Source organism: Pagrus pagrus, assembly GCF_965226575.1.
Source record: "Pagrus pagrus genome assembly, chromosome: 2".
Lineage (NCBI taxonomy): Eukaryota > Metazoa > Chordata > Actinopteri > Spariformes > Sparidae > Pagrus > Pagrus pagrus.
In genome coordinates this window covers 19,956,522-20,218,471 of record NC_140186.1, presented here as the reverse complement: position 1 = coordinate 20,218,471, position 261,950 = coordinate 19,956,522, and the positions used below count along the sequence as shown (strand labels likewise).

Here is a 261,950-nt window from a genome sequence, read left to right as displayed (position 1 = left end):
TGTTTCCCACAGTTCCCAGCATATGCTAAGATAAGCTAAGCTAAGCTAAGCGCCTCCAGGTTCATATTTAACGGACAGAGTGGTTTTGAACTTCTCCTATCAGTCTTATTATTAATTATTAACAGTCAAACTAATCTTGTTACCACCTGTAACCCTACAAACTAAAGAATAACTCTTCACTTACTTACCTACTCAAACTGACCTGTGTTCAACCATGATGTTCCTTTGTTGAACCCACTTTAGCTTTAAAGAAATTAAGCTAGCTGGCAAGTCCTCTCTAACAACCAGCATTCATCTTTGTTCTGCGGCCACCTGTCAGACGAGCATGTCACTGAAAAACGCATTAAAGGTTGAGGACTGGAGTCATGACTCTCAATTTAAAGGCAGAAACCACCTCAGGAAGCTGTCAGTCATAGCTCTAATAGTGTGACCAAGGAGACAAAGTCATGGCCCATCTATTTTAATCCTCTGCTGGTCATGGTACAGGGAGAGTTCTGCAAGTCCTGTGACTGCTGCTGTTTTCAGTGTCTGCACTGATGCCGAACGAGCGTGAATCAGAAGACTGGCAGAGATGTAAAACTAATCATGTGTTATGAAGTCACGCAGTCTATTTAGACAGGAGAATCATGTACTGTATGTAAGCAGTGAGAAGTTGTATGGTTTAATTCTACACTATCTGCATTGTTTAGCGGGGTATCAGACAATTATAAATTGTCTCACACGGGCCGGTCTATCCCGGGAGCTCTGAAAACTTTTCTCCAAGCAGAGATTCAAACCAGAGACTGAGTCACAGTCAGGTCAGCAAATTTGCTCCTAATTTAATCAGGAAGTGTGCAATAGTTTTGCTAGAATGGTCCTTACAATTACTTTTCAATGTTTGTAGAAGTATTCAGTTCCTTCACTTAAAGCAACAGTTTGACATTTAGGGAAATACACTTATTGGCTTTCTTGCGGAGAGTTAGATAATGATCTAACTTCTAATATATTTGAATATCATACAGTATGTTTGCCATAACGATACAGCCAGCGGCTGGTTACCTGACTGGAAACAGGAGAAACAACCAGCCTGGCCCTGTCCAAAAGTAACAAAATGTGTCTACAATCACCTCTAAAGCTCACAAGTTAATACTCATCTCATGAAGTGTAAAATGTCGCCATATCCCCCGTTACACATCTTAAATCTGTGCTAAGCTAACTGGCTGCTTGCTGCAGCCTTGTATTTCATTAAAAGGACATGAGAGTGGAATCAATTTTGGATCTTCTCATCAAAGTTTATTTCCTATTCAAAGTGAATCAGGTGAACTCCGTATGAATTACTCAGTAGAGTAGAAATTGAAACCACCCTCATCTGCTAAACCATGATTTAAAAGTGCAATATGTAAGAATTGGCCACCGTTCAAATTCATGCTCGAAGTTAATAGAGAGCAGCATATCACTCGAGTGACCACTAATTCCTGCCAGCTTTACGCTAGCTAGTTAGCTCAGTAAGCCGTGCATCTAGCGGTCCAGAGCTCAGAGAAGCAGCGGTGTGTTGGTGCACAGGAGCTTTGGACCGAATGCTAACTCCAGTAGATATATCTGCAACGCTATACATATATGTAATACGTTCAAAACTGCTATTTTCTCACATTCACATTCTGAAACTTGTACATACCGCATCTTTAAGCTCACCAGATCTGTAACGGTCAAAAACTAGGACAACAAAATAATACAGATGAGATCATAGAATAGAAAGAACAGTAGGTTGATAAAAAGTGATACAAAGTGACACCACAAACAGCATTTATTCACATAACATAAAAACACTACAGCGTAACAAAATCACTTATCATTTGTAAGAAAAGTACAAAAATTGATGCTTTAGGATGGCAGCCAACCCGTCCTACAATCCCAAAGTTATAGACAAGTTGGGAATGAGACTCAAAAATCATTTTTCTTAAAAATAGGACGTTTAAAGAAAGTGTGAAAAAACTCCCGGATCCGCACCAAAAGTTGATGAGGTTTATTCTGGGCAGAGACCCATCTTCCATCCATGCTTGGTGGAAATCTGCTCAGTAGTTTTTGTGTAATCCTGCTGACAAACCAACCAACCAACAAACCAACCAACCAAGAAACAAACAGACACAGCCAAAAACATAACCTCTTTGGTAGAGGTAATTAACCGCAGCCTTTCTGTAACTTACTGATTCTCCTGAAGACACAACAGTAACAAGATGTACTGAGGTGATATCAGAGGGGCGATAGGCCTGATATTGTGCTGTTTCTGTTTCTTTTGTCACCTGAGAGGCGCAACACGATACACAAAAACATAGAGAGAGACACAGATTAATGAAAAAGGGCTGATGTAGGAAAACAGGAAACGACCAGAGGAAAGAACAGTGAATACAAGTAGGTGAGGGTGTTGTGTGAGAGTGAGAAGAAGAAAAGGCAGAGGGAAGGAGGAGAAATATGTAGGGGGGGGGGGACAGGTGTTTCATGGTAAGAGAGTTTGTTTTTTCAAGGGGAGGAGTGAGCAAGTGCCCCGCTGCTGCCTAGTCTAGTCCACCCTGCCCTGATGGGGTTCTGGCAGTCTGGTATTTCACACAAAAACACACTGCTGGTATTTCAGCCCACACCACTTTTAAGGTCACACAAACCAAATTACATGATACTAAGGTCATATACTTTAAAATACATAAAGAGACGTAAAGAAATACAGGTTGCATAACATAATTCCAATGTAATTATCCAAATGGGAGCATGAAATTGAGACTTGTGGAGAAAAGTCACGTCCTGAGAGAAAAGGGAGGAAGAAAGAGCGCAAGTGGTGGTGACAGGGTGATTAAACAGGTTTCACTGCTGCAACGGTGGAAAAAGTTAAACGTGTGGGAACCTCATTTATATGTATGTGTTTGAGGTGACAGAAAGGAGAAAATGTTGTGTCATTTTTCTTTTTTAAATAAGAAAAGTGTGGGAAAGCTCCAAGTGGGATTGTGATTGTGCTCACTCCGAACTCATAATATAATATTATAATGTGTCATGTGATATGTGCTAAATCTGGCATCGACATTTGGTTTCTGTGTTAATGAACTGTGCAGTCCAAACTCACAGAGCATCGTAAAGTTACGTAAGAGAGCAGGACTCAGCTTTCCGGGCCTGGCAGAGACTGAACTCAAGACACCTTCCTTCGGGCAATTTCTCCCCCTGGTGGAGGTTTAAAGATCCTCTCCAGACATGTACTAATGCAAACATTCAGCTTCTTTAATGTGTGTCTGAAAGGTTTTTGACGATAAAAAAAAGCACATTTACCACATTAAAATCCTGAGAATGAGCTCAGAGATAATGTACACTTTGATCAACAAATGTGAAAACAGCCTTGTAGTGTCAAACTGTGCACGGACATCAATCTAAACAGCAAAGCCCAAATATTCAACCAGGGGAACCAGAAGAAAAACAGAGCTTGGATTGAACGGGAACATTAACGGAGACCGATTATGCTTCAGTATGTTCTTCTGCTTATAAAATATCTTAAAAGTTAAAAAAGGTCAAAGTCCGCACTAACTGAAGCTCCTCTCTCCAACGGAAAACACAGCTCCTGAAACACCTCGTCAGTAGTCCCGCCTTTAATTCCACGACCTTGTGACATCACACTACGTCACCATGTCACATATTTATAATTCATGCCTTGCAGCTTTTTTGGCATGTTAGAATTGATTTAGCTCAGCTGCTCTGTTGTTGTTAGTGGTGCTGGCTCAGGCGTGTGTGAGCTGACCAATCAGAGCAGACTGGGTATTCGAGAGGGGCCTTACTGAGATAGGTGTAAAAACAGACAGAGAGGTGCTGCAGCACTGGACAGTATGAACAAACTGATTTGTTTTTTGAGCACTAAAGAATGTAAACCTATTCTAGAAGTAACCCGAAACCAAATTATGAACCTGAAAATGAGGCCAATATGTCCTTTAATAAAGTAATGGATTGAACAAACAGCAGAAACGTGTCTGAATAAGTGCTGATATCTGTTCTGAAAACAGCTCTTGAGTTATGCTGCTTTTTAAGGCAGTACTGCTGTCATTATATTCATCAACTTTTCAAACTTGCCACACAGTGATCAGCTGTGATCTTTTCTTGAACCTCCACAAGATGGAGACAAACACAACAATATAGATAAAAGTGCATGCCTCCAGGGCAGGATGTGATCCAGTGCTTGGCACAAAGGTACTGAGCCTCGAAGTCAACATCGTCACTGCAGACCCACAGAGGGCCAAATCAGCACCATGAAACTTGTCCATAACTCACAACTGCTCACTTCAACTTTTTTCCCGGTCTTGGTTTCAGAGACACATTGTTGTGTTGAGGCAACAATGTGTCACTGAAAGGCATCAAGTTTTCACTCCAGACACACCACGCTGAAGGTCTACATGTGGTCATGTCAAACAATTTCATGAGAATAATGTCTGCTGCACCACCTTTAAATGTTAGTTTATTTCATCTTCCCTCCTTCACTCGTCCAACCTCACTGATATGTAATTAAACTCTCCTCAACAGACTGTGAGTAGGTGGTGGAGCTGAGGAACACCATCTCCTTCTCCTCATATTCACTATCAATCTTTCTCCCTCCCTCCCTCCAATCTTTTCCAATTCATTTCTTTTTTACTAAACCTCTCTGACTATCTTTCCCTTTTACCTCTCCCTGCCTATTTTCCTCTCCGCCCTCTTCCCCGCATCTTCTCTCCTGTCTTTCTCCAGACTGTGACAGCAGGAGCGTAGCTGCTTTGAACCTGGTTTTATTCGGAGCACGCTCTTGTCTCCCATCACCCGTGGTCTCCTGATTAGACTGCCCCCAAGCCTTTAGCAGTCACTGGGGCTCAGAGCAGCCGACTGACAGGGAAGGAAAAAGCTTTTCCCAGGCAGAGTAGAAGCAGCGCTGGCTGAAGATTTATAAGCCAAATCCTGCTCGTTTGGGAGGCAGGGATTACCCTTTGGCCAGCTACTAGATCCTTTGTTTCCCATATGGGAGTTTTGGGTGTGAAAAGCACAAATATGGAAGCTTGTTCCACGGAAGCTGCTGTCATGGCAGATGTGTGGTGTATGACAGGATTTTAGCCGTTGGCAGTCAGTACCTAGTTACATGAAAGCTTATAGATTTATGTAGATAAACAAATCATTTAATACTGATTGGAGACATATGCTGGCCTGCTGGCGACTGGCTGCTCAGGATGTTTAAGAACTGTTGAACAGCCCCTCAGCTACCGTAAAGCAGTGATTAGCCATTCATTTACCTGCCTGAGATATACAGTGTGTACTGCATACAGGCGGCGTGTTTGGAGGATAAAGTAACAATTAAAACAGATTTGGGGTGGATATGTCCTCATGTGAATTTAGACAACATGCCTTTCAGCTGTGTTTCACTTTTCGCTAATAACAGCAGAGGCAGAAAATGTATGGAAGCAGGTGGGACAAGATAAATAGTAAATGTAGTGTAATATATAAACAGCTGAAACCTGTCATTTATGTTCTCGACACATAACTATGTGCCTGTTCTCCAATCTCACATCATTACAATGAGGAGGCCTGACCTAATCACCAAAATAAATGTTGGCAAAGTGCAGATATATTGCACAATAACTACTTGGATAGGGTTAGGAAAATAGCACAATGTTTGGTCAGTACAAGCACGACTGGAAATTGTCCCGACATCTCATTAAAAATATCCACTGGTGTCACGCTTACAAATGTTGAAACACCAGCCTGCCCAGTGGTGTGTGGCTTGGAAACCTTCTCGCCTAGCTGTTAAGTCACCATGAAAATCAGCTCATTTACATGTAATCCGAACATGATATGACACATATTTTAGAAATGTTAGCATGCTAACAAGATGGTGAACATGGTAAATATGATAACTGCTGCTTAAAATCAGCATGTTAACATTGCCATTGTCATTGTAAGCATGTTAGCATGCAGATGCCTCCCAGATTGCTCTAGACTTGTAGCACTACTCTGTATATTTGCTTACACAACAGTACGCTCTTTATTATCCTGCTTCTCAAAAAGATTTTGCACATAACTTTTACGTTCCTTGTAGACTTTTTATTTATCCTTAGAAGGTTTCACTATTTTGGATTAACGGTATCTTTCCTTGTTTACAAATGTGCTGAAATAAAGTTGAACTGAGATAAATCCCATGCTTCTTCTCCTTAGCCATCTTCTTTTCCTTACTCTTAACCCCTCCTCCTTCTCCATTTGTCCAGAGGTATACATCCCACCCTCCCTTACTACTTCCTGCCTTTTCCCATTCCTCATCCATCACCTCCTTCCCACCTATTCCTTGCACGCACACACCCTTTTCTCCCCATCCCTGTGGAGATGCAGTACAAGCTGACAACGAATGCAACCTTCCATCAGCTGCCGCGCGCTAACACAGATATCTCAGTCTGCAACATTTACAGATAACCCACATCTCTCTCTGCTCCCTCCCTCCATCCTTCATTTCCCTCTCCTCGGTTTCCTCTTCCTCTGCTTGCTCCGACCCTGACGGAATGAGGGTCTTATGAAGATGTATGAGGCCTCTCAGCTTCCTCACCCTTCTCCCATCTGCTTCCTCCGCAGCTGCAGCAGGGAATTCCCGAGGAGTTCTCCCATTCCTCAGAGCGTCTTGCCTGATAGTTCACAGCAACAATTTTTGTCCACAGGGAACGGCGAAAAAGGCCTACACATGATTGGCTGGAGTAGCTGAAGACATTAGTCAGCCATGATGGCGACTCAGACGCTTGAAGCTCATCAGATTTCAATTACGGAGGAAATGAAGTGAAAATCTGAAGAGGCTATTTGATAATCAAGGTCATTGAATATTTTTCTGGCTCTACACCTCTGATATGACTTGGCAGATGAAGAGACAAAGCAATTCAAATCATGTTACTCTTTGATATTAGATAGAGCACTCAAAGGAATAGTTAGACGGTTTGGGAAATATTCTTATTTGCTTTTATTTGAGTGAGAGTTAGATGAGAAGATTGATATGACTTTCACATTTACAGCTTCACGATAATAAAGTCTTCCTACCAGCAGCTCTAAAGTTCATGAATAAACATGTTATATCTTTTACAGGGACCAGCAACTCACTACTACTAGGCAAGTTGAATGGTGAATTGATGTTTTACCACTTTTACACAGTTTTTTAAGGGAAAAAATAGGATTGGAGTTTTTTTCACAGACTCAGAGGAAGACAACACGATGGTGCAATTTGCAATACATGTTCCACAAGAGTTCGGAGAGGAGAGATAAAGGCTTTTCAACCCAACAAATCTTATTCGAGCTATAGAATATAAATCATCCATATTTGCTCACTACATCTTTTTTTCCCCCTTTATTAGCCTTATAAAGTACAGATTAAGAATTTTTCTCTAAAATACAAAAATGTAGGCATGGGACAATTTAAGATTTGATCACAAATCGCGATAAAAACACTCAGGATAAGTTGATCGTGGTGAATTTCCATAAATGTTGAATATCCTCACATGACTGACTTAAAGGGGAACTACCGTTTTTTACAACCTGGAACTTATTTCTAGCATAAAATTTACTCACCCAGATAACTTCGATCCAGTGGAGCGCCGCGTATATCCATATAATGAGAGTGATTGGGGCACTGAAGCGCAGCCTCTATGAGCATTATCTGTCGCGAAACAAGTTCATTTCACCAATATTTTGTTACGATACGCCTGTTATCAACATCCGGGGTCTGTAGGTTGACCTACTAACCTCTGACCTGGATGATGTCATCTCTGAAAGCCGCGCGCACCCGCGACAGCCGGCTTGTTTACCTGTAGTTTGCTACTGCTAGTTTTTTGCAACATGGCTGAATATTTTTCCGATTCTGAGGAGGTGGACGATGACTTTGTTTATGATGGACGTCCTTACCGTTTTGAGCCAGAGTACACGGATGAGGAGCTCGTTGAAAGGAGGATGCGGAGGCAGAGAGAGGAACAGCTGGCCAAAGAACAACAAACGGGTGCGGCTCGGCTAAACGGCTAGGTCAACCTACAGACCCCGGATGTTGATAACAGGCAACCCCGGACTCAGAGGGGAATAGCACTAGCGTATCATAACAAAATATTGGTGAAATGAACTAGTTTCGCGGCAGATAATGCGTTATATAGAGGCTGCACTTCAGTGCCCCGATCACTCGCATTATATGAATATAGCGGCGCTCCACTGGATCTAATTTCGTCTGAACGACTCCAAATGACACCAAAGTTATCTGGGTGAGTAAATGATCATATTTTATGCTAGAAATAAGGTCCAGGTTGTAAAAAACGGTAGTTCCCCTTTAAAAAGGCTGTCTTGTCTGTCTCCAAATGTAGCTGTTAAAGGCTCCTCCAGGACCCCCGAGTGAGCAGCGTTCCTTAATTATCCCAACAGTTCCTTGAGGCTCTCCTAATTCTTGTGTGTGGGGTTCCTTTATGTGGCTGGGCTGTCTTAACAAAGGCCTTTTTCAAAGTTGACATTTTGACTTTTCGTAATAGGAAAAGCGCAGGTGTAAACATTACACCTGTCTCTTTTCCGTTCAAGACATGACAGTGTGACAGTGAGCCAGCATGCACAATACCAGGGCCTGAAACTGAAGCTGCTGAATGATTTTCATCATTAAGTTAATTATTTACACAGTGGCATGTCAAAGTGTCTTCTGTGAAAAAGGCAGACTGTGATGTGGCTGATCTAAAAACAACATTTTTGATAAAAGCACTTAAATAGAGCCCTGGTTGTTTCATTTTCCATATTTATAATACAAACTGTCTGAGACCATCTACTGTGAGTTCGGTTTCATGACGAATTTGACGCTTGAATGAAGGGACAAGACCAAAAAAAATTGCTATGTTGTTACTCGAATTCCCCTTCCCACATATTGAGCAGAAGGGCATGAATAAATCAAAGAAGGAGCAAAACTGCTTACCAGTCTGCAGTCATGAGCGCTTGTGTGCATCTGAGGATACGTAAGCGAATCTATGAGACAGAGGGGGAATGTTTAATTTAAAATGAAGACAGAAAACAGCCTCCGAGGAAAACAGTCTATTCCACTCACCCGGGCACCTTGAGCTACTTACAGAGGCAGCAACCCTGAAGCCCAAAAATTCATCAAGGACGCGGTGCAGCCTTCTTTATGCTCACCAAAAAGTGATAATACATTCAGAGCCTCCACTTTTTAGAATGAGGCAATATCTCATGGAGAGCTTCTGCTGCAGCCAACATATCTCACCACTGTGACGGTGCGATCAGTGAACATTAGGTCTAACAGGCTTGATGAAGACAGATGCAGAAACTGATGCATGAGTGGGTTTTTCAGTTAGTTGAACAAACAGAACTCCCTCTGTTTGCCTCTCTGAGTCCAAACCTATGAGGTGATTTCTGCTTATCAAGGTTTACTACACAGTAGAGTATTTCCATCCAAATTGGCTCCTCATCAAACTGTCAGACTGCATCAGGTGTGTGTCTTTATTTTTTGTGTATGGCTTTATATCTCTGATGGTTTTGGTGATATTTTTATAAATCCTTGTCATTCTTTGACTTTATTCCTTGGTAATATTCTCAATGTATTTGTTGCTTTTGTTATACATTTCCCACGCACACAATGTGAGTTTGCATCGTAGCTTGGACAAGACTGAGAGCCTGAGGGTCCAAAATAAAGAAAGATGTCTTAGCTCATTAGCTGTGTTGTACTATTCACTGTTTTTATTATACAACCTTTTCTGTTGTTTTAAAATAATTTTAGTTTAAAGAAAATCTAAAAAAATGTACTAAAATCACCAACAGAATGTGAAGAAAGCGTTCTTGTAATAACACACATACCTATAAATACACAAACATTGTAGCCGCTATTTGTGCGGTTGTGAAAACCTGCAGATGTGAGAGCGAATAGTAAAGAGGCACATTGAGATCTGCAATATTTCCCCTTTACTGAAATTGAAACATGGTATGATTGAGGACATTTGTGAATAGTGTACTTTGATTTCACTTGACGTTGATGAGTCGATGCTTAAAAGTAGCTCATAAAGTGATGATGGGCTTGGAGCAAAGTGTTTGATGAGTACTTTTGTGCTTTTTGCATAAAAGAAAGAAAAAGACGTTTACAGGGAGAGAGTGTGCGTGGGGGTGTGTATGTCATTATTGGGATGACAAATCGCTGAAAAGCACATTTTCTGTGTATGTAATAGAATTTAACACCATGAAATAACTCAAAGGCGTATTCGACACAGCATTTTGAGCTTGCAAAAAGCAAGAAAAGCCCAAGTGTTGCACTGTTTGATCCCTGTGTCATGGCCTCCTCGGCCAGGCAGAGAGAAGGGGGTGAGGTGTAAGACTGCTGGCAGCTCTTTTCTTTCTTTTGCTACATGAAATGTAGACCTGTAGGAGGACTAGAGGTGAACACAAAATCTTAAGTAATAGCTGGGTGATGACACAGAGAGGAAGAACAGTATGAGAGTGGGTTTCCCCCTCGGCGGCTGTAAGTTCTCTGTTCAGGCAGATGTTTCGTCTGATTTCACATGTCTGAATCAATGAAGATAAGGCAGCGCAGTCTGGAAAATGCAACATTTTCCTTGATGTTACCATTTCACAACCATAAGAGTCCAAAAGACTGTATGAAAAATAGCCAATTTTTTGTTGGCATAAACACAGCTGGAAGTTGTCCCTTGGTCCCCTCAAAAATATCCAGTGGTGTCACACTTACAAACTCGCCTATAACCCCACACCATCCCTCCACCTCCCGTAATAAAGTAAACATATCTAGTGGTTTGCAGAGATGTAAACTAGATATGTTCCTGTGCATGCTCAAACTTCCTGTGCATGCTCAAACTTCTCCAGAGAAACTTGGACATTGGCAGTTTCCATGGATGCATGATGTGACTGCATCACAAGCATGTGTGATAATTATAGTTTATATCTGTGTGCCCTCATGCAGCCACTGCTCAGTCTTCAGTATGTACAATATACTCAGGTACTGAATGCTGAATAGTCGACAGTAATGGCTTTGAAAATCATTTGCTGGAGCTTTCAGCATGTGTCCGTCTATGTTCACATGCAAACACAGGCAGGTCAGACAAACACCCAGCGGGGAGTGTGGTGATGGCACGCTGTTTTCTGTTTCGATCCTGTGATCATCATCTGCTGATGAATTCTGAAGCCGAGTGATGAGTGAGTGACATTTTAGAAATTATTTTAGGTATCACAACACAGAGAAAAAGTGTTTTTTTTCATCAACAAACTAAGCAAACTTTTCTTTTTATTCATTTTTATGAGTTTTTTTGTGAAGTTGTGTGTGTTTTGGTGTATTACTTGTTAGGGCAATTTTCGAGGACCTTGACTCTTTCTGGCAGAGAGATGTTTCTTTTCTGTCAATGTGATGAAAATCCTGTCATTTATTTAATGGAAAAAATATTTTCAGAGTGATCACACACATTGCTTTAATCTGTACAATTTTGAAATATTAAATGATCAATTTGACCCAAGCCTCAGAGGCAGAATATTATTAGCGAGCGAGAGAGAAAGTACAAATATGCTTCCTGTTTGTAGACTTACCCAGACATATTCCCAAAGTGTTTAAATATTCAATAATTTTGCCTTCAGAAAGGAGACAGTCTTTAATGGAGCAAAACCTATGATATAGTTCAGGCAGACATCTTGATGCTACACTCACAGATGACTACCCACTGTGATACAGTAAACAGTATATCCAATACACTCTTGCAAAAAGGCAGTTTATTTCAAATATACGTATATGCCCCTACACTGCTACCGCTCATGTAACAGTTCACATATGAGCAACGCTCTCATGCCACGTCAGGATCTGAGGATACATTGTGTGAACAACATGTAGGTGTAGATAATTTCCTATATCGGCTGTTGTCCTCAAACATCCACTTCATACCAGAAGCTGAGTTTCACTATCCCACTGTCAGCGAGGAAATGTTTACTTTGCTAATACCTGCAACAAATTAAACTTTTAGCCGGAAGGCGACAGCAGAAACAAGCTGTGAACACAACATTGACATTTCACCTTCGCAGGTGATGCAGTTGTTAGCAATGCTGCTCATTTATACACCCAGTGGTTGCAAAATAAAATGAACAAGTCCAGTATTCCCTCTCTAACACTCTGTTTTTTGTAAAAAGTGTTTGCAATTTAGCATGCATTATGACATGCTATGTGTCAATCAATATAGTGGTAAAATATGAATACCCATGTTCCAGTGTTAACAGTGATATGGGATGAATTGGTTTTGCAGCGTCGTTTGCAAACTTGTGACAATAACAGAGTGTCTGTTTAAGAAAGCTTGCAGTTGGTGATTATTAATGAAATATTGCTCTTCTACAAACAGTACTATTTAATGTTATGTTGTTTTAATGTAACACTTTACCTGTCTTTGTCTCCTGGAAGAAACTGGCTTAGCTGAAAAAGTTAAAGATTTAAACTTCAAGATTTTTGGTTTCTGCTGCCATATTTGGAGACAGCTGGGTTGCTGTTTACTGGCAGACAGCCAGGCCCAGAGAAGCTGTGGTTTCCATTGTTGCTCTGCTTGTGTCAGTGTTTTTTTCTGCTGACATTATCCTCTTCTAAAGTCATCAAGTGGTTGTAGCTGCCTGGATTGCATACAATGTAGACCCTCTCCTTTTGTGTGAATGACTGCTGTTTTGTTTGCTGAGTGTTTATGTCCTTAAATGCTGCAGGAACTCCAGTTTGCAATCCTACCTCATCAAAGCATAATCGTTCATGAAAATCAGATACTGCTGCTGCTGCTTCTGTAAATTATTACCCCTGATACAAGACTATATACCAAAAACTGTACGACACTTAAGTCTTTTCTATTTTTAGTGCATTGATACACAACAATAAATAGAAAAATCACCAAGGTGCTCCGTGCACAGCAGAGCTTCTCTCCTGGGTGCCAGCTGGCGCAGGGAAAACCACAGTGGACCTAAACAATGAGGATACGACTGACACTATTTTATTAACAGTTACATTAAACTAGTGAACCAAGCATTTCACATGTTGTTTCATTAGATTCGCTCTGTGCTTGATTATCAACAGGTGTTTCTTTAAATAAATATGTACTAATTAGCGGATTATACAGCAAGGTCACATTTCCCAACACAAGTACACTTTAAAAAGTTGAAAACAATAAGCAATATCAACCACAATCCTTGTCCACTGTACAAACTATAACTTACATTTCCATAAGATAAAGAGATACAAAAACATTTCGGACTGATCCATCTACTAATATCATAAATAAATATCACAGTACAACGTACACAAATCACTTCTTAAGATACATATCAAACATGGTACACTAAGGTCAAAAAGACATATTAGAAGACAGCAGTACACAACAATAAATATGTCCAAAAGGAACGTCTCACTTAACTCCACAATAACCAAGGAATTCATATATTTGAAACGATTCTCAGCTCAGGCACACCACCCAATAACAATTACAAGCAATACATCTAAATTTCGTTTCCGGTCGGCCATTTTAAATCCTGCAATCCCCAAATGTATTTGCGTTAAAGCAACATTATGTAACTTTTTTACCTTAAAATAACAGCTTCTAATTCATTTTGATGGTACAGTATCTCGTAATAGGATGAATGGCGTCTCTGTCTCAGCCACTCCGTCCCCCCATCACTTGCTTCTGCACTATCAGCACCTACATTACGTCTGACAAATTGTTACAGACCTGGGATTTGTATTTACAATAGCGGTGTTGTACTCAGAAACTGTGGGGGTCGCCAAATCGCACAAAATGCCAAATTCTACATAATGTTGCTTTAATTTTTAAATAAGAATATATTTTTGTAGATTCAAGCCATAATGCTGTGTGCGATGCTTTTTTCTGATTGCCCAATTTTTGTGGTAATTTCTTGATTTCCTCTTCACTTTTCATGATATAATTTAAGGTTTGAATCATATAAAATCAATAATATTGGACTCCAGCATAAATACAGTGTTATCAATATCAATATGCACAAACACAGCACACTGCAGTTAAGGATTTCTTTTTAAAGATGACATTGAGACTTTTGACATTCAGTATTTATGAGATGCACAAAGTCAAACCAGACAAATAACAGTCAGCTAATCATGAGGCATGTATACGTCAAATAAATAAAATATTCACCAGTTTAAAAACTTGTGTAATAACATCCATCTGAGAAGGTATTGAGTAATTGTACAGAATATGGAAACCAAACTAAAGGATGATGGTTAAGAATGCAAAGGACGACGAATCTGCAGCAGTGATAGTCCCTCAGGCAGAGGTCCAGAGTTAAGACTTCATTTTACAGTATTCTGTGGTGTGATATTTCATTTAGATTGGATTTTATACTTGCCTTTGCTACATTATGTTTATGTGTTTCCATATTCTATACAGTGCCGTTCCTTTATTGTGACAGAGGTCAGTCACAGTGATAGATGTCATGCCATTCTGACAATTTTACCAGATATAATATTCTGAATCTCTCAGTTGCAGATGAAGTTGAGTCTCTCGCCGCAGTCCCAGCTCTCCCACAGTCCCCCTTTGGTTAAAGCTCCACAGCGTTTCCATACTGGACACTGGTGGTCCTGATCTCCTCCTTGGAGCCAGGCCTGGAAATCTAGAGGCTCACCATTCATCCACAGCCAGCGGTCCACCAAGAAACGCAGGCCGATCCACACCCGCTCAATGCTGTCAGTTTTTTTAATCTCTCTCTGGGCCGTCATGCGGTCGTTGTCAGAGTGCAGGCTGATGAGCTGAGTCTGACTGTCTCTGCAGTGCCTCAGAGCCGCCTCCCAGTTCTTCCTATCTGTCACCACTTTAACATTGACGCAGTAAAAAGGCATGGATAATGTTTCTCTGGCATCATGCCATTTTCCATCAGCCTGGATGAAAACTTTATTCTCCTCAAGATTGCGAGTATCTGGTTGTTCAACATCCCAACTTTCATATGTGATGTATTCCCCTGCTGACCACTTCCAGGCTGTCTTGTTGTTGGGATCTCGATGGATACCGATCCATCCCGATGAGGAATGTTCATTTGCCGCTAGGACTTTGTCTTGATCACTCTGGCGACTGATATAGGAAAGATCAGTGTGATGTCGTCTACAATAAGCCAGAGCGTCAGCCCATGGCAAATGTTGAGAAACAAAAATTTGTTCTCCAATATCCCCTTCAGAAGCTGCACAGAGAAAAATTAAGAAGATGGCTCTGTCCATGGTTGCTGCTCTGTAGCTCGAGCTGAGATGTCTTCTTATTTGAGTTTCTCTTCTTTGTTATTATGTCACTTAGGTCTGAGGGTTGTTAAGGATTTGACTTTGCATGTGCTTTGGTTTGTTAACACAAGCAAAGCATCTTCATGGTAGAGTTAAGGAGAAAAGCAAATAACTTAGACAAACACATACAACAACATTAGGCCGAATAGCTTGGTGCTCCACATTGGCTGACACTGAAAGGAGCGGCATCATGGAGCAATTTGATCCGTATAAAGAAGAAGTATTATCACCTTAAATGAATACTAGTAATGGGGATACTTTTTGACAATCGATTCTTTTTGCTGTGACATTCTTAAAAACAGAAGCCAATAGGGGTGTAATGAGCCACTGATCCAGATCGATGCATCGACTGAATCATCAACAATTCAGTTTGATCGATGCAAAGTGAAAACATCTAATTAAAGCATCTTTTTTAAAGATGTGCCTTTATTTTGAAAAATTGTTGTGCAAAATTAAGACGAGAGGATACCCGCTTATTCCTGCCAGACTAGAGGTCTGGGACACTCCCGCAGCTTCAATCAGTGCACAGATACCAGATCAGTGTTCATGTCATTGGATTAATGTCAGTAATCAATTCCCAGACTCACACTGATATTGAAGTTGATTGAGGTCATTTAGTCGATTTAGGCCACACACAACACACACACACGCAATATTTGACTATGTGAGTCATTGTGCCCAGGAATAATTTGATTCAACACTGCTGCAGCTGTCTTTTCCTGCTCCAGATGAAGGACAGGTTATCCTGACACACAATAGTGTATTAAATCTTACGTTATTGTGTGTATGTTATCATCACTTATGCGCTGGCTATGAGGACCCAAGTTTATTTTACTGCCAGGTAGTCGCTGTAGGTCTCTATTTTGATCTGCTGGTTAAGAAACACAGACTGATGGATGCCAGCTTCTATCTGCAGTCAAACAGTATCTGACTATTCAACTACTATTTGGGAGGAGTTGATGACTACTAAACTGCAGCAGTTGTGAATGCCCTTGTAATGGTTAATTTATTTTTCTATATTATAGACTTGGATTTTGTGCAAAACAGGGTACTGAGTAGGGCCTGGCACCAGTCAGACTGTTTTCTAGGAACAGGTCAGACTGACTTGGCCAGGTGTTCCTTGTGTTCGTTCCAAAGATAATGTTACTTTGATTTTGCCAAATAAGGGATGAGTAGTGTGCCAAAAGTCCTCGAGAACCCCGACAGGGAGGAAGTTAAGAGTAAAAGCCCCTTTTGGTTTTGGAGATAAGGAAACTCATGTTATTGCTCAGTTGTGACTCATAGGAGGAACATTGACAGGTGTCTTAAAGTGGAAGGAAAAGCCCCATTGGTGTAAAAATGGTTAAGATGAATATAAACGATGCAGGATATAAAACACTGATAAAACTGCAGTTGAACTTATTTTATGAAGAAGAAACTGCATTTCACATATTTGTAACATCTTCAGGACACTGAATTTAAACACAACATTAATGTTTGTTTACAAGAAAACTCAGCAGGGCTCCTTTAACAATATCTAATATCCAATATTTAATATCAATAAGACATTGTGGATGTTCTGTGATCTTCTGTGGACTTTACCGTGCTTCATTTACAGCAGAATTAAGGCTCATTGAATTTAAAACATAGTTCTTGCTTTAGCATTTGTATTGATTCATGCGCAGTAATTGTGGCATCGCCATTCCTCTCCAGTTAGGTGGAACTGGTTTAAATATAGGTCATAAAGTTATCACAACATAATTACCACTGAATCACTTTAAACTGCCTTTACACTGTCTCTTAGTTTAACCCATTAGTTTTAAGAGTCCACCAACACCAGAGCCATAAATATACTGTATGAAGTATAATGAAGTGTAGGCGGTACAGTATGAAGAAACCAAAGCTTAAAGCCTCACAGTCGCATCTATTTATATGACAAGTAAATCTCACAGGTACTATACAAGATTTACAAGCCAGGCAGGTCCTTGGACAAGAAATTGATGTTTTTCTACTCACTGGAAAATAATTACGAATAATGGGTCAGGTTGATGAATCTCAGAGAGGGGACCAAACAAAGACATGCCACAGTTTAAATAGCAATTATCAATAATGGAGACGATGTAAGATAAGTAATTGCGATCTGACAGACGTGGGCAGTGACAACAAGGACATTGAAATGTAGACTGACATCTGAAGTGTGTTACAAGATGTCTTGCTGTCAAATTATTGCATAATCAAATTGTTGCCATTGATTCATGCTAATAGAGCCTCAGAGGTCAAATAGGATGAAAGCATGTTGTGTATATCAGGCCTATGAGCTCATGGATGTGAAGGTTGACTCATAAGCACCTTTAGTCCTCTGTGCGGCTCCGCTCTCAGTGCTTATGCTAATTTGGTTTTCTAGATGAAATGATAATTGTATTGAAGAGATTTCTGTCTTCTGCTTGGACAGGAGCTGTGTTTCGCTTGATGTGAAAGGTCTCTCCCTCCTGTTTCTGTTTTCTCTCTGCCTTCTCCCAAGTGTGGCACAGGAAAGATAATCAACTGCGAGGGTGGTGAGTGTGTACGTTCAGGTTTATGTTTATTTATGAGTATGAATGTGTGTGTGTGTTTAAAGAGTGAGATGGTCCGACCGCTCTCTGGCCCCTGGGTCAACTGCATTATTCAGAATAGAGATAAGAGGCTCAACACTCGGGACCTCGCTGATACTGCTTAACCTCAGCATGGTTATACAGTAAACACACACACACACACACACACACACACACACACACACACACACACACACACACAAATAGTCAAACAGTCTCCACAGTAGCTATCTGATAGCTCCTGAATAACCTTCGGAGACAAAACACCGCATGAAGGACAGAAGAGCCCACAGGGATTCAGACTCAGGATGCTTTCTTCTTAAAGCTTATTGCTAATCCTATACAGTCAGTTATGGCAAGCAAAAAACAGGCATGTAAATAAGAAACAGCAACAAAATATTCTGCTGTACGGACTTACTACTTTAAAACATCACATCTTTTGTTGTTTATGACTCTTTAAGGACTGTCTTTTGAAATACCTCTCCACAGAAATGAAAACCTCAGTTAATATAAAGTGTTACCTACATTTTAAATCAGCATTACTGCATCATATGCACCATTAGAGCAGGAAAGTGTGGCCTTAAGATAATATAATATTTTTAGGGTATATGTTGAAAAACAAAAAAAAAACTAAATAGTGCTCTGTATTTGACCACATACCTCAATATTGAAACAATACTGTAGGGCAACACATCACGACCAACTCGTTGGGCAGCTTGATCAGCAGCCTTAAAGGGATAGTTCTGGTCTTTTGATGTTGGGTTGTATGAGGTACTTATCCTTAGTCAGTGTATTACCGGCAATAGATGACTGTTTTTCCAACATGTCATCTATATTAGCCATTTTAGAAAACATGGGAGGGAGGGAAGATAATTATTATGAAAACTGGAAACTGTCCTGGCACTTTGACTTCAATTAGTGTGTGTTAATATTCACAATGTTTACAAAAATTAGCAGATGTAACCAATGAAACTGAAACTGAGTATACTTTAACATTAAATACAGCAGTCATCATAAAGGTTGATCTATACTGATATTTTTTCTTATTGTAGAGTGGAGAAGGCACACTGCGGGAATGTACTTCAGATTTCATGGTAAAAAATGGTGCAGTATCTACTGAAAATCCATGCTGTCTATACTGAGAACATATAACAAACACAACAAAGAACATCTTTGGCTGTTCCTCTCTCTGGGAGGCTTATGTTGTTAGGCATTGACCCAGGGGGACACTGTTACTTTGGACAGGGTCAGGATGCCTGTAATTGCAGCTGCAGTTAAAGGTCAAGAGACTTTTTTGCTCCGAAGTCTCCCTTGAGGTCAGATAAGCTTCACCTCATTAACAGGCACACACACACACACACACACACACACACACACACACACACACACACACACAATCACACACACAATCACACACACAATCACACACAAAAGCATGGGACCAAACCTCTATAAGCAGCCCTGATGAGCATCATTAGGCCCAATCAAAGCAAGTGATTAGCCTGAGCCTGAGGCTTAAGACAGAGAGAGACTTTAAAGGGTGACCTGGACATGAATGGTGCTAATGAGCACAACAAAACAATGAAAAAACCTTTGTAACATTAAAGGCTATGTCTACCATTTCGCTTCTGTGTGATCAGGGGTCACCAACATGTGTCAACCTCAAATTTAAATCTCACTGCACATAGTAGCTAAACAATGAAATGACAAAAGGAGGAAATGATTATTAATTTAACATCTCTCACTTAATTTCTCATATGTACGAGGCATATATCTTATACTTTATTTTTTGAGTTGTTAAGAGGCATGCCATCACAGTAAGAAAATCCGACCTACACAACCAGATAGCAAAGTTCACCACATAAAAAACGCTTTATAAAATCTCTCTGATTAGTGGACGATTGGCTCTTCCTCCTGAGCCACAGCTGCCGGGATTATTTCATCAGAGCAGAACCTCTTCTGTGCATTATTTACTATTGCCTCTATGTAGTAAAACATTCTACTACAACATATACATAAAGAGCCACTACTATATTGGAAATGCAGAAAAATTGCACTCCACTCTCACCACTGACAGAAGGCAACAACCCCGCCACAACCTCTATAAGACATGAGCCCTAGGCCTTGCTAGCTTAACACTTCTTACATGCCAATGACTTCATTAACATGGTGTGTTGTACCCGGCACTCATTCACATGAAACAGGTGATTAGCTTACAGACTCCTCAATGACACCGGCCATGTTGGAGGCAGCAGGCTCAAATCACTCCTGTCCTTACTCTGAGGTAATGTGTTCAGTCAGAGAAATTATTTATGATGACTTGATTTATGTTCATGTAAGCACGGCTCAGGATTCAAATATGTATGCATACATTATACATGTGACTGATGTAGGGCTCATCTCAGTACCTCCCCCAGGCTCATTTGTAATGATTGATCACTCTTTGAGGGATTGTGGGTAATTACCTTTGAAAATATTAATTTGCAAGGTCAGAGGGTGTTCGCTATATACTAAAAGCATTAAGGGAAGTATATACGCTTCTTCACCCAGTGGGAATACCTTTCATATGTGTGATATGTTAGATTTTCATGAAGTGAAGAAATCAGTAGCTGGAGAACGCCGCTATCACACAGACACGATACGGGAAAACTGGAAAAAAATATCTTTGAACTCATGTGACATGAAGAGATTAAATAAGTGAGAATGTGTGTGATCTAAAAAAAAAATAATTGTCACACACTGTCATTTATATCTCTTTTTATCTTCCAGTAATCATTCTGTGCTTCAGCTTTTCCAAAAGAAAATTCAAGCTAAATTTGCACCAAACTAAAGTTAAACATCGTCCTGATATCTTGACGCTTTTGTGCCAACAGAAGAAAAAAACACATCCTCTGGGAGGCTGTGACACTACATGCTCAGTGTAGACAGCAGAAATAGAACAGGAGATGTTCCCTACATGCACATAATCTATAGATCACGCCCACCATGCACCTGCACATGCATACAAATACATACACATTCACTTGCACATAAGCACACGCTAGTCTCTAAACCCCTGCTGAATATGAGGGATGACTGCAGTTTTCCCTTAAGAAAGCTGTGTTGCTTCTCCACCAGCTGCTCCTCCACAGTGCTGCGGAGCCTTGGCAGAGACAGATAGCCCATCCAGATGAGTCATGATCCTGCTTGTATACAATACCTGCGGGCAGGCCCGACAGATTGTTTGTAATTCATAACTTGCGTGTTCCCCGAAGCTTGATTGTGTTCGCTGATTTTGTGGCTGTAGTTTTTGGATGTTCAACAGAAGGTCAAACTGAAGCTCACTTACATTAAGTTTAATGTACCATAGCATAGGAACAATGATTTTAAGGTAAACATTTTGTCAGGAGTAGTATCTAAGTATCTATTGCATCCACTCAGAATGAGTGTATATTTGCATCGGATGTATTCAGCACCAGCGCCGGGACAATTTTTAGCAAGGGGGCACAGGGTTTTTACAGGTGGACACTCCGTTATGGTGATACATCAAACAGGTTATTTTCTTTTTTTGTAGTGTTTGTAGTGTAACATAATCGCATTTAAGTCATCAGAAATGTATTCAGCCAAGCCCTTGTTTAATCCCATTATAACCATGTGCCAATTTATCACATAACCAATACACAAAATGATCCATTTGGACCACAATCAAAAGGACTATCAGCCTTTACCTGCACTGTGGGTCTAAGTGGTACAAAGAGTCAGCTGTTCTGACAAAATCCCAAAGAAGGGAAGAACAGCAAGCACAAATATTGAATAACTGATAATATCTGATCTTAAATACCCAGTGTGAAGGAAATGGTCAGTTACTTATGTTAATTTTAAAGTACAGAAACGTTATATTACTTGACTTAATGAGTGGCTCTTTGTTCATCATGACCTGGCAGATCAGAGCGTTTTTTTTTGTTTTTTGTTTTTTTCCTTGAGGTAACCACCAGAAGTCATCGTCTGGGGATGACATTGTAATATAAGACATACTTAATATCTTCAGAAATCTCTGTGTTAAGACACTCGGCCTACCTTTGGCCCCCAAAATGACTGTTTTAACATCCCATCGAGTGCTCCAGTGCAATCCCATTCCTTCCAGAAGCTTTGTAATCCAGCTTGAATTGCAGTGTATTTTTGGAGGCTTTCTAAAGTAATTCCGACACTGGATGCCTTCTGTGATAAATTCTCAAGTTGCCCATGTTGAAAACAGTTGTTGTTATTAGCCATCCACTGGCAATCTACTATGACTGAAAGAAACACTTGTGACACTTGATAATGGGAAATGTCCATGCAAAGTTAAAGATGAAGCTCCGGTACAAAGTTGAGCTTCTGCCTCAGCAGAGGAACCTGCTGCTGTGGCGCTAATGCTAGCTGGCAAGCGAGCTTTGTAGCAGAGACAGAGTTGATCGCTCATGGAGAAGTGTCCTGGGATTCGGAGACTGATTTTGGTTCTGAGTTCGATGAAGTAGATCCTCTAGTAGATTCTGGTGGTGCAGATTAGGTTCTGAGCCGTTTCCTTATATCCATTTTGTTGAACTTCACTGGCTAGCTTCATTAAAAGTGAAACGCACATCACTGTCAACAGTCAGGGATAATCTCATCTCTCATCTCATCTCATTTTCTTAACTGCTTTTCCGTGAGGGTCGCGGGGATGTAACCGCTTTATCCCGTTGCGGGGGTTACTGGAGCCAATCCCAGTTTTCATATGGGCGAAGGTCAGGGTATATCCCTGGACGAGTCGCCAGCTCATCGCAGGGCCCTTTTCTGACGGCAGAGGCTGCCACACAAGGTGCCAACTGCACGTCAGGAGCAATTTCAGGGTTCAGTATCTTGCTCAAGGATACTTCGGCATGTAGCTCGGTTCCGCCCAGGGGAGCCGGGGTTCGAACTAGCCACCTGCTCTACCCACTGAGCTACAGCCGCCCCAGTCAGGGATAATGTCAAAAGTTAAGTAAGTCTATCTCACACACACACACACACACACACACACACACACACACACACACACACACACACACACACCGTACACAAAGCTGAAAAGTCAACTATAGGGCCTACTTTAAACCTTTATTTGTATTCTTGCCAATCCCTGTCCTTCCTTCCTTTCATTTGCTTACTGTTGGTACTGGAAAAAACAGCCCCATGAGGCTGCAGTGCTCATTATACACCGGGAAACAGAAACGTTAGATGAATGAAACATGCTGAGACAATTTAGCTTTGGAATAAAGAGACATAAAAAAAAAATCAATATACAAAAACAATGCCCGTTTTCTTCCTGTAGACTTCTCATATAGCCAGGTAAAAAAAATACTACTTTACTGAGGTGAGCAGACAACATTTTGGGAGTATTTTGTTTTTTACCCTGTTGAGGACAGTAAGGGTTATGGCATGGTCTTTGTCATGGCATTGGTTTCCACCACAAGGCACCCATTCCTCCCTCTCAGGTCTGGGATTTCCTCCAGTGTGACACAAATACTGAACCCTCTCATTCAGGATCTTATCCATTTGGTGAAAACACTGATCCTCACAGTTCTTCGCCATTACTAATTCAGTCATTTCCTGTCAGAGCAGCTGGCAGAGCTGGCTCTTCATTTTGACTCTTCAATAGCCTCTCTACAAACCTGCAGATAATGGCCTCCCTCCATCATCCTCGGCAAGTGCCACAATTAACTTTTATGTTGGTTATTAAATAATGGCAGGCCAGTCTCATCCGGCTTCATCTTCAGCCACTCACACTCCTCTTACTCAAGATATACAAGTGCAACATCCCTGCTCACATGGCTGTTTCACTTGTGTGAAGGTCAAAATGAACAATTTAGTAAAACCACGTTCATGGAGGCCGAAAAAAGTGAATCCATTAAACCTGAATATCAAGACTCAATGTGCACACCATGAGCAGCACATCCGAAAAAGATGAAAACAGATATCATAAACTGACTATCATATCATTGGAACAGGTTAAACTGAAAACATATACACTGCTATAATCAGCTGACATTACACAGCTGCTTATGAATATTATGAACATGATGTGGGAATGTTACAATTTTAATCTCAAAGTAAACTTATTCTCACAGTAAGGCCTCATTCAGACCAGTCAAGTGAAAAATGGCAGTTCTTCCATCATTTTTGAATGTGGGTAGAACATTTCTGCTGCGGTGGTGTGACAGCTACTGTCGGCCAAAAAAAGACACATGCACAAACATTCAGAGGTCTGCCAAATTGCATTGCAATCATGTTAATGGAGTAGATGTACTTAGTTACATTCCACCACTGAAATCTCCTGGAACGCCTGAGGAAGTTCGAAGTGAAAAACACCGCAATGTCATTAACACTGACAATAGGTGCTCATATGTTTAAACATTCCTCACGGTCATGAAGATCAGAAAATGCAATAAACAGTCGGTCAAAGATTTGCAACCAGTCAGATATGCATGACTGACCCCGGGACACAGGAGACTGGGTAAAGAAATACAAGGTCCATGACATCCTTCAGTGTCTCCTCTGTGTTACCTCACCTGATCCACTACTCCTGTTGTCTGACAGCACAAGTATATAAAGCTGTTCTGATAGCCAGTCATGAGGTGAGGAGCCTACTTCTTCTACTATACTTTTATTTTGGTGTCTACTTTAAAATGTTTACATGCTTTAAAGTTAAAAAAACACACACTTTTTTTGAAGATTGACATCTGATATGATAATTATAAAGATATGTGTTTCGTGTGTGTGTGCACATTTCACTGTTATGACTCAGAGAAAGAGAGCGATTTTGAGGCAAAATGTGGCAATCAAGTGCAAACACTTCACCTTCATTGCTTCCATGAGCTGTGTGTCACAGGTACTGCTGCTGTTCCAACTGCTGACGCCGAAGATAAATCGGCCAAATCAGCTGCCAAACTACATTAACTTACCTCCCTTGTTTGTTGGACACTGGCATGCACCTGTCCCTCCTACCTCCTGCAAGGGCCACACAGTTGTCAAACCTCTGTCCTGGGCCACAGTGTTGGAGCGACAGAAAGACTGATGGCTCATCTTGTTTGGATTCACAAACACACATGCTGTCCTCACAGCTGCAGTGTCATATAAAAATAAACCGTAAAAAATTTCAACACTGTTCACAAGGGGTCTTGATTTCTTGGTTCTATATTTTTGTTGGTATTTTTTGATGCACACACACACACACACACACACACACACACACACACACACACACACACACACACACACACACACACACACTTGGATAGACCAACCTCCCTTCTGTGCTCCCCTACCCTTTACTCTGTCCTGCTCTGATAGCCCTGCTTCTGTTAATCACTTCATAGTGCAGACTCACGCACACATATCCAGAGAGAGAGACTCACACAAGGACCCTGGATGGGGAGTAATGAAGCTGGCTAAATGTTTTCAGCCCGGCTCTCCATCATGTCACCAAGGCGACCTTGGCTGGAGGTCAACCCGCTGGAGACTCGCACTGAACAGACGGGGGGAGGGATGATAATCTGTGTGTATACTCGCTGTGTCCGTGCACAAAAAAAGTATGAACAGCGTATGAAAGTGAGAAATGGACAGATGAAGTGTGCATTTGTGAAAAGTGTCTCAATGCCAGTCTGTGTGTCTACGTTTTTATTTGTGTTTTAAAGGCCGAGAGAAAATGGAGAATAAAAGAGGGACATTAGGGACGAGATACAGACAATAAAAAACTCAGAGTGAGCCAGTAAGAGGTAAATGAAGAGGAAGTTGGAGAAATTGAATCAATGCTGGATGATGAAAAACGAAACACAGTTAAGTGACAATAATGACAAGAAACAAAAGCCTTGTGGTTTGTTTGCAGCGTGTGTCTGAGACGGATGGTTTAGACATTCAAACGACTGCATGCTGCTTGAACTTTTCATAAACAAATCAATCTTTAATCCTGACTTGCCAGTGAAAGTCAAATCAAAGCCAAGTCAAATGTCTTGTAATACCTCAAGAGTTCAAGGCCAACAGTCTCCTTTAATTCAATCAGACCTAATCCAATATCAAACTATACAGACCTCTATTATTATAAATTTTAAACCATCCGTAACTGCGTAACCATAATTTAAGCTCAACAGATCTAGGATCGGTATGAAATTGTTCTCATTCATACATATTAGCGACCAAAATAAGCCTGATCCATGCATTATTCCCATGCTCCATTCCCTCAGCAACAAAAGGTAATGGGGACCGAGACCCATCCTCCATCCAAGTTTCAGGGAAACGCGTTCAGTGATTTTTGTGTTTTCCTACCAACCAACCAACCAACCAACCAACCAACCAACCAACTAACCGACCGCCGGACTAACTAACTAACTAACTAACTAACTAACTAACTAACTCATGTAGGTCATAAAATGGATCGGTATTAAATCTAAACAGTGTCATAACAGCTGAAAAGTTTCTTTGAGTATGTTTAAACAGAAAAAATGTATGAATTCAACAACTCTTACATGCAATATGCAAATCTTACATATTGCACCTTTAACCAGTGACTACAAGGCTGAAGAATGTATAACAGGAGATTGGTGGTGGGACACTGCACAGGCTATATATCCACTTCTGGCACAGCCTTGTTGTATCATCCTGATAGACAGTATACCAGATATTTGCACATATCTATCTGTGTGAAAGATCTTTGCACCTGCATTACATCCCTCTTCCATCACTGTATCCTATTCAAGAAAACACAAAAAGCTTTATAACAGCTGCATTTTACATTCAGTGCATACATGCATGCACACGCAAGCATCCTCCTGCTTTATCATTTGAGTTTTATAGGTTATATTTATCGTGTTGTTTGTTTGAGTTGTTTTAATGGGGTACAAGACTCAGGCCTTTGACATCTCCTGCACCATGTCTGTACGCATATTTATGAAAGCTTCGGTCCTAATGTGAAGAAATAAACTTCTTTTGCCTCCAGCTTCTATAAAAGAACATAAAAAACATAAATTCAGCAATATAACTAACAAATTGTGAAATAATATGCATGTATTTTCTCCTTCAGGCTTGTAAACTACTGCTTTAAATCTTGTTTCACTGTTTGTACAATTAGCCAATGTCAGAATGAATCAATGACTCCCTTTCAAATTATATTGCCAAAGTGGACGTGCTGCTTTTTCTAAAGTGTTGCTCTTACCAAAATAATAATAAACAAATCTAAATATTAATGTTATGCAACATACTGTAAACGACTAGTATTATCTCCTGGACATAGAAATTTGTTTTCTGTTGCTCGCTTCTCTAAAGAAAGTTCCTCAGTATGCAGAGGGCTTAAGTCTCGCCTAACACCAATAAAGCCTCTACAACAGCAGCAGCATCAGCCCCCAAGCCTAAATAAATTTCCCCTGATAGCCTCTGTCTCTCTCTAAACCAATACACGTCCATCACTTTAAAGTTTCCCTCCTTTCTCCCACTCCGTGTTTACGTTTGGACACATTCGCAAAAGAGGGAAGTTTACTAGCCACTGTGTTTGGTACTATATCTGTATGTATAGCTGGGGTTTTACTGTATGCTTGAGCTGCAGTCTAGATAAGGTTATTAAAGGGAATTGCAGTAGTGAAGGTAGCCGGAGTGGCCTATTTATTGTGGCCGAGGCAGGTCATATAGAGCCTTCACTGGAAAGACTGGGACATGTTTCATTGCAGAATAAACTGTAATGACTTTGTCCTCTGAGGGATGACCGCCAGAGAGTGGATGTGTTTATATACCTGCGTGTGTGTGTGTGTGTGTTTGTGTGCACACAGATGTAGGATAATGCTTTTTCTGTGGGTGCATGCATACACATATACCAAACCACATCACATGCACTGTACCTAAAAACAGGTCATATGACTGTGGGTGCCATTTATCAAGAAAATGTAACAGCAGCATTATTTAGTGAAAAGTAAAGATTTGATTGTATACACTATATTATAACCCAGTGTCCCTAGGAATGAAGTCATTATTGGGTGGTTCTGTGCTTAACAATTAACATCAATGCACCATTGTAGAAAGTGATGAGGCAGAAAGTACTTTTGAGACATGTAGCACATATGTAGCACATACATAAACGTGTTTGTGTCTATAGTTTAGTTTCATGTATGTACCTTAAGCATTATTTATCTGCCATAACCACTGTCTTGGGATTTCTGCAACGATGGTCCCGAAGCAACTTTAAGTACGTAAAAATCGGCCACCTTGAATTCATACTCTCAATAATAAGGGCAGCATTTAAGCAGAGTAAAATGCTGCTACCTGTATTCTTTTTATATGCTATGACTGCAGCTACTGTTAGCTTGTTATCTCGGTTAGCCGGGCAGCTAGGTTTTTAGGCCTGGGGCTAGTCTTATTATTTTTTACACTCTGTTGATCATTTTTGTTCATTTTTGAATGTTTTAAACTAAAATTGTTACATTTTTCAACTTTCATTATGATGCTGTAGGAACAACAGCAACTCTGTAATATGAGATTGTGCATGTTTTCTTATTCTTATTGCCATTTTCCAGTATCAACCCATTTAATTTTTAGGTTAATTATATTCAGGTTTTATATTTACTGCACAGTAAACCGTAAGGCATTCATGTTGAATTTGTAGTTAGTGTCACTGGCCACTGTGCCTTTCAGCATAACTTCAGATGACATGTTGCCGTTGGCCCATCTGACCCCTGTTGTCCCTGAATTACATCACAACACATCTCCTGCCGCTAATAGCTGGCAGTGAGGGGACAAAGTGTCATGCAGCTTGCAAAACACTCTGTTCGTTCAACTTAAAATCATGCTGGCTGCACTCGGTATCTGAAGTCAAACACTGACAGCCTAATTCACAAAAGATCTGACAGAGACTGCACATGAATAGAGATGAATGGGGTGTGTCGGCTGCAGCCAAAAAGAAATTGAAGTCTTTTGGATTTTTTTTTTTTGTAACATGAAATTCTTTTTACAGCTGGATAAACCTGTCGTTTACTGATAGAGAGTGTCAAAACAAAGTTGACATGAAACAGGAGACACACATCTATGAACAACTAAGCAGAGCTGAGCAGTAAGATTAAAATGAGCAAATGAGGTGAAATGTGTATTATAAGCGTGTATAAGTACTATTATTTATTCACAGAAAAGGGATGTGTGTCACAAATGTATCACATTGACCAAAACAAAAACAGAGAGCTAGTCTTAGTTCACTCAGATATATACCTCAGGATGGTGGAGACCAAAAACAGAGATTAAAGAGAGATAATATTGGACTTAACTTTGCCAGGTGGGCAGATGACTCCAGTGAATGATAATGTTGATAATAATGCTCCAAAACTGCTGGATGTGTAAACAAACCACCCTTTTAAGTTCACCGTATCAACTTGAAAGGTAATTGTGTTCACAGCTTGATTACACAATGTCAAGAATGGCTTAAGCTACCTCAGTCATTTCACCATCAGTACCACCACTGAGGACACTTAAGGACTCCAACACGTTTAAAGGTGACATTAAAATAAATGTTTACTGTTAAAGTAATGAGTGTGAGCTTACATTCAGTGGGAAGTCGGACTCACAATACAGGAGTCTAGCCTTTTGTGAAAACGCACACAATTAGAATCTGGACATTCATGAGCAGCAGTGGAGGCGAGGATGATAGAGAGGATGATTGTTGACGTTTGCGGACACCCAGAGCTGTATGAAAGCACATTTACTTGTACCGAGACAGAACCAAAAAAAGGGAAAAAAAGGAGCTTGCGTGGAGGAACAGTGATGTAGTGAAGTTGGACTACATCGTAAGTCATGGAAAAATGTCTCACCAAAGCATAGCACTTATTGATCCGAACTCCATACATGGCATACAACAAGCATTTTAAAAGTTGTTTGCTTGTCGTCTAGCCGACAGACCTGACAAAGCATGAATTTAGGCTTTTTACAAGGCGGCATTAGAATGATGTTATTTCGGCATCCTTTTCAGCAGAGCCCAGTGAAATCGCTTTGTTTTGGGTTCATATTGATGTGGTTAAACAGATTTATTCAGTCAGTGTTTACTTGCTGGTCACAGTTACTACTTATTGATTTTAACAGTCCTATTTAAAAAAAGGTGGTGAAAGTCACAGAACAGGGTGCCACACGAGTAACGCAAATACAAATGTATAATTCCACGATCAATTATAGTCTTCCTGCAAGTAATGATTTTTATCTAAAAGTCGTCCAGTGTTTAGGATTACCTCCCAGGTCATTTAAGATTTAAGTTTTGTAGAGGAATAAATCTTCTCCTCTCAGAAAGAACAGAAATGTCAACACTCAGGTCAGTTAGGAAGACTATCTCAACAGCAGAGGTTGGTTCGTTCGGTACATGTTACAGCTGAACATTGCCTTTCTCCTCTCTGTTCTTGTGCAGAATGGAGTTAACTTAACACAAAGCCCCATTACTCTGGAACAGATGGGCCTGTTGATGCATGAACTGGTCAGAGGACTCCCTGCATACAGTAGCATTATTAAGAAGAGCGAAAAGACATCATGCAGGATGTGGAGTACTTTGCCATATTTCATCCAACATCTGGCTCATCACCCCGATGCACCGTGAGGGAAACAGCCCACTGACAGAGCTCTTCAGGGACATCTCTAAGCTTCTTGTTCCTCTGCATGCTGCTGGCACAGATTGTCATGATGCTCTTTATAAAATGAACTAATAAATTCAGTGGAATGGTTTCTTAAATATTCTGGATGTTGAGAAACTCTTAGCTGATTGATGGATTAATAATTTTCCACAATATTTTCCTCAATCAGCTTGTCTGGGGGAGGTGGTAAATCAAAGGTTTGCACTATGGTGTAACATAGAAGAGAGTCCCCTTTCTGGGCCTTTCTGGGAGAAGTTTGAGACAAAGGAACAATGAAAAGATTTTCAGACAAAACACAGCAGGCAAGCACGGAAGATGAAGGGAAATTTGCTAAACCAATGGTTAAGAACAGGCTTCCAAGTTAACTACAGGATGATAGTCTGAGCTGTAAAATATATTCATGAGGGGCACAACAGGTGAGGAACAGGCACAAGGTCAAAACACGGGAACAGAAAAGAAAAAAACAAGGTGAGATCAGGTTTTGATTCGGGTTCAGCTGGTTAGACCATACAAGCAGAGGCATCGTTACCTGGTTATAAACTGCAAGACTGATTAGGCAAAATGGAAACAGGTGAGTAGGACTTCACGAACTGGGACAGGTGGTCAAGTCTGAGGGCAATTGGTGGACAGGTGGAGAATGGCAACAGAGAGGCCAAATGAGTTTGCATGTTCTCCCTGTATTTGCATGCGATTTCGCCATGTAATCCAATTTAACAACATGCAGGCAGGAGGAATGAGACTGTCTAGACAAACTTTCCCTCCTCATGTTCCCTACATCTATTACATTTATCATAGAAAATGATATTCAAAGTAAGTAGTACCTAGAGCAGTCAACTAAATGTAGGGTAGAGTAAAAAGTACAATATTTGCCTGAGTAGAGTAGAAATATAAAGTTAATAACCTCAAACTATACTGAAGTAGTTAGTAATATTTAGTAGTAGAGTTTAGCTAACTAATATATGTGAAGCTGAGGCTCCTTGTTCACACAGGAGGTGCTACTTATCATTACGTATTATTTTGATTACTGAATTTGTGACAGAAGGCAAAATATTTTGCTCATTTGCATAGACGATGCACTTGGCCACCTCGAGGTGCCACCTGCTCACTGAGCATGTGTATCCATTAAAGTGTGTTTTTGTGTGTCTGTATACATTCTTACGACAGTGATGTATGTTACCCATGTCTACTCCTGTCATTTCCACCCATCTGCAGCTCTCTATGGCCTCGCCTCCCGTTGAGTTACTGGGACAGATCAGAGTAATGGAAGAGAGAATGAATCCAGACACTGATCAGCTCCCCCACTGGACTTAACAAAAACTCTACTAAACTGTATAAAATCCCATTACTCCAGCGCCTGTGGGAAAGAAGTCCAATAATGTTCATTGTGATATCTGTTTTAGAAGGAGAAAAAAAGAGAAGTGGGGAGCGGTTCAGAGAGCGTAGATGGGTCAGTCTGCCTGTGTTTATTTTTGAAAAAGCATGACTTTTATTACTTTTTTCATTTCCTGTACTTTAAAGGATAATCAGAATCAGATTTAATAGCCAAGACATGACCAAAGACACTATCAACATGCCAACGGGTAGGCAGATGTGTTACTACCATACAGCATCTAGGCCTGTGAGTAAATAACATTTGAGGAAGAGAAAATAAACTAAATTTGCCAGCTGTTTTCTAACGTTGAAAATACTATATAAGAATAAATCATTCCACATCGTAGATCCTGTACTGGTCCTAATACCAGAATTATAGGACTCCTCATCCCTTATTATCAATTAAAAAGTGAGAAACATACGCATAGCTACTGTGCAAAATATCATGAAGAATATAGATTTGTACTTTGACTAGGTTCAAAGTAAGAAAACAGTTGAGAAAGTATTAGCTATACTAATGATTCACTCTTTAAACTAACCTTATGCAAAATATTTTATCAAATCAGTCTTACCTTGAAAAACATTGATCACAGAGGTTTAGGTTGACTCTCCTGGGTTTATCTGGTCCATCCACGATGTTGAAAGACAACAGCCAGCTTTCACCCAGGACAACAAGTGGAGCAGGACCAAAGCTTTCCAAACATGCTCCATTGATATCCACACAAAGTAGCTAGCTAATGTTAGTTAGCTAAACTGTAAATTAAAGATGGTACTGATAAAATTATAGAAACACAGCAAGAGCAAGCAACATTTTTAAAGTATCCAGCCATAAAATATCCCACCCCCTCTCTGATAGCCTCACTCCCCTTAAACATATGACAGACACTGCCTGACTACACCAACACCAACTGGCCAGTAGCCCTCACTGACCAGCTGGGAGATGTGTTAGTGGCTAGTTTGCCATGTTCAACATGCTCCTAGCTTCTTTAGTCTTATACATAAATAAACAACTCTGTTAAATGCCGCAATCATGTAGCCATCACAAACGGACCTTAGTCCAGCAAGAATACCTGGCACGACAGTCATTCCTTACTGATGTGAGTGTGTGCTTTGTGCTAACTTGGTTAGCTTGGCGCAGGGACTGTGTGCTTTGTGTTACTTGGTTAGCAACTGAACGACAGCCAGTCACTGTTGCTGCTGCTCCCTCGTTCTTTGGGTCAGTTGTGTGCTTAGTGCTATAGGGTTAGCAAGCTGCTGAACAACAGGCTCCTCCAACCACATCATGTCTCACTCACATGTGAGAAAACATCTAAAATGATCAATATGAACGTTAAACAACAAACCTGGCTATTGTTAACATTCTGTCAACCTAGTTTGTTAGAATTTGGAAACTTTGTCTGCACTTTCTCTGCTGTTGTTGTGCCACTAGCTCACTAATAGTTTCAGCAATACATCCGCATAGCCTCATGGAAGACTCCAGTCATGCACAATGAGTGCAGGTACTCAGAGTGCATGCAGGGAAGCAGGTACGTTGGTAGACAGACAGGTAGCCTGTTTAATCTTTTCATACCAGCTGAATGAGATGCCTGGATGGGCTTATTAGAGGCCTGCAGCAGCCACAGATAATTGATTTTTTCCCCCAAATAATTTGTCACAGCATTTGATTTATTGATTGCGGTCGGAATGCTGGAGATTTTCTATAAATATAACAAAAATGCTTCTAGAATAATTTACCAAACCTAATATTAAGGCAAAATATAGAAACTAGCCTTCGTCTGTAGAAATATGACACAATCTAACTAATCTCAATCTCAACTAAAACTCTGAGGGTAAGAAAAAGTGTTTCAAACTACCTAGATAGCCAGCTACTCACACTAATCTATACCTCCACTGGCTTGCATGATGCACACAAATCAGAACATGAGTCACTGCAATGATAGGAGCAAGGCAGGGCCTGAGACTTTCAACTAACATCATCATGATGATACTAGATGTAGTGGTTTAAGGGTGTCTGTAATCATATTACAAGACTCTTCCAGGCTTGAGTATAGAAAAAAAAATATTGTAATATTTTGGATTACAGGTAAGAGCCCTCAGTGCCCTTAGATCAATACTGTATGGCGTGAATAAATGCATTCACATGCCTTTGTTCATGAGAGGCAGCAAAAGAGTGTTGCTTGTATGTAATGAAGGTGCTCTTTCTCTGAGTGATTCTGCGTTGCGAGTCACCTGCAGACTTAAACTCTACAGTGGGAGGGAGTGTGAATGCTTAAGTGTGCAAGTGTGTGCATGTAATCAGAGTCTGAAGGCTGAACAGCGGATGTGGATATGTTCCTGTCTTAATCAGAGGGCTGTGTCCTGCAGAGAGCCTCGATGCTTCACACTGAACATCAGCTGTAGCTATCTATCACCATGGGACAGGTTTCTGCTCTGGGGTTCTGTAATAAAAATGAACCTCCAGCCTCCTCTCCCCCCTCCGATTCTCTCTCTTTCTTTCTCTAGAGTTCTGTAATGAAATGAATCTCTCTCTTCAGGATATGGGTCACTCCGCTCCCCGCTCCCCTCCTTCCCCTCTATACAATCGGGCTGAGATGGACTGCTCCATCACTGTCACACGGTGCCCAGATTGGATGCCAAAGCCACTAATAAAGACAAGAAACACATTTCTCTGCCTTAGAAATACTTCTGTTTAGTCTAGCCTTTGTAGACGTGTTGTGCCTTTGTGTGAGTGTGTATCTGTATACTGTAAATACACTGTGTATCAGACTAAAGCTCCAGGCATAAATCAGCTGGGAGATGTATGCATGTGAGCTCTGAGTTTGCTACTAAGTCTGAAAAGTAAACAAGATAAACTCACTTTTCCTTACTAAACAGAAAAATACAACCATACACTCTCTGAATTCAAGTTTCTCTCTTATTAAAGTTTTTTTGACTTATTTTTTAGAGATCTTATCAACATTCACTAGTGATGTCCAATTGACATCCTTACAGGGTTAAAAATGTAAGTTTTTACTTTTAGTCACAGATATCTAAAGAACTTCTTGGGGTTCAAAATTTGGTTTTTACAATGGCCACATTTTACTGCATGCAGCAAAAGCTACAGGAAGTATTTGAACCCCTGGTCTTAACCTCTGAACCCTCCCTTCAAAGTGGGATCTGTTGGTCTCGGAGGCTGTGTTTGGTCCCTGGTGTTCAGTTGGAGGCTAGTAGTTGCCCGCAATCCAAGGTTGTTTGCCCAAGCAGACATCAGCCATCAGCTTATAGAGCCACTCAGCTCCATGGCTAAACTAGCTTGGTAACGGCAGCTAGTCAATACAGCCAAATAAATCTACAGCAAAGAGTAGCAAGTCCAGGATAGTGAACCGCAGTGAGGAGATAATCACTGAATTTGGCAAAAAATATATTTTATTAGAATTGCTGACCCCACCTTTAATTTACATCATATGATACCATCGAATACTCAGTCCAATACAACTAATGCTAAATATACTGGAAAATAATACACATACTGTACTATAGGACTATGGCATTTTGTTTAAATGCTAATGATCAGATTATATAAAAATACCTACAAGTAAAACAAGTAAACCTCCAACAAAAACAAAAATACTGGCACACCGCTACCCATTTCTCTAAGCAGGCTAAGCGACCCCTGTAAATACTGCTGTTCAACATCAAGCTCTGGCTCTGACCTCAGCACTGCACCTTAATTGCAGGTCAACCGGGTTTTGACTGGACAAATTACAAGTCAACCCCTATTTACTTGATGAGTTTCTCCTGAATGGGCAAAGTGCCACTTGGCTCTCAGAGGGACCCGCTGCCACGATCCAAATGATTACAGGAAATGGAGTTTGGGAGAGGAAATCGCTCTTGAACGACTTTAATCAGCAAAAACAAAGATGAAATCACAAATTGTCACACTGTTTATCTATCAGATCAGAGGTCAGTACTCAAGTCACACTTTTGTCTGATTGGGCATTTCTATGCCAAAAAGTTGTCACATTAACTCATTATGATATTGTTTAGTTCTTAATTGAAATCGCAACATAAATATTGGATGCCACTGTCTGATTACTGGCTGTAAAACAGGCAAAAGTCCTCATCAGCTAATGCTTGTAACATAGCAGCAAGAATGTCTGACAGGCCTTGAAGATAAAGCATAAAACTTTGTAGACACTGAATTTATCACACATAAATAAAATACACTGTGTGGCAGTATCCTTGACCCTGTTAGTTAATGCCTGAAGGCCATAATTAGAAAGGAGATCATGTAGACTGTGACTGCCGGTATAAATGTTGCTGTACACCAGTTATGTATGAAGGCTTTCAAAGCTCTGCATACCCATACGTACATTTTCACTTATTGGCTGATAAAACCTCTCCTCAGATTGAAGTTAGGTGGTGACACACACAACCCTGTTTTCAAAGGTACCATAAGGCAACCTTGTGTTCACATGCACATGAAGGCTGCCTTGTGTATCCTGCGGCCCATTTAGAGCCTTGGTTGTGCATGACCTCAGAAATGAACGCTTCATGTAAGAAAGATGCAAAATGCACATAAATGGTAGGGGCAGATACCTGTTGCTAGAAAGTGGAGGGTGACGGCAAGCCGCTGTGTGTGTTGTGGGTTTTGGGTGTATATTTGAAAATACCCATACCAGACCTTCCTCGTATGGTTACAGTTAGGATGGGTTTTGGCAAGAAAAGTACTTGGTTTGGGTTAGGCATGATAAATACTTGGTGACTAAGCTGCACCCTTCAGTCTGAGTTCTCCGGTTTGCCCCTCAGTAACACACATAGTACATACAAGTATGTATGTGAGCAGTTAAGTTAACAACGCAGCTTGTTGTCTATGCCAACATGTGGTTAAAAAGCAGGTGCATCGCCGGCTTACAGGTGTGAGTTCTGCTGCCTGCTAAGAGCTAAAAGCTAACAGGGACAGTCACAGAGCTGTCAATCCTGCTGAACGCTGAAACATTCCCGAGAAGAGGTTTAATCAACCAGAATAGGTGGAGACACCTGTGTGGATGTGGCATTGGTCTGGGGCTTCAGCTTGTCAACCTATTGCTGTTGTTGATGGTGTTATATATAGCATCCCCGTTCCCATTGTGAGAGGGCTGAACTCCAAAATGTAATAGCTCCCATGAGCAGGAGCGTTTCCTTGTATTTGTTATGTGTCTCCTGGTTCTCCAGAAATATAAGAGCGAGCCTGGAACATTTGTGACAGGGCCGATCTGTCTGACAGGGGGGATATATGCGCCTGAACGCATCAAAGAAGTTGGAGATACAGTATCCATTTTTGTGTTGATTTTCATGAATAATTTTCACAACAGTGCAGAAAATAAACTGAGCGGAAGAGAGCCAGGCAGGGAGCAGCATGAAAAAAAGGCAAGTGTAAATAAATTATCACTGAGGGAAAAGGTGAGCTATCGTTTGTTTTCAGCAGTCTTGTGTCAAGTAAATAACATTGCACTTCCAGACTATTTTAGACAGATGTTAATTTACATGTTGGAGCGAGTAGTGAACCTTCCTGTCTAATCACACATTAGCTTTCTGTTGATTCTGTTTCCATGGTGATAGTGGTGAGCTGCCTGGATACAGCAAATGGCTAATTAAGGTTTTCATTAATTAATAAGAAAAACTAATACAGAAAAATAAGACAGGGCACATCATAAGGAAAGAGTTGTTAGGATTTGACTTGTAGACTCCGATCCAGGCTTGAAGCAACATTTATGTCATGCTTCCCGTTTTTGAGCTTTGTGTGTTATCTTGAAAAAATCTTGTGTAACTTTGTCCATTTATCGACTCATGGGTCAATAGTTTTTTTTTTCGTGATCCTCAAGAGCTCTTCTGCCTTGCTGAATGAGGCTTGCCTGGGGTTTTTTTTTTTTTTTGGTTTTCATTATTTATCTGAAGATGGGGGGGCATTGACCGCCTTCCAACCTGCAGTTACCTCATCTTTTATATCAAGATAGAAGAAAGGTTGACGAAAGTTCACGAGTTTTGCCAACCGAGTACAAGGAGGGCGAGAAAACATTACACTTGAGTGCCTTATGGCAAAAAGCTATCATAGCTTGGCTAAAAAAATATTCTTCTGTCTGCACTTCCCATCAGCATAAAAAACAAATAAACTTATTCTTATTTTTTCATTCTTTTTTGTAAAAATTGGAATAAAATTGCTGACCTCCATCTACAGTTGGTAATACACTGACTGTGGATAAGAAGAGGCCCCATTTCAAAAGTTATCCCTTTAAAATATCCTGTAGAAGCCTGAAAGCATGAAGGAAATGGGAATAAAGCTGGGAGTGGTACGCAATTAAAACAGGAATTGATACTGAACTGTTGCCAGGGACTTAATTTCTGTACAGTTCAAACAGTTCAAAGATGTTGTGTTTGTTTTCTGAAAACTCGTGTTTTCTGAGATGTTTTTGTGTTTTGACCCTCAAGGCCATCACACTATGTCCTGTAGTGTTGTTGCAGTGAATTGCATAGAGACAGAGCGCAATGCATTCACACCCACCAAAGGGGAAAACAATTGGCGCAACTAGATACAGCCAAGGGCTGAAAGGCTTTTGGCTTGTTAGATTTGGTTAGAGAGAAATATTAGATTTCTGCATTTCAAAGGATTATTTTAGCACCTTATGTTTACCAGAGAGTGAAAGGTATATTAGTGATAAACTCAATACTGTCAGTCTGGTTCAGCGTTTCTTCTCCTGATCTTGCTTACCGTAGAGAAATGATCCCATTGAATAGACAGAAGTGAAACTTTGACATTTACAAATCTTTAATTGAATCCCCATATAAAATCATCATTTAACCTAAGAATCTACTCTAGAATGGCACTCCGTGGAGTGCAAAACTCCACAATGGCTCAACAGTCCACTTTAATTCAATCAAGTCTAATACAATATATATAAATACACAAAATTGTACTCATTCATAGATACCAGCTGTCTAAATATGCCAGGTTCTTTCTTTCCCTGAGAACACTATTTCGCAATGCTAAAGAAAGTGAGAAATATTTCCTGGCTCCGTCCCTTTTTCCGTATCTGCACCGAAGTTAATCGGGTGTATTCTGGGACGAGACCCATCCTCCATCTTAGTTTCGTATAAATCCACTTAGTAGTTTTTGTGTAATCCTGCTGACAAACCGACCAACCAAACAGACACGAGCGACAACATGAAGCCTTGGTGGAGGTAATGATGTCTTGAATAGCTTAGTTAGCTTCAACCTCTGCAGTTTGTAGAGGCCAAGTTAGCAACTGTAACTAATTAAAGAATAGTTGCTGCGCTGTTTTCCCGTTCTTTCTGCTGATACCTCACATCTCATTGCCTGTATCCACTTTTTTCTTTGTGGCTCGTTTTTTTTGGTTCACCAGCTTATAAAAACTTAGTTCTGGGTTCTTTACTCTGTTGGTGTTTCATCCCACCACAGAGCAGCTGTTAGACGTTCCTCTGTTGCTTGCCAGCAGATGGGAGTGACAAGGAGGCACCTTCACACTAAACAAAGTCAATGGAGAGCGATGAATTGTTTTCCCTTCAGGGTGTTGGCAGGACTAATTGCGCGCTGTCTCTCTTACAGTGTTTATAATCATTTTAGTTCTCAAAATTTGTGAACAGACTCATCAGAAACACACTTTAGAATAATGCAATAATACAAAACCACGACATAAAGTATAGCCTCAAACTGCCCCTCACGAGTCTAAACGAACTAAAGCAGAACTCTCAACAAAACTGATCATTTTTATAAGACAGTATTTGTTCCTGTGCTGCTGTGTTGCCTTGCATTACATCATATAGGTGACTCTTTCTGTCATTGCTCTCCTCACTCAGGGTGACAGTGTAATCAGCATGTAATAATCCAAATCACTCCTCTAAACGCGTCACCTTGCCAGGTGCTAAATGCACACCTCTGACACTTTTAACACCTCACTCACAGTCTTTACCCTTTTGTCTGGCTAATGATATCACAACAGAGAGGTGCAGATTAAATAACAAAGGGAAGCTAGCCGCCTCGGCACAGACAGGAAGGCTATTTTTACCAGTGCGACCTGCTCCCAGTGGTTGCCAGGACAACCACTGCGCCATCGTTTAATCAGATTTCGAGAGACAAATTTATATGGGTCCTGACTATTCCAACAACAATATGGGCGGTGAATGAATTTTATATGCTTTGAAGTCAAGGCCTTTAGTAGGTTATGCTTGATAAAGAAACAGTTTTAGTGCATTTAATTGTGATTAAATTTAAACATATGCAGGTATGAATGTGTGAAGTGTCTCCTGATTGAGCTGCTCTGATTTTGACTTGAGAGCCACAGCATTGTGGTTAAACCTTTAAGCTCCATGAATATAGCTGCAGCCCTGCAGTGTAACTTAATTCAGGTTACTGCGCAGCAGTACTGCTCAGCTGGAGGTAGACATACTGGGTGGTTCAGCACCGGAGGAGGCATGTTGCTGAGTTCAGTGGTGAATTTAATTTGCTCACACATCCCCTGATTTTAACTGTATGTCCACGTTTAAGACTTAACTCTGGTCTGTTCATGAAGAGTTGTGCCAAAACAATTTGAACACAGCTTTCGTCTTCATTTACACTCAAGAAAAATATAAATGCAACACTTCTTTTTGCTCCCAGATTTCTTTAATCCACACAAGATAATCATTTCTTGCACAAACTGGTGCTCAAATCAAATCAATTTATATGCATTTGAAGCAAATTAAATTCATGTTAGCAAGCACTTCTCCTTTGCCGAGATAATCAAATCCCCCCTAACAGGTGTGGCACATCAAAGATGCTGATTATGGATGTGCTTTGGACTGGGCAATAAAATGTAGTTTTAGCGAGAATAAAATACATTTATTAGGCACACAAACATAAACCTCTCCTGACTGGGGTTACAGATTTAACGGTTACAGACTAGAAATCCAATTAAACGTGTATAGACCCCATGATGGGTTAAGATTGGAGTTTAGGGGTTAGAGTTCAAATAACTCCTGCTAAAACAGAGTTGGTTGGAAATTAGCTACACCTAAAAATATTATCCTGAATAGGCAAAGTAGAACAAGCATGAAGGTATATGAAATATACAGAAACCAAAGGGATAATTTAGTGTAATTCTATATGTCATCATAGTGAGTTCACTTTAGAGTTCTCTCTGAAGAAAAGGGATCTTAAATATCTCCTTTGTCGCAGAATTTGGGAGAGGATACTCTCGTTCTCTATCTTCTCTTCTTGTGCAGATGCTGCCAAATTTCAGTAAATAAGATTTTAAGCTCTTTCTTTAGACATGTTTCGGGTGAAAGCTTTAGTGCAAGAGGGCATGTGTCGGTTAGTTTAAAGTAAACCTTAGTTTCTAAGATACCTATCCATCTGAATTATGGCCCTTGACAGACTACAGTGTCTAGGAAGTTGACCTGTGTCTCACGTGTAACCTTTATCAGAGTGTGATGGTTGTTGAGGGTCTTGACAAAGTCTGAAAATTCCTCCTTAGAAAGGATTCAAATTCCCCAGATGTCACCCAGATACAGAAATGTTGCACCGGGAGATGGATGTTCACATTTTTTAAATGCCCTCTTTTCCACAGTTTGCCATGTACATATTTCCTTATGGTGAGTCAAAATATTTGCCCGTTGCCATGCCTTTTATCTGGGGGAAGCATTTTCCATTGAATTCAAAGTCATGTCTTGTCAGACAGATTTTTTTGGTCTGTTCTGTCCTCATGTATTTTTTCACCCACTTCTTTATTGCTGCCATACACAAAGGGATGTGGGTCATCCATTGTGAAGAGAGCACATGGTTCTTGCAAGCGCATAGTGAACATGTGTAACCTTGAACTCCTTGCTGAGAAGATGTTCGACAGCGGGGTTAAGAAAGAGTCAAAGTATTCCTTCCACAATGATGGGGCACCCAGGTGACATCTTGTGTGTATTGTTTATGATGTCAAAGTATCTTGGCCATTCTTCCACCAAGTACATCAGTTGTTTTACCCACATTGTATTCAGAACATCAGATATCAGATCTGCCATCTCCAGAAACACTGATTCCTCCAAGGGGACATATGATGTTGTATACTATGGTTGGAGTAGAGCTCCATAAACATAATTGGTCGTATCCATTATGACAGTGGCCCTAATGGTGTCATAACAATAGTTGGGTGTTCACTAAGTTACTGTAATGTTTTTTCTCCTGTGGATATTAGGTTAGAAAAAGCTCTATTTCCATCAGTAGTGCAGTAAAGCCAAAGCATGTCTATAGTTGAGTTTTTCTGCAGTATTGTTAAAGATGGGCTGCTTGAGGAGCTGTTTCCTCTCACAGCTTTTCAAGGTGGAAAAGGAAATTCCTTTTTAAGTGCTTGTGTAAGGTCAAAGTGTGTTGATAGATTAATCACTTCCTTGTCTTGTTGTTGTACCTTGCTTCATCTTAAAAAGCCTTTCAGGCCTTCCACAATGTGTTTGCTGTTTGAGGGGTCCAGTGAACTTTTTGGACTCCTTTTTCTTGATTTCCTTTCCTTGATGATTATTTGAGTGTTTTGATATTTGTTATCATATTTCCTGGATGATTTTCTGAGAGGCTAAAAATTGGGATGACGAAAAGTTATTTTCTCTGCCACCATGCACGCCATGTGGGTCATTTTTGAGTAGTGAATTACTTCCCTGAGTTCTGATATTGAGACCAAGGGATATTATTACCTTGGTCAATCTTTCTAATGTTGCAGTGTACCTTTTTTTAAAGTGTGGATAAGGGTTGTGCCTGGGTCGCAATCCACTTGGATTAGGTCATCTGAAATGCGTGGTAGGCTGTATTTGATAATATAGTACAATAATATATTGATGCAATATTTGAGTCTCCAATGATGAGAATTGATCTTGTGGGATTTAGTTTTAAGTTAGGAGCAGATCAAGTCAGACAAGAAGTCAGTCAGCACCCTGTGCAGACTCGGGATCTACAGCACAACAGAGTTGGAAATATTAACAATAAACACACTCAAAACAGACAAAAACTTAATGATTTAAGTACATGGTCTACTCAACCATAGTTGAGGCAAAAAAAAAATCAAGGGAAAATGATGAAATAAACCCAATCTGAGCAAGTCAGCAATATCAGGCAGGCATGACACTCCACTTATGAAAAAGGGGATATGAAGCCATGTGGAGGACTGAACAAAACAGCGTCATACAGGCCTTATAAGAGAGACGTGCACAGTGGAATTAAGGGGTTAAGGTGGAGCTCGGTGTAAAAAGGATGAGTCATCATATGACAAGAGCGCAGATTTTGAGACAATCTCTCCTTGAAGGTATTCATAGTGTTGCTCTCTCAAGCCCGGTTGTACACATGAAAAGTGACAGAAACAGTTGTGTAAAGAATATAAAAGAGAGCTGAGGAGAGTTGTTCAAACCTTTCTCACATCCACACAGCTGACCTGATGTGTGTCTAGTTTACCACATTACTAGAAGATAATGCATGAACTCAGCACATCATGAAAACACACAACAACACATAGTACATTCAGAGTAATATCAGTCTATTTGATTCACAGTAGTTCAAGATTATTTGTTGGCGTGGCTGACAGTGTTGTCCTTCTAGGGAGAAAGAAGTGGAGGTCAACCGGGAGAGACAGACAAAACAGTAGGTAAGTAGGTTTGAGATGGACGGAGGGGGATCGGTGTTATTTGATCTTGAGAGGGACTCAGAGAGGGACTCAGAGAGAGACTCAGAGAGGGAGGGAGGGAGGGGCTGTCATCAGTTTATGAGCCAGAATGTGGGTGGTGATATTGACTGGTGTTTCATTACCCTTGAATAGGCTATTGATCAGCCTGTTATGAAGCTCTGTGTATTTCTGTAAAACACACTACACACACACAGACACACGCACACACACACACACACACACACACACACACACACACACACACACTGTGCTGGCAATAGGCTGTCTGTCAACGTAATGATTGATTGGCAGACACATTTTGTCTCTTTCTATCATTCTGACACACACAGATGCCCACACGCAAAAACACACAATCACCCTGGTGTACAAGATTCCTCCCACGCCAGCACTCTGCCTTTCTCCCACAAACACACCCCCGCACGTAAACACACACACACCGACACACAATACCTTCAGTCTCTCTCATCTGCAGCCTCCCATCACAATGCTATCTCTGCTCATTATGTCTCCTTTGTGTCCTTGCCCTACTGCCAAGAGTGATGGGGCCAGAGCGCCTATTGTTCCAGATCCTGTCTATCAAGCCGCAATGCCAGCTTATCAAAATGAACATTACCATAACATTGGACCTGCTGGCATCTCGGGTGCAAAAAAGAAGAAATACCAAAGGTGAGCCGAGCAAAGACCACAATGCAGCTGCACATAATGGTGTCTTGACATTTCCAGAGCGAAGGGGGTAATAGAAGGCTAAAAGCTTTCCTGCAGACGTGTATGTGTGTATTTCTGTATTTGGCCGTTTTGCTTGTTTTTGGTTTCTTACTTGTGCATGCTTATGTGAATACAGAGGAGTTTATAAATGCATACATATATTCATATGCAGCTGTTTAATTTCTGAATTTACAGTAAGATGAGTCACTGGCTAATAAAATGACTCATTTTATGGAAATGAATGTTTGCTGAACCCCAGCCCTGAAACAGCCGTTCAGTCATCGCTTTGAAACCGTAATCTAGCTCCTTAGTTCTGTCAAACTTATTCACATGTTGAAGTGGTGTAAGAGAGATTGAAAGTATCCAATGAAGCTTTCTTTTTTTAGCTTTTCTAAACTACAAGAGAAAAGTGCAGGGAATAGGCTCTATGTAACAATTTGTAGCAATCTACATGAACTTTGGTCAATGTGTTGAAGTTGTTTAATGCTGGTGGACTTTGCATGTCTTTGTGAAGGACTCGGGTTGGATTTTACACGACAGTCTAAAGGATGTGACTTGACCGTGCAACAGAGAGCGACAGTAGCTAATGTTAGTTTAGAAATGGAGTCCGCTGAAATAAACTAACAACCGGCTTCCAGCACAACACAGAAGTTGCACAGAGACCCTTTAACGGTGTGTTTATCTGCTCTGACAAATGTTGAAATCATTATAATGTCTGGCTAACTACAGTAGTAACTGCATGTTATTTCCAAGGCCAACACCTAGCATATCGGTATTTAACTAAATGTATGTTGGGTTACAGTTACGTAAAAAACAAAGGTCATTTCTGTGCCATCTATGAATGGACATCGACTGTTGACGATGCTGAGATCTTGAACTCTGCATTAAAATGTCTAAAAACAACTAGACCTTTGTTATATATCTTGTTGAGTTGTGAAGTTACATTATCTCTAATGTTTCCAACAATTTTCAAACCCAGAGAAATCCACAAGTTTACTCAAGGTAATGGCACAGTTTCATTTTTTCACCCAATGCTACAACCCTAGATAGGACAATTGATGAACGAGACTAAACTTAACATGAATAAAACTTTATTAAAACATTACCTCTGTTACCTCTGTGAACATTTAGCCTTAGTCACGGCAGAGATAGATATTCATCAGCAGTGGCGGTTGTTTGAAGACTCATTAAACACAAGCAATCATTAAGGTTTATTCGGGTTACTCACGCAGTGTTTATCCGCCCCAAACAGCCAGATTACTTTACTCTACATCAGCCATAAGCTAACGTTAGTGAGTGAACGGCACACACCGATTCAGACACTCACCAGAGACTCTGCTTCTCTCTCTCCTTTTCCCTCTCCTATTTGTAATGTTGTTCATGAAGTAAAGTACATTCCTCCTCCAGCTCCAGTCGGCAGTCAACATTACAGTATATATACACCCAACAATGGTTCTCAGTCATCCAGGTCATGGGAATCCTAAATGCAATATCCTAGGCAACTGGACTTGTTTCAGTTTCTTGTAAACGTTTCACCTCTCATCCAAGAGGCTTCTTCAGTTCTTCAGAAACATCTTCAAGAAACAGAAACAAGTCCAGTTGCCTAGGATATAGCGCTTACAACCCAACAATGGAGGTCACTTATGTGGATTTCTGCTGTAGTCAGGTTGATGAACAGGAGTAAAGATAAATCCACATTTTAATCCCACAAACTAAAGTAATCTCTGAGCTTTCCTCTCATCAGTAAATGCCTCCGAATTTGAGCAAAATCCGATGTGACTCCGGCAGTTTGTTTTCCAGAGGTTCAGGTTATGAACCCACCTCTCTAGCCAGCTCTAAGCAGCTGAGCAGTGGCTCTTTCCTCCCTCCACATAACACTTGGCAAATGTCTTTTGCTTTGTCTTGATAGAGAGCTCCCTATATACATTTTAAAAACAAATCAGCTGGAACCATCAAAAAGTCCGCCAGAAAGTGTTTTAACCAACCGATGGAGCTAACATTAGCCTATTCAGCTAGCCAGCTAAAGCAAATAAAATGTGCTGGCAACAGCAAACATTTAACAATTCAAAATCAATGATCAGCTAGAAAATGTCTCTAAAATTTGCCACTGTTAACAAATATATAGGCTCAGCAGCAATAATGAATAATAGTGAAGTGTTGAGGATCGTCATCATTATTTGACCTGGTTTTAAAAACACAGCAGAGAAATGAGAGCCGACATGGAGGAAGTTTGCAGTGGCTGATGAAATAAGTGACAGGAGTGAGCAGTTGCATGTCAGTGAGAGAATACAGTGTACAGTAAATGTGTGCTTATTTATCCTGTTTGTTTTTCTGCACGGCTGTCAGTCAGTGTTTGTGTTGTCAGTGGACTCGCTGTTTTAAAATATTCATTGGTTTATTCCCCTCCTATGCAAATTTGATCCCTAGCACCAAAAGAGATGCAGAATCCTTTCCCATCATCCCAAACGAACACAGAGACGACAGCAGTGGTCACCCTGTTGAGACTTCAAAGTCACATCCATCCAGCCTTGGACGGGACTTTGTGGTTATGCTGTGCTCTGTCTCTGGCTTGACACTCTCTTTTTCCCTCTCTCTGTATCTGACTCCCATCTGTCTGTCTATCTCTTCTGTGCCGCTTCATTGTAAATCAGTCCCATTTACTCGCAGCACTTGCCAAAAGACCTCTGGCTCTCAGTATGCAGCTCTTAGTGTTGGCTTCACCCCTGTGAGAATGAAAGGGACGAATGAAGACATGACTGAAATAGTGGGGTGTCTGTGATGAGGGACACGCAGACATGAAGGAGGACACAACGCCCAAGCAAACTGGATACACACATACTGTATGAAGCATTTTCACAGATGAACCATAGTCGACAATAGTAGTGCTGGTTTCGAGCATGTCCAACAACGTTTGGCTAAATAGTTTCACATTCACACCTATTTATACACTAAGCCCAGCGCAATACCTACAACTAAATACTTAATGTGCTTTGTGTGTGTTAATGATTCTAGTTCCAATGTCAAACAGACTACTTTTGTATTACCTCGCAATACTTTTGTGTTCCACCGTAGCTGACTGTGTTAGGGTTAGGGTTAGGGTTATCCAGTGGTTGTACATTGTAAATGAGTTGTGCTTGTGGTTGTCTTGTGGTTGGTTTGTATAAACAAAATGCCAGCGGTGGGGGGTTGATGAAGTGGACTGTGAGCCACTGCCTCGCTGGTCAACAAACAGACCACTTCGGCCTTTCGCAGCTGCAGTGTCTCTGGGCTCGTTGGGTAGAGCATACAGGCTGGGTGGAGGAGCAGCGACAGAAGAGCAGCAGTAGAGCGGCGGAGAGGCTGAAGATGTCGGTGTGGCTCAGAAAGAACGGAAGGGAAAAAAGTATCACAAGGGAATGCAAAACAAGAAGTCCTACAAATATATTCGCCATGACCCACAGAGGGCTCCATCATATATTATTTATGCTATGATAGTTTTTTATACAGCCACAAAGACATCTATCCTCTTTATGTTTTCATTAAAGTTTCCTGCATAATTTAAATTAATCAATTTAAAGCAAATTCCTTCCACAATGTGCACACTCCTGTGGTGGCCTCTGATCATACATTGAAGATGTGCAGGTTCGTATGCAGAGGTATGCAGCACGGACATATGCAAAAACAGATGGAGGCAGAGGTGCATAAAGGTAAAGTGACACTCACAGATGCACAAGGACCCAGATATGCACACATACAGATGGAAACTTACAAAAGGTGCCAGCACAAATACATGCACATACTGTGCACACAAGCAGGCACAGAGGCACACTCAAGGGCATAGCATAACAATCCTCTTTAGTCTCCCCCTGTTGCACTGAGATGTGATAAGTCCATGGCCACCACACACATACACGGTCTGCAAGTCTCTCGCTCTCTCTCTAGGCAGAACGATCACAGTGGAGGTCACACTCCCAAAATTTCAGGCTTTGTGGGTGGATGATAGTACAATTATGCACTCCTGCTTGTTGGCCAAAGTCACCACATACACACATTTCCATATTCATGCCTGTTACTTCCAGTTAAAAAGGTCATCTGCTCAGCAGCTATTTGCATAGCAGAGGGGTACACAGGGAGGTGAGCCACAGAAAACGTGCCAGGGGGACCTCAGATGCCTCAACTTTTTTTCATGCTCAAACCTGAGCTGTTTCTGTGCCAAGGCTGTGATGTTAATGAGCAACTTCCTGAAAATAGTTGACCAGGAAATTTTAAATCACTGTGATGATACCTTCGTCAATGTTTGTTATGAAATATAACATAATGCATAACATTCGGACATGTTTTGGTAAAGGTCCCTTAACGGTACTTTTACACCTACCTTTGGATTCAGACTTTTCAGTTTGATCTGATCCGAAACCTCCACCGGACCACAGTCCACACCAAACAGCCAAACCTTGGTCTGACTGAAAGAGGTGGTCTCAATCCGGATCAAACTGACGCATGGTTTGGTTTGTTTCTACTGTGAAAACATTATTAGACTTATTTTTAGACTTTCGGACCAAATACAGGAAGTTGTGAAAAAACAATCGCCTACTCACCACTTTCCAAAGTGTTTTCTGTAGCACCAGGAGCATCAGGAGATGCATTTAAAGTTGAAGCTTGTTGGGCGAGTGCCCAGATTGCTATCCAGGTCATCACAAAAGGGAAATTTGTCCTTCTCATCCGTTGACGCGCTGCTACTTCTCACCACATCATGCACCTTTGTATCCTGCTGCTGTCATCTCTTTATCTTCAGGTGGCATTGTTCTCTCTTGTATCCACACTGAAACAAAAACATGAATTTTGGATTAGACCTTGGTTTGTACTTTCAGGTGTGAAAGCAACTTAAATTTAACATTATTAAATAAATGAGACCAAGATACTATGGTATATCAATAATTCTCCAGTTGGAAAACCCTTTTACCATTGAGGAAGAAGAGATCACAACAAGATAACGTAATGGTGAGAATAAAAACTTGTTTGCAAGTTTTTCAGATTTTGCCGTTTCCATCAACCATTTTCTAATGAGATACTTCAATCCCCAGAGTCTAAAATAAAGCTTTGAAGTGAATTCAAATGAAAATGCGCATAAAAAAATATGTCAATGAAATCAAGGCTAGCAAACTATGAAATGGTACTTTTTCTAAAATGCTACCAATATATATTTGAGATTTCTGCACTGCAGTTGAATTTACTTATTAGCTGACACAGTTTGTCAGTATATCTGTGATTTGGCTAATATAATGCTCTAATTGTTACACTTGTATTCTAGTATTTGAGGGCAGTAGTACTACTGTATGTCTGATTCACATGTCATCTGAAATAACTAACAGGGAAAATCTACTGTTGATGTGTTTGTGGGTATGCCTGTGTGTACTGAAAGTGAGCATGTGTATGTTAAAGGAAAAGAAATATGGAGGCCACAAATGATCAAGGACCAACCAGTAAATCAAAGAAGCCCAAGGAGGGAGATAAATAGCGAGGGAGAGAAAAGATAAGAGCGAGAGAGGCCTCCCACAGAGACCTCTGCAATGCTGGAGGGGAATCGGGACCCTGTTTTTGTTGAGCTTGCTGTTTCTCCTGCCTTCCTCAAATGCGACCTGCTGAATCCTTCCCGTACCACCCTACACAGCGGCAACAAGCCTAAGCTGGAGAAAACTAAAAATTCCTGTTTGGCACATATTCTATTTTAAAATATTATTGCTTTTGCTGTCTTGGAAGCCCTTGAAAGAAGGCATCAACATTTAAACTCCCCGATGGCTAATTTTAGAACTTCAAGGATGAAATCAGAGCGGAAGAAAAGCAAACAGTTATAATCACCTATCAGGAGACTGTGTTGTTTGGATCAATAATCACATTAATGACCCTGATTAGCATTGGTGGATTTTCTCCCATTCAACTAATAATGCTGCCAGCAAAGATCTCACTAGAGTAATTGGACAGCTTTTGTCAGTTTCCACACATAAATTATCATTTGAATTTAAAAGCTCGCCTTCAGGGCTCATGTATATCTCCTCTATCAGACGAGCTGGAGTGATGCAGGACGACCAAACTGGATGTGAGGAGCAGATTTGCTTTAATTACGAGCTCCATCAACACGATCATCCGGCCTCTCGTCCACTCACAGTGCTATCCGTGCTCCAGTGTCCAAGATCTCACACAGCCAGCAATGGAAACTACTTATCGCTTGATGTTCTCACAGCCGAGTTCAAAATCCACACCCCATTTAATCACTATAGTCATTATCCAAACTGAAGACTCACCCTGCCAGCCAAAACTCCAGTCTGTGCTCCATTAGTCTGCCACTGCCAGCCAGTCCAGATGGCCGTTGCCGGGCACAGCCACCATGTGGCCGGCTTGGACTCATTGAGACAGAGTGGATCATTTCACCATCCCTCTCTGCATCCGTGCATGGAAACACAAACACACACACACACACACAATTCATACACAGAATTATAAAAAAACACTGTGATAAAGACAAATGGTAGATTGCATCAGGGTCATTTTTGTTTAGAGTCACAACTTTTCATCCTTCGTCCTACCAGTGACTCTGAGGCAATATGCCACTGAATAATGTTTCAACACGTCTAGTAATATAACGATATACCACGATGATGTACATTTGTCTACCATCAAGATTTTGTTGTACAATCTATACAGTGTTACAGTGATACACTGTGTCTGTAGATTAATGTTAGTTACTGATTACGTTTGCGAACAAAATTATCACAAGTACGAATATGCACGATAAAATGGAAGAGGGTTTTGCTTCATAGCAGGCATTTAAGTGAAAGATCCAGTTTATTGCAGTTCATCACAAATCCAGTTAGAGACGATATTGTATGGCCTGATCAGGTGCTCTAGGTCTGAACAATGAAGCCAGTGCAGAACTTTACAGCAGAAATAAACATGTTTACAGCCTGATACAAAAACATCTTTGGTCTCTATAGCTAATTTTCTGGATCTTTACAACCGTGCGGGAGAAACTCATATAACTCACTTGTTTAAATTATATTATGGTTTAAAGTTATTAGAGGCGTGGCCACTTTGAGTGACAGGTAGCCCTGAACTTGGCTCCACCTCAGCCAATTGCAGCCACTGATCTTCACTTCTTAGCCACGTTTGTGGTATCAGGAATTATGGAAATCCTGTTAGAAATGTTTTGCATTAGCCCCAACCAGTTTTATATAAAGTAACCAAAATTCAGACTTAAAAGTAAAAGTAAAAGTATACAAATATTACTTTGGTAAAAGTGAAATTCAATCATTCAGAGTATGAGTAAAAGTATTTGAGTAAAAGTTTTAAAGTATCTGATATTAAATATATTTAAATATAAAAAATACATGTAAAAGTAAACTATACATACATTAATATGTATGCATAAACTGTATACTATGGGTCCATCGATTATCGGCCTGGACATTTATCAGATCCAATATTCAGCATTCTTCTGATTATTGGAATCCTTTTTTATCTGATTGTCGTTAAAATAAGTTATTTTAAACATGCACTCATTTGGCTGATGCAGCATGTAGTCTGAAAAGTAACTAGAAACTTAAAGTAAATGTACTTAGTTACATTCCATCACTGCCCCCAACATTGTATTTGTCCTCCATTTGATTATTTCAAGGACGGTCAATGACTTTCTTAATTTGTCAAGTATTTCAATCACTTGGCTCAAACAAAAACTGACATACCTGTCTGGCCTTTCAATCCACAAACAGTTACTGAATTGATTTTTCTAGAAAATATACTCTACCACCATATAGTGTTTATCCTTGTTGTAATTGAAGATAATTGTGTTGTTTATCAAGTAAGGTTTAAAACCCTTGTGTACCTTCATTGAAAGCCTTTAGTCCTAAAACATTAGGTTACGAGTGCAGATTTTTTTGGTGGTTTGGTGGTTATGTATATATTCAGGAAAATATGCACGGTAATGGGCAATAGTTACCTTGTATTATATATCTTGATACAGTAGTCACAAAAAAACATACATACCAAAAATAGAGGTGCATATATTGTCATATTGTGCTCTTCCAGCTGGACCTGTCGTTGGCTGCGTAGAGCCATCAATCTTTTAACAACTGTTATCCGCTGGACCCATGTGGCGTGAACCACAGAGAGCTGAGTTGGACGCTTTGCAGTGAGATAGATTCAATTGACAACACTGGGAGCCATTAGTTGGGTGGTGAGTAGTGTCAGGAAGGCGAGCACTTCAAGAAATGATCTATACTGTAACTTAAAATGTCGACATTATGTAACATCCACTGAGGTCAGAGTGGAAAGAACAGTGCTGATGAATACTCATTAAATCTGCGGCTGTGTGGTATTTTCCTCGCTTCACGGAGCAACAGTGATTCCTCGGCCACTGCCATTTTGAAAAGAAAACACAGCATCCTGCCAGTCTGATCACCATACAATTGCACCGCACAAAGCCAAATTGAAGCGACCAAACCGAAGCGCAGAAGAGCCACAGAAATCTCAAACCTGACCGTCCAGTTGGACATTATCCCCTGTGGTTGTGTTGTATGTTCCAGCTGTAACCAAGTGAGCTGGTTCACATTGGTAGATGTTCGACTGTGTGTCGGTGTGTATGTGCCTGTGCGAGTGTGTGCACAGGCATAGACCTAATTAGTATTCAGGCGGTTAATGGGCAGAGGCCTGATGGTGTGCGATTGCCTGGGTCTAATGTGTAGCAGACTCTTGGGGACCATCAGCCCTCGTGTCGACACACACATTAGAAATCTGCAGCGGCAGAGAAGTGTTGGCTTTTTTCTTCGCGCCTTTTGTTTTCTTCTCACACTTTTTGTTTACTCGTACTTCTGTTACTTTCACGCAAAAACACTCACGCCAATTATCGCTCCCTCACACACACACACAGACAAACACACACACACACACACACACTGCCCATGAATAATGGCTGAAGTGAGGAGTGTAGAGGTTATTCATTTACAAAGCACTTCCTCTGCTTTCATCTCCCTGTAGGCGCATCTCACTCACGTTGAATGAATCCCGAGAGAGATAGAAAGGTAGAGATGGAGAATTTAATATGCTTAATATATTGTGTGCCGAGCCAATTTCTTAGGCAGGCACACTCTCTCTCTCTCTGTCTGAAGCCCAATTTAGTCTGCTACCTAAAGAACCCAGAATATAATGAAGACAGTGTCCAAAATTACATGTGCAGTCCCCTCACACCAACATCTTTAATGTTAATGTATGTGTGCAAAAAGAGAGTTTTAGCGCATTCATCAGCTTTTGGAAGTCATGCAACCTCTTTCCTTTCCTCCGGCCCCAACGGCTGAATGCCAAGGTTTTCCAGGAAAGGTTGTCGCTTCTCTTCTGGCTTCCTAAATTTCAATTTGGCCAGAAAAACTACTTGCATATTTATAGCAGTTAGGACGAAGCTGCTGACATAACCACATGAGGTTCCCCCACCACCGCTCCAACTTGGATGGTATTTTGACCATTGTCACATAAAGGGTCAGTTCAACCAAAAATGAAAATTCAGTCATGATCTACTCACCCTCATGCTGATGAAAAGTAGCGTGAAGTTTCGTAGTCGATAAAACATTCCTGAAGCTTCACAGCAAAACATTATTGCAGCATGTTTTATTTATTACAGCAGATCAAAGGGGTACGTCTCAGTACATCTACAAAAACTGAACACAGTATATTTTAAGAAAGAGGAAAAAAACAGATGAAAACAAACAACAAACATACAAACAAACAAACAAACAAACAAACAAAAGGAATCGTGTTGTAGTTAAAGCATTCTTATCACAACAAGGAGTGCATGAAAACTGTACTCACACATACAAATAGATACATTCACCTTTCTACACACACCTACAGGTATCTTTTACATATGCATATATGGATACTCCTACACATCAAAGTATTTTGGTTTATGGAGACAAAAATAAAAAGGATTATACGATAAATGTTTACATCCATTTGACCTTATTGACTTCGAAGAATCAATTCTGACTCCGGTCTTCACTGCGACTCAAATGACGTTCAAAAATTAAGTTCTTTATTCCTGTTAACATCCTTTTCAAGAAGCTACTGATGTTTCAAAAACATTCGGCAGTTAATTGTATTTTCTTTGTGGCTTTCAATATGCATGCTTTACCCATTGTAAAGATGGTGTTGTTTAAATATTAACTATTATTCTACATTTTCATTAATGGGTAAACTTATCCTTTAAGAGCTCGTATCGTCTGAGCTAGCTTCCTCATTGTCATACTTTAGTTTCGCTTTAAACAAATTGATTTAAAAGCGAAGTGGCACAAAAACAAATTCCTGACAATCAGTGGCCTCAGGTGCATCTTCATTTCTAGAGCTGCTTTCATCAAAACTCCCCAAGATCAAATAAAATACACTAAACCTGAGCATCCAGGTGCTTCACCATCATGTTATTGTGACTGTTGGACATTGTTGGACAGCTGATATATACTTTTTGTCAGTGTATCTGTATTATAATATTTTGAAGAAAAGCAGGAAGCTGAATGCTTCATCCCAAGAAACGAATGAATTAGACAAGATGTAATGGAGACCCCCACTAAAGACCTGTGATAAGGGTTAAAGTAAATGCACGATTTTCATGTAAAAGCCCACTTGTGGCTCCATATCTCTGACTACACACACAGAGAAATAGAAGCTTTGTAGTTGACAAAAGCCACTGGCAATCAGGATGTTTACATTCACAACAGAGGAAAAACAGGGTAGTTATTATGAGCGTCTGTAGCCACCCTCGACTGATTAAAAAAAGAAAACAAAGCACCGCTTTGATTGACAAGTGACCTCTGGGAAGTACAAAGGCACAGCAGCAGCTAAAACTTAGCTTGAAGATAACTGTGGATAAACAAAGGATTTAAAGGATTACCAGAGTAAATGATGCAGTGGGGAAGTTTGCATAGAGGACAGCGAACAAAGAGCTTGCTAGCAGAGAGCGGGGTAGGGGTCATAACTTCTACATCTATTACAGAGTTACATGAAAGTATTGAAGGATGAGCTAAGCCAGGAGAGGGGAAAACAACATTTGCATCTCCGTTAACAACAAATATAAAAACAGATATAATGAGCAGGACAGAAATTTCTACCTTCACATGATTGTGCTCTTTTGATAAATAGATGTACTAATAAATATGAATGTTTCTGTAGGTGGATAGAAATGTTGAGAAAATGCTCCTCTGTCATTCAAGTCATTCAATTTCTTTGTGATAGAGGAACTTTTTTTTCAAACACACACACACACACACACACACACACACACACACACACACACACACACACACACACACACACACCCCTGCTGCCCTGCCTGCTGTGCCAATGTGTTGCTGTTCTAATTAAGGGCGAATTTCCATCGGGGCACAGCGACGGAGGTCATAACACCATCTGAGTGACAATAGGACTCAGACGCTGATGTAGCATCATCAGCATGCCACACGAAAATTGCACTGCCATTCCCACAGAAACACAAACACCTATGCTTATTAATATATTCCTGTGACTGAGATGGAGGGGGGTATTATTTGTGTCTGCATAAGGTGTTTATAAGTTCGCATAATTAATATATGTGTGTGTGTGTGGGGTGTTTCTAGTGTGTGTGCAGTTGTGTGTTTGTTCAATTATGTGTGTGTCGACAATGCCTTCCCTCTGTTTAATATGCTTCTCTATTAGAGCAAGCTCTTAGACATCAGTAACAGCTGCATGGGAGCCAACAACAATATCTCACACACAGTGGTTTTCATAATACAGCCTCTGTCAATTGTGAGAAGCAAAATCAATCAGCTGTAAAATGAACACAAGTACATGTTGATTACAATTTAGGGAAACAGGAAATGGCTCCACGGGGACTGAAAAGATATTCCCGCTGGACAAATACAAAATTAGTGAAATTTGATCCTTTAACGATTTGAAACAGCTCTCTATACTGAATTCATACACTGCGTGAGATTAATGAGGCGTCCCAAAGCGTCCCATCCCTACTAAATTCACATGTAGTGGATTTAATCTGTTAACTTACATGTTAATTACAATTACTGTGTGAGCCTGTCTCCAGCTACTGCACAATTCTGAAAAATATGGGTAACATTTTACATGTCTGCAAATTTCATGTTATGTAGGTGGTTGCCAAATAATGTATACTAATAATTTCTTTGAAATGACCACAAATTACCACAAAATTGACCTCTAAATTTACTGAAAATGACCCCGTTTAATAAAAATATTCTGCTATTTTCCAATAAGCAGTTGTAATAGCTGCAAATTTCTTTCCAGGAAACTTCACACTGGTTTCTGACATTGACATGACATTTTATCTCATCGTTTTTCACTTATTAATGTATTGTTGTCTCAAAATATTTAAAAAAATGACATTTAACTTCAACGTATTTTGAAGACATAATCAGCTCTTCATTATTTGCTTATTGGAAAATCCCAGAATATTATGATCAAATAATGTTTGAGGGTAATTTCAAAGACATTTTAGATAGGTTACTTGGTTGGTAATTACACCTAAGTGTCAACAAAAGATAGGATCAGTAAGGTAGATGTTGGACACAGGAAATGTGTCTTCATGCTAGAATTCGGTCCGTTGGATTTCAGACACTTTTCAACATGTTTCTTCCTCAGCAATGATGTGATATAACATGGTTTACGTAACATTATATCTTGAATGTGCCTCTGTGCTACGAGAACTGGTGGGAGGACGAAGAATGAATATGGCTCATCAATGTATAAATACATCATTACATTAATTTCTGGTATAAATATGGACATTAACAAGACATCTCTTCACAGAAGGTCCAAGTATGTTTTGAAAGTGGAACGCAAAATTAGTGGAGCGATCTTTTAATTTTATCATTATTCAGCCAGACCATTTTCTGCATTTCCTAATTTTAGTCACTTTACCTCCAATTCTCCATCTAATTCTGATACGGACTGGCAGATATAATGAGCATAAAGTTTAGCAAAGTAACAGACTAACTTGCATTAAATTCATCAACAATTAATGAATGACCAAAGGCCACTGTATACCAGATACACTTGTATTAAGATGTATTAACTTAATGAAACACAGGAAACCACTAAGTGAATGACAACTTAGACCCTAACCTGTGAAAATTCAGTGACTCCACCGTTTAGCAGCCGAAAGATTGTCAAGAAGCTCAGGGGAAATACCTTGTGCAATTCAATGTCATTGATTTTGTTGGGAGATGCAACTTGTAACCTAATAATTCTTAGTCAGTCTTATTAATCTATAGCATCACCCTCAGTCACAGGAAAAAGTATAGTTTCACCTTGTGGTTCAGATGGCTAGGGGAGAAGATGCTCTTGAAGGGGAGGGGCAGCGGATCGTCAGACAATTCTCGCATGGAGCTCCATTCAGCTCTCGTGCATTGTCGATGTGACCGATCACAGATAGCGGCTCTCTGGATCTGTCTCTCTCTCTCAGCAGGCAGCAGGGTGATAACATCACTAAGCTGGGTGTGATGGAGACGTAGCTGTATACAGAGTTTATTGAATTAAGAGCTTTTTCTCTCCGAGTTGGCTGGATGCCGGTCTTCAGCACCTTCTGTGTGTCTTGGGGATTCAGCTGAGTTCTGGGCCCGTCTGCAGAGGCAACGGGTTAAAAATTGAAGACTTAAATCCAAGGGAGTGGAAGAGTCTGTCTAGTTCTCAGATGTCAGATGCTGTTGGTTTATTGACATTTTTGTACTTGTTATTTATATATGAGACCAAACACACTGTCGGTATCTTCTCCAGAGCAGTGATATGTGTAAATGTAAATATGTGTATATGGGTCCAGTTTCTATTGTCCATGCATACATATCAACTTGTTGAATCACTTTCCAATTGTTCCACATTGCTATCTGACAAAACCCTGTATGAATTAGTGTACATTAATTTTTTCGGTTACATGCTGCTATTCTGACATGCCGCTATTTAGACAGTGACCTCTAATTGTCGGAATAGCGGCATTAAAGTTATATTTCAAGCGTCCCACTATTTCGACATTGTTTTTTGTCATTGTCGGAGACATGTTGGAATAGCGGCATGTCTAAATAGAGACATGTCGGAATAGCAGGCGGACCCCAATTTTTTCAGTTGTGCCCTGTATGAGTCCTTGATGAAGTCCAGGGATCATACTGAGCATGAGAAGTTCAGTGTGAAGTTGGTACCATGCCTTTATGACCGGGTGCTGTCTGTTAAAGTTATTTATTGGGGACATGTCAACACATCACAGCTGATCAACAGCCAAATAACTGCTCTAAATCACAGCTCATGTCAACTGTACAAGCTGTGTAAGTTAGCAAGACAGGAAAAATGTAGGAAGGTTTTCATTTTTACCAGCCACAACAGTTTCAACTGTTTATGTTTTCAATTTGTGAGTGTGTGTGTGTGTGTATGTGAGAGAGTCTGTGTATGTGTGAGTCATCATTGCAAAATGTGGTGAGACACCTTTTGTAGCATGAACCACCACAGACGTTAGTTTTGTTAATGTGATAGCGTCACAACCGCCCAAGATACAAGTCATGAAAACGTCACATTTGATTAGTTAAGATCAAAATGAAGGCTGAGTTCGAGGATGGGTGTGGTCCGAGTAAGGGGGCCAAAATAAGGGGGGCAGTGCCTATTTTATAAGCAAAATAATGCACTCATAGTTGTGCCAATGAAGGAGCTGATAGATGAGTCAAAGCATGACTTGAATCAGGAGCACTAGTATGATAAACGTCTCTTCCATCACTTTACACTGCAGTGGGACACTTAGGCAGATACAAAGATGTCAGTACTGTTCCATTCATATCATACCAGATGTGCCCTGGTGCACAATGACAGTTACCTGATGTTTCAACAGAACGGTTAGCCTGTTTTAGATGTGAAGGCCTGCTAACAAGCCAACATAGATTGTCTGCTGCTTGTTATACAGAAACAACAAAAGGCTTCACAACAGCCTTGCTTCACAGAACAGGCTAACCGCTGTACGTTTGTCCATTGTCTCCTTCTAACCATCTGTCTGACTACCTGTCTTTCCACCAACCCTTTTCTAAATGAATCCTTCTAAGACCCCTATTGTTCATGGTATGGCTGCTCCACGGTTTATGCCGTGGGATCGTAGTCATTTATAGCACTCCGGCTGTGCGTCACCCAAACTGGGACGCTTTTCAACAGAGCTGCACGGAGAGATTAATCTGGCATGGGGAAAAGGAAAAAAGGGAGAGGAGAGCAGCTAAGAGCTGGAGAAGTGTAGTGTCGATCCTAGCTGTGCACCTGTCTGCATCCTGAAGTGATTTATTTTGTGGAGGGATGATAATACAATTATAATGGGGCAAAAACACTCACACCATTTGACAACTGCTTGCTGAAAGCAGCAGTATACTGCAGCAAGAAGGTACAACAGTGGATAAAATTGAGATCAAGATCACTTTATTTTTTATGATTAAATAGCACTAGTATTAAATGAATGAATCCTTTCTCGTGAAACAATTGCAGAGTTTAAATATTTAAATGCTGTGGCATGTTTTAATTAACATTTTTAAATCATGGTTTTTACGTCTATGTTTACTAGCTAGCAGTGTTTTTCTTCACTTCATTGCCTTTGTTGGGATGTGGTTTCTTTTCTACCAACTATCAATCAGTGGAATGGTATGAAGCCATTTATGATATAAATAAAACACAGACCTCGTTTATAAAAACATGACTCCATAGCATGAGCAGTGGTCCAGAATCTCACAGGGTACCATATGGTAGATGCAGTAAATGCTACAGCTTATCTCTCTACACAGGTAAATTGACAGTCTACATGAGCCTGCTGTTTATTTTTTAATGAAGCTACAATTTCTATTATTTATGTTTCTGTGATGACGTGCAGGACCTCATCATTTTGAGGCACAGCCCTGAACTATGTTGTGTTTACAGAGTAAAAGAGAAATGAAAGGCTCTTGCCTCTCACAATTTGCTTGTGTTGACACTGGACCACCTCGCTTCAACATCGAAAACACGCTGCTAAGACACTCTGCAAAGTGCCCTTCCAGCGCTGACTCAGCGTTTGTTCTGTTGGCTATGTTTGAATAAACTGATGGCAGACGGTGGACGTACATCCGCACCAGCATGCTGCATATAAAGGTGCATGTGTGCAGATTCTCATCTATTGATAAAGCAAGGAATCTCTGCCAGTCTGTCTGTTTGAGGACCCAAGTAGTGCAGGGCTGAATTTGGTGCAATTTGGACACACAACACGTTCAAGATTAACTTATAAACTTCTGTACGCAGGCTTATGCATTGCCAGTGCCACCATCAGCATGTGGTTGTTATACTTTGTCCAGTAGAGAGCATTCACACATTACTGACTTTAAATTGAAATTAAAGCTTTCTTGCTAAGTAATAATTAGGTTTAGACACTGGTGAGCTGCATGGTGAGGAGGAGGAAGGCATCGCTTCTGATATTGTAACGGTTGACCCACCCTCCACGTTGTAAGCCTGGCTAATGTCAATCAAAACCCATGTCCAGCATTACTTTTGTTCCACCGAACAAAAATACAAAAAAAACCATACATATTTGAATAGTAATTTCAGCATTCAATAAGTTTTAATTTGTTTACTATTTGAATTATGCTTGACTCACGAAATTTGACTCACAAAATGTATTTCAACAGTATTCAACAGCATGTTCTGAACGCACAGTGCACAAGTTTATTAAATTCACACACAGACACACACACACACATACGCTCCTACATTGACACACAAATACAGAAACCAAAGCTGACACAATGTTCCACTCTGAAATAAAGGCTGCTTGGCTTTTGAATAAAGTACAGAAGTTCAGAGGACAAACTGGCAAAAGAAGAAGATAAAAAACCCCACATCCACTGCATTGTCTGTAAGACAAAGATAATGCAAAGGTAGAGCGGTGACCCAGTTTCAGTGGATGTCTTAGTTTACCGTTGTAATTTATTTCCTTGAAGGCAAAGAAAGTATACTGTAGTTAGACCGACTACTACATGCATACACAAACACATCTACTACATACATACACAAACACATCTACTACATACATACACAAACACATCTACTACATACATACACAAACACATCTACTACATGCATACACAAACACATCTACTACATGCATACACAAACACATGTACTACATACATACACAAACACATCTACTACACACATACACAAACACATCTACTATACACAAACACATCTACTACACACATACACAAACACATCTACTACACACATACACAAACACATCTACTACACACATACACAAACACATCTACTACAAACATACACAAACACAAACACATCTACTACATACATGCAGAAGCATACTTCAACCTGTAAGGTCTCGTAAATAGATGAGAAGGTTCAGAGAAAGCACAGGGCGTAGATGGATAGATGGAGGACAAGTCTGGGCTTGAGCCATTTTTCACACTTCAGTGGCTTTTGTCACAGCTCGAGATGAACGTCAAATACAGTGTTTGTGTTTGTGTGTCAGTGTCAGACAGAGAAAAAGTAGCAGAACTATTTTCAGAGCTCTTTGCTGTACACATCAGTGTGTTTCTGTCCGTAGACACCAAAGCATAAGTGCTAGACAATCCTGAGCACCTCACACACTCTGCGCTGACACCATCCGTTACTATCAATCGAAGGCACGCAGGTGATTGGGTTTCACCTCTATCAGTCTGACCGGCTCTGTGATTTGCTCTAAGTGGACATTCAGCCTTGGTAACATCTGACTTTACCTTCCTCACTGAGAGCGGATGGATCAGCCTTTCTCTGCCCGCTACTGAGTGATCTCTCAGAGGAGGTGGCTGTAATCACCATGGAGCCCACAGCTCATGGTCAGATGAAGCTGCAGGGTGCCGCATGCTGCGTGTGAGACTGTGTAGAGATGAAAGGATTGAAGCAATGCTCAGAGGGCTTTTAGTGAGGTTTTATTGTTAAGTACAGCACAAAATGTTCTCATCTTCTGTGGGGGGCTGATGAGGGTTGCTGAGTTAGATCAGTACCAGTAACCTTACCCGATACTAAACCAGGTGATTAAATCTTTGGAAAATCATTGCTGTGTGTGCGCTTATGTTCTGGTTAGGTTTAAGCACAAAGAAGCACTTGGTGAGGGTTAGGGAAACATCATGGTTTGGCTTAAAATACCTGTTTTGGTCGCCACAAACCCAGATGGAGATGGTCCAACTTCCTGTGAAAAATAGTCAGTTTTGGTTGCCACAGAAACCACAGGAAATGTCCCCAGGTGTTCTTATAAAAATATCTACTGGTGAGTCAAACTGCGGCAGGCCTTTTGAAGGCATTAATTAACATTAATTGCTTACATTATATCCTGGCAGGTGGGCTGTGACTGCTGTAGCAACAGTAAGCATGTGGGGAGGGGCTTGGGGAACAGTAAATTCTCTCTGTCTTTGATGTTATATCTTTACACAGTGTATCTTACATTCTTGATACTTGGGTTTCTTGTATGTTATTTTGTTTTTGACTTTAATTTGTTGTCATCATTGCAACACTGTGATCTACGTAACTGCTTGCATGGCAAACTCAATCGCAAGAATACATTTAGGCAATGTACATTTCTGCGAACCATGGAAACATTAAAACATCATGTTTCTTAACGTACATTTTCAATTTTATGTTGTGACAATGCTGTGCTTATTGTCTGGTGGATTTGGTGTTTAAGCACATAAAAAAAAGATTGTGTTTTTGTCACAACAGCAAAATGGTAAGGACCCAGATGCAGACACAAAAAGGCAGGCAAAGGAAAATACCAAAGAATACAAAAACTAACGACAAACCAGAAAGCCACTAGGAACAACTGAGGAACACAGGGAACACACAAGGACTGGGGAACAGGCACAGGAGCACAAGAGACACACGGATGAAAACAGAGGAACCAACAAAGAGACAGGGAACAACACAGGCTTAAATACACAGGGAGTGATTAAGTGATGAGCCACAGGTGTGCAAAGAAAAAAGGCGGGAAAGCAGACAAAGAGAGGAAGTGGAAAGCGAAACATGTCTAACAAGCAACCCAAACCAAGACAGTTCTGGCTTACATGGTTCTGTGGCTACAAACAAAGCCGGTAAATTTTCCCTTCTTAATAAAAATACACGGTTTTGTTGCTGCTGTAACACAGCTGGAAAAATGTCCCAACCTCTCTTTGAAAATATCCACTGGTTTCACACTTACAAATGTTGAAACAGTGAAAGTCAACTTATCTGAATGTGATAGGGCACGTATTGTAGAAATATATTGATACGTATGAAATGTACAAATTTACCAACATTTTATCCTGATGACTGAAAACTGAACCTTCTTTGCAAAGAGCAAATTCATATGTAGGTCTGAGTAAATCAGTGAACAAACACATAAACAAAACAACATCTGAACACCATAAAGCCGGACTGAAACGACCTGAATCAGTTTGTATTTGTGCTTCAGAGTGAGTCAACCTTTGTAAAAGTCTCATCTGCAAAGGTGCTTTTGTGTTTTATTGCAACAATAAATGTTATATTACAAAGAATTAAGTGACTCAAAGTGTTAAAACACTATGAAAATACTATTTACATTTCGTACATATAGAAAGATTTTTTTTTTTTTACTACCATTTCCCGCTTAATACTTCCACGGTGCTTCTTAAAACCTTGCAGCAGTGTTTTACTGAATCCTTTTTACTGCCATTCTCAATATGCCCCTTAGTGTTATCCCATTGTTATTCTAGCCGTGACCACCACGGTCACAAATCCATAAACAAAGGGGGGTAAATGGAAAAAGAAGGAAAAAAATGTTGAGCTGCACTGAAGAGCTTCTGTCTGAATGAAGGACAATCTGACAATTGAGGGGAATCACAGAAGCAGCAGCTGCCTGGAGACGCAGGAGCACCGTCACATACAGCTGACGGCTCTTAGGAGGACAAATCTGTCCTTGATGGAACAGCACAAAGGAAAAACCCTATTGTTGCTGATTTTGCTCTCTCAGGAGCATAAGCATAAACTTTAATGTACAAAAGTACGACATTTAATATTGAACGGCAGATAAGGAAGGTATAAAGTATGACATTTATGTATTCTTCAATATTTTGGCCCCTAATGAATCATTTTCCAGTTGTGCTTTTTTGCTTTATTATATTCCAGCTGCAGTTTCCATTACAATAACGAAAGATAGACCTTCAATGGATGTTTAAAAAAGTTATAGCTATTCAAGTCTTTCCCTCATATCACATCCTGTTATACACCTACCATACACATACATTACCCTGTGGAAAGGAAACACCACACGTCTGGTTAGCAACTGAAGATGCTCACAAGACAAGTGAGTCATATCAAACTGTATTTATTTATCAGAGCTCACACATGGAAATTCAATGTATTTAATGATACAATTAAAGTCATTTGTCTCATTTCCAGCATTATTAAAAGTAGATGAAAATGCATGCAGGGAAGTCACATTGTTTATGCCAGCTCATCGCAGAAAGCCTCCAGGCACTGTCGGACATATTTTTAAACACGCTTAGAATACATGCAGGGAAATTACTTGTTATTGTTTTTATTAAGTAACTGAATTCAAACGGTACATATGAAAATATCTTTTGCAGAGATGATTGCATTTGAAGTTGTGGCCAGAAAAGAGGCTGATGAGACTGAATCAAGACACTAAAGTTTCTGGCCATAAAATAAAAAAAACACAATGAACTATTGAAAAGCCTTCTCACACATGCACTGCTCCCCTTCAAATAGTCCAGGCTTTAGCTGGAGAAGCAGTATGTGTGAACACAAATGTCTGTATCAGCTGGCCTGGAAATTCAACACACCTTACTTTGCCAGCTCCACAATACAAAGTTCATGTAATGTCCAGTGGAGCCCAGATGAGAATAGAGCGGGTTATTGTCCTGAGGAAGAGTATAGCTGCTTCATACCCTTTACTGCATACCTGGGTATTGCTTTCCACTCTGTTGTTGATACTTCAGATAAATCCAGATACATCAAATCAAATCAAATCAAAACAAAACAGTTTTATTTATATAGCCCAAAATCACAATCACATTGCCTCAATGGGCTTTACAGTCTGTACAGTGAACAACATCCTCTGTCCTTCGACCCTCGATTCGAGTGAGGAAAAACTTGACATGCTGAGGAAAAAAAACTTTTGATGAGGGGGAAAGATGGAAGAAACCTCAGGAAGAGCCACAGAGGAGGGATCCCTCTCCCAGGACGGACAGACATGCAATAGATGTCGCATGTACAGAACAGAACAACAAAATCACAGTTTAAGTTGCATTGACAGAATATCTGATACATGCAATATACATCTAGTGGGCAAGAAAATATCTGACATGGACAATCTCTGTCCTACATGTGAAAGGCAACTCAGGACAATGACCAGACCTGGTCTCACTGTTCAGAAGTCATATGTGAGCACAGCTAATGAGTGACCTCCTTCCACATCACATGTAAAGTGTGGGTTACATCCTTGTGGAACCGCGACTGTCACACACACCTGGACATGCGTACATTCACAGTATTGCCATTGTTTCACCTTTCCATTAAGAGCTGCAAAGTTAAAGAAGTCCTTTTAGAAGTAAAAGTAGAGGACAAGTAAAACACTGGTTGTGGAGAGTGGAAAGTGTGATGGTTGCACAGATCTCTTGATATGACAATGACCTTGAAATCCACAGCGATTAAGCCATCTCATTCAAATACCACAGCCTGCGTCAGTGGTTCTCTTCGGATGAATGTCCTCTTGTGGGGGCAGCAAGGTGCAACAACGCCTGGAGGCTTGTACCATAGCTGTTAGCTGCACTGTGCCACAGGGAGCTTTCCTTGAAGTGCCAGGTGGTTGCCTGGATCCTGATGACGGTTTCCACAGCTGTTACAGCCATAAAACCTTCACTGTAGCTGCTGGCCAACAATATCACCTTCCCTGGAGCAGCAGAGGAGAGACCGGAGGTGGGTACCCTGTAGCCAACATTCGGGATTGATGGCACTCTGATTCCTGTGTGACTCAGTGAGTTCAACCATGATTACCCATGTTATTTACAGCCGCCCTCACGTTCTTCATCGGGCCACGGTCACCTTATTTTCTCACACAAACTAAGTAGAGAGGTTGGAATAACCTGCAGGGTGGAGAGGACACACTGACACTAGCTAACATTTGACTTTTGTCTTCAATATGAGTGTATGATCGGCGTTTACTCTTACGTCAAATAACTGCAGTAGTCACAGACGTTTATCTGCTCCAGCTCTGATCGGTTGTGATGGAAACACGCACACACATTGAAGTTAAGGATGCTATACTTTAATACTTTTCTATCACCCATTTATTCAAGCAGTGCTCAGACATCGCTCAGTCAGCGCTATAATTGGCTTCCTTGTCAGTACCTGGTCCTTGGCAGCTGCCTGATCAGTACAACACATTTGCAACTCTCAACAAAGATGAGAAAGAAGCGAGATGTATCACTCCTGAGCAACTTGTGTTATCACATCCGGAAACAAAACAATGTGTCTAATTCTGAAGGTTATTGATTAAGAGTTTTTATAACACGTTTTAAAGTTGTCTGGATGTATGATGAGGAATATGATCTGCTGCTTTCTACTGTTCCCCTTTTTATCAACAATCGTGCAACCCACGAGAAATAAAAAATAAGCCCCACTCTTTAGTATATATTTAGTTACATTTTGCTAAATTGGCACAATCAAAAGTATGCCTAATTAGCTATTACCAGTTCCAGTTTGCAATGTATTCAAAAATGCGTAAAATATCAATATATCATTTAACACTGACTTTGATTTCTTTGTGGATTTATAGACATTTTAGGCATTTATTTGCCAGACAGCCAAGTTTTGATTGACAGACAAAATAAGCAGGAGTCTTTTGTTGAGTTAGAAATGAATATTCAGTCCCTCAGTGTGGATAAAGGAGCTTGTGACCTTTTGTTAAGGATTTAAAACATTGGGAAAATAACTCTACTGCAGGAGAAGTTAGCATGTCAACCAAGGTAAGGAAATATACCCTAAATTTAACAAACCGACAAAGGGAAGTACATATTCAGTGCAACATCAAAAGGAAAAGGAACTTTAGACAAACTTAAAAAGGAACTGAAGATAAAGCGATGAGATTTTGTCTGTGTCCAGTGGGAATGACAGTCCTCAGGCAAATGAGAAACAGAGCCAAGCGAGTCAAAGACTGTGTAGTGAGTCGGAAAACTTTGGCAGAGGGAAAATACACATTGGGATTACAGCCACCTCTCTGAAAAGATCAGCTAGGTGCATACAAAAGGAATCCAGAGTTCAATGTTTCTTGTGCAGACTTCTGATTATTTCCCATCTCTGTGTCAGAAACCTCCAGGGACAGCAAAGGGCTGGGAGCGAAGCGCAGTGAATGTGAAGGATAATATGATAGAAAACGAATTGTCTTGGGTGGCTGGCTTTGTCTCTGAGGGAGGGACGGCATCCCAATATTGTTTTTCCCCCAACGCCAAATTCTGCAAACAGAGGACAAACTTTCCTCTAAAGCTTGGGTGCCATAAATGTCATCAGGGTGTGTCGCACAGCCAGTTTGTTTGTTTGTAAATCAGCTGTGCTCCTAGTCAAATAATCAAATCAAGTTGCCGTAAATTTACTTACTGCAAGTTTGAGATGAATGTCTCATAATCATTTTGTTTATTAAGTCAGAAAATGGGGCCTTTTGTTGCCTCACCAAGGCTTGTCAGGCAGCTGCCGACAAGACTACTCATCACAGAGGGGCGGGAAATTGTCCTGTGGTCTCCTTAAAAATATTCACTGGTTTCGCACTCACAAATGTTGAAACAGTCACTGACTTGGCAGCTTTCTCTTGTGTAACTCCACCCCCATCACCTGCACCTCTTGATATGAAAGACAGGTCATAAACATGTAATGTGAACATGACACGACACACTTTATAGGAATATCCAGATGGTTTGAATGTGTCAGCGGTTAGCAGAAACATTAACTGCCACCATTTTATCCCAGCTTCTGGGCTGTTACCAGCGGCATATTTATTATTAACTACTCAATCACTTCTTTGCTGATGCTCCTCATCGCACAGACTGCCGAGTCGGGAAATGTTAGTTTTATACGAGGGGGCGGAGAGGGAGGGGAGGTTGGTGACGAATAGCGGTCGCCTGCCTCAAGATCCACTTATAGCCAAATTCAACTGCAATAGCCAGGTTTCGACCTGTGGAGCTGAGTCAGTGTACATAATTCATGTACAATTCAAATACTTTGCACTAAATGTCAAGATATGGACCTGAATCAATCAACAACACCACTTAACATTCATATGCATTGTTTTTCAGTTGGGAAAAAAATGGTTTCAGTCCTCTTTAAATAAGTTGAAGTGTCAATTTATTGGAAGTGCTGAATGAAGTTGAAGTATCTGATGATATGAAGGTGATAAAACGGGTTGAAATGTTAAAGTGTAATAAGTAAACTGAGCTGGACGTGTCAGTTAAAAGTACCACAAAGGAATTATTTTAAGTGATTAAATAAGAGACTTTGAAAATGTATTTAATGTAGTCGTATATAACCCTAAAAACTCTAAATATGGGACTGAATATTCCTGTTTCTCTAATAATATGAAACACGATGTATGTGTTAAACAGCTTCTGTCTCACCAATGACTTTGTAGGTTATTTGCACCATGTCAAATCTCATGGCCTGAGCAAACACATGGGGAAAAGTGTGGAAGAACCCTTTTCCAGTGAAAGCATTGGTACTATGATCCGAAGATTTAGCATCTCTGAGCACTATGAAGACAGTGCAGTGAGGGCGATATTGAGCAAACGCAGCAAGGAGTCCAAAACGTGTCAGTTTGTTGTTGGTGATGGTGGTGTCCCCTGTGGCCTCTCAGCTTTTATTGCCTTGTGAAGATCCTAAACACATCGAGGCTGTTCACCAGAAGAGTGTGAGGATATCTCACAGTAAAAGGTCTTTTCAGATACATGTTGTGTGGTTGACATCATCAAGGCCATTCATTAAGATGGAGGCTTTCTCCGCTCTGAGATAGGATGCGACAGAGCACAGAGTTAACAAGAAGCAGATGCCTGGAAATACAAACACGGCCTTCTCGGTGCCACCGTTTGATATCCTTTATCCCGAATCAACACAGTGACCAAAGCCTGCTGAGCCCAGAGGTTGTCAGCTGAAACCTTGAGAAGAGACTTTAAAGGAGTGAAGGATTATCTGCAGCAGTACAGAGATACAAGCGAGACATCAGACAGCTCTTCAGAAGAGAGCTTCCCTGCCCTCACAGATGCTGCTCTCGTCACCTTGAAGCAACGGCTTTCACACCCCCAAAACCTCTCTGACTCCTTTGAGATGTGAGAAAAACACTGCTCAGAGAGAGAAATCGGATGTGTGCGGACAAAAGGTTGGAGGAGAAGAATAGATGATGTTGACGCAGATGATGTGAACCTGCAGGTCACGCTGCTGTTAGGAAATTCCCCTCCGATGTCTCCACACACTCTGAGATACTTATTAACATCTGAAGGGAAACTATCATAGATCTGAGTATAGATCTCTGACTGTTTCTCAGGCTCGCTGTGACAGTTGCTTTAGGTAAAAGAAGATTTCTTTATTATTTATATATCGTTGAATCTTACTAAAACTTTCATCCAAGGCTGTCAGCGCTGGTGTCTCCATTGAGAATAGAGCCAGAAAGTCACAGTCTGTGATGCAAGGACAAAGCTATTGGGTTCAACTTCTGATCATCTAAAAACAATCATCCAAACTTTGCCAGCCGCAGTCTACAAACATGAAAAGTATAACAGACAGACCATATAACAGTGTTTTGGGAGCCATAAAATCTGTAAACACACCGTTAGCGGAGCTGTAAATAAGTCATTTGTTGCACTGTGGGGGTTCAGACGATCACCTGGAGTTTAAACACAGCACCGGAATAAAAGCAACTCCCCTTTCTCTCAATACACAAAGATAGCATCTTGATTTTATAGCTACCGAAGAACACTTGGCTTGCAAAAAAACAGATATTTCACCCTGGGAACAAGCATTACTTTATGGTTTATATGGGGAGGCTGAAGGAAGGTTTATGTGAGCTTTGTGTTTGTTTCTTTGTTTGAGGGACTTAATTTGATTAAATACAAGCCTTTGGGATATCACTTTGTAATCTCTCTTTCTCATATCATTTGGTTTAAATCTGAATAAAAAATATCACTAAAATAACTGAATGATCTTTATTGTGATAATTGCAAGAATGAGTACACAGTACATACCAACCCGGTAACACGGGTTCGGGTCGGGCATCAATGCTCCTATACACACATACAATCCCCTTCTGAAAAAGGTTGGATGCTGCGTCTTGATGGACGATGACATACTCGGGTTACTAAGTGTTTCTGAATTGCCGTAAGGAGTTAGCTCACCACTGTAGACACCTCTGTTTCTCACTGTCACTGTGACCCACTGATCTCATGCAGCCGGGAAAAACTGTCTCCTATCGACACTCACATACATCCTCGTGACAGGTTTAAAAGTGTCTCCATCTCTGCGCAGGATGTCCATAACTTAGCTGTGTTCAGCCCCAGAAGGTCCAAATAAAGTTTGCTGGCTGAAACACACAAACAGCGACCCGCAGAAAAGAAACACAGCTGCCACCAATGTAACCGGGTGTCTTGGGTTCACCGAGCTGAGCTGGTTTAATAAGAAAACAACAAACAGAACACGGAGACGTGACGTCTCCAGTTTCTCTCCCACAACTCAGACTTACAGCAGCTCTGAGGGGACACACAGGGCAGAAGTCGATGACTATCAGCCATCGCGATGGCATCGTCTTCTCAGCCCATCCCTACACAGCATCCCAAATGTTTTGGAAACAAAATGTTCTTGTCAGGAAACAGAAATGTAAACATGTTTTTACGGGTAATACACATACAGTTTGTAGGTTCAGTTTATTGCAGCTACAGACGACATAAAGTGAAACTCATGAAGGCATATGATGATGATCAGTGATTTGAGCGTATATGTTGTGACATTCGTCTCCACCATCTGCATTATTGGTCACATTGTTCACCTTAATGTTCAGTGTTGACATATATTACAAGCATTTTTAATGAAGAAAATGCTAATTTGGAGAAGCCAGCTGGCCTGCTTTGTACTGAGACAGTGAGACTACAGGGAATAAACTGTACAAATAAATAGCCTGAGGCTTTAATACATAAACTCGCTAATTAAACACTTGTGTTAATATCACCTGCAATGAGTTTCATTAATGTTTGTATCAATTACAATGATTTTGTGCCTGAAGCACTTATGAGGCGGGGTCACCTCAGAAGAATGTAAAATGTCAACTTTGAATAAATGAAAATGTACTTGTGTGAATAGCCCGAGGACAGATTTTGGTCCTCAAAAACAAAGAGCTTGAATCAATAAAAACGTGACCTTGATACCAACACCAGGGAGTTGCAAATACTTCCTGTTTACATATAAATACTGGCAATTTTTATGAGAAGAGAATTGGCTTATAACCTCATTACTGAGGTAATCAAACAAACAGGGGGATCGGGGCATAAACAAGTTAGAAAAGCCAGAATTAACTAATTAGGAGCACTGCAGGGACTCATTTAATGATCATTTTGATTGTTTTTCTGTGCATTTCAAAGCGATCCATTAATTGTTTTTCTGAGTTAGATGAGACTGATACCACTCTCATGTCTGTCTGTTAAATGCATTAAGTGTTGTTAGCCTAGCTCTCTGACAAGCTTGTAAATATGCCCACTAAAACCAGACACACAAGGCAAGAGAAAAGACATAAAGTGCGGTTTGTGTGTCCAGCTATCCACCTGAATCACCTTCCCACTACTTCTTGTTCCAATATAAGAGTGATAATATTGTACCTTCTGCTTTGCTACAACACATCCTCAAACCTTAACGATTAAATAGGTCGATGGTCAGCGTGCAGTCCAACAGCAACAAGTGAACTAAACGGTGGCAGTTTGGTTCAGACAAGAAAACCTGTCCTGTGCTTGTTTAACCTGACCGTCCGTCCTCGACCTCACCCAAATACAACATTTTTAGTCTTTACACTTCTGCTCCTCACTTACTCCTTTAGGCAAGGCTTGTATTTCATTTTGTAGTGGGAGAAGTATGGCTTAGGGCTTTTTGTCAGAAAGCCTCCTGTGAGAAGTTTTCCGTGTTTGGCTTTAGGAAGTCAGGTGACGTCATATAAAGAGCAGCAGAGATTGTGTTGGATGAATGGGTCAAAGGAGACCAGGGTTAGATGACTTATTATTCCTCTTTATTCAGTTTTCAGTCCCCCTGGGTTTAGCCACCAAAGCTGCTTGGTTAGGTTTAGGAAAACATCATGGTTTAGGTTAAAATAGACCATTTCACACCATTAACCAAATATAAGAAAGGCTCCCAGGTGAACAGAGGTGACAGTGTTTTCAGTACCTGTGGTGTATTTTATTGAGGGTCATGTCACTTTAAGAAGCGCATGGTAGGAAACCACGCGAGAGTAAGGAAATCACAGAAGACGTGAATCGCCCGCGAATTGCAGTAACACAACGCGAACAATGGCAACGGTGTGTGCGAGTAAGTTTGGATAGCTTAATAAAACGTAAACCTCCATGGGATTAAGTTACACAGTCCATAGATGAGAGGCTGGTCGAGCTGACAGGCTGACATTTGTGACCAGAGAGTGTACCTGTTTGTTCGTCGCCGAGGGTCGGTGAGGGGTGTGTTCATGTTGTTCCCTCCACGCTGAGAGCAGACCTGATACGGCAGCGGGTCAGCGTAAGTCGCTGTAAATATGTAATTGAAATCCTGATTAGGACCGTTCTGTCGTCAGGCATTGTTTATTTTATGGAACTGTGTTATTTTGTGTTGATGTACCTCGCAGCGGGGAGAGAAAGCCGAGCCTGAACTGCGTCAGGTGTGAGGCAAGGCTCTCAGACTGCACATTAGAAGTGAGTGATCCATTTTTTGATTAAAGCATACTCTGAGTTGATAGGAAACCATGATAAAAATGCATTTTGTTTACAGATATTTGCATATGTGTTTGAGTTACTGTGATTCATGGTGTATACTGTAAAACTATTGTACCGAGAGTGGCTAGAAATGTGTATTTTGTTTATTTTCTGTTTACAGAAACAGACGGCCACTACTGTTGTCTGTATTACTGGCTAAAGTTCATAAAACTGAAACTACATAAGAGGGACAATATTCACCCTCAAAATATAAGCTTAATGCTGTGCCTTTTTATAATAAGTACAGTCGGGGAATAAACAAATTTACAAAATTATTTTATTGTGTCCGATCGTCTCTCTTATGATCTGGCCACACAAGTAATAAATAAACTGAACAGAGCAGCACTGAGGAATAACATAACTGCAACCTGACTACAAAGTGACTCTACACAAATCACTGGGGGACTGGTGCTAATGTTGACACAAATAATTCTGACAATGTACATTATCATGTGTTTGTTCACATGCAATTACACTGTACAATAATACACAAAAAGTGTTTTGTAACTTCACAAATGATGGAATTTTGCATGATCCAATCGATATGGTGACTTTTTCAACCATCTGCTGTTTTTATGAACAGCTTGAGGACAGAAAAGCCGAACAAGATCTTATTCAATACAGTGTTTGTTCTGTGTGTCAGCACGGAGAGGGATCAACTCTTGAGATAAAACTAATAGTGATAAAGGGCTTATTTGCGAGTTTATCAGGAAAAAAAGTACAATTTTGAATTTTTAGTACTTTCACTCAGATAGTTTCAAAAATGTTATGTTTTTGGATATGCCCTAGAGACTATAATGCTATAGAGTAAGTACATATAGTATGCTATCATTCACATTGGCTTACTGCGTCCCTGGTGGCGGTGTGTTGCCGCTAAGCAATCCCCTCTTATCCATCCGTACTGTCATGTAGAGATGTATTGCTGGGCTATTTGTGTCTCATCGTGTCAACACAATCACCAACGTCTATCACACATCTCCTGGGGTTTACATGACTGCGCTTTTTATGGCTAAATTGATTTTACAGTGTGTGGAAGGTGGGTATGTTGATATGAAAGAGAGAGCAGGAATCAAAGATCCAACATAATTTTTCTGAGAACAAACCTCAGCAAACCAAAGCAGTGTAAGTGTGGACTGTGTCTCAGTCCGACTGTGTCTACCCGCTCCAGCATAATCCACAATTTCTTTTTCCATGTTGCCTTGGGCTGATCAAAGCTCCTTTCTGATGTAGAAGAGTCCCCAAGGTCCTCGCATGAATAATACTACACACACACACACACACACACACACAGTCACACACCCTGATTCATAATAATAATCCCAGCTATAATTAAAACTCACGTCTATTTTCCAAGCAGTACACACACACGAAAACATTTTTTCTGCTGCAGTGTTTCATAAACTAGAGGTCAGTACTCAAAATAGGTCATGGACGTGCTTTTAGCTTCAGTATAGAACATTTCATTAGGAAGAAAAATGTCCTAAGTGTGCTTTGGGTTGAAGAATCACTTGAGCTTTAACACTTCAATTTCACAGCTCTAAAAATTCCCCCCATAAATCCTCCTGCTTTGTCAGCCTGTGATGGTCGCTACATTCCAGTAGTTAACTTGATGCTGTATTTTATAACTGCAGTTGATGTGTGTGTGTGTGTGTGTGTGTGTGTGTGTGTGTGTGAGAGATTTTCACTTTCCTTAAGTAGAAGGAAGCCTCTGCACTTTAATTTATAAGGGACACCACATCTAGTCTTGTTCAATCTGTTCAAACTCTCTTATTAGCTGCAATGGGATGTTAAGATGACAAGATGTGCAGAAGAACAAAAAGTGCAAGACATTTTCCCGAGATCTGTTTTTTGATTAATTTGGGTGGATGACTCCTTTTATTTTATTCACTTTCTGTGTGGTATATATGAACAGATAATGTACAGATCTCCTTCACAGCTGTTGTCACCTGCGTCACTTTCTCCTTCTTTTACTTTAGTTGAATATTACATTGCTAGTAGCAACTGCTAGTACTAGCACAACCCTATAGCGTTCCAGGTAGAAAATACCCCTGCATCACGCGTTAGCTTACATATTTTACATACAATTATATTTTCCTTTTTCATTATGTTATTTCACAGTGTACGAATTTAATTGTTGTTTAGTTGTTTCATACTTTAATATTAAATATATATATTGATAACAACACTTTGACGTTAGGTTGGAGACCTGATTTAACTGTTAGACCACGGACCAAAGAAAATAGCAAACAACACATAAAACAGGCAAAACATTGCAGTTATGGCTGACGGCAGTCAGGACAACAGAAATAAACAAATATGCAGATTAACCATCCAGAAGTGGCTGTTGTTAGCCCAACGTCCTGGTGCAAGCTAATGTGCTGCTAATACAACAGCAGGTCTGTTTGTACAGTAGCTGTTGATTTCTACTGGGAATTACTGTGCTTTACTCCTCACAGGAAATGCTTTTTAAAATTACTTTTTCTTCCCGGCATGAAGCACAATGTAGTCAATTTATTTAAGGCTTTTATGAAGACAGTTCCCTTCAGACTGCAGGTTTTTTTTTGCCTCTTCACTGGTGATGTCCTTTGCCAGAGGCATAATTTTTTTGTCCATCCCATTCTTGTGAACGTGACATCTCATGAACGCATCGAGGGAATTTCTTCAAATTTTGGACAAACGTCCTCTTGGACTCACTGTGTACCTTTACTCAATAATTTATACACTAATCATGACAAAACTTTACATAAATGTCAAACAGGATAAAATGATGAATAGTTGACATTTTATATCCAAAAGGTCAACTTCACTGTGACATCATCATGTTCTGCAAAAACACTTTTCTGGCCATTATTCAACGTCATAACTCGGGAACATGAGTGGAGATTGTGATCACATGTGGTCTGATACAATATTGTCCACCTTGGACAGTATTGTATACACTGTCACAGACTGACACTGCCACACAGTGTCCAGTGTGCTGATTGTAGACATCTTCTGTGTTGCAGGGTTTTACAACTGGTTGCTTCTTCATTATCAGCTTTATTGGCCAAATACGTGAACATATACAAGGAATTTTAATGTTTTTTTGTGTGTGTCTCTCAATGAACTTACACACTAATAGACAAACAGCAGTAGTCTACTGTAAGATTGTTGGTTTTGCTCAAGTGATTGCCGTTGCACCATGTGATGAAGTGCTCTATCAGTCCTCTATCAGTCTGCTTACTAAACTTATTTACTAAAAATATATATATATACTCCTACCGTATGTAGGTCTTTGTCATAAGGAGAGTCACAGTCCTGAGCAGGGGTGTTTAATCAGGCAGATTAAGTGAATACCAATAACCAAAATAAAAGCTCTGTCTGGATGAACTGACACAAGTGCTAATTTACATAACCTTATAATGTTTTCCTCTGTATCACGGTGTTTAGACTGCTGAATACACCAGGCAGCTTCAGGATAAAATAGAAGTTAAACGCTGAAGTGAACAGAGCTGACATCAACAGAATACAAGATGAGACTCTTGATAGGAAGACGTGCAAATGTATCCCGCGAACACAAAGTTCTTGTTTGGGTTTGATGACCTCATTAATGTTGTATCGTCGCCTGTAGACTGTGAGAGAGGCGGCATGGAGAGAAGACGGAGGAATCAGAGGTTGGAATATGTGATCAGGGTAATGTCTATTAGAAAGTATTTGTACTGAGAGCTCAAATCTAAGACACGATGAATGAAATGTTGACGTACAGCCTGGCTGACATTAAACACAGGCTCACGTCCAGTCCTGCAGTCTGACGTTTGATCAGTACAACTCACAGGATCATTTTTGAATCGACTCTGTGAAAACTTCAGTTTACTAGTCTGACACGATGGCTCCCTGTAGGTAATTGCCGCATCCTGTCTTTCTTCATTGCTTACTTGCTGTCTGGCTTGTTTGCTTTCTTGTAATGTGATCTGGTCAGTGTGAGAAGTGACAAGCGTTCAAGGTTGAGACATCAGAAGCGAAGCATTAGATGAATGTTGAAAGACACTTTCCCTCCGATCCTTTTCAAAAGGAGCCTCTTCCTCTCCTCAGCCCTCCTGCTGAGCACTGTCAGTGGGCAGAAGGAAGCTCAAAGCCAGCTTCTGTACCGGCTCTCAGCTCCTCCGCTGTCTTTCATCATCCTTTCTCTCTGTTTTGATGTCTTTTTTGCTTTAAACAACGTAAGAGAAAAAATACAATCTGCAAATGGTTTCTCTTGACCTTGTGTTTTATTTTGGGGATTGCTATCCTCAGATTGTGTTGCAACAAATTGCTACAGTGATGCATTAGTGCTACAAGCTGCAGCGCTTCATTGAAAAAGGAAAGGCTTTTTATGGCATTTATTGCTTTTGGACTGTTGGACCTTTACTGCAGCGTGTATTTCTATGGAGGTGTAGCAGACAACTGTGCATCGAGGGACACAAGACATCCTAAAACAAATGAAACATTTTAGGGGAGTCTCTCCACGTTTTGACTGACACAGACCTTAAAGCTGCTCTTTCCCTTTAATGTGTTATTTTCAACTAAATATCTTGAAACACATTTTAATGTGTAGCTGAGATGAGTGATGTAACTTAGGCATTTAAAACAAATACTTTTCAATAAATTTTGGTCTGCTTTCAACACCTGTGAATGGTCTAGTCCAAGTTTTTTGGTAATCCGTTTTAATTGATCAAGTTTTGTTTGATAGAAGATATATTCCTTGTGGAAATTGTTGCAGTCTTCGTGTCAAATCTGAGGTCCTTTTATTCGGTCCCACAAACCTGCCCTCTCTTGGCGACCTCTCCTCCAAAGTCAAGCATTGTGCTCACAATTCTGCGACTCTGAGCTCTGTTTTGACATTCAGATCACAAAGCTAGTGCAATCGTGTTTTCTCCAACTCAGGAACATTGCTAAAATTGAAAATTTTGTTCTCATCCATGCTTTTATTTAATCATGTCTGGACTATTGTAACTCCCTGTATTCAGAGCTCAGCCACAAGGCCATGTCCCATCTCCATCTCATTCAACAGACTTTTTACAGACTCTTGAGACTCGACCATATTACTCCATCCTTTCAACGCTTTATTGGCTACCTGTTCAATACAGAATTGATTTTAAACTTTTACTGGTTACTTTTAAAGCTCTACATGGCCTCGCTCCTGCCTAAACTATAGATTTACTCGTGCCCTATGAGCCAAGCTGCTGCCCTCAATCCTCAGGTAAGACCATCTTAACTGTCTGACTCTCTACGAAAGGAAACCGGCCGTTTTCCGTTGAGCTCCACATCTGTGGATTTCCCTTCCTGAAGAACTGAAGAGTCAGTCGGCTCTTTTAATTCTCGTCTCAAAACTGACTTTCATAGGAGGGATTTTTATTATTATTTTATTATTTTGTTAATCTGTTGGTGGTCTAACTTCCATTTCTCTTGTCTTACTGTTATTTTATGTGGTTTTATTATACAGAATATACTGTACATTGGTTTTATCATTTTTTTTCATGGTGTTTTTTTATCTTTTGTTTTTTTAATCTTTTATGGCCCATTTTATGTTTTCTTGTTTTTTATATTTGCTGTGTGTTATTATTGTTATTATTTTTCACCTGTGAAGAACTCTGTAACCATGTTCTGAAACATATATATTTATTTATTTATATAGCGAGTTTATTGAAACGGGCTGGAAGCCGAATGTTCGTTCATGTTAGCGGACTCCATTTCTGAGCTAACGTGCTCTGAGTGGAGAGAGACACTGAGATGAGGCACTCTCAGAAACTCTGACCTTCACAATGAAATCCACAGTCCAGCAGTGTTAAATAACGTTAAATCACCTCACAGTCTGCTCACATATTGCCACTAATTGTCACAAATTCTGACACCGAGCCCCTTTAAGTCCATTTATCTCAGTCTTTCTAACTTGAGGTGGGGAATTGGAGTATTTGCCTGACCATTTGTCTTCAACAGTGTTTGACATTTCCAAACTCTGCACATCACGTCTGGTTTTAAAGGAAAATTTAAATCACATCATGCTTTAACTGTTCTTTTTCTTCTTTTTCAAAGTTGAACTTAAACAGCGCCGTTGTCAGTTTTGTTTGTGCCTTTTAAAGAACACCAGCTGAATTTTACGCTTTTCGGCCAAGCAATTTATTTACCACTCTATCGCTGCATATGCCTTATTGTGCCATGACCGCCACTGTTGAAAAACCTCATTTTGCATCGGGCTTCTCTCTCTCACTCGTCCTCTACCTCATTACCGCAGCTCCCTGAGGGGGCCCTTATCAGTTTTAGCCGCCCTCACCTGTGCCATTTCTGTAAGAGGTTGGAGTGAGGGAAGACAGACATAGAGATGGAGGGGATGATGCAAGAAGAGCTTTAAAGAACAGTGTAGAGAAGAGAGGCATGGCTGAGAAAGGAGCATGGTTCGAGAGGAGATAACAGTGGCAAATAAGCACACACACGCAAATGCTTTGAGCCACATGCAGCTCGACTTTTAGGTTAAAGAATCAAAAATTAAAGCAACATCAAGTCACTTTTTCACCTTAAAATAACAGCCTCAATATCATTTTGATGGTACAGTGTCTTGTAATAGGGTGAATGTTGTCTCCCCCCCATGACCACTTGTTCCTGCACGATGTAACTTCAGTGAGAGAGTGGGATCACAGCGTTACATACGTGTTTACTTCAACATACAAGTTTTCAACACGTTACATCGTTATGACTCAATGACTTTTGTTTGTAGTCAGCACCTACGTTACATCTGATAAGTCAGGACAGTTGTGTTGCACTCAGAAACTATGGGGGACGCCAAATTGCACAAAATGTTGATTTCTACATAATGCTGCTTTAACCAAAGATGTTATACGTTGTGTTGCACAGATACTTCAGTAAGCATGCTAAACAACTAGTTCCTCAAGAGGCCAGAGTGAGTTACTTGAGCTTCCAGTCTGCCTTCGGTAAACAAAACTAAAATTTAAAATCCTGGCAGTTATTACCACCATGACAATCTTTTGCTCCCTGCAAAAGCAAGAACTAACACTGGCGTTGCTTTTCATCGCTGGAAACGGTTCTTGGCGAGTAAAGGGATGAATTTTGACACTGCAATGATTCTTCTAGACTGTTAAACAGCTCTTAATGTCGACTATTTAAAAATAGCTTTGAAAGGTAGCTTATCACCATGAGCATTAATATGTCTTCAAAGTGTAAACACACCGTGACATCATCCTTTAGTTTTTGGACTACTGTTTTGAAGCCTCGGGTTGGGCATTACTGCCGTCGCCATCTTAGTTTATGGAGCAAGAAGTCATATGTGGACGAGAGGGTGGTGCTTTTACTCTGAATGGGTCCAGAATTTACAACATGAACGTCATGCTGTATTGAGGAGGAGCTGAAACTAGTGATCAAAAACTCATAAGAATGAAAGAGAATGAAGGTTGAAGGCACTTCCACATTTGCTTCACTTCTCAGGCCCAGAAGTCTCATTCATATCTGTATCAGTAAGTCTGAAATCGGACAGGTGGCCGATTCTTACATGAAACATCCTAAATAGTGAAAGAAAGAAAGAAAGAGGAGTGAGTGGAGAGAGAGAGAGAGGGGTTTTCCTGCCCTCTCTGACCCGCTCACCTGGGGCATCTCTCATTGATTTACAGCTCTTTTTGTGCGGCTCTTTTATTTACACACAACTTTATTTATTCAGGCTCACGTCGGCACTCAGGAGTCAGCCAATTACCTATGCATTATTGACGAGGACGCTGTCTACCTCTCATGGCTCCCATCTCCATCTCCACCGCCTCCCCTCTTCCTTTTCTCCCTCTCTCCTTATTCTCCCCTCTCCTCCCATTACATCTTCTACCTCGTCTTTCCTTCCCTTTTCATTTCCCTTTTTTCCCCACCCCTCATCTTATTTTCTTAAACCTCATCACTGCCTCCTTCTTTGATTACCCTCCTTCCTTCATCTCCTTCCCCTCTCCTCTCTTCCCTTTTCTTGTTCCCTGTTTATATCCCATTCTCCTGGTAGGTCTGGGGGTATTTTACTACAAAACAAAGGTAAATCTCCATCTTTCTGTGTTGGAGATAAACAGTGATTCATACACCCACACACTACACTTTTAGATCTTTCTGTTGGCAACCCTCGGCATACATACATAAACACACAGTAGCATTTCTGCACAATGCTCTCCCAAGTTTGAACCCTGCTAATCTTCAGTACTGGCACATTAGGGGACATTTCTTTCCAGAGAGAGAGAGAGAAGGGATAGCAGCACATCTGAGGCGAACGGGAAACAAGCCCACTTCACCTTGATGTGAAAAGCCCAGCGGGGATCTGACCACATGACTAAAGGCACTGGATCCGTCCTCCTCCTCCTCCTCCACTTCAAAAGGAAGCTGCCTTCATTAAAGAGGAAACATGAGAAAGTACTACAAAGAGATTGAGTGTTTGTAGGCGAACTCGCTCACAGACACATTGACAGAAAAGCTTACTCACATACATCAACACAGTAGGGCATACATTATTATTCATGTAGATACACACACATACTGTTGAGCTGGCTGAGAGAGGACGGAGCAGTGTGTCGAGGTAAAAACCAGGGGAGGAGAGGTAATTAGCGTCACACATACTGTAGCTGCTACAGTATACAAACAAACTAAGTGTGTATCAGCAGGACAGTTGCGCCAAAGGTTTGCTGGGCAAATTGGACCTCTGAGAACTCTTAGAAAAATGACACAGAGCACGAACAAAAGAGAGAGGAAGGAAAAAAAACCCAAAAAACAAGGGTTTGGATATGGGTTGAAAGCTCACTTGTCTTTGTGTGTTTACAGTGTGTGAGTGCTGATTGTTTTAATTCTGTATGTGTGTGTCTGTATGTGCAGAATAGCGTGACCACACGCAGGTTCTGACAAACACGTTTCCTGCGACTTATATATTTATTTTCTCCATTGGCTCAGTAATTATTCAGCTGTGTACATCAATCTGTTCCTGTACTGATTAATTATTGTTTAAACAGCATAAATAATATGCTTGGATGTGGTTCTAATTCAAATTCCTTAACAGCTGACAGACCAAATAGGACTGATAATAAGCTCATTAATGCTGCTTTGTAGATACAGTCGCCCACACACACACAAACAGAAGTAAGATGGAGACATGTGTGGACTACAGACAGAAGAGACACACAAGCACATTTACTCCAGTACTGTACTTAAGTAGACATACTGCTGGTCGTTGAATATTGAATGCCACGCCCAGATCAACACAAACGAGGGAACAGACTGACTGCTGGTACACACAGGAACACAAGGAGGGGGAAAACAATAGGAACATATGGGGAAGCAACTTTCAATTTGCATTGTTGATAATCTGATGACAACTTTCTTGACTAATTCAGATGCTCTGATGAAGAATCATCTCTGTCAGTTTTCCACACAAAGACGCAGTGTTTCCTAGAAGAAGCACAATCATCACTGTGGAACCTGATACAAACAATTAAAAATTACGCATGCACGCTCCTCTCTGCTGGAGAGCAAAAAGCGGCGTCAGAGTAATTGTTTAGTGAGAGTCTTAGTCACACATGAACCTCCTTTAAACAGAAGGCAGATGAGCTGTTTTCAGTGAAGGAGGCTTGATTAGGCATCGCCCACAGTGATCACCCAATTTCTGGGTAAATGTTTCCCACCGAGAATTCACTGGCATGCGAAATATTTTTCCTGTCTTTATACAGAGCGGTGAATATTACCATGATAGCACTGAGAACTGATTTTGGCTGCTGCTGGATATTTTGTATTTTTCAAATCTTGATGGAACAAGAACAACTCTCCATTGTGAAGATGCAAAGAAAAGTATTTTTATCATTTTTATCCAAGGCAGAGAATAAATATGATCCAATAAAGTGTCTGGCACTGACTCATGACATGTTTGTGCAGTGTTTGTTTGCTTTACCTCTTTCTGTCTGGAAGGAGCCAAAATGAATTTTGGAAACTCACAGCTAAGAAATAATGTGCTGTTATAGTAACCTGAAGGCATTTTGAGGACTACTTAGGCTCCTGCTGTGCGGTGTATCTGCTCACGTTGCCTGTCTTTCAGAGGAAAGTCAAGAGCTTTTTTTTGATGGGGGTTCAACCAAAACAGGAAATGCAGCTGTTGGAAAAATTCCCCATCTGGATTGCATGCAGCCATGCGGAAAGTTTGAAAGTCACCCTGAGAAGAGATAAAGACTTTGAGAGAGAGTTTATAGACTCAAATAGATATCTGATGGTTGTAATGAAACTGTGCTTGGTCTGTGCCTGCTTCCTGAGAATGAGGACCCCCACACAGACACGACCTGCAGATACCAAAAAGAGACCATAAACCTCATCTCCCACATTTAATGTTCACATGTTGTCAATTTGCTTCATTAATTTATGTCCATTGCAAAGCAGGGAGTAGACTGAGGTTCATGCAGTGCAGGTAAAAGGAAGACAGCAGGGTGTAGTGAACATTTAATTTCTTCAGTGGAGGCCTGTGTTCAAGTCCTGTATCATACTGCCAGTGTAGACATTTAGCTGTTTACCATGTCAACAGTCTTCCCAAACTATGCAGGAAGTTCACCCCAAATGAAAATTAAGTCATTTTCTACTCATCCACATCCTGATGAAACGGCGGGTGAACTTTCGTGGTCCACAAAACATTTCTGAAGCATCACAGCAGAACAGCGTTGCAGCCTTCTCCTAAACAACTGAAAAATAATAAATAACTAAAATCTCAAATCTTTAGGACCACTGAAACATTTTTTCACTGAGCCCCTATGTTCCCACACTTTTTAACACAAAGTGATGCCCCTGAGTATTGGTATACGTTCACCCCTGTATGAGTGATTTGGCCCATTCCCCCTTTAAATACCAACTCTGCTTATATTAAAACATAACCTGTGACATGTTGCTGGTCGCTGACGCCTTTGGACTTGTATTAAATGTAAAAAAACAACAACCCCAAAAACAAAACATAAAATGGCTCCATACAGCATGTCCTGTGTAATCCAAGTCTCCGTAAACCCCGAGGTCCCAAATTGGTGAGAAAAGACAATTCTTGCACCTTTTTCAAAGCCAAAATCTTCCCTGTAGCTGTTAATCTAAAAGTGTTAGTGCATACCCTGCATGAGCTCAACTGCGAGTCAAGATTGCACATTATGTCCTTTCAAATGGATCTGGGATCTGAGAAAGAGTTGCATGCAGTCATACGTGTATATATATATATATATATATATATATATATATATATATATTTACGATCATTGTAAATATTTCCCTCAAGAAGATAGATGAATTGCAGAGATGAAAAGTATTCATTGCATTTTGATTTGCCCCTGGTGTTAAATTGAAACCACACTGAGGTGGTGAATGGGGTGACAGTTTTTTCTTTCCCTGCGCTGGTGCAGGTCAATGAGGATTTGATAAATCTACTCTGGTTTTCACACTTGTGATTTATTATTCATTGAATTCTGCTTTAGTTGCTGATATTCAGACTGAGAGCGGCTGTTTCTCTAACGCACACACACATATGCACGCACACTGTTCATCATTTAATAGTTAATCAAAGAGCCGTCTATTGATTCTACAGATTGCTTTCACTACAGTTGTGGTAAATCTAATTTGGCTTCAAAAAATAATAAATCAGTCAAAACAAACTTTCTGCATCAAACAGTGAACTGAAATGACTTTGTGAGTGTTTTCTTTAACTAAACTGACTCCTCCTGATGCCGAGTTGTTTCCACATGTGTTCACTGTAATAAAAGCTGTATGTGTTTGCGCACTGAAAAATGCAACATACCTGCAGGTTTTTGGAGCATGTGGCGTAAAGGGGGACAGAGATGTCAAAGATTTGGGACACCTGGACACGAAGCCATAAATTGGGACTGACCTGGACAAATCAGGACGTCTGGTCATCGCAGACCCACTAAAAGTCTCAGGGAAACTCTAGTTTGGAGGCCAGCGTGTGAAAATATAATTCAATATGTCAAAAGTGGTAACACCAACACTCCCCTATTTGTACCTGAGCGAACAAGGTACCAGTTGCCGCAATCATGGATGTGACAGATGTTGGTGATATGAGTCAGTTTATAATGTTACCAAACTATGTCATCAGTTTGTGACGTGCAAATTATTCCAGCTGTTATTCACTAATGGAGTACTGTAATGTTGCGCCAAAGTTTCCTTTAAACCTGCCTTTGCTGATGATTTCCTGTATTACCCAGAATGCCTCTGGACAGTCTCCAGGACCAAACTCAAGCCAATATAAAACTGGTTAAATTAGTGAAGATATTAAATATTCTTTTCAATGTTATAAACTTAAAACAGTAAAAGCACATAGGTGACTATGACATACTACATATTCTGAATCTGGAATCTGATCTGTCACATGGTCCGTCACTTCTCACTTCTCACTGAGGGCTTCGGCCTGTGAAGGCTGTCAGCTCATGTGAAAAAAGATCAAACGTTTCTGCCCACAGTCGGACGGATTGATCAAAATCCTGTGAATGTGAATGGTGGGAGGATAGTAACAGATGGGTGTAGGAGCAAGAAGAGAAGGAACTGAGTGAAGACGCAACACAACACAAAAAACACCTCAACACTTTGATCTGACTTTTTTTATTTTATGATTTGTTTTTCCATCATAAAGCCCAGAGGACTCTTTAAAAATCCAGCTGAGAGCTCTAAAGGCTTATTTATTGAAAAATAATCTTGTACCCTTTATCTTTGTCCTCTGTCCTCCTCCTCCTATATTTTTTTGCGACCAGAGATGATTGCATTGACCGATGTTGCCTCAGACTTTGGGTTCAGTCTGATAAATGACTCTGCCCATCATTGGAGGAGGGGAGAAAAAGCGGGGCAGATAACCTGGTTGTCCATCATCCTTTGTCCAAGTGCAGAGAGGAGATTAGATATTGACCCGAGGTTGCCTTCACCAACCCGAGATATTTGAAGTCTCTGTCATGGAATGACACTAAAGTCGAGTTTCTCTGCAGTCACACGCTTCTTCACGTGTATATTTTCCAACTAAAACACCAAATTTTTGGTGAGATGCAGCTCCAGAAATTACATGTTGTGTTTCATATCACTGGTCAACATCTTGTAGAAAATATTGTCCTGTAGTCAGAGGGTTTATGTGAAAGTATGTTGCTAACAAAGGTCTTTCCCCTGTTCTGGATGACACCTGGTATCATTGGAGCCCTGCTCTGAGTCTTACTGCCTTTTATCTCCAGCAAGTTTGAAAGCTGTTACAACAAATACAGTCAACCAGACCATTCAGGCCTTCCTCCAGCTCTTCAAATCCATGCATGTTCCTCGTCATTCTACATTCACTGTTTTTGGAGGGGAGGCTGCCTAATTTACCGCAGCTCTACACCTGTTCTGACCTGTGGGTGCCCTGTCCCCCTCGCCAATCTGCATCTAAGTCTTTTGCGTCTGTTTCGTCACTGTAGACAGTCTCTGCACAGCGCCACCTGGCCGTGGCGGAAGTCCCTGCAGGGGCAAAGTCGTCTGTATTTGGGGGAGTGCCCTGCACAACTGAAGAGAAGGGGTTCCCGCTGGAGGCCACACTCCCGCCGCACCACCGAGAAGGCTGGAAGGATGTGGTTGATCTCCGAGTCCACAACCTCGCACTGCACCTCCAACCTGAGGGGTGAAACGGAGGTGAGGAGGTCTGAATACAACCTGAAATAGCAGCTCACTGGGTTTGATCACAGGGGAAATGTTCTTCACAGGATCAGAACCTTTTGCATTTGAGACAAGAAACAGGAATGTGGAATTGGCATAACCTCAAAATAAATGGAAAGTCGACACAGACAAAAGACTTTGATCACATTTCAGATGCCAATTTAAAAAGAGAACGATGAAGTTTAGTGAAAAAAGTGACAGGGAAGTTGGAAAACCTGCGAGGCAGGTACGAGATGTCAGTGTGAGACAGATAACTTGTCGTGTCAGAGACTTGGGCTGGATGGGAGGATGAGACAGAACAGAAACAAAGGAGAGCAGCACTGTAAACCAGGACAGACGGAGCAAAGGAAGTAAACACAAAAGATACTTGGAGGATGAAACAAGAGCGAAGAATAAGAGCTGAAAGCTGATAGCAGTGAGGAGGAGGGGGGTGCACAGAGCAGAGACTCAAACACCAGCAGGCTTTCTAGTCTCTGAGCTGCAGAAACAGGCAGCATCTAAAACTGAAGTTTCTAGTTCAGCTGGTACAGTAAACTAAATAAATATCTGGTGACGTTCAGCCTCACCTGTTTTTAAAGTCAACTAATATACAAGAAACCATCCAGGCAGTGCAGACATATAGATCAGGTGTAGATGAAGAGTAACCACCAGGAGCCTTTTAGCTACAGAGCTGCTGTTTTCCTTTAAGGGACCTTGATTTATGCGCCAAAAGACAAACAAAGAATACAGCAGCCATCTTCTTGTCTTAAAGAATATCTCTCTGGATAATTTGAGGGAATGGTGTATCTATCCTTTCAGAGTCACGGGGGGCCAGGAGCTGATCCTAGCTGACGTTGGGCATCGGCGGGGTAAACCCTGGATAAGTTGCCAGTTCATCACATGGTTGCCATGTAGGTCCCATATGACTCAGATCGACATAACTTCTGGCTCACTTATAGAATACAGATATAGCAGGACTCAAGGACTCAATCACTATTTCTTTTTTTAAACACTATAGGATTGAGCTAAAATTATGTCAGTAGAGATCATAAACTTTGGACATTTTTCCTTTATAAGGATAGATCTAACAGCCTATCACACACACACACACACACACACACACACACACACACACACACACACACACACACACACACACACACACACACACACACACACACACACACACACACACACACACACACGTATGTTTGAGTGTGTGTCTTGAAGTAATTGGCTGTAACGTGCAGGTGACGCGATCACTACAGACATCATCCGGACAGTCAGTTTTAACATGGCTATACTTAAGGCAAAAGTGCTGAACGTGAACTTGTGTTACAACTTACAGCTCGTGAAAATGATGCCAAAAAACTCGTCAATTATATAGAAGTGGTTTGAATATTTCATAAGCGACAAAGTGCACATTTAGACAGTCTTAAAAATGTGCCGTTTGTTGCTGCCGACAAAGACGGGAAAAACAATTAGTTTTCACCACCTCAGAAGGCACCATACCAGTGACTACACCGCTGTTTTATAAGTTAAGCTAACTTGTACTGTTTTGTTGAAGCAAACTTAAATGTTTATATTAAGCCTAGATATTGTTAAATATATATATTTTTAATGGCAAAATATATTTTAAACCAAGCTATGATTTCTTCAGGCTTCAGCCATAATCAGATACCCTTAAAACTGGCAGCGTTATCAAATGATTACGATAAATATTGATATCGATCAATATGGAAAACATGTATTATATATTTGCCATATCAACCAGCCCTACTAACCCGCGCAGGGCTTCCTTGTTGTTGATGAAGCGGAAGTGAGCGGGCTCACAGATGAAACCAGCTGACTGGCACGCCTCCACACAGGACTGGCCCTCTTGAGATACGAGCAGCCTGAGGGAGCTGAGAGGAGGCCAGGCGGAGGGAGCCGTCACATTGGTGGCCCAGCCGACGGCTGTGGAGTTGGGCAGGGGCACAAACAGAGGTCCCGTAATCCTGCTGCCACCAGCAGAGCCCTGTCTGGAGAGGTTGGCTAGGATGAAGGGAGGCTCTGGGGCGCAGAAGTCCTGGAGGGGAAAGACAAGTTGGCGTCTTGTTAGTTTGTGCAAACATATTATTGTGACTGAAGAATCTGACTTTTATTGTGTTTATAGGCAGATTAGCAATGCAGCTCAGGTAAAAGCATGAGGGATAGGTTCACTTTTTCAAGTCTGTCTCAAAACAATACTTTTCTTGCTTGTTCAAGAGAACAAGAGGAATGAGATCTCTACTCAATGAAAATTCAATGCATGTCAACATTCTGTGCAAAAATACATTCTCAAGTATGAAGCTTCAGCAGTATGCGTCCCTCTTTGAAAACGCTTCCTTGCTGAGATCTGGCAGAGGGATTGTAACACAAAGAAGGAACTTCACCTGGAAACTTATTTTTTGCACAGAATGAGGACTGTGGATATTTTCCCTCATCACTTCTATTCACTAATATTTAAGGACAGGCTTGGAAATATGTGAACCGCTCCTTTATAGTGACGATTGTTTTAGACGGTGAGCAATTAGTGCCGTCTCCACCTCCACAGCTGTTGGATACATCCAAAACTACTCACAGCCTGTATCATACTGCAGGTTGCTGCTGCCACCTACACTAATTTCAACAAAAAGATCAGGTTGTAGCTTCAAACTGAGGAAATAATATAAAATGAAGATAGTAAGTTAAGCTGAGTCATGAGTCATAAAGTGTTTGCACACTGCCGGAATATTGTTGTATAGACAACTGAAAGCAAATTTGTATAGCACCTTTAAACAACAAGCTGTGCTGTATTCAAAGGTGGTGGAAGGTGTACTCAGTATTGTACTTTAGTAAAAGTAGCAGTACCACGGTGTAGAAATGGTGTTACAAGTAAAAGTTGTGCATTTAAATTTTTACTTCAGTAAAGTACAAAAGTATGAGCAAAAGAATTTACACTTAAAGTGCCTAAAGTAATTACTCATCATGCAGTACGGCATATTTCTGAATAATATATAACATATTATTGGATTATATGATGGGTATCTTGTCAAATTACCCTCAGGGATCAATAAAGGTTTATCTTAAACTATAAGATTCCATCATAATTTATTTGTTGCTAATATTTTGCATTACTAAACTAAATCTGCCAAATAACTAAAGTTGTCAAATAACTGTCGTGGAGTAGAAGTATAAAGCTGCAGAGGTGCTCTCCCAGCAGGTGAAGGAAGGGAAATACTCAAGGAAAGTACGAGTACCTCAAAATTGTACTCAAGTACAGTGCTCGAGACAATGTTACTTTCCATCACTGACTGCACTTCACATAATATAACAATATACTTGACAAAGAAGTGGATGAAAAGTAAATATATTGAAACCTGCAAAAACATCTATAAATCGTAAAAGTGTCGACTGCAACAGCTAAGCCGCTGTATCATTATCACTTGTGCATATATGCTGACAAATACGTTTTGTTCAGGATAGTAGTTAAACTCTACATAAAGCACAAAGGTTGATCGACTTTAACTGCAGGTCTCTTCTTTAAATCTTGTGCTAAACAGGGGGGGTCTGGTTTAAGTTTATCCTGTTTCTCTTTTCCAAGAGTAAGAATGCTGTAGTGAAGTTTTCTTTGTTCAGACCAGCTGCTGTGAAGAAACCCTCTGCAGTTTGTCTGACATCTAATGTGGGATTATTAAAAAAAACCTTCCTTCATCCCCATGCTCCATCATCATCATGCCCACACTTATGCTCCCCCTCCTTACTCATCCCTTCTCATTAGTGTCAGTAGACCTTCTGCCTCAGAGCCCGAGGGCAGATATGTGGTTCGTAATGAGAGTTAGCATGTAGATTAATCATAAGTCTACATACATGGAGTATAGAGACACACACACACACACACCAGCAGAGATACACCGATGAAATATTGAGCAGAGTGGGGAGTTTGATCACTGGAGAAAAGAGTGTATGCATGAGTGAGTGAGAGGGAGGACGAGGAAATGAGAGAGAGAATCTCTGCTCTGTCCAATCTCTGTTTTGTCCAACGCTCTGTCAATATTCGTCTTCACATGGACCTCACCTGATGCTGGATGTAGGAGTGGACCCTCTCCAGCATCCCCTCACAGGTGTACTCGTAAGGCAGATATGGCTCGACCTGAAAAACACACAAACACAGTCCTCACCACGTTGTTATTTTGCACATATTAAAATCATTTTTTATGTTTTATTTTTTTACATTTCATTGTTCATGCTAATTGCAATAAATTGTCTCTTCTCCTTGTTAATTTCAACAGATGAATGTTTCTATTGTCACATTTGCGTAAGGCCTAATCACAGTGTCACTGCTGGGAAACTCATTAGGCTTTATTTGCATACCAATAGATCATCCCCTGCAGTGATGTGCAGTTTTATAACTAAAGCACACTTTTGACTGGCCTAATTAGAGATGAGCATGTATTCTTTTGTGTTAATACCAAGGCAAACAAACTGACACAAAACTCACCACGATTGATACAAATTGAATTATCTGATTTTAAAAAATGCTTTTTATTGTTGATATCCCAACTGAAAAATCAGCAGACTGGATAAAAAAGCTAAATAAAGCTATATGATTGACTTTACAAATGAAAACACTCTTCCTCTGAATGCCAGACTTCAGAGAGATCGATGTGCCTTGTCTTTATACCCCAACGCCAAAGACCTGCCTTTGTAAACGATACCCGACTCACTAAATTGCATTTCCAATCTGAAATCAAAGCAGTCTAATGCTCAACCATGTGTGAAATCAGACTTGGCCCATTTCAAGTGAAAACCACCGAGAAGCAAGTATGCAGGGATGATGCAATTTACAAAGTTACGCACACTGCAAATCTGATCAAAGCCTTATGTTAATCGACTTCGTAAGCTGGAGCCGAAAGTAAACACGTCGACACGCAGACACACACAGACGCACACACTTCCTGCAATTACAGTCTACCGTGTGCAACAGAGTTTGTCCTCTTCTCTCTGTCACTTCTCTCATTGAGCTTTAGTTAACCAGGCAAGGGGACTCAGAGCCTGTTCTCGTTAATAGGAGAAAATTAGAAGAGTCTTAAACATCAAATTCAAGGACTTTTCAAGGACTTTCCAAACCTAATTCATTCAAAGTCAAGAAACCAACATTGCATAGTTTAAACACAGATCTGTGCATCAACTTAGATTTGTATCATTGCACCAACTAAATAAATTCAAGCACTTTCAAAGACTTATGTCTATTATGTATATTTTCAAAAACATTCTAGACCTTGATTTTCTTCCCCTCAAATTTACAAAGGTCCAACGATAATACAGTTGTTTAATTGGTAGAGCAAAGCCACCAACTAAAAATATTGCACATTTCTCAAAACAAAAATTAACCACCAAACTTTTTTCCATGTGGTTTGAAAAAATAAGCTTCTATTAATACCAATTTAATCGACTACTGCAGCGAATATTGAGCCAAAAAAAGATGGTGATGTTGAACACAGAGGTGTTCTACTGCAAACTACACATCAGGGGGATGGAAGGAGAGAGATTAAAGGACAGAAACTAGAAAAAACAGAGACAGAAAGGAGGAACAGATGAAGGAAAGGAGAAAACCAAACTTAGGATGAAAGAGAAAAAGAAAAAAGGACCAGACAGAGAGAATGAAAGAAAGAAAAAAAGAAAACAGACTGAAAGACAGAAAGAGGTGAAGAAAGAGAGAGATGAAGAAAGGATTTATTGGCACATGAGGATTTGTCAGCCAGCCAGAGATTGCTTTGTCCTGCATGACTGAACATGAGCCTCTGCCACACACACACACACACGCACACGCGCACACACGCACACACTCACTCTCACAAACAGCACGTATGTTTGAGTGTGTGTCTTGAAGTTAATGGCTGTAACGTGCAGGTAACGCTCTGTGTGCTGATATTTCTGATCTTTGCAATTCCAGTGTCTCTCTAATCGTAGTTATGTGTTTATGTTCGGATAGTTGCATGAGAAGAATATCATCTCTCTCGCTGTGTGTGTGTGTGCGTGTGTGTTTGTGTGTGTGCCGGGGCATTGTGCCTCCAGTGAAGGGTGAAGGGGTCCATCAGCTCTCTCTCAGTGGTCTGACAGTGCAGACGGAGACGGAGCAGTCAGCCTGTGCTGCTGAACTGTCGCTTGTCTGACAACACAGACAAGACGCGGAGAGCAGACACACGCGCGCGTGCACACACACACCACTACAGACATCACCTTTCCTCTCATCTCTGTGCACACTACTCTCTAATCTGCTAAAGGCACAATTTATTACAGAGCGTTTAAAGGATCATGCAGACAGCGCTCTCCCTGCTGCATGTGATCCCTCAGTGCCCTTCATGCAGTTCGTTGGATCGTTACCGTGGCTCTTTCTCTTTATTAAAGACAATATGGAATTAGTTAAATGGCTGAAATAGAAAGAAATACTGTGTTTTATTGATGGATATGATTTCCCAAGCTTTAAATATCACTAACTTTGATAAAAGCTACTGAACAGCCAATGAATCTCCTGCTAGCTTTGTGTTTTCTCTGCACTATCCATGTGTGGGTGCACTGCCTGAGATAATGCTTTCTAAAGACAATGAAAGCCTTGTATCTAATAGAGATCCACTGCTTAATCTCTCATTTAACGTGTTGATTTCATGCACCTGCAAACTTAAAGTTTGCAAATGATACTTAGCTTGGGCTATAAAATGTTAATGTTGTGGTTATTTCAAAGTGCACATGTCGCCTGGTTGCCACCTCAGTTTCCCCTTTTAATGAGACCATAAGGTTTTTGTAACCACGCAGACATTTAGTCATTCTGCGGCTCAGACTCTCTCTTGATCTTTTTGTTTCTCCGTCTGTACGTTCATCTCTCTCTATTCTTTTCACATTTTCTCCCCTTTTGTCGTGCTTTCCAGAAAGATTTAATCTCCCTGGTTGACTCCTTAATTAACCTCTCTCCCACTCTTGGCAGCTTCTAGCCTCCTCATATTCTCTATCAGCCCACATTTCCCGCATGGAAAAGTTCAGCAGCACTCTGCGATATCAGACTGCTACCTACACGCTGGCAAGACTTCACTGCGGAGAAAGCTCCTGTGCCATTGTGTCCAAGTTTAAAAACCCCGAGAACACTAGAAGTAAAAACACTGAAAGAGAGAATAAAGGACATCTACAAATCTAACCTCACAGAGTTAAAGAATACAGTGATTCATTATCACAACTCTGATGCTGAAAACAAACTTTTCCTCCTATTTTATTATCGTTTCTTCCTTTGTAGTGTTGAACAGATATGATTCACAGCAGATGATTCTGTGTGCTGATTGCTTTGGCTGCTGAATGGAAAGTGAAGGCTTTTCTATTTAAATTTGACGTCACTGCCTGACAGCTTAGCTGCAGAGAGAATTGTAAACATCGTTACACAATGCAAATGTTTTCTACCACTGGGAGTTACAGTGCACAGTGTGCATTAGCACCTTGGTTCTCATGATTTCCCTGATGGCAGAGTCAAACTCTAGGGAGTTGTTGTAGTCCACCGTCATGACGTGAGGTCTGCCGATGTACTGCTCTGCATATGGGTGCTGGGAGGACACCTGCAGAAAACACAAGAAGGCTATACAGTGAGTGAGTGACTAAAATAAATGTCCTAAACAGCATTAAAGGGTTTTTGTACTACACCATACTATACAACCTTTACTATAAACTGATCAATCTATAGGTTGTAAAGTTAGAGGTACAATAGTTTTCAACTAAAATCCACCTGTAAAGACGGACTAGTGGGTAGATGAGTCTACGTGTTCGACGTGATGACGTTTTTCCTCGGCAACCTCTGCAGTCTCATTTAGTCATTTGTTAGTTTTTTTAATCAAATGAGGCGTATCTATTTAAGTATTTCATGTTGTAGAATGAAATGTGAAAATATCTTAAGCTTGTGTTAACCGCAGATGTTATTTCAAGCATTTAACTAAAAACTCATTAAAAAAACCCCATTGACTTCAAGATGGGGAAACAAGAAGAGCACAGGTTGTATGACTCATCCCCATGGCACCCCAATGATGATATATTTTTTTAATTTTGGGCATTTGATTGTATTAAATACATGCCAATCATTTTACATGTTGGAAAAAAATATTAGAATATTGAATGATACAATGAATATACTGTGAAACATTTAGAGCAGAGCTAGCATATCAGCTTTTTGCAGCATTTTAATGATCTCAAGGCTTTAAAGAACATACTGGGTCACAGAATGTACTGCAATTATTTCCCCAAAATTACGTGTGCAATCATGAGTAGCAACATAGATCATGTTGTTCAAGGAGCACCATGTTGCGGCCAGTTATCAAGGACTTACATGTGCTGCCAGTTCTTTTAATGGATCTACTGGTTGGCTGGGAGTGATAACCGCAAAAATGTTCTTATCATGATGGTGCGGAGTAATGAACAAGAATGAGCTTACCTCTCTGGAAGTGGGCTTCCCTCTGAAGAACTCATGATTGAGAGAGCTGTGAGGCGGGATGAACTTGGGCTGCAGGAAGATGCAGCCATTGGCTATCGCCTCCAGAGGGGCTGGCCCTTCGTAGGGGAAACCAAAGCCAATGAAGAGCTAGAAAAACAATCAGGAGAGTTATTTTGTAATTAAGATATTTAACTTAACAGTTAATGTAATATTCATTTTCTCCTCTTTTGTCGTGCTTTCCAGACAGATTTACTCTCCCCGGTTGACTCTTCATTAACCTCTCTCCCACTCTTGGCAGCTACTCCTCATATTCTCTGTCAGCCCACATATCCTGAGATCAGTTATTGTAATATGTGTAAGTAGTGGAAGACATGGCTAAGAATGACAGCAGCAATGAGATTTCAGCAGATGGGGGATGTGTGTCGGTGATATTTCCTTCGCTGTCTTGCCTTGGCCTTTCGCAGCAGTTGCTGCAGCTCATGCTGGGGCAGCAGGCCGTGGTTCTTCACGAAGGCCGGGACCTCCGGGGGCCTCTGGGTCTCATAATACACTGTGCCGTGGACCTCCATGTACCTGTGGAGAATCTGCAGGAACCCTTCCTTACCCTGCTGGGAGAGGAGGGGGAAAAAGATGGGTTGGTGAGATCGAGGGCAAAGGGTGAAGAGAGGAGGGAGTACTGCAAAAAGAGTGTGTCAGAAAAGAACAGCATAGAGAAGACTATGATTAAAGTGCAGAGTGTTGTTGTGTTTGTTTTGTCTGATCTGTTTGTAAACTACCTGCTGTCTGTGTGCGAAGCAGTCAACCTTTTGGTGTCAGTATGTTCGTACAGTTCAGTTTATTGTGTGCATGTTTCTCTCAACATTTGCATCTACGGTGGATACATCTTACATATGACACAGCATGTTTCCACACTCGTGTTTTCAGGTCACTTTTATGAAGGTTTTTTGCCAAACTAATCATTTAGTCTCTCATTTTTCTGCTGCTGTTGTCAGAAAAGTGAACAAATAATACATAATTCTGAATTCCTAGTTGAGATGACAATCAAATCTCTTCTTTCAACCAGAAACAAAAGTCCTATTGTCACAGAGCTTCTTCATCTTCAGGTTGTCGATGGTAAACACGTACTTGAATGAAAATTATTTCAGACTAATCCCTGAACCACTCTCTCTACTACTGCTGCTATCACTGCCCTGCTTTCTCATTGCAATTTGCAAGACACCCACTGGATACACATTTGGCAGCTGTACCCTGCTTACCCTATCACGCAGTGAGAGGTCTCCTCGCTCGTGGAATTAAACTGACCCTGAGATACAGAATCTGGTTTAAAAGCTTCTGTGTCAAAAGTAAAAGAATATCATGTATTCAGGAAATCAACAGGCTATTAACTCGAAGGGAAAAAGAAGGACTTTTGAATGGAAAAATAAAATACTGTTGAACTCTTAGCAGATTGCTATCTCCCTTACAGAATGATGGGGCTTGTGTGGGTGTGAGAGGCGCGATAAAGCTTCACCTGCACTTACTCACTGGTGAGAATTAATCTCTCATATATTAGATAAGATTATTTTTTGGGCATGTTTGCCATTGTTGGATAGGGACAGTGAGGGGCAAAAAGGAAACAGGGGAGTTTACCAGCAGCAGTTGCGGCTGTGTGGCCATGTGGCATGTGCTCATTTATTGCCTCTTATATTTCTGAGGAGTATTAGCATTAAACTCAATTGAGGAGATCCGGAGGGCACACTTTCAAAGTCAAGGTTGAGCATAATGACTGGGAGAACAAAAACCAACCAGCATCAGTTAACAACCCCAACTGAATGATGTGAACGGAGCGTAACCCCGGGCCAGAGTATTGACCGGCCGTCTGGTGTTAAGCAGCTTACTGCATATCCCTGTACTGTGGTGTGGCCCCCCGCAGTCGTAATTGGAGGCTGTACCGATCGATAGCTTCCTCTGCGAGGATTTTCCCAGCCAATTAGGAGATTAGCTCAGGCCCTAAGTGCAGCAGACAACATGAATTAGCAGAAGGAGAAACTACAGGCGTGGAAGAGAGCAGATCTCAACATTGGAGTAGGACTGGTAATAAGTATGCTCTGCTATGCTTTTTTCCTCACCTTATTTCTTGAAATGTAGGCTTAAGAAAATTGTTTGATTTGCATGGCAGGTAGGAAGGGTACGACCTCAAAAAGCTTCACCCTCCTTACTGTTGGTACGCCTATCCAGCTTTTTGTTGTTGAATAATTAACAAAGACAACTGCAGCAGGTAGACAAGATTCATAATAATTTTGGAAACAATGGGTCTCTGAGTTTTAAACAGAGGCAGACAAAAGCAGGCTTCTTATTTGAAGCTAAGTATTAGCTGTAAATAAGGTGCAAGTCACTTGAGAAGATAAACATCGTCATTAGTGCTGAATTAGCCACGTATGCCCTGAATCCTCATCTAGCAAAAAAATAAATAATACAAATAAAAATGACTGGCTGTCTGACCAGTCCTTGTGCCTTCTCAGAGGATAAAAAGATAATGGCTGTTATAGATAAAACTGATGTGATGGCTGTCCCTGTGAATGCTGCGATGCATTTGAGTGTACTTGTGAATTGGTGACAAGTAGCTTCTCACAAATCACTTTTCTGGATCCAACCCTTACAATAGCTTTGTCTGTATAAATGCTTGTGTGTATCCTTGACAGCTTAGAGTAACTTTGTTCTTTTTTACAGATGATGGACACAACAGGAATGTGTGGTGAAAGTGACAGGCTCTTACCTGAAGCTAATGAGCATCCAGTCCGATACGCCGAAAGAGAAAAAGACAGAAAAAAAAGAGATAGGAAAATAAAATTCAGATAAAAATGTATATACACAACAATGGGGGAACAAAGAAGAGCCAGGAGGCGTTTTCTGCCTTTGCACAGGGCTGTTGCAGTTTACAGTAGTGTACTGTTAAAACCCCTCATCTCTGTGCTGTGCTCGTCTCTTTCACCAGCACCGACTGTAAAGAAATCCAGGGAATTGTATAGACAGATGGGGGAAGTAAAGGCAGCAAACAACATCTTTATAATCATTTTAACAATGGAGCCACAACTGCGCCCCTCTGCAGCATGCAGAGGAACAAGCAGACAGCTTTTGAGAGGAAGATTGCCTGTAAATTAAAACTGTACAATTGTGTATGTAGAGCCACATGATGCTGAGCTGTAATGGTGCAAACAGCAGGGAGTGCAAAATGCTGTCATTGGATTTTTCTGTTAACACTGCAGTATATTGTTGGGGGGTATTGTGTGTGAGTGTGTGTGTGTGTGTGTGTGTGTGTGTGTGTGTATGTGTGTGTGTGTGTGCGTGTCAACATTAAAAGAGCCTACAAGAGATTTAAACCTGCATTTAACTCCTGTTTGAATTTAATGGAGCAGCATACAGTGGAACTTTTCCATGTTTGTATTTGTCAGACATTCTTTATGTGTATGCATGGAGGCTAAAAACATTTGCATCCATGCATGTATGTGCATGCAATTTTAAATGTGCACATTTGTGTGTGTATTTGCTGTGTGTACTACCTTCCACATGCTGGCCTCTTTCCCGTACACTACAGCCATGTTGTTGACTTTGTTCTGCTGGATGCTCCTCTTCTCCGTCTCATTCAGCTCCTCCGAAACGAAGCCCATGAATGAGTTGTCTGGTGTGTGAGCTGAATGCGTGTGTTAGAGGAAAGGAGAGGCAGGATGGTAGTGAAAGGAGAAAGAAAGTTTTGTTGTGAGTAAGAGACGGAGAGAGAGAAAGAGCAATGCATCCTAGTTTGCTTCAGTTCAACGGTTAAGTCAGACTGATTATTGGCTCTGTGAGGCTATGTGAGATGGTTTTGGAAGTACTATGGTGAGCCTTTAAGTCTTAACCAACTCACTATTTTCACTACATAATATTGTAAGTACTGCATCCTCACGGGTCAATTTCCCGTGAGATTTTTTGCAGTACACATTATCATATATTGAATAAAAGAAATAAATTATTGCTCCTGCTGCTCTATCTGATAAGTATGACGTAGTCGAGTCAGTCAAAATAGCTTCGGACAGTTGGGAGACGTAGGCGTCACCAGTAGGCCAAATATTGACGTTATGATGGTCCTGCTGTTGAGTGTGAACTATCGCTGAAAGGTCATTTATACCGTCGTGAACTGAATATGAGAGAAGAGGAAGAGTTAAGTAGTCCATGTTTTAGTCAGGAGACAGGAAACATTGAGGGTTTGGAAAACAGTAGATCAGACGCATTGTGTAGCATTACACAGAAACGGAAAAAGAAAGAAATAAAGAACTAAAGAAATAAAGAACAGATAAGAGCTTGAAGGGATGCTAGAAGCTGCTGGGGAGCTGAAAATAGCTGCATTAGACATATTTCTCCAAATTAATGTGAACAAGCAGCTGCACCTGTCAAAGGAAGTGAAAACATGGAATTGGAGTCATTTTACCATTTTTAGAATGACTGTCACATACGATGACAGATCTGTCTGTGTGTGTTTGAGTATGTGTGTGTGACAGTTTTAACTTTTTGTTGAAATTAAAGTGAGAAGATATGAGGATACGGAAGTAAAAAAAAAAATGTAATATGTAAATCAATACGATCAATTATGTCTAACAACCATCCATGTATACTGACAATATATGTGTATTACACAAGATAAAAAAAAAAAACACATGTAAAGGAGATTTTTAAAGATTTGGGGTTTTGGTTCTTACGGAACATGGTCATGTACTGCCGGGCGTTGAGGTTCCAGTAGCCCCAGTTGGTCCGGTAGCCGTGCAGCGTTGCATACTCCTCATGATTGTAAGCTGGCTCAGTCCCAAATGTGTCAATCACACGGATGTGACATCTGTGAAAACACAGAACAACTACTTTAAAACAAAATGTTCCAGCTTCCATGACAAAAAATATCAGGAAGACTTTGTTTTATAAGCTGTATATAACAAAATAAGACATTATAATGTACTTTTAAGAACATCATCATCAACATCATGACTTTTGAACGTATTTATAAGCAGTTTTAAACATGCTTGTGAATGATTTGTACATGTGTGTGAGGAGTATAAATGCTTTATACCACAGCATTATTACTATTATTAATAAATGCTAAATAATGTTGGGCTGAAATAAAGATATCAACATGCCAAATAAATAAAAATGGTGCAAGGTCACCATGAATACTTACTTAATTACTTTACACTAAATCACATTAAGTCTATTGTGTGTCTTGTGCTTGACTTAACCTGTTTCTAATTTTCTATTAAGTTTGTTAATGATTTCACTTGCAGTCATTGCAATTTTATGAGTAATAGTGTCGTTAGTGCAATGCTTGACCATGATCTCTGACAAGTCTGAGCTCTGCCTCACTGAACGCAGGATATTCATGAAGGGTGCTGACTAAATTATACACTAGATTTACACAGGTCATGAGCACAAACTGAACGCAGGATGCAACACAAATCTGTCCCGCACTTTAATACTAGTAAATCTGTTTGGTATAAATTATTCTGTTTTTCTCCTTTGACAAGAGGCTTAATGACAAAAAAACATTAATACATGTGGCACAAAATGATTACAATACTTGCCACGTTAGCTCAAAAAATAGTATATAGCTGCAGGATTGTCAAAAGTGAAATAAACAAAAGTTAACAATAGAGTTGAAGCCAAAAATAAGCATTGCATCTAGCAGTTTTGCCTGGAAGTTGCCAAGTACAGAGTGGGAGGTTTGACAGGAATACAAAAAAAACCACTTTGAGGTTTTGAGGTTGAGGTTGTGATAGGGCACTGATAGGGTTTCCAGGTGAATGCTTAGTAGTACAAGACTGAGAGTGTGCACACATAACAGATTCATAAAGACACACACATACACATGCAGAGGAGAGAGAGAGAGAGAGAGAGTGTGAGAGAGAGAGAGAGAGAGAGAGAGAGAGAGAGCAAGCGAGCGAGCGAGCGAGAGAGCTCACTACACTATGTCCTGTCTGTGGCAGGCAGTGTGTTCAATCTGGCCACACTGTGAGCTCAGGGGGATTAACAAGAGCTATAGGTGGCAGAGTCCACTTCTTCTGCTCTGAGACTCTTTCCTGAATGATAACTGTGTGCGTGTGTGCGTGCGTGTGTGTGTAAGAGAAAAACTGAGATAGTCCACCAACAGTCTTCATTAAAAAAGTCACTAAACTGTTTCCTGGCCATGTACTGTAGTGGTACACAGGTATGTACATATTTTCACATCATAAGTGATGTTTAGTGCATTATCTTTTCACCTGAGCCAGTTTCCCTCAACCATGTGCGTGTTCCTTCAATTTAGTGACTTCCAATATTTTTATGAAATATTATTCGAAAACTGCAATAATGCGCCCTAAAGTGGTTGCAATAAATATGTAAATTAAGTGGATGACTAATCAGTTTGATGAACACGGTTTTATTATGTTGTGATTATTATTATTTGTACTACATTAGCATTGTGTTTGGACTGTGGTTGCATCGTCTGAACAAACTTAACGGATGTCTGGAAAATTTTGTTTCAACCAGGAACCTCATTACAGAAATTCATCTGAAAGTCTGAAATCATGTCTTCTTAGTCCAGTCTATCTTAGTTTCGGATGAAACTAAATTAGAAATCCAAAGTTAGGATAGAACAGACCCCTCCTAAATTTAAAATCATTTCCAAAAATAAGAGGGTACATTGCTGTTGGGTTTATATGGCAATGACAATGAAGAAGATAGGGAACACGTATTAGTTTAGCACTGTGAATGTTGGACAAGCTCATGCTGTAATTAGCCTGTTAGCTTTACATTTCCACGACCATGTATCAATGAGTATCTATATTTTCACCTCCAGTGACACGATTACTGTTTCTGACTCATCTGAGCCAAAATTGAACATCCGCCTTTTCTCATCCAGTACAGCAAGCTAGCTAGCAGGTGACAAGTGAAGTGACACAGCTGTTGTCAAGGATACAGGCTGTGTGCATTATACACACTGATACAGGCATGACAGGATGAGTTTTACAGTTCTAGTTAGGACTTAAATGGCTTCTATAAAAGGAAGATAGGATGTTTTCTGTCTAAGGAAAATGGTAAAAGCTACTGCAGTATTTTAAACTCTTTTAGGACATCTATGCTTTCTGCTTCTCCACAGATGACATTTTTACAACTCAGACTTTACAGAAAGGTAGCATAGCTAGCATGGCTATAATAATTAGCTTACAGATGCCTTCAGCTTTGACTGTACATTTGTTTTATACTCAATTGAAACTGCTCACAGCAGAGAAATTGGTTTCCCCAGTGTGTTTCGATGATGGATTTCTGTATACTTATTGGACATTGGTGCAAACAGGGAGCTGCACTTTGATTCGTCTAAGCTGACAGCTATAAAACATTTATTATGACATTTCTGTGTTATAGCCACCCTGCAATGAGGTGTCATGTTTTCTTGAGGTGTTTCAGTGTTTTTTTCTGTATTGCAATCATTCTGTGTATCCATCACCCACTTACAAACAAGATCACATTTGCCGGCTCTCAAAACTTCAATGTTCAAAATTCGATTTTCCTGGAGCAGCATTTACCTGGCGCTCAAGGATCGTCCACACTAAAAGACAGTGACCTTGAGTGATTGTTTATATATTTTCTGGGGCTTTAATGCGAAAAGCAAAAACACCACAATCTTGTTTGACACTTCTGAGATATTTCAGTCACTGAATGCAGTGACATATCTCAGAAAGGAGCTTATAAGAACAGGCTTATCTGCAAGAGAGACTCAAAATCATGCACTTATCTGTGCAGTCTTGTTTTCAGGCACTAAGGACGAGACACTGCAGAAAATGTTGTGTGTCTATTTGCAAGGGTCACAGAAAGCTGACAATGAATTATTAATAACAAATGTTAGTTTCACCTGTCCCTGCCCTGCCTTCCTTCCTCCCCCTCTCCGACCTGCGCTATCACATATCGCCAGCTCTGAAACGGTGAAAATGTTTCTGCCCGCAGATAAGAGGTCCCGAAGGGAGGGGGAAAAAAACAGTAGTGGGAGAAGAGGGGGTAAGCGGAGTAGTAGCTGAGCTGAATATCTATCGGGAGATCAGAGTATGGGGCTAATCTGGGTTAAACGGCTGCTCAGCAAGGCTCAACAGTCCTCCGGGGTGAGGGGAATGTGGCAGGGTGGTACGTTGTCACCCACAGTTTCAGCTTCAGTGATGGGGAGAAAGAAGAAGCTGGATTTAATTGGACAGACACTTTAAACATATATTTTAAGCTTTTTGTTATGATGCTTCACATGTAAAATGTTTGTACACACAATGATGATTATTTATATTCAATTACTTCCACAGACCTTTTAAATATTTGGTTTGTGATTCGACACCAGACAACAGGGTAAACAACATTACTTTATAATTAACCTGCTTTCTAACAAGTCTCTGAAACTTTGTTAACACATGCTGGTGTGTCACAGATGTAATCAGCTCCTTCAACTTGAGATTTCATTAATGACCTGTTTTACGTGTTGTTAACAATACTACTCTTTCAGTCAGAAACATCTGCATCAAATAATTGACTGTTTAGTGGAAAAGGCGCTGATTTTTGAGGGAGCACTCAAAGAATACAAACAGCAAAGAGGATTCTGCTGTGAGAGCTAATCTCCCTTCAATAAACATAAATGAAGATTACATCTTACTTTAATTAACAACACATAGAAACATAGCACAGAAGGAGGAGGTTGGGGTAGTGGGGGGAGTTGCAGCAGGAAACAGCATTGGCAGAACAGCCACACTGTGATCGTTGACTGGTATGAGTGTGATTTTATGTTGGCAGTCAGCTGGTAGCCACACAACTAATGAATGAGCAAGTGACTGTAAAGCATGATTTCATGATTTTCTTCATCTCCAGCATGATGAAGGAGCTGATTACTGACTATATCAGGAAGCAGAACAATGACTGTTATCACACATATCAATATGTTTTGGAATAATTTCATTTGCTCAATCCAGACCCTGGTAATGTAGCATTTCACAACTCACTGTACTTTTATAATTATGTATGTGACAAATGAAGATTTGATTTGATCTAGGAAACAGCTGGTGTCTCTGTTGCTAACACTATGCTTCAGTTTAAGCCTCTGATAACCCTCCTTTCTTATAACCATGCTTGCTGACACTTGTATTGAAGGAGGTGCAGGGGTCAGCTACACCCTTTATATTATCAATGCAGTGGCATCTTTCTTTAACCATACATGTGTCCACTGTATGTGTTAATGGTGTATGTGTAGCTTGATACAGTATCATGTAATAACTTAATACTATGTAGTTAATTAAACAAAGTTTACTGATACTAAACAAGCGACTGTGTGTAAACAGAATGTATATGTTTTCATATTCAAGCTTATTGGAGTTTGGACACTTTCTATCTCGTCTTAATTTTGCTCATCATCCGTATAAGCCGTCTTCACAGTGTATTTTATGCATAAGCACTTGGTCCACTTTAATATAAACTTTGCATTTGCACTTCAAGGTTGACAAAGGAGATTGTCGGACCTATCCTTTTGTGGACATTTGGTTTTCCCATGTCCTCTGCTTAACTTATACTGTTTAACTGTCTTATATGGGGTTTGTGTGATCTATTATGTGTTTTGTCTGAGCTTTTGCATCCCGAATGCTGCTGCAGAAATGGCAAACTCTCTAGTGTAAATATATATCAAACAATAGTATCCTGTTACATACAGTGTTGAGAAAGTGCTTCATTTAATTATTTATGGCTCTGAATTCAAGAACACTTGACATTTAAACATACATTTGTAGTGAGATATTAAAAATTTGGTATTTTGGATTTTGTTTTAGCTGAAGGACGTCCTGGCAGTACAAGAAATATTCACCATACAGTAGCTCATCATTGACTGCGGCATTTTAGTGACATCTGTTTGGACAATTAGCTCAAACACAGCTGTTGCCTTTCAGGTCAGGAGGTAAACTCAGTGTTTAACAGCTCGTGTGAAACACAAGTATTAGAGTCTGTTCAAAATAAAGGCCATGTGCTATATTGAAGGGCTTTATTGTAGTTCAAATGCAGGTCAAACTATCATATGAAGCAGAAAAAAATAAACAAGAATACAGTGCATTTTTTCTACAGGGAGTTTTACATTTTTTACGCTATGCTGTGTACCTACTGTATATTGTAGTGACTCATTTTAGTGTAGGGATTTGTACAATGCCCCCTCTTAGATCTATAACTTATCCACCATGACTTTAGCAGATGCTGCGGCCCATTCACTATGCTACACCCAGTAGTCTGCCTTAGACCTCACAAGGTAAAACTACCTGAGCGGTTTGTTGTTGAACTCAAGCCATGGTGGCTTCTTAATTGTTTTCATTTCAATTGAAAGCAGGGCCACTGTTAGTTTGGGAAAAGCCCTGAATGATACAAGAGTACAGAGCAGGAAAGAAGCCCAGAATACACTGAGGAATACAGATATTTAATTATGCTGGAGGAGCTGTTGTAATGTTGTCATGGCGCCTAAAGGCTGTGCTCCTAAAAGCAACTGTTCAAAGCAACAGTCAGTTATTGTTGCATGTGGCAGCAAACAGGATCCCTAATACATCAATAACTGTGTTGTGAAGAAGTTGGTGCAAGATGAAAACTCTACCATAATGAAAAACAAACAGCGACTAGTACCTCTATTAAACTTGCTCTCTTGTCGACTTAAATAAACCTAAAGTGTTAGTGATGTGTCCCTAAAGAGTCAGTCAGGAAGCAAAGCTTCTGTACCTTGTCTTGTGTTTTACTAAGGAGTTTCTTTTTGTTTGTGTTTTCTTTTCCCTGGATATCTCTCCCGATCCACCTCTATCAGAACAGTAAATTCAGCATGCAGAGGGAAATCAATATGCCAGTCCTATTATCAGATGAGTGGGTGTGATTTAAGACCATCTCCTATTGGCTCTCAGCATCTTTTACAACAGCACATATGCGCGCACACACACACACACACACACACACACACACACACACACACACACACACATGCAAACACAGCAACACATCCTACAGGACAGCACGGTATTGTCCAGGCATAATAAATGAATGTGGATGTCGGTGGGAACATAAAACAAAAGTAATTAAAGGGAGCTGAAGGGCCCCAAAGCTCAGAGCACTTGATTAATGATGCCTTTCAGCACACAAGGCTCAACTAGACTGGCCTGACGAGGCTAAAGAGGGAGAGAGGGAGACAGAGAGGTGCATACTGTAGGTATGTCATTGACCTGCCCTAAACCTCTGGGGGAGAGTGGAACTGTTGGGTTAAGATAAATAGATGAAGTTGTTGCCTGATGGGGAAATACTGGAGGGGGGACATAGAAAGAGAAATGCAGTTTTACAATAGATAAATACAAAACATTGACGTTTTATACTTAACATACACCTCGTATGTACATTTGCTGTACATTTCTAAAGCTTGCAGTGTGTTAACAAATATGCACTTCAGCTCTTAATTCCACAGAAAACTGAATATCCAGCGTATTCTTCACATACTTGAAATAACTGAGACGCGTCCTCTTGTGACAGTGAGGATAGATGTTCTTCGTTCCGTCTGTATCGCTGAAACATTCAGATAATTCCTTCGTCCCGAGCGAACAAAAGACCGTCTCTTACAAACACTAAAAGTCACATTCGGTTAGGGAAAGCAGAAATCAAGACCCGGTGCGGTAATGACGACGCGAAGAACTGCTGACCTCAGCAAGCAATTAGGTGAAGACTGCTGGCTGAGTGGCGTCTTGTCTGGGTTTGGAAATGTGGGATTTCGCGTGTGTGTGTGTGTGTGTGTGTGTGTGTGAGCAAAAGAGAGACAGCAAAACAGGTTGTGTGCAGGGAAAATAGCTCCCCAGCCAACCTGTATTGCATTTCTCTCTCTCTCATAATTGGATTTTAAAAATACATGGAGCGGCCCTTTATATGTGGTGTCAGGTTGACTCCAGACACCTTCCACTCCTCTGCTATTGTGGTACCTCTCATTTTCTGTTCTCTCTTGTCTCCTTTGTTGCCATCTTTCCACACACTTTCACAGTTTTATCTCTCTTTCCTCTCTCTGTTTCACTTCCTACTCACATATGCTCTTTCCTCTTTTATCTCTCATTGCTGCCTCTTTACAATGGGAACAAATACAAGAAAAACAAAATGCCAATGGCTGCCGTCACATACAGGGGTGTAGACAAAGACACCAATTTATTGGATTGGGAAATATGAGAGTGGGACAGGGGGGTTGAGGTGGCTGCAAGCTGTTTTTAAGGGGCTGGACAGAATGAAACTCAAGCTGGACTCTCAATTTTATGTATTTCTGAGGCAACAACACTGAAGACCTCTGAAGATAATATGGGCTTGTATTTCTCCGCTCTGCAGGGTTTTGCAGCTGTTTTTTCCCCCCCAAATGCACTGTGGCACTTCTTGTTTTGTGTATTACTTTACTGTTTTGTTGCCTTGGTCTCATGGCTGTCATGGCCTACTTTCCAAGTTGTTCCATCTTTGTAGCAGTGCCAAAAGCCATTAAGCACATTTTTGTAACGGCACAAAAAACCTCTCTCTCTGCCTGTTTCTTTTTAACGTCTCACTAATCTTTCTTCTTTCTCATGAGGCAGCTGTCTTCTGCTTTTTCCCTGCTGTCTTCCTGTCTCTTCGTCTTTCCGTGTTTAATCACCACCCTCCTGTTGACAGAGAGCCTCTGAGTGCAATAAAACAACAGCAGTAAGAACTGATGTTTATGTGTGTGAGGGGGGGGTGGGTTGATTGGTACATGTGTGCCAATGTGCATTCATGCTGAACTGTCAATATCTGTGCCGCTAATGCCTCTAATCCTGTACTACATGTGACATTATCTTACTCTTGCTTTGCAGAGTGGTGGTGTATGACAGGTGGTGCAGTGCCAGTTTCTGTGCGTATAGTGTATTGTGATGTTGTTCCATTATATTACAACATGACATATTGTGTATTTTGATGTCTTTAACTAGATGGAGATGAATAGGTTCGAGGGAGACAGCGTACGTTTATATGTCTGTCAGATAGGGTGTGTGAATTTAACAAGCTGAATGAGTTACAGTAAGACATCTGGACAGAGATGTGCACATCTTATTACCAGCAATAATTAATCCATAAACACAGCTAATAAACCTACATGCCTGCCAGGGAAATTGCTGACACACACACACCTACAGAAACACACACGCACAAGCAGGTAAAGCGACATACACAGTGAGAAAACGGAGCCACACACACACAAACGCAATGCACATCGACCACTAACTTGTGTTTCTTGAGTGAGAGCCCCATGTGCTGCTTCATCTGTTGCAGGCCGTGGTAGTCGGTGTAGATGAGGTCAAAGGGCAGCGGGCCGGTCAGTGGGCAACTGCCTCTGCCTGGGGGCACACCGAGGAACCTGCAACACACACACACAAACACAAATAAAACAGAGTTTAAACAAGCAGAGGAACATGACAGATAGTATCTTTTAGTGTGAATCTTCTCTCTTCCCCGTGAGCCCACTGACTGCACTTCAGCCTGCTGAGCCACGAGAGCATCCAAGCGTGTAGTATTAACTTGGAAAAAACAGTCCGGTTTTGTTACAAAAAAGGAACAGTAAAGAGAGGGTGTATATACAGTACAGTAGTCCTGGCAAGGAGTCAAATGCACTCATTGACATGTGAAATGTTTTTTTTTTAATCTATCAAAAGGTTTGAAAAGCTTTTCTGGGGTATTGTGGAGTATAAATCTACCAGTAGACAGATATTTATTTTTTCCAATATTCTGAAAATGTGTATTAGTCTTTTATTAATGCCTTTGAGCTGAGGTGATATGTTTTTCTACCGTGTGTTCACATCATACTAAAATAGTTCAGGCGTTTTCAAGTGTCCCTGATTCAAAATGACCCATGAGGACACGAGTCAACTTCTACCTGTCTATGCTCCACCTCTGGTCATCTGTCATCCAGAGATCTAACATTAGAAAGGCGTGTTCAGATCAGCCACATACTGCAGCGAAACCAGCCAGAGTGGGACCTACAGTCCACACTGTTAGTGATAACTGCTGCTGTGCAGTAATCTGTTACATTCTTCTTTCTCTCTGTTGCTCTATTACTCTTTGCTGCTTTGAAAAATATGGTCTGTTTCTTACTCTTGTACTGTTGTGTAAAACATTCTTAAAGGAAATGTTAACCATTAAAGCAACATTATGTAACTTTTTTTAACCTTAAAATAACAAATCATGTTGATGGTACAGTGTCTTGTAATAGGGTAAATGGCGTCTCTGTCTCAGCCACTCCGCCCAACTATCACTTGTTTCTGCACTATGTAACTTCAGTGAGAGGGTAGGATCACAGCGTTACAGACATGTTTACTTCAACATACAAATTTTTAACACGTAACATTGTTATTTATTTTTTTGCTTTTACATTATGCAGCATTTAGTATGTCATCATTAAATCACATTTCACTCAACTCCCCAGCTAACTTCTATAGCTCTCTGGCATCTGCACACCTGACCAGATGTTATAAAGGTTAATTAGCTTAGCTAGCTCGAAGTATGATGCAATAGCTGTGTGTCGGTCATTCTACCATTTTGGTCCAGATAGAAAGAACAACTATGAAAAGAGAAAATGCCAGTAGAATGGCTATGGAGAGCTACTTCACAAATGCAGGTAACAAGTGCTTTTAATTGGAGGCTTTTTAATTTTTGCAGAGCAGTGTGCCCTGGTAGTATTTGGTTACGGCTTATTGATCACAAAGCAAAGTAAAAGTTTAACTTCTCTTTTTTTTTGCTTCATAGAAATAATAATTGGATGTATGGTCATGAAATTTGGTTATGAAATTCATGTTTCCTTCAGAGATCCCATCAACATGTGGGCAAAATTTTAATTTGTCTTACTTTTCATCAGCATTCAGCTTCAGACAAATAATTATCAAACGTAAGCCGGCTAACATGCTAAGCTAAAATGGTAAACATTATACTTGCTAAATATCAGCATTGTCATTGTGAGCATGTTTACATACAGACGTTGCTGTGCCTCACAGAGCTGGGTAGCTCTTAGTGTTGTTATACAGTAGTTTCCAGTTAAACAATTTTGCCAGCAAGAACTGAGAGGTGCCTGTGTTTAAAAATTTAAGAGCTCTGATGTCTAAAAATGTTACTTGATATCAGCTGGAATCATCTGGAAAACAAGGAGTGCTGAATTACACATTTCCATCAGCAGAAAAACTGTGTGGTTAGCATGAGCAGTGACAGCTGAATAGACAGAGCGCTGCAGAGACTAAACTTCATCAGCAGAAAATTCTGTTTGATTGACAGCTGATTGCTGAGGAGTGCAGACACCACAGCAGTGAGACCTGAGAACAAAACATTTTTTTAAAGAATCGTGGCACTTTAAAACACCAGAAGTGTACTTGTTTTTAAATGCATGCCCCTTGAAGAAATCAAAGCCCCTAACCCTAGAGGGGTTGCCTGCCTGCTGAGCCACTCAGTAACACAAGTGAGAAAAGAGACTGGATAGACGGCAGTATGAGGCCAAAACTGGAGCACCGCATGAAAAGGAATTTGAAAAAAAACAAACTAAAAGTAGTCACAGTTGAGTTGCTCTGTGTACCAAAATGGTAAAGACAAAGCATGTCCTTCAAACACTTTGACAAAGTAACCCAACAAGTTGCAATAAACAAAAGCCCATCACTGTTTACATCTCCCCTTGCTTTGGGAAATACTTTCTCATATCAAAGTTAAAAATCTAATTCCCTGGAGCAAAGCAAAGAGAAAAAAAAACTATTAAAACTAAAATTGTGGTTTGAGAGTTGAATACAAAGTGTATTTGGTGATCAAATAGCATCGTATGGGTAATGCTGAATTCAATCAAAGTCAAGCAAAGGGGGGCTGTGGAGACCTTTGGCAAAACATAATTCAAACAAACAGGATGAAAAGAGCTGAATGTGTAATGACCTGGCGGCTGTACCTCACAGCAGAAACATCAACAACAACAACAGATGGTCAATGGATAGAGGGAGAGGGAAACCAGAAAGAGATAAACTGATATATTGAGGTTCTATGTGTGTCAGGTGCTTAACTGTACAAGTGCTTATGTGCGTACGTGTTGTGAAATCCAAATGTCTGCCTGTCTCTCTGTTGATACATACACTCCGACCACTTCCCAAAAGTCTACTTTGATTACAAGAAGCCAAAGGAGAGAAGAGATATGATTCCTAATTATGTGGTTTACTGTGTCTAGTTCCACATTCTTGTTTGACTCAGTTTCAACTCATTGATTCACTGAGAGGCTCTCCGTTACCGTGCTGACAGACCAGCTATTGGATATCTGACCTGTGAGTGGTCTGCTAGCTCTTACTTAGCTCTTATTTCCGTGACAGATGAGGCCAAAGGCTAATGGAGACGGTAATGCAATTCGTACCTCCAGTGAATTTCATCTCGCTATGCTAGTTTTACATTGGAGTCTTTTTGGCTGCGCTGCTTATCCAAAGGGTCATTTGATAGTGTCTGTGAGGCGGCACTTACAGGAGCTCTGCTGGCAGCTGCCAACCACCAACAGACAGCAGTGAAAACACACAGATAACAGAGATTGATGTACAATGGGCAAATGTGGAACTACTGTTTACTGTAGAATGTGGTGTCTGCACGAGTGTGGATGATGAATGATTATGGTAACTACACTGTAGTAGCAGTGTGGCAGAAAAACTTAAACTTGAGTTTGAACAGCATCTCTTTTTTTCTTGCTCAAAAATGAGATGTAGTTGAGAGCCAATGGGTGGACATACATACTGTATATTCAACACAACTTCCCGGTTTATTACTATATTATTAAATGCACCAACCAACCGTTGAAATTTTGACAGAAAAAACACCTGAGGCACAACAAAAATGATTGCGGTGCTAGTACAACACAACAAAAGAAATCTGAAAATGTACAATTTCATTTCGATTTCATAAGAATGTCTTCTGCATTGTGGCCTTCTTTATTTTTGACAATATGATAGTGTTTGAATGCCTTAACTGTTAGCCAAGTTCAGACCAAAGACTTCACTACTACAAGACGAGTACTGTATGTTCTGCAACGTTCTGAAAACCTGCCATTTCACACCAATGTGACTAGACAAGACGGTGTATCATCTCAAAAACAATGACTCTGAACTTTTGCGTTAAACCGGCTTTTGATAGTGATAGTGAGTTGCTTGCGACCACATTTTTTAGTGATGATGAAATGATGAAAAAAAGGGTGTGTGCATCACGAAGCAAGTGTGTGGGAGAGAAAGAGAAAGTGCTGTGGAGGGAGGTTTGCTTGGATGAGAGAGAGTGAGCGCTGCAGAGTGGCTGTGAATGCAAGCGGAGAAGGAAAAGCAGTGAAGTTGTTAATTAAGCAGCAGCCGCTGATTACATTGATTACATGCATTATTATGTTCTAAAACCATCCACCGACGACAAGCTAAGTCACAGCCAACACCGTCAGCCGGCCTAAGTCGAGCTGCAAAGGGCCAGTTCACACTGCTGCAAACTTTTCTATGCGATGTTCTAAAACGGTTTCATTGCATCGTGAATCTTTGGTCTTCACTGTAGTGAAAACATATTACAGTCACTCTGAAAGCAATGTACTGTAAATACCAAACTATGAATTGTGTGTATAATATAATATAATATAATATAATATAATATAATATAATATAATATAATATAATAGCTCTAGTACACTGTCCTAAGGAATTACAGTGTAAGAGATGAGAGACAAAATCCACAGTCCTCATTCTGTGCAGCCAAGTTAAATAGTATTCTTCCGTTATGTCTGGAAGATTAGATGCTTCACAACCTCTTAAAGCAAAGTATAAGTCTAACCTCTCTTCACAGCGTCAAAAAATGTATATTCTGAGTAAAAGCTTCTGGCCATGTAACGCACATTGGATCAATGTATTTAGCGTCCATCTACACGGCTAGGTTGAAATCTCTCATCAGAATGGTTTCCAACAGAATGAAGTAATATCGCCTGGCGAACCAAAAACAGGGACTGACTCCATCTTCTGAGGACTCATATTAGCTTCAGCAGAACAAGGACCGTGGCTTCCCCCTCCCATGTTTTACACCGGAATGGCTTTAGAGAGGGACATTATCACAGCGAGTATGAACAGGACCAATTACAGTGACCAATAACTGTTTCACTGAACATGAATGTGAGTATTGTATTAAGAAAGACTTGAAAAATTGTGAAGTTATCCTTTAAGTGTGTTTGCAAAAAGTTTTACAGCCAAAGTCTCTTGATCCCAACCCATAATGGGTGATGTTCTCCTTTAATTAAAGCTGTAGTGTTGCCTGTATCCAAGCATTTTAGAAGCTAGCCACCATGCGGTCTGAAACCCTGTAATACATTATGAAATAGTATGATGGGATTTCAAGTGTGCACTCCGCCTGGAGTGTGGTGCCCCTCATTAGTCTCGTTTCCATTAGCGATACAATGTCTGCCTCCATCCTTATAGATAATGGAGAGCTCTCATAGTTAAAGAGGCCTATTCAAAGAGCCCACTCAATGAGAGCCAATCACATTTCGGAGATGAGCAAGCCTGCTACAGCATTATTTAGATTTGCTACAAAGTTTGATGAATGTGCTTTCGGTCCTTAAACCAGACTCCTTCACTGAAGACTGTGGGGTGCTACACCGTCACCAGCTGGCTCTCAATGCATTTGGATTGTTAATGAACTCTTCTCTTATAAAGCTTCAAACAGGACACTTAAACAGGTGCTTAGGAGGCTTCAGCATTAGGGCTTGCTTGCTAAGATGGTATGCTGTATTCATATTTATTTTTTAGTGAAGGACAAGGTGGAAGACAAATCATTTGGAGGCATGGGAGTGTTTGGGTAATGTTTGTTGAACAAACTGTGTATTAACCCTCCCAGTGAAGCCTCAGGTTTCCAGACTCACAGTTCTCTTTACTCTTTCCCCTTCGTGTAAACCTCCTGACTTTGGCCTAGAAGGTTGCTCATTACTGCCTCAGTCACACACTATAACAGAATTATAAAACGTGGGACATGCTTTGCTTTTTAATGGAGGAAGGCATTCGATGAGATGTGTTTTTATTTCATGCGCAATGTTGAAGTATAATATAAAATTATGAGACTGAGCTTTTCTAATTTAATAAGAACGTGTTAACCGCAGTCTTGCAAGTTGTTTGAAACATTTTACATTTTGCAGAATGGAATAACTGAAACAAAAGGAATTACACTGATTGGCACAAAAAGGATGGTAATGTAATTTTAACAGAATGAGCTCAAACAACTGTTTTTAGCAGACAGCCTATTTAATTTCCCGAAGTACATACAGTGCGCCAACTCAGTTGTAATAAATATCCCCATCATATCCTTCCTAATTAAATACTCTTAAATGTCAATCCATTGACAATTGGGCACTACTGACGGTGTTACTTATACTGTCAGTTTGTAGTTGCCTCAGGGCTGAAAAATAATCCATTAAAAGGCTGCATACATTTATCTCACTATACTATATTCATATACCTTTATCAATGCTTTGTATAACACATCTAGTCAAGCACACTCTCAGCATTCCATCAAAAGCAGAAAAATCTGTAATTTATGATGACCACTATACCATCTCTGGTTATTCATTGCGGAAGCAATAACACCATATGTACAATCCATTTCCATCAAGCAGTGCTGGAACTCAGTCAGTCCTTTTGTTTGCCTGCAGATGTCTATCAGTCTCCCTGTGTGTCCGTCATAACAGAGAAACAGCGAGAAAGGGGTTTTGCAGTAATGCTTATTGGGAATCAAAAGAAAAACGAATGACGGAGAGAAAGTAAGAAAATATAGAAAGAAAAACACAGACTGTAATGTACCAACAGCTGAGAAAACAGCAGCACGGCAGAATACAAGCAGCTCCTCAGCTCTTCATTTTTCGTCAGCAGCATGTTTCTCCCATTCTTCCCCTCTAATCCTTCTCTTTTGGCAGCTTTTCAACCAAACCACATTGGCCAAGAGTGAAAATGATTTGTTTATTTGTTAAATAGTCAAATTTTTTCACTCTTTTGTTAAATAACACTGAAGGACAATTTCGCTGATGGAAGTACCTTGAATACCTGACCTCTGGATGGTATATTTTTTACAAAGTCGTCGGAACCAGCTGTCCATTAAATTCACTGCTTGATCTAGGTTTGTACAGTATAAATACTCTACACACATCTTGTATAGGCATTCAATGGCATTCAACTAAGCCGGCTGTACTTCAGTGTCCTTGTGTTAGAAACAGACGACAGGCTTGTTACAGACAAATGTTCTGATTCTGTATTTTTACCAGTTAAATTTAATCTGTTGCTTACTTTGTCTAAATTTTGTAAAACATATAACTATGATTGAGTAACTATAACTAAGTGAAACACATTTTCAAAGCTGTAGTTTAATATTTATTCCTCAACAAGCAAAAAGATAGTTAACATTGAAGTGTGAAGTCAAAAGTAGAGTTGCAGTTTGGCACATCTGAATTACTGGCACTGTTCGCTGCTTGTGTTACCCACAAACACAGATGCTGGCACCAATTTAAAGGAATTTTGAAGGTTTAATTTGAAATTGTGGCATCATCTGGTTTGCACGTCTATTTTCAAAATGCCTCATCAAAAATTAAAGTTGCATATTAGGATAAAAATAAATAAATAAATAAAAAAGTAAGAAAAAAATTACACCTATGAAAATATTAATGTAAATGCCTGTATGCTGATAAGCGAAAAAAAACATGTTCAGATATTCAAAGTAGCTATGGTACACACACACACACACACACACACACACACACACACACACACACACACACACACACACACACACACACACACACACACACACACACACACACACACACACACACACACACACACTTGGGATGGCAGCCATCCCAGACACAATTCCAGTGCCATGCAGGGCCACATAGGAGTCCAATTACCCAAGGTTCTCTTGTCTCCTGGCTGGCATGCAGTCAACGAGCCCTCAGAATGAACTCTCTCTCTCACACACACACACGCACATACAATGAAGCAGAGAATACAAGGAGAGACTGGAGAGCAACATACCACTTAACGTTTCATCACTAAAGTGTATTTACTGTAAAGGGTATTCAGAGTCTATACAGCCTGTTAAACTAGTGATCATATAGGAAACCTGCAGTATTGCTAATGCATTTGTTGATGGCGCACCACCACCACCTAAGAGTAAAATAGTCAGTGTTCATAGAACCATTTTAACAGGGTAACGTTCACTTTTGACAGAACAAAAACTGGCAATATTGGAAATACAAGGAGATCTGTAGGACGCGGCAGGAGCAGATATTCCACCGCAGTCATTAATCAAACTGAAGCGTTTTGGTTGTTATACAGGAAGACAACACTGATGGGAGGTGCTCAATTACAGCTGAGATGCTCAACCTGTGCTGAACCAATTCCTCAGGCTTCCAAATATAGCATGTGATCTTTAGAGCTCACTGACATCTAAATATAGTGATATCTTTTACAAAATTGTGCTGCCCAAGGTAAAAAATTAGAGATTATGTCATTTAACAACATATAATCTGAATAGAGGTGTTAAACATCAATTTGATTGTTGTACTTGTGATTTTTTATTACCATTTATTGCCAGTTTGTGAAATACAGTGAACTGATCAAATGGTATTAATTTTAACCGCATGTAACACAGCATATTAAATCCTGAGCTCACACTCTTCATGTATCAGACTCAACATTCATTTCTTTTCTATCTCATACTATCAACTTTCTAAGCTTTAATAACGTTGAGCTCTTTGCTCATTCAGTAAATAATCAATCACTAGAATCTCTGTGAAATGCTGTATATGTGTGTGTTTGCAATGTGTAGATGTGTGAGTTATGTTTTCCTGAGCATGGTTCCATATAGCTATTCCACTCAATACCAGATGACTGTATTGATCTCCTATGGAGCAATTTAGCAGGGTGTTATTAGACGCACAAAAGCACAAAATGAGCAATAACACACAGTGCTTGTGGAGAGCTAATATCTGCCATTTTGCCCATAGGTCTATTACTCTGTATGCTGTATGTGTGTGTGTGAGTGTGTGTGTGTGTTTATCTGTGTCAAGTGGTGCAGAAATAGAGATATTTTATTTGATCTGTAGTCATTGTATACCAAATGCATAGGTCTGTTATTCCGCTCTGTCCAGTCCTACATATGTGTGTGGTGAGTTGGCGATGATCCATACTGGCCACAGGAATGTGTGCGCCTGACTGTGTGCTGTTGTGCATGTGTATGAGTATACATGCATTTGCACTGTATTCAAGAGTCTGTGATTTGTGTGCGTGTGTGTGTGTGTGTGTGTGTGTGTGTGTGTGTGTGTGTGTGTGTGTGTGTGTGTGTGTGTGTGTTTGTCTGCATGACACAAAAGTTGAATGGCATTCCAATCAGTGCTGTCAGCTAATGTCATCACCAGTGTCCTGGCTGACAGAGGGCAGGACGGGGCCAGCAGTAAGAAGAGGACAGAAGCAGCTGTGAGACTGTGACAAGAACTGCACACAGAGTTTGTGGGTGTGTGTGTCTTTGTGTTTATCCTACCATAAAAAAAAGTTTTAAAAACATGACAAAATAGAGTGATGGATATCTTTGCCATCAAATCCAGATTCAATTTATTTTCAATTTTGCTGTGATCTGGTTTGCTTCATAATGATGGTTCTGCACAACTCAGGACGCATCCTAAGAAGAAATTGTGAAAAGTGTAACTGCACACCCAAATTCTGCTACTGCCCTCCCACCCAGCAAATTCAAACAAGAATTACTGCCTCGCAAAATGTATGCCTCATCACTTCAAATATGTCATAATTAGCATATGAATTCTTGAGTTATGGCCTGATATGTGTTTTGTGAGGTCACAGTAACATTGACCTTTGACCATCAAATTATAATCAGTTTAATCAGAGTCCAAGTGGATGTTTGTGCCAAATTTGATGAAATTCCCTCAAGGCCGTTGCTGAGATATCTCGTTCACAAGAATGGGAAGGACAAATCAAAAACATAATGCCTCCGGCCATGCTATTACCAGTGGGGAGGCATAAAAAGTAGCAGAGGGCTACACAGGCCAATCACTGTAGGGGGCTTAGCCTTGTGGCTACATAGTGTGTGTGCAGTAACATAAAAAAATAAAATAAAGTAGCAGATTTGTTTAAAACAGCAAAAACTCTTGGGACAATGAGTCTGAATCATGTGTTTAATAGAGCAAAGTTGCATAGACTCTCACTTAAGGACAGAAGCTGGGAGAGGAGGGCACCTACTTCTGTTCAGATGGCTTTAATATTCTTTTTTCAGTCAGGATGATTTAAAACAGTAGATTGCATGTTGGGCCATTTTCAACCCATAAGAGTGAGATTTTTGATACATAGTACAGTCATATAATTAAGTTTATAGCTCAAATAACACGTTTAAGTGTGCTGAACCCAGTATTCTGTTACATGAGGCTTTGTATTTCATTAACTACGTGCCGATGCAAATTCTTTTGAACTTCAAATAATCAAAGAAAATGATCTCTTTGTTGCACATCAATGTGATGAAAAAGTTTTGACATTCAAAGCTAATCAGTATTTTGGTTTTACATATTTCTGTTATTAATCCAGCAAGTCAAAACAAATCAAAACAATCCTCTGGACTTAGCAGGACATTCACATTGTTTAATCAGGTTTTCAGAAGCAAAAACAGTCACTTGAATGAAGCATTTTCAACTTTAATTGTCTTAATTTTTTGCTTTGATGTCATACCTGGGTGACTGAGATTAATCTCAACACACATTATGCATGCAAGAAAAATCGAAGCGATCCTCACTCAGCCAGGAAAGAAGACAAACATAGAAAATGATATGGTAATCAGTTTCCATTATTTCTATTTCCATATAAGAGAGTGGTCAAGCCAAGCATATTTAGAAAGCAGAGATGGTGTGAAATAGAACAGATCAAACTTTAATTAGGATCGTTTTGCAGATTTTTTCCAGATTTTTTGCAGGGAAATGTGCACTTTATATGCAAAATGTCTGCATGTTAACAGGTCTTACTGATGAATCCAAAGAAGGCCCATGCAAAAATTAAAAAAGTGAAATAAAAATAAACCTCAGTCCTAAATATCATGAAAATGTTGCCTTGGTGTTGCATGAGGTAACATCAAAAAAGTTTCCGCCTTAAAACTCACAGAGTTGAATTTGGTTAAACTTTATCACCGTGACATGATGACAAATTGTGCAACACCAGCTTGATCCTCTTATGTGTGGACCCTGGAGGCAGCTGTAGGCTGTATAATACTCACATTTAAGGAAGACAAGTCTGCTTTACATGTCAAGAAGTTACCTCATTAATGTGTGTGTGCGGTAGTGTAGATAGCTGGAATACTTAAAATTCCTGCCTGAAAAAGTAAATACTGTTGTAAATCATCATGTTCTTAATTCTTAGCTCAATGAAATGATAGTTGGGCAAACACACGCACACACACACACACACACACACACACACACACACACACACACACACACACACACACACACACACACACACACACACACACACACATAGAGAGCAATCAAACACTTAGACATCCATGTAATCATCTGTTTCCACATCCGCTGCTGATTACACCCAGGGGATGGCAATTTGTGCGTGTTGGCAAAGTTTCTCTTACTTGAAACACATACGCATGCGCACACACACACACACACACACACACACACACACACACACACACACACACACACACACACACACACACACACACACACACACACACACACACACACACACACACACACACACACACACACACACACACACACACACACACAGATGTACATACAATCAACACAATCCCTTACACACGAGCACTCACATGCACCGAAACACACGTACATATACGGCACTGCTAGAAGCAGCTGACAGGCTCCAGTTATCAGCCAAGGCAGGGTGCACTAGATAAGGGAGCTGGAAGGCATCATAAACACCAATACACAGAGAGAGAGAGAGAGAGAGAGAGAGAGAGAGAGAGAGCGCAGAGGGAGGGATGAATCAGAGATGAAAGAAGGAAGAGGAAAAAATTCAACACTCCTGTCAGAGATAATACAATTCTCAGATGAAGAGCTCCGGTGCAGAGAGGGGATGTTAGAGATGCAAGGGGAGAGAGATGGAGGGAGAGATGGGGGAGCAAGGTGAAAGGAGAATGACAAGTTAGTCGCAAGGGGGCAGAGAGAGAGAGAGAAAGAGGAAAAACCAAGTGGGAGAGAGTGAGAGGAGAGAAGAAGAGGAGTAAAGAGGAAGATGAGGGAGGAGAGGGCAGGGAGAGAAAAAGAAATCAGGTAGTGTTCGAAAGATTAAGTGGCTGGAAGTAGTAAAAAAGGCATTCAGGAATGGGGGATGGAATGGGAATGGGAATATCTGAGACAGGAAATGTGTGTGTGTGTGTGTGTGTATGTGTGTGTGTGTGTGCTTGCGTGTGTGAATTAGTCAGAGAGAGAGAGATTGTGAGAGAGGCAGCTATACAATTAAGTGATAATAAGCACAAAAAGCACACCTGTATAACCTCTAAGATCTAACTGTGGTTAACAGAAAGATTTATTTACACACACACAAGGCGCATACGCACCCTTTGCTAATAAAGCCAACTCCTGCTTTGTCTCTCGAGACGTCAGGCGGTTGGCTCTTTTCCCTTCGTCAGCAACTTTAGATCTAATCCCACTAAATCAAGAAGAATAAGAGTGTATATTGGTTGTGACGGAGGAAGTCGAGGGAATTGAAAGGGCACGCGTGTGCGCACACACGCACACAAATACATATGTGAGACCATGCAGCACACACGTATAAAAATACATATGGTGGGATATGCGTGTGCAAACACATACTTTGGCAAAGACACATATCAATATGCTCTCACACATGGTGCTGATCAAATAGATCCACTTTGCAACCTGCCACCAGCACTCAGGAAGGAATGAAACAGAAGCAGAGTGCTGCTCTGTGATACAGCGGGCAGATGCCGTTCGCTCCAATGTGGAGCCCACACGCACACACACATATGGATGAACGTGTAGCAACAAACACACAGAAATCATTTTCAGTCAAGTGGGTGTGTAGATGCTAGCGCCATCCCACACACGCACGTATGTGCACACACACACACACACACACACACACACACACACACACACACACACACACACACACACACACACACACACACACACACACACACACACACACACACACAGCATATTCAAGTGAACTCATTAGTATTATCCAGCTGACAGGGCAGAGCACCAACTGAACTAATTTTTATCGATGTGTGCTGTAGACCATTGACCCTCTGAAGCTGCACTCAGCTGCCTGAATTGAGCTCGAGCTCACACCTGAAATTAGAGGTTCAAACCCACACTGGCACTGGATAACAGAGTGTTCGAGAAGCAGTCAAATGACAGAGAATCAACCCACCTCTCATCCATGCCTCAATAACATGCTGACAAAGTTTCTAGTGTTATTTTCTTCACTAACTTTTGTTCCGACTTGATGAGTGTTAATTAGCAAGTTGTGTGTCTGCACATCGAGCTCATGTCACTGCGGGGCAGCCATGCAAAACAATTCAATTCAAGTTTCATGCACGTTGAAGTTTTGAATCTGATGGGGTGGAAAAACACTGGCACAGAGTTAAGTGACCCTGTCTATTTTGTTGCTGAGAATTGTTGAGGCTGTTGAGAGATGTGTTTACATGTTGTTTACATTCAAGTACCAAAACTCTCGCTTGGGATTACGACTCTTGTCCACTGGGAGTAAATGAGGAAATACTGGGTTGTAATAAAGCCAAAAAGTTTGCAAAGGGAGCAGGTCATGTTGAACGGATAGGTCATTAAAATGGTAATCTTTGACCACTGTTTGCCTCTGTTTTATACTAACGGTAGTTGTACTGGTACTTGGTTTCTTTTTACCTTGCGAAGCAGCTGGATTTGCGAATCCATCTTGCCTAGCTACAGTAAGTACTTGGGGCCGAACACAAAGTGGTTCAACCAATCAGCAATCTTTGAGCATGTATGCACACCGTATGGGCATGATTAAGGTGTAACGACCAGCAAGTGAAGTGACTGTTCATTTCAAGACAACAATAGCACCTCCTCAAGAGCTATAGCTGAGCTGGAGAGTACATATTAATTGAAAGAAGAGCAAAGAAGACGTTTTCTTGATTCAAAACTCAACTGGCTTTGACAAGAGTTTGATATACCAACTGGCTCTGCTGGTAGCACTCTCCTTCTGTTGATATGATTGGATAAAGTTAGCCGTTGATAGACGGAGATAGACAGATGGTTGTCCAATCACCTGCCAAATATCGTTTGAAAGTGCCTGCTCTTTTTAGGGCAGTTTCTTGCAGTGCCTTCTCAGATGGTTCTGTGTAACAAACAGTCTGGCGTGTCAGGTTTCTTTTTTTAATGACTCGTAGAATCATCGTCCCCAGACAGATAGATTTTTGAGCATAAATCTTCTTTGGGACCACTTGACTTTTAATCCAGTGCCATTTTCTGATCTATCTCTATCTCTAATTGCTTGGTGCTAATGAAACTAATAACATTCCCATCAGCCACAGTTTGTGTGAGAATTAGCAAATGATAGCATGCTAAAATGCAAAACTGAAATGGTAAAATTGTAAACATTATATGCGCTTACCATTAAAGGAGAATTCCGGTTATTTGACACCTGGACCTTATTTATAGGTGGGTGTGTGCTGGTATACTCACGCAGACAATTGTAGCGCAGCTCGGAGTCCTTCGGAATTTATTTACATCCAACCGATCTTGACCGCAGCTCACCGGGGCCACGGCAACGGAGCTTTTAAATATGAGTTATCTGCCGCGAAACTCGCTCATTTCACCTACATTTTGTCATAAATGGTCAGTGTTATCATCATGTTAGCTCAGCTAGCTTGTTGTCGTCTTCACCCAAACAAACTTTTGATGACGTCATAGGCATGCGCCGCCAAAACTCAGCTGTTTCACTTTGTTTTCGTCGGCTATTTCTGTGCAACATGGCAGAATATTTATCTGATGTAGAGGTGTCTCTTGAGGTTCTGACGCTGTGGTTGCTTGCCTTTATTCTTTGGCTTCGTGGGAATAAAGTCCTCCGGAGCGAAGTGAGCACTGCAGACCCGATGACTCGCCCGCTTCAATTCTTCCACTTCAATATTCGTATCCATTTTGAGCGCAACAAGCCAGAGCTTTAGTAACTCCGGGTAGTCCAAAGGAAGCCGGTGGAAGCTGAACTTTGACGAACTAGTCATTTTGTTTGGACAAAGTGGAAATACACAATGGCGAACCATGTTTGTAGCAGTGCAGCCGAGCGTAAAACAGCGTGGACGGCACGGTACAAAGAGTATCAGCTGAGTTTTGGCGGCGCATGCCTATGACATCATCAAAAGTTTGTTTGGGTGAAGACGACAACAAGCTAGCTGAGCTAACGTGATGATAACACTGACCATTTATGACAAAATGTAGGTAAAATGAGCGAGTTTCGCGGCAGATAACTCATATTTAAAAGCTCCGTTGCCGTGGCCCCGGTGAGCTGCGGTCACGATCGGTTGGATGTAAATAACTTCCGAAGGACTCCGAGCTGCGCTACAATCGTCTGTGTGAGTATACCAGCACACACCCACCTATAAATAAGGTCCAGGTGTCAAATAACCGGAATTCTCCTTTAAATGCACGTTAGCCTGCTGACATTAGTATTTTTTTCTACAGTAGCTAGCATGTCTGTAAACTCAATGATGAACCATGATCTTTCCCTTACTCCAACCCAGTTGTTTTTGTGCCTAACCCTAACCAAACCTTAACCATAGCTGTGCAAGATCAACAAACATTTCTATTTTTGCAATGTTGATATATAACAGATTTTAAAGGCACTGACAATTGATGTCTTGCTGGTCGGAGCATCAGATCAGAAAACACTTGTCATACAGGAAGGCAGTTAAAACCTTCTATTTGGTTGTTGAATTGGGAGGACTTGTAATTTATTTTCAGAATGAAATTACAGCACAACAGAAGTGGCAGATGAATGAATGGATGAATTATGGTGCAGGGACACATCTGTGGTCCATGTCAAAACGGCTATGAAACTGTCTGTTCAGACTCACCATTAGAAACTCATTTAAGGTCTCACTCAGGGTTAAAATCCACCATATAAATGATTTTAACTCAACAAAAGATAATAAGAAATTAAAAAAAAAGCGGTGGAATGTGGTTTCTGTAGTACATAGATGTTATGGACCCTGCTCACATCTCTCCATCAGACAAATGAAGCAGAAACAGTCAGTTTGTTGGTGACAGAGCAGTAAAGAAGCTGTTAGAGCAGTGTCTGTCTACACATATACTGTAGGTACCCACAAAAAGAACTGCCAGTGTGTTTTATAGCTTCCTTTTTCTGCTTGAGTTCAGTTATTACCCCGAACTCGCTGCACAAACCAGAGATAGAGTGAGAGAAAAAGGCTAAAGTGAGACAAAGTGGGAAATCAAACAAAAAAGTAAAGGTGAGAGACAGCAATCTATTTAGATTTAGTGAAATCAACACCCTTCTTCGCTCAGCCTAATTTCAAGGCTGGCTGCCCTAAAATGGCCCAATTTTCTCCTCAGGAGAGGGCAGAGAAATATCAGGTGTACTGACATCAGTTTGAGCCTGGCTCTGACAGCCCGTCACTTTTTAAACCATTTCGGAGAGCAGACACTGACAGCATCATTGAGCAAAGGTTTTGGGTTTCGTATTAACTCTTAACAACTCTGAGGACGCCTCGTGGGGTAGAGTATGTAGGTTCCGAACCCAATTATGCCCGACTTTGCTCACATCAGCTGCACTCTCTTCTCAGTGAAAGTGGAGATAATAAGAGCTCAGATATAACTAGCAGGCAGTCTTTGCCAAAGGAAAATATGGATAATAAGAGGGTTCTGACCCCATTTTAGCAGTGCTTGGCACTGACATGATAAATTGGTGTCTCTGGTTTGAATGCCATTTAACTTACTTTAAGTTTTAAAGCTAAAATTAAATATTCTTATGGGTTGATAAAGACTAGACTTAGTGCCCAGATAAAGATGTCATGCTCATAGGGAACCACTGGTAAAAAATGAAATAAGGGAAAACAAGGACAAGAAGCCAGAATGTGTACTGTATGTGGTCTTCTCCCGACTGTTCAGTTTTACGATGCACATTATTGATGATGCAACTATTGATATTTTCCTATAATGCATGAGTGCGTACTTTCTCAACATCAAAATTGATGACAAAGTGCTTGCTCTGCAGGTGCTGCACACTCATTTGTCAGTAGTGGTCATGGTCCACTGCACTGTGATCCAATTAAGAACCATTATGAGGTTCATAATCTTTCAAGCAAGAGCTCATTATTTCCCTTATACCAAGAAGAAACTTAATCCCTCACCCTACAGTATCTATGATGTCTTGCCTGATCTTTCACTAAGTTACTCCACCTTTTAGTCAGCATATAATAACCACACCGATATAAAATACTAGCCATGACAAACTTGTTTTAGAAGTTTGATGGGGCACAACGCAGTTATAGTGGCAGATCATTTAGTTGTATTACATCATTTTTTTTTTTTTTTACATATGAAGAGTTAATTTGCAAAAACAGATACACCGAATTCTTTAAATGAACAGACCAACGCCAGATTGATTCATATTCCCAGGCATGCACCAAGAAAGAAACCAAAAAGAAAATTAATAAATCAAAGGAGACATTTGTTTTTTGCAAATGCACCTTTCATGTATTGATTTAGTCCAGAACTTAAATTGTGCTCACAAATTGCAATAATTCTTTTAAAATTTGGTGCCAGACCATCTACGTTACTAAGTAATTTATAGCTAAGACACAAGCTCTCTGAAAGAACGTTTTATTGAGTGCTTACTTCTTTTTGCAGTTAGTATGCTTTTGGCCGCTCTTATTTCAAAGAATGGGCTGTTTCAATACTTTAAGTTCAACACATTTAAACAAGGACTTAATTTGTTTGTTTGCCAAATTAGGTAGTATAAGTTGCCACCACAATTTCAAACCACCATTACTCAGTGCATTTTTATTTTAAAGTCAGCAAACACCTGTATCTATGAATCCAAAATGCTTTCACACATCACTTCTCAGATAGTTTGCTGTCATTATTATCTATTGCAAGAGTTATTTTTCCCTTTTCCGTTAGCCAAGAAAGCAACAAAGGCCTCGTGCACGGAGAAGAAGGAGGCTGTAATGGGTCAGTCTGACAGAGCATTTTAAGAAAAGCTAGATGTGTTTCTATATGCGATTACACTTCCTCCAACTTCTCTTTTCTGTCATTTTCCTTATTTCCTTTTCTGTCTGCCTTGGGCAACTTTTCATGTGAAATAAAGCTCGGTGAGGCAAAGGCGGTTGATGAATGTCTGAAAGCGTTGGTTTTACTGGAGCTCGGCTCAATGTGTCCCCAAGCCTTGGAGTCTATTCAGTGCTAGAGCTCCTCTCCCCTGCTTCCGATTCTCCGGTAAGAGGAGATTGAAAAGCCCTGAGTGCCTGGGTCTGGGATGATGAAACATGCACACTCACATGCAACACACACACATACACACCTTGTCTCTCACTCATGTCCTCGCTGTACCTGTCTGTCTAGCTATTCTTTTTCTCTCACTTTATTCAGCCAGAGCCAACTGTTTGGCCCTGCAGCCGGTGGAGGCTAACCTCCCTTAACCTTTTGTCACATGGTCAGACAGCTGAGTCTGCCTGTGCTGCCTTTTCTACCTTTTATACCCCTCTTTCTTGCGCAATCGCTATTTTGCTTGTACACACTGGACAAAATGACATAATGGGCTAATATTGCTTGTAGAGAAACTTTCTCCACAGGGACAGTAGACCTTTTTTATGGCATTGGCATATGACATTTTGACAGAAGCACAGGTATCATTGATAACACGGATAATGACTGCATATTCTGTCTTGGATTATCAGGCCACATTTACACGTGTCAGTACCTGCGTCTTTTAACTTGATAAAATCCAGATAGGATTCGGTACAGAAACCCCAAAACTGGTTGTGTCCAGCTTGGTTTTCCAGGGCTACACGAGAATCTGGATTGGCAATACTCCAGTCAGGAGGTTGGTGGTGATGCATGCAAAAATGGTTACTGACAAAATTAGTAGGAATAATTATTTACGGTATGCACTTTAGAAGTTTAGTCAAACAAAGCACAAAAAGCGAACACAAAAGCTTTATCATCTTAGAAGGTTCTCATTCACGCCTCCCTCTCAGCCACACAGATCATTTAGTGGTCAAACTGATCAGGAATCAGATAAAAGCTACAACAGCTCTTTGTGCCTTCTCCATGATTGTTTGTATTTAAATTGCTGGAACTGCTTCCCAGTCGGGAACTTGTTAACTCTTCTCCACATATAAAACTACAATTGAACATTAGCTTGTACATAGCTAGCAGAGCGGTATATTAGTAGGAGGTGTGTGTTTAGGTTTCAGCTGGCTGCAAACTTTTTTTTAATCAAGAATACGATGGTGATCGAATGTATTCATTTAACATGCACCTTTCTTCTCAACACAGGTGAGGGTGGAGTATGTGGAGGTGAACATCTCCACATCTCTCCACCACTCTATATAGTACAGTGGGGAACCTATTTCGCAATCTACTGAAATATCAGGGATTTGATTAAAATATAACTATGAACTATACTATAAAAAATAACTAAACCAACATATTCAGTTTAACTCACTTTATGACCAAGGTTTTATTCTTGTTGTAAAACTGCCCCGTGATAAAGGGCTAAAAACCCAACTTTATAAGTCTAGATGTATACCACGGACATAGACACACACCAATGATTGTGCTGGATCAGCTAAAGAAACATAAGCTGCAACTTGTCCCATTTGTTTTTATGAGTCCCAGTTGTGTCACGCAGACCAATTAGAGGTAATGTCATGCGGAGAAGTGAGTCAAAGCAACACCAGCAACAAAAGACAAAGTCACCCATGGGCCACATGTTTCTTCCCTCAGTTCTTCAAATCTGAGACAGGGGATAAGGGAAGTCATTACCAAGTGTGCGCTACTTGGGTGTGTGTGTGTGTCTGTGTCTGTAAGGGGTTAGAAGAAAGGGTATGGGGTGATGAAATGCTGTAAAAATCTGGAAAGTTGCTAACAAGCACACTGATTTGAGCTTAGAAGGGAACAACTGGAGGAAGACAGAAGTAAAAACAGAGAACTAAAAGAGAGGGAGCTGGACTGCTGGAGTCCAAAAGAGAAAGGAAGGTGAGGAAGCATAAGGAAGGAAAGGAGGAGAGGAGATAGGATGTACCAAGGAGAGGGATGGAGGTATTCAGAACTCATTGTAGTGCTGATTCTTTAACACATTATATTATTATAACTCGTGTATAAAAACTGGGGTAGGCAGTATTTTTTGCCATCATTCCATTCTAATTTTTTAATACTATTGTTAGTCAAGTGGTCTGAGGGGAAACTGTTTTCAGAAAATCTTAGCTCATGACAGGAGACTTTGGCCAATTTTACACAGGTCATTTCACAGAGCAAGCGTTCATATTGGCTCTTCTACAGATACACGAGATAGTGAAAATCTGATTGAATGAACAGAAATCCTCCAGCAAATCAAGCAACTTGTGATAAATTTTCAATATCCCTTTTGCCAATAAGTGGTAAAGAAGCATGATTACAAAAGCTGCCTTTCTACCAAAGTACTGTACTTCCCTTGAACCCCTACGTATTTCAAGGTCACTCTATCCAAACACAAAATCTGTTTTGCATTTTCGCAGAGAACAGAACTCTTAAATGTAGGGAAGGTTGTTAATGAGAACAACAGGTAAGACTGACACACCCCACCGAGCAGGCAACATCTGTGAACGTCCAAAACAGGTTGATATCATGTCCGTTGAGCCAGGCCATGATCTGGACGTCCATTGACATCCAGAATTAGTTGAGAATAGACGTTCATACTGGCTGTGATCTGGACGTCCACGGACAGCCAGAATTAGTCGACAAACAACATATAATTGCTATACAACGTCCAGAAAAGAGAGAATGAAAAACTTTCATTCTGGCTCCCCAGAGGACGTCTTTTAGACGTCTTGGATGTCCATAAATGACATCTAAAAGATGGGATCTAGACCACTTTTTGCTCACTGGGACTGTACATCACTGCCTACTGACAGCATATACAAACTGATAACCTTTTTCCCCCTACTCCGCTCGCTTTCACTATCTCTTTTCTGCCACTCTCTCTCTCTCCCTCTTGCTTGACTACACACTCACTACGCAGTAGTGGTGACCTTAAACTGACTACACACAACCCATGGGGACCTCTTCTTACATTCTGGACTACATTTAGAGGATTAAGGACTGGTTTTAGGGCAAGGATTAGGGTCACTTTAGGCTCTAGGTCACAATTATTGAGAGTTCAAAATAGCAACCTCACAGTGTTGTGTTTGTTTTATCCAAGCAATAGTACAACATTTTATATGAATAAAAATAAATACAACATAATTAAAATAATTAAAAGGGAAACAACAAATCATCACATTAGAGAGGCTAGCAACCATGACATACTTTTGATTGAAAAATGACTTCAACAATTACAGTAAATATTGGACAATTGATTAATTAAAGCTGCTATTAGTGATATATATATATATATATATATATATATATATCTCCTCCTCCTCCTCATGCAGTAAAAGAGGGAAGACATATCCAATCAGGACAGAGAGTGGTCCTGTCTGCTATTGACTGTGCAGAGCAGGATCCTCCTGTTTGCTGTCCTGTCTGGCGATCACTGCTGCAGGTTCAAGTGGAGACGTAGGGGGGAGAGAGAAAATTGCTAACTGCAAAACGGACTCACAGCAGCTTTAATTGACTAATCAGTTTGAAATAAACCCAAAACAGAATTGAAGTGGAGTAAATCGTGCAATTTTCCGCTGAATTGTAGTGGAACCTTTGTCAAGAACAGTGCTCAAATTGAGTACTTGAGTAAATGTACTTAGTTACATTCCACCCTTGGTGGAGAGGAGAGTTTGCTTGTGGTTTGTTTCTGCTAACACGGACACTTTTAGCAGACAAAATGATGCAGACTGAGCACACTACTCATTTTCACGCTCTAGTTTTTAACAAAGATTCAAGCTGATGCTCAATCTCACACACACATATGCACACACACAAACGGCTCCCACAACTGATTAATGTTAATGTGCCACCCTTTTCTCTTGAAGAGGGAGCTACCTCACAAGTCTCTTTAGGAGTTTCACACAGCTCAGCAGGTTCTCTCGAATAAAGAGATCGGATATACACTCGCCTCATAACTCAAAGTTTGGATATTTTTAATAGGAGACGCTTCACCCCCACACCTACAGTCAAGTTTATAGTAATGTTTCGAGTCAGCTGCTTTGCAAGTTGTTTCCCCTTAAAACTGCATGGTTGTTCACTTGCACAACAAAGTCAGAAGCAAAACAGAAGAATCAAAGTTACAAAAAAAAGAGTAAGCAGCAATGTAAGGAAAATGAGGACAGCTTAATTGCCAGTGAGAAGAAAAGAAAGCAAGATCAGGATTTTAAAGAGGATACATGTGCATGTGTGTTTTGTATTTGTGTGTAGATGCTTGTTTGCTTTGGGGCAGGTATAATAAGGCAGCTCGTAGCCAGCCTGTGGGAGAGCAGGAGGTGAACTGAGGTCACTGACTCCAGTCTCTCTACAGGCTTCACTTTAATGATGGGGGAGGGGACATGGAGAGACAACGGGAGGAAGAGAAAGAGAGTGGGAGGGTTTATGAGGCCAGGAGTCAAACAGAGCAAGACAGAAAATCAGACACACCTCAGCACAAAAAGAGAAGAAAGTTGTAAATACAGCTCATACAACCACCCACACATTCACATCCATTCGCCTGTTCTCCATATTGCATAAGTAATATTTCTGAGAGGAAATACATGTTTTCCTAGCTGAAGGTATGCAGAGAGCAACCCAAACCTCTCATGTCTTTTACCTGCCACTTCCAGACGCTCAGACAGACAAACAGATCAAAGAGAGAGATGAAATTGTACCCAAAAGCAATTCAAGCCAATGTGAAAAAACTGAAGAGTCCACAATGCCAGCTGAAACACAGTGATGGTCAAACTAGAGCATGCACAAGACAGAAAACAAAATACAGAGGAAAAACAAGTTTGCCACCGAGAGAATCTGAAGACCAATCCAATTTTATAAGGCATTACGTAACCTCCGTGGATAGCTCTTTTTGCATTAATCTCTTGGGTTACGCAAGCCATTTCTGGGCCAAAGCGCGAGATTTATAGCAATGAGCTTATGATGCAAACTAGCTTTAGTTCTTTTACAGCATGTTGTGGTTGTACATGCACACACATGGATTCACAAGCACATATGGAGCCTTCCAATAAAACGCTCCCTCTCACACAAGATGGACAGAGTTAGACGTGGACCAATAGGTAGATTAAGCTCCCGCACGCACACGCCCACGCACACACAGCGCTTCTGAACTGGCTTAAGGCTCAATGTAACACTTACTGTTGCCCTGCTTTACAACTACTAGACTCTGTGGATTTTAATATTGATGGCCAGTTCATAAGATAAGTCAAACTTCTCTGACTAACAGATTTGATCTTCATTCACAGGACTGAGATATCTGGGGACTGACAGGTCTGTGATGGTGTGAGCATGTATGAAGTTGGAAAAAAAATAATTACAAAATAAAAAAACCCAGCATGTCAGTGTGAGGGGTAAACCTTCATTGTGCTAGATAAAACAGATGCCTGTTCACCTCCTTACCCTCACTGCGAGAAAGCGCTTAGAGCAACCAGGGGATTTAACACAGACTGAGATTCCTCTTGTTATGTGAATGGTTGAGTTCAGCAGTTTGACAGGCAAGACAGAGAGGAGAGTCGTGAAATACCACTGCGGAGGCAGAACGCGCTGGCAATGTACTAAGGCACATAAAAAAAATTAAAAAAAACTTAACATAAATGTTTTATGGCACAGATGAAACTTAAAATACAAAAGATTTGAGAACAGATGGCCGTTATAGCAATTTTCAACTGTTAGTGAGGGAGATGTAAAACCAGATCTTGGCTACGACAGAGGACTGAATCATTAGCTTTTCTGCTGGTGGCCCAAAAATGTCCAACACATCAACTTTGTTTTAAAATTTATTGTTAGAAAACAGCAGAATTAACCCATAACAGTAACAATAACATTAGCATTAACCCATAACCAGAGTAATAACTTGTAACAAGAGCATTAATTCAAGACAAGGGCAATAACTTACAACAAGAACCATAACTCATACTATCATTACTAACTCATAACAGCAGCATTAAGTCAACCTGCAAGCAGTCTCTTAGACAACGGTGTGTCCTTTGGTTCTCAGTCAGATCCAATCAGGATATCCTCCCCAGCTTCATTTTCTTGTCCAAATATGGTCACTTCTGGCTCCAAAAAAACAAACAAAAAAGAAACAAAAAAAATGAAATGACGACGACCATTATGCCAAACTGGTGGCTTCAAAATGGTAGTCCACAGACCAGTGTGTGACCATGGTGGGTTTACACTTGGTCTAACCATAGGAGACATTTTGTGGCCCAAAGGGGAACATGAGTTCTGCAAGTGCCCTTCGAAGGGCACTCTGGGAGCTACTTGGACCAATTACATTAAGGCGTAACCCAACTGGTTTCAAAAAGTCAGACTGTATGTACACTGATGAGGTATTTCAAAATTAAAAAAAGACAATAAAGTTCGGCATGCTTTAGGGCATGGATACTTTGTGATTGACAAGTGGCTACCACTGTTTGTCCTTGGGTTCTTTATCAGATCCAATCAGGATTAATTGTCCACATATGGTCAATTCTGAGTCCAAAAAGCAAAGATGCTGATGGGCAGAATGCCACACTTAAGGCTCCAAAACCATCACTGTGGGCTTCCTTTTGGGCTGATCAAAGGTGACATTTTGCATGGACATGAATGCTGCAAGTGTGCATTAAGTGCCCACAGAAGGGAACTTTGGGAGCCACTTGAACCAACTGCATTAGCACTTGCCTTTGTAGTGTGACATCAGGGTCTAAAAAAAGCACCATAAAATTGCCTAATAGAGATGGACATATCCTGTTTGAGAGGGCACTAGCAACTTCCCTCTGTCCTCAAATATAGATTTCAAGCAGCTTTGATGAAGCAGTTTCGAGCTCATAGTATGTACCTGCTATTGATGTGTTTTCATGTAATTTGGAGAGAATTAATAGCAGGACAAAAATATTAAACACAGCTCTGCAACTCAACGCAATACTATACTTTCCATACTAGTAATACTGTATGTGCTTGTGTGTGATAGGAGCAGAAATAACATACAGTTAATGAGACAGTGCAAAAAAAAGAAAACAGTTGAGAAACAGTACAAGCCTGACATGCACATTTCTGTGGTTCTCAAAAGAACACCAGACCTTAAAGCCCCTCACACTTCTGGAGTGGAAGGTTAGAATGAATGAGCATCCCTGCTGTCGACCTTATATCTGTCTAGTCACACTATCCAATTATCAGCACATCTCAGCCTCTCGTTTTACTTCCTCTCTCCTTCACTGGTGATGATTAACTGTTACTCTGTGTCTCTCCACCTCCAACACAAAAATGGCCTGGAGTGTGATCTCCATGGCAACCTAGACATTACCTGCAGTTGAGATGAGATGGTGAAAGTTGACACCTCAAGTTAGGGGAAGATATGGAGAGAGTGCGTGGGTGATGGCACGATCAAGTCACACAGGGCAAGGGAAGAACATCTATAAGCTGCAAGAACTTCAGGTGGGTTTTAAATTGGTAGTTAGGAACAAATCCTCTTGGAAAGTACAAAGAACAAAATTGCCCATATTGTTGGCTCACATTAAATACTGCTTATTTACCCTAACCTTACCAAGAGCTATTCAAGGGACACACTACAGTATACAAAACACAACAAAACTAAAGTAACCAACAAATCATAATCTACTGATGACTAGCATTACAAAATGTTTATATTGGACCATTAAATGAACCTTCAATTACTTTTTGCAGCCCCAAGCCTCAAATGTTCAAAATTAATCAAATACAATCTGATAAATGTAATATTTGAACAGTCTTTAGCAGCAGCTGTCAGGTAAGGGTCGGGGGATGTGTGATCACAGCAAGTTTGTACGACATGCTGTGAAAAGTATTTATAGTTGTCCCAAACTGCTACACTGGAAGGCGGGGTGAAAAACAGGCTGTCAGAGAGTGAACAGATGCAATATCATTTAAATATGGTGATAATGGTGCACATTTTCACTAGAATACACATTTGCTCTCTGGATTTTCATCTCTCAATATTACTGAACTTTCTACAAGACTCTTTACAGCAGTTACAGGATCAGGAACAAAAGGTGCTGACCACCCATCCGCACCCTTGAGTCTGTAAGGCGGAGCCCTGTCTTTTCTCCCTCTAACACTAATACATCTCAGGTGCCTTGCCAATCTAATTGGCATCAAATTCAGCTTCATTTCCATCAAGCTACTCAGTTAGCCCACGTTGTGAGGAGTGCAAGCTCAGCAGAAACGGGGGAGATGCAAAAATCCGTATTGAATTAAGTCAGGTTTGTGTGCTGCTGTGTGTGGGGAAGTCAGAATGGAGTAACATTGTTGCTTTGTACAGAACTGAAGGACATTGAAATCTCAGAAAACAAAGGGGTGCCATTTATCAGTGAGCCTTCAAAAAAGAGGAAGCAAAGAACCATTATTTGCATATTTGAATAACAAGACACCCCAGCTCCAGGGATGTCAACTCAGCACTTTGCTGCACTCCCTTTTCTTCCATCTTCTCCCCTACAGGCTTCTCCATACACATGTTCTCATAAGTCCATCGACCCGCACAGTGACAGGCTTGAGACTGAGCTATGTCTCTACTGTCACTGATCATAAGTAAGTGATTCCCTGTATCATTATGACCTGCAGGCCACAAGACAACACAATCACATGAATACAGAGAGAGTTCAGCTTTTATGTACTGTAAGTACACTGCATCCTGAGTTAAATCAATGGAAGTTGTTTTTGTGTATATACTCTGGTTCATTTTCACTTTCATAGTATGTTAGTGAGTCCCAATGTGATCTGAACCTGCGTCTCTAGTGAATGAAGCCCAGACACCTGATCGTTGTGCGGATTGGAAACTACAAATCAGGGTGTATGTTATATACAGTATACTGTAAGATCAGATCATCCCCGCAGTGGCCAATTACAGCTAAACTCTGCTTCCTCCTCAGATGTAGCCATGAGAGCGATGTATCACAGTGTGCACACACACACAAACACACACACCACCGTAGAGCTGTGGAGGTGGATGGACCCTGGGCACTTTTTGTTCAGTTCTGTTCTAACACTGGTTAGTGTAGCCCAAAGAAAACTGAAGTAAAGTTTCCAAATCTGTTTTTGGACTCATCTAAGCAGCCTCTTTGGGGCAATTGTTGTCTGTCTGTCTGCCTGGTTTTCCATTTGTCTCGGTTGGCCTGCCTGCCCAGATTGCCAGAGCATTTGTCTGTATATTTATCTGTGTGTCTGGCTACATCTTTGTGTGTCTGCCTGTTTGTTTGGTCTGTTCATCCATCTACCTGTTTGCCTTTAGGAGAAAAATGTTCAACATTTCTCACCTCCTGTCTTTGGAAGTACTCTTGCACAGCTATTGGGGACAGAAGGCACAAAGGGAGAAGTGCAGTATGTTGACAAAAATCGGACAATATTTGGAATAAGTGAGAGACTACAGGTTTAACAACTGTTGTAAGAGACAAACATATCAAGTAGAAGAATCTGAATCACTTTACTTCTGTAGTTCCACCACACCGGCAGATAATACTCGGGATGTGGTATCACAATAAATCAACATCAGCAGCAATGAGATCAACACATCAGACATCTGTGTGGAAACAATGAAATTTCACAAATGCGTTTGTTGACAGATATTTTGTGTCAAATGTTGATTGTAAGCTATTCGCTGTTATCACTACAGCGTTCTCTTTTTCTTGTCCGTTTACTGACAAAACACAATGACTGCATTTGCATGACAGTGTGAATATACACAAAGCCAAAATGTAAGAGTACAGAGAAATGGCATAAAAATGCAGCAGATTTTTTTTTGTTTCAAGAGAATACTCTGATGATTTCAGTCTTTGTATTTTATAGCAACAAATAGAAAATCAGTCCTCCTGCTTTTGAAAACATGAATCACTGTGTAGCTGTATACAGCTAAGTAACGAGACAGGAAATAATGAATGGATATGCTTTCGAGCTGCACAGCATGACATCACAAAGGAGTACCTTATGGATCATTATGCTTTGAACAGTGAATCCTCCTTTAAAGGAACAGTTCACCCTGAAATCAAAAATACATATTTTACCTTACCTGTGTACACAGAGAGTTTACTATGGAAGAAGGGAATGACAGGAAAGTGGAACGTAAGATATAATATGATAATAAAAAATGGCACAGTGTCACAATAATTTAGATATTTTGTTAGATCTGTTGCTATGGGGTGTAACTTTTCCTGTGGATGAAATTACAAATGTATCCATAATTCCTCTCATGCTAGTGTAGCCAGACAAAAGAATCAAACCCCCTGTTAAAAGGAACCAGAATACTGGAAATTACATCTACTTTGTTAAAAACTTCGTCGTGGAGAACCCCCAGACACTCATTAGATTGTCCCACCTACATTTTAAATACTCTGTACGCCCATGCTTGTGACAGAGAGGGATGTAAACATTAATGGCCTACCCCTCAGCTGAGCTGTAGCGTTAGCTAGTTTAGTGAGCTTGCCTCTTCTCCATGAGGGTATGCATGCTTTTGCAAGGGGACACGGTTGGCTAATAGTTCTTCATGAGAGTGCTCGCATTGCATTTTGAGTAATTGGGCCCGGATTCCTGGAAAGGTCCATCGCTGTTGAGTTTTTCAAATGTATTTTTTTGGCACTTTGAGCACCACAAGACAAGTGCCATGTAATTCCATTATATTCAAGAGAAGAGACACATCTCTATGGCCGATATCCCCATAACTTGGCAACTCACACCAAAACAATCTACATAACTTAACAGCTGCACTGGGAAGAGGGAACATATGTATTTTCAAATACTGGCGCTCTGGATGTCTCATCAAAGAGTGACCCTTTGGGATTGTAGGACGGGTCAGCCGCCATCCCAAAGACTCAGTCAATAAAGACACTGACTGATTTGTGTTGAGACATAGGAGAATAAAACACAACAGTTTTACAATACAACTCAATAGCAACCAAACTGCATTATCACCTCAGTTCAACCTTAACATTACATTTTTTTTGTCTTTCTGAAGTCAGGGTTTGAGGGAAATGAAAGGTGCGAGAAGAAAGAAGTGTCACATCAACAAAGAACAATTGGACACGCTGCATAACCCTTCTCTGTTCCACTTTCCTGCAGCAAACCATGTGGAAAGATTGACATCAAGAGGTGAAGTTCTTCTCACACCAGTGTTTTTAAAGGAACTGAGTCAGAATTCAAACGCAGTTTCCAAGGCTAAAAGCTATTTTTCCTTCCAAAGCTATTTCATGTGGGAAAGGTGAACCAAATAATTCTTCACGCCGGTATGTTGGATTACACTGCACAGTCGCCTAAAAGACAAAGAAAAAAAATATCACATCCCGGGTTGTGAGAGTAACCAGTTTTTAAATTGTGGTTCTGAGACACTGCAGTTTGATGAACACATTAAAAAAAAATTCTGCCGTCCATTTCAGGTCCGACAACTGAACTTAGCCTTGTGGATCAAATCAAAACAATTGTATTTATATAGCACAAAATCACAATCACATTGCCTCAATGGGCTTTACAATCTGTACAGTGAGCGACATCCTCTGTCCTTGGATCCTCGATTCGAGTGAGGAAAAACTTGCCATGTTGAGAAAAATAAATAAATAAATAAATGGATGTTCCTGCCATCTCATTTTTAAAGTATAAAATGCCTCAAGATTTTCCCACTCTCTCCTGCTCCCTGCAGAGGTTTTATATGTCTACAAAATGACTGCCAAAGGCTGGGGGTCAATACAATACTTCTTCTCTGATTTGTGGGAGTTGTCGCAGGCAGTGCACAGTGTAAAAGAGTGCAGCGGGGTCTCTGTAGACATCATTATATTGATCTATACCCTGTACATGTGTCATCGCAGTGATCAACGATGGCAGAAAGACAAAGACTATTGGCCCAATCAAGGCTGAACAAAGACGTCACCCATCTGCAGCACGATCCAGTTGTCTCCTCAAACTCGTACCTATTCATAATTCTACTGTTCAACATTAGCCATCCATCTTCAGGGAGCTTGACAACCTGTGTGATTTATTCAGTCTCAGCCATGAAGTAGATATTGCACTGACTGGACAGAACGAGCCTGAGGGATCTTTCCCAACAGGGTAGATTTACATCCATCCACCCGTCTGTGTGTGTGTGTGTGTGTGTGTGTGTGGGCTGTACAGCTGTATCCGTCAGCAGAAACATGTAAGCGTGCTGACGCAGGGGATAAAAACACACACACCAACGCAGTCACTGACAGGAAGCCGTAAAGTGCGCTGATAGGAGATCAATACAGCGACAATTAAATCAACAGGACCTTGGGCCCTCATACCTAATCTGCAGGTTACGTGGGAATGGGGTGTGATTAGAGCATAATGCCCTCTTCCACATTTTGAATACAGTACAATATGTGGGAGTACAAGAGAACACTATCATAACAGGAGGATTGTAAAAGGTTATCGGTTTGTTGTCACAGCTGTCATTGGGGGTCATTTTGTATCCCTCCTAATAAACATGGTAAATACGGCTGTGACAGGATGACAATCGTGAAAGTGAATTATACAGTAAATACAATATGTAGATGTTGCAAAGGGCCAGACTCTGGTTCAAGTAATCAAACTGTTTACTTACAACTTCAACCCTGCTGATCAATAACCTTTCAAAGCAAACATGTTTCCTTGTCTGGATCATCCCTATATCGATGTAATGTAGCCTGTCACCTGGAGAAATGTCACCTACTGGCTTTTCTTAATACCAGTTGAGACAGAGGTTCATTCTGGTTTACAGCTGTGGCACTAGCTCCTTGATCTTCAGCAGTTTAACCACTCCTGCTGCTGCTTTACATTCTTAAGACAGCTGGTATTTGCAGCTTTCACAGTCAAGCTAAGAACATTGAAAGTTCACTGAAGGAGATGATGAACTGAGTGTTGGTTTGATGGATGACACATGGGGTCAACAGATGCATCATCACATGCTCAAATCCCACTGCCAGTAACAAGTAAAACATTTCATTCAGCGTTCAGTAGCTTTTGCAGACAATAACTTACCCCTGCAGCTCCTTTACAGACATGGAGATTTTGAGGTTATGTCCCAAAACATGGAGGGCAGTGAGGATGTCAGCCCACTGGACCATCTCTCCCAGAGGACCCCCCTTCAGCACTTTGGGGCTGAAAACATCTCCAGACTCTTCCGTCAGAAAGCCCACATGGACCAGGATCTGAAGGAGGACAGGGACACGTTGTGACAAAGAGTTGAAATAAGTCTGCAAAGAAGCTGCACAACATAGCTCCACTTGAAAAGAACAGTTTATGACAGTTTTGGCCAGCGTTTCTATTAGCAATGAAAACAATGTAGGCTGTTATTAATGAGATCCGGGAACGGGGTGACATTGCTACAGTGAAGTCCAATGGGACAAAACTCATAAGCAGCCAGATTATGTAAAGCATTTTTTTTAGAAGTAAAACAAAAAGTGAAAAAAAAATGAAAATGAAATGAACAACTGTGTGTGCACGCAACTAAAGCATGTACACCAAAATGTGTACATGTGCAATAATGTCAAGAAAAGCAAACTCTAACATGTCATGCTACCGCTCTTTTGCTGCTTGATACAAAAGCAAAACTCACATTGGTTCTCAATTTACGTGACTAATCTTCACGAGAAGTCCGTCTAATAATACATAATTCAGTCCGATTTAAGGATTCATGGGAGTTTGTTGCTTGTGAGCTCTGCATTTACAGAGAGCATTCATTGATCATTCTTGATCAATTTATCAAATAAAGCAGGGCCTACTTTGGTTGTTTGATTATATGCACTCCCCTACAAAATCACTCCCATCACTCTAGATTCACCAATTCTTTTCAAATAGTGCACTTTACTTAGTGGAAAGTCTTGTTTTCTTTCATATCGCAATGTATTCAAAATATCGCAATATCAGTTTTTTCCAATATCATGCAGCCCTAATTTACGTTAATCATATGTTGAACAAAGAAGTTGGTCTATAAACTGACCTGTGATAAATGTATACCACTGATGGTTCGGTAAAAGTTACCTCCAATCGCCTCATTGTGTGAGTTTCTTGCTTGGTCTGACTTCTTTTGAAATATGTCTTCCAGTTGTAAAAAAAACAGTAATTATGCCTTTATGAGGTCAAGTTCAAAGGTTAAAAAAGGCATGAATAAGTTAGTTACGTTATGAATAAGTTCTGAGTAATTTCCTCGTCATTTAATAAATCATTTACTATCATTAAGAAAGCTCCCCCAATACAATATACTAATTATTAACAAGGTCCTGCTGCTAAGTAGGCCGTACTTTGTTTGTTAACTCTGTTTCACAATTTCACATTTTGCAGAGTGGCAGGTCTGAACTCGTAGTTTAAATGGAGAATTACTCAAAACATCATTAGTTCTATTTAAAAAGTGTATGTGTCCTGTTAGATAAGAAGCTTGAAAAACGTCCATCCACTCTTCAGCACAATATACTGTACATCTATTAAAATAACATATCTTACATGATCCTAGATGTCTTGCTGGTGAAGCGGTAACTTATATATGCACAAAACGTTTAATGTGTATATAATTTAATCTGATTTACATTATACTATTTATACATGTGTGTGTACTGTGTAAAGTTAAGCTCCTTGAAAGTTAAGCTGCTGCAGTGCAAACTGTTTTAATGAGTTTGAGGATTAAAATCATTAGAATTTCAGACTCTTCCAAAAGAAAATTATGGAAACTGAAAAGTAATTCTTTGAAATCCCCGACGACTTATCCCCTCATGGTCCAATGAAACAGCATGCACATGTAGAAATCCATCATTATGGACTTTTCTGTCCAACTCATTTCATATGCACCATATGCCTATACAGATTACTGCTGCCCCTAATTCTTTTGCATCCGATGGCGAAATCACCTTTTGTTTTAAAAAAAAAATCATAAAACACGTGTGCGGGAATTATCATAGTTAATATGTCGCGCTATTATACAACTTTGCACTTACAGGATACAGTCCCGTCATGCGTGTCCACCTCGCCACTGCATAATCAGTGCAACCCACCAAGAAATGAGCAACACATTGCCTTTCACAGCGGATTAGACACAGCCATGTCCAAACGCTGCTCTGCTGAGTAATCCTGATTAACTAACGCAGCATGAACACCTCCATGCAACAAACATAATGAGCTTAAGGCCAGCTGTGTGGAGTTTAACAGGAGGTTTCATCTGTGATTGCTTGATATGTCTCCATCTCTCTGACTGTATGTAAGTGCATGTGCGTCCTATGTCTGTACCTTCACAGCTTTGGACTGCAGAGGTAATGATTAAAAATATCAAAGAGCTTTTTAGAAGTGGGCACTCCCTTCCCCTCTCCATCACAACACATTAGCTACATTGCACTAATATACATTCCTACACATCCTACAGTTTATGGTCCTAAAGAGGATTATGAATTGATTTTTGCATTCTTAATTATGTCTGTATGGGAGAAAGAGAGAAAGAAAAAGAAATATTAGTCAGGTTATCTGATTTAATGACTTAAAGTGTGTGGTAAAGTGATGGGAATTTTTTTTTTTTAGTATTTTGTAGTAGAGCTGTATACAACAAGTACAACTGCTTAAGTTGTTCCACTGATGTCCAAAATGTGTGTAAAACATTGGACAATGGTGTGTATGCGGCAGAGTCAAGCTCCAGTGACACTCCAGCTGGCGTGAAAAATCCCCTGATTTAATAAGCCTGCTCTATTAACTTCTGCTTCATAAAAAAAGATAAGTGAAATTTAATTACAGTTTGGGTGGCAGATGGCAAGAGCGAGAATTCATGGCGCCAATACTATTCATTCTCTTGGCTGGGTGGCTGTTGTGGTGCTGGTGAGGGTTTATCACACAAACACTGGCAACCGCGCAGAAATGGAGACAGAAGGAGACAAGTTTCACGTACTGCCAGCAGCACAGGAGCGCTGCTAAATAAATACGAGAGATATCACACAGTGGCAGCAGAGCTGAATAACTGTGGATTGGTTTCTATAAAACTGGCATCCACACAGACACAAGTTGATAGAGAGTGAGGTAAGGGTGCTTTACAAAACCGGGCAACTTGCACCCATCTGGACTGCTGAGGAGACAATCCCAGAATTAGAGTGGAGTTCAGTGATACATATCAGGACAACGTTAGAGAAAAAACCTTTATATCACAGAATAAGAATCAATAGCTAGAATAGAAAGGGGAAAGGAACTAGGGTGGGTGGTTCTCACTCTGTTTTACCGTGGAGATCACCGCCAACACACACACTCACGCATTTACTTGAAAATGTAGCTGAACGGGCGAAAAAAAAGCCATACAATGGAAAGTCGAAAGCTAAAGCTGTGCTTCCTCATAATCTCCTGTATCACGGCCGGGTGCATCCCCCAGGAATCTAATCACACACGAGAGAGTGGAGCTCTTTATACAGTGGACTTATGCTACTCCCAGATGGTGTGTGTGTGTCTGAGTGTGTGTGTGTGCGCTGATGGATTTTAAATTTTGTTTGTTTGCGCGCATTTGTTTCACACTGACATACATCAATGAACTCAGTGTGTGTGGATGTTTGTGTGTGTTCAGTGTGGAGGCTCAGGGGATTCTCCAAAAGGATCTGAAGCTACTCTCTACTGTTAATGTCCCACGGGGTTCGAACACAAAGTCCTGCAATACCGGCCGAGACAAAGTGAACGATAGCTCACCTTTACAACGCCCGTCTGCCAGTGCGTGTGTTCCTGAACCACCCACTCAAATCTTCTTTTCTGTGATTATATAACTGGGGTAAAGGAAATTCATTGTCTTTCATGTACAGGTGTTTCATGTAATACAACTGTGTGTCTTGGTAAAATCCTTGGAAAGTCTTTGGTGCTTTCAAATGAGAGTAGGAGAGTACAAGTGGCACTCAAGTATGTGGTACCACTCCATTGCTCTCCTCGGCTCCACTCGTCACTAACAGGCTAACGAAAGAAGAATGCTAATTCTTATCTCAGCATCTGCTGGTGCGAGATCTTGCATGTATGCATGCGTGAGTGTGTGACCCTGTTTGCTCATGCACCATGGCCCTTATGAAGGTCGCAGCTGTCCGATGGAAGGCCACGGGTGGCAACACAAGCTGGCACTGCCAACCATCACTACTCTACCCTTACTTTCACCTTCTCCATCATCCTCCTTTCGCGCCTATACAGAATACACTTCCTCCCTCTTTATTTCTCCTCACGTCTCCCTTTTCTCCCCCCTCCTCTTTATCTCCTAACTTTAACTTTTCCCTACCCCCTCCCTGCACCCACCTCCTCACCTTCCATAACCAATTAGTCTCCAACACTGTCTGCACTCCATCAGTCAGAGGTCAATTAACGCTCAAGAGGGCAGACACAGGGAGAAGGGGAATTAACAGTTTGGCATATGCTGACAAACACACAAAATGTGCATGCTCAACACACACCAAGTAGCCACAGATGCACACAAACTGACTTGCTGAAACACTTAAGCTAACACCAGACAGGCAGTGAATTCACTGCGGCAGGTTAACAGGATAAGGTCAGTGCTTTTGGATCTGTGCTATCGTCTCTTCAAAACCTTTCCATTATAACACAGCTTAGCCGCATGTGTCTCCTTTGATGTCTAGCTAAAAGAGAACAGCAATTTGTTATACACAAAATGTTCCATCAGCTACGTTATAATGGCTGAATGGGTTGACCCGGGCTTTTCATTAAGTTTGATAACGGCACCCCCCCCAAAAAAAGATGAGCTTTCAAATGTCTAACAGCTTTGAAAGGGAAGTGCAGCAAAAGGTTGATTGTATTCTTTCTGAACTCCACCAGCACAGAGGAAATGGGCAGATTAGTCACAAAAAAAAAGGTTTCTTAGAATATCTAAGGCAGGCTTCTACTTCATCACTCACTGCGGGACACTGCATATAAAATCTCTCAAACGGCTATCTCTTCAATACATTTCACTGTAGAAAATCTCTTCTGCCTCGACTCTCAGGTCCTGTCCTTGTGTCTGCCGCTGACAGTCAGAGAATAATCGTGTTTTTCTCCCTCATTCTCTCTCGCTCCTTTTCATCCTTCTACCTCCATCCTCACCTCTGTGCTCTTTTAATTTATTCTTTTTCTGAGTAAACATCCACTCTGCTTACAATCAAAGCGAAAGCCAAACAAGGAAACAGAACTAAACCAACAGAGCCCCATCGGAATTGTAAAGACTGCATACTCAAGCAGAATGCTAAAATTGCTATTGGAAAGGAGGGATTTTTCAAAGACAAAGGTTAGACGAGTGCAAGAACACAGTTAATTCACATCGAACAATGTTTTTTCTTTTTTTTAAAGTCAGAGTTAATTAAAATCAAACAAGCGTTCTCCTTCTCAATGTTAAAGTCAGTCTTCATTTTAAGCTTTTCAAGAAAACGAATCTTCCTCTCAGGGAGTGGGGTAATGTCAACAAATGGTAAATTTGACTGCTGCAGAAGGAGATTTAAAGGAGTTCTACCATACTCTTTTGTTTTGTCCTTTCTTTTAGTTTACTGGTTGTTCTTGTGTATGTAAAAGATCATGAAAGTTAATGTCAAAGTCTGAACCAAAGAAGAGTCTCTCTCCCACAGAAAACACTGCTTCTGACTTTATGACATCACACTACTTTACCATGTCAGACATTTGCATAATTTATGCCTAATGGCTAGTTTGGCACAAAAAATTGTTTTAGCATAGTTAATAGTAGTTGTTAGCGGTGCTGGGTCAGGCATGTGTGAACTGACCAATCAGAGCAGACTGGGTAATCAGGAGGGGGGACCTTACAGAAACAGGAGCTAAAACAGAGCATTTCAGACAGAGTGAGAATACAGTGCATGAGACCACCGATGGGTTTTTTGCACGCTAAAGAATGTAAACCTTTCTAGTGGTAATCCAAAATAAATAATAAACTTAAAAATGATCATAATATATCTCCTTTAATTTCTAAATAAATTGTATGAGATTCTGCCTTTTGCTTTAATTGCAATGACATCCAATTAGGCAAAAAAAAAAACACACACACATGTTTACGTCCTTTTCTAATTATTATGATGAACACCTTTTGACAGCCAAGGCGAACTCTTACCAAACACCAGGGCATCTGCTGTTGAGACAGCATGTTTTAAGGTATATAGGTGGTTAAAGCAGCCAGAGAGCCACGATAGAGGCTAACAAATCCCCTCAGTGCACTACAAGAAAGGACAACATCAATCTCAGTGACAGAGGACTATTTCCACCCTGGTTAACTTATTTTAGAGAGTGATGGGGGCAGAGAGAAACATTTTGGGGGAAAGAAACAGACTGTGTGCTCAATCTGCCTTCTCACATTAACTCATTCATTTATCATTATGGTCTTAACTAAAAGATTATGAGTCTACGCAGAGCAGGGTGAGAAATGTAAAAGGTAAGGAGGCCTGACAAAACCGAAAATGTGGTGTAGCGAAAGGTTACATACAGCAAAGAAAGTTTCTAAGACTCGCAAGGTTTTAATTACATATCGCTTTGCTTGACATTTGGAAAAGTAAGCCTTGAAATTGAAAAGTTTTGTATCATTAACCAGTTTTTAATGACACCTTGGCCTTCTGGTCTTTGTTGCTCGCTTGTCTCAGCGATGCCTCCCCCTCTCAACCGCCATCAATCCTTTCCTAATCCATATTCTACTGTACCCTCTCCACTACCATCCATCCACCTCATGTCCTTCCTTACTCATCTCATTCTTCTCCCTCTGGCGCTGGTACTGCTTGGCATTTCATCATAATCCCAATCATTCATCATCATCGTTTCTTACCTCTTTTCTCCCTTTCATTTCTTCTCCCTCATCCATCCTCACATCTCTTTCTTCCTTTCTCTCACACTAAGCCCTTGGCGCGCATGGCTACAAGCGGGAACTAGCCAAGACGATACTGTGCCGCTTCAGTGCCAAACAAAATGAGGCTTAACAATTTAACACTGCGACACGGCAGTAAATTCTTATTTTACATTATTGAGCTTTTTTTGAAAGACAGTTACACACCAATTACAGAAGAAGAATGTAGACAGCAAGCGATGGATGACAACCTATCATTACCTCCTCTATCATTTTTCTCTTGCCATCATTCAAACTGAGAACCCTCGAGAGGCTTCTGAAAGAGCCTTTTTATGCACAAATACTTATTTGGTAGGCAGTCATGCCTAAAATCTTTGAATCAAAAGCTAACCCGTTTTGTAGTAAAATCATTTGTACATCAATTTGATGCACAAATCCCCCCCCACCTTTTTAGACAGACTACCATGGTTGTGCACCTTAACACTCTTAACAACATTTAAGCTTTTGATATGTCTGTTATTGCCAAATTTTTCTCAGCTACACTTTGCATTTTGCCTGGTGTCCTGGGGTGCAGGCATCAAAGCAAAGGACGCTAACAGTCTGAATAAAGTCAAAGACTGAAAGTCTGCTGTTGGCTCTAAGCTTGTCACCCTGGAGGAGGTGGCGGAGGACAGGATGCTGGCAAAACTGCTGGCTATCATGGACAATGTCTCTCACCCCCTCCACAAAACTCTGGACAAGCTTAAGAGCAGCTTCAGCCACAGACTCATTCAACCCCGCTGCCTAAAGCAACTGCACAGGAAATCATTCCTACCTGGTGCGGTCAGACTTTATAACGCTCACTCCATAACACACAAATAATGCACTTTAAATTATTATTACTGTAAATACTGCACCTTATCCTCTCGCACCTTATGTTCCTCTTTTATTTTATACCTCACTATTTTATTTTATTTTATTCTATTTTACTTACTACCTCTTATTTTATTTTATAGCTACCTAAACATTTTATTGTATATAGTATTTTATTGTTTCTATATTTGCCCATTTTGATTGTACTTGCATTTGAATGTACCCGCTGCTATGACCTAATTTCCTCTCGGGGATTAATACAGTTAACTATCCGTCTATCCGTCTACCTGTCTATCTATCAATCTAAAAAAAGGTTATTACAGCACTTGATTACAGTCACAAGAAACAAACACCAGCCAACATTCTCTGTCTTTCACCTTCTTCTGGTCCCTCCACCGTTGCTCCAGCTTGGCATCCAGGTGGTTGGCAGCCGTTGCCCACTGCTGTGCTAGGCGGCGAATTCTGCGCTTCATGAAGCTAAGGGACTCCTTTCCTGTCCCAACCTGGTCCAGCAGTACAGTGAGGTCTGTGCGGAAGGCAGCCTGGAAAGGGAATGGATGGAAAGTAAAAGGAGAAATGGAAAAAGTGAAGAAAAAGTGCGAGAATAGTCATTTAAAATGTTGCATTTGACCAGAAATGTGGGTGTCAGCGTGAGCGGGTCCATCACTTTGGAAATATCTCAACAACTATTCGATGGATTCTCATCAATTTTGATACAGATCTCTCTGGTGCCCAGTGGATAAAATACTACTGTCTTTGGCGAGCAGTTGACTTTTCCTCTTGCACCACCGACAGGTTTTTTGATCAGAGTGAAATGTGTTGATAACTACATTTCCATGTGACTTGGTGCAGTAGATATTTGTGGGCTATTTTAAACTTTGTTGATCCTCTGACTTTCACAGAGTGGAGATCACAGATCATTTTACCTGTCCCCCTGTGGTCTGCTGAAGTAAGAGTTGGTCTTTTTTCCGTGAAACCTCAGTTTCTGCTCAACCAAACTGTAACATCTTCAACCAGCAGCCTTCTATCCTCAACGTTCCTGGGGAGGTTACTGGGGAAGCGATTATGAGTGAATACTGGTGTAACCAGGGTAAGTAACAATGGCATAATAACTGACGCAAGGCGGCACTTTCCATGCTTTAGCGTTAGCTACGTGGGATAAGCAATAATAACAGTGTTAGCAGTACTCACTTGATGAAGTTGCTAATGTAGATTTTCATGAATGAATGATACGCTGTACAAATTGCTAAGAATGTTACATCAGCTAATGTAACTTGTGCATGCAGATCTTTTTCTTGTGTGTGATGGTAATTCTGTATTCTCTGCAAAGACAGGAAAACAATTGCTGGAAGAATTTTAAAAGAATAAACCATTATGTATGATGCATTATTAGTCTTGTCAACGCAAATGTTTGAGAGAAGTATTTCACGAAAAACCGTGTCTCAAAAGAGAATCGTGTGAATTAGTTTTACTATTTCGAGGCTGGCTTTTGTTTCGCTTGTCAAAGAAAAGTATGGAGAGAATTTATATCAGCAGCTAATGCTCTAAACAATCCAGACTTTGCTCCTCTGAGAACAACCTTGGCTCAACGCTGTCTGTGCGCAAGATAGAGGAATACTGTAATCCACAGTTTAGTAATTTTGGTTCAGAAGGTAAGATGGAGATATCGGTCTTCATTTACACTGACATTCTCCTTTACTTCAGTTCTGTTGCCACAAATAAAGACGTAAAAGGCAAGGTGAAACCATACACACAAAAATATAGTGCACACACATCACTTTAATGACGATTTTAAACGTCTATGATTGCTTTGTGCTCCCAAACAAACACTGTAAAAGGCTGACCAAGCCACTGTGACTATATACGTAGCTAGTATGTGTGTGCAGCGAAGACTTTCCTTTTTCATTTGGTGAACATCCAAATTTAGAGACCTTATTATCATTGCAAAAGCTTTTCCCAGAGGGCACTTTCACCTGCATTGTGCCACTACTGTGAGGAACGAAGTAGTTAATTTTTATGTAAAGGTAATTTAATAAAAAAATAAAAAAATAAATACAAAAAAAAAGCAGTGGAAGATTTTACTGTTCCTTTACAATAGTCATCAAGAGGAACTGTGAAAGACTTTCACAACTTTATTCATGAATGAATCCATGTCACAAGTTGTGTCAGCATTCTGAAGCAAGAAAGTATGCTTTTGTGGGGATGACACGACAAGCTGCTCACACTATGTTGGTGTGTAATTGTTTGTCTTGGAAATGTTTGTGTATGGAAATGAAGTATTAAAGTTTTCACTGCTCCATGACCTCAAAGTCAGTGAGAAAATTAGACAGTAGAGGATAATGATGAGGGGGGTCAGACCTGTTTTAATTAGTGGAGTGAAGAGGGTCAGATGAAGGTTAACTATTGTGTATGAATGGGGACAAACTGCTCACACTCCTATTACTGCACAGCCTCTTTAAAGCAAAAGGACCGTCAGCACTCCAACATTAATCACTCCTGTCTGTTCATTTTTAATTTTCTGTCTTTGTCATTATAAAAGCCTGTTTCAAACTGAAAATATGAAGAGTGAGAAACATATTTTTTATGTTATTTTTGTTCTGTAAAAACTGTAATTATAACACAACCGCCTCTTATTGACCAATTCAAGCAGCTGAATAAAAATAAAATTGTTTCTTCTTTTCTACTCCCTCTACTCTCCATCCATTACTGGCCTGAACATTTTAGTTTTCATTTTTCTCAAAAACATTAAATATTGAGGCAAGCAATTTACACTTAAGGTCACTGACTAGTGAATAGATGTTTATTTAGGTGCAAACAGCACGACAAAGCTTAACAATGAAGAGTTTATGTGAAGGGCAATGATGTGCATGTCAGTAACATGTTTTATTCATGTCATGAGATAAGAATCATTATTTTCTTTTTTTTCACACTACAAACAAAAAACTGCATATTTTTCCTACCAAAAATGAAAAGGAAAAAATGTCCAAAGGGGATAGTACTGCAGTAACAGTCTTTCTTAAATATATGACAGCTAAATGAAACAAATGTGAAGAGGGTGATAAAGCGAAGTCCATTCCTTATAATAAGCTGCATTCTTTGGCCCTCATGTCGACCTTCACATTTTTTTGTGAAATGCCAAAGAAAGTGTTGCCCTGATCTCCCATTAATTTGTACCACTGTAGTATTTCCACATAGTCTCGGTGCACTGAGCACACTCAGAACAAGCTAGTGGCCTTTTAGGAGGTCAGATGGGGGCTTTTTTAAGCAACAGACAATAGAGCAGATCTGCAGGTGTCTTTTATTTATATGAACTGAAAATCTAAAGCTGAGTGTTAAACCCCTCGGTTGTGAGCAATGAGTAGTATTACCTTGGAAGGTGAGTAACCTGTGAAAGTATTGGCTTCAAATGGACAAACTAATATTGTGTTCATAAAGCAGCAGGTAAAGGTCCTCAGCTCTCCTGGAAACAGATTTAATGTCATCTGTATTATGTCCTCTGAGTATAATGTACACTGCTTCATCAATTCAGTGGTGTCAAACTCACCGCTGTAAGAAATGTCTTTGTTGGCAAAGCCTTTTTAGTGCTATCCTAATTGTAGACAATAATTTAATAATTAATTAATAATAATTTTCCCAGGCTGAAAAGGTTGAAAAATATATTACTTGGTTTGTATACTCAGACTGAGTCAGAAGATACTCCCACACACTGCATCTGCTCTCTCTCATCACAGAGAGAAGGACTTCACCTCTGTTGTACCTTTTGGTCTATACATACTGTTGAGATGGTTGTTTTCAAAATTAAGTCATTTATGATTTAAAAATACTTGGTGACCTTTGTATGTTAAAATAATTAACTAATGAATGATCTTAATACTTTAAAGAGATCATGACATAACTGCTGTAGGCATATTTAGTTAAGTCATGTTTATGTTTGTATCGACAGTAAGTAGTATATTGGTTGCTTCTTTCGTGGTGCATTGCAAGCATGCACAGTTTACACTTTCACCCACTGTATGTATGTCCATAGTCAGGGCTGGAGACTAACGGCGTCCCGTCGAACCAGGGACGATATGTCCTTGGGAGGAACAGAGATCTTTCCACAGGCGCCACAGGGACAACAAGTATGTATTAGTATGTATAACTGTAACTATCACTTTGCAAATGACAAACAGAGGAACTATAAACAGGGCATGTCTTTCCATGTCATTACTATAGTTATAGTCTTGTACAGCCAGACTGTGTCAGCGCTAGTTGCTATCAATGACTGGCTCTCAAAATACGACGCTTTAAAATCTGAAAGCAAGCAGTAAACTCGCTAACGATGGGGGATGCACCCTATCTTTTCCCTGATAATGCTACATCGTGAACACCTAATCTGTGTAAAATGAGTAAGAGCTAGTTCGCTGTTAGCAGCTGATGTGCAGCAGATGCCTGCTGTATACAGTAAGTACTTAGAATACAATCTACTACTAACAACTATAGATGGTTATAACAAAGTAAAGAAACAACATTTAGATTTTGGGATGGTTTACATTCACTTCCTGACAGTTATTTATGTATTTGTTTTTACAGGACGGTTGCAGGATAGTGGTGAAAAAAATTTGTCTGCAGCCCTGTCTATTGTAGCGTTTAAAGTCTTTTTTGTTGCCATGCATGTTTGTGAGTGATCCCCTAACCTGTCTTTTGGGGGGCTTTGCCTGCTGCACATACTGGGTTGGAGGGCTGCTGTGGTTCCTCCAGGCCAGTGGGGGGCAGAACCACTCCACCTCACTCAGGTAGATGAGAAAGGAGCAGTCTGATCCGTCGACACCGTAGAAGGCATAGCAAGGGTCTGATGTCCAGCGTGCACGCATCCACTGGTTGGAATACAGAGACCAAATACATTAAGGGCAATTTATGTACAATCATGTATCAACAAAATCATATCAGCACATGGAAAAACTAAAAATAGCAGGTCAGAAGGGATTATGAATGATTTTTTGTCGCAATAGTTCCTTAACTCAAGGGCTATAAGCAGGTTACCTGCTACTGGGCTGCAAGGAAACTCATAAATCAGGAACACGACTAAATACATTTAATTGAAGCACTACATCAGGCTTTTTTGCTGTAATTACCTTGAACTTAGCATAGCTTGTCTCTAATGAATCTTTCCACATCACAACATGTAATGTCTTGCACCAATGCGATAGAGATTTTAAAGAAGCAAATGAAAATTACCATTGCAATTTCAGCTATTACTGATGCAACGCGTCACTAAAAAAAGAAAACCTGCTGTACCATCATATCTAAAATTAAACCAGCTGATTGATACACTCACATCTACTTTCCCTGGACACTCTGGAAAGCGGGGGTCTCTTGGTACTTCACACTGGCTTGACGTCCCATCTCTCATTACTGAAAAGACAAAATTGAACGTAATTTTACCCTCAGTTATAGAGCGTAAATGTATTTCCTGTAGGCTGGCGAGCAACACACTTTGATCCACTCCCATTTTGAAATATCAAGCCAAATTCATACAACTCAAATCATCAAAGAGAGCTAGGATGGAGCAATAAAGGAAAAATAAATGGCTAAAACAAGGTCAAATTAAATATACAGTATGTAATTTCTGCCTCTAGGGGTCTCAGAAGACGTGAGTAACATATAGGAGTTGTTGTCATTTTTAAGCAACCACCACTGCTGAATGAAAATCTGTTAAAATGACTCAGGGACACACGTTGACAGACGAGGTTATGAGTAAACTTGAGTAAACTTGTGGATTTTTCAGGGCTTGAACATTTGGAAAGATTTGGGAAATGTTAGTACACAACTCAACAAAAGATACAACAAAGGTCTAGTCATTTTTAGATATTTTAATAAGGAAATATTCATATCATATATAACTATATGAAAAGGTAAAGGTACAGGCATTGACAATATATGCTTCTTGTGAGTAAAAGTCAAGTTGCATGCCTTTGCATTACCCACAGTCACTGCTTCATTAGTCTACAGGCCCGCTAGCTTAACTCACTTAAATCAGATGGCTTTAATATGAATATTTATCCTCCAGTGAAGAAAACTATTCCAATAGCAATCAACCAGCGTAATAATATCTCTCAGCTCATTTAGCAGCATATGGTGCATGGCAAAGACTCTCAAAAGTCTTATTTCTTAAATCTAATAATTTTCACAAAATGACTGCAGACATGACCTCGCCTGACCCAGAGGCTCACCCCTCCAGACCTCACATTAAAAGCTTTTCTCCACTTGCCTGTGGACATTTTACAGTAATATTCACTTTCTCTCTCATCATTAACATCATCGCTTCCAGCTTGTGCCGTGTGTGTGCCGTCGGTACCCATAAATCCCTGTGGTTTCCCCTTTGCATCATCACACCGTATCGGCTCCACTGCAGTGCACACTAAACTATTCACTGGGCTCTGACAAAGCAGCACAGCCTGTCTCCCACTGCTGCCAACAGTCCTAGGGTTACGCTAGCGAGTATGTCTGCTCACTTAGGCTACACTCACTGTATTAATTGCTCCACTGACTTAGTTAACTGCCTCCGTGCTGCTGATGTGAGGGAAAGATGGGCAGAGAGTGACAGATAGAGAGAGAACTGGAATGATACCGTCTGACTATAGAAGCAATGCAGCTTCAGTATCTCATTTTTTCTCCGTCTTTCAAACTCTCCCCCTCCCTTCTTCTCTCCCTCCTTTTCTCTCTGGACCCAACAAATTTGCCTTCTCTCTAGGTTGCGTCTGTTTCCATTTGCCTAATGAAAAAGAGACATTTCTCCACATAAGTCTTCCCCGGGGCTTCTCTTCTCCATCGACTGTGAACACACACGCAGAGACACACGTTGCTTACAAATATGATTACAATAGCGGCCACTGTAGGAACAATTACCAATGTGGTCAGCTAACTAGATAAAAACTTGACTCCTGTCCCTGCAAGACAGAACATAAAAGCTTCGTCGGTGCTTGAGGGGAAGGAAATTCTAATCACGCCCTCTTTCTCTCATTCCCCCATCATTCCCTCTCGCACATGCCTGACCACGAGATAAATAAACTGCCACTGAGCCGTATGATAATAAAGTCTGCCGGCAGTGTTTCAATTCATCTGTGATTAGAGGAAGCAGCAGTGTTTTCATTCTGGCGTGTGCCATCGTCCCTGCAGATGCAGCAGGGAAAAACAAAAGGAGATGTAACGCTCATTTATTCTCTTGTAAAGAATTGGGCAATTACCCTCAAGAGAAAAAGTGAGAGAAGAGAGTACGAAAAAATGATTATAATGGTTTTATTATGTGTGTGTATGAGTATGTGTGTGCGCGTACAGAGTTGTCACAAGCTTAGTGTTATTTAGGTTCTGATTAAAAATGTGCAAGAGTCAGACAACAGAAAACAACAGGGTTGGATGGAAGCAATAAAGCGAAGATGAGATATACAGAGATGACCACAGTGTACCGCATGCACAACAGTGCTTCCCAGATGACTTGATTACTCACATTTGTCTTCCTACTTTTCTAAAAATAAAATCTGTCTTCTGTCTTATGAAAGAATTCTTCCTGGTTTTGCCTTAAAGCTAAAGCCAAAGCAAGAGAAAATGCAGCAAAGTATCCACAAGATGCTCTGGAACTCTCAGACCTCAATTTTTAGATTTTGGATTGATGTTTTTGATAACCTATTTCTAATTTTACTGCTGTCGTCACACATAGCATCAGTATTGTTTTCTATGGTTTCTTGAAACACTCACCTGTGTTTTTGACGATACAGACCGCCAGAAGAGTTTTTTATCAGCTGGAAAATCAGCTACATTTCCTCATTTAAACAAGTCTGTGACTGTGTCTCTCTGCTCTGCATGTGTGAGTCTGAAGATGTGGTTTGTATTCTGTTTTGTTCCCTTGTTAATATCAGCAGCAAATGAAGCTCCAACACAAGCTGACAGCTGTGCAAGAGTCCAGCTGCACTTCCAGTTGAACATCACTGAAGAATCTCACTAAATGCATCTTTTCTCTCTCTTTTCTCTCCCCACACCCGTTCTCTAATGGTTAGAACCCATCCAATGTAATATAATCATCGGCATAACATAATACAGTACATGGTTCAAACCAGAAAAATGAAAAAAGTTTCAGATCCGAATCATGTCCTTCACTCTGAACTCCAGCTTCCAATGCAGGTAGGTGATTCATGGCTCTTTGGTTTTAGCTAAACAATGCAAAAATTAATTTAAACTTGGGTGTCTGCCATGTGTTGTGAATGTCTTTGATTGGTTTTATTGTGTATGTTTGATTTTATGACCACAATCCAAACCTATTTCCCCTTCCAGTAAGTTAGTTAATCAATAAACTATTTATCATAAGCCATAAGCATCTGCCAAACAAATGCAATGTAGTGTAACAAACAGGTTGCACAGGGGTTCAATAGCATATCAATGTCAGTGTACTCTCACAGAGTACATGTTTGACATAGGAGGATTGAACTGAATTGGGCTGGGCAGTACATCGATTTTTAAGGTATATCGATATTTCTTCAAATGAGATATAGTTTGAGACAATACCATTTATATCGATATAATGTGATAATGGGCTACATAACCCCTTTATTCTGTAAAGCCATGCCAGTTTGCGTTTCTCCACTCACAAGTTGTCCTGCAACACAGCGTGCTGCGCTTCTTTTTTTTTTAATCAGTCCTTTAATTAGTCTACAGTGTGACAAACGTAGGCAAGTGCTACACAAAAATCTGTCTGCCCCATGAATGAAATCACTGCAGTAGCACCCATGCAATACATCATTATGCTGCTTATGTGTGAGACAGAGCTGCTTGATTGTGTGAGATGAAGGTCGGTGTGTTTGATTGTGTGAGGTGAAACCCCGTCTTTGCATTTTATTTTAAGAAAAGTGGGGTCTCAACTGGGCTCTGACTTACAACTGAACATTTAGCCCACTACAAAGATATACTGTATAATGTGAATCGCCATTAGGCCCAAAAATATGGAGATATGAATTATGGTCCATAGCGCCTAGCCCTAATAGGATATGATTGCTTGATGTTGTGTGGATACTGTACAGTAGATAGTGTACTTATCTACTGTTCTTGTAACTTAATAAGTCTCCCAGAGCCATGTACTCATGACATCAATCACTTATTTTCTCATCACATAAAGTAAAGTAAAACAAGAGGTTAAAAGCATTTCACACTGATGATGATGATGATGATGATGATTAGTGCTGTACCTCTTCCTTGCACCATACTGTTTTGCAGTATCTGCTCCACCCTGATGGCCATGTTGGAAACGTTCTGGGCTATAGCCTGGATCCTCTCCACCAGGCTGGCTGGTTGAAACCTGCACACACAACAACAGCAACAACAACACATAAATGTAAAGTGAAGAAGAAGCGATAAAGGCACACAGAAATAAGAGGAGCCTTCACACTGTTTTCACACAATGTAAACTCAATTTAAATCAAAGTACCTTGCACAAAAAGCATGCACCTCTGCATCAAGTAGAACCACTAATCCCACACCAGTACCCATGGTATCATCTCCTCCTCAGTCCTTTCCCTATCTCCTCCTTCACTTCCGCCATGGGCTAGTCCCCCCGTCTTCAGTTATTCCCCGTTTCTGTCCAATTCCTGTTTCAACTTTTATTCTGTCTCATTCTTTCTTCCCCTCCCTCCCGTTTTACATCTCAACAGATGTAGAAGTGTTGGTGGGAGATGCAAATTGTTAGACACTTGGTTGGAGCGTGAAATAGAAAAAGACCTGTGCTGTTAATACCACTTCCTCTGTAGAGTGAGAGACTTCCCGTTTACATAATAGGATGTGTGGGAAATGTGTGTGTTGTTGTTGTGTGAATGTGTTTGCATCGGTTTGTGTGCTCATTGTACTGTAGTTCTGCATATTTCCAAAGCATCTGACTGCATGATTGCATATCATGCAAAGCCAAGCCTGTGTAACCACATATTCTCATACTGCTGTGCCCATTATGTCCATTTAAATGACTTGATGTCAGTGCACGTTCTGTGAGTGAGCTTGCGCGTGTGCATGCGTCTTCCTGTCTCTCTGTATTGTCTAATCAGCAGATGGTATTAACCCTCATTAAACCCAGAGGCATAAATGCACCATAAAAACACATCAGAGGTGATGATCATAACTATTGATTGTGTTTGTGTGTAGGGGATGGAATGCAAAGCTACTTAAATAAATACATTCCAACAGCAGCTGTATGAAAATTAGCTAAAATAAAAAAGGAGGCAGCCATAAAAGTCACAAGAAGTCACTTGAAAGCATCACTAAGTGTTTTTCCGGTCTGTTTAATATGTTTACTAAAAGAGAGAAGCCATTATTGTTTAGTGCATGTGTATTTCAGGGGCAACAGCTTCCTCCAAAATATTAGACAATCTGCAGAAATGTAAAGCTGATGTTACTTTCAGTTTTTAATTTGCATAAAATAAAGCTTATACATATGTAGAAATACATCTCTGAATGTGTGGCGTATATTACGTAAATAATTTAGGGTTGGACTTTTATTTATTAAGACTTCCATTAGCAAAAACTAACAGACAGAAGGGAATGCAATCTTTCAATAAATAAACAAAAACAAACAAACTTTTTGTGGAATAAGTGACATGATCACAAGTTCTCATTCAAGATCTACGTTTTCAAAATGTTATTTAAATCATAATTTAAATTAGTTTTAACTTCTGTAACTCAGAATGTCTATCTAGTCTTTATATGATGTTTTTTTAATGTCATTTTGTCTTTTCCCCGGTCTGAAACCCATGTGGCAGCGCACAGGCTGACATCTTGCAGTGGATGTTTACACACCACCTGAAGCTCAATCTTGACAAGATCACACCGAGCTGCTCCTCCTTCCAGGGAAGTCATAACTCTGTGGTGTCCCTGGCTCAGGCTGTAAGGAAACTAGGTGTGACACAGTCCTTTGCCAATATTGCTGGGACAAGATGCTCCTGCAGATTCACGCACCACAACATCAGAAGGAAATGTCTGTTCCTCACCCAGGAGACAGCACAGGTTCTGGTCCAGGCTCTTGTCTTGTCTCGCGCCTAGACTACTGTGCTTGCATATGCCAGCAGGCTCTCCCACACTACACAGCTCCTCTCAACCCTGCAACGGGTATTGGTGGCTGCTCAAATCCGATTCAACTCGCTGGTACCACGCTGCAAACGGCTCAGGCCCACCCTTCATCCAGGACAGATTCAAACCACACAAGCCAGCCCCTACACTAAATTCCTCTCCTGTCAAATGACTTGCTACTCCATCACTACAAAGACAGCCCTCCTACTGCTCAACAAAATCACGACTGTTTGCTGTCCGGGCTGAACAATGATGGAATGAGCTCCCTGCTGATATCAGGACTGCAGAAACTCTACAAATGAAAACTCGTCTTTTCAGACAGCATCTTGGCCCATGAAAACAAGTAACAAAACAACAACAACAAAAATTCTCTTGCTCTTATTGTTTTTAACTATTTCACTTCAGCTGATATACTTTGCATGATTCTTGCAATTTTGGTTTGTGCCCATACATTTGCTACTTGCTTTGCATAAGGTCATCAGCCAAATACATGTATTGAAATGTCTGTGTTTCTGTTTCACTGCTGTGAAAACAATTACCGTTTGGGGACAAATAAAGTTCTTCTCAGCCATGCTTGCCATAGCTCCATCCATCAATTTTTCACACTTATCTGTGCTTGACAGCTGTTGTAAGGTAGCTCATTCATCTGTCTCCCTAATCAATGTCCTTGAGCTCTTCCTGGGAGATCCCAAGGCGTTCCTAGGCCAATCGGAATACATTATCCCTCCAGCAAGTTCTCGGCCTGCTATGTGGTCTCCTCCCAGTTGAATATGCCGAGAATACCTCCACAGAGATGGGGCAGGACAAGTCCAAACCCCCGTAATAAACCTTCTTCAAACAGAAGCATCTACACGTTTACTCAGAGTTCGTCTGTATATGTGAAGTTCTCACCAAATCTCAGAGAGTAAGCCCCGCCCTGCTAAGATAGAGATAGATCATTTGGGGAGTTTCTATCTATGATCTCATTATTCAAGCCATTACCCCTAGCTTATGAACATAGGTGAAGGTTGGAATAGATGGACAAGTAACCCTCAAGAGCTTTTTCTTGAGGATCAGCTCACGGATCACTATGACAGTCTGATCACTAATCTGATTTGGGGTAGTGAATCTCTTCAAACCCTAAGGGGAACAAGTCATTGTTTTCCAGCAGAGTAGTATGGCCTCAGACTTAAGGGTGCTGATCAACATCCCTGTTGCTTCACACTCATCCGCATAGTTGCACCTTCCATTCTGCACCACCAATGTGTTGGAAAAATGTGAATGTTTTCATTTCCATCAGTTTGATTATTTAGCAGAAAATATTATCTGAATAAAAGCATATGACAAAACTAACTCTAATTTCAGTGAGGTGAATACAGCGTTCACGTTAGTGAAAGCTATTACCTAATATTGTTTTATAATGAGATCCAGCATTTTATTAGGCTATAAAATTATATTAAAACATTTATATTGTTACACGGAGCATTAGACAAAAGTTGCTCTAGAGGATTACAGCTGCCACAGTACCCATCTTATAAAAAGTTGCCAGGTATTTGGCCTGAAGGACAAAACCTTTTCTCGGTAAGCTGAGTAACCCCTGTTACTGTAAAGCTCTCTTTGGGGGGCTTGGCTGTGACTGTGCAGGTTGGCCTCTATAAGACCTGACCTTCTAATCTCACCTCTAATGCCTGCTACAATGTGAACTCTCCCAAGAGATGAACACACACAGGAGGAGAAAAGAAGAGAGTCATAGAAGGACAGACTGGGGCAGGGAATGGATGAAAGGCTGAAAAAAAGAGGGGAGAGTATTGCAGAATAGGATCTAAAGAGGGCAAGAACACAAAGAAAAACATACAGTGGTAGAGTCAAGGAAAGACTGGAATAAAAGCAAATAGAAAATGAAGAGAAGATCAACCATCTAAAGCAAACAAACCCGGAGTACCAGGGGGACCTTTGTGTTAAGAGAGAGAAATGATAAAATTAAGAGATCCTGGGCCCCTTCGTGTGGAAGCCAACAAAACAGCTTGACTAAAACATTAGATGATAATTATGATCAAAGAATACAGAGATATGCATATTTGATGGCCCACTGTTGTGCGCTACTTGCAAACTTCCTTCCTTTTGATGAATGTAGACAGTTGGCTCTTTTACAAATGGGCGAAACAAAACAGAAATGAGGAAGAGCAAAGAGAAGACAAAACGGAGGAAAGTATAGGGGGAGAAGAAACGGCGGGAGGAAATCCACTGACAGATGCCAAGCAGAAGTGGAACACTGTGTAAAGAAGAAACAGACAGAGAAAATCAATGACATCTAGAGGGAGATTTTTCTAAGTATACAATGTGTTCTCATGTTCTCCTCAATTTTCTCCCTCCCTCCCTCGCTATCTAATAGGCTCATCTTCTTAAGGGAAGAGGACAGTTCTGGCAGTATCTCATCAACAGTAGCTGTCCAGAGCAAGAATTGCACGACATGGTGTGAGAATGTCAGCTTGTTGGTTTGTTTGATGGCTGATGTCCATTTGTTTTGGGGTGCGTCCTTACTTATTCCACCCCTTGTGAGGGTGTTAAAATATCAACAACAAAACAAATAACAATTTGTACAATATCTGATGCTGAAACAGATGTTTTACTATACTATACTATATATAGTTATACTATCTTTGAAAGAGTACAAATTCAATGAAACACATTTATGAAACAACCTTTAATATTAACTTCTTGAACATGAAAAAGATTATTTTTTGAAAAGTAACTGCTTCGAAAGCCTTTTCAGGCTGTGATACAACTACCTACTCAATTATGAGATCTTTTCAGCACTTACTTACATAGCCTGACAAACGTATGAGTCAATCGCTCATAAATGTGCCAGCACACAAATCAGATAAACATTTGCCACAGCTATCGGGGAATTTCATCTTATTCCCCTGACAGGCCAATAGTAGTCAACAAGGCTATAACGGTCGATACCGATGTTTGACCAAACTATCAGTGCATCCCTCATACAGTGGCACAGAGAATTAGGTTTGAACAGCATTGTTTATTTCTCCTGCTGATCTATGCACAGAGCAACAGAAATGAAGAAAAATGAAGTGCAAGAAGAATTTAAGTGTCCCCTTTGCTGGCTACTTCCAGCAAAGCTGCAGTATGACATTGACTTGAGTGCTGTGGAAAAGAAAGCCTCCTGGGATAAAGGTTGTTACTGACGGAGCTTAGATGGGTGCTTAAGGGGGGAGAAATAGGTAAAGCCAAGCCAGAGCAGTGATCTTCAGAGAGCGTACGCCTGAGGGGAGACTTACCAATCTCCCCTCTCATCCGCTGCACAGTGAAACGGAGTGAATCAACTGCGCGTCCTTTCCTCCTCGTTCATCTCCCTCCCTCATTTTCTCAGGCTCTTTGCTGTCGCTGTCCCTCTCTCCCTCCCTCGTTATTCTCCCTCCGTTTTCTGCTCTAACGAGTGGCCGCCCTGTGGGCGAATCGCAGGCTGGGGCCTCAGACATCAAGTCCCATTCCCTGCTACACGGGAGTGTGTCAGCACCAATGAAGCTCACACGAAGATGAGACTCCCACCCTGTGTGTGTGTGTGTGTGTGTGTGTGTGTGTGTGTGTGTGTGTCTTTCTGTGAATGCGTGCCTGACTGGCCTGGATTTAGGATATGTTTTTATAAAGCTCTCTCTTCCCATTTGCTCCTATCCCCGTTGGCAAAAATCACACTTTACCGCGTCACTCATACACGACTACCTTTTTTTCACACACTCACTCACCCTGTGTGTATGTGTGAGTGCGAGAGGAAAAGAGAGCTTGGTACGAAATTTTAGTACAAAGGGACAGAGGCCAAGAAAGGAAAGGCAGAGAGAGTAAAGGTTATGAGGAGATGGAGAGATGGAGGCAGGAAATGAGCAGAAACGAGTGATGGAATGAAAATCATCGAACTAAAGAGAGACTTAGGTCATCCCTGTAGTGTGTGTGTGTGTGTGTGTGTGTGTGTGTGTGTGTGTGTGTGTGTGTGTGACCATTAATCCTGCAGGCTATGTCCTTAGCCAGAGGTCTGTGCCCTGGTCTCATGCCCAGACTAGCTTTAACAAGTATTACCTCAAATGAACCAGTTCACAGACACACACATGCATGACACATTTAAACACACACTCATTAAAGACATTTTATTTTCCTCCTTCAGCAGGGAGCCATTAAAGGAATCTCATCAAGACAATAAGTGTGTGTCTGTGTGTCTATAAGTGCCCACCGCAGTTTCTTTAGTCAATACTCCTTTCATTCTTCTTCCTGAATCAAAACTTTCACTCCAGCTATAATAGCTGCTACGGTCCAAAGATCCATTCAGTTCAAACCAAACAACACTGTACTGTAATAAAATGGATTTATTTTTTTTTCGCAGTGTGTTCTGAATTTTATTTTGTATTGTTCACAGAACGTTGCTGTCGAAGAGAACAACTTTCAAGGAGAACTCATTTAAGAAGTACACAAAGAAAGGTGAAGTTGTTGTCGCACAAGTTTGGGTGCCAATCTCTGAGCTCGGAGGAAGTTTTCTTTGGCTTGCTCAGTGATGTTTGGTCTCTGTGGGGAGTCTGATGTTTACTGTTTATAACCCATCAAAACATTTCATGGCTTGGTTCAATTTGTACAAACATAATTTTAGAGAAGCCTTGAAATGCAACTCATGTTTACAAGTCTCACATTTTTAGTTCCTACTTTCTAACTTTAGATCTAAAAGTGGCAGCGAAATAATTCTTTGTTCCGGTGAATCAGAGTGTAAACAAGCAAACCAGTAGTGGGCTGAGGCTATGTGCAGGATTTTAAGGCCTATTTTGTCGGTGTAATTGCATATTCTGTTACATTGATGTGCTTATTTTGTGGTTTTTACAGCTACAGTTTATGTAAATGTAATGTTTTCCAGATAATGTAAAATTATTTTAGATGTAAAATCAATCCCTCTCATATATGATTAAACCAGACATCGTTATTTTCTTAGGGGTGCATAGAGAGGGTAAACAAATAAACATAAACATCTTGTGAAATTAGACCTTGCCTTTGGAGTAACTAAAGCATTGCATCTCTGCTACAAATGTGGGTAATAGGTTGAATGTAATGGTAATGGGGCACCTAGCCAAGCTGAAGGCACTGCTGCTGGGGGTATGCAGCAGTGGCTAAGTGCTTTTTATCCCCCTGTGCCATTAAGGCACCACGACTAACCCTTAGTATAAAGCAATTTTGATCATGCACACTGTATTTTACGCCCCCAAGACCAACTCTGCTTATAAAACATGCAGAGCTATTCATTGAATGTGAAAATTAAAAGAGATAGGCTAATGCAAAACCTGTCAATTACCATCTTGAATAATTCAACGGCGTGAACACCGTCATGGGGATCCTCCCCATCTCTGTCCTCCACTCCGACATTGTGAACTTGGCATGACATGTGCTTGTATTTTTAGATGATAATGAATTATGCTTTGTTAAACTCACAGTATACAATGTCTGAAACAAGGGGTCTCTCAATCAAAGACGTAATTAGCATGGGATTATGGGATATACTGTCTTCTTTGTTAAACAACCATGATAGCCAATGAAAATCTATCAGCAGAAATGTTAACGACAAGGTAATGTTTTAAATTTGTATTCACATTATGTTAAGTCTCCTTTGCTGACTGCATTCCCCCCTCTCCTGGAAGTTATAGAAATAGGCAACCTTATAAAACGCACCATTACCTTCAATAAAATGACTAAATTTCTTTGGGTTTGAACATTTTTGGAGTATTTGGATAAGTACACTACTCAACAAAATATACAACAAGGGTCTAGTTGTTTTAAGACATTTTAATGCAGAAATGTTAAATCTTTAAAGGGGCTCTGTGGAGCTTCTCTGCTGTGCTGGAAGTCAGCAGTTAGTTTATGATAACAGACTCCATTTCTAAGCTAACATTAGCTACTGTTGCGCTCTGTTAGCTGAGCAGAGACACACTGAGACGAAACACTAGAGAATGTGCATTAAGTCACACACATTGGAAAATCTGACCCAAATCTTTCAGGAATAAATCTACACTCCAGCAGCATAGGCTTGTATAGGACACAAAGATATGAGGAAGGTCTCGTTTTTCACATCACCTTACAATCTGCACACATATGGCCATTAAAAAGAGATTCATATGTAATAAATGCAAATTGTTACAGCGGCCCCTTTAAAGAATAACATATTTTATGTTCCTTGTGCTAAAAGTATTACTCCCCCAAGGAGGTTATGTTGTCACCCATGTCCCTTTGTTTGTTTCTTGGTTGGTTGGTTGGTCGGTTGGTTGGTTGGTTTGTGAGCAGGATTACACAAAAACAACTGTATACTTTTTCATTGAACTTGGATGGAGGATGGGTCTCAGCCCAGAATAGACCCCATCAACTTTTGGTGTGAATGGATTAACAAGCAGATCTAGTTCACTTTCTTTAACATTATCTTTGGAAGCATTTTCAGAATTTTTTGTTGATTTCTCAGGGAATAATGCATGGATCGATGATGATGCTCATGGGATGATGCTCTGTGCATAGATCAGCAGGAGAAATAAACAATGCTGTTCAAACCTAATTCTCTGTGCCACTGTATGAGGGATGCACTGATAGTTTGGTCAAACATCGGTATCGACCGTTATAGCCTTGTTGACTACTATTGGCCTGTCAGGGGAATAAGATGAAATTCCCCGTTAGCTGTGGCAAATGTTTATCTGATTTGTGTGCTGGCACGATGATGAAAAAAATCTGGCGTATTTATATGGCTGGTATCTATGAGTGAGAACAATTTCATGCAGCACCTACATCTGGTGATCTTAAATTATGATTAAGCAGTTATGAGTGGTTTAAAATTCAGAGTGAAACAGAGCTAGAGAGTTTGATATTAGATTAGGCTTGATTGAATCAACTGCTGAGTCTTGGCGGAGGTAGGCACTCCAGTGAGTGCCATTCTAGTCATTTCTGTTACACAAAAATGCAGTAATTTGTTACTACATTTTCAACTAATGTAAAGAGACACTTGACACCCATCTGTTATTTCTCCAAGTCATAGGCTGACAACAATACCAGTGGAAGGGGAAACTCTTCATTAGCTACATTTTAAACAGGAAAGTCACACTACATTGATTTCAGCTCTTGTGCTTGACCCTTATTACACCCTGAGCACAACCCTCTATCCACCCTAACTACCCCCTTCAAGGCAATAATTAGAAATTGATTTCTGTTACTGTAACACATGCATGTACCGTCTTAGAGTCCCTGACAATAGACAGAGTTACACCCTTAACAGGGCACTTCCTCCCAGTCATGGCCTAAGACTAGAATGACTTCCCCCACATTAAACAACCCATTACTAGACATTGATTGCAGTTAACACCGACGCCAGACCGTATTAATCGCTCCATCCTTCCGCTCTAGTGCCTCCGTGCACATCTGAACCTGAGCGCTTATCTGGGATCATTTAACAAGGTTTGAGGAAGTGAGGGGATTTCTGTCAGTGTGTATCACATCACTCCTGCTGCACCGAGTTTAGTCAGGCCGTTTGAAAATGAAAGCAGTCAGAATGAAGAGAACGTTAGATAGAAAAGACAAATTGGATGTTTTGGTACTAACGGGGCAAAGAGAGGAGCGGTTTGATAAAGGCAGTAGCGGCAAGGTCATACAAGACTTGTCTGTTTGCAGCAGTGATTTTGAGGTAATAGGCAGCAATTTCCACAAGCGAAAGTAAGGGGAAAAAAATGAGAGTGAAGATGAGAGCAAAATACAATTAGGTGAGGAGTAAAGAGGAGAGCAGATAGAAGTCATGACTACAGTGGAGACAGAGATGTGATGTACGGTATGAATGACAATGAGGAATACATCTTAAATTTGAAGGTGTCATAATATTTCATGTCTCTCTTTTAAAAAGGGGAATTGTACAAAGCTCTACCAGCTGCTCTCTGTTTATACACACCTGAGCCAACCAAAGCACTCCTGGTACTGTACACTGAAAAACCTGATTAAAGTGCATTATCTCTATGTTGCAAATCCACCATTTATATTGTAATTTCAATTTAAGTGAATTTGAAACTACAGCTTAATATGATTTGGTGTTTTCACAGGAGGAAGAATAGGGCATGTAATATATGAATGCATTAGTTTAATCTGCATATCAGACCGTTAAGCTCAAACAGTGTATTTGTTTTTACACTTTTCTAATTGCAAGGTGATGAAAAGATATATCTTTCTGAACCATTGTAGAATGTTTTTAAATAGGATTTGTTCAGTGAAAACTAGAATTATCACCGTGCGAGTGTTTGCCTCTGAGCACCTGTCAAGTTGAACTTTACATCAATGTATGCTGAGACTCGTAAATATCTTAAATTAGCCTATGTAGTTCAGCCTTTAATTGAATAAAAAGTTGATGATTATGTGTATTTTTCCAAAATGAAAGTAATCACTATGTTGACATGTATGACTCAAGTGAATTCTCTTAAGAGACTGTTTTAACAGAGAAGGACAGAGGACTGATCGAGAGCTTCATCACATAGTGCAACGACAATCACCTGAGCTCAATATCAGCAAAACCAATGAGTTTGTGGTTGACTACTGTTGTATGTCTATAAATGTGTAAATTCACCAGAAACAGAGAGCAAAGTAAAGTTCCTTGTATATGTTTACATGCTTGGCCAATAAAGCTGATTCAGATAAAACAAATAGAAGCTACAAATTGTAAAACGTGGGTGCTTCACGCACATTTTCAACCCAGCAGCACAGAAGATCAATACATCGGTGCAGGTTCTAGGTGGGCCCCAATGATTAGTGTCACCAGTACAGTATCAGACCAAATGTGAAATGTAGTCACAATGCCCCAAATGGCTGAAAAACTGTTTTTGCAGAATGTTATGATGTCAGAATGAAGTTGACAATTAACAATTACAATTAATTACAATTATTTTTTTTCTTTTGAGACATTCTTGAGTTATGGCCAAAAATGTGTTTTGTGAGGCCACAGTGACCTTGACTGTTGACATTTGATTACCAAATTATAATCAGTTCATCCTCAAGTCCAAGTAAATGTGTGAGCCAAATGTCAAGAAATTTCCTCTGGGCATTCCTGAGATACGTTCAGTAGAATGGGATGGAAAACCCCAAAACACCATCACAACAGTAGAGGTCTCAAACGTGCATGATCCTTACATTTAAAATAACTGATTTCATCTTCTTTTTGTGTGAATCTCATTATAGCCACATATATCCAGGGAGTTCTGATTAATTTAATACGAGTTTTAGTGTTTACCAAAACCAGTTGGAAATGACTCAGAATCAAAGTGTTAAATGAAGGAAAAACTGAGCACACCTGTTGATTGCAGAGCTGAGCTCATCCAGGCGCCGTGCGTCGGTGGTGGAGGTGTTGTCGAGTTTGGACAGGCTGTCCATCCTCTTCAGAATAACCTCCAGCATGTCACTGATCTTCCTCAGCACACCACGTGACTCCACGCCTCCCAGCACTGAATGGAGAGACACACATAAGGAGAATAAAAAGCTGGACACTGGAGCACATAACCAACTTGTTGAGCAGCATGCACATTAATCACAAACCCTACAGCTCTTCTGGCTCAACTTACTGTAGTTGATTTTGGCTGGATTCTTGTTTTGGACAACTGTCTCTATGCACTTCTCTGCAATGCAGATCAAAAGCAAAGTCTCTACTGATTTGTGCCAAACAAGTGTTTTATGACTAAAAAGACAGAATTCAAATATAAAAAAGAACATCTGAATATCAATGTTAAGTGTCCAACTCTCTCTATTGAGATTATAGGGCAGTTTTTTATGTAATAATATATTTATCTTACAACCTTTAATGACAATTGTGGGGCTGCAATGGAGAAATGTATCACTTGCGGATTCATCCCAATTATCTACTCAACCATTTTTTTTTTGTCATGGCCAATAATCCAAAAGGAAGTAAAGGAAGACGTCAATGAAAATCTAAGAAGCAAATCCAAACATTCTATGAAACAGTAGTAAGTTAACTGTGTATCCAAAGAGAAGTGAGTCATAACAGTTTGATCTTTTGATCTGTAGAGCAGTTTGCTGATGTCACCTCACTGATTAAATCAGTTTTACGGCCGTCATCATTAATTAATATTTGAGGCAGCCAACACAGACTGTTCCCTAATTCATGTAATTAAAAAACAATGATTGCACAAGACGTGTTTTTTTAAACAGAAGTCAACCTGGGTCCTTGTTCTTAATAAAACATGACAGTTAGACAAATTGAAGCTTTATAAAGCCTTTCGATGTCATTGTCCCAATAATGTTTGCAAAAAGTTTGCTGTCAACTGACATCACAATCACACTTCTTTTTCTAATCAAAATACAATGTAAACATGTTTTTTTTTTTTTAAATGTATTGTTAATATTTTTGATAATTAATTGGAAGAAAAAGGTGTTTGGGGAAATGGTGGAGCATGTCCCTTTCTGTTTGATTCTAGTGCTGGTGTTACACTGCAGTTGGGCTGTTCAGGCGGCACATTTAATTGAAATATCATCAAAATTGTAATATGGCCAAGTACAATATCTAATTTTTTTGATAAAGGTTTTGATAAAGGATAAATAATGTGTAACTAACCAGCATTACAAGTACTGTAGTGCTGCACAGATGCCCTGGATTACAAATCTTGTTCTCTCGATGTAAGAAAACATGTTTGTTTGGTACAGACCCCAACAAACATCACGTTATCATGATTGTGGTAGTTTTTTTCAGTGAAAATGAAAACTGCACAAATAATCATTCCCACTTATCACAAATTATATTGCGATGGGATAGCAAAAAATATAATATTGACTTAATGCTAAACTAAGGGATTTTTTTCTAATCCCTAAGGGGGGGGGGGGGGACACAGGACACGTGATTTACAGAGCAGATATGTGCTGTATGAGAAAATAAGGTATTTAATTTCAGTTGGGCTTAGAACATGAATCAACTGTTATTAAAGCTGTTTTTTATTTTGTTGATCAAACTTTTACTTTTCATTAATTCCCCCATTTTTGCTTTGAGCTGACATAAAGCTGTTATTTGTCATTTTCTGCAGCTGGATTGATCATCCACTCTGCTGACAGACCGTCCCTGATTTCTAAAAATGACCATATTCCTTAAAAGAAAGACCACCCCTACCATGATACCAGTTTAACCTCATTAGAGCAGCTCCTCCTCACTTGAGCCTGTGTGTTAATTTTCATCATTCTTCAAGTCTAAAAAGCCAACAGAATGATTATCTTTAGTCTTTAACCTGTATATCTTAAGCTTGATCTCTCATTTCCTCTGCCAACAGCAGTGCACATCGCCCAGTGCCTTATTCTGATCTCTTGTCATAAACTGGCTTTTGTCAAGGCCAGACACTCTGGAGTCTGATGTCTGAATATGGGCTTATTTTATATCCTTTGATACCCTTTGATATGAGAATGAGATTTCCACCAAGACTATGAGTTATGAAAAGCCAGGAACTAATTACGCCAGGGCTCTGTTTCTCAGTCTGTGTCTGTGTGATGGCCAATTTATTTCTTTCACCTATTATAGCAGAGTGGGTTCTCTGTTGATATAAAGGAGGGGCTGCATATGTAATTGTGTGTTGGTGTGGAGAGATTAATCATTGGCCATCAGAGTTGAAAAGTGTGTCTTAACACATAAGCATGCATACACAGTTGCAGCTCCAGAGACAATGAGGGATATAAGTAGAATATACTCTGTGACTTGTTTAAAGGTATACAAGACCTCATCAGGATAATTACACCGACACTGCCAGGGTCAGAGTGTCTAAATTCAACTCATAATGGTTCTGAGTTTATCCTTTTTCCCCACTTTTTTCAACACAGATGGTCACCTCACTGAGAAGTTGGAGGTGTGAAGCCTGTCTTTATCTAACAGCTAACTGAGGCTGCTACTTATTCCATCACTCCCACAGACTGTGTTAAACTAATCCCTGACATACGTATTTCAAACTGATCTGCTGTTAACAGATGGCAAAAATGAATGGTGTCTTGTTTTGTAGATGTGTTTTTGATGAATGACAGCAGTAACTGCTAAACTTACTGACAAACACATTGTACGTCCTGTTACTTTGTAATGAAAGTCAAATTGTGTTAAATGCTGTTAATGTGGGGCTGCAGCAGAAAAAAAGATTTGCATCAGCAATAACCTAATACAGCGCTCTACAGATAGTCGGTGTCTTTTCTTGTGAAGTTTCCAGGGTAATCTCCAACAACAGTGTTGTCATGAGTTTATTAAGCGATGGGGAGATTTCCTCAATGTTGGAGGAGGGGAGACATCAGTCACTTTTCATACTTTGAAACAACAAATGTGTTGGATGGACAGATATGAAAAATTTAAACCATAGTCGGAACGAATCACTAACATGAGCAGGACTGTCTAATATGTTAATGGCTATAAACTATTGGGTTGGAAATACCATTACAGAGATAAAAAGTAAAATGCAGAATCTGTAAAAAAAACGTACTGTCAGATGTAGGCAGATGGTAAACAGGCCAAATGAGGTATTCAAACTAAAACTGACATTTTTAAAGACTTCAAATTCAGAGTGATCCTTCATGATATATGTTTTGGTAATTGAAATCTGATACAAGTGTGTACACTGTAGATGCATTTTGATGTTAATTGCAAGTGTAACTCTGGTAATACATCAAAACAATCCAAATACTGTCATACATTATAATGTGAAGTAAAGAGGACATGTGGGGAATCCATCCACTTCTATCAATCTTCAGTAACCACACATAATGTAATGCAGCAAACAGCCTATAAGATACAGCTTGGGACATAAGGGACACAAAGCTATGAATGTATTCGTCTAGCCTCTCATCAGAGGACTTGGCTTGGCTCATATCGACACCGCAAACACCTGGATTACACTGTCCGACCACTCTGTCACACCTCATGTCTGCTGCTTGACAGGCAATTACAGCCAATGGGCTCCAGTGCCTAACAGCTCCAGTGCAAGGTCATTGTCTGCCTCGATCTCCAGCAACAGCTGAAGGAATCTTAAGTTCAGTGAGTTATTGCCTCAGCAACAGATGTATTCGTCTTAGACTGACAGTGTCATGTCCTTTGCCTGTGATGGATCGCTGTGTCAGAGTGTACCGGTGGGTCACTCTGGTGACATCTTTGTGATTGGCTGATAATGGATAACATCCATGTTAAGGGTCAAGCATACTGAAGAAATGGCCATGCTGAGAAAATATTGATATATTATTAAGGTTGAACTAATACAAGGTCGTCTAACATTCAGTGTTTCTCCAAGAAACTATAGTCCTGGCAGAGCCTCTAAAAAAGCATGTAGATGACCAAACCTACACATTTTAGTTGATTTTGTTTGTCAAAGTCATGCTTAATTTGGTACTCTGAATTACAGTTTAATACTGGTGATTCCTTTAGTTCTTGGCTATAAATAAACTCCTATATGAGTTACCCAAGATTGGAAAAATGCCAAAGTAATATTACAATTATTAAGGTATAAGAGTTCCAAAAAAATGTATGGATAGATCTTTCATACGGTCTAATGTATCAAATGTGATTTCGAGACAGGGGGTTAATTGCTCTCTGCTGGTCTTTGTTTCTTGACGAATCTATGTGTCAAAATTTAGCTACAGCAGCTGCACTCCCATGGATGGCTAATGACCAGCTGTAATAAATGAGGTCTGCCTTTGAAAAGCTGATCCTTTATGTGATTTCATTGTGTAGCTCGATGACAGACACGTGTGAAACCTTTTTCAGGTGCTTGACTGCAGTAACCAAAAACCAATTTAAAGGACAAGTGCCAATATTCAAATAGCTTACACAAATTATACCATTACATAGGAGATGACTGCCCTTGTCTTCCTTAATTAGATAAAACCTCATTTAGATCTCACCGGAGTAATTTATTATTTGCAAGTGAAGGACACTGTGACCACAGATACTGTAGGTAATGGACAGAACGTGAAAGAAGATAAATAGAACTGCAGAGCTAGAGATTGTTTGACCTGCTCGAGCTCAAAGGGCAGTGGAGAAAAAAAAGAAGAAACACTGTGTGTGTGTCTCATGACAATGTCACACATACACTCACAAAATAGTACCTGGAAAAAAAACCCATAGCAGAAATACACAAAAAGAAAATAAGAGCATGGACAATCTGATCACTTTATCACTGATCACAGACTTTATGGGAATTAACACCAGAGCTCTCACTGGCCGCGCACTGTTGCAGGACTTATCCCATTGTTTGGGCAATGCATTCAGAAGTTCTGACTTCCAATTTCAATACAATAATAGCTTTGATATCAGAAAAAAACCTATGACTCAGCTTCAAGGGGATAGAAAAGTCATTTTATTGCTAATCACAATGACCTGACTAAACTTAAAAGAGCCAAATGTAAAAGGAGTGAAAAAAAGGGCCAAAGTGGAATTAGAAAGTTTCTGACCTGCAGCCATAATTGATTCTCAAATCTGTGAAGCAGGGAAGTCTAAGAATATGGGTCTAATATGCAAAAGTCCACTTAAGGCAGAGAACAAAACTGACACCTCTGATCCTGCAACAGACCACGGAACTGAAACTGACCAAAGTCTTCAACATAAAAGGAGAAAAAGGCAGATGTCAGCACCATCCACATAAGAGTTCTCTGATTGCAAACAGGTTTTTAAAGTCTGCCTCTCATTACTGTTAATGTCCACATCACTGACAATATTTTCCATATGTTAGAGAAGCCTTCCTGATTATGAGCTGATGGTGTTATCCCCGCTTTCACCTTCTGTTCAACCCAGTAAAATCGAATTCAGCCTCTATGAACACACATTTCAAAGTACATTTGGAAAATTACCATTGCAAATGCCATCGTAAACATGCATGATAAATATTCCATTACTTGTCAGCAAGGAGGTTATTTCCCTTGCACTATGACACACTGATGTTTCGAGCAGCTACAAGGGACTGTCATTAGTTGTTGATTCTGCTGCCCTCTCTCGAAGCTGTTTAAAAAATTTAGAGTAAGTGTGTATAGATATATTTTGATATTTCTGACAACACTACTAGTACATGCATTTGGTTCGCAAGATGAAAAATACAAGCAAGGTATTTTTAATACTATTTTACTATTTTAAACACAGGTGTCTGCAGGACACTTGGCAATGAGGTAATGTATCTACTTATGGAAATATCAGTTTAATAACTAACAGGATGATGATAAACAAGTAAACTTTATTTTAGTGCTGTAAAGAGCAGCTTCTGTCCTCAGGCTGTGAGGCCCCTAGATTCATCATTAGCACTTCACCATGTAAACAGTTTTAATTTTATCTGACCTGGTGACATTGGTAGCTATATAGAAATAGCCAGACTACTCACTGATGGTCCTATTTGCATAGAGAGGCATCAGTATTACTCTCAGACGGTTTCATAATGACTTAAAAGTGCCTTGGAGTCCGTTCAAGTTTTATTAACATCTGAGTTGAAACCATTACTATTAGAGCTTTTAATAGTAATGGTTGCCTCAAGGACTAAAATACAAAATTTTGCAAGTTTGAACAAACAATCCAGCCAAAGGCATCGTTAAACAGACTGATGGAAATGTTTTAGTGAGTTGACTTTATTTGTGAATTGGGCCAATTAAAACCCCAATGCCAAAAACAGTAAGAGAAAACAGTACAGAGACTATAGGTCGCCGATACGGATTTTTTCATTATCAATACCAATATCCTTTATTAAAAATCAAGGAGACCGATAATACCAGTGATGGACTGAACCTCAGTACAACTTATTCAAGTTCTGTAATCAAGTTCTATTTTGAGGTACTTTACTTGAATATTCTGCTACTTTATTCTGGGCCAGATATTGTTAATGACAAACTTAATGTTTAAATTTCTTATCTTGATCAGTGCATGTATTTATTTGGTAAAAGTTGATTTATGTGTCACTGCCCTGCAGTTCCTAACATGCATTAATGGCAGCTTTGATCTCAAGAAAATCATAACATGGACGATAAAAAAAAAAAGTTAGAAGAGTGAAGACTTCTAAACTGGCACCAAATAACCAAATATGTACTTAAATTAGACTTGCGCTGCAAGTTATTTACTATGCATGAAGGGATAACTTATCTCAAGAGATCAAACAAAAGTTGTTTTTGGGCCTTCAGTCATGAATCCAGCACAGAGCTGCTGTATCGTCTGAGTGACTACCTGTTTGTGTTTGTGTAAGATAAATACACACTTAAGATTCAATGAGAGTAAAACCAGTGTGCTAACAGGGCCAAGCTCCTGGCATACCATTTCATGCCGTGTTTGGCTTCCCCCACTGGCATAGGGTAGAATAAATCAGCACACGCATACACACACATGCACACATACACGGAGCCCTGCTTTAGCCACCATATTGGACTGAATATTTAGTGTCACGGCACATCGTATTTCTCCTGAGGACTGAAATGCGTAAAGCGTGAACAGAATCCTTGTTAGTCTCTCTAAACGGACTACTGAAAACTGTGAGACTTTTTGTGTATATGTACTGTGTGTGTGTGTGTGTGTGTGTGTGTGTGTGTGTGTGTGTGTGTGTGTGTGTGTGTGTGTGTGCAGGTACTATATCGGTTTTCCCTCATCCAAATTCAACATCTGAGCAGCAGAATTTTGACAGTGGGTACAATTAACATTGGTGACTGGAAATTAAATCTCCAGCCAGATGTAGCGGTACTAAAAATCCATACAGATTACTGAATCTCATCAGTGCATGTGTATGTGTCTGTCTATGTGTGAGTCCGTGAAATAGCCACAGCGTGTCCTTCTGCTTGACGTTACAGTAATGGAAATGACAGAAAGGGTCACACAATACAAAATAGCCATGACTTCCCTCCATCAAATCCGTTTTATGTCACTTACTTCAAAAATTCATATTCTGCCTCATCAAAAAAATGACAAATCTCAGCACAGTCACATTTGTGGAGACAGCACTGGCATGGGTCTGTACTGTATATAAGTATGTCCATGATTCAGGCAGGTACAGTGATGTTTGCAGGGTTAAATAGATAATGGAATCCTCCATAATGCTGCATAGAAAAAGAAAAGAAAAAAAGGGTTGAAAGCAGTGAGGTTCCTTCCATTAAAATAGTGTGATTGTGCCCTGAGGTATTCTGGCAGCCCATGTGACTGTGTGTTTGTTTATCTTTGTAAAAAGGACAGAGGTCATAGAGAGGGCACTCTACAGCAGAGGTATATGTGGGCAGCACAAATTATGACAGGAGAATATCCACTATAACCTGACAGCATGAGTGTGCTCTGATTCAGTGTATTACAGAGGTGTTTAGATTTGGATTAGCAAAGCACAAGTGTGCCAAACAATTAATATTGACAGTCTCGAACTACAAATGGCATGATCCCATAAAAATAGCATTTTGAAAATGATGAAATCCGACGTGGAAAAACTCAGCTGAAAGAAGTGAGGAATGAGTGTTCACCTGCAGCGGAGTTATGGCACTTTGAAAACGTTTCCCCGTCTCCACATATCAAGCGCGATCGAGCTCTGTCTTTGAAAATGAAACTGTCTTGAAGCGAACTCTCAATCATTTGATATGTGGTGGGTTTGTGAGAAAGCTCTGAACTATAATCCTTCCTGCGGTGAGCCCGCCAATCATTTGCGTGTGTGTGTGTGTGTGGAATCAGTATGTAAGTGTTTCTATACAGTCGTCTCTTTAAGCGTGGTTGCAGCTGCACACAATACACAATGAGTGACTTACACGTAAGCAAGTGCACACAAACATCATGCATCTGTGTGCATGAGTTATAATGTGTGCCAGAACAGGATAGTGTTTTGATTGGCTGGAGGGGTGTGTTTGCATATTCATGAGAAGAAAACCATTTGTGGTTTGATGAATGCTGACAGAAGGGCCTGCTGGATAGCAGTTGACACAGCTAAATTAACTGGAGACCGATGTCATTTTGTCACGGGAGCACATACACGAACAGAAAGACAGACAGGCACGCACGCACATACACGGACAAAAAACTCGAAAGTCAAACTCTAAAGATAAAACTGTGTCTGGGTTGGAAATCAGAGATTCAAGATTTTAATTGATGATGTCGCATGATGCATTATGGAGATGTTTCAGCAGTGCTTAATAACTCTGTTTGAGATATTCTATCCCAGTGAGTCTAATTTGAACACATGACTTCCAGCTGTGACTCAGAATATGCAAACCTTAGTAAAATCACCATGGGTGCTGTCATGGTGTCCTGCCTGTTGTTTCCCATTATTCACCGTCAGCTCCAGGATTTGTCTCGAGATGACATCATCACCGCAGTCTGTCTCAGCTCCTCATGTTAAGGAGGGAATTAGAGGCTGTGCATTACTGACGGAATAGACACATAATAACCTCCAGCTGATACACACAAGCATATTAATTCACAGATGTACACCTGGACACCTCCCCACCGTCTTCTTCCTCCACTACTTCATCCTCACCCTCTACTAAGCCTCCCCCATCCTCTTCCTTGCCCTTGTACTTTCCTCTTGTCATCCTCCTCATGCCCTACTCTTACTCCTTCACCTAATTCTTCATCCTCCCCCATCCACTTCAGCATCCCTCTCGTCTGCAGTAAAGGAAACAACACAATCACCAGTAAGCAACCACTCTCATCCCTCAGTGGGCAGACAGACATGCTAACAAACAGACAGACAGACTGCTGCTGCTTAATGCTCCAACACCACTTCAATCTCCAGTACATCTCCTCTTCCCATTTCCACACCCACATTCAATTACTACAAATTACATGCAGTTTAATTATTATGGCGCAGGAGCTCCACTGTTCATTAGCTAAAGAATGGCAGGACTGAGTGCAGACAGAAAAGAGTGGGATGGGTTTTCTTTTTAAAGCTGCACAATGGGAATGGAAGTGTACGGTGGGAGTAGGGTTTTGGCAAATGAAAATGCAGCAAATGAAGCATGAAGGAAGTGAAATATCACGCTGGCAATAAAGTAAACAATGAATGGCAATGATGAAAAAGACAACTTAATAAGATGTAAGACCACATACAGTGGGGTGATCAGTACGCTATTTTCTATACTACAGAATAGAACAGAATGGGATGGAACAGGATGGTATGGACTAGAATAGAATAGAATAGAATAGAATAGAATAGAATAGTACGAGATGGGACAGGACGATTAGAATGATGTATGATGTTTCCTGTTCAGAAACACTTTTTGTTATAATGGGTGAAATGGTCTTTCCACCCTGAGAGTAGTCCATACATAATGTGTTCAGAAAAAGGAATGAAAAAAATCAGACCTCTGTGGCAGCTGCAGGCCTGTAAAAACTCTGACCAATCCCTTCCCTTTCGGTCCGAGTGGAAAGAACCAATCAGATGCCTTCATGTCTCGTCCTGCCCACGCCCCCCTCTGTCCCTCCCTCCTCCCCGCGTGCACTCACCACGTGTCACTGTTGCCGGAAATATTCAGCACACTCCATACCGAGTTAGCAGGAGAACAATGGCAGAGAAAATGCAGCCAAAAGTAGCAATTCCAGCCTTACTTGTAACGGCTCGCCCCGCTAAACGGGCTAAGAAAAGAAAGCCGGAGGCAGAAAAGGCTGCAACGAAAAAGGATTTGGATAAAGCCAAAGGGTAAACCAGAGTCAACATCGGTTCAGCTTTTGAACGGTGGAGACAACTGAGGGAGCTGAAGGGCCTAAGAAGTGATGCAGAGGTTGCTGTCTTTCTGTTGGACAGATAATTATTGGTTTTGCTTCAGGGGGATTTGTTATTTTCATGAAATATGTAACATTAGCCAACTTAGCTACTGAAATACTCCGCTCTCCTCTGCCCTGCTGACTCCTACTGTCAGATGCGCGTTAAAGTTTGTGGGGGTGTGGCTTTGGAAGGAGCACTGATGGGAGGGGGAGGAGGGGGTGGAGCTTAGAGGAGGTGCCACTTTCACATCTTGCTAGCTCTCCAACATTACCAACTATAGCTTTAAGATCTAGGTTCGGGGCTATATTGTGTCAATACTGGTAACACTATTATTATTGCTTAGCCCGCTTAGCTAAGGTTTCTAGAGCCTTGAAAGTGCAGCTGGTGCATCAGTTATTATGATACTTACGCTAGTTCCAACATGCACCAAAAGTATCAACCATAATGTTTTCCCAATCCCTCCCTGTGATAGAACAGAACAGAACAGAACAGAACAGAATACAAATTAAAAAAACAGAATAGAAATAGAACCAGCTGCCTAAGGTGAAAGGAAACACTTTGCTCAATCTTGATTTAGCTTTTGAAATATTTATTGTTCCTCTGGATTTGACATTTTCTCACCATTCATCCAGCAATGTCGAGGCAAATTGGATTTCATGAAAGCAGATGGAATAGATGAGAGGATATTAAAAGACACGAAGAAAGAGAGAGAGCAGCTACAATGCCTATTAAAGCTGACAGTTTCTGTCACTTCTCTTTTGAGTGCTTCTCTGTTTCAAACTGATCGAGGACAGGATGAAGAAAGACTCTGTGTATAGCTGTAATCTAGCGCTTTGTGTCTCCACAGTTGAGCCTCAGTTCAATCCTCATCTTCTTCCCCCTCCTTTCGCAAACTGAGCCTCTGTAAGCTGCTGCTTCATTTGATTTGCACTCATTGTTTTGAAGATGTCACATTCAAAGTGGACAAGATCTTTCTCTCTTTTAAAAAATGTTCACCCCTCGTCCATCTGCGATATCGCCACTTATTCTTCCTCTTATCTTTTTATTTTTCATCCCTCTTTAATTCTCACTGTTTCGTTCTCTGTCATCTTCAACTATCATAGTTTATCTTACAATGATGACAGAGGATGAAAAACTGGCATCAACACTCCCCCCCCTGCACAAAGCATTTGAGACAGACAAATAAAAAACAATATTTGAATAGAGACCAAATTGCATATACACATATGCAGCATGAAAGGCTAATCTGTTTACAAGTGCAATGTGTGGGTGTGTTTGTTTCTTGATGAAACTGTGATGAAATAGCCTGATAGCTACGGCTGTTTCAAAACCATAATTTCAAATGGAATATAAAACAATTGCTTTCTTCATCTGATAGCATTATAGAATTATAGATTGAATTACACATGAACAATGCGGCGTTTATCTACTGAGCTGAATGGTGACATTTACGAGTGATGACCTCTCTTCTGATTTTGAACACACACACCATATTTGTGAACATGCAGGCCACACTCATCTCTCTGCACCATCCTGACAAGCTTGACAGACACAAGCCGTGGCCCTTATTACCATTCCACCACCTACTGAAGTCACTGTCTCTCTCAGAAAACATTTCTCAGTCGACTTTCACCACTTCAGCACAGCTCAGACAGACACACAGCTGCAGGGGCTCCTTTCACCACAACCACGTCCATGTGTGTTAGTGTGACAGAGCGTTGTGTTCCACACTGAGACTGGCGGAGATGGAAAGGTTGAGTTTAGAGTGTGTGTTTGTGTGCATCAGACGTGGGTATATACAAGAATTTAGATGGAAAATATGTGTGACGTGACCTTTTCACTGTTCATGTGTCTGAGAGTGCATATTCGGCTACGGTGCACTCACAAATGTGTGTGTGTGTGTGTGTGTGTGTGTGTGTGTGTGTGTGTGTGTGTGTGTGTGTGTGTGTGTGTGTGTGAGCGAGAGAGAGTAGGCTCTAGATACTGCTTAGTCTCATAGAATAATTTCTTTGAGAGACGAGAGAAAGGAAAGAAAATAAATATGAAAAATGTCCATGTTTATGACTATGAATATAGTGTTGGTGATGTGAGGGCTAGGAATATTATACAGTGACACTGTCACACCATATCTATTGAAGTTGTTTTGTCTGTGTTGAACAACAACCCCGGGCTGATGTTAAGCATTCACATTTGTTTGGTTTTCAGGAACTTTCATATTATTATTATTATTATTATTATTATTATTATTATTACTTTTCATTAGGGCCCGACCGATATGGATTTTTTCGGGCCGATGCCGATACCGATTGTTAGGGGGGAAAAAATCTGATAACCGATTAATCGGCCGATTTTTTTTTTTTTATAAAGTTTTAAAATTTTATTAATTTATGTAATATATCTACATATTTACTTTTTTTTTTTTTAACAAATGGCTGCTTTTGAGCCTTTCAGACACTTCTACAAAGAATTAAAGGCAGAAAAATAATTTCAAATCCTTTTTATTGCTGAGTCAAGCAGCATATTAACATGACAACCATCCAACATTAGGCCTACAACAAGGCACCATTAGCTACTGCTCTTCACGCCGACAGGAAGACCGACTGATCATCTCAGTAATATACCACAGATTTATGAATCAAACTCGGACCAGAAAAGCGTTTTCAACTACTCGCCTACTCGCCCTCCCTCCCTCCCTCCTACCCTCCCCTCCGCCGGTCGGTGCCTCCCGTCTTAACTCACGTTACTCATTTTGCTCCGGTCTTATCTGGAAACATGCAGCTGCCTCAGTGAGAGAAGTAGCTAGTCGATTACGTAATGTGTACTGTTATGTTTATTCTACCGTTACTGGCACGGCTAATATGTGTAGCAAGGCTAATAGCAGATGGCTAATTCTAACTTTAGCTTGCATATTACATAGTGCTTAAACGTTAACTCGGCGTGATCGAGACCAACACAGCGGGGAACATCGTGAAGTGGTTTGAATTGAAACTTGTTGACTTATTGTTTATTTCACAAACTTGTTTATTTACCGTTGAGGCAGACCAATCTCCTCCGTGCGTCCCTGCCGCTGCCTGCTCCAGATCAGTCACTGTGCTGTGTTGTGAGGTGGTTAGTGGATAGTGGATAGTGGATGGAGTTTGTCATGAGGTCGGTGCGCCCTCTACAGGATAAATAGCCTAATGTCGGGGAATCTTTTCAAATGGGGGAACATTTTCAAAGTAAAACCAAGTCTTATTCCCTGCATTTTATTTCTGAAAATATCGGCGACAATCTGCAAGTTTTGGCCGATTACCGATTAGTCTCAAACTGGCTATAATCGGCCGATTTAATCGGCTCGGCGATAAATCGGTCGGGCCCTACTTTTCATTATTATTAAGTTATTAAACTTTCAGAAAAATCAGAGTTTTCTAGTCACAATTGTAACTTGGATGTTGCTGTGAAAAATAGAATAACTGGTAATTATACCCAAATTATGTTTTTGAAGGTTCTACCATTGCCATGGTAATTGATGTCCAAATCGGTATTTAATTGTCTCCCCATTGCACTGACTGGGTGCATTTCACAAGTAATAGCCCATCAACACTGAAGGGTACTGCACCATAGAGACCGGAGCTTCTCAGAGGAGTGAGCAGAGCAGTGTGTCGAAGGAAAGGCAGCAGATATTGTCGAAGTTAAAATAAACATCAGAATCTTATGATCCATTTCTATGATGACAAGCATGTCCATTTTCCTATTTACACAACTGAAAATGTCCAAAGTCACAGCCTACAGGATTATAATCAATTAAGGAAAAGGAACGTCTTTAAACAGTCGCTCTTACCAATCATTGAAAGCCAAACAGCACGCAGCTGTCTTGTCTATCTTTTCGGGCAGACAGCAAAATGTCTTGAATCAAAAGTACTGTTCAGTGATTTGGATTCAACTTTCTCCAGACAAAGCTTAACCTCTTTTGACCTGGGGTCATCCATTATTTTTCACTAAATCACCTGAAGGCTTCCTATCAATCAACATTACAATGTAACATGGTTACATTGCAGCCCTGAGGAAAGATTAAGGGAAAGCTGGAAGAGCAAGACGGGTTGGGAGTAAAACTAGCTCAAGACAAGGATTTTATTGGCAATCCATTTGGGTTTTTGAGAAATAACAACATACATGCAAGTGGCCAGCGTCACATTTCATTACACAGAAAAAGAGCAATGATAGCATCCGACAAGAATAGACAGAAAATAAGAATTGTGAAATTGACAATAATGGTTCGTTTTCCAATGCCCTGCTTTTCTTTTTCGTCCATGACCTCCTTTGCACTTAATAATATATTTAATATATTTCATTGCACATAGACACTTGCTGGCTACTTGTTTTCAATTGTGCTTTCTAGAAATGCTCTAAACTGCGAGCAGGTAACTTCTACTGCCAGGCTTTGTGATGACTAAGAGGATGGTGATTCATTATCAACTGCATCCTAAACTTTTAACCTACTATGTACTGTATGTGCAAACATTTCAACTACATGTTTTGGCATCTGTTGTGTACAAGTCATAACATGCCAGAGGGCAGTTTGTATGGTGATTATGTTTAATTTGGAACAAAAAACAGATTTCATCATAGGTCTTTGCCTCTCCTTCAACTCTTCCACAGCACATTCTTTCTGTATGGCAGAGTACACTTGAGTACATCCACCCTCCTGATATCAATCTGATATGTGACCTCTCAATAATCTTTCTGTTATTGTCTCTATTTTTTCTCCTTGCTCGCCGTTTCCTTCCTGGCGTCTCTCACTCACTAAATCTAATCCAATAGTCACCACCTCTTTCGCTCTCTAGACCTATAAGTGTTTGTCTCTATAATTCAGCCCTCAGCAGATACATTAGCATCTGTCAAGGCTTTGCTGTGTGCAGAGAGCTTTGGCAGAAGCTGCTCTCTCTCTCTCTCTCTCTCTTTTTTTTTTTTTTTTTTTTTTGCGCTCAGTGGTACACTTCAGCACCCTGGCACCTTCACTCATTCTGTTATTGACTCTGACTCACAGGTAAAGAAGCAAAGGACTGTGTGTGACCATGTGTGAGAGAGGAAAGACATACCACTGTTGGAGCCAGAATGGACATCTGGCCTTGTGATATTGGAGGGCTGGGTTTCAAACTAGGGATATACAAATATTTACAGTGGAAATGAACAGCTGGGCTGGGGGCAATTTAGGTGTACAGTGCAAAAGGTGTTTATGGGAAGGCTTACAGCCAATGCCACCAACTGTGCCATGTGTTGTACAGAGCCAAAAGAGAAAATGAACAACACACTTATACGAACAACACAGTTGTTGCCTGTAATTTGGGAAAACACTGGTGGACTGAACATATTTCCCTTTTTCAGTCATTCATATTGAATTCATTGTATTCAGAGTGGGAAAATAAGATTCCACTACGTACCAGGAAATGTTTTGCGGCTAGCATACATCTTGCTAGAGTGCAAGCGGCATCTATGCAGCTCTAAAAAAGGGATAAACAACAGCGTTTTGCTGGAAAAGCCATCAAAGCCTTTTGTGCAAACTCCCAAACTTTCAGTCTCTGATGGAATTTTAAAGCAGCACATGTTGTTTTACTTTTCCCCCAAGATGATCGACATCAGAAAACAGAAGGCACTGTTTAAATTTTCAGGAAACACAGCTAGCAGCAGCTAGCTTATCTCAACGTTGCACTAAATAATGAAAGACTTGTATTATGATTTTATGGTTGACTGAACCCTCATCTCTGTATATTTTCCACCTCATTACATCAACAATGGTACATAACAAATCAAGGTCATAAACTTTCTGTTAGATTGAATAAGAATAACCTGAACATTGGTGATTAGTTCTGTATTTAAAATACAGTGCTGTGGCGAAGGCCCTCATTACCCATCATGCCTGAGTAGTGTGTTAAGTGTTACGTTTTGTTTGTGTTTGTAGTGCATCTGTTCAGAACATGGTGGGGGTTTTTTTCTTCTTATTTGTCATTTACATGCTAGTGTTTTATTTCAAACCATTAGTGAGCTGGCTGTTGCGTTTCTTAACCCTAGCTGTACACTGTAGTGAGGTTTACAGTACTGAGGAGCTTCATGTTATAGCTTTCATCATGATAATGTGGAAGCAATTGAAAAACAAAATCAAAGAGCCCTCTAAGATACATGCCAAGATCATCTACAAGACACTGAGTAATCTATCTCAGAAACCAAATTGACATATTATGCCATTTACTGCTGGATCTTCCCATGAACTTCAGTAGATGGATGTGAAGTTATAAATATTGCTGACACCTGGTATGAAACAGATCAGTGAATTGATAGCTGTGAATGAAAATATCAAAGAATGAAGTATTCTGATCCTTTACAGACATCTGTTACAACCTCCAGCCAGCACAGTGTGAAATATGTTAAGTTTAACGGAGAGACCAATTAAAACATATGAAAAGTATTTGATTAGATTTGAAATCTGCAGCTGAGTAGAGACAAAACCAAACAGAGGGAAAGGGATAGAGGGAAATCATGAAGCAGAAACTAGGCCAAATGACAGAGGCCCTAATAGGTTTGTGTTCATGTGGATGAAGACAAGAGCGACCTCGGTTTCCAATTGACACTCAGTTGTGTTATCTGCAGCAGGCTGCTACATCTGCCTGCTCTCTCTCTGTCTCACACACACCAGAACACTCACGCACAAATCAACACGTACATATACTAAAGCACAGACTCTGATCTGTCTTTCTGCCTGCCTAATCTGACAGCCATGTCAGCTTTGATAAGCCTATGTTTGCAGCTGAGGCTCTATTGTCTTCGCCTAATTGCATTATCTTTCAGCTACCTGAGTAACTGCTGTGTTTTATTCTGCTGATGAAGAGATAAGACGTTAGTTATTGTACAGAGAGTGAGAAAGAGAGTGCTGGCCACTTAAAGGTGATGCTGTGCTGTGATTTATAGTTGGTCCAGTAGAAATATGCTCACCACACTCACATTCACACAGGGGCACAACAAGCAAATCATAACATCATGCATGCAAATAACACACTTATTAAATCCAACAGGATGGGTAATCAATTATTTATTCATTCCCCTGTGCTGAAGATGATGTTCTTTTGAAATATTGATGATGGCGACTAGACATTTCCAAGAGTGTTTGTGCTGTTCCTATAGTGTCAATGTGTACGGCAATGATTATATAACTGCATTATCAGTTCTTTGTGTGTGGCATATTCAATATGATCATGAGTACTTGTATGTTATCCAAAGTTTGTCGAGGAGCTGAAGTCTATATCTTATTCTCGTTACAAGTTAAGTTTTACCCACTTCACGTGTACAATTCAGTCTCACTGGTATCCAGCAGCTAGCCACCTATCTGCCAACTATACATAAGTGATATAAACCTAAGTCAGAGTGAAATTATTACTACATAAGTCTGTGTTGCTTCTTTAAAGTCCTATAACAACACTTAAGCAAAACATGTCATCATAACAATCACATGTAATCACAGACGTTGTTTGGCATCTCTGTGCTGCAATTTCTTGTAACTAATCTGCTGACTAGGGTTGCAACAGTATGAGATTTTCAATAATCAGTACGATTACCATATCAAAAATTGTCATGGTTTCACGGTGGCACGATATTACACAATTATTATTAGCATTAATATCAGTTACAATCACCCTTGAAGGAATAAAGCAGCGGTTCAACAAACACTTTTCTACAATTTCGCAAAATATTACGTTCTGACCCACATGCAACTTGATAAAAATGCATGTATTTAAAGTTTGTAACAACACTGATTTGGTACAATTCCATACATTAGATAAGCAGATGTACACGTACACATGCACAATAACCATACTTTTTTCTACCACTATATACCTTGAAAACAGTATATCGCTGCAACCCTGCAGCTGACATACACTGTCACTGATATATAGCTGTGATAAGCTAACATTAAAACTTTCAAAGGTGCAGCTTTTGATTCCAAAGTTGTGTTGCTGTATACAACACAAACACTGTGCTGGAGAAATGGCTGCAGCTTAAGTGTCAGATAACAATATCAATATATTAGCATTGAATGGAGCCAACTTATTCATTCAACACACCACCTTGTTCCAGCAAATTATGATACGTGGTCTTGAACAACACAGCTTAACCTCAACAGTTTTTGTCTGGTCAATGACAGCAGTGACACTGATTGGTCTGGTAATGGTGTTATGGTATTGATTTGTTGAGCTGCAGACAGCAGACATTTAGCTCAAAGGTAGAGCCAGTGGTCCGCTCTCTGCCAGCATTCTGTCTTTCATGGGGACACAAGAAATAAGACCTAAGAGAGGGAAACACATGCAACAACCCAATCGTTGAAGTCAGATATGGCACACTGCACTTTGAGTTATAGAAACCATTTTGAAACATGACGGTAACAGAAACTTCACTGCGTCTACAAGACAACCAGAGCAGAAAAATGTAACATGCCATCAGCGGAGACAGAACCACATACACATATACACACAAACACATACATACAGTACAAACTCTACATTTATTATGTAAGAGGTACCCGCGCCTTTTGACAGAGAAGAGGGATTAGTGTATACTATACAAGAATAAAACAATGGACACCATTGACAGGGGGTGGGCTACATATAAACAAGTCCATAATTTACACGGGCAAAACACAGGTTCATAGAGGAAGATGCACTAACCGCTCTACAGCTGGGTGCGTTTAAATGTAGATGTAAAATACATTTAATTGCTGTGAACATTTTTTTCTTGATGTGAATGTAGCATGGATTTTATTTGCACAAAGCTGTGCTGAGGGGCTTGAGGCAATTTTCTCCATCGACTTGCTAAACTGTCTGAGCTCAGCTGCTTCGAAAGCTTGGGGGTATAGTTAGCTCTGAGTGTGTGTTTGTGTGTGTGTGTGAGAGAGAGAGGAAGAGAGAGAGAGAGAGAGAGAGAGAGAGAGAGAGAGCAGGGGTTGGTGCATATACATATGCATTGTGCTATTGTTTGGAAACAATACGATGACCAGTTTGTATGTGTAACTAATCTACGGCATGAACTACAGGTTTATGTACTCCCAGACCCTCCAAACACAGGATGCTGAGTCGGACACATTTCATTTTTGTCAGACCGATAGCCTGGTGGGAGCCACAGCGACTGACGCCGCCTTGAGCGGGTCCATTAAGGAAATGAGAGCGATCAATCAAATCGGATTAATCCAACTTGATCTCCCAAAGGCAGCTAAAGAAATTTATATCTGGACCAACACATCCACATGTATGCAGAGACAAATACAACACGTTGGTATGCATGCCCACATACACTCTCACAAATATTTAGACACTTGCAGGCCATACAGATCAAGATGAAGTCATTTTGAGAGTGCTAATATGAGCCAGAAACTATAATTAGTACATGTACAACATTGTAAGCGTTTTAGGCTTTGTCTCCATGACTGTGAATCAACTTGTGCTTGAAGTGAAGAGGTTTAAACTCACACTATCGTTTGTAAATCCTAGAAAAGCGACTGTACTCCACCACGTCAATGGTAAGGTGAGTGTTTCTGACAGGGGAAAAATTGCGCTTGTTAAAGCCGTTCCCATTCAAACGGGATGCATTTCTCAGCAGACAAATCTACTGAATGTTACATGACAGAAACAAAGAATGAGAGATTTGGGAAAACCTTTTAGAAATTGCTTTTTCTGTTGCGCTTCGGCACGTCTTTTATTTACTGAGAAATGGATGGGCCCTATCATTTGAGCTGACAGGTAACGCCATTTAAACTTTCCCAGGGAGAGGAAGAGCCCAAGGCTTGGCAGCACAGCACACAAACACTACCAGATCAGTTCAGTAAGCTGCTGAACAGATGCTTGAGTGGAAGAAAGCTGTCAAGTGGCAGCCCATGTACTGTACATCTAGGTAAAGAATTGAAGTGCTTGTTACCATCCAATAGATGGACATGACAACGGGTTATATTGTATGTTTTTTTTTTAATGCATACTTCATACACACGAGTCAACACATTCATTAATTACTGTCTCACAATCAAGAACACTTAGTGCCTCATTATCAAAAAGGTACCAGATGGTAACAGAAATGTATTTTTCAGAATGAGCATGTTGCAGGCTAAAACAATGCCTTTTAAAAATTGAATGTGGAATTCTGGGCCGATAGCCATGTTTAAAATGACAATTTGGCTGATAGCTGATGCTGATACCAATGTTTCTGTACAGCCCAACTGATTTTGTTCCGATGCCAATATCAATATTAGAGAGCAAAAAATTCTGATATCAATATATAGGCCAACACAGATACATTTATTGCAAATTTCCCTTTATTGCAAAAGTGTGGTTATCAAACACTTGTGACAAAGACACGTAATGGAGGCAGGATATTTTAGAGTTTAACAATAAACTTTATAGACAAATGACACCAGTACTCTGGTGTCATTTATCAAAAACATCCAAATAACTACACCTCTCAGGGGTAAAAACGGTTATTGAACACTGATGCTGATAATTCAACCATTAGGGACAGCTTGTGTGAGTGTTTGTGTGACAAGACCGGCGGCAAACATCAACAGCTTAGAGACATTATCACACACTGCTGACAGATGTGCAACACAACAGCTAATATCAACGCTGCTGGTGTCATTACTGCTGCCACATGATTATTGGAAGCAAGGAAAGCTTGACGCATGTGTGTGTGTGTGTGTGTGTGTGTGTTTGTGTTTGTGTTTGAGTCGCGTGGCAGATAGACACAGCGAAAGCGAAGGGGAGAAAAGAGAGATGCAGGGAGGTTGACCGTAATTTCAACTGACTGCGTGACAAGTGCGAAAAAAGACAGTGTTTATGAATTTGTCCTTTCAGCCCACATGCATCTTAATTTAGCTTTGCATATCCCCGGTTTTAAAATGAAAACATCTAAGCTGCCCTGAGCTTTCTCCTCCCCTCTTAAACTCTCAGCAATCACTCTCCACCCAGACATAGTTCATCTCCCCAGGTGCTACAAACAGGACCTTCCCTCTCTCTCTCTCTCAACCACACACAGATAAACAAACACACACCTACAGTAGATAAGGTCCACCTGTCTAGTTCTTATAGACTCACTAGAGCTCCTATCATTTCTCCTCTCTTTCAGGTCTTCTTTTTTCTGTGGTCAAACTTCTTTCTCATTCTCTGATATTACCTGCCAGCTGGAACTGTTTTCTGTGTTCATCTTGCACAAATGGAGGACTGAGGTACTGTAGGGTAGTAGACAAAAGATGTCAGTGTCTCGAGTGAGCAAAGATAGCTTGAAGAGAAAAAGACAGTAAAAGAGCCTTTTCATCATTGCATCTAGCTGTGTCAAGATATTTTTCAGATGTGTGTATTGATCTGTTGAATCCTAACAAGCCAATGTGTTGGTACATACTGAAAATGTAAAGCTCTTTTGAAATGCCACAGCTCATATCAGCAACTTACAGAGCTGGTATATGCTACTAATTATTTTTAATTTCCTGCTGCACTGATGTGTACCGAGCTTCCAAACCAACCTCTGATGAACATTACATGCACTGGCCTCAAACTAGAAGCCACAGCAAAAGACAAAAAACAAGAGGGAGAGAAAGGAAGAGACATATACACAAAGATGAAAAGAGACCTGCAGTGACAATGCAGCAAACAATGCAAATCAAACAGGAGTGAATTGCCCTGTGAAACAAACAAGCGGAGCAGAGCAGAGTTAACTCTTATTAGAGCAACCTCTGTCATCCTTTGTTTTCTCCTCATCTGTCTATCTATACTGCATCTCTGCTGCCCTAAGAGATGTGTCACTTCCTCCTTGCAGCGTTTCCTGAAATAGCACCAGTGCCCTCATAGGCGTTGCGCTGCTACATAAGCACCATAACCAACAAAGCACTTCAGATACAGTACATACAGTGTCTGAGATTTACTTTGCCATACTCATTTTAAATCAGTATTGGTGACATCATTTATTCATGGTAGCTTATGCATGTATTCTCAGCCTAGTTCTGCTCTCTACCCATTTCTACCGGGGGCAGTTTCATTTTTGTATCTCATACAATGGGGTAGTCTGTCATATACCAACTGTACAGCAGTTGGTCACAAATCCCCTTTGAGGCTCTTTTTCATGTGACCTTTGGTCACAAGGACAAGAGGGTGCATTAATATGAGTTGAATAAATATGGTAAGTGTTCGGTAAGACTGACTTATTTGAACAACTTGCCATGACAGGGCTCATCATAAAGGCATGACCACTTGTCTGAGACAAGCAGATTTTTTTGTGGAGCAAAGTGGAGGAGCAATTTACTTGCCTCACCATACAACAGGACACTGTGTATAATGTTATGTGCCTCATTACACGACTATTTAGTGAATATCTTTCCCACAAGACATCTAACTCAGATTGATTCTATCCAAGTAGAGTTGAAAACATTTGCAGCAAAATATTTTAACCAGTACAGCAGCAGCGATGTTCCTTCAAGCTCCAGCCAAGTGCCAGAGAAAGCACCACGAAGAAGAGCTCAAACTGCACAGGTCAAAAAGAGAAAAAAATGTTTTGTGGCGTCTGCCGGGGGCAACCCAACTTGTCTTAAGATTGGCTAAGATACAAACATAGCTACCTTGATAGTGGAGTGAGCTAGCCAAGTTTGACATCTGTCATGTTGTTGGTGTTGAAAATCCTCCTGCAAAGAATAATCTGAGTAGAATAGACCACTGGCTCTCAAACTGTGTGGGGTGGGGGCAGATCTGGGGCCAGATGCATAAAACTCTGTGTAGATTTGCTGTGAGTACGCACAAAGACAAATATATATATATGCATTCTTTTTCGTCAGATTTATAAAGCTTTGCATACGCCTGGTATTGATTAATACATCTCAATCAATGTGGAAAAAGTTGAATGTACACAAGCTTCATTTCCACTACAAACAATTACCCATAAATAGATGAAGAAACACTTCTATATCTTACATATCAATACATGTATAATAATAATTTAACCGATCATGTTGCAACAGCATCAGAACAGCTGTCATTACGAATGATGGTTATGTATGGCATATACCTGTGAACCATCAGCAGTGATATCTCAATCATCATTAATATCATCAGAAGGATAATCAATGGTTAATCTATAGAGCTCATATTGAACAGTCTTTACAAAGTGCTTCACAATTCAGGATCAAATCAAAAGTGCATTAAACAAGGAGATGATAGCTGCAGTGTAAAATGCTCCTCATTTTACCATGTGGCCTTAGCCATAGCTACGGTATATTCATTGTTGAGAGAAAAGTGCTTCCTTTTTGTTTTTGCTACAAGGCAATGTAACACCAAACACTTGGCACACAACAAGGGGCAGTGTGGAGGCCCTAAAGGCTTTCCAATGTCATGGTAATGGTCTCATCTGATGACAGCATATAATATCACAAGACAAAATTACTGATTGTTTGCTTGCTAGAATGTTAAATAACTGTCATTATTGTATCTTGCAAGCGTCTTTTAACACATCCATATTCAAACCACCAACTCAAGAAGGATTATTATAGATTTTTTTCTACTGGCCAAAAGGCAACAAAAGAGGCTGGGTGGACTGCACACGAAGAAAAGGCTGGAAGACTGGCTTTCTGTTATTGTCTCCAACTGATGGTTGTCTGAAACTAAGCTTCATTATTTAAAGTAAAATCCGTCACTTTGAAAATAATAAAACGGTTCAGAATCCTTTATTTCCTCATCTTTTCATCACCCTTCTACTATGCACTTTGTGTCAAATGAATGGTTTCCTCTGCATTGCAGCGATCATTGCTGCCACTTTTCAGACAAAGGCAGGAGTGCATGTTTTTTTTTTGTTGTTTTTTTTTGGGGGGGGGGGGCTGTCGAGGAAATGTCCAACTGCGTTCAACACAAGCGTGCATGTGAGCACAGGAAAAAAACAAAGGGGGGGGCAGAGAAATAGACAGAAGTGAGCTGAAGAAACAAAGAAAAAGCTACAGCTACCCTGCAATTATTCAGTCTCGCACCAGGCACCTAATGTATTCATCTCTGAGGGAACGAAATGAGAGAGTATGAGAAGCAGGAGGAGAGAGAGAGAGAAAGAGGTGGGAAAGAGGTCGCTCGAGGAAAGATATAATCTCAAGTCGTGATTGGTGTGCTTTTATGACTTTATCAACCCACACCAGTAAAGAAACCAGACAAATAAAGCCGTCTTTTTTGTCAATACAGACATAAAACAATCAATAGTGTTCCCAAAATCGTCGGGCAACAGAGGCCATGGCTTCCTAAACACCATTAGTGTATATCTGGAGAGAGAAAGCACAAGCACGCTCTAGTATGACATTATCAGGACCCGTGAAAATAACCAGCTTATGGCAGAGGAAACGATGAGCTAGCGACCTGTAGACAAAGCTTGATGCAGGCTGGGTAATTGAGACAGCATATTGCTGCAGAGTAACCTTCCCAGAGATATAACCATCATATAATGTGCTGTGGAGAAATTTCTCATTTACAGCCGCGTAATAGCACTTAGGTCAGAACAATGGCCCTCTCTACTTGGAAATTGGATAGGCTTTCTCATTAATATGTATTGTGTTAGGAATGGGCTCAGGATGGAGTAACACTGTGAATGGGCTAAGGTTTGCACAGAGGGGAAACAAAGTTGGGAAGTAGAGTTATAAATACAGAGAGAGCAGGTGTGTCAAATAGATGGCACCGGGTTCAAAGATGGCACCTTTGGTTGGGAAAGATATAGAGTAACTGAGGAGAAATGTGTACTTTTAAAGGTCATAAACTAGGGATGCAGGATCTGTTTTTTTTTTCAGCTGATACTGATAACCGAAGTTCCTCAACCTGTAGTTTATTCACACCTAAGGGTAAGAAACACAACACCATTGCCTACGGCAGCTCTCTCCACCAACCTGACCTCCTACTAAGTGCTCAGGTTTTGGTACTGTTGTTTTACCCAAGATTTCATGTTTATTTATTGGTTTCTTGTGGGGGATTTAGTTCTCCCAGCAGAATCCTCATAGCTGCACTGACTCTCTGAGAGCCCCTTTAAAGAGCAGAGCCTTTCCTGCAATAGCTAACTATGTGACCACATGTTACACATGATCAACTCCTTGTCGAAAGAGCTGAGCTTAACTTTCTTGGTGAATAATATAGAGTCCCGCCACTTGGACACCTCTGTGTACACAGCACTGAGACTGCAAAGGCCAACAAATGCTCTCCTTTTTAAATCAACATCTCATAATGAATTGACTAAGCACCCTTGCTCCCTTTTCAGCAAGTACAGTAATTTGTCACCTTCAAAGCGCAAAGCTGCTAAGTGCAAAACACAATCTTCTATTTCTGCCCACAGTGCAGCTCTATTAGAGCAGTTGGGGGTTGTGTTCTTCTCTCAGCGACACACTGAAGAGGGAGGTGAATTTCAGTGAAAGTCCAGTCTCCAGTTTCCTTTCCATTTAGAGTTTGTAGGAGTGTATATTTTAAGTAATTTCTTCAATCGATAGTCAGCTGCTTTAACAATCAATTATCGATTAATCATTAATAGCATATGAAATATGTCTAACATTTTTTCTTCAGAAAACTGTATTAACCACTGACATGATCTATGTTTGATGTAAAATCAGAGTCAGCTACATTAGGAGCTAAAAGAACAGATAAAGTAAACACCAAGTTACCTGAATGATGAACTTAATAACACAAAATCATGACTTCATTATAATTGCAGAGCTCCCATCCATTGCTTTTCAACAACTGGCAACAAAATCCAATCAAATCCGCGACTAAATGGCTAAAATGTCACAATATCAGTTTGTGTAAAATGTCTTTTGTGTATTTTTAAATGACAAATTATTGTATTTTAATTGAAAAATGTTCTCATACCAGTATTTTGTGTTTTATTTGGATATATTTGAAAAACAAGTATCTGTAATCTATTATTATAAAATACTCTTTGATGTATTTGTGCAGACAAGACATTTTTAATGGGTTAAATTATTGCCGGAAATCTTAATCTATTAATGATTAATCATTAACATCCCTATTTACCAGTCAGGGGATTTATACATAAAGAATTTGGAACATAATTTATCCACTGGGGACTGTGTTGAGTCCCAGGCTGAGGTGTTTTCAAGGTATTTAAACACAATTGGCCATGTTCACAGGTGGGAAGCTGGTGAGGGATCATCATGTCACAACAGTAGTGTCTGCTGTTGGTTGTTCTACGTACAATATCTCTTACTGTATTTCACCATCCAGAGGCCAAGAGTGAAAGTAAAAAGTGAGGCAGCAGCAAGAAGAAAATAGATCTGTCTGAGTATCATAATGTTCTATGGTACGTTTACTGCCAGTCTGACGAACTCTTGTACTTGAAAAGATTCAACTCTGCACTTCCTTTGTCTGAGAGTGCTTTAAACTCTCTTATCAATACGCTTTGTGAGTTACTATGAAGTAATGCTTCCCATGACTAAAAACTACAGCTACAGCTTTCTTGATCCCTGAAAATAATCGCTGCACATACCACTACATACTTACAGTACTAGGGTAGTACTAATCTAACCAAAGCTAACCTTAACTTTAGCCTAATCTAAACCTCAGAAGACCTGTGGATGATGTCTTAAATGTGTAATTTGATTGAATGGTGTTTGTAGTTGAGTTTATGAATTGGGCTCAAGAAGCAGCTCCTCTCCAAAGAGAAATACACCCATAAATCCTCTACAAACGCAGCTAGCTGGCACTGAGTAGCCATCAAGTTGCAAGTCACTCATCTGAACACACAAAACTAGATGACATAAAACTTCCTATCCACTTCATGGGTAAATTTAGCACACAGGCACATGAAATGTATAGAACTAAAAAAAATCAAACCAACTGAATTCAATTTAGCTAAAATCTGCATCAGACCTTATTCATACCATACACAAAGACCTAGAAAATAGGTGAATCTGATATTGCCATGTTGCTAATGTTCATAGAACATCGTAATCAATGTTGTTTGAGGTCCATCATCAAAACTGATTAATCATGTGACTTGTGTTGGTGTTGTTCCTGGAATATCATAATTAAAGTTGTCTCAAGCGGTCATTGCCAAGTGGGTTGTGTACAGGGCTCAAACTCAGTAGACCGGAGACTTGGTTAGGTTCAGGAAAACATGGTTTAAATTAAACCCTTTCACAGTGTTGGTGTACATAGTGTATATGTATTGTCACAGCGAGTCCATCTGTACTTCAAATGAATTCCAACAGCCTAGCCGTGTGGTCAATAAAAGAAACTTGAACTTGAATTATGACATTACAAAAAAAGCGTATGTGGCAAATAATGAAATTTACCAAGAACAAATTATATCATCTCAGTGATATACCTATGCTGTATTCTAAATAACAATTCATCTTTAAATCGCTGCTAGGTGACATAACCAAGGAACCAGCTTACAGTGAGAAGACATTCATGATCTCTTTATGGCAAATCCCACACCTACACTCAATAAAAGTTCCCAGCACTGTGAGGTGATAAAGGCACCACAACATACTACTGTATAATATATAAGAACTACACTATAATTAAATATGGACACTTAATTTAGAATTTGGAAGATTTTCCTGATCTTCTATCTTTCTATAATTGTGAGGACAGATGAATGCACATGAAACACATGAATGCATTACTCAAACACCCACACACACAAACCCCCCCCCCAAACACACACACATTTATTTACTCCCAAAAAGATTTAATATTTTTGGCACCGAGTTGATGATGTTATCCAGAGAGAATCACAAACCCATAAACCCCTAAACCCACCCGCACACACACACACACACACACACACACACACACACACACACACACACACACACACACACACACACACACACACACACACACACACACACACACACACACACACACACACACAGTCCATTCAAACTCTCCAGGCTATGAGTGTACTGATAAAGTGTACTCCCTGAGTGACTCCCCTGCTGCACCTAGCGCCAGCGACATGCAGAAGATTGTCATGGCAGATTTGTTCGACATGAAGCGATGGGGAGGAAACATAACTGCAGGGAATGTGTGATAGAGATGAACATCCAGTGTGGAAAAAACATGAAAGGGGACCACAGAGCGGGGGTGTCTGATGTGCGGTACCAGCTACTGCATACTGATGTAATGAAAAATTCACATCCTGAATCACGCACTTTATAATAATCATAGAAATGTATATGCATGTAAACTGCAGTTACTTTCATGAGTGTAAACTCTCGGCTGAGGTCCTGTTAGGACACGAGTAAAAACGTCTTTTGGGAGTGTGACACATTGCGTGAGTCCTTTTGTGACTGATGGCGTGCAAACTTTCAGACAAACATCACAGAACTGAGTTTAATGCGAGTCAAACAACCATTAGTCTCGGCCCCCAGCGCAGCAGCATTTCCAAACAGAGTGTTCCCCTCGTGGAGATTATGAGTCTTCCATTTTAAAAAATTACAGTCTTCGAATGAATTCTCAAGCAGTTAGCCATTAAATCTACAGAGATGAGAGAGCTGCAAAATTGTAAACTGAGGCAGAAATATAACATGATATTCTCTCTCCCAGCAGGGACCCACCTAGACAGAGAAAGCCGAGAGTCTTTCAGCTAGAACAAACAGGGTGAAGGGACTGCCATGGGTCCTTGTTAAAGTAATAAACTGCAGAGTATGAACAAGCTCCATAGGGAGGGCCTTTGATCAAGCTAACATCTCCCTCATGTCTGATGTATTTTAATCTAGGGAAAACATTGCTGCCTATGTATCTTTTCATCCCTCTTTTTCATTCAACTCTTGTGAGCAATGCAACCTCTAGAAATCTCATTATCCTCTTGCTTAATCACAGACACACACACACAAACGCATACAGTACAATCATTATTTTGCTGCTACCTCCTTCCTCTTCCTCTACTTTCTCATTTTCACCATTGAGCCCCTACCTCTCCATCTCCGGCTCACAGCTCTTGATGAGTTTGTGAGTCAGTGAGGAGAGACAGGGATTTCAGAGAAAGCCCAGCGCTCTGAACCTCCAGTGGAAGCTGATAATCCACGGAAGCGAGAGGTGGCGACGAAATTCAGCTAATACCCAAACAATTGCTATCAGTGCAACTCCCACTAAGGTGACAAAGCCCTACACAAATTTGGCTGTTATTGTGTGCAAACAGCAAGCTAATATGTGTGTAAAAATGACTAAGGCACAATGCCAGATGAAAGCCTGTGAATTTGATTTATAAAACAGAAAAGCAACTTGTCTTGTGTTCCTGATGGCCTTGTTGTCACCACATCATGGATTAGCCTGAGATGACAGCTGCTGAATCAGCCATCCTCAACTGCTGATGATGGCATCTAAACACATGTGAATTTTGAGGATAGAAATGGGCAGTAGTGACTAAAAGATTGTTGGGGCTATTATTACTGACTTCATTAGGGATGAAACAGTTATGAATATATTGGCCCCTAGGGTTTACATCAGCTATCTTCTTTAGCTCGTTACGACACCTTGCATGAAAGTCATCATTAATAAGAAAACACTCATCTTTTTAAGAAAGCCATCTTTCGCATTATTGCAATGAAGCATTTCCATTTAGAGGTCGTTTTTGAGAGAGAGCCAAAGGCAACGTACAAAACAAAACAGACTTTGACAGTTTGCTGTGTCATGACAAAGTAACCTCTTAGTAAAAGGCTTTCTTTAAACTTGGGAATAAAGCTTTTGCAGCAGAGAAGTAAACACACACTACATAATGTATGGCAAGAGCTGGAAAAACCTCCTTTCCACTAAAAGAAAAATAAAAGAACTGCTCCTGAGGCTGAGCAGTTTTACAAAAATATAATTGAGATTGTCTGATAAATATTGTGATGAGAAGGAAATTGCCAGTATTTCCTATAAACTGAACAACATGCCTGTATTTTGGGTCAACATAATATTTATGAAGAATCCTGTGAACAAAAATCAACTCCTAAATAAACTTGCATTGTTTTCTGTAGAAAATCTGACTAATCTAAGTCACTTTTAATTAAAAAAACACATTAGCAATAATACACGCAATAAAATGAAAATGTTTTCATACCCAAAAATGGCATTACATTTATTAAGCTCCACTGTTGATCATAACAGTCTATTTTGATATTAGACTTGTGACTCTCTTGTGACCATTTTTAGGCCATATAGCAAGACAGGATATACAGTATATCTCAATATTCTGAAATCTCCTCTAAAATCCCAAATCATAGAGGTTTCATTTCTGAGCTTTTATAGTGATGAGGTGCTCTATGTAACAATGTGTAGCAATTTAGATTAATTAATCAGTAAGCTGATTGTAATGTGATGGGGAAAAATTAGACCCAAGTCCTGTGGACTATTTGTTGAAGTTGGATTTCTCTGTGAACAGCTTGGGTCGGATTTCCTGTAACAGTTTAAAGGATGTGACTTTATGCATGTTCTTGAGTGCTTCGTCTCAGTGCCTCTTTCAGCTCCGCTAACAGAGAGCAACAGTAGCTACATTGGTTTAGAAATAGTCTGGTAACGTAAACTAACAAACGGCTGCCAGCACAACACAGACAGTTCCACAGAGCCCTTTTAAAAATATGATGTGCTGAAAATTGAACTTGGATAGTCGGACAACTCTGTTCACCAGCTGTCTGTCATTTGCACTGAGCAACTGCCGAGCTACCTGCTAGCTACCATTCTAAAACTGACAAGCAGCCAACACCTGGATCTTTTATGGAGTAAAAAACCTGTTACTGTTGGTTTTCATGAAAAGCAACAAAACACACGGCCCACTCCTTATTTTTTTCAGTGGTGTTGCTGCTTGTGCAAAACCAATCTTTGGCCAAGTGTTGATTTTACAGACACGGGAATGAAGAGAAAAACAGAATAAACAGCCAAGAATTTGTTGTTTTCCCAACTCACAGACCTAACATTAATTTTTCTTCATTTCTTCATTCAGCTTCATTAATTTACCAGCAGCAGTTGTTATTATAGGCGATGAAATCATCTATCCCCAGCTTCAACTTTTACTTTATTATGTACATTGTAATTAAAATTGTGGGTCTTGGATTTAGAAAATATACTTTTGCAAAAACTATTTCAAACAAACAATTAATCTTTAAGCTGCTCCCAAACCAGAAATGCAACATTTCTTGGCACCTTTTAAATGATCACAAACATGGCTATGATAAAGTGTTATTCAGCTTGTGGAAAAAGGTTGAAAAATCATAGCCTATTGGCAAAGTGAGATGTCTTCAGGGCAATAAAAATAATCACTGATAAAGTAACCACAGAATAAAGTTGCTCTGCTTCGCTGGTCCATGTGAAAACACCAAAAAATTTGGTAAAAGTTTTTAATTTGGCAATGTTGCATATTTTCACATTGAAGATCTGCCAGAAATTAAATGTACTTAATGAGAGACGGGTGTGGAGCTGTGTGTGTCTGCGTGTGTGTGCTGCTCTGCAGGTGGTGAGTGGAGGCTTAATGAAAGGGCCAGTTGTTTTTTGTGTGGGACTGATTTGCAGAGAGCAGATGGATTGGTCTCTCAGTCTCTCTGGTCTCAATCTTGTCCCACATTGCTGCTGTCGCCCCATTTAACAGCCGATTTCCTGCCAGCTCATCACAAACACACATAAACACACACATATACACTTAAAGGGAGAAGGCAGCAAACACAGTGTGAGGTAGTAGACCACAGACACACGCATAAAGGGAGAAAAGAGGGTGAAACAGTGGAGCATACACACAAACAAATGTATCCAGGCACACTGCAGATGATGGAGATATGGGCATCTTTTATGCATAGGCAAGCAGAAAAGTATTTACGTATAAAGGGATACACACAAGCACACACACGTACATTTACAGACACACACTCGCACAGTAAAGTCCTATGGGGAGGCATGGTTGGACACTATACACTTTTTAATGAGCCTGCTCCAGATGTCTTCCCAGGCAGCAGCGCATGAGTGGTTGATTAATCAAGTACGTTTTACTAAGAAACACTGACACGTACACACTAATCCTAATTTATCACAAAAACGCAGTAATCTCAATTTATCACAAACACAGTAATCCCAAATGACCACCCCCTCCTTCTGCCCCATTATCTCCCTCACACACGCACACACACGCACACACACAAACACACTGTGCCTTATTTTATATATGCTCCTGCATCTATCTATTCAGTTAAATCTGCTATTTCCTGTTTTCATTTCCACTGCTTCATCCTTCTCTCTGACAGATTACAGCGCACACTCACCAACACCTGACTGATTCACACTTAAAGTTGCACTTGCTCCGTCTTTCGGTTGCTCTTACACCCACATAAACTAACACATGGCATGCTTCAACTACTGCTCTGCCCACACACGCGTACACACATGTGGATGGGAGCAGACCTCGGTCGGAGCACAGGATTGCTTATTTTAACTCCAGCAGTAGTGAGAAGTGGCTGGCCTCCACAAAATGACCTCTGACTTTCAATCTTCACACCTTGTACAGCAGGAGATTATAATGGCGCTTTTTTTCCCCCCTCTGCCTTGCCACTGGCAGTCAGCCTTCACTCCGGGTCATGCGATATCACCGGTCAGCCAATGTGTTAATGACATTTCACTTGTGAGATATGGCTTTGTCGGATGCGGGCTTCAGCGTGCAAGCAATTCCAGTAGGGCAAACAATGTGCAGTGTGCAGCGATATGGCAATTCATGGTTGTTAGGGTCGTTATTTGCAGTATTTGCCTCCGGACAAACGAACATGCTGAGAAGTACCTTAACATTACTGTGTGTGCTTCACCGCCTGTAATCCACATGGATTTCACTCTCTCAGATTTCTAAACAAACTACAACCTACAACCAACTTGCTAGAGAAACTTGCGCTGCTCTAACAAATCTGTGTATATTTTCAGACTCATCGTTAAATGCAGTCATTTTAAAGATGACGCCTCATTCCAATTCAATTTTCTTACCCTACCTATACTGGCGTGCCTAACATCTTTTCTCCCCCGTTAGTCTCAGGTCTAACAACACTCTCCCACATGCCATGTTCTTCCTACTCTCAATACAAAAACCACAGGGGGATAATGAAGCAAATCTCATGGAGACGTGCGCCCACCTGGAGTCTCACGCCCCGGGTTACTCGACGCCTCCATGCCCACCATCGATCCCCATTCGACCCTGCGTTCAACCCTTCTTACACTGTCCTCATTCAACCATTCTTGAGCCTAAGTGTCATTCTTTATGTGTTATCTTTGTTCGTGAACATTTGTTTTGTGCTCGCCAGGGACTGATGTAATCAACTCAACCACTGACTCAGGAGACAATCTCAGGAAATGTAAGGAAATTCAATGCGTCATCACACTGTAATTTCCACTTGTGGTTACAGCTAAAGTTATATAGGCTTGCTGTAATGGACTTCCATATAGGGGCGAGACTTACAGAGAATCCTGAGAGGGTTCAGGGGAGCTGTAAAAAAGATTTTAGGCTGGATATCGTACTGTACCTCAGCAAGAGCGCAAGAAGAAACAGGGGAGACTTTTGCTGTCAGTCTATTAACATTAAGTGGATTAATTCTGTTGTAAATTAGTCACAGCTGTAAAGAACTGTTAGCTGAGTAAATAACATGTATTCACATGTATTTCCATGTATGCCTCACACACAGCCAAAGCATATTCTGAGAGAAGAAGGCTGTCCATCAGTGCAGAATCCCTAAAGGTAGTGTATATAATATTAGCCTCCCACCCTACTGTCACTGCCTTGGATCAGACCAATAACTTTCAAGCTACCGTCTGGCCTCTCAACCTCCCATCCGCCATATTAATCTTCTTTTACAAGCATGCTGATTTATCTCTCACCACTTGACCACAGATATAGAAAAAGCAGCTTTTCTGCTTAAGGTCATTCGAATGAAATTCACTGGTCATACTGGTTCTGCTTTGGAACCTGCATTTACTTTATGGTTTCTTTGCCTCATCCTTATATTCCAGGCTATTTTATGTTTCCAGTGACAGGTGGTGCAGCTTTGACAAAGTGGCACGAGGCAGTGAAGCGCCAGCAGGACCATGGAGAGTTATAGCACAGCAATATGCAGTGACATTACAGCATTTCAACTCGGTGAAGGGACTGTTTACACACAAACACAGAAATGCATGCATTCACACACACACACACACACACACACACACACACACACACACAGCACATGTCAGTACCTTCTGTGCGGATGGTGAAGGGGGAGTCCCCCAGTCTCTTGGCCGAGAACTGCCCCCCCAGAGAGGTCATTAGAAAGCAGAGGCTGAAGAAGCCTATTCCCACCACGAATATCCTGCAACACATGGGGAGGAGAGAGGGAAAAGATGAAAAGGGAGTTGAGATAGATAGACATATTTATAGGGAAGGGCAGGTAAATAGATGTTTTAGGTGGAAATATGAAGATGAGGGTAGAGACATGGGTGGATAGTGTGACAGTTGGAGGCAGAAAAGGGAGTGGATGAAAAGTGAGAAAAACAATAAAGACGAATGAAAGCAGACAAACAAGCTGACAGATATGGAAGACAGGTTTGCAGGGCAGAATGATCGACGGCGAGAAAAAAAGCCAGTGACGAGGGGATGAGGGAAAATGTGGAAGAGAGTAGAAGAGGAGAGGAGTAGAGAAACAAACAGGCAGCACTTCCAGAAGGCAGACAAAATAGAGCGATGATCACATGTAGAAAAGTAGAAATTTGAAGCCAAAAGGCACTTGAAACATTTCAGTCCGTTGATGTTATCGGCTAGCATACATCTAGGACAACTGACAAAATAAGGGTGAGCAGTTTGTCCCTAAGTGCAGGCAAAATGGACGTGATTATTTATGTAATATCAGAGGCACGCAGAGGGGAAGGGATGAAAAGGCAAGAGGAGGACAGAAACAGTCTGAAAAACTGAGACTTTTAAGGTGAGAATGAGAGTGTTAAGGTTGCTACAACTTCAGCTGAAGTCTCTGAGCATACTCTCACCTCTGTCTGAACCATACAAAATTAGGTCAACAATAACAACGGGCCATACAGTTTTCACTTAGATTGCTACTCCTTGGTGTGTCACCCTGAGTTATGAAATTTAGTTCAGTTCAGTTCTCTGATCACTGCTTTGTTGAATATAAAATGTCCTGTTGGGTGACAAAATGTTGTTGCAAAAGTTTCTCCTGTCCATACCGACCTCAAAAAGATGCCTTTGAAAGGCAGTTCAAAATGTACTGTAAGTGATTGGGGACAAAATCCACAGTCCTCTGTTGGACTACAGCTATGATTGGGGCTCGAGACTAATGGTGTCCCAGGGCAATAGAAAATGTGTTTAGGACAAACAGAGATCTTCCCTGGGTTGACACTGGCTGGTTACTCAGCGTGAGACCTATGAAAAAAAATGACACATTAAAAATCCAAAAGGAGGGAGTGAACTCATTAGTGAAGAGAGACGCATCCTATTTTTTCCCTGATAATGATACATTATGAACAAGATATCCATGTTGAAATTGGCGGGAGGAGAGCAGCTGGTGAGGAGCAGAGTCCTGCTGTGTCTGGCAAAGGGAGCTCACAGCTAACTGAGCTAAACACTGAGAAATACAGAGTTTGTGTTCAGAGGAACATGAAGCATTAAACAGTAAGCTTCAGGTCAATGTGAAAAAACATGTTCCTATCGTTTCATATTGTATTGTTAAGATGCAACATGGTACTAAGTTAAGGTACCAAGTCATGTTAATCAAATGGCTTCCTGCCCAGTGTCACGCTGCCCAGATCATGAAAAATAATGATTAGGTACCCCGCATATTTCAAGATAATTTTCACCATAAAAAAATAAAATGAAAAAAAAAAAACATTTTTGGGATTATTTATTTTCTAATTTTGGCAAGAGACATCTGTTGGGCCATGTGTAACATTATGAACAATGTGAAGGAGCAACATTTTGATTCTGGGACAGTTTTGGGACAGTTTACATTCACTTCAGGATTGTTTTTCGGGACAGTGGCGAAAAAAAATTGTCTGGGGCCCCGATAAATCTCCAGCAGCCTGCTTTGGCTAAGTCAAGAGGGTATCTTCGTGACGAATATGAACAGGAGGACTGATTTTAGCCACTAACTCTTTCAATGTACACACAGGCGTGTGACTAGTTTGAAAAATGGTAGATTCATCCTTCAAACTGGTGCTCATGTTTTAAAATCCATCCAAGATGTAGGTTTTGTGCAAATCTGAGCTTTGAAACATAAACTTCTGCTATACCCCGCTTCGTTGAACAGATCTGATATCTGAAACTCTACCGTACCTCCGAAGGGAAAATAAAATGAGACTCTGTTTGTTCTCTCTTGTTAGACAGCCATGAGAGAATCAGATCTTTGACTTAAAAGAGTTGATAATCAGGTCTTTTGTATCTGTGTAAATCCTGCCCTACTTAAGCTACTCTCTTCTGTGTATATGGATCAAAGGTTATCTTATGATGCCAAGGCTCTTTGGGGAACTGGGGAGGCAAAGCTGTCTGTGATTCTCGTCTGCTGGACAAAATACCAGTCAGCCTTGCATGACTAACAAGTCAAGTCCCACTTTAAAAATGTGTGCTGCCCTGCTGCTAACCCCCAAAAAGAGTAAGTTCTTTGAGGATTTTGTAGAAGCAGTGCAGTGCAAAAGCAGATTCATGCTACAATGAATGGCTAACACTCGAGTAGATACATTACATAATTTAGCAGCTGTAGCCATTTTCAAATGTCTTCATTATGTAAATTTGTTTGGGTTAATTGATGATATTTTTTCAAAAATATATAGGGCTCCAACAATCATATACAGCATATGATAAATTCATTTAAAGCAATAATAGAAATGACATAAAACAGCATGAAGAAAAGCAGCTTTTGTGATAAAATAATCACAATGCGCTTCATAATTTAAGGCCAACCTTGGACAGGTAACCTTTAAAACTTTTAACTTCTGCATCATAGGTTGGAAAACTGAATCTTAACATAACAAATGAATGAATTATTCATATCTATTGCTTTCTCTTCAAAGCCAGGCAAAAGCTATTTGCTTGAAAGCACACTAACGGCCCGGTGTGAAAGCTGACGGCACTTCCTGGAATGGAACGGTAAGCAGCTCCAGTCACGCAAATCTCTTAACGAAACCTCTTAATATTGATGAGGCCGTAAGAAATGAGTTCCTATCAGCAGGGAGGAAGAATGGGCACTTAAAAGAACATTTGCTGAAGTGATCTGATTGACCCAAAGGGATCAAGACTATGTTGAATAATCTGTTAAGTATAGAGCGTGGTGGTTTGGCATGCTCCCAGGGTGACTATATTCCAAGACAGAGCCGATGTGTCTTGTCCTGCGTCATAAAACACTGGCTTCAAGGACAGACGGTGGAATGTGGCTCTCAACACAAGAACATATTGACAGTTTATAATCATCATCATGGAGGAGGCTCTTATCTAACGGGTTGCATCAAACATGCTTACAGCTATCTGATCGCTCTGAAGAGGAAAGCAGTTATACAGTCGTCACAGTTAAATTGGTCATTTATCCTCATTTTCCATACATTTTGTTGAGCAAAGTGATGAGATTACATTGTGAGCGGGGATCTAATGAATTACCGTACTGATTACACTGCCAACAAGACAAACTGCAATTTGTGCATGAATACATGTTGAAATCCTTCCAATTCTGATTATCAGCTTAATTTGCTGGTGGTGTAAACAGATTATTAAACAACACTTTAATGTGATGATCACTGGGATCAGCAGTGTGAGTTTCATCACGCCAAAGGGCGCTCCTGCATCTAGCATTTCTTTATTGATTTACACTGAAAACATTAGGAAATTATAATCACACTGTATTTACATTAAACTCCCAGCGTCTGAGCAGCTGACACATGCTCATTGGCTATGCTTTGTCATTTACCTCTGTCTCTCCCAGGATACTGTAATATTATGAAATAATAAAATATTACCCCCATCTGTTCCAGGCATATTGCAGAACTAATTAGAATAGCTCAATCATTGTCAGAGGACCACAGAGCAGCAATACGTTAACTGATAGGAATCCAATCCCATACAATCATTACGATCAAGGGATTATTTGTCATAAAATATAACGCCCTGATCCAGAGATACTTTCTGCTTGGATTAAACACTTTCTACCATCTGGTCCGCAAGCCAAGTAGGTGGAAGGTGAAAATGAGAATCACTGAATTCAGACCTCATCCTCACTGCATTGTACTATTACAGTACGTAAAACTAAAGAAAATCCAATGACAGCTTTGAGAAGATAAAAGACATAAGGCAAAATTGGCTGGTTTTACAGTTAACCATCAAGTTTTCAAATCCACTTCATCCACTCTTCTTCATCTCTCTGTGACTAAAGGATTAATAATCCTGTGTGTGTTTATGTGTGCGTGCAGGACAGAGGAAAAGGTATCAGCGCTTGTAAGCAACCCAGAGATTGATGGAAAGAGAAAACAAGGAGAAAAGAAGAAAAATATTCAGCTCATGTGGGTGAGCCGAATCTCGCCCGATGCGGTCCTAGGGCGATCGTTTGCTCTCTTATCATTTAGCCGTTTTCCAAAGTGGCGTTAGGTGGGTGATATGAGAGGATTAAGGCCCTGGTCCTGCTTGACGAGTCTCTAATTAACAGGCTTAAAGTAAATGCTCTGCTCCCTATAATTGGATCAGAAGGAGAGATCTGCTATCAGCTAATTGGCTTCCTCGCACATATAGACTTATCAGATTTTGCCTGGAGGTACATGATTTTGAAGCGAAGGGAGTTTTGCCAGGCGTGGAGGAGCCGTGGTGTGTCGATGTTAGTTGTGGTGTTTTTCAAGAAACTTTTCCTGGCGTCTGAAATAGCTGAAACTCTGGAACCTATTCAGATCTTGTGGTGTTCATACACTGATGACAGGGATTGGGAAATTTCACATTACCTGCAGTGTGACAAGCAGCATTTTTGGCTATTAACACTGTTTTTAATTAACTGTTCTGCTTTAGTTCTCTTCAATAAATCAGACAGGCCCATGAAAAGATAAGTTCACCCAATAATGAAAACTCAGTCAATATCTACTCCCTGGATGTCGATTGAAGGTTTTGTAAACATTTCTAGAGCTTCACAGCAAAATGGCCTTGCAGCATTCTCCTAAACAACTGAAGTAGATGGGGACATGTTTTAAACGTAAAAAAAAAAAATGGGAAACATAAAATGGCTCCATTCAGCGTTTACCAAGTCTCTGGAAGCTCCAAGGTCCTAAATTGATTTGAAGGGGTGTTATTTCCAACCCTTTTAAAGCTGAAATCTTCACTGTAGCTGCTTTGCTAAAAGCATTAGCGCACACCCCATCGGAAGTGGGTGCACAAGCTCAATGGTGCTTGCTCTTGTACGTTTTAAAACAAGTCCCCATCTACTTCAGTTGTTTAGGAGAATGCTGCAACGCTGCTTTGCTGTGAAGCTCCAGAAATGTCTTGTGGACTAACCCTAGGAAACTTCCCCAGACGTTTCATTTTCAAGCATGGAGGTGAGTAGAGAATGACTGAATTTTCAATTTGGGGTGAACTTATCCTTTAAAATTCCTGCCAAATATGAAAACATAGCGAGTCCTCTTTCTCGCCTGAATACCTGTCTACTGCTCTATCCCTCATTCAAGTCTCTCTCAATGTTTTCACTTCTTTCAAGTCCAACAATCCAATAAATGTCATAAATCAATTCATTAATCATCTGTCAAAGAAAAACTGCCATGTCTACTATTCACAGTACAATGACTGAAAACCAAGATCAGGCGAGAGACCCGTTTTCATTTTGAACACAAACAAATCACCTGTGACAAGCTCCTATTCTCGGTGCTGTCAAGGCTAGTGTAGCCTTGTCACAAAGGCAACTAATTTAGTGGGTTTGGATAAATGCTTTATCCACCAAGCAGATAGCAGGTGGATCACAGGGAACCCACTTTTCTTTACAGAGGTTGCTGCACAGCTGCTGCATCACTGCTCCAGCCTGCTGGTGTAATCCATACAGTGACAGTGTTTGCAGGTGGAGAGCGGTAAGAAAGTGACTGTCAGGAGACCCTCTATCTTTTGTATCTCCTCAGAATTAATAGAGAAATTCATTTAAAAGACATGAAGACCTGCCATTCTCCAGTACATACAAGGGCAAATCAAATGAAGCAGGTTGCCACATCACGACTCTATGGACTGTAAAATATCAGCTGTTTAAGTGGTTAACATGTCTCCACAAACACAGCCCAGCCACACTGTGATAATGGAGCTATCCATGCAGGAGCAAAGTAAGTTAGCGCTCGGCTGACTGGTAGTACAGGCTTATTTACAAGGGCTTCGTTCATGATTTATCGCTGCGTGTTGTCTCTTCGTCCATGTGGATCTAAATCTAATTCATCTGGTGGGGAAACATCTGGTGTGTGGGCGCATGTGTGTGTGTGTGTTTAGGTGAGTAGTGGCACACATACACATATATAATGTACGTACACAGCTGTGCACTAACAACTCAGTCCTCAAGCTAAAGAGCTAAAACACACATTGTAATAATTGATAGCTCACCACAGTGCTGGAGGCTACAGAGAAACTGGGTTCAGAATAACGTCGTCAGCTCTTTGTCTCTTACCTGAACGGTTTGAACGTCACTAGACATCTTCTGACCATTATTTTACCGTCGGTGCTGCCAGTAATCATTTTCCAAAACGAGCGACCCCTGACATTGTTGCTAACCTCCCAGCCTGGAACTTGAGGTGACCAAACATTTTCTTTATCTGCGTCCCATCCAGCAGCAGCAGCAGCAGCAGCAGCGGTCCACGGCGGCTGTCAACTCGGTTATTTTGAAATTTAAATGAACACGCCACCCATAGGTGCTTCTTTATCCCTCCGGTAGAAATGGGACAAAGTTTCATTCAGCAAGTCTCCTCTCCTTTGTCCGAAAATGTCAGTTAAAGCGTTAATCCGTCGTCAGGCGCACACTCTGAATCTGACGGGAAGTCGCTGCAGGTTGTGTCGACCGTTAGAGTCATATCCGATAGGAGTTGTGTCAAAAAAAAAAAATGGCGTTGTTGTCTAACATGTGAGTAAAAGTGTGTTTCCTTTGAAAACCTAACTACGTTTTCTCACGAAGAGGAGAGCAAGCCGCGTGGTAGGTTTTAACTTCACGGCGAAACCGGCGAGAGTGTGGCAAGTCAGCCGTCTTACCGCGTACTCGTTCACTTCTCAGCGAGCAAGGTAGCTTCAGGCAAGTGGGGAACATCCGGTTGAGCTTTTCAAAATAATATAGCCCCTTGACGTGTGTGACCAATCCCAACAATAATAATAATATTTTTTATCTATAAAGCGCTTAAGATACTTAAAGACACTTTACAAAATTCCATTAAAAATACATAGGCAAGAGAGACACATTTAAAAAAAACAAACAAACTAACCAATTGTGTGCAATCATGTCATTTGCATTTTTAAAATCCAAAATCCACAAGGGACTCGGAATAAGTTTTGCCCATTATCATTCTACCTCAGAATCAGATGAGGAAAGAGTCCACAGAAATAGGAATAATTAAACTTTTTGTCAATGCATTTTAAACTTATAGTCTTAGGACAGTGATCAATAGTGAAAAAGAAAAAGAAAACACTTTTTTTTCTGTAGCCTGGTGATCCTGTGAGTGCATCGGCCAGGATCTTTTTCTTTTTTTTCTTGTCTTTTTATGTCTGTATTCTGCTTTGTTTGCTGTACTTGAGCCAAAAATAATACACAAATTATTTAACAAAGCCGTCCCAAAAAAAAAGGCCCATTGATTTAAGAAAAAAGCTTTTTAATCGATTTCGATGGCGCAATTACCCCAGGGCTATAGGCCAAAGCACTTAAACCACTGCATAGTGCAGAAACATTCTGTGCTTATATTTGGGAAGAGGTTTCTCACTATTTCCTGTGTGGTCGCAGCTTCCTCCGGCTGGCTTGACGCTGGTCCAGTAGTGATGGACGGATCCGGCTGATGTGAAGCCTCAGCAGCCGCATTCACCTCTGTATGGCGCCATCTACGGCTTTTAAGTTGTGACACGAGGAGCACTCAAGCTTCTCTCAAAACCTCAACTTTCTTAGGTCCTGCCTCAGTACGAGCAAAGCATTCACCAGCTCACACACCACTTTTCCTCTATGCAGCATAGCAGAGGACCATTTCTTTATGGGGCTGTGAACTGTATGAAAGTTGGAGTAGAGCACCGGCTCCTTTGATGACAAGGGAGCCTTAGAAGAGAGAGAGATTCATATTTCTTTGTGATCTATAGGTGGATTTGTGGGGGTAACAAGATGACAAACCCTGGGTTGAGCGTCGCGCTTGATCTTTCAGGACCATGGACAGCGAGTGTGATCAGGATGCAACAGCGGCACCCAGCGGCAGGCAGCGGCACAGCAGCAGCAGGAGTAGCAGAATAGTAATGTTGTTATAAAACTGTTTAAAAACAAAAGTTTCAGGGAAGGATGACGTACTGATACCTGCACAATGAATATAATAAGCACGTTTGTTTGTTTTCTCTCAGTTGCCTCTTAGTGAAATTACAGAACACAACTTATAGCTCCAACAAATTGGGAGGGATTTGAGCTACAACTTCCAGTCCTGTTCACTTAAATGATTTGCAGTCTGTTGTAGTCGTGGCACAGATTATACAGTCTATGCGGTCAGCGGAGCGTTGGAGCAGAAATTGAGGCAGAAGGGGGAGATCTGCAGGGGACCAGACTGTGGATGACAGTGAAATCTCAAACTCCCTTCATGCATCACTTGCCTTGGTACATGTGGATTTGACTGACAGCCCACCGCCCATGCAGGCTGTCCCTCTCGGCGGGTTGTGGGAATAATTCTGCTCTATCAGCGGGAATCCACAGGGCAAACATGGGATTTTTACACCTTTTGTTTGTGAGCGTGTGTGTGTGTGTGTGTGTGTGTGTGCAGCATGGTTTTTAGTTACACAAATACACAGAAAGACACTTGATTCTCATGTTCATGCACATACTGAAAATCAATGAAGTTTGAAAAGCGTTCTGTCAGACACTGAGAAGAATACCCGAAGGCACGAGGCTTCACCTTGCTTCAGATGTAAATATAGACATGATCCCTGGCTCGCTTTTGATGGATCATTTAGAAAATGTTAAACTATATGTAGGAAAGATATTAGACATAGAGAGCTGCCCACCGTAGTAGTGAATGGTATTTCAATGGAAGAATGAAAGAGGTATTAAGTCCAGTTCAACAGCGGAAAGGGTCACGGCTATAATATGCAGCTTTTTGCTTTAGCTGGTCCAGTTTCCTTCCCCTCAGCTGGCTAGGTTTCCTCCGCAGCACTTGTCACTGTTCTTAATGAGCTGTCTACCTTGAAACAGCATCTAGCCCGAGGCTGAGCTTACCAGCATCTGTAAAGCAGCCACAGGCGCAGAGGAAGCAGGCAATCTGTAATAAAAACAAAAGGCAGTCCCGATGTTCACACCGTTTATTATCGCTGTGCATGTTGTATTTCCTTTTTGGTCTTGCTTTGTTGTTAATGTTTACAGGTACGTATGACTTCGACTCAGCTCACTGGTGGCCTCAGCTAACAATACCCTAAAATGTATTGATGATTATACAACCAGTTTGCATTTATTAATGCATAACCACAATGGGAAATTTATCCTATTAAAGTGTTGTTATATTTGCTCACAGGCCTTGTATTTTGCAGTTTAACAGTATAATACAGAAGTGGGCACAATGCCAGCTTTAGATTGACCCTAAAACTGGCACTGTACCCACCGTTTCCTGCAGGCATACGCACCTTGCCAAAGTAAATAAACTAATCGATTGTTCATGGATGTTTTGTGATCCGTCGGCTAATCAATATGGCATTTTGACAAATGTGCTGGAAATACATTAGCAGCCAAAACCCCATCAATAAGATCTTAAAGGAGGAATCCAACACAAGATAAGATGACCTCTCTGACCCTCAAAGAAGGTACGAACCCATCTTTCTTTTTCAAATCTTTAGCTGTGTGTTTTGTCTCTCTTTTGGGCAAATAAAATAACCTTCAAATTACAAGTATAGGGAGGTGGAGAAAGAGTCTGTACCAATAACTGTAAAAAAAAAAAAAAAAAAAAGTGTACAAAAAGAACAATTACACTCAATCACTACTGAAAAGGCAACCAGATTAGGCCGAACATGATTATTCACAGGATATCATCATATGTTTTATATCGTTAACACAGTATCAATTTTTAATATCACGGTTATCGTGAATATCGCGATACTGCAACACAAATATTCAAAACCTCATTATATCCATAAAGAAATAAATACTGCAATGCATTTTTCAAGTTAAAACGTGAAAATTCAATCATTTATACATATAATTTGAACCGAATAACAAACATGTAGATAAAACACAAAGATATCCAACACATTTCAAACACTGCACAGCCTACATCGCAAGCATTTAACAAATACAACAACACCGCAGAGCACAAAAGGGACCGTAAAGACACACTAGCAAAGAGACACAGCTGCAAGAGAAATGAAGATCAAGACACGACGTTTCTTACATATCGTATGCTTTACACATTTTCTCGCAGGATGGATGACTAAACTTGAGGGGGGAGCACTCTCCATCTATCTAACAGACAGGGACAAAGGGAGGAGAACATACAGGGACATTTGTTTCAGCTCGTTCACAAGAACTTCTTTTATCTGCCCCACAAAGTTGTTATCAGATTTCTGCCGCGACAGACTCTCTGACCAAGGGGGAATAATGACTTTGGAAATAGGAATGCAAACCAGTATCTCACAAGACTTGAGTGAGTTACTGGTCATGGCTGCAGTTAACTGCAGGCGAGCTAAAATTGAGACAGGCAAAGGCAAGAGTAGTGGATGGAAGTGCTTTTAATTCAATTGTGGAGACATTATAGACAAAAAGAAATCTTTTTAACGAGATTACGTTGTTTCTATGCATGTCTGCTCACTTGTATTATCTATTATTGTGTCTATTTTCTTTTTTACAGACACACAAACACATAGACTGATTGATGCAGGCAGCCTCTTTCTTCTTTGAAGACCGGACACAGTCTGAAGAGACATGCACTGGATGACTGGTGCTGATAATCTTGTGGTGGGTGACGGTTAAGGAGTCCCTTTGACGCCACTGCACGGCCCACAGGATTATCTCAAGCATATTTGATTTTCATACTTTGAATTATCTGAACAAATCTGGATAGAGGGAGCAACAACTACAAAATGAGAATTAGATAATGACGGATCGTAATGTGCAGAGAGAAAAGCCATAACAATGTGATGGGTGATTATAGAACTAATCAACACTCAACAGTCTTATGTATGATGAAATTGCCCTCAATTAATCTCAATTAGTCTTCGAGCCTGATTTTTGTTTGTAAAGAAATAGATAAAGTTAAATGCTTCCTGCAGAAAAATGATAACAACTTCTTCATATTGCATGACGACACATTACACTGCAGGATTTTTTCACGCCGCTCAAATATGAATCACAAAGTGGTCCCACTACTTGAAAATGTATTGAAAAAGCATCTTTAACATGATGCTGGCTTTCTCTAAATGGCACTATGAGAGACGTTATGTGTCTGGATAAGGATGATGATCCTGTTTTTTCTTTGAGCCGATGGAGAAACAATTTATTGGGACAGCAGCATAAATTGATTTTCTGTTTCTGAGACCAGCAAAAGTCAGAGCCACTTCCCCTTTTCTAAATGCGTCTCGCCGGAACAAAGCATAAGAAGAGTCAGCTAAACAAAATGTGATTCTAATCGAGTGATTTATGCAGGTCATTATAAAGGTAAGTTGCTGTCGCCAGAGGAGTTAAGATGAGGACAACAGACTGAGATCAAACTCTAAACTCTGATCACGTACAGACAAATCGCATATCAGTGTCACGCACCCGTGGCAGCCAATCTAATTTAATTTTCTGCGGCAGCGAGGAGAAACTGCAAAAAAAAAAAAAAGAAGGAAAACAACGTTACTGTTGCAGTTTCTTAAGATATGGCAAAAATCAGACAACCAGACAGAAAGATGCATCAACAGAAGACATTGAAGGACTTCAACAAACTATTTATGCAAATATACAGGCCTGTTTGAATAGTTAAAAGAGTAAATTGCTAAGTCACATGACAGAATAATATGGGTTCATGTTTCTAAGCCTAGTGCACTTCTGGTCACACCCAAATAAATGGTGTCATAATGGGCTCCTCAACAGTGAAAAGCCAAAATCCTGCTGCCATATCACTGACTGCTGTGATGCCAAAGGAGCAAAGTGCTGCGAAGAATCAACCCAGCAGGTTTCTGCCCTCAGTTATTCAAGTATTATTTTATATTTGTAGTATACTGTATGTCTAATATGTATTTGGTTTCAATGTTTTAACTGAAGAATAGGATCAGATTTTTTTATTTAAATGTGAACCCACCGTGATGTCACCTTTTGGTTTGTGGAGTGAAGTGACCATATTTGGACGACAGGCTGGAGCTGGGAGGAATATCCTGATTGGATCTGAATGCGAACATGAGGCCACGCCGTGGGAGAGACTTGTCAATCGCAAGGTAGGCATTCCCTAAGCATACGGTGCTTTATTGTCTATTTTACTGTAAATCGAACCATATTTTAAAAAATGGACATCATGCTTTTGTTGTAATACAGTAATTTGACAATGCAGGTTAATGCAGGTCAGGATGTGAAATACTGCCACCTTGTGGTGCTATGTATGCTCCGTGTTTCGGTTCAATAAATGCTCGTGAAACCTCAATAGGTTATGGGCCCAGTCGGTCCCAGTCAGTTCTAGTAATAAGCTTAAAAACAGTTGTTTTACACGGATTCTGTGTGGAGTACTCGGTGTTGTGTGATTCACAATGGAGGACAGACTGTTTATCGACAAGCTAAGTGGACCAGACAACTGGGCTACGTGGAAATTCCAGATCGAGCACCTGCTGAAAGCTAAAAGTCTATGGGGCATGGTAATGGAGACGGAAACATTAGCACAGGATGCTAACGCAGCTGCACGAGCCGAATTCGCTAGGAAGAAAGAAAAAGCGTTTTCAATGTTGGTGCTTAATGTAAGTACATCTCAACTGTACCTGATTACAAGTTGCCAGTCACCTAAAGAAGCGTGGGATACGCTGAAGGGACATTTTGAGAGAGACACTCTAGCAAATAAATTGTTTCTAAAGAAGAAGTACTTCAGGTGTGAAATGAAGGAAGGAGAAACGATAACCGAGCATTTGAAGCGCATGAAAGAATTAACAGATCAGCTCAGTGCTATTGGTGCTGTAATTGAGGAGGAGGATCAGATTGTGACATTGCTAGGTAGTCTTCCACCCAGCTATGCAACAATTGTCACTGCCCTGGAGACAAAGATGGACAGTTTGACTCTTCAATTCGTGCAGCAGTCATTAGTAAATGAGGAACAAAAGCGAGTGCAGGCAAACGGCAGTACCAGTGTTGCGCCACCAGGTGCCGCCTCTGCGATGCAAACTCAAGTGCGTGGGGATCCACAGCCTGAGGGAATCGACAGATCCAAGTGGAAATGTTTTAAATGTGGGAAAGAGGGACATCTGAAACGAAATTGTCCAAAGTTAAAAAATAAAAATCAAACCCACAAGGCTAAACAAATGACATATGAGGATAATGAAAATTCTGAGAGTGCAAACGAAAGTGCATTTGTTGTCAGAGAAAATCAGAATGAAAAAGTGAAACAGGTCGAATGGCTAATCGACTCTGGAGCGTCAAAACACATGACATGCTCAAAAGAAATACTGCAGGATTACCAGGAATTCACAAAGCCACAGTCAGTGAAACTGGGCGATGGCAGAGTAGTCGATGCACAAGGACTCGGCACTGTAAAAATGAAAATGATTTTCAAAGTGAGTGATGTCAAAGATGTCACAATGTACGATGTGCTGTATGTTCCCAAGTTGTCAGGGAATCTTTTCTCAGTGGGAGCTGCTGTGAAAAAAGGGAATACTGTGCAGTTCAAGAAGGCCCGGTGCTACATTCGTGGAAAAGATGGAGATCTTCACGGGATGGGAACACAACGATCCGATGGACTATACCAGTTGGATGTGGAAGGGAGTACGCCTGTCCCTCATACAGCAGGAAGTGCATCAGTTGCAGCCAGCCTATGGCATCAAAGACTGGGCCACACTACCATGCTGAAGGAGCTGAAACCTCTGGTGAGTGGAATGGACTTTTCTGCCGAAAAAGAGAACTCCTTCTGTGAAGCGTGTGTGGAGGGCAAGCTGGCTAGGAAGCCATTCAAGTCAGTGGGAGCAATACGCTCAAAGCGAAAACTGCAGCTGATTCATAGTGACGTCTGTGGTCCCATGCAGACTGAATCCATAGGAGGGTCAAAGTATTTCGTGACATTCATTGATGATTACTCAAGATGCTGCAAAGTATACTTCATGAGGCAGAAAAGTGAAGTGCTCAGCAAGTTCAAGGAGTTCGAGAGAACCTTCTCCAATGAGTGTGGACAAAGAGTTGCAAGACTGAGAACAGACAACGGTGGGGAATACACGTCGAAAGAATTCCAGGAATACCTGAAAGCTCAAGGCATCCACCATGAAATGTCTGTACCCCATACACCACAGCAAAACGGTGTAGCTGAAAGAAAAAATCGGACTTGTTGAAGCAGCAAGGAGTATGCTGTCTCATGCAAAGCTGCCAAACATGTATTGGGCAGAGGCTGTGGCAACAGCAGCCTACGTGCAGAACAGGTTGCCCACATCACTTCTAAAGCAACAGACCCCGTACCAGAGATGGAGTGGCAAAAAGCCGAACATCAGTCACATGAGAGTTTTTGGCTGTGTGGCATATGCACATGTTCCAGAAGTAGAGAGGAGAAAGCTGGACAAGAAAGCGGTGAAGCTTCGCTTCGTGGGATATGCCAACAATGCAAAGGGCTATCGTCTGTGGGATGAGGAGAAAAGGAGAATTCTGATTCGCCGGGACGTCATCTTCAATGAGACCGACTTCGACTGGAAACAGGAAGTGGAAGTGTCTTGTTCAGACAGTGATGCTGGCAGTGGTCCTGATGAGAGAGGAGCATCAGTCAACGATGACACACCAGTCAATGAAGCTCCGAGAGAGTGCGGCAGAGTCAGAAAGCCCCCAACAAGGTATGGCTATGATGAATATGCAGACACAGTGACTGTTGAACATTATGCAAATGTCTGTAGTGTAAATGAGCCAAGTACACTGAAGGAAGCAATGATGAGCTCTAATGCTAAGGAATGGAAGGAAGCAGCTGATTTGGAGTACGAGTCCCTGCTTGAAAATGATACTTGGGACTTAGTGAAATTGCCAAAAGACAGAAAGCCGATAGGTTCGAGATGGGTGTTCAAAGTCAAGCACCATAGTGATGGAGAAGTGGAGAGATACAAGTGCAGACTTGTTGCCAAGGGTTACTCACAGAAGTATGGCGCTGACTATGATGAAACGTTCTCACCTGTTGTACGATTCAGCTCAATTCGTGCATTGCTGTCCTTTGCTGTTCAGAATAACATGCATGTACACCAGATGGATGTCGTTACTGCATTTCTAAATGGACATCTAGAGGAGGAAATCTACATGGAGCAACCAGACGGGTACGTCAAGCCAGGCCAAGAGCACTTGGTGTGCAAGTTGAAAAAGGCAATCTACGGTCTTAAGCAGTCACCTCGCTGCTGGAGTAAGACTTTCACAGAGTTCATGAAAAATCTTGGATTCAACCAGAGCACATCAGATCCCTGTGTGTTCGTGAGAGCTCGACAGGAGCTAGAGATCTTAGCTGTTTATGTCGATGATCTGATTCTGATCACAGAGTCACTGCAGAGCATGAGTGAGTTGAAAGTTGCTCTGAAAAACAGATACAAGATGAAAGACATGGGTGAGTTGTCTTACATACTGGGCATCTCAGTGATTCAAGACAAGACAAACAACTGTGTGTACCTTCACCAAAAGCATTACATTGAAGCCGTTCTTCAGAAATACGGCATGGATAAAGCCAATCCGGTCACAACCCCAGCTGATGCAAATGTGAAGTTACAGAAAAATGATGGTGTCAGTAAGCCAGTGAACCCAGGTACCTACCAGTCAATTGTAGGAAGCCTGTTGTACGCAGCAATGGCCACCAGGCCAGACATCGCACAAGCAGTGAGTGCTGTGTCAAAGTTCAACGCCGAACCAAACACTGCACACATGACTACTGTGAAGAGGATTCTTCGCTACCTGAAAGGTACCGCAAAATTGCTCTCAAGAACCAGCGGTCAGAGTCTGGAACTTTAGTCGGCTTCTCAGACGCTGACTGGGCAGGAGATCAGGATGATCGTCGTTCTACAACCGGGAACGTCTTCCTACTGAGTGGAGGAGCAGTAAGCTGGCTCAGCAAGAAACAGAACACAGTCGCACTGTCAACTGCTGAAGCAGAATACGTTGCTCTCAGCCAGGCAGCACAAGAATGTACCTGGCTTACACGACTTCTCAGTGATCTAGGAATGGACGTTACACCAACAGTGATTCTGGAGGACAACCAAGGAGCTATTGCCATAGCTAAGAATCCAGTTGACCATTCAAGAACAAAGCACATAGACATTCGGTACCACTACATTCGTGAATGTGTGCAGAATGGACAAATTCAACTGCAATACTGTCCTACAGATGATATGAGGGCAGATATCTTGACCAAGCCCTTACCAAAGCAGAAATTTGAGTATCTTAGGAGAGAAATTGGACTTTGTGCTGTGTAACTCAGATAAGTACAAGTCGTAGGCCAATGTTTAGTATTGTTAGAGCCCAAGTTAAGACTACTGGTAAGTAAGGTAAAAGGAAATAAGGGGAATTAAAATGGCTTGCTAGTATTCTAGTACTCTTTTACGTTTGTTAAAAAGGGGACTTATAGTCTAAGAGAAGAGTCTAAGTTAAATACATCTCCTAAGTGATTTAAGTTAAAGAAAGTAAGACTTAAGTTTATTGTTAAATTAAGTGGGAGTGTTGTAATACAGTAATTTGACAATGCAGGTTAATGCAGGTCAGGATGTGAAATACTGCCACCTTGTGGTGCTATGTATGCTCCGTGTTTCGGTTCAATAAATGCTCGTGAAACCTCAATAGCTTTTTGCATACTACTGATTAAGAGCATCAACTCATTATAAAACTATTTACTGAGGTAATAAATTAAGGAGGAAGAAGGGTCATTTTTTTCATAAGCTTCTATGAAACCAGACTTATTTCGAGACCAGTCGAGACACCCCCTGCTGGCAGGTTTACACATAAAGTCCTTGTTCTGTGTAAAAGTTCTTATCGTTGAAATGGTCAGACCGACACACAACTGGCAAGATGAAGGCACCCACTCAAATGTGGTGCCTGAGGCTGCCGAAATACTTAAATAAGATTTATAATAGCTTCATCTGAACTTTCGAATGCAATTTTGCAGGGAATGAGAAGGGTGGATTTTGGTCCTTGTTTCTTACAATATAGTCATTTTTTAAGGGATTGCTTAAAAGTAATTATGGAGAGGTGAAATTCACTTTTCAGCAACTGAAAACTCTTAATTGAATTAAATTGAACTGAATTGTTTAACTGTTAACCCTGTTCAACATTTTTATACATCTGAACATCTTGGATCACGTCAACACTTGTACGTGAAAGGGTTGCTTGTAGTGATTATCCTCAGATAATTTCCCAGCGGCACTACAGGGAGTGATGACATCTTCAAGCTCATAGTTTTGTTTTTTTCAGCCCTAAACTTTTCGGTTTTAGTTCTCTGTCATCCTTTTAAACGGAGCATACTGCTATTTTCTGTCCAAAGGTTCCTACACCCCCACTAGACGCTACCTGCCCAGCACAAAACAGCACACAGCTAAAGTTAGCGACTAGCTGGTGAACGTAGTGGAGCATTCAGCAGCTAGAGCCAGACACTTCCTTCAGGACAGATGTTTGTAGAGACCAAAAACAGGACTGATAGGAGAGTGAAGCTTGGACATCGATAAGATGGCTAGGATGACTGGATGACTAAATAGGCAGCTGTTTGCCATATTGACTTTAAAGTTGGACGAAAGTTTCTAAATGTACATTAAACTACATTTTATCTTGTTATTGGGCATGACTGAGTTCTCACCTGTTGCTGAAACAATACAGCAGACACATGTTGAAATTGTTTATAATGCTGTTTTTAATTACAAGAAGAAGTAGAAGTCTTTCTTCTGGTCAAAAACACAAATCCTTTCGATTTCAGTGGGAAAGCCTCCTGCTAACAGAGGTTACTTTTCTGCCACAGGACTGATCTTAAAAAAAACAAGAGGAAATTAGAACGGGCAATGAAATGAGCCACTCTTTGTTAATTTAGACCCACTTAGTTTTTGTCTCAGACTCACTCCTTATCTCCCTAGTCTCCAAAACAAAGACGGGCTAATTAGGAGTCTGGAGCCAGTCAGAAAAAACAAACAAAAAACAATCCATTACCTCTGAACTGTAATTGAAAACAGAGCCTGGACTTAATTACTAATCGTTAATCATCTTATTCACCTCCAGCCACCCGTTCGCGCTTTTAGTTTTTTATACCGATTATAAAACCTCTCTCTGGATGGGATGGAGGGAAACTGTTAAAAGGAGAGATAAAGACAAAACACCAGGAAGGATGGATGGCAGAAATCGATGGAATGGGGAATAGACATAAGAAGAGAACATAACAATAAGGGGGATTGATTTATCTGTAATGAATGAGGGAAATGGCTCCGTGGCGTGATCTGTCCCAGTCACGTCCAGGTTGATTGTAGGCCGTCTTGAGAGAGGTTGAAAGGCGATGTGGAGTATTGTGATGCTGATTGACAGCGCAGGTTGACACGGGAAAGACAATTTGCATTTTCATTACATTGGAGATTGACTTTCTTTTCCTGAGTGGTTTGACTCTCTCTCTCTCTCTCTCTCTCTCTCTCTCTCTCTCTCTCACACACACACACACACACACACACACACACACACACACACACAGTAATGCAAACATGGGAACATCATGGTGCTGTCTCTGTGCTGGGCCCGACCCTCGGCATCTCTGACTGACAGCTACACAGTGAGTCTGTGTGGGATTTGGAAACAGTAACAAAAGAATCACACTCAAAATAGACCAAGTGGAACCAAATTATTTGCCGTAAACAAAGCCTAATATTAAAAACAATGTATTATTTCAACACTAAATCATGCGTCAAACTTTATGGGAAAGTGGAATTGAAGATTTTAATACACCTAACTTCAGATTACAATGGATATTTGCTATGACACAGTTACACTCAATGAAATATTTTTGATAAAAGAAATATAAGTTTAAGTAATAAGTTTGAGGAAATACACAGATTTTTTTTCCTTCTGAGGTGGATGAGAAGAGCAATACCACTCTTACCTCTGGGAATATGTAAGAATAAAGCTAGAGCTGGTAGGCGATTAGCTTAGCTTTAAAAAATTAACCCCTTGTTTTCTGCCAGTCTAAAAGTACATAATCAGAAGAGTAAAAATAACATCTTGTACATTTCTTGCAATTTTCTAATCCAATGACTTCTTGTTAGTAAAAAAAAAAACAGTGGTAGAAGAGGTATTAACATCCTTTACTTCAATAAAACTACTAATACCAAAATGCAAAAAACTCCAATACAAGAAAAAGTATGCTAGCATATTGCTGCCACGCAAGACAATTTCATGTTATTACGACATACAAAGTTATCAGATTATAGCAGGAAAACTTAACATAACAATTATATTGTATAAACAAAGAAATAATTAAAATTCTGCATTTCATTAAATTGACTATACTCGGTGATCCTCCCATGAAAAACTATGAATAGAGAGTCAAACATTCACGAAGGTAACAAGAATACTTTATCTGGAGTTGGTGGACCATACCAACAACAACACATGTATTTGTATTTATTTTACCTACTTAGGAGGTTTACCATTAAATTCAGATATGTTTTTGAAATGATTGAATTGGAAATACACTACATATCATGCATGTAGCCAGTTTAGATGGACAAAACTACTGACACACACACACACACACACACACACACACACACTGCTGTTTCTTCAGACAAGCACTGTTGTCAAGCAGACTGTTCTGACAGCCAGCAGCCGTCAGACTGAAAGGAGCAGCCATCTGAGGGTGGCATCACTAAGGATCGCCGAAGGGGAGAGGCCTGTGGGGGCGACTGAGGGCCCTGATACTGACACTGTGACTGACAGACCTTCAGTCCCAGTCTGAGACAGCAGGGCAAGAATATTAAAAGTTGACAAGCTCCCGAAATCAGATCCCTGCATTGTGATCCAAACAGAAATTCTCTCTGTGGCTCTAGTGCCTCACACAAAAGACAACGGGCAGCCAACAGCCACAGCACACACAGTCTGTCCTGGCAGGAGAAACTACTGGCACTACATGAAAAGTTAAAATTAGATTCCAAAATTATATGCAGACACGCACACACACACACACACACACACACACACACACACACACACACACACACACACACACACACACACACACACACACACACACACACACACAGACAGACTTCATTCTGCTCTGAATTAATTCTTTCCATCAGTCAGTGGGCGAAGTGAATAAACACAGAATGAAACGAGGTAACTCAGGAAATCCAATTGCTTGATACTATATTGTACTTGTGCGTTTGTTTACTTTTCTTCTGATGTTTGTTTAACTGAAAGGAAATCTTGACACGTAAGCATTCAATTTTAGACAATAGTGTGCTTCAACTTTGAGCCAACAGCTCGGGGAAGACCCTTTCCTGTTTCATCAAACACCGTGGGGATGAACTGGAACACTGACTACAGGTCAAGGCCTTCTAGTCCTAAACAGTGGCCAACCTCAGGAATGCTCTTATAATTGAATGGGAGGAATTTCCTGTTCACAGGTTAATATCCTGCGGGAGGATGAGGAAGGATTTCACACAGAATTCAAAGGAGAAAGTAAATGAAATGCCGTAAATCTCCCATATTATGCTCACTTACTGGTCCATACTTGAATGATTACACGCTATAATCTTCAAAAAACACATTATTTTTAGTCATGGAAATCTCACTCTCTACAATATGGGACCTTTAAAAAAAGTAAATTCCTGTTTGTAGAACAGTGATACATGAGATTGAGCCTCTCTGGCTGAATCTCTTGACTTCCCTTTTCGGGGAACTGAATCCTGGTCACCCTCTCAATGAAGCATCAACATCCCACAGCGTGTAAACCCTGAAGCCCTTGACTGCTTGCCCTACTTGCTGCTGTTCTCACCTCCTCTGGGATGACATCTCAGCAGTTTCACACAGGCTCGCCATCACATCTGTGTGTAATTTGCCTTCGTTGGGGGGAAGACAGGAGAGGACTAAAGTCGTGGAAATTCACTCAAGCAATAAAAGAAGTGAGGAAAGCAAACTAGAGACCTCGGCAGTGGGAGCGAATGAGCAGACACATCCGTTTGGAGCTGACTTAAGATGAACCTCTTATCTCTGTGTGAGAGTCGAGTCCCACGATGACTTTGTCAGCCAACCGCCATCCTACTTGCCACATACAGTACATGTCCTCGTGTACTCTGAGAGTGAATCACTGCCATCTGTGAGGTTTCTCTCCCTTTAGTGTCTCGCAGGTTTCACCAGATAGTGACACAGTAGCTGCTGTAGCTTGACACCATCCTCGTTCCGACGTACAACTTGAAATCTCACAGATATGAGAACAAAAAAATCACCTCAGTTCCCTCACAGCAGACATATCTGTTACGTTACACTGGTGTGTCTTAAAAGCCACAGAGGTCTCCGACTTTATGAGGCAAATGGAAAAGAGGACTGATTGATCTCACACACTTTCACCTTGTGTAGCAATAAAAAGACAGGCAAAATCAATAGAGGTGCAGAAAGGTTGCTGTTGCACTGTGGATATAATGTTATTACTAGTCTGAATTAAACAGAGTAAGGTGGAGGCAGAGCGAGAGACAAACTGGCCTGTTTTTAGATAAATCACCTCAGTAAGCAGGATGTATATTATTTCACCACTTCCTGTGATATTCCAGTGATGGGTGAAGATGGAGTCTATGTCGTAGCAGGAGTACAAGAAAGCAGCCATCTTATCAGGTGAATTGGGGGTGACCACATACCAATTTTCACAGCAATTCAATCTGTGCCAGTTTTCACTGTATTTTACCAGCTCTACACAACACTGGATCCCCAATATCTAATTGTCTACAAGGGTAGAGACAGTGTCCTAAATAGGACAAATGGTGCGAGTGCTGTGGGAAGGCAGTGATGTGTCAAACCCTGCCATGGTTGGTAAGAGGTTGGAGAGCCAGAGTGATTAAAGCAATGAATCACTGGTGGGGAGGTCTCAGCTGCTGGCGTCATCTCACACGCAAGCTGGCAATTCGGGGGGGCTCATAAGCAGCAACGGCAATTCTTCACTGAAGCTAAAGAACAAACTGTGTGTGTCTGAGAGAGAGAGAGAGATGTTTCAGCGTAGACTCATTGTTTTTCACTCCCTTGTTTATACAACACTGTATAAATGTGTCCAATTTCATTCTCATTCTTGGCCAGCCGAAACAAGACTCATAAATCTAGATAGTAGATGGGTACGGAGGGCCAGAATCACTTTGTAATGGTGTTAGCAAATGACTTCAGGTGTTATCTGCAGGTGTGCAGTGGAGTGGAGAGAGACTCGACTGTGTTTATACGCAACAAGATTTGATTATCTTAAGCTAAAAATATGACACAAACTTTGATGCAGGCTGAAGCAAAAATAAAACAAGACTTTGTGGCAAAACTGAAAGTGATGACAAATTCGTCTGGGCCTGTCTTGTACATTAGATTGTTAAAGCTCCATCAGCACAATGTGTTACATCACCAACACTAATGTACAACTCATGTAGAATTGAATAATTTAGAGGAAACCAGTATTTTTGCTGACTGCTAGTGGTTGAATTGTAAACATGGTTGATCTATATATTTCTATTGGGTGTGGTCATTGACACAACATTGTTTAGCTGCAACGATTAGTTGAATAATTGATTACTTCGATCCAGAGAAAATGAATTGTCAATGATTTCTATAATAGAAACATTCAAGTTGTATTTGAAGGAAGTTTAAGATGCTGGTTCTTCTTAACGGTGAGGATTTACTCCTTTTTTGGTCATCTATGAAACAAAACAATAATAATAAATGAAGAGTATTTGGATTGTAGACTGTTGGTTAGGCAAAAGAAGCAACTTGTGTGCAGATTACATGAAAATTATCACTAGTCACTCCCTACAACAGGGCACACATCAGAGCTGCAACAGACTTAAAATGTTTAACCAAAAGAGCTGAGTGTAACTACTGTTTAACTGCGTGTTTAGTTAGTCTGTACACAGTATGAAGATGACCACGCTCTTAATACATTTATTGGTACACAAGACACGTTGCAAACATACAAATACTTGTGCATAATTTCTATTATGCCTTTAAGAGTATAAAACCATGCTGGTGGCTCTGTGAGGCTGTATATAGGCACGGCGGTGCTTTGAGCTGCTAGCATCAGGATGCTAACATGCTCACAATGACAGTATTAATAGGTTGACCACCATTGCCATAGAGCCATGCTGCTAACATGCCTAAAAAAGTAATGCAACAAATGAAATCAAAACTACCTAGTCATGCAAGAAAGCTAACCAAAAACAAAAGCAAATTTAGAATTGACATCAAGCTTAAATTAATTTCCAAACTATAGAAACCTTTTCATTAGCAGAAACAGAGAAAGGCCATTCTTAAAGCAACATAATTGGCCCCAGTTTGTCAGATGTAATATAGGTGCTGACTAAAAACAAAACTCGTTACATCATGACAATGTTATGTGTTGAAAACTTGTATGTTGAAGTAAACATGTATGTAAGACTGTGATACTACCCTCTCACTGGAGCTACATAGTGCAGAAACAAGTGATGGGGGGCGGAGTGGCTGAGACAGAGACACCATTCATCCTATTACAAGACATTGTACCATCAACATGATTCTGAAGCTGATATTTTAAAGGTAAAAAGTTACATAATTTTGCTTTAAAATAAACAAAGCAACACCAGTTTGATTGATATTCCCTTCAGTGCAAAATAAAAATTAATTAAAATATCTTATCCAAGCCCAATATCAGTTTGATTTATATTCCCCGGAGTGCACAAAAAGATATAAGATTTTAGAAACAAAGGCAGCACAACTAACCGTGGCCCTGCCAGCCAGGTTGACAGAGACTGAGCCAATCCATCCTTGTTGTTCATTTCACGCCTCTGCTTGCATCATTTGTCTTATTCAAGTGAGGCGTCGATGCCAATATTTAGTAACATGAACTATGATTGATGATGACACCCACAATCTGCTGTAGTAACTATGCTCTCTACAACAACAAGATACTTATATCTGCTTTAACTGACAGAACAGAAACAACCCAGCCTTCCAGACTCTGTTTTCTGACACCTGGTAAACAGGAAGGATATCTAGTAGGAGCCACTGCTCTTATTAACAACAATGCCAAAATCCAATTCTTCATAAAAATGGTGCAATTTTTTTGCCATGGTACAAAATGAAACAAACATGTTGTATCGGCTCTTTTTTAAATGTATATATTTATTTCTATTTAAGAAAATGTTTCTATTATTTCTACTATTTCTTACTTGGTATCGCCCTAACCAGATTGTTTTGGTGTGAGTTGCCAAGCTTTTAAGATGAGATGAGATAAATGTAATGGAACTAGATGGCACTCCACTTTTGGTGCTCAACGTGCCCAAAAAACACATAGACAGCGAGCACCTAATCATGGACGAGTGGTTGTTGGGTGTAGGTTGGCAGACAGAAAATAGTTATTTCATGAAACTGCTCAAATCAAGGTCTGTGGACTAAACTGAGTAATCAGGTCATGATTTCTGAAAGAGACATTGCTCTTGCTCAGAGTTTTTCAATTTTTAATATTTTTTTTTTTGGCGTTTTGAGCACCACAAGCTGAGTGCTGTCAAGTTCCATTAAATTCGAGTGAGGGCAGACATTTCTACAGTCGATACTCCTAAACCTGGCAACTCTAGCTGAATAAATGGCACCAAAGGTAAGAGGAAACATTTTTTTCCTCAATTAAAATGTCTATTTTTCAAGAATCGAGAGTCGTTTCAGTTTAAACTAAGCTAAATTAAACTTAATTGATGGTGCTATAGCGGTTTCTTGATTGAGTCTAACATACGTGCGATATGAGACTACATGAAAGGAAAATGAAATGTTCCTGGCCACCTGCAGATAGTATCTGATCACATGCCAATGCGGCCCAGTGGTTGATCTTGGAGACGGCCACCTACAACAAGCAAGACTCCTTGATCACAAGCCTGTGAACAGCGGGCGCCTCAAACTGAATCAACAAAGTCTTACTCATGTAGAATCAACCTTTTACCAAAAGCCAAGAAAAAGTTGATTCTTAAAAGATCTAATGTTGGTTGTTTATACCATTTTCACTTTTTAACTGACTCAGAATGAGAGGGGTGAAATCATTACCTTATCATTACCGGCCAATGTGGTGAAATGCAAATGGTAGTCAAGTATCATTTCACGTCCTGTCTTTGTAGGGCTGTGGCCATCAGTCAGTTGGCAGGATTTAGGTTTATTTACCATGATGACTCCAGAGGGTGAGAGGATCAGAAAATAGGAAAGCTGTGAACTGAAGCCAAGTCCTTTCCGATTTAGCAGCACATCTTAATATTTATGATGCTCAAAGTCAAATTTAAAGAACTCTGTGAAGTGACACAGGGCCTGTGAAAAAAAGGGTTAAAATTGGTTTGTTAATGTTGTAAGAGCATCACACTTATAATAAAGTGGCAAATTAGATTGTGATAAAGATACTGGACTGATATCTGTGAAAGATCGTGCTCGACTCCTTTGTCCCTCATCGGGTCAACTGTGTCAGAATTATTCTAGAGAGGAGCCATAACAGAGAGGGAGAACAGCTGATGGATGGGAGGAAACTGAAGGTGGTAAGTTAAGCCTTTTGGTAACAGGTTCGCACCCCACTTTGCAAAGTGTTCGCCTGTGTGTTTGTGTGTATGTGAATGTGTCTCCATATTTTCTCACATGCATAATGCCGTTTTCTTTTTTAGTGCATTTCTTCCTGTCAGTGACAGGCCACTTCAAAGACATGCACTGTGCATGTTCAGGAAGATTCCAGACACAGTAATCAATGCACCATAGGTACTGAATAAAAGTGATGCGTTTCACAAAATATATTCAGTCACTTCACCTAGGCTGCAGTTGAAGCACCAGCTCTGAAGCGCACTCCTGAGGGAGGACCCCTGTCAACAGTGATCGATCACTGAGGGGCCACCCATCAAAAGGTGACATTGACAAGTTGAAACAGCTTTTTGTTTTTTCTCTAAGATGAATGGAAGTTTGAGTTTATTGACAGTCGGCTGCAATCTCCACAGTCAACTTCTAACCTACAGTCAATGAGGAGTCGCATTAATTCTTATGAACTTGTTTACGGTGTAGGCTAGCAATCACATTTCTCTTCCTAACACCGCATAGGTGGGCTTAAATCAAAGTATTTCTATTTGATTGCATAACCTATAAAGTGTCAGTTCATGTGAGCAAACTGTAAATATTACGTGAGAACTTTAAAATCTACACCTCTACCTCTGCGAGGTGGACTTTGTTGTAGGAGAGAGCCCCATGCAGTGTTTTTTGGCAGTCAGTGTCGGTTGGCTGTAAAGCATTTGAGGAGCTTAGAGACAGAAATAAATGGATTCTATTTCAAGACACCTGCTGTGTCTAGACAGCCTAGATATGCCAATACTTGATCTGGCACACTGTCACTGCCTAAACATCTCTCCTGGCCATGAAAGATTGTACTTGAGCACACGTGGGTAGATGTTCTGTGCCCCTGGGTTGTTAGATAAGATGAAAAGAAATTCTTAGGCGAGAAGTGCCCACTCTGTCTGGGCCCGGAGGGGGTGTCTTCACGCAAAGTTTCCCCTTATGCTCCTAGTTATGGTCCAGAAATGCTCAATACACATTGTAGCTATTCCCTCAGTGTGGGAAACACCACCTGCCACCTTAAAAAGCTTATGCATGTCTCTTGGGCCACAGTTATCGTCTTTCCTCTGGCTGGTAGAAGTTTCTCTCGCAGCATGGAGGACTGGGTATGAATTGGCAATGTTACTTTGGCACAAAGAAAAAAAAACATTATTCTGACGCTTTATTCCAACTAAAATTCTCCTGGAATCTTTACCAACAAAGTCGACTGAGAAATTTAAGAATATTGACCAATTCTGAAACTAAACCCAAGGTAAGAGGTAAGAAATGTCTACAATTTAATGCTGAGCTTTGCTAAAAAAATGACCATAAAGGACACCTAGTATGTAATTTATGCTGCTCATGGTCTCCCAATAGAAACTATGACAACGAGAGACAGAGTTTGATGACATTGTGGTCAACATGTTATTGCAGATATGTAACATATTAAAACTTAAATTTTTTTAATTGAGTTCTGCATGGAAACTGCTCTCTTCATCTGTAAACCCAAGACAACACACTACATTTTGTAGAAAAGGCTGAATCCTACAAACAATCTTGGGCTCGCACTATCACAATAGCCCTGGTTATTTCTACCAAAAGTTGTTCAGGATTGGCAAAAATGGTGAGGAACCCAATGCAAACATGATGGCGGGTAGGTATAGAAACAAAAGCAAGCTTTAATGAAGTAAGCTCACGTCCCAAAATCAAAACACAGGCAATTAAAAGGGCAGGCAACAACACTGACAAAAACAGGCTGGGATAAAGACTACAGAGAAACAGAAAAGCAAGTGAGGTACAAACCAGGATGGAACTTGGGGACACAGGAAGGATTGCAAAAAAAACACACCCACACAAAAAAAAGAGCAAACTCAGTGACCTCAGGAACAGAACAGGATCAGAGAACAGAGAACGCTGGAGACACAGGATTGATGTGGGAAATCAGGAAAGACATGAATTGTAAACTAACATGTCACACAAGGATATACTTTAATTTTTTGTCCCCACAGTGGCAAGAAGACAACCGTCCTACTGGGTCTCTGATATTATTTTCCTAACCCTAACCAATCTCAGTCCTCATGCCTTAACCTAACCAACCCAACCAACAGGCAATCGGAGGCAGATTAGGACAGGTCATGACTTCATCTCTGTGAGAAAAGTGCTTTTTAATGTTTGTAAACACCTCTCTTATACTGTGTCTTCTATCTCTCTGTTGGCCCATGGGCTATGGGTAGGGTTGTCACGATACCAGAATTTCAGTAGTCGATACCAATACCTGTGAATTTCCACGATTCTCGATACTAATTCGATACCACAATTTAAAAAAAAACAACAGAACCCATGTACTTTTAAATTCACTAATTTATTGAAAACTGCTTCAAACTGTCAAGTATTTAACACCACTGTGCTTCAACATCTTTTTGCACAGAATTTAAATTGCAGTACCAGCTGCCAACTGCCAAAAGGTACTTTTAGTTTAAATAACATAAGGTAAGAGACTGTCAGACAGTATCTCATCATGTCACCTTACGTATAATGACGCAGACCGTACCGTTACATTACGTTAAACATCTACATGAGTGAGCGACTGAGCGAGAGTAGAAGCCTGCGCCCCAGCTGACTCTCATGCCCAAATGACGGAACGTAGGCATATTCGGGTTAACGTATGACGTGACACAACAGTGATAGTAAACGGAAACTCACTCGAAACTCACTGAATTCTCTAAACAAGTCGGGGTGCCTGTCTTTGAGGTGTTTGGCCATGTTTGACGTGCTTCCTCCTTTCGTTTGAAAACTTCTGAGGCACTGTTTGCATGTCGGCTTGTTTGAGTCTAGAATTGCTCCGTATTCATCCGCCTCGAATGCAAAATATTTCCACACGCGACTCTTAGTACCTGTCTTGTCGACGAGCCGACGTGTTGTGCTTTCACTCTCACTTGCTGAAGCCATTTTTTCTAAGACGGCAGCTTTCCTTCTTCAGCGCCGCTGACTGCTCTGTGCGGCTCACGCGTATACTGCCCCCGTCAGTTCTGCCAAGAATCGACACGGCTCGCCGAGTGAAAAGTTGTACATTCGGTTCTGACGTTACCAGAAAAAAGCAAGTATCGTATTATTTTTTTCGTGTCGGCATCGAATTGGTACCGAAGTATCGGTTCTTGTGACAACCCTAGCTATGGGTGTGAAATGAGGTGAACTGAAACAAAATGTGCCTCGGTTCCAGATGAACCGTGCTCCTCAGAGTTTCGGAAGGAAAGTCATTTGCAGTGTGTAGCCAGAGAAGTCTCTCCTTCACCTCTTACAGACATCATGTGTTTATTACCTTCAGCCAGTTAGCAGAAGGAAAGAGCGGAAACAGACCAGGAACTGTCCACTTGCACCATGTCGCTGTACCTCCGTCTGCCTGCTCCTCTTTCCCGCTCTGGTTAAACTCTCATTAACCATTCTCACTTAACGGCTCTGGTATTTCAGACAATTTAAGGCCCCTCTCCAGCAGAAAGGACAGCGCGATCGAGCGTGGCGGAGAGCTAATTGAAGTCCGCTGACACCATTAGCAAACTGCCATCAGCCTGATAGCCAGTCGTATAACAAGTGGCTGAGGGCCGAGGAAGAGAGACAGAGCGACAACTGATGATGAACAACTCAACACTGATTTCCCTCTCACAGGTCAGACCTTAACAAGCAGAGAGAGAGAGAGAGAGAGAGAGAGAGAGAGAGAGAGAGAGGGGGTGGTGGATACAAGGGCATATTTACACACAGACAGCTTAATGGTGTATTTTCACAGGCGTAACATATTGATGTCTTTTTCTCATGCAAACTCACATACATTAATTCCATATAAACCCATAACTGATTCACCTCTCGGTTATTGCGAAGGAGCACTTGCACTGCACCAGTACTCTGCTTAGAAACAGGAAACAAAGCTACATCGGTCTTATCTACAAAGGTCATTGAACACAGTGACCTCTCAGCTTCTGTCACGCACTGGCCTTTATCTCTGTGGCCCATGCTAATGCACCATGACTGTTGTCTTTGCTGAAAGGACTAACAAGAGTACTGTGGCTCAAAATGGCCTTTTGCAGTTGAGTCTCAAAGACAGGAGAGCGAGATAGTGTTTGTGTGTGTTATTTAGCCTCGCAAGCACTCTAAAGGTGTATTACAAACACACAATATGCATTATATTTAGCTAATGATTTTTTAAGCATCTTCCAGCTCCATCTCCGGCAGTTACCCTCAGTGGAAATCAAGTCTGCAGCCTGTGCGGTGTTAACGATATTAAATCATTTACCTACCCCCAGCCTGGCTCAAGAAGCACCACAGAAGGAGCCTAAACAGGCCAGTAACATGCTGATCTGTGCCATATCGTCTCCCCCACCGCGCTGTGGATTTGATTTGGCTGCGACTGTCTTTATTTCCCCTGGGCTGTGCGGCTATCAGGGAGGCGAGGAGGTGAGCCATCTTGCTGAATGGAAATGCTCCCATAGATGTGCAGTATGTGAGAGACTAGCCCTTGGGACCAATACTGGCTAATGGCTATCTGATTGACTGGACAAAGAGAGGAAGAGAGGCGAGAAAGTGAAGACGGGGGAGTGCAGGAAGGTGACAAGTCTGTCAGTCTGCTTGTCTTCCACGCGCACTCGAGTGTAATACTATGTAGAGCATGTTTGTGCACGCTTATCAGTCTTGGGTGTATACTTGTGGGTTCTATGTCCCCCCTATGTCTTTCAGCCTGTGGCCCTAATGAAGGCTGCTTACAGTATAATGAGATATGCGGTCAGATAATGGAGGAGGTAATTACTCCAGCATGCAGCAGCCGCTGGTTAAGAATTGCATTATTGATTGGCCCGAAGCAGCAGCATGACAGGCCAGGGAGGGATGCAAAAATGGAGAAGGGAGAAAAATCAACTCCTAAAATAAACAGCTCCTCTCACTGGCTTCCAATCAAGGCTAAGGCACACAGGTAAGCAGAGAGTGTTTATGCGCACACACACAAACACAAACACACTCCAGCTGAGCAACTTCCCTCAGCAGGGAACATGTGCAGTTATGCGAGTGTGTAGTGAGCCACACAGCTCCACTGAGCAGCGAAATTTAGCTGCAGCCACGCCAAATTATAGTCTATACTCTCAAGAACTCGCAGTTCTAGTAAAGAAAGGATATCAAGGAATTCTGCATTTAAATGTCTAAAAAATGACGACACCTTTATATATTTTGTTGAGTTGTGTACTTGCAGCATCTCAAATGTTTCCAACAATGTTCAAACCCAGAGAAATCCACAAGTTTACCCAAGGTAACGGTGCGTTTCCTGCGGTCGCCTGTCGCTGCTTCCAGGATTAGGAAGTCAGCAAACGAGACTAAACTTAAAGCAAATAAAACTTCAAACATGACCTCATCTGTGAACATTTGTGCCACATGAGGTAGATTTTCATCAGCAGTGAAAGCGAGTTTGACGGCGGCAACATTTGTGGTTATTTGCGTTGCTGATGCTTTGTTTATCTGCCCCGAAGAGCCAGTTTACTCTACTGTACACTAACTGTTACGTTAGTGAGCAACAGAGGGTGTGTGTGTCTGTGTGGTTAAATCTAGGACAACTCTCAGTTAACTCAGTTCTCACCAGAGACTCTGGTTCTCTCTCTTCTTTTCCCCTTTCCTCTCTGTAACCTTACCTTCATGAAGTACATTTCCCGCGCAGCTCCAGTCGTCAGCAAACATAACAGAAGCCTTTATAAACACCTGACAGTGGAGATCAGCTCTGTGGATCGCTGCAGTCAGGTTGATAAACAGGAGTGAAATAAAAATCTGCTTTTTAATCCCAGTAGTAATCTCAGTAAACGGTTCTGGATTGGAGCAGAATCCGAAGTGATTTCAGATACTGGCTCTAATCGAGACCCTCTAGCCGGTTCTGAGCAGCTGAGCAGCGGCTCCCCACTCAACACTCAGTAAACATATTTTGTTTCGTTTTGTACGTCTAACATGACTAAAACGATAAATACATTTGCAAAACATTTAGTTCACATCAAATTCTATACATCTAATCTGATGCTTGGTCCAGAGCTGCTGCACTGCCTTGAGCAGCAGTTTTCACTTAGCACAAACAGTCCTTCTGTACATACTTCATCACAAAGTCTAACTTGGCCAAAGCTGCAGAGTTCCCTCTGCGGACACATTTGCTTGTTAGTGCTTTAAAAATGATAGAGCTAAACAAGCTCCTTTTATTGGAAAGAATCTGGAGACACTAAAGCGTGACACATTTATGGATTTAGTCAATATTGATATGATACTGCAGGATGGTTAAGGCTGAAACTGTTGGTTAGTGGTGCTATTTACAACCTGTTGATAGTTATACAGTGCTTGACAGTGAACACACACATACGCAAGCACATGCTGCACACACAGCAGACACAGTGTCCTGTGCACCCAACACACATTATCTTGACCCACAAGCCTTCATCCCCAGGAGCGATCGATGCATTATATTGATCCTCTCTCAGACAGCAGCTTGTGAGACATTAGAATCTTTTCTAGCTCCCCACTTCCTCTGACCCCGCCCATGTCAGAGCATCTCCTCGGTTTAGTAGACACTGAAAACAACAGCTCACTATTAATACACAATTGAACTTTATTATTTATACGGACGAGGGACCTCATTTTCAGCGCAAACACTCACTTTTGCCACGAGGCGGGATTGACAGTTCAAGACAAATCTCCTATTCAGCAGGCAAACTAGGTGGCGACTCCAGTAGTTATGCGCCAGCGGGACTTCACACAGCATCGGTAATTACGGAGCCAGATCTGCCCACTGGCTAGCTGCAGTGTGTGTGTCAGTTTGCATGTACGAGGACTTTGTGTGTGTAGGTGTGACTGCTGGGGCCTTACCTTTTCATTAAAACAGAAGGCCTGGCAGAGCGCTGCTTCTGTGTGCGTCCCCAGAGGCTGCCTTTTTCCATGAGCTTAACGCAATCAATTCGCCAACCTGGTGAGGGGAGAGATGGATGTGAATGGGTGGACTGAAGGATGGATGGAGAGAGTGAGTGAAGAAGGGAGAGACAGGCAAGAACTGTAGCGTGGCAAACAGGATTGATGACAGAAAACTCCACTAGCATAGAAATCCCTTCATTTTTGCCAGGAGGCCTCCTGTGGGCAAAGTGGGGAAAGCGGAACAAAGTCAGCGGAGAGAGAAATACTGAACAAGGATGACAATAAAACTCCTCCCATCCTCCCTCCATCCCTGAAGTCGTGTCACACATGGTATGCAATGACCACAGCCACATGCTAATAGCTTACTTTTTCTGTAGTCATGGTCAAACAATTATTTTTCATGGGTCTCATAAAGCGCAATATTAAACTAATTATGCATGCATAAACATGTTTTAATCTGTAGTGTGTAACATGTATTAATCTCTTCCAGTAAATGTCTGAAGAGGGATCTCTAAACATACCAACATACACACAAACCTTTAGCCCTGAAAACGTAACAATTTCAAGACAGTCTGCAGTTTTGTTGTCATATTTGTTTGTTTGTTGAGGATATTCATGCATTCAAGTTTTTTTTCCCTCTCTTTTGTGCTTCATTGTGGGTTGGTCACACATGTCAAAACACAAAAAAACTGAATAGACCAGAGATGCTGCACATAAATCAAAACATTTGTTTCAATCCATCTCCCCTCCCAGGAACAACAGAAAGAAGAAACTTTTCTATGAAATAACAAATCAGATGTGACATTGACATGGTGGATCAGCACGTCGGTTTGGTGTTGGGTTATCTACAACACACCAGTAAAAAACAGCATCAGCCAGTGTTGATCGTCACTAGCTGTTCCTGAAAGTTCAGAGTAGCTGTCGTAGAGCATTAATGTAACTCTCTTCATAAACGCACATTACAACGAAGTGTGGCAAGATGTTATTGACAGAAGCACATTAAAACCTTATTACGTTCCCAGCCATACAGTAACAGCAGCACGTTGGGGCTGAGTAAATCTTAGCATTTGTTTCAGATCTCACTGCTAGACAGGCCTACCCAAAGACCAACCGCCCCCTACAGGAGAAACCTAATCCACCTTAATCAAGACCCCTCTGAGGTGGTGAGCCCTCTGGCTGGAGATGTATTTGCACATAAAGAGTAAATAACAGGGTTTCAATACAAAATTGCTTGAATTTGAACAACCTCTCCTGCTCAAGCAGCTTAAAAAACTCCATGATTATCCTCTAAATTAAACTGTTAGGCTCCATATGCTTTTGCCTCGAAAGGGAATGTTAATATTTGAGCTGAATGAGGAAGCTGTTTCTTGCTCAGATGTTGAATATGCTGATCTTTACAGATCATTTCAGATCACAGCTCTCTTCACTCTCCTGCCTTCGGCCTGATGGACCACTTTGCTGTAGCCCTGCATCACAAAGTACATTTTATCTCGTCAGTCTGCGAGGTCTCTGCTTTTCTCTTTGTCTGAATTATTTTACATTGATTTTCATGTATACTACACACATATTTGCCCTGCAGTATTTCATCTCACTGTGGCAGAGTTCATGCTGGGGCAGGACACCCCGCTGTCCACCGTCCAGTAGTGGATCCTAGCAGCTCCTTAAAACAAAGCACTCTCTACTGTACTTGTGTTTAAATAATACTGTAGATATCACCATTAAACTCCCCTAGTTGATTACTTATATTAAGACATTTAATTTTTGTATTTCAAATTTCTGAAATTTTATGTTTAAATATGCAAGTGATGGCGCACCCTGTAGCTCAGTTAGTAGACCGTGTGCCCATCGCTGCAGTGGGCCAGGGATCAAATCCGACCTGTGGCCTGCGCTCTCATCCCATTTCCTGTCCTTCTTGAGCTACTATCAAATAAAACCATAAAAAGGACAACAACAAAAAAATATGCAAATGCTGCAGTAATCTAATTAAATATGATATAATTTACATACATTTCCAGAACAGAAATCTTAGGATAAAGCCAAGTTTAAAATTCTTGTTTCATTTTGTTGACATCTTAAATTCAAAGGTTTTCACAAAGAATATTACGGATATCTCTTATCAATGCATAAATTAAAAAAAATGCATTTTTGCCATGGTTTTGGGGATAAAATAATATATAAATCAACTTATGGATGATATATATAAACAAACCCCTTTGGAAAAACCTTCAGAATATAGATAGAGGTAAAATTGGAAAGTTTGGAGTATATTAGTGCTAATGAAGTGGAGATTTCTGGCTCAGAGTATGAGAAAAAAATGATTTTGAGAAAACGGCTATTCAAGATATGTATTATAAAATCCCATGCTGTCACGCTGAGAGCAGAAGAAGGTGACCTTAATGCAGGAGACGGCAGGCCGGCAGATCAGTTGCAGAAAATGTATTCAAAATAAACGGGAACAGGATAAACCGACAAAGACTGAACTGAAGACTGGACTTGAATACAAACTAAACTGACGAGGGGATGAGGTGCAGGCGGAGAAGGGTTGGGGAAAGACAGGTGAGGGTAATGAGCAGGAGGTGACAGGAGATCAGGGAAGAAGCCGATAGGCTGGGAAGAGCAGTGGGAACAGGGCTGGGCTTCAGTGGAGAGAAAGCTGACTGGGGAGGAGCACAAGAACACAGGAGGGAAACAAAACACTGGAAACACGGCAAAAGACCCCACAAAAACCCAGAAATGACTGGAGCATGGCACATTCATGTTTAGACCAAAAAAACACGCTTGAGGTGAATAAGGTAAAACGAATGTAACTCAAAGATATCAACATGGGACTTTTCCAGTTGATTTCTTCCAGTAAAAGACAGAAGGAAGGGAGGACAATGTGTCTGATGGTAGATTTATTTATTAAAATACCTAGACAGAAGGTTAAAGTAGCACGGAGACAATAGTTTCACAGGAGGATGTGACTCAGCAGTACACACTGTTGAATGTTATATTGCTGATGTAAGTAGTGGAGCAGTGGATAGAGGGTGTGAGAAAACAAACAGTCATGGAGAGATATGTGCCTTGAAAATCAATTTAACAGCCATCAGACAGAAAAGGCAAAAGGTAAGAGGAAAATTGCTTTTGTAATTAACAAGCAGCAGATAAAACCTTAATTATAAAAGTGGATTTGATAATTATTCTGTTATGTTTTGAAGTGTTTGACAATGTAACCACAACCTGGCAGTAACCGTGTGACTGACAGCAACAGTATATACAAAATCCAGTGGAGGAGAATGAGAAGATTAGGAAGAAGAAAAGGCTTCATGAGACTTAATTTCTATAAAACAGCAGAAAATAATCACAATCGTAGAGCGACTGAAACTTCCCCAGCTAATGACAACTCTAGCGAAAGAGACTTTTTTTTAATATGCTGTTTAGCTTCAAGCACTTCAAAATCTTTCAGGGGATACGCTTTCCTCATAACTTTTGTTTCCTGCTAACTTTTATCAAGCCCTGAAGCTTTGCGAGAGAACTTTCTTCAAGTGGATTAAAATGACAATTCTGATGAGTTTGTTTTGGCTCAAATGGCCATGGAGCTACTCCCTCGACACCAAAGTAATATACTTGACTGCCTCAGCATGGCACACTTTCCAGCTTAAAGTGTAACTTTAAAGTTGTATTTGGTCCAAACTTGGCCTAATTTTCTCAAAAGAATAATCAAGAAGAAAAGTTTGTATTAAAAGAAGCTGTGTTCCCTCTGGCAAAATGACAATGGCAAACAAGTCAGTGTTCTGGCTGGGAAACAGGAAGCTGATAACTTATCACTACGTCAACTTTATTGTTGGCCTTCCTCCTCTACCCCCTGTCAAATGTAAACACACATTGTTTCTCATCCTACTGCAGATATCAAAACATGAAAGCTTGTTGTTTCACAAAATATGAAAGAAATAAGGTGATGCAAACTCGACTACCATGGAAAAGAAGTATCAAGCTTTCAGATATGCGTAATAATTCAGTCATGGTTTCATTAGTCGCTATAACTTCAAGGAGAGAGTCAAAAGTGAGGGAGGAAATCGATGAACGAGACACAACATAACATGAATAAAACTTAAATACATTACATCGTCCGAACCTTTGTGTCTGAGTAATGTCAGACAGATTTCATCAGCCATGGTGGTTGTGTAATAATGAAGACAACAACTCAACCTTGATTGAGGGACCCCGAGCAGCATAAATTACATACTGTGTAATAAATGTTCACCTGAAATAATGTACTTGAAGCTGCATTTATAGATTTTTGGCCACTGTAGTGTATACAAGCTGTGAGCACAGCATTAACATTATTACACAATTTAAGTTGTAAACATCAAACAGACCCAATTTCAATCCAACGTTCACTCTCCTTTTTGCTCTGTTTTTGGTCTCCACCACCTCCTCATACAAATATCTGTCTCTTTGGCTGCAAAATGCTCCACTGTATTCACCAGATAGCTGCATAAGGTTTCATTTGCCGTTCGGGTGTATAGTGTACAGTGAATTTTTATTGCTTTTTCAGTGAAAATATTTGCCTACTGCAGCTAAAAATGATGAGTTAATCAAAATATTAGAATTGTGCCATAGCTGCAGAAAACTACAGAGACAAGTGATAATTCACAAGGCCTCTCCACTACAAGGGAGCCCTCTTACTGACAAGTGGTAATGTGATCCACTGTCAATTTAAAAATGTTGATTATAGCCACTTTAAGCTGCTCGACTGGATAGAACAAACAGAGGAACTTTGAAGATCTGTATGTTTCTGCTATGTCCCAAAGGAAAACGGATAAGGGTCAGTAACCTATTACCTAATGATCTTTCCTCTGGCAGTCCTCTTAATCTCTCTCTTTTTCTGAGAAGATGTACTTAACTTTCTGGCATTTAAAAGCCAGCCCTACAGCCATTCTTTGTGTTGCAGTAATAATTTAAGGTGACTGATTTTGTCTCAAACTTCTATTGATTCTGACTATCACCAAGATTGAGAGTCAGTGGGGAGCAAAAACACTAGATTAATTTTCAGACACGCTATAATGTTTGAAATGAGTGTTAATATAAAGGGTGCACAAAAACGTCTGCCATTTGTCAAGATGGTAATAAAGTTCCCTTCAATGAAGGACGTGAGGCTCCCTTGTTCTCTTATGTAAATATTATGACTGGAAACCCCACAACGCTTTCAACATACAGTTTTCTGGAACAATGGGCTGTAATTAGGATATGTTTTGGTTGGACCTCAATTTTCCATCCAATCTTATATCCAATATTAGCACTAATGTTAGGGTCAGTAATGTTATGTCCAGGGTTGCATTGTTCACATATCATGCTTTTTGGAGTGAATTAATGTTGTCAAATGGTCACGGTTTGTTTAGGTTTAGGTAAAGAAAAAAAAAAAAATGATGGCAGTGAGAACAGGCTGTCTTCTGGCTAGCTTTTCATAAAGTTAGGATCTGGTCATGTTCCTTCATTAGTTGTTGGTGGGTCGCTTTTTTACTGTAACAACGTACAATAGCACTTAACTTCAGCCGGGTACAATTGCAGAAAATGAATTTTCAAAGGCTATAGTCTTGGTAATGACTCACATACATATATGTGTGTCTGTGTGTTGGCTGAGGAGGGTGCAAGTTGCTTTTTTCCCTTTCACCTGTTTGTGTCCTTCGTACTCTCCACTCCTTCGTCCCTCTGACCACCTGCCCTCAGGTGAAAATCCCCCTCATCCCCTACAAGGACACCACTTAACACTTTAAATCTGCAGGACTTGTTGTCACTGTAACATATTATCGATGTTAGTCCGGGTGTTTTTCCGTGTTGGAGGCCTATAAGGCAAAGATAATGGATGACATGACTTCCCTCGCACCTTCTCCCACTGGGGGAATGATCCTCAGCTGCTCGGTCAGAGAGGCGTGGGAGCATTGATAGAGGCCATTTTCATCAGCAGTCAAACAGCTCATTTTATGCACTCATCACTAATGGACAGGGCTATCATTTATGAAGGGTAATGTCTTTAAAGAGGACATCATTGAAGGCTAATGATCTGACCGGCACTCTGTTAGAAGCAATCCCCTGTTGGATGATATTTAGACTCATACCTTTATGGGTGCTTTCAGTGATGAATGCTGAGCTTATCAAAGTTGATGGATGAATATTGTCAAGAACACTTATTTTCATTGCTTTCATTTACAGTGGAGATCCTGTAGATGGATAAAAAACTGTAGTTTCCACTTGGGGTTTGTTCCCAAACTTTCGTGTGCATGTGGGTTTGAGATGGTTTGTGGAAATCAGCTCTCCTGTAAAATAGATCTCAAATCCATGCACGATAATCTTCTCCCCTGTGAATTCTGTATTTTCTCACTATTGCAAAACTCCTAATATACAAATAGATCCATCCTGCTTCCCACCTCCAATCCTTTATTCCTTTCCTCATGCATGTAAATATTAATCAGAAGTACGAAACGTATATATATAGGATAGGATATAGGTTTTGCGAGAAGTTTCCCACACACATATTTGTACTGTAGACGAACCCTCTCTCTCTCACTCATCACTGCCAGATTAAGGTCCCCGCTGCAAACCGGTAAACAAAAGCATAAATCTCTTACACTTCTCCTCAACTGTCTGACTGAAATTCATGGTTCTCAGCTCCACTAAATCACAGTGGACGAGTGCCCAGGAGAGGCTAGATGGCTAATACATACTGTCCATGAATACCATCGGCAGCGAGGCCAGTCCTATATGCCTAAACATAGTCAATTCAGAGATGGATGGGCCTGAGCTGAGCAGCTACTGGGGAGCCAAGAGCAACTGTAACGCTGCCGGGTGTTTTATAATTGTTGTCAGTTTTATTTGTATAGCCCAATATCACTACACGCAAATTTCCCTCAAAGGGGTTTACAATCTGTACAACATCCTCTGTCCTTAGACCCTTGATCCTAATAATGAAGGAACTGCCAAATAAAGCCCTTTAATGGGAATAAATGGAAGAAACCTCAAGAAGAGAAGGAGAGATATCCCTCTCCCAGCACTGAAATTAACGATATTTGGTATTATACAGATTTTTTAATCATTTAGCATGTGGTTGGTTGGTTGGTTAAGAAGCCAACACCAGTTTAAAAGTTTGAAAAGAGCGACTCAATTTGTAAGAACAGAAATGCTCTGGGATTCAATTTATGAATATTGCCCTACCTGTTCTGCACAAGTAGCTGGAGATGGGGAACTAATTTCGTATCCAATCTCAACCTTTTTTTCTGCAGAAAAAAAATCTAAAATCATAAACCGAAAGACAAACAGACAGCTGCTTTTGAGTACATTTGGTGTAAAAAATTTTTTTTTTTTTTAAATCTAGGACTGTGCTTGTTGTTTCTTGAAATACATTAGGCTTTGAGAGACAGGAAACTTCTTGATATGCATCATCTGTGTTCCAGCCAGTTCACACAATGACACAGACACCTTCCTGCTTAACACAAAGAGGTTATTCTTTCCTCCCCAGTGAATGTCTTTCCATGCTTGAATGTTTATGTAGCTGCTAATGAACTGAGCAGCAGAACCTATTTAGTCTGTATTGCATTGACACAAACATGAACAGCTTATTTCCTCTTGGATGGACCTGCAGCCAGCGGATGGAGTATTACCTCCCTATTGCTTATTGCAGTTCTGCAGTTTTATTGTAGCATTGTTACCCTTTGCCAAGGAGGTTACATTTTCACCTCTGTCCAGTGTGCTGCATGTAGGGGCAGAAATGGAATAAAGCAATCATAATTATGTCCCCATTATTGTATAATCATCAACAAAGTAAGAATTGTTGTATTTTTGTTACCACAGAATGAGAATTTTATAGATAGAGAGGGTCCTCCTCCACAAAGTCCACCATGTTGCAGCTCCAAGTTTCTATACTAGCCCAGAGCAGACATACCAAACACTCACTCAAGAGAGGGCCTTTTCGCATTTTTCATATTTTCAGTGGTTACTGTAGGCAGTAGGCGATTTGAGGGGGGATGAGGGGGGATGCCGTCCCCCTTGTTGGCAAAATTACCAAAAAGCATCCCCCTCGTTAACCTGCCATCACTCTCCATCCGCTAGTAGCAGAAAGTGTGTTACAAATCACAGGCGGCCGCGATCAGTCCTGTCAAGCCGTGCACGGCTGGTTTGCGTCCTGGCTGCCTGGTCTATTTTTTTACGGAAGACGCAACAAGCTGCACAGAGACAGAGATCGCGCCCGCAGGAAGTCAGAGACACAGGAACGGCATAGAGCATCCGGCAAATCTGCAAAATAAAACACCCTGTGCAGACTCCTGATTGTATAAAACTGAAAAATTACCAGATCAACAAAAGTTTGCAATTTATGTTAGTGTGTCATTTCAGAACATGGTGGCTATGTTATGTTGGCAATTGTCATTATTGTGCTGGTTTATAGTTTAACCGTGAGGTAGCTGCTTCATTTCCTGACACCAGCTGTTTTATCCCCCGTTGAAGTGCGCTCTGCTGGACAAACTATGTCATTACACCAATTTTAAATTACCCCAAGAATGTTTTTCTGCATTATAGTTTTTAAATATAAGGTTTCATATCGGTGCATATCGGACAATATATATGCCGATATCGATATATCTACTATTTTGCACAATGTTCAATGTGTGTCCTTCAAGGAATTTAGATGGTAAAGAATTCCAAGGGGTCATGTAACTTAAAATGACCCTGCTTGTAGTGTATTGTGAGAAACATGAGAAATCCCTGCCTGAATAAACTCAGTCCACTGCATACAATTTAAAGGTGTATTTACTCATTACTTTAATACAGTTATAAAAAGACAATTGCAGTAGGCAGAGAAGGAAGATAACTGGATCAAATGGAATTGTAGAACTAGAAATGTCACATTTATGGTTAAGGCGTCCTGCAACAATGTCCTTTTGTCCTTAAGGGTAGGGTGGTGCTCCCATTGGGTCATCTCAACATTTAATCTGTCATAAAACACCTTCAGAAGCTTGACTCTCATCTGGGAGTTGATCCAAAATAAAGGATATGTTAAGGCCCGGTAATGCTGCAGTAACACATCAGCAACTTCAAAGTGCAAGCAAACAGAAGAGGCTAATCCTCTGCGTTAGCAAACATTGGCTTCAACTTTGAGCATGGCTCTACATCCGCTAAGAAGGTAGGCCAGCTACCCTGTATGCTGTGAGCCAGATTAGCTCCCTGATTCTGCAAAAAACATGCCTCTGATCTGCTCAGAGCTGGTTTCAGAGTGATAAACTCTCCTTCAAACAAAAATTTGTCCTGCGTCAAAGCTGTTGACAGCTCCACTGGGCTTACAGGAAGCATGGGAAATGAATCCAGATATTGTCTTTTACCCATTTACTGCTCAACCAAAAGATAACAAAGATCCCTGATATGGTTGTTCCTTCAGAGATTAGGGAGATTTATGGCATTCTGTGGCTTTTTGGAGGGTGGAAGTAAAAAATTCAGCCTTTTTTACCTTTTTCCATTTAATGCATAGGATCAGGAAAGGACAAACATAAATTTAGTTGTGGAGATTGATAGTCAATTTGGGGGTATGCCTTATGTGTGCCTCATATTTTATGTTTTAAAGGGCATGAGCTTTTAATTATGTGCTGGTGCAAAGCCAGCAGTGGTATGAATTTGCAGTGCACAGCTACTTCTCATGATTACCTAATGATTCAATAATACTGTATCTCACAGTCTGATTTCAAGCAACTCATTATTATATACTAGTTCTCAAGTATCTGTGAGTTGAAATAACAACTAATTTCTTCATGAGCTGAACTTGATTAAAGGAGACCTCTTATTATTTATTGCTTTTCTTTCTCTCCTTCAGTGTTTTATATATTGTAGGTTGTTGTGCATGTAAAAAATTGTGAATGTTGAAGAGGTCTGAACTGGAAGTCTACACCAACAGTAGCTCCTCTCTCCTGCAGAAAACACTGCCCCTGAAACGCCTCGTCAGTAGTCCTGCCTTTAATTCCGTGACTTTGTGACATCACACTACGCCACCACATCACACATTTGTATAATTTATGCATAGCGGCTAGTTTGGCACGTAAGAATTGATTTAGCACAGCTGCTCCATTGTTGTTAGCGGTACTGGCTCAGGCATGTGTGAGTTGACCAATTAGGGCACACTGGGTATTCAGGAGGGGGGACCTTAAAGAGACAGGAGCTGAAACAGTGTGATACAGAGTGTTTCAGTCAGAGGGGGAATGCAGTGCTGCAGCACTGGACAGAATAAGAACTGATGTGTTTTTTGAGAACTAAGCATGTAAACCTATTCTTTTAGTAGCCCAAAATAAAAGTATAACCTGAAAAAGAGCATAATATGTCTTCTTTAACTCTAAATCAACCATTGAGTGACGACAAATACATTCCTGATTACTTGATCATTAGTTACACATTTTTTGCCCCCTCAAGTAAAGTGACACATCATATTAAGTACTGTTGTAACTAAATGGTCCCTCATTACCTTGTGATTACTTTACCAACACTTATGCTTTTTAAATAATCATGAAGGGGATGTTCTGTTCTCCAGTCACTTATCATCATCTTTGAATCAGAGCTATTCAGGAAGTAGTCATGAACAATTCTTCAAATACCTTTCCTCACTTGCTCATCAGTAACTACTCAAATTTTTTGTGTACCGTAGCTACTTGTCCAATATCAGTGTTATTGTCTGAGGTTTGATTTTCAGCTCTGCAATCCATAAATCAATTAAAACTCTATTGGCACCTTTCATCCAGTTTAGTGCAATGGCGGACAAGCTGATAACAAGACAGTACAAATATTGAAATATAAAATAAGACTGATTTACATGAAGAATGATAAAAAGCTTAAGAAGCAGCACAGCACTCTGCTGTACTAGGCATTGCATGTCATGTCAGTAACAAAATGAAAGATCTGTTGTTACTGACATAATGGTTTACTGCTCCAGTCTCAAATCCCTCAAAGTCCTGTTCCTGCCAGCTGCAGAAGGCAGCTGCACTACAATCAAGATTATTCAATTGGATCCTTTCGAAGCCTCTAACAGCCTGTAGATTATGGTGAGATTGATGTATGATGAGGCTACAGATGGCAAAGCACAATGCTCCCTAATGTCTCAATGTTCATGTAGTAGCTGAAGATTTTTCTCACCACATTAGGGTAATTTCTGCTACAGTGCTGTGCAGCTTTATGTTCATCAATATAATGACAGGCCATTTCAATGTTGAGACCTTTCAAACATGTTGAAAGAAATGACCTTTAAAATGATCTGATCCCAGAGAGGCAGCCAATTATCTGCATTTATTGCTTAAAAAATGTCAAGGAATTTTCCATTGATCTGATGAGGCTTTGTGAATCTTCCCACTGAGATATAATGATGATGAAATACACGTTAAAGTGGTTTGTCAAAAATGGTCAAAAACTGTAGAGCCTACTAACAATTTGCCATTAACCTTTCCTGTCTACATTTTCTTTCTGTTCTGTCACTTGTCTGCACTTTTAAGTTTTTACGATGAAAAGGTCATTTCTGACTGCCAGGAATAAAAGCTAGGGTGTAATGAATCATTCATGATACTACCTCGTCTTTCTATCACACTGAAATGATTTGCACACAAAAATATATAGAAAAGGAAGAAAAAAAGGAAAGAAAAAAATCAGGTTTATGTGCAGATTGCTCTCTAACATGAAGTATAGTATGACTCTGAAGCCTTGTAAGCCATATAATTAGGGGTGTAACAATTAATGGTTTTAAAGTTAAAGATATAAATACGCCGATACACCGACCTCTGGATCGATCTTAATGTACTGTGAACTGGTCAATGGCCCCATTTTAAAGTTATGAATTGGTTGAGTGAAGCTGCTAGGCTGCCACTTCCTCACAGCGTCTTCAAAGTCTCATAATAGTTCAAAGGTCAGCACGAGACGCATCACAGTAACGTTAAGGTAGCGTTCCCTTGTCGGTAAGATTTACAATGCACCGTCAAATCTAAAATCAAAAGTTTGGAAGAGGTTTGGATTTTCTAAGGAGGTTGTAAAGTTGGCCATTTGTAAGCTCTGTAGATAACTGTTTAAGCACAGTGGCAACACGTATCTTAGCATTCGCCTGGTGAGACGGCATGGTGAAACCTGTGCAGACAATGAGGATGCTAGTGAAGCTAGCACTAGCAAGAACACGTGAGACAAAGACAGAGATTAAACACGACTCAGCACGGTAATCACAGCATCTATAGGACTAACAACCTGTCTGCTTGCTAACATGTTGCTATCATTAGCTGTATTCTGGTAGTACTGTGAACTGCCATTGTCAACTGAAATGATGTTCTGAACTGAACCATACTGCACACGGTTTACTGTCTACTGACAGCTGCTGCACAGTGCAAACTTATGTGAATCCAACTTCTGGATGTTTTATGATGTTGTTATTTCAGCATCCTTCTGATCCATTTATTGCAGTCAGATCACAGAGAAATCTCATCATTTGAAATCCACCAAGCTGCGTGACGCATGTTTGCGTTTACTTTTATTCGTGTTACTTGCGCAAGTAGACACAATTAAAAATTAAGAGCCCCGCGATCGAACTTGTGCAAGTAACGCATGCAAATATTTTCTTCGCGTTTGATTAGACAATTAGACAATTGCCATCGCACAACAATTACATTCATAGACTGACAAAGACACCACATTGCTATATGCCAATTTTCTTTATTTTAAAAACAACACAGTAGTAAAGAAACAATAGCATACAATTAAATATAAATACAATATAAATAAGGTATTGGACAAAAATATAATATCAAATAAATCAGTACAGATTTACAAGTATACTATAAATAAGACTTTTGCACAAAAACCTATAATACAGAAACCTTGGCTTTACTTTAGTACTAATGATGGAAAGTCCGCTGAGATGTTCTTGCCCTATCGAAGAACTCAGGTAGGTTTTAATAAGTCAGTAGAAGCTGATGCTGCATCGAGGTGAGGGGGACAGGAGCACTTGCTGCTGCATCGCTGAAAGATGCGGAGGTGGACGTGTCTGCAAGTGGCTGTGGATCTGCAGGCGTGGGAACAAAATATAAATAAATATACAGTACATCTGAAGAGAGAAGAGGAGTAATTGTGACCACTGAGTGTTACTTTATATATACAGTATAAAAAAAGCTGCTGATGGTGAAACCCAGCCAATAATAGCACCTAAGCCAGATTATAGCCAGTGGTGGAAGAAGTATTCAGATCCTTTACTTAGCAAAAGTACCTAAGTATCAGTAGCAAAACGCAGTTAAAGTTTTAAAGTTCAAGTACTGGTTTTGCCCCACTTACTGTATATGATTATATATGAAATAATACTATTATTAATACCTGTAAATTCCTCTAAATTCTACTTTAGTACAGCACTTGTGTAAATGTAGCTTACTAAGTTACTTTCCACCACTGATTATAACCTATAACATTCTAAACACATCAGCAAGAGTAATTACGCCCACAGTCATGAACAAAACATGTATTCAATGAACAATTGCAAGGGTTTGAAACTATTAATTACAATACGGGATGGAAAAATTAGCATTTTAATTGACTTATGTATTACAAGCAGGCTAACATTGGATAACTTGACTGAGATGTCTGGTTTCTTGAGGCAGACAGCAGACAGCCCCTATGGATGGATAGCATTTGCCTATACTGCCTATGCCAGGGCCTCCTCAAGGCTCAAAAATCTATATTTCCACCAAGATACTTACTGTACCTGATTGGTTCTGATTGTGTGTAACCACATAATATTTCTGAGCAAAGCCTTGTATTTGGTCATGCAGTGTCAAATATTCGACTCAGATTCGTTGTTGTAGTGTTCCTTATTGTCATGTGTATTCTCATACCCTTTTGCTTGTAAATGAGTGTTTGGGATGTAAAACACAACAGGACCCAGCGGGGTTGGCCAGGGCCTGTGCCAGCGCAAAGTGCTGACGGATGCAGAACATCTTTGACATTATTCCAATTAAATTAGCAGACGTGGGATTTGGGAGCTCTATTGTATTGGACTTAACTCAAAAACAGAATTTAGAGGATGTCATTAAAGTGATTTTTTGCTCTTACATCGTATTTTATTATCCAAGACTGAGTGCAGCCCCGAGAGCAGACTTCTTAACTTGACAGGATCCTGATTTCTGTTCCGTCCAAAGCTGAGCACAGCTTCCCTCAGACCCAGCAGAACGGTCGATCCCTTTCCTGCGGACTCTCATTCTGTGCCCTCCAACAAACCTTCCAATGGACATTAACTGTGTGATAGCAGTCTTTATGGGTGCAGATTGGGTCGGGTGTTTATGAGTGCAGCAAACCTTCCAGATCTGCTCATAAATGTGATTCATGACTGTGTGTGAGTGAGATGTCCTCAAAGTTTAAGGGCTCAAACAGAGGGCACCGAGAAAGAAAGAGAGAGAGAGAAGGTGGAGAAGGACGGTGTGGGAGTCGTATCATGTGTTGGACTGTGCGGGGCTGTTTGCAGACAACCGTCTGGAGTTCAGGTTCATGGGTAAACTTACAGACAGACAGCATTAACCTGTGAATGCCAGAGCCTGCGTGGTTTCAGGAAATGACAACAGAATAGCACGCCAATGTTACAAGTCTGCATTTTTTGCTTTTCACTTGTCAATTTAGCTGCAAATGTCAGGAAAAAAAATGGGGTGTCATAGTATAAAGAATGACACTCCACATGCAGATGAGGATTGTGGGTGGATGGATGGGTCAAAGAAACACAGGACTTTCAGCCAGGAGACTGCTGCTCGGGTCCTGTGTGAAACCAAAAGTCCACGTTGACTTATTTTTATTTACTTCTGTCTCAACTTACATAATGTGCAAAACATAGTTTATGTCATGTACAAATTGCAAGTTCATTTATTATTAGTTGTGGTTTATTTTTTTATTGATTTTTTATTTATTATTAACACAAATCGTGATCTAACCAAGTAGTTTAGGTGCCGAGACCTAACCAAACAACAACTGCGCTACAAAGTAAACAAAGCATTATTATTGTCATCTGACCATGATGACAAACGATGAAGGTCCTTTCCTGCACATCCAAACCTCTGAAAAACCTGCAGACGGTGTTAAAAGACAAAATGTTCTTAATAGTGGTGTACGTTGGTTTGTCAGTCTTTCCGCCTGTCAGTGTTCGTAAAGGTAGAGGATAACGGTCTCTTCTTTGAGTATCTGATCACATGTTTCAGGTTCTGAGTGACAGTCAGCATATGTGTGTCTGTGATAGTCAGTGTAAGGATCTGTCTGTCACCGTGTCACTCACAGGTGTGTCTTCCTCCCACAGTGTGATTTCTGTAGATTTACTGCAGAGTGAGTGTGTTCACTGCTGAGCCCTTATCCTCTAGCAGTACATCTGCGTATTAATGTTCCTGAATGAGTCACATATATGTCCTACTTGAAATCAACATTAAATAAAATGATGTACCACACTGAATGTTCATGGTAAAAATGAAAGGCATATCACCTGGTTAAGCTCGACTACATAATAACGCATGCCACTGCATGTTCCTGATGCAGGTATTGTGCAGACTGAAAGTCCCAAACACCTCCCACACTTTCTATTTCAAAATTCAATTTGCTTAAAGAAAGCAGACAACTCCTGTTTTTCAGCCTGTATAAATTCAGCGTGACACAAATGAGAATGCTGTTTGCTTCAAGTCTCTTTTTGTCCTCAAAAAACACACGGCAGCCAAAACCTACAATCATCTCCCCGCAGAGATCCACCGAGGTACTCCTGGGACAGTTTGGGAAAATTGGCTCAATTTTATTTGAGTGGCGAGTCACTTGCTACCTGCGTGCAGCCACTCCAACAGAGAAACACATCTTTTGCTCCAACTGCTTTGCTTCTTTGATGGTAAAACTCTGCCTCGCTCCTCTTTTTCTGTGCTACACTCACTTAAGGCTCTTGCAGGGCGAGAGGCTGGCATTGATCGCATCCTGCCATTTTCTGGATGTCACTAGTCACCGCTAATGGCTGAACTAAGCACTACAACCATGACGCTGATGGCTGGAATCAGCAGTCAAAGATGCTGAGAAGGGAGGGCACGGAGAAAAGGCTGAAAGGGCAATTGGGTAAAGGGGATAATGTGAATTAATGCTCAGTTGAGGATGTACTTAATAGACCTGCTCAACACGCTTTCCTCTCTCACCGCACAACTCTTGTGCTCTTTGAGGTGTGACTGGAAAGACAGAGTCATACAGTTCAAATTGTTGCACTGAGGAAAGAAAAGTCTAAGAGAAAAAAAACTAAGAGAAAACTGACCCAGAAATACTGTGCTGACCTGTGAACAAAGATTGTTTCCAAAATGATATCTCTTGTGGGCTTATGATTCATTGTGGTGTCATCCCGATCCTCCATGAACACTGGCCTGTATATTTTACCTGTCAAATGAATCTGAATTTCTACAGAGCTGCCAAGTCTATGGTGAGATGGTATTTCTTTGTAAAGTGCTCATTAATCTTAGTTTCTGGTGTTCATAAACAAAATAGTTTTAGGCCTTTGACTGCTCTGACACTGCTCATTTGTAAACAAGAGCCAGTTTTACTGTTGACTGTACATTGTACAGCTGACCCAGATAAGAATATCTGAACAGGAGGATTCAGTTAAACATTACACAGACAAGATCCACTATAAGAGAATAAGGAAGTGTCAAGTTTATTTGTATTGGCCAGTATGACGCCGACAGTTTGTCTCAACTGGTTTAACAGGGCATGCTTCAACTGGCACGAGGAGCTGAAACTGTCACTGACTGTTCAAACGGGCAAAACAATTAAAAGAAGAGGTACCAGAGGCAGAATGTCAGTTTCTTGTAAGTGTGATCCCTTTTTGTTTTGGTGATTTATCCTCCTGTTAGGGTAAGGACAGGAAAAAACGCATTGTGCCAGTATTCTACCTTTTCGCAATGAGTAACCTACTGCATATCCAATCCAAAAAAGATTCTGGTCCCGTTTGCATCAGTTGGTCCAACTACATCTCTGTGGCTGCAAAATAATAATTAATGCAGAGTCGTTAGCCACATCTCTCTGTGTATATCTGAATAAAATGCAGCCTTTTAAACCTTTTAAACCTGACATATATTTCAAATGTCTGTAACTTTTTTTAACTAATTTATAGGAGACATATTATGCCCCTTTTTAGGTTTATAATTTCATTTTGGGTTACCACTAGAATAATTTTACATGCTTAGTGCTCAAAAAGACATCAGTTTTCTCATTCTGTATCCCCTCTCTGTATGAATTGCTCTGTTTCAGTTTCTGTCTCTTTCAGGCCCCCCTCATGATGACCCAGTCTGCTCTGATTGGTCAGCTCACACATGCCTGACCCAGCACTGCTAACAACAACAGAGCAGCTGTGCTAAATGAGTTCTTACATGCCAAAATAGCCACTAGGCATATATTATGCAATTGTGTGACATCGTGGTGCAGTGTGATGTCACAAAGTCGTGGAAATAAAGGCGGGACTCCTGACGAGGCACTTCAGGAACAGTTTTCTGTGGGAGTGAGGAAATTCGTTTGTGCATGTTGATGATGGTTCTCAGTCATCCAGGTCATGGTAATTCTAAGTGCTACATCGTAGGCAAGTGGACTTGTTTCAGTTTCTTGAAGACGTTCCACTTCTCATCCAAGAAGCTTTTTCCTTTCTAAACAACTGAAAGGGAGTTGCAGGCTTCAAACCTTGTGTGGGTGAGTCCTTACAGACTGTAGGATAAAGCACTTAGAATTCAGCAGACTTTGGCCTTTTTAACTTTCAAGGTCTTTAACATGCACGAGAACATATATAAAACCCTGAAGGAAAGGAAAAAACATTTAAAAAAAAAGAAAAGCATAATAGGTCTAAATATGTTTGTTCCAATATAAAACATAAAAGCTGCAGTTTGGAGACCACTAATGCTGCAAGTTAAATCTGAAATGGAAACTTGCAGCAGTATATTGTAACTGAGATTCTTATTAAACTTTTAGAGTTGAGTGCCAGCACGGCTTAGATTCTTTAAATCTCGTTGAGGCTGAGCTTTAGTGGGGCTTTGGGGTTTTTAACAGCAAAGGTCTTCAACAGGAATTAAATACACAGGAATTATGAGTGCTATACTTGTACCAACATCCTCCAGACTCTGATGCAACGGACGATCAACAGCTCAAGTTTCCATTTATGTCATTTGAAAATCTCACGACTTCTGTTTGGTGCTGCTTTATTCTACAAAAGTCATTTATGCACTGAGCTCCGTAATTCCTGCTGTTCATGATGTCTGTTCAAATCGTTTTGTATTGGTGATAATTAGAACATTATGTTTCCATTCACTGAAACAATGACTTTTGGAGCCATTTTGGAGTGATTCATCTAACACAAGTGACATCCAGTAAAGGTCACATAAATCACTCTTTGTTTTGAGCTTGGCGACACTTTGATATTATCCAGGCCCTGTGGAAAAAAGTCTTGAAGTGTGACAACTTTTCAGTCTCTGAAAAAAGAATCCTTGAACTTCACCGATCAGACCCAATATGTGTTAGTGTACGATTGCATTACTCTCCTGGGTTCAGAATTATTGTCAAACTTTATTCACCGGACGCTACCAACTTTAGCGGTTTACCAGACCTACTGCAAATCATGTAAAAGCCACAGATAAAACTCAGCATTATGGGTAATCTGGTCCCCAGAGCAATTAAGTACAGGATAAAACTCGACATGCCGTGTGACTAAGCCGCAACGCTGCTGTCATGGAAAGGCCTGAGAGTTTGACACCATGGTTTTCCCTGTAATATGAGGGAGTGAACTGAAGAACAACATTAATGTGTGTATTACGTGTGTGTGTGTGTGTGTGTGTGTGTGTGTGTGTGTGTGTGAATGTGTTCACACATAGCCAAAGACAGATTACAGACAGAGTAAAACATGAACCTGCTACAGGGCTGCAGATCCCCACTGGCCAAAAGCCCCAGGATTACTTGAGGGGCTTTCTCCACACATACAGTACATGTATGTCCTTGCCCAGCCTGACTCAGTTCGAGTCAGCACGTCCGGCCAGCATGACAGTGATTTGTATTTACATAACAACAGGACTACCTGCTCTTCCTCCTTGCAGTATAATCAGAGGAAAGTCACTAACAAAGCCCCACTAATTTGTTTCAGTTCCTATAAATTCTTTACAATAAGAGTCCCAGGTATTTAGTTATTTAAAAGCCTTAATTATAAAGTAGCAAAATCAGGAAATGTTTTGCTTTTTAACTTAACACGACTTCTGAAACAGCTGAAAGCGAACATGAATAAATCGTGAAATACAACAGATGACTGAAACTTCAAACAAGGATGCAGGAGAGGAACTAATCTTCAAACCACAGTCATATATCAATATCAGTTCAGTTAATGCTGAGAGGGGAATTAAAAGGTGCAGTACAAAATAATTGGCCACGTTGAATTCATACCCCCAACAAATTGGGCAGCATATCACCAGAATAACTGCTAACTGCTGCTAATGTAGCGCACTGAAATAATATTCTTTATTTCTTTCTCATTTCATATCCAGTTAAAAAAATATGTCTAAATAAGTGATTTAATTCATTTATTGTGTTTTTATTACCATGGTTACAAACATCATTTGTTAATACTTACCTGTGAGGAAGTTGGCGTACTTACCCTTTAAGAAGGGAGCGCAATCCCTTTAAGAGGGAGAGACTCAGGAAAGCAGTAATCCTCTGAGTCTCCTGCTTTCAGTCGTCACCTGACTCCAACAACCACACACCAGTTCCCAATCTTGATATCAGCTCCTCAGCACATTTATGAGCCAACTCCCTTTAGTTCTTTGACAGATGGTCATAATATTGCCCAAACTGGCAGTCTTTCTTTTTATGCGTTTGCCTTTCCCTCTTTCCCTGTTTGGACTGAGAACCTGTTGAAGAACCCTGTTTTGAATTAAGGACACATTACAATATGTTTTAATCCAACCTGCCTGCCTCAGAGTCAAGCATTTGAGTCTATCACAAACAGATATAGTTGGTTGTAAGTCAGGGTACATACAAAAACACAGAGAATGGTGAAAACTGGACGGATCAATGGCTAACTTTTGTCTCAGGGTCCACTATGTGGTTAATCAAGCAATAAATGTAACTGCATACGGGTCATGGTTATTCAGTAAACATTACAAAGGCACGGCTGATGGTTAAAAGCGATAAGCCTTTATTGATGTCCAGAAGGGGAATTCAGCTGTTGCAACAGCACAAGGACAGAGCTGAAACTAAACAGAGAACAGATTACTGTGTCTATGGTGTATATACAATAAAAGCAGTATACATACAGTACAGTTCAGAGTTGTACTTTGACTTATAGTGCAATAGTCTCACGCAAAGTGGTATAGTGGTGTTGTAAATTGATCAATCTACAAGTTGTAAAGTTAGAGTTAGAATACTTCTCAGCTAAAGTCGGCCTGTAAAGGCAGAGTAGTTAGTACATGAGTCTCCCTGTTCAGTGTGAAGACGTTTAATGTCCCCAACAACCTCTCTAAACTCATTTAGCCACTGGTTAGCAACCACCTTTTAAAAGACAGGTAAATGCTTTGTAATTCGAAAAGGTGGGGTATGATTTGTTCTGTCTTAAGTCATAGTTTAAAACATGAAAATCTCTTAAGCATTATACTGTATGGGCTGGGTCACCAAGCCACATGAAGTTGTAATGGGGCAAAAGTTATTCAGGTTAAGGTGTGTCCAGAGGAAAATACATGCAGTCAGCTGATTCTTGAGGAAAATAAAACAAAGGGTTTTGAGTGAGACAATAGCCAGTCTGTTGATGCAAGGTCTGGATCAACAGACTGGCTATGAAACACTTTTGATTGGAATGCAACACAGTTGATTTGGTCACAACCTTTACTATCACCATAAAACATAGAAAGCTTATCTGTAAGCAACAAGGCAAAGGCCAATACCACAGAACCAAGATCACTGAAGGTCAGAGAATAACAATAAAAGAAAAACATGCAGTGCGTGACTGACTTTTGATGTCACCGAGTAAAGCCCACAGCACTCAGTGAGCTGTTTGTAGTGCCACAGTAGCAGGCAGGAGGCACAGGCTCACTGGAAAGTGTCAGGTAGATGATACAATAAGAATCAGTTTGTCTGCTTGGCTTGAGGAAAAATAATGCTTTAGAGATGAATCTGCCAATAATTAAATTGATCAGATTCTGTTAAGATGAGGACCGAGGGTTAACATGTGTGTTATTTGTTCCAAGTAGGCATACTGTGTTGTAGGAATGAGCGAGTTATCTGTATCTGTTCAACCTAACAACCTTCCTTAACCAGAAGTGGGGGGTGCTTGAACTGTAAGATGATGATTTACGGCTGAAATGGGTTGATTCCTGAGTAATATATATATGCATATATATATACATATTATGGTATAAATCATTATAGACATTGGTGTCGTAATTAGGTATTATTATTGTTATTAAGCATAATGAATATTCATGAGTGCATGGGCAACATGGGCTTCATAGAAAATGTTATTGTTGTCTTTTTTATTCCACGCAGTCTTCTTTCTTGTAGAAACTTGGCACCTTCATGACCCACAATGCAACTTGAGTGCCCGATCAGTTTGAGCTTCAGATATTTTATGCTAATAGGACTACACCTGCTGTGTCCATGCAGTGGCCTTACTGAAATAAATGAGGGTGATATTTGTCATTTTTTAAACTATTGTTCAGCAGTACTGTTGTCTGCCTGAACACGGAAAACATGATGCCACTTGCATTTGGTGAGAGCTAACTCAAGTCCTTTGATCACATCCAGAGCCCTCTACGTGAGCTGTATGTGAAGGATTTCTGCATCCTGGTTCATTCACATTTGCATGTGTTGTACATACTCAGCAGTTTTTGCAGTAACCCTCATCAGGGGTCCCCGCAACCTGTGAAATCTTCCTTCAGATTCAATTTTTGTTACTTATGACCCTGTAAATACCCACAGGTATGTAAGGTGGAAAATAAGCACCAATCAGTTTAATTTTCATTATTTTGTGATTGGAACAGATTAATATAAGATACATTTATTATTATTCATGTATTATCATTTTACAACACAAGGTTGTGTAATGAAATGTAGTTTGCAGTCCTGTTATGCTACTATTTAAACAGAAATGGACATAAATGCATTAATAATTGTTAAGATATAAAACATAGAATAACCAAGCCTGAGGAAATAGCTGCTCTGCAGTCTGGTGGTACGGCAGGAAACACTTCTGTATCACTTGCAAGATGACAGCAGGGCGAACAGACTGTTGTCTTTTAGTATCCTTTGGGCTCCGTGCAGACATGTTACCTCACTGATATCACTGATGCTCTGTACATGGGTACCTATGACGCTCTGGGCGGTTTTACTCACCTGCTGTAGAGCCTTTCTGGGCTGTTCACATCTCATGCCAATATGCGATTTTTCAAAAACAAAATAACAAAACTGAGGTTTACACAGAATAAGATATAAGGTAGCCTTGACTGATTCTCATCCCCACAGCTGGGCGCTTCTTAAATTTCTTCCTTAAGTGTCTGAGATGTCTTTGGCAGCCGCTGCTTCCTGTCTCCCAGTGCTTCATTAAGTAAATGACAACCAGTTACTTTGCCACACAGTGGACAAGCAGCTTTCTAATTAACACTCAAACTGTAAGTGTCCAAATCAGTGCCCTTGAAAATCAATGCCTATGAAGCTGGCAAGAGTTCACAATTGAAAAAAATCTAATCATTTTAAGTTTAAAATAAACTGCATGGCTATGTTTCCATGCAATGATTATATTTTTACCAGTTTTTGGACAACGTTGCTGTTTGGCATGAGGGAGGCATACTGTGAGTAATGTTGGTTTTAGTTTCTTTCTGGTATTTGCTGAAAATAATAATATAAAATAGTGGTAGCATTTTCCTTCAGTAAACATAAGTACGTGACCAGTTTATGGATTTTCAGGTAAAAACACAGCTTTTGTCACATACCCTGTTAAATTTTCTCTTTCTCACCAAACTGAATTGCTTTGTTAACCCACTGTAAAAACGCACTTCACTTCACTTGGTTTGTCCCACGATCGATCTGGTTTGGTCTGCTAACATACTGGCTTGACAGAGGAGAGTACTAACAAAAGCCATGTCTGTAGTTTACGTTCATTATGAGTCATTATGATCATTTTGATTTTCTAACATGTGAGTGAGACATGAGGTAGTTGGGTATGCTTAGGGATGGGATGGATTAAAAAGATCGATTCACATAACAATCTAGATTCTTATCTCCTACGATTCAGAATCAAATGACACATGTAGATACTGTATAGCGAAAAATGCAGAACTGAACTGCAAGCAAAGTTCATTTTCATGAAAGGCAGCAGTTGCAAGCATCCCTTTTATTTAATGACTGAATAAGTAGGCCATATGTTTGTGATTACATTTTACGACGTCACACAGAGACTAACGTTAACAGAGCGGAGCCGCGTTCCACAGTAACAAACAGGACCAGCTAACCAACACAAGTTTAAAAAACTTAGTTAAACTTTGTGGTGAGGAAAATAACTTGGTACTCAGAAAGCCACTGAGCCTGCTCTTCAGCATCTTGCTAACTCAGTAGCACTACACACAGCCCCTGAACTAAAGAATGAGTGAGTGCCAGCAGCAGTGACAGACTGTCGTTCAGTCATTAACCAAGTACCACAAAGCAGACACAGCCGCTGAGCCCAACAGAGCTGCTGCAGCAGCAACAACCTCCTTCGCAGCTGATGTAAGCATAAAACACACACCAGGAGTAACTTTGACTTTTGGCAGCCTTTTTTGGACTGAGGTACATTAATGTTTACATGACTGTGGTACTTTTAACAGAGTTGTCTGTTATGTATTTATTAGTCTAAACATTTAGTGTATTTAGTGTGTTGAACGTAGAGATAAAGCCACTAAAACATCTCCCAGTGAGAGCTAGGACAGTCTTTCGTCAGGCATTGTGCTTCCATGTGTTTTGGAGGATAGACTCGAGGGAGACCTGATGGACTGAGTTTATCTTGGAACAGCTGCTATCAAAAATGGCTTGTTTTTGCAGATTTCTGGTCTTACCAACCCCAGCTTTAACAAGAAGTACAGCACAGATACAAGTAACCTCTCCCTTCAAACAAGTATAAAAGCTACATGATATTCTTCTTTTGATGTTGATGTAAAGCGCAGGTGGTACAAATGAGTGTGCGGTGTGACGGTCACAAACATGAGTCAGTGTTTTGACGATACTTTGGGGTCGCCTTCTTTGCCACATGTGTTTCTCGTGAAACAAATTATATTTTTGAGCGAGTTATCTCACTCTTCCGGGACTTTTTCTGATGAAGTGACTCATGAACTTACCATAAGTCCTGAACTGGGTGAGATTGACTCTTTGGAATATAATAGATAGTGGGTTTCTCCAGTGGCTGTTGCTTTGGATTTTGAACAATATCAAATAGTCAAAATGACCTCATGGAAAGTTCCTTGCAGTGAAATGAAGAAACATCAAAGGCAGTCGTACAAGTCTGTGCTTGTGGCAGCTTTTCCTGCTTTATGAATAGGCTCGCTCTCTGTCTGTCTGTCTGATTGTTTCACTTTCTCTCGCTATCACACGCTATCAAACATTACACATTGTTCCCTTTCCCATTTGCTGTTGAGGCTATAGCACACACCCACCAGAGTAATAAGACGGTCGCCTTCCTGGTTTTCCCCATTCATTTATTTGTAATCATTAACATTTGCACTTGGGCTCTGAAGGACTATCTTTAAGCACAAAAGCAGCAAGAAATCAGAGACTCTGAGCACTGGAGAGGCGCTTAGGAGAAGCACCAACCCTCTTGAGGTCAGTTCTACTCAGATATAACACTCAAGATAAGATCAGCCTGCTATGATCAAGGTTTCTAGCTGCCTGTAAAACACGTGTTAAATTGAGATTTGTTTTAATTTGATTGTTCTCTATGTTACAGTGAAAGCAGCTGACAATGGGGCTCAAAGCATTGCATTTACTTCTCTGGCTACTTACTGCACTCACTCTCACAACACAAGGTGTGTGAAACTATTTTAAACTAGTTTGTTGTCGAAAAAGAATCTTTAAAATCAGGGTGTCATATTCTAATAGTGTGAGGAGTAACAGTGATTGTGTTGATAATAATGCTTGCTTTAAGTTATAAAGGAAGCAGCGGGAAGCTTTTGTTTCCATTAAATCTCAGTACAAATCTGTATCTTTGTCCACAGAGTTGGCGAGACTAAAGGTGAGTCCGAGGGTTCCTGCAGAGTGCGGCAAACGGGTTACCCTTCATTGCGATGTGCCATCTCGAAATGGATTATCAGTCCAACATATGCAGTGGTCCCAAAATGGAACATCTTTATGTTCTGTGAATGATAAAGGAATATTGACCACACACCAAGGACACTATCTGAGTCACTTCCATTGTAAGTATGAACACGGACAGTTGTCCCTCTTCTTCCACAAAGTGCAGCCATTTGACATCGGAAACAAATTCATGTGCAAACTGCGTTCCAACCAGGGAGCTGTGCATAACTATTCAACAGTGGAGTTACAAGGTAAGAGTCCACATTTATTCTTGCCAGCTGTCATAAATGTACAAAATACGAAGACTGTTCTGCTTCTTTTTGGCCATTTTTCAATTGCAGCGAGGCATTGGTATTCAGATTCTTTATTTAAAGGTGCCTTGTGGAGTTTTCTAGTTATAAACAAAAGTGTTACGTTTAAATTCAGTGTTACTCACCCAAAATATTGTGTGTATCTTTGATGTCTAACAATTGTGTTGATTGCATCATAAAACATGTGAAAAACTGGTCTTCAGAAGTCCTCATTGCTGCGTCTTTTGGCTTATTTCAGCCACCTGTCCATCAGTATAACAGTGTGAGACAAACAAACAGGGACCCACGCATAAATAACTGCTCCACAGCGCTACTAGTGGCCCACAACTCCACAGGGTACCTTTAAGTTTAAGGGGCAATAGCACGTTGTAAAACACAAGTAATTTAAAGTAGTCATTGATCACATTCAGTCACTTAGTGTGACACTCCATCTCTCCCCTTTCATTGCATTCACGTTACAACACAGCTGCTGTTCGAATCTGTCCCATCAAATGACCAATGGCCAGTTTGTAACTATCTATGTTTGTAAAAAACATTTTCTGCCCGTTTCTAACATGACACATTTTTTTTATAGTTAATTATAACCATAGGCTTTATCGCTTAATAATGATTATCTCACTCATTATTTGTTATTTAACGCCACAGCTCAGGAACAGCAACTTGACCAGTGCGCAACGGTATACAACTGCCATGCTTTAATCCTAGTTAATGACTTAGACCTAATGGCTCTTTAGAAAATACGTTGCTAATAAATTGATTCTGCTCTTTTGAAGAAGATAAGTGGCTGAACTGGTCAATCAGAGGATCTCTCCTGATAAATTAAATTGCCCTATAGCCATAAAGACCAATCAAATTATGCTATGACCACCAGCAAAATTGATTTTTTTAACAACTTGGCAACCCAAAGTTGTCCTTTCTAATGGGTTATAATGTATGTATTGCATGTATGTAGCTGTTTGAGCTGAGGTGAACTACGCTGTATTGTTTTGAGTAATATTGTAATCTATTTATCTATGTTTTATTCTATTTTATTTCATTTTGATATGAATAGTCTTTGGGAATAGATAAAAAAACAAAATAAGGATAATATTTTATAAACTTTGCACATTTTGTGTGTAAAATCTGAATGTGCAAAGTAACTTATCAAATCATTGTAGAGGAGTAAAAAGTACAATTTGTCTCCTC

General features: G+C 40.5%; 2 protein-coding genes and 1 long non-coding RNA gene across 6 annotated transcripts in view; 1 reads left to right on the top strand and 2 right to left on the bottom strand.

The window, feature by feature from the left end:
* Positions 1–14,488: 14,488 nt before the first annotated feature.
* On the bottom strand, positions 14,489–14,848 carry LOC311249017 (C-type lectin lectoxin-Phi1-like; the record flags this gene model as incomplete). The annotated part of the gene is made up of 1 exon (XM_084339676.1): positions 14,489–14,848. One exon carries the CDS (start codon positions 14,846–14,848, stop codon positions 14,489–14,491), a length of 360 nt encoding a protein of 119 aa, XP_084195802.1.
* A 71,008-nt stretch (positions 14,849–85,856) lies between these two features.
* LOC311272544 (alpha-1,6-mannosylglycoprotein 6-beta-N-acetylglucosaminyltransferase B-like) lies at positions 85,857–209,414 on the bottom strand. Of its 4 annotated transcripts, none has more exons than XM_084379035.1 (17): positions 208,801–209,414; positions 202,394–202,506; positions 167,819–167,969; positions 156,630–156,739; positions 152,732–152,808; positions 152,091–152,270; positions 147,792–147,956; positions 139,788–139,957; positions 108,651–108,782; positions 100,093–100,226; positions 98,920–99,050; positions 95,830–95,988; positions 95,381–95,527; positions 94,398–94,514; positions 90,992–91,066; positions 88,698–88,981; positions 85,857–86,892 (listed from the first exon to the last, which is right to left on the bottom strand). In XM_084379035.1, the coding sequence occupies exons 1-17, from the start codon at positions 208,866–208,868 to the stop codon at positions 86,691–86,693; spliced, it is 2,415 nt and encodes an 804-aa protein (XP_084235161.1). In that variant the 5' UTR covers positions 208,869–209,414; the 3' UTR covers positions 85,857–86,690. The 4 variants fall into 4 exon arrangements, with proteins under 4 accessions (XP_084235161.1, XP_084235162.1, XP_084235160.1 ...); XM_084379036.1 differs by having other exon boundaries at positions 95,830–95,985; XM_084379034.1 differs by having other exon boundaries at positions 98,917–99,050; positions 208,801–209,413.
* A 50,342-nt stretch (positions 209,415–259,756) lies between these two features.
* LOC311272910 overlaps positions 259,757–261,950 on the top strand; it is a 4,958-nt gene continuing 2,764 nt past the window's right edge. Inside the window, exons 1-3 of the long non-coding RNA XR_014624618.1 lie at positions 259,757–259,983; positions 260,108–260,186; positions 260,376–260,705. This is a non-coding gene — a long non-coding RNA (uncharacterized lncRNA). The remainder of the gene's footprint in view (positions 259,984–260,107; positions 260,187–260,375; positions 260,706–261,950) is intronic.

Bases quoted from the DNA above. Each gene is read 5' to 3' on its own strand.
- LOC311272544 (XM_084379034.1), bottom strand. From the start codon at position 208,868: ATGATTACTGGCAGCACCGACGGTAAAATAATGGTCAGAAGATGTCTA. The intron at 108,783-139,787 runs GTAAGTTATTGT...TGTGTGTTGCAG, and splicing joins TCTGTAAAGGAGCTGCAGGG to GTTCCTCGGTGTGCCCCCAG. The intron at 100,227-108,650 runs GTTAGTGGTCGA...GTGTTTTCACAG, and splicing joins CTCTCACTCAAGAAACACAA to ATGTCACATCCGTGTGATTG.